Consider the following 288,358-nt stretch of genomic DNA (forward strand, 5'->3'; position numbering starts at 1 on the left):
CCTAAAAAGTAAGCTGGTGTAGCCATTTTTATCTTACAGAATAGATTTCAAGCTAAAACTAATTAGAAGAGGTGAGGAAGGACACTATATCATCACCAAAGGAAAAATCACCTAAAAAGAAATAGAAATTCTCACCATCTCTGTATCAAATACAATATCACCAAAGTTCTAAAAAGAAATACACAGCTTAAATCACATATTGACCTTCACACACTGATACTGGGAAATGTTAATATCCCATTCTTAACAATAGACTTGTCATCTATACAAAAACCATATAAACCAGATGAGCCTAACAGTTATTTACAGATCATTTGACACAAATACAAAAGCAGACATCTTCTTCTTAGTGTCTCATGAAACCTTCTTCAAAACTGACCACATACTCAGAAACAAAACAAGTCTCAACAAGTAACAAGAAAAGTAAAATAAGCCCCCTGTTTCCTATAGACAACCATGGATCAAAACTGTACTTCAACAACAGAAACAACATAAAGCCTACAAACTCATGGAACTTAATGACTCTCTACCAAATGACTATATGAAAGAAATAGAAAAAAATTAATGACTTCCTGGAATTCATTGAAAATGAAGGCACAATAAACCCAAACTTATGAAGTCACTGGTCACAATGAAGGCTGTTCTAAGAGAAAAGTTCACAGTGTTAATTGACTACATTAAAAAAATTTGGAGTGATGTCATACTAGTAACTTAATAGTGTACTGAGAGACCAAAATGAAGAAGTTATACCCAAAAGGACTAGATGACAAGAAATAATCAAACTCAGTGCTAGAATCAGCAAAATAAAAACAATAAATCAATGCAAAGAATAAATGAAACAAAGAGCTTGCTCTTTTTGAGAAAATCAGTAAGATTGACAACTCTTTTTTTATTATTATTATTTTATTCTTTTTTAATTAATATTTCCACATGCTCCCCGTTTCCCATTTCCCTCCCCTCCTCCCAAATATAGCCCCCTCCCCTTACTCCCCTCCCCCTATCCCCACTCCTCTTCTCCACCCCCCACACCATTCCCCCTCCCTCTCGATACTGAAGAGCAGTCCAAATTCTCTGCTTTGTGAGAAGACGAAGGTCTTCTATCTACGTCCAGGAAGTTGAGCGTCTAAACAGGCTAAGCTCCCACAAAGCCAGTTCATGTATTAGGATCGAAACCTAGTGCCATTGTCCTTGGCTTCTCATCAGCCTTCATTGTCCGCCATGTACAGAGAGTCCAGTTTCAACCCATGCTTATTCAGTCCCAGACGAGCTTGCCTTGGTGGGCTCCCAATAAATCAGTTCCACTGTCACAGTGGGTGGGTGCATCCCTCGTGGTCCTGATTTCCTTGCTCATGTTCTCCCTCCTTCTGCTCCTCATTTGGACCTTAAGAGCTCAGACCGTTGCTCCAAATTGAGTCTCTGTCTCTACCTCGATCCATCGCCAGATGAAGGTTCTAAGGTGATATGTAAGATATTCATCAGTATAGGATAGGGTCATTTCAGGTTCCCTCTCCTCAGTTGCCCAAGGTACCAGCTGGGGACATCTCCCTGGACACCTGCGAACCCCTCTAGAGTCAAGTCTCTTGCCAACCCTAAGATGGCTCCCTTAGTTAGGATATATACTTCGCTGCTCCCGTATCCACCCTTCCTATATCCCAACCATCCCAATCCAACGAGCTCCTCCCATCCTCCCCTTCTCATGTTTCTCATCCCATTTCCCCTTTGCCCCATGCCACCTCACCCGCAAGTTCCCAGTTTTTGCCCTGCAATCTTGTCTACTTCCACTCTCCAGGCGGATGACTATACGATTTTCTCTGGGTTCACTTTCTTATTTAGCTTCTCTAGGATCACAAATTATATGCTCAATGTCCTTTATTTATGGCTAGAAACCGATTATAAGTGAGTACATCCCATGTTCCCCTTTTTGGGTCTGGGATACCTCACTCAGGATAGTGTTTTCTATTTCCATCCATTTGCACGCAAAATTCGAGAAGTCATTGCTTTTTACCGCTGAGTAGTACTCTAATATGTATATATTCCACACTTTCTTCATCCATTCCTCCATTGAAGGGCATCTAGGTTGTTTCCAGGTTTTGGCTATTACAAATAATGCTGCTATGAACATAGTTGAACAGATACTTTTGTCATTTGATGGGGCATCTCTTGGGTATATTCCCAATAGTGGTATTACTGGATCTTGGGGTAGGCTGATCCCAAATTTCCTGAGAAATCGCCACACTGATTTCCAAAGTGGTTGCACAAGTTTGCATTCCCACCAGCAATGAATGAGTGTGCCCCTTTCTCCACAACCTCTCCAGCAAAGGCTATCATTGGTGTTTTTGATTTTAGCCATTCTGACAGGTGTAAGATGGTATCTCAAAGTTGTTTTAATTTGCATTTCCCTTATCGCTAAGGAGGTTGAGCATGACCTTAAGTGTCTTTTGGCCATTTGAATTTCTTCTGTTGAGAATTCTCTGTTCAGTTCAGTGCCCCATTTTTTATTGGGTTAATTAGCATTTTAAAGTCTAGTTTCTTGAGTTCTTTATATATTTTGGAGATCAGACCTTTGTCTGTTGCAGGGTTGGTGAAGATCTTCTCCCAGTCAGTGGGTTGCCTTTTTGTCTTAGTGACAGTGTCCTTTGCTTTACAGAAGCTTCTCAGTTTCAGGAGGTCCCATTTATTCAATGTTGTCCTTAATGTCTGTGCTGCTGGGGATAAACGTAGGAAGTGATCTCCTGTACCCATATGTTGTAGAGTACTTCCCACTTTTTCTTCTATCAGGTTCAGTGTGTTCAGACTAATATTGAGGTCTTTAATCCATTTGGACTTGAGTTTTGTGCATGGTGATAGATATGGATCTATTTTCATTCTTCTACAGGTTGACAACCAGTTCTGCCAGCACCATTTGTTGAAGATGCTCTCTTTTTTCCATTGAATACTTTTAGCTCCTTTATCAAAAATTAGGTGTTCATATGTTTGTGGGTTAAAATCAGGGTCTTCTACTCGGTTCCATTGATCGACTTCTCTGTTTTTATGCCAATACCAAGCTGTTTTCAATACTGAGGCTCTGTAATAGAGTTTGAGGTCAGGGATGTTAATGCCTCCAGACAATCCTTTATTATATAAGATTGTTTTGGCTATCCTGGGTTTTTTGTTTCTCCATATAAAGTTGATTATTGTCCTCTCAAGATCTGTGAAGAATTTTGATGGGATTTTAATGGGGATTGCATTGAATCTATAAATTGCCCTTGGTAGAATTGCCATTTTTACTATGTTGATTCTCCCAATCCAAGAGCAAGGGAGATCCTTCCATTTTCTGGTATCCTCCTCAATTTCTTTCTTCATAGACTTAAAGTTCTTGTCAAATAGATCCTTCACTTCCTTGGTTAGAGTTACCCCAAGATATTTTATGCTATTTGTGGCTATCATGAAGGGTGATGCTTCTCTGATTTCCATCTCTGCTTCCTTATCCTCTGTGTATAGGAGGGCAACTGATTTTTTGGAATTGATCTTGTATCCTGCAACACTACTAAAGGTGTTTATCAGCTGAAGGAGTTCTTTGCTGGAGTTTTTGGGGTCACTTATGACACTATCATATCATCTGCAAATAATGAAAGTTTAACTTCTTCCTTTCCAATTTGAATCCCTTTGATCCCTTTATGTTGTCTTATTGCTATTGCTAGAATTTCAAGCACTATATTAAAGAGGTATGGAGAGAGTGGACAACCTTGTCGTGTTCCTGATTTTAGTGGAATAGCTTTGAGTTTCTCTCCATTTAATTTGATGTTAGCTGACGGCTTGCTATAAATAGCTTTTATTATACTTAGGTACGACCCTTGTATTCCTAATCTCTCTAAGACCTTTATCATAAAGGGATGTTGAATTTTGTCGAATGCTTTTTCAGCATCTAATGAAATGATCATATGGTTTTTTTCTTTCAGTTTATTTATATGATGGATTACATTGATAGATTTGCATATGTTGAACCAGCCCTGCATCTCTGGGATGAAGCCTACTTGATCATAATAGATAATTTTTCTAATGTGTTCTTGGATACAGTTTGCAGTATTTTATTGAGTATTTTTGCGTCGATATTCATGAGTGAAATTGGCCTGTAGTTCTCTTTCTTGGTTGTGTCTTTGTGTGGTTTTGGTATCAGAGTAACTGCAGCTTCATAAAAGGAATTTGGCAATGACTTCTCTGTTTCTATATTGTGAAATACAATAAGGAGTATAGGTATTAGGTCTTCTTGGAAGTTCTGGTAGAATTCTGCATTGAAGCCGTCTGGACCTGGGCTTCTTTTGGTGGGGAGGCTTTTTATAACAACTTCTAATTCTTCGCAACTAACAGGTCTATTTAGATTGTTCACCTGGTCCTGGTTTAACTTTGGTATACGGTACTTATCTAAAAAAGTGTCCATTTCTTTTACATTTTCCAATTTTGTGGCATACAGTTTTTTTGTAGTAAGATCTAATGATTCTCTGAATTTTCTCTGTCTGTGGTTATGTCTCCCTTTTCGTTTCTGATTTTGTTAATTTGCGTATTCTCTCTCCGCCGTTTGATTAGTTTGGATAGGGGTTTATCAATCTTATTGATTTTTGTTTGTAATCTCTAATTGATTATGGCAGTTTTTCACCTTCTGTTTAAGGTCCTCTATTATTTTCATATAATTCGCTTTTGAGTCGAATTCTTCTAATTCTTCTGGATTAGGGTGTACACTTCTTATTTAGGGATTCCTGGATTCTGGTGATGTCACGTTGCCTTTCAAGTTGTTGGGGGAATTCTTGCATTGGCGCCTGCCCATCCTTTCCTTCAAATGGAGCCAGGAGAGGCCTGGTGTCTTGGACCAGTCTTTGCTGTGACTAACTCTCTGGGTGTATCTCCTCAGTGTAGGTGCAGGAACCGTTCCCTACCAGATGAACTCCTCAACACCAAAACAGGGATGCCTAGTATTCCAATGACCCGCGGAAAGAAGGGCAAATGCAGGGGGTAGGGCGGGGTCGAGTAGAACACAGGCGACACTGCAGTACAAGCTGGAGGTGTCTGCGCTCCCTTTCGGGGGGGGGGGGGTTGCTGAGGCCTGCCCACTAGGCAGGCACTCACTGCTCTGGTTGGGTAGCCTTAGTGTAGGGGGGTTTGTGCTCTCTACCTGGACAGTCCGCCCCAGGATAGCACACACTCACCCGTCCAGATGGAACTTCTCAGCACCTACACAAGGACTCCTGGTAGCCCCAATGAGCCAGGGACCAAGGGAAGTAGGGGGCAGGCAGAGCGGGTCCAGGAGAGCGCAGCAGACACTGCAGCCCCAGCAGCGGCTGGGACCTTGAGGCCTGCCCTCTAGTCAGGCACTCACTGCTCTGGGTTGGTAGCCTTAGTGAAAGGGCAGGAAGCTGTTCCACAGCTAAGGACCTTGCAGACAAGGCAGGCTTGGGGGTGGGGGTCGGGGCGCGTGTGTAGGTAAGAAAGCCCTGCAGCAGGAGCTGGGGGAGGGGCGTTTGTGCTCTCTACCGGGACAGTCCACCCCAGGAGAGCACACACTCACCCGTCCAGATGGAACTTCTCAGCACCTACACAGGGACTCCTGGTAGCCCCAATGAGCCAGGGACCAAGGGAAGTAGGGCGCAGGCAGAGCTGCAGCAGGAGCTGGGGGAGGGGCGTTTGTGCTCTCTACTGGGACAGTCCGCCCCAGGAGAGCACACACTCACCCGTCCAGATGGAACTTCTCAGCACCTACACAGGGACTCCTGGTCAAGATTGACAACTCTTATCCAAATTAACTAAAAAGCAGAGAAAGCTCCAAATTAACAAAATTAGCAATGAAAGGGGGATATAACAACAGACACCAAGAAAATTCAGAGAATCATAGGAACATACTTTAAAAACTTATACTTTAACAAATTGAAAAATCTAAAAGGGATGGATAATTTTCTCAACACATATCACTTACCAAAGTTAAATAAAGATCAGATAAATAATTTAAACAGACCTATAGCCCCTAATGGAATAGAAGTAGTTACTGAAAGTCTCCCATCCAAAAAAAAGCACAATGGCATATGGTGTTAGTGCAGAATTCTACCAGACTTTCAAAGAAATTTAATGCCAATACTCCTCAAAATTTCAAAAAATAAAAACTGTAATAATGCTACTCAATTCCTTTTAAAAGACCACAGTTACTCTGACATCCAACTATATAAAGACACAACAAAAAAAGAAAATTACAGACAAACATCTCTCATGAATTTAAATGAAAAAAATCTCAAGAAAATAATTGCAAGCTGAATCCAAGAGTACACTGAAAATATCATCCACCACGATCAAGTAGGCTTCATCTCAGAGATGTGGAGGTGGTTCAACATATGTAAATCAATAAATGTAATCTACCAAATAAACAAACTGAAAGACAAAAACCACATGATCATCTCATTGGATTCAGAAAAGGCCTTTGACAAAATCCAATACCTCATCATGATAAAAGTTCTAAAGAGATTATGGATACAAGGGGCATATCTCAACATAACAAGGACAGTTTATAGCAACCCCATAGCCAGCATCAACTTAAAGGGAGAAAAAGTCAAATTAATTTCACTAAAATCAGAAACAAGTCAAAGCTGTCCACTCTCTTCATATCTATTCAATATAGCACTTGAAGTCTTAGCTAAAGCAATAAGGCAACTGAAGAAGATCAAAGAGATACAAACAAGAAAGGAAAGGGTTAGTATCTTCATTTGCAGATGATATGATAATATACATAAGTGAACCTAAAAATTCCACTGGGGAACTCCTATGTTGTTAAACACTTTCAGCAAACTTTACAAATGGACTGAGAAAGATATTAGGGAAACACTACCTTTCACAATATTCTCAAATAATGTGAAATAGCTTTAGGTAGTTCTAACCAATCAAGTACAAGATTTGTATGACAAAAGCCTTTGAGACCTTAAAGTTGGCCAAGTTGGTCCATGTAAATCCCCAAACAACCTAGGCTGATGCTAAAACAAAGGGTTTCTCTCCACAAACAGATATCAGGACCCCATTGTGAACAAAAGCCACACAACTTATTGAACATGGAGAATTAAAGTTGGTGCCTAATGGATCCTTCACCACTATGTTCTAGTCTCTTTGATGTAGAAAATTACTCTTTAGGCTACCAAAAGAGAAATGTAGACACCAATCCAGCCACAAAATACTTGATTATAATCTGCCCTGCCTGCAAAATATGTTAGGGCAATGGAGGCATATAATTGTGGAAGTAGCCAACCAATGTCTGATATAACTTAAGGTCTACTCTATGAGAAGGAACACATAACCTACACTGTGTGGGTAACCAAGAAAGAGATATCCCAGAAACCTGTAGTTGTTGGGTTCCAGGCTCATGTGAAATAATGGGGAACAGACAAGTGAAGTCTAGGAACAAGAAGCAAACATTATTCCAATCATCATGCAGCACAAAATGCTTACCGTGCACTGGGGTCTCAGGTCAGAGTTCAAGCTTCTGACACTGAGACAATGAAAGCTGGTTTTGAGCCTCTTCTTATAGTAAATTCACTCATTATGTGTAGGTCAAAGAGCTTTTGCAACGATGAGGTCAGACTTAAAGTCATGTTACATTTTAAGTTTTACAACTTTTGATTATATGATGCTAATTTAGGATATTTGTGAAAATCTGTGGCTGGCACAAGTGCTTTTTACTCTCCCTGAAAGAATGCAAGGCTGGAATATAGTCACATAAAAAAAAAACAGCTAAAAATTAAGATAATACAAAGCAGGGAGCCCACAGAGGCAATAGTTAGAAGCGAACTTATGTTCAATGTAATTGCATAGCTAGACACTGCCTAGTTGGGATGTGAGAGGCAATTGTTAAAAGTTTATATCTTTCCGGACAATGGTGGCACGCATTTAATCCCCGCACTTGGGAGGTAGAGGCAGGCAGATCTCTGTGAGTTCGAGTCCAGCAAGAGCTAGTTCCAGGACAGGCACCAAAAGCTACAAAGAAACCCTGTCTCGAAAATCCAGAGAAAAAAAGTTTATAGCTTTACATAATAGATGCCAGGATGTCTGCTCTTAAGGCAGAAAATAGTTGTTAAAGGTTAATGGTAGCTGTGAGCTTTATTTTTCCCCAAGATATGTATGGGTTTAAATTTTATATTCTGGACTCTTCAAGGTTAAACTGGTCTAAGACAACAAAAATAAATAAAATGATTCCTAATGATATTCCACTGTGTTCATATGTCATGCCATAATCAGTTATCACCAGAAAATATTCCTCCAGCAGAAGATGGGAACAGATACAGAGACCCACACCCAAACATTATATGGATAGAAAGTCTAACTACATATCCATCAAATCCCTGCTTTCAGAGCTCAGGAAATTCCATAGAAAAGTAAGCACAAAGAAATATTGTAAGAACCAGAGGGGATGGAGGACACCAGAAGATCACTGCTCACTGAATCAACTAAGCAAAGTACACATGACATGAGATCACAAAGAATGAAACAGCAAGCACAGGATTTTCATGGGTCTACACCAGATCTATACAAATATATATATATATATGCTTATTATATATATTATATAATATATATATATGCTTATTATTTTTATGGGACTCCTGGGTGTGTGAATTAGGGGGGTTTCTCATTCTTATGCCTGCTTTTAGGACTCTTTTTCTCCTATTGGATTGCTGTGTCCAACATATGAAGTTTTTGTTTCACCTTATTATTTTATTTTTATTTTGTCATTTTTTGCAGTTATCTCTTAATAGTCTGCATTTTTTTTCTGAAAAACAGAAATGGAGAGGATCCATAAGGGGTGAGGAGGTAGAAAGAACTGAGAGGAGTAGAGGGAAGGTAAACTATAATCAGGATACATTGTATGGGAAAAGAACCTATTTTCAATGAAAAAAAAGGAATTGAAGAAAGAAATTGAAAAAGAAATCAGATTTCCCTCCCCCCTAGGCAAGGGTGGGTAGGATTAACAAAGTGAAAATGAACATCCTCCCAAAAGCAATCTACAGACTCAATGCAATCCCATCTAAATTTCAACACAATTTTTCACAGATTTTGTAAGGACAATTCTCAGCATCATATGAAAACATAAAAAAAACAGGATGCCTAGAACAATCCTGAATATAACAGAACTCTGGGAGGTATCACTATCACCAATTTCAAGTTACACTACAAACTACAGTAACAAAAACAGTGTAGTATTGACACAAGAACAGACACGTTGATCAATGGAATAGAACTGAAGCTTCAGCCGTAAATTCACATATCTATGGACTCCTGGTTTTTGATAAGGAAGCCAGAAACACCCTGGAAAAAAAGAGAGCATCTTCAACAAATGGAGGTTTCATGTAGAAAACTCCAAACAGATTCATACTTGTTGCCCTGCACAAAACTACACTCATAATGAATCAAAGACCTCAACATAAAACCACCTGCATGGGAAGACAACCTCCAAGCACCTACCCCAAGGCCAGGATAGCAGATGCCACTGCAACGAACAATACATAATGGAGATATGGGGAAGAGAGAGTACATGTTGGAGTGATGGGAGAGAAAGACAAACGGAGCACTGTGGAGAGAGGTGGAGCCAGAGATGTGATGGCTGTGAGGAACAGACTGATAGGAGGAACCTGAGCCATCACCTGAAAGCCTGTTGATGACCAGGAGTCTTACTGCTGGAGTAGAGAGGGAGGGAGAGGTGGGACATGCTGATCTGAGAGGCCTGTACTGATGCCTGAGGACATTGTGACATCCAAGTCTGTGCTCCCACTGAGAACCATATCTAGGTCTTTGTTCCTACTGCAGCTGGGGTCTGTGTTGATGACCATAGCCCAGGTTGCCACCAAGGGCTATGTCTGGGTCCATTGTCCTATTGAAGCAGGGTCTATGCTGATGTCCATGACCTGTGTTACTGCCAAAGGCCAAGTGGATATCTGTGATATGGGCTGCTGCCTAAGCCATGTTGATGTGCGAGCACCATGTTTAGCTGGCCCCACCTCCTCACTAGCTTCAGGAGAACTAGTCCTGTCCCTCACCTAAGCAGCTGTGAGAACCCACAGATGTAAGCCTGTTCTACCTTGACTGGAGGTCAGAGATTTTGAGCTTATTTTTCCTCTTTCAAAGTTGTTGATAACAGATGTGGCTACAATCAAGAGATTCTGACCTAGAGTGTGGTTAATTAGTATTTTGGGTATAGCAATGGATCCACTTCACCTGGACCCAACGTCAGAGAATATCATGCTATGTTATGACATCATGACATATGTTAATGAAGTCTGTTTCCTCCTCCCTCCCCTTTTGGAGTGAAGTATATAAGCATGTGGCGAATGAACAAGAATGGATTCAGGATTCAGGATTTGCTGAATTTCCCTCCTGATGTTGTTCTCTGTTTCTGTCTCTTATATCACTCATATATCTGTTGCTTTTGCTTAATAATTCTAATCCTTACATTCCTACCCTGGAACGTATGAGCTTCATCAAGGCCGGTCTTCGATAAGCAGCATGAGAGAAATGGCACTGACTGTGTGAGCTCAGGAGAGCTGATCCTGCCCCTCATCAGTCATTCAGTGACTTGGTCACCAGAGAAATGCCACCCCTGGCCCTCACCATCTACAGCAGGTAGGAGAACTGGTCCTGACTCCAAATAAAAAAATATGCCAGGGCAGTGGTGGCACAGAACTTGTGGGAGTAACCAACAATTATCTGATTTGTTTAAAGGCCCACTCCACAAGATGAAACCCATACCTGACACTGTTTGGGTGACAAGGAACTTGAAACTAGATAGCCCAACAACCTAGGATAAAACCAAATACTATCAACATTGCTGGAGTTTAAATCACACATCAAACTCCCACACATTAATAGTAGGAAACTTCAACACTCCACTCTCACCAAAGGACAGGTCAACCAGACAGAAACTTCACAGAGAAATAAGAGAACTAACATTGTGATGACTCAAATGAACTTAACATACATCTTCAGAACATTCCACCCAAACACAAAAGAATATACATTCTTCAAAGCACCTCATGGAATGTTTTCTAAAATTGACCACATACTCAGTAACAAATGAAACCTCAATAGATACAAAAAAATGGAATAATTTCCTGTATGTTACAGGGTCACCATGGTTTAAAGTTAGAATTTAACAACAACACTACTCACAGAAAGCCTACAAACTCATGGATATTGAAAAGTGAACTATTGAACCACTTCTGGGTCAAGGAATACATACATACATACATACATACATACATACATACATACATACTTCCTAGAATTCCATGAAAATGAAGGCACAATGTACCTAAACCTATAGGATGCTATGAAAGCAGTGCTAAGAGGAAAGTTCATATCACTAAATGCCTATATATAAAAAGTAGAGAAAGCTCACATTAGTGACTTAACACCACATGTGAAAGCTCTAGAACAAAAAGAAGCAGATTCATCTAGGAGGAATAGAGGACAGGAAATAATCAAATTGAGGGCTGAAATCAATAAAAGAGAAACAAGGAAAATAACATAAAGAATCAATAAAACATAGAGCTGGTTCTTTGAGAAGTCAAGATAGGCAACCCCTTATCCAAATATATCAAAAGGCAGAGAGAGAGAGAGAGAGAGAGAGAGAGAGAGAGAATCCAAATTAACAAAATCAGAAAAGAAAAGGGAGGCATAACAACAGACACTGTGAAATCCAGAGAATCATTAGGTCATACTACAAAAACCTGTACTCCACAAAACTTGAAAATGTAAAAGAAATGGACAACTTTCTAGATAGATATCAAATGCCAAAATTAAATTAAGACCAGGTTAACAATTTAAATAGACCTGTAAACAGCAAGGAAATAGAAACTGTCACCAAAAGCTTCCCCCCCCAAAAAAAAAAAACCCAGGATCACATTGTTTTAGCGCAGAATTCTACCAGAACTTCCAGGAGCTAATACCTATACTCATCAAAGAGTTACACATATAGAAATAGAAAGAACATTGCCAAACTCTTTTTATGAGGCTACAGTTACACTGACAGTGAAAGCACATAAAGACTCAACCAAGAAGGAGAATTACAGACCAATCTCACTCGTGAACATTGATGTAAAAATACTCAATAAAATACTGGCAAACCAAATCCAAGGATACATGGAAAACATAATCCAATGTGATCAAGTTGGCTTCATCCCAGAGATGCAGGGATGGTTTAACATATGGAAATCTATCAATGTAATCCATCATATAAATAAACTGAAAGAAAAACTCCATGTGATCATCTAATTAGATGCTGAAAAAGCATTAAACAAAATCCAACTCCCCTTTATCATAAAGATCTTGGACAGATCAGGGATACAAGAAACATATCTAAACATAATAAAAGCAATATATAGCAAGCCTACGGTCAACATCAAATTAAATGGAAAGAAACTCAAAGCGATTCCACTAAATTTAGGAATGAGACAAGGCTGTCCACTCTCTGCATATCTATTTAACATAATTCTTGAAGTTTTAGCTAGAGCAATAAAACAACAAAAGAAGATCCAGGCGATACAAATTGGAGGAAGAAGTCAAAATTTCTCTATTTGTGAATGATATGATAGTATACATATGTGTCCTCAAGAATTCTACCAGAGAACTCATACAGCTGATAAACACCTTCAGTAATGTGGCAGGATACAAGATCAAATCAAAAAATCAGTAGCCTCCTATATACAAATGATAAAGAAGCTGAAAAAGAAATCAGAGAAACGTCACCATTTACAATAGCCACAAATAACATAAAATATCTTACCATAACACTAACCAAAGTAAGGAAAGACCTATTCAACAAGAACTTTAAGACTTTGATGAAAGAAACTGAAGAAGATACCAGAATATGGAAAGATCTCCCCATATTCTTGGATAGGTAGGATCAACATAATAAAAATGGTAATCCTATCAAAATCAATATATAGATTCAATACAACCCCCATCAAAATCCCAACACAATTCTTCACAGACCTTGAAAGAACAATAATCAACTTCATATGGAAAAATTAAAAAACAGGATAGCCATAACAATCTTGTACAATAAAGAAACTTCTGAAAACATCACCATCCCTAACATCAAGCATTATTATAGAGCTACAGTAATGAAAACAGCTTGGTATTTGCATAAAAACAGACACATTGACCAATGAAATTGAATCAAAAACACAGGTATTAATCCACACATCTATGAATACCTGATTTTTGACAAACTAAAATTATACAATGGAAAAATGCAAGCATTTTCAAAAATGGTGCCGCTATAACTGGATGTCAACATGTAGGAAAAATATAGGTCCATACCTATTCCCGTGCATAAAACTCAAGCCCAAATGTATTAAACACCTCAGTATAAATCCAACCATACTGAACCTGAAAGAAGAGAAAATGGGAAGCAGCCTTCAATGAATGGGCATAGAAGACCTCTTCCTAATTATAACCCCAGTAGCACAGACCCTGAGAGCAACAATAAATAAATGGGACCACCTGAAACTGAGAAACTTCTGTAAAGCAAAGGACACAGGCAATAAGACAAAAAACTGCCTACTGAATGGGAAAAGATCTTCACTAACCCCACATCAGACAAAGGACTGATCTAAAAAATATATAAAGAATTCAAGAAACTAGACATCAAAATGTCAAATGATCCAATTCAAAAATGGGGTACAGAACAAGACAGGAAATTCTCAACAGAAGAATCTCACATGGCCAAAAGACACTTAAGGAAATGTTCAACATCCTTAGCCATCAGGGAAATGCAAATCAAAACAACTCTGAGACACCTGTCAGAATGTCTAAGATCAAAAATACCAATAATAGCTTATGCTGGAGAGGATGGGGAGTAAGGAGAACACTCCTCCATTGCTGGTGGGAATACAAGTTTGTACAACCACTCTGATAATCAGTATGGCGGTTTCTCAGAAAATTGAGAATCAACCTACATAAAGACCCAGAAATACCACTCTTGGGCCTAAAGGATACTCAACCATACTACATGGACATTTGTTCATCCATGTCTATAGCAGCATTATTTGTAATAGCCAGAACCTGGAAACAACCTAGATGTCTCTCAACCAAAGAGTAGATAAAGAAAATGTGGTACATTTACACAATGGAGTATTATTCAACTGTAAAAAAAAAAAAATGGCATCTTGAAATTTGCATACAAATGGATGGAACTTGGAAAAAACATCCTAAGTGAGGAAACCAAGACTCAGAAAAATGGGCATACTGTGTATCCACTCATAGGTGAATACTAACTGTAAGACAAAGAATAAGGAGCTGTTGAAGGAGCTGCGGGCTGCGTTCCTGCCCCCCTTCCCGGCTCACAGCCACCTGGCTAGCTTATGCCCCAAAATAACGACACACAAACTGTATTCATATAAACACTGCTTGGCCCATTTCTATTAATGTGTGTAGCACCAAAAGGTGGTGACTTATCTTGCCTAACCCATATTTAGTAATCTGTGTAGCACCAGTCTTACTGGGAAAGATTCAGCATGTCTGACCTGGTGGCTTGCAAAGGACACTGTCATTAAGACAAAAAGGCAGCCTACTGACTGGGAGAAGATCTTCACCAACCCCGCAACAGACAAAGGTCTGATCTCCAAAATATATAAAGAACTCAAGAAACTAGACTTTAAAAGGATAATTAACCCAATTAAAAAATGGGGCACTGAACTGAACAGAGAATTCTCATCAGAAGAAGTTAAAATGGCCAAAAGATACTTAATGTCATGCTCAACCTCCTTAGCGATCAGAGAAATGCAAATCAAAACAACTTTGAGATATCATCTTACACCTGTCAGAATGGCTAAAATCAAAAACACCAAGGATAGCCTTTGCTGGAGAGGTTGTGGAGAAAGGGGTACCCTCATCCATTGCTGGTGGGACTGCAAACTTGTGCAACCACTTTGGAAATCAGTGTGGTGGTTTCTCAGAAAAATTGGGATCAACCTACCCCTGGACCCAGCAATACCACTCTTGGGAATATACCCAAGAGATGCCCTATCATATGACAAAAGCATTTGTCCAACTATGTTCATAGCAGCATTATTTGTAATAGCCAGAACCTGGCTAGATGCCCTTCAATGGAAGAATGGATGAAGAAAGTGGAATATATTCACATTAGAGTACTACTCTGCGGTAAAAAACAATGACTTCTCGAATTTTGCATGCAAATGGATGGAAATAGAAAATACGATCCTGAGTGAGGTAACCCAGACCCAAAAAGAAGAACATGGGATGTACTCACTCATAATTGGTTTCTAGCCATGGATAGGGGACACTGAATCTATAATTTGTGATCCTAAAGAAGCTAAACAAGAGGGTAAACCGAAGGGAAAACATATAGATATCCTCCCAGCTTTGGGAAATAGACATGATTGATGGGCAAAAAATTGGAATCTTGGGGGTGGGGTGGGATGGGGATGAGCGGTGATGGGAAGAGAAAAGTGTGAAGGAGAAGATGAGGGGAACTGGGGGAATCGGGGTGATTGGGGATAAAGGAAGGTTGGATAGGGGAGCAGGGAAACTCATACCTTAGGTAAGGGAGCCACCTAAGGGTTGGCAAGAGATTTGAACTTGGAATGGCTACCAGATGCCCAGGGCAATGTCCCCAGTTAGTTCATTGGGGCACCTGAGGATAGGGAACCTGAAATGAATCTATCCTATAATCATACTGATGAATATCTTGCATATCGCCATAGAACCTTCATCTAGCGATGGATGGAGATAGAGACAGAGACCCACACTGGAGCACTGGACTGAGCTTCCAATGTTATAATGAGGAGCAGAAGGAGAGGGAACATGAACAAGGAAGTCAGGACCATGAGGGGTGCACCCAACCACTGAGACAGTGGGGCCGATCTATTGGGAGTTCATCAAGGCCAGCTGGACTGCTCCTGAAAAAACATGGGATAAAACCGGACTCTCTGAATGTGGCGGACAATGAGAGCTGACGAGAGGCCAAGGAGAATGGCACAGGAACTTTCATCTGGCGATAGATCGAGAGAGAGACAGAGACCCAATTTGGAGCAACGGTCTGAGCTCTTAAGGTCCAAATGAGGAGCAGAAGGAGGGAGAACATGAGCAAGGAAATCAGGACCACGAGGTGTGCACCCACCCACTGTGACAGTGGAACTGATCTATTGGGAGCTCTCCAAGGCCAGCTGGACTGGGACTGAATAAGCATGGGTTGAAACTGGACTCTCTGAACATGGCGGACAATGAAGGCTGATGAGAAGCCAAGGACAATGGCACTAGGTTTCGATCCTAATACATGAACTGGCTTTGTGGGAGCTTAGCCTGTTTGAATGCTCACCTTCCTGGGCCTGGATGGAAGTGGGAGGACCTTGGTCTTCCTGTAGGGCAGGGAATTTGGACTGCTCTTCAGTATCGAGAGGGAGGGGGAATGGACTGGGTGGAGGAGAAGAGGAGTGGGGATGGGGGAGGGGAGTGGGGGGAGGGGGCAATATGTGGGAGGAGTGGGAGGGAAATGGGAAACGGGGAGCAGTTGGAAATTTTAATTAAAAAAGAAAAAAAAAGATTATTTATGCAGAATATAATCTCTATGTATCTAAAGAACCTGATTAGTCTAACTATAAATATGACAAACATAGATGGCTATTGATCTACAATTCTTAACACCTATCTAACTTAGACTAAGAGACTAAAAAAACTGTGCAATACATGAGGACAACGACCTCCAAATGTAAACAATGTAGAAGTATACATTGCAATATGGTAAAAAATTATATATATATATATATATATATATATATATAACAATATATAAGTATTCTAACCAGAGGTAGAAATTTACATTGCAATATGATATATATATCAATACATAAAAATGTTTTAAACAGAGGTAGAAGCATGCATGCATACAATATTTAATATAATTTAATTTTGTATCCATATACAAAATTTATGCCAATGTAATTATCTATAAACAACTCGCAAATACCATTCTATTATCCCATCATCCAATTTTCCTCTTTCTCCCCCCCAAAAAAGATCCCTGAGCTTATAAAATTCCTCTCCCGACCCTCAACCATATACTAATTATAATCAACCCCTAAATTATGTCCTTAAACCCGAGGGCAAATTTTACTGGGAGAGGGGACGTCATTCTCTAGAATTACTTCCAGCTGTAATGGTGGTGATATTCTTTCTGGGGGATCTTGTGTAAGTAAAATGATGGTTAAATTTCAAGAATAACATCTGGTAAGATTGCAAATAGTCTCTGAGTATATTGTGGAGGTCTGGCCAGAATGTTGTAAAAGATGTGCACCATTTCAGCTAACCAAGTTGGAACGGTCTTGTGCAGTTAGCACCCCAAACAGTCCTTGTAGTAGCCCTATCAGTATCATGATATCATATCAGCCAGGTGGAGCTGTTGTTATAGGGGCCCCATCTTCTTCCGGAAACTTCAAAGATTACTTCAGGAAAATTCGTTGTTCATTGTGTAAAAGTTAAACATTAATTATATAAACATATATAGACATACATATATTCAATGAAAGGTATGATAGATATATTCAATGAAAAGTATGATAGATATGAAAAAAGCAAAGATATTTTCTAAATTCCTTTTTTCCTTCTGACAGAAACTCTGGGTTTTTCTCTTAACAACAGGCTTGGAATTAGAGAGGAACTGAACTCTCTTTGAAATTTCTTGCTTCATGGAAATGTCTGCTGGATACTTTGGGCCTGAAGGCCAAAGATGGATGCCCCAATGGTACAAAAAAAATCTTTGGGTGACTGTACAGGCAGAGAGATGTCTCTGTCATTTCTAGAGTTTGGAAGTTGCTTATTTCTTGTTTAATTGGGTAATATTTTATCCTTCTGGAGTCTTTGATGGAATTTAAGAATGGATAGTCATAGTTATAGTTTTTCTTTGTTATAATAAAAGATAAAATAGATATAAATATTGTAACTGTAATTCTTGCTTGATAACTGCTTTGTTATATGTAATTTTACTATGTTAAAATTAAAGCCTTTCTTTTTTGTTTAAACAGAAAAAAAAATTATACTTGTATGAACCCAACAACTTTAGATTATGCTTAGAATTTTGTGAAGTTATTTAAAAAATACAGAACAAAGCTGGGCGGTGGTGGCACACGCCTTTAATCCCAGCACTCGGGAGGCAGAGGCAGGCAGATCTCTGTGAGTTCAAAGCCAACCTGGTCTACAAGAGCTAGTTCCAGGACAGGAACCAAAAAGCTATGGAGAAATCCGTCTTGAAAAATCAAAAAAAAAAAGATAAAGAACATTAAAAGATTTGTGAAGAATGTTATTTACCCATCTTTGCTTTATCGTGGCTTTAAACCAAAATGGTATAGTTTTTAGTTGTTTTTGTTTGTTTTTCAAAGGGACAATGGAGGTGGCAGTTCTCTATGTGCCTTCAAAGTGTAGTCATCATGTTGACTCTGTAACCTGTAATGACATAAATGAATGCAGACAGATTATAAAAATATGTACAGCTTTAATGGGGAAATAGACTTACAGGACCACAGGTTCCCACGGAGAACAGGAAAGCAGAAAAAAGGGGCTGCTGGGATCACGCCCGCCAGATTTATCAGTAAATATTAACCCGAGGTGAACAAACCCCCTAATGGGTGGGCCTTATCCCTACATCTCCCCATTTTGTCTAAATAAGACAGAACTAAACCAAATACAACTATATACAATAGTAACAAATAATAAATATAACAAACAATATTGAGAACAAAAGTTTTGCTAAACATTCTATCTCAAGGAGTCTAAATAACATAGAGAGTAACTACAATTATATAATCTTCAACTCCGTCAAAGATCTGAGAAGGGAATAAATATTACTTAACAAATGAGAGATATCCAAAATGTGCAACAATTGACAGAGACAACTGACTATCTGGCCAATCACCCAAAGTCTCGTTTGCAAAGTTGAGTCAACCAACTTTGGCTAAGGCTTAACATAACTGACATACCATTCTTAGAACTATCCTACCCTGTCTTGGCAGGATAAGACAATCCTGTTTCATCCACTTAGGGATATTCTGTATCTTTGTCAGAAGTTGAGGTATGGGCTTTTCTTAACCCAAAGGCCAGTTCTGCCAAGAAGACAAGCTCCCAGTGGAGTGTCTTTGGTGCTCAACGTTCTCTCAGGAGTAGAGTGGCATTGCCAGGAGTAATTGCGTATCATTGGCACAGAATTTTATGTTAGATTAAAGGCAATTTTCTACAGCTCTTCGAAGAGGCTGAAGATCATACTATCTATACTAAATATAATCTCTATGTATCTAAAAGACCTGATTAACCTAAAAATAAATATGACAAACATATAATTCTCAATACCTATCTAACTTGAAGACTTAAAGAATAAACAACTGTGCAATATATGAAGACAATGATCTTCAACTGTAAACAATGTAATTACATATCAAATGTAAATAATGTTATTATATAAATAGTATCAGAGGTAGAAATGTACATTGTAATATGGTAGATGTATCAATACAATATAGACAAAGTTATAAGCATACTCATACAAAAATAGAGGTAGGAACACTCACATTCAATATTTAATATATCAATATACAAGAAACAGTACCAATACAATTTTCTATAAACAGTAATTCACAAATACCAATCATCCCATAAAACCAGTTAATCCCCCTTCTTTTTTTGTGAAAATACCCATAATTCCATAAAAATATAACCCCATCCCCTCAACCCTAAACCAACCACTAAAGGATGTCCCTAACCCTGAGGGCAAACTCCATTGGGAGAGGGGATGTCATCCTCTAAGATTGCTTCTAGCTGACATGGGGGCAACGTTCTTCTTAAGGGGTCCTGTGAAAGCAAATGATAGTAAAATTCCCAATTTAACCTTTGACCTAAGAAAATTGTAACTAGTCCCTGAGCGTTTTGAGAAGGTCCGGCCAGAGTGTTGTCAAAAATGTGTATCATTCGAAATTGTCTCGTGTAGTTGGTACCAAAAACCAGATCTAATATTAGCACTGTAAAAAAATAAATTCATGACTTCATAAAAACCAGATTGAGTTGATGTTGTGCGGCCCCATCTTCATTCTGGAAACTTCAAAGATTACTGTAGGAAAATTTGTTGCTTGTTATAGGAAATTTAAACATTAACAACAAGGACATATACTGACATATAAAGAAAGACACAGATATGAGGAAAGGCAAAGAAAGTTTAAGACAAATATATATATAATTAATACTTACAGAACATGTCCCTCCATCAGTAATTAAATATTCAGGGTCCCTTAAATTCTTTGAAGATGGGTATTTTCCTGTGGAGATAAGAAGAGAGCCCTGCCCCAAACCTATCTGTATTACTTACCATCAGTATGATTGCCATCCATGTGATTGAATTGTTATTCATCTTTTCCAAGTGGCTTCTCTTCATCAAAACAAACCTTTATTAATTTTGATGGTCTCCACAATTTTTCCTCACCCATGGAGACAAGAGCAAATCCCCTTCCCCAACGCAGCACATCTCCTGGCTTCCATTGTGAGGTCAGCACATCCTTGAAATAAACTGGTTGATTTAGTTCAGTAGACTTTTCCATTATCCAATATCTTTCTGCAGCCAATGTTCCCTTCTCATTAGCACTGAGAAAATTCAAGGTTAACAAAGCATTATGTAACCTATTTTGGGGGGTGTTTTCCACCTCTTTCTGTTTGTTCAACATATCCTTTATAGTTCAATTTGATCTTTCTATGACTGCCTGACCTGTAGGATTGTATGGTATACCTGTAACATGCTTGATATTGTAATAATCAAAAAACCGTTTCATTTTCCTAGAAACATAAGCAGCACCATTATCTGTCTTTATTTGTGTAGGTATACCCATGATATCCATGACTTCTAATAAATGAGTGATTACTGAATCAGCTTTTTCTGAACTTAAAGCCGTTGCCCACTGAAAGCCTGAATACATGTCAATGGTGTGATGAACATATTTTAATTTGCCAAATTCTGCAAAGTGGAACACATCCATCTTCCAGATTTCATTCCTTCGGGTGCCCTTTGGATTAGCCCCTGCAGGCAGTGGCATCTGGTTATAGAAAGAGCAAGTAGAGCATTTCTTTACAATCTCCTTAGCTTGTTGCCATGTAATAGAAAACTCTTTCTTCAAACCTTTGCTATTAACATGTTTTTTATGAAATTCAGAGGCTTGTAGCACACTACCAATCAGTAATTGATCAATTTCTGCATTACCTTGTGCTAGAGGACCTGGCAGACCCGTATGGGATCGGATGTGTGTTATGTACGTAGGGCAAAGCCTGTTCCTAATCAAATCTTGTACCTGGATAAACAATGAGGTTAGTTCTGTATCATCAGGTACAAATTCAGCAGTTTCAATATGTAAAATAACTCTTTCTGTGTATTGTGAATCAGTAACTATATTAATAGGTTCTTTAAAATCCCTTAGTACCATAAGGATGGCGTATAATTCTGCCTTCTGGACAGAATCATAAGGACTTTGTTGCACCTTACCCAAGTCTTCTGATTTGTAACCTGCCTTCCCTGATTTATTGGCAGCAGTATAGAATGTATGGGCTCCAGTTATTGGAGTATCACTGATGATTCGAGGAAGGATCCAAGAAGTTCTCTTTATGAAGTTAAGCCTCTTACTTCTTCGATAGTTGTTATTAATGTCTCCCAAAAAGTTAGCACAAGCTCTTTGCCATGGTTCATTATCTTCCCATAATTTCTTTAGTTCATCAACAGTGAAAGGCACTATAATTTCTGCTGGGTTTATGCCTGCTAGTTGACGAAGTCTCAACTTGCCTTTTATAATTAACTCAGAGACTTTTTCCACATAAGTTTTCAGTTTCTTACTTGGTTTATGTGGTAAAAAGATCCATTCCAAGATAATATCATCTCTCTGCATTAAAATTCCTGTAGGGGAAATTTTTGATGGTAGTATGACGAGAATACATTCGAGCTCTGGATTTACCCTGTCCACATGTGCCTGTTGTAATTTTTCCTCAATCATTGTCAGTTTCTTTTCTGCTTCAGCTGTTAATTCTCTGGGACTGTTTAAATCTTTGTCACCATCCAAGGTTTTGTTCAAATGAATTATTAGATCAGGGGTTATTCCAATAGCTGGTCGTAGACTGGAAATGTCTCCTAACAGTCTTTGAAAGTCATTAAGAGTCCGTAGGCGATCTCTCCTAATTTGTGCCTTTTGTGTCTTAATTTTTTGCAAACTTATTTTATAACCTAAATAATTAACAGAATCTCCCTTCTGAATCTTTTCAGGAGCAATTTGCAATCCCCATTTTGGTAAAAGTATCTTTATTTCTTCAAACAGTCTGTTCAAGATATCCATGTTTGAATCGGATAACAAAATGTCGTCCATGTAATGATATACTATCGATTTGGGAAATTTCTTGCGTATTATTTGCAATGGTTGATTCACAAATTATTGGCACAGGGAGGGGCTATTTAACATACCCTGGGGGAGGACAGCCCAGTGGTACCTCCTCGAAGGTTGAGAATTATTATAAGTAGGCACTGTGAAGGCAAATTTTTCTCTATCTTCTTTTTGTAAAGTTATAGTGAAAAAACAATCCTTTAAATCAATAACTATGAAAGGCCATCCTTTTGGCAATAAAGAAGGCAAATCAATTCCAGATTGCAGAGGGCCCATAGGTTGAATAACCTTGTTGATAGCCCTGAGATCTGTCACCATTCTCCATTTACCCGATTTTTTCTTAACCACAAATACAGGAGAATTCCAAGGGCTGGTAGATTCTTCTATATGTCCAGCATCTAATTACTCTTGTACCAGCTGTTCTAAAGCCTGTAACTTTTCCTCAGTAAAGGCCATTGATTTGTCCATATTGGTTTCTCAGTCAACCATTTTAGAGGCAAGGCTGTTGGTATCTCTGAAGGGACATCAATTGCTTGTTCTTGTACAGCCTGAATGGCCGGTTTTCTCCATTTGTAATATCTTTTAATATTATTCTCAGAAATGTAGGCTCTAGAAGTAGCAGGAATGTTAATTTGGGTGTTCCATTGTTGTAATAGTTCACGACCCCATAAATTCATTGCAATATTGGCTACATATGGCCTTAATTTTCCTATTTGTCCTTATGGCCCTATACATTCAACCCATCTTGTGCTCTGCCTTACTCGAGATAGGGTTCCAATTCCCAGGAGCTGAACATTTACATTCTGAAGAGGCAAATATGGATGCCAAGATTCTGGGGTAATGATACTTACATCCGCACCTGTGTCCAGCAGACCAAAAATAAAAATGCCATTTACACACACTCTTAGCTTTGGTCTTTGATCATTTATAGAAGTTTGCCAAAACACACGGAATTCATCTTTCTGATCATTATTACTTGTAACAGTAGGCATGGGGCTTCCTAATTGTCCTGACGAGGCACGGTCTCTGCAGTAACTGAAAATGACTAAACCATGTTTGCCATGGGGGCCTGTGAGGCCCCCCTCTCACGTTTCCTGTCTATATCAGGTTGCCTTGTCTATCTCTTGTAGACCTGCACTCATTCGTCCAATGTCTGCCTTTTCCACATCTTCTACATAAACCTGAAGGCTGAGTCCTCCTATTTCTTTTATTTCTAGAAGATGCATTATTATTATTTCTCAAAATCCATTGTCTACAATTCCTTTTCATATGACCCATTTTGCCACAATTAAAACATTTGGTATTCTGATGTCTCCTTTTACCACTGGAAATTGCTTCTTCTATCCATGCTTCAGTGCCATAGTCAAATGTATCAACATTCAGTGTATGCAAGACCCATTCTTCCAATGGCGCTGATCTGAGCTTTAAAGGTCCCCAAATCATTTTGCATTCCACATTTGCATTTTCATAAGCCAAAGACTCGATCATTATATGTCTTGCTTCTGGGTCAGATATCCCTATTTGTACAGCTTTAGTTAGTCTTTTAAAAAAGTCACTAAAGGGTTCTCTCTGACCCTGTTTAACTCTGACAAATGATTCCATTCTCTGTCCTGGGTCTTGCACCCTGTCCCAAGCCCTTAAGGCTGCTGTAGTACCCATGGAGAGTGTGTTTTCATCCAAATTAGCTTGTTCCTGAGGGTCAGAAAAGAGCCCCTCTCCTAGAATTTGACCTAGGGAAATCTCAATTCCCTTTGCTCTTTCCTGCTGTTCTAAAAGTCTAGCCTCTTGCCTGAATAAGCATTTCCATTTCAATTGCTGTCTACTCTCAAGTACAGCAGAGCTCAGCTGTAACCAGTCAGAGGGAGTTGCTTTGCTTGTCATCGCCCAAGATTTTAGCATCTTTTTAACAAAAGAGGCATGCATCCCAAAAGTAATTACAGCCTGTTTAATTTATTTGAAATCAATCATACGGACAGGTTCCCATGTATCTTCCTTTATGACCCTAGGGTTTCTGGAACCAACCACTTTCTCTGTTGTTACTACTGGAAAGGCAGGTAGAACTGTAGGTAGAGCTTTGTGGGAATTGTCCCGGAGAGATTTACCCACAGATGTAGTTAAAATTTGCCTTTCTACCCCTTGCTCTTCTTCATCAGAATTTAGAAATTCCTCAATCTTTTCAATTCTATTTACCATTGCCTTCTGCAATGTCTGAATCTCCTGTCCAGAATTATGTTCCAAAGCCTTCATTGAGGATTCTAAAGTATGAAGTTTGTCCATTAGAGATAACATCTCATCTTTGGACATAATTTTTTTTAGAAGTGTACAGAATTAAATTTATTGTGTATCAGTGGAAAAAGATAGTCATTACAAGTTAAGTCATATGAAATCAATTGTTACTGCGTTTAGTCAACCACAAATGTAGAAAGGACAATTAGCCGAATACTGAGCATCTATCATTTAAATATTCCTTGTAATTGGGCAGAAGTGAAAAGTATATTAATTTTAATCATTCGTTTTCTATTGATTCACAAAACATTAATAATCTCTTCTAGTTGATAAGTGTTTATTTTGAAACATTGAGATTTTCACCTTTAATTATAGATGGTATGTGCAAGTAATTAGATTTCACAAAAAGTTGATATTTTACTTTTTTATTTTATAATTTTTCTATTTAGTTTGCAAAACAACTATTATTAACATTATAATATATCTCGAATATTGGAATAAAAAGGGGTATGAAAACTTAAATAAGAAAATATACTGTATTCATATTTCAAAAAAAATAATAAATATTGATACGTAAGAAAGCCATATTCTAAATATATGAAGAATGGATATTAATTACTAAAAAGAATGTGTATATAACCAAAATTATGACTAAATAAGACCCAGATGAATGTTCTTTATAAATAATAAAGATTATTTAGTGGTATTTTTTTCTCCTTAAATTACCTACCAGCTTTAATTTTATTTTATTGAAAAAAAAATTTTCCCCTTCCACCCTGCCTCCCATTTCCCTCCCCCTCCTCCCGCCCCTCTCCTCCTCCCCCCACTCCTCTTCTCGTCCTTCTCCAGTCCCAAGAGCAGTCAGGGTTCCCTGCCCTGTGGAAAGTCCAAGGTCCTCCCCGCTCCATCCAGGTCTAGGAAGGTGAACATCCAAACTGTCTAGGCTCCCACAAAGCCAGGACATGAAGTAGGATCAAAACCCTGTGCCATTGTCCTTGGCCTCTCGTCAGCTCTCATTGTCTTCCATCTTCAGAGAGTCCGGTTTTATCCCATGCTTTTTCAGTCACAGTCCAGCTGGCCTTGGTGAGCTCCCAATAGATCGGCCCCACTGTCTCAGTCGGTGGGTGCACCCCTCGTGGTCCTGACTTCCTTGTTCACGTTTTCCCTCCTTCTGCTCCTCATTAGGACCTTGGGAGCTCAGTCCGGTGCTCCAGTGTGGGTCTCTGTCTCTATCTCCATCCATCGCTAGATGAAGGTTCTATGGTGATATGCAAGATATTCATCAGTATGGCTTTAGGATAGGTTCATTTCAGGTTCCCTATCCTCAGCTGCCGAAGGAACTAACTAGGGACATTGCCCTGGGCACCTGGTAGCCACTCCAAGTTCAAGTCTCTTGCCAACCCTTAGGTGGCTCCCTTAACTAAGATATGAGTTTCCCTGCTCCCTATCCAACCTTCCTTTATCCTCAGTAATCCCGTTTCCACAAGTTCCCCTCATCCTCTCCTTCACACTTTTCTCTCCCCATCTCCCCTCACCCCCATCCCACCCCACCCCCAAGATTCCAATTTTTTACCCGGCAATCTTGTCTATTTCCCATAGCCAGGAGGATAACGATATGTTTTTCCTTGGGTTTACCCTCTTGTTTAGCTTCTTTAGGATCACAAATTATAGACTCAGTGTCCCCTATCCATGGCTAGAAACCAATTATGAGTGAGTACATCCCATGATCTTCTTTTTGGGTCTGGGTTACCTCACTCAGGATAGTATTTTCTATTTCCATCCATTTGCATGCAAAATTCGAGAAGTCATTGTTTTTTACTGCAGAGTAGTACTCTAATGTGTATATATTCCACACTTTCTTCATCCATTCCTCCACTGAAGGACATCTAGGTTGATTCCAGGTTCTGGCTATTACAAATAATGCTGCTATGAACATAGTTGACCAAATGCTTTTGTCATATGATAGGACATCTCTTGAGTATATTCCCAAGAGTGGTATTGCTGGGTCCAGGGGTAGGTTGATCCCAATTTTTCTGAGAAACCGCCACACTGATTTCCAAAGTGGTTGCACAAGTTTGCAGTCCCACCAGCAATGGATGAGGGTACCCCTTTCTCCACAACCTCTCCAGCAAAGGCTATCCTTGGTGTTTTTGATTTTAGCCATTCTGACAGGTGGAAGGTGATATCTAAGTTGTTTTGATTTGCATTTCTCTGATCGCTAAGGAGGTTGAGCATGACCTTAAGTATCTTTTGGCCATTTTAACTTCTGTTGAGAATTCTCTGTTCAGTTCAGTGTCCCATTTTTTAATTGGGTTAATTATCATTTTAACGTCTAGTTTCTTGAGTTCTTTATATATTTTGGAGATCAGACCTTTGTCTGTTGCAGGGTTGGTGAAGATCTTCTCCCAGTCAGTAGGCTGCCTTTTTGCTTTACAGAAGCTTCTCAGTTTCAGGAGGTCCCATTTATTCAATGTCGCCCTTAATGTCTGTGCTGCTGGGGTTATACATAGGAAGCGATCTCCTGTGCCCATAACTTCTAGGGTACTTCCCATTTTCTCTTATATCAGGTTCAGTGTGTTCAGAATGATATTGAGGTCTTTGATCCATTTGGACTTGAGTTTTGTGCATGGTGATAGATATGGGTCTATTTTCATTCTTCTACAGGTTGACATCCAGTTCTGCCAGCACCAATTGTTGAAGATGCTTTCTTTCTTCCATTGTATACTTTAGCTCCTTTATCAAAAATGAGGTGTTCATAGGTTTGTGGGTTAAAATCCGGGTCTTCTATGCGATTCTATTGGTCGACTTCTCTGTTTTTATGCCAGTACCATGCTGTTTTCATTACTGTAGCTCTGTAATAGAGTTTGAAGTCAGGGATGGTAATGCCTCCAGAAATTCCTTTATTGTATAAGATTGTTTTGGCTATCCTGGGTTTTTTGTTTTTCCACATAGAGTTGATTATTGTCTTCTCAATATCTGTGAAGAATTTTGATGGGACCTATATGGGAATTGCATTGAATCTATAAATTGACTTTGGTAGAATTGCCATTTTTACTATGTTGATCCTTCCAATCCAAGAGCAAGGGAGATTCTTCCATTTTCTGGTATCCTCTTCAATTTCTTTCTTCAATGCCTTAAAGTTCTTGTCAAATAGATCTTTCACTTCCTTGGTTAGAGTTACCCCAAGATATTTTATGCTGTTTGTGGCTATCGTGAAAGGTGATGATTCTCTTATTTCCCTCTCTGCTTCCATATCTTTTGTGTATAAGAGGGCGACTGATTTTTTTGAGTTGATCTTGTATCCTGCTATGCTACTAAAGGTGTTTATCAGCTGTAGGAGTTCTTTGGTGGCGGTTTTGGGGTTGCTTAAATACACTATCATATCATCTACAAATAATGCAAGTTTAACTCCTTCCTTTATAATTCGAATCCCCTTTATCCACTTATGTTGTCTTATTGCTATTGCTAAAACTTCAAGAACTATATTGAAGAGGTATGGAGAGAGTAGACAGCCTCATCGTGTTCCTGATTTTAGTGGGATGCCTTTAAGTTTCTCTCCATTTAATTTGATGTTATCTGTCGGCTTGCTGTAAATAGCTTTAATTATATTTTGGTATGACCCTTGTATCCCTAATGTCTCCAAGACTTTTATCACAAAGGGATGTTGAATTTTGTCAAATACTTTTTCAGCATCTAATGAAATGATCATATGGTTTTTTTCTTTCAGTTTATTTATATGATGGCTTACATTGATAGATTTGCGTATGTTAAACCAGCCCTGCATCTCTGGGATGAAGCCTACTTGATCATAATGGATAATTTTTCTAATGTGTTCTTGGATTCGGTTTGCCAGTATTTTGTTGAGGATTTTTGCGTCGATGTTCATGAGTGAGATTGGCCTGTAATTCTCTTTCTTGGTTGAGTCTTTGTGTGGTTTTGGTATCAGAGTAACTGCAGCTTCATAAAAGGAATTTGGCAATGACACTTCTGTTTCTATTTTGTGAAATACATTAACTAGTATAGGTATTAGTTCTTCTTGGATATTCTGGTAGAATTCTGCATTGAAACCATCTGGTCCTGGACCTTTTCTGAAAGGGAGGTTTTTTATAACAGCTTCTAATTCTTCACGACTAACAGGTCTATTTAGGTTGTTCACCTGGTACTGGTTTAACTTTGGTATATGGTATTTATCTAAAAAAGTGTACATTTCTCTTACATTTTCCAATTTTGTGGCATACAGGCTTTTGTAGTAAGATCTAATGATTCTCTGAATTCCCTCTGTGTCTGTGGTTATGTCCCCCTTTTCATTTCTGATCTTATTAATTTGCAAATTCTCTCTCTGCCGTTTGATTAGTTTGGATAGGGGTTTATCAATCTTGTTGATTTTCTCCAGGAACCAGCTTTTTGTTTCACTGATTCTTTGGATTGTTTTCTGTGTTTCTATTTTGTTGATTTCAGCCCTCAGTTTGATTATTTCCAGTCTTCTACTCCTCCTAGGTGAGTCTGTTTCTTTTTTTTTCTAGAGCTTTCAGGTGGGCTGTTAAGTCTCCAATGTGTGCTTTCTCTGTTTTCTTTAAGTGGGCACTTAGTCTATGAACTTTTTTCTCAGGACTGCTTTCATAGTTACCCATAGGTTTGAGTATGTTGTTTCTTTATTTACATTGAATTCATGGAAGACTGTAATTTCTTTCTTTATTTCTTCCTTAATCCAGGTGTGGTTCAGTAGTTGACTGTTCAGTTTCCATGAGTTTGTAGGCCTTCTGGGGGTAGCGTTGTTGCTGAATTCTAACTTTAATCCATGGTGATCTGATAAAATACAGGTGGTTACTAATATTTTTTTGTAACTGTGGAAGTTTGCTTTCTTACCAAGTATGTGGTCAATTTTCGAGAAGGTTCCATGAGCTGCAGAGAAGAAGGTATATTCTTTCCTATTTAGGTGGAATATTCTATAGATGTCTGTTAAGTCCATTTGATTCATTACCTCCATTAATTCTCTTATTTCTCTGTTAGGTTTCTGTCTAATTGACCTGTCCATTGGTGAGAGAGGAGTGTTAAAGTCTCCTACTATTAATGTGTGTGGTTTGATTGCTGCCTTGAGTTTTAGCAATGTTTCTTTTACATACATGGGTGCTTTTATATTAGGGGCATAGATATTCAGGATTGAGACTTTGTCCTGATGAATTGTTCCTGTTATGAGTAGAAAATGTCCCTGTCCATCTCTTCTGATTGATTTAAGTTTGAAGTCAACTTTGTTAGAAATTAGTATGGCCACACCTGCTTGTTTCTTAGGTCCATTTACTTGATAAGCCTTATCCCAACCCTTTACTCTGAGTAGGTGCCTGTCTTTGTGGTTGAGGTGTGTTTCTTGTAAACAGCAGAATGTTGGATCCTGTTTTCGTATCCAATCTCTTAGTCTGTGCCTTTTTATAGGTGAGTTGAGTCCATTGACATTAAGTGATATTAATGACCAGTGGTTGTTAACTCTGGTCACTTTTTTAGTAGTAGATTTTGTGTGTTTCCCTTCTTTGAGTTGTGCTGGTGAAGTGTCACTAGATATCTGAGTTATTGTGGTCATTGTTGGACTCCTTGGTTAGTGATTTTCCTTCTATTACTTTCTGTAAGGCTGGAATTGTGGCTACGTATTGGTTAAATTTGTTTTCATCCTGGAAAATTTTGTTTTCTCCATATATAGTGAACGAAAGCTTGGCTGGGTATAGTAGTCTGGGCTTGCATCCATGGTCTCTTAGTTTCTGTAGTACATCTATCCAGGACCTTCTGGCTTTCATGGTTTACATAGAGAAATCAGGTGTAAGTCTGATAGGTTTACCTTTATAAGTAACATGGCCTTTTTCTTTACAGCTCTTAATATTCTTTCTTTATTCTGTATGCTTTGTGTTTTGATTATTATATGGCGAGGGTAATTTTTTTTTGATTTAGTCTATTCAGTGTTCTGTATGCTTCTTGAACCTTCATAGGTATATCTTTCTTTAGGTTGGGAAAATTTTCTTCTATAATTTTATTAAATATATTTTCTGGACCGTTGAGCTGAGCTTCTTCTCCTTCGTCTACTGCTATTATTCTTAGGTTTGGTCTTTTTATTGTGTTCCATATTTCCTGAATGTTTTGTGATGAGAGTTTGTTGGCCTTGCTGTTTTCTTTGATCAGCGTGTTTATTTTCTCTATGGTATCTTCAGAATCTGAGATTCTTTCTTCTATCTCTTGTATTCTGTTGGTTATGCTTGCTTCTGTAGTCTCTATTCGTTTATCTAGATTTTCCATATCCAGCCGGCCTTCTGTTTGTGTTTTCTTCTTTGCCCTCATTTCAGTTTTCAAGTCTTCTACTGTTTCCATTATCTGTTTGATTGTTTTTCCTTCGTTTCCTAGGGTATCATTCACTGATTTACTCAATTCTTCAAACTTTCTGTTATACATTCATCCATTTCTATAAGGACATTTTTATATGCTATTTAAGGACATCAATCACTTTCATGAAGTCAATTTTTTCTACTTCTTCATGATTAAAGTGTTCATGTCCTCCTGTTGTGAGGTCACTAGGTTCTGGTGGTTTCATATAGTTTTTCAGATTGTTGGGTGAATTCTTGCATTGGCACCTGCCCATCTCTTCCTCTGAATATTCTCCTATGGATCTTCTTTTACAGGATCAGGTCTCCTTGCCTACTGATGTACCTTCCCAGTGATGGCACTCCCCAGTGTTGGCTCTCCTGGTGCTCCAGTGATGTCTCTCCTGGTGCCAATATCAGATCTCCGTATCCAATGATGGCTCTCCTGGTGACAAGATTAGCTCTCCGTGTTGGTTGGGTAGTTCATAAACAAAGTGTCTACCTTGCTTGGTGCAGGCAGGCCAGAGTAACAAAGGGACTCCTGCCCACCTGCTTGTCCTGAGGATTCGCCCCCAGAGCCCAGAAAGGCTGAGCAGGGTGGTGTTATGTGCCCAAAGAGGGAAGGGGGCAGAAGGAAGAAGGGTTCTGGATGCAAGCTGGGTGGGATAGGAAGAGAGAGGCAGTATGCAGGGAGTAGAGTCCCTGCAGGGAGCCCAGGAAGTATGGGGGGGGATGAGGAACTTCTGAGTTCCCTGTCCCGGGCTGCTGCTGCGGGTCACAAACTCACCCCAATGATGGCTCTCCTGGTGCCGAGATCAGATCTCCATGCTGGTTGGGTAGTTTATAAACAAAGCGCCTACTTGCTTGGTGCAGGCAGGCCAGTGAAACAAAGGAACTCCTGGACATAATTTTTATAGCATAAACCGTGCCTTCTTGTATTGACAATCTTTCCACCAATCTGTCATAGCCTTAGACAAAATCTGATTGTCACATTCAGCAGTTTTGATTCTCTCAGTTAATGTTTCAGTTCTTACTGAAAGGGACTGAAGCTTACGATTCAAATCAGCTGTTCCCTCTTCCATAGTAATGAATTTCTCCTTAATATCAGCCATTAATGTTTCAGGTCTCACAGAAAGGGACTGAAGCTTACGATCCAAATCAGTTGTTCCCTCTTCCATAGTAATGAATTTCTCCTTAACATCAGCCTGTACCTCTTCTAAATTTTGTTCAGTTTGTCAAGTTGTGTTAAACAAAGATCTGTTCTCTGCTTGGAGAACTTCAAAGTGATTCTTGAGAAGATTGTTGTCATTCTCAATTGTTTTTAAGCATTCAACCTCGTCTCATAAAGACTTTATCATATTTCTATTATCAAACCATATAGTACCAAGGAAAACTGTGAATCCCAGAAAGATCCATATCTGTGGGCTGACAAACACTTCTTGTAAAATCTCCTATATGGTACAATCGAAAAAGCTGTTAAAGTCTTGAATGGTAATGTTTTCAGACATTTTTCTTATTTATAAAAGAAAATTATTTACCTGTAATGACGTTTTCCTGCTAGTGGTGGCAAAAGAAATGCACCTGAGTCCACGTGGCCTAAGCCAGAGCCAGTCTGAAACAATTAACTCAAAACAAAAATTATTGTACTGCCTGAGAAGTTAGATTGGTCGCGGGAGGGGTCACTTTGTCTGCTGCTGTGGCGGCTTTTGCTTCAAAACCGCAGGTGCTTCCGTTAATTCAGGTAGTGGGGCTTAGCCAAGACAGGCAGAGAGCTGTTAACGTGCTCTGGCCCGAGTAAGTCTGAAAGAAGGAGCAGGCCCACTGGCTAGGCGTAAGGGGCCAAGAAGGTGTCGCTGCTCTGCGACTGTATCGTGGCCTGGAATGGGTGAAGGGAAAGCGAGCCGGGAGCACGCTGTGAAAGCTAGCAGTCTATGCTCACCCAATTGTACTTCCTGAGCTCTGGTAGCTAACTTGCTCGCAAAGGCTGGGAAAGATCGAGCTTGGGAAAGATCGAGCTTGCGCCCCCTGCCCCGGCAAAATAGCCCGACGTTGGATGCCAAATGTAACGACGTAAATGAATGCAGACAGATTATAAAAATATATACAAACTTTAATGGGGAAATAGACTTACAAGACCACAGGTTCCCGTGGAGAACAGGAAAGCAGAAAAAAGGGGCTGCTGGGATCACGCCCAGCAGATTTATCAGTAAACATTAGTCCGAAGTGAACATGCCCCTAATGGGTGGGGCTTATCCCTACAGTAACCATTCTGGTATTTAATGGAGACACTTCCAGTCTAAGACCTGGTGGAAAGTGAGTTTGAAAAGAAGACTTTGGGTCGTAGATCAAGGGAAAAGTGAGAAATAGGTCTGGCACTTTATATAAGGGACAGTCATTTGTATTGAGGAAGCACAATATAGGACCAAACTGAGCTGCTTTCTCAAATCCACCTGCCTAGTGATGGAGTCTTGAGTTGTTACTCACAAGGGAACCATGTTCTTCTTGTGTGATATCATTTCTTACCCATTGCATGGCATGGCACTTTTGTTGTCTGTAATTTCTTTTGCTCTTTTTCCTTCCAGTATTTTTTCTCTCTTCTAGTCTAATATTTTCCTTCATTTTCATATTTTGACTACTTTTGATCTTAGTTCTCAATTTATTTTCACTGTATGTCTCAGTGGAGTAAATTCAATTGTACTTTTTATCTGAGTCTCTAGATTCCTATATCCTAGCTTGTGACTTTGCAGGGTATTTTGAAATATGAATTTTTCTTTGTGGTTTTAACACAGAGTTTCAGCAAGAGATCAATAGGAAGGATGGAGATAAAGAGAATTAACCCAATGTAGGCATCTGCTGGATGAGATGGAGGGCAACTGATAATGTGAGTGTAGGGATTCACAATATCTGACTGATAATGACTCTGATAAATAGTCTTCTGATTATATTATTTGGCTCAACACACTTGTCAACATTGCCCACCCAAGTCTGGAAGCTGGCTTTTGTTGATAACTTACCAGTTAAAGAACTACAAAGGAAAAACAACAACAACAACAACAACAACAAAACAACTAAGAATCCTTATGTACATATCTGATATAAAAACAAACAAGACAAACTCTAGAGTATAAGTAGGAGATCTATTGCTCTTACTGTAATATTTAAGAAGACAGAAGAAGAAAAGACTCTTCCTTTCATGTCTTCTAAGCAGGGACTGTCTGTGGGTCTCTATTTGGGAAGAAGTGGAAGAGATGGAAGCAGATTTGGGGGTTCCTTTATTAACTGTTGATGTGCTTTCAAACAAAAGATCTCCGTTCAAATGGAGATGACACTGGGGTCAAGTTGAACATGAGGAGAATATGCTCTTTTGATTAGCCCGATGGGGTAGTGCTGTCTGGGGCAACTGTTGCACTCTAAAGTCACTTGTTTATATTCTCACACACTCTGACATCTGTTGGCAGTTGAATAATCCATGCTAGTCTCTGAGTTTTATTTCTAAAGATGCAATCTTAGCTGAAGTTCAGGAAATAAGTACATAGGAGGCAGATTTCTACTACCTTGTTAGAATTCATTGATCCTCCCTAACAAGGCTTCCCAACTCTTTAACAGTAACACTGTTCCTTGACTTGACAACGTCTTATTTGTTTTCATTCTTATATTCGCTCTGTAACTGTTTTAAGCACTTGCTGTTAGCAAACACTCTTCCATTTGTACAAAAGGAGGACATTTGACAAAAGGGCCTGCTTTCATTGAGTGTATGTTGTGGTGGAGTGTGCTACTTAGTTTTTTTATTATTATAAAAAAATGCACAATAAAATCAAGTTGGAGAATGAAATGAATTATTTTGGTTTATGATTTGAGAGGTTTCTATTTGTGGTAGCTTGGTTCCATGATTTTAAATCTGTGCTAAAGCAGACCATTGTGTGTATCGGGGGGTTCATGGTGAATCAGAGCAGTTACTTTTCTAACCACTGGGAACCAGAGAAGGGTGATGTATAGAATCCTATTATATCCTTTAATGTGTGCTCAAAAGTTCTAAAGTTCTCCTAACCTCCCAGTAACACCACCAGCTTAAAGTCAAAGCCTTGAAGACATAGTATTCAGGGAACCTTTTTAACTCCAAAGATAACACAGAGTAATAGATAAGGTCAAAGAGATGAGCTATGGAATGTAGGGTGTGATGAACAAGTAAGGGCTTGGAATCAAGGAGTCTTAGGGAGGTATGAAGATGCAGTTTTAATAGAGTACACAGAGGTGCAAGATGAAAGAGAGGTGATGTCATGTGGTAGAATGTCAGTGCAGAGAAATGTAAAAGCTAGTTAGTAATAAACTTAAGCTATTGGTCAAGCATTTATAATTAACATTAAGTCTCCATGTCAGTTCTTTGAAAACTGGTGGGCAGGAAAGAAAACTCCACCTACAGGCCCAAGCAAAATTCTCAGAAGTAAACATGGAAACAAGAGTGTATGGGAAGGGTGTGTGTTTCATGTTTGAAGACAGCCATGGGAGTAAGAGCATAGTGAGTAGTTGGGAAGGTGGGATGGCTACAGAGATTAGGGAGTGTAGGCAGATAATATAAGGCCAGCAAGGCTGTGTTGAGGCTATAATGTTCATCTGAGTACAAGGAAAGCTTTCACTGCAACTTCACGGTACATCATATTTTTTAAACACTAACTACACAAGATATTTCGGTAGCACTGTTGTGTACATCCTTTATGACAGTATGGATGGTGACTACTCAACTGTATTTGCAGTGTCTTGTATATAACCCTGCCCCTAATACACAAAAGACTTAGACTCCAAGAGCTAGTTCCAGAACAAGAACCAAAAGCTACAGAGAAACCCTGTCTCAAAAAATCAAAAAAAAAAAAAAAAACTTAGATTAGACTCCTGCATTCATCTTGCCAATGAGTGGGCTTCTCATTTCTAAAATGCAGAAGATGGATGAGATTTTTTTATATATATATATACTTACATTTTCACATAGAAAATACTCTATAACTTCAACAACAACAAAAATCTCTAATGTGCTTCCAGTATGATGAATTTGTCATCTCGCAGAATCTCAAATGACGAGAACGGCTGAAGGTAGAAAATCCCTTCTTACTCGTGCCTCCAGGTGGCAGTATTTATCATACATCACAGAAAGCAGATCACAGAAAGCAGATCATGGAAAGCAGAACCAAATTTGTCAGGATTTCAAAGAGTCTTAAAAATCCCCTGCTTCAAGACTGAGGTGGTCTCATCATGTATGAACTTTCACTAAGTGAATAACACAGTTAACATTATTAAGTAAGGACTTCTGGTGAAAACAAAAAATCAATTAGGAAAAATAATTAAGGCTGGTCTGCTGAGCAGAGCATGGGGCGCCTCCTGTTTGTGAAATATCTAATGACACAGTATGTGTCATCGTGTGTTTATTATACTGAAAAGCAGTCATATTCACATGCTGCGCTAATGGTTAGGAAAAAAAGACTGGATATTTTTGGTACTTACTGTAAATAATACATATCTAGTGGAAGTTTTTGCTTTAACTAAGGGAATGGAAAATTTTATTCTTTAAGGTATTGACTGTCTGCTTCCTTTCCAATCCAGAACCTCAATCCTCTATTTTGGAAAGCCTGAAAAAATGTCGAAATGGTGTCCAGCAGGTAAGAAAGCCTCATTAGGATGGTAAATCCCCAATTCCATTATCCGCCTTCACACAGTGATAGATCTGTGATTGGCATTTCCTCTCTGTACCAGAGGCTGGGCTTCCCAAACATTAGCTTGCAGGGGGATCCAGCCAGGAAAAAGGAAATGTTCCTCTTAATTTATACTTTGCAAGCCTCTTCATCCTTCAAGTAGAACCATGCACAAGCTTTACAGATCTGTATGATTCTATATCCAACCAGAGGGCTGGATCCATCGTTTGCTGTCTCCAGCAGAAATTTCAGGCCACATCCGAAAATTCTGTGCTGTGACATGTCTAAACACAGTCCAGGGGTACTCCTTAAAACAATTTTGGCATGACCTTCCTGATAGCTAATAAGACACCCTTCACCATGGATAGGAACAAGGCCTTTGTGTATGGTTGGAAATGGCTGTGTTACTGAGTCCTGAAGACTTTTAAATGGCTTTAAAGAATAAGACATTTGATGACATCTTTTTAGACACTTTTATCTTTTATTTCCCATGTCTGTAAGCCCCATTTTGGAGAGACAGAGATAGGAGAAACCTAGAATCTCACTGGCATAGTCAAATAGCTTCATCGAGAGACCTTGCAAAGGAGGAGAATGATTAAGGAAGATGTTGGATATTGACTTATGGCCTCCACATGCCTGCACAAACATGCTCTGACACAAATGCAACCATGCATACTAATACAGAAATAAATAACTTAGAACATCCAGAAAGGAAACATTTCATAGAACAATGGCTGTGGTTAGCAGTTACTCTTCTGGATGATCAAGCAACTGTGGAGCTTATCTATAGGTATTCCCAACTATGCTTTTGACAATGGTTTCATTCTACATTAGAAAATAAGCTAGTCTACACTGTAAGCCAGACAGGAAAAAGACTGGTTCTGGTCTATTGATTCTGGTCTATGGAAGATGAGAGGGCTCTCACTTGAACTGCAGATCCACGCTGGTTTCTGGTTAATGGACAGTGGTATATGTAGATGTAGGACATGGTGCTCTCCCTTTGAACTGGATAACTCCTGGCATTTGAGAACTCCTCAAAGTGAAGAATGAGCTCTATTTTAAAGAATAAGTTTATTGTTACATTAAAGTGCTCCTCTCAGAAGTGAGATAAGGCTATGAGGTTTCCTTAGAACTGGACAGTCTCAGGGTTCTCTACCACATACTATCTAGATGAGCCTTTACTGTTAAGAATACAGCTGCTGTTAGGGACTGGGTCATAGCAATGTTCCCAGATTTCGGGTTGTCCTTGTTGTTTGTGTCAGAGGAGAGAGAGACCTGTACTGACTAAGTACACTAGCCATGCCTGGTGGCATCATCCTGTGGTTATTTAATTAGCTGCAATTGTGAAAATGGAATAGTAAGACCAGCAATGGTAAACAAACAAACAACCAAAAATTATTGTGTTGGAGCTAGATAGATGGTTCGGTGGTTAAGAGCATTTGCGGCTCTCTGCAGAGGACTGGGTTCAGTTCTTAGGTACTTATTCTTTGGCCTACATAACCCTTACAGTAACCCTCTAAAATAACTACTGTGTTTGCCCTTTTACTAATAAAATGATATTTGGAGGAGCTAAAAGCAACTCTACTAAAACTATAAAAGCCATAACAGTAAGCTAATATTTGAGCATAGGCATTTATTTCTTACGGATCCTATGATGCTAAATTTTCCTTTTATGTAGACAATATCCAGGTGACTGTTTGGTACCATCTTATTGTGAAACCCTGGATGAATGAAATGTGATGCTCATTTCAAGAGTTAGATTCTATTATTTTTGAATTATATCTTTTGTAAGAGTCAGCTCTCCAGATATATAATAGTGATGTATAAGCCTATTACTTCACTTTTGTCTCTTTCTTTTGAAGTTTTACTGTAACTTCTATGTGTTAAATCGTATTAAATTTTGTGTTTAATTGCTTGGGTGGGAGGACTTAACGGTTTCTGCCAATGAAGCCCTTTGCAGTTTGCATCTTGGTCACTAGAGGGCAGCTCTGCACTTTTGTTAATTATCGCTACTGCTGGGAAAGGAATCCTCCAGGCCAGTTTGTTGTGTGTGGATAGTGATCAGCAGTGGTTTGCTGACCCCTGGGGCGCTGCCTGTATATATTCTGTGGTGAGGATAGGAGATGTTCAGGACTGCTTAGCCAGACCTCCAATGTCTTTCTCACATGTATGTTCAGACACCTGTTCTTTGGAATTTGTTGAATGAATTTTGAACGTTACTCTGGCCTATAATTAATAATTCTAAGCGTCCAACATCCCTGGAAAAAGCACGTGATCACGTGATCGCTGTCTTCTGTCCTTTTAGATGGTCGGGTGCTTAAAGAAAACGCAATGGATTCTCACGAGCAAAGAGATGAACAGAGCTACGTTCTCAGTGTTTCTGTTGAGAAGCTTACAGAATCCAGGGGATCTTTTTAAGGATAAAATTACATTCTTCAGCTCCCAGTGACTTTTCAAAAGCATTTCTTCATCCTGTTTAGCTTTAAACCTCGATGCTCGAGCCGTTTTTCCTGCCTCAGCCTTCTAGATGTGCTGCTTTACCTGGTACTTGCTGGTTATTTTAAGTTTGTAATATGCTCGGAAGACTGTATTGTCTAAAGAATTGTTCCATAGGATTAAAATGAAACATTTTCACCTTTAACAACACCCTGTGGTATTGAAGCTACAGTGTACATGGAAAATCCTTTAGGCCTGACTTGGTTTATGACGATCTTAGCTGTCCATTCAACACTTCCCCAGGGTTTAGACAGTGGGTCTCAGGAGGTCCAAGGTAGTCAGGATGGGGGAGAAGCACGGATATTCAGTGGTGGAGGTGTAGGCACAACCCTGGTAACAGTTGAAGACAGTGTTTACCATGCTGTGCACCAGGGAAGACAGAACTTTCCTGGAAAGAACATTTTTGTTTTCTGGAAACTTGAAGGAGATCAGAGAATAGTGTAGGTATTTTAACATCCAAAAAAGGAGGAGAGACTCTTTGTTCAGGTCTTTGTTGTTGCTTTGAGGCAAGGTCTCACTGCGTTCCTCTGTCTAGCCTAGAACTTACTCTGTGAATCAGGCTGGCCTCAAACCATAGAGATCCACTTGCCACTGCCCACCCCCTCCCCAGCCAAGTGCTGGGATTAAAGGTGTATGCCATCAGGCCAAGATCTTGTATTGGCCTTAAAAATGAAAAGCAGTCAACTTTGGGAAGCAGGAAGGCTGTGTGTTTAGCAGGGTGGGAAAGAAGTGGATGCCACATGGTATTTTTGTTTTACTACAGAGTGGCGGGGACATAGAAATGCCATGAAACTAACAGTTTGCTCTATCGAGTTTTAGATGATATAAAATCAGTTCATGCCACAGCAATGCTGTCAAGGGGAGAAAGGCCCCGCCACTCAGGAGGTGAATCTGGTGGAATATTAATGGAGGAGACCCATTGTTCATTAAAGAATACTTGCCCATGATCAAGCATTTTCTGGTCTGCTGTGTATAGGAGATAGGGAAAAACGGGAAGACTTGAGACAGCAGGGCCCTTTCATGGTAGCATGTCTGTTGTGTCTGTCATCCTTGTTCAGGTCTTGTTTAGGCATCCATGTTGGGGAGACGGTGTGGCTGTATTTTCTCTGATATTTTTAGGAGATGAATTGTGACCTAAATATCCTGATCCCCTGGCTCTTATAATCTTTCTCTCCCCTCTTCTGCTATGACCCTTGAGCCTCAGCTGCAGAAGTTGTGCTATAGACGTATCAGTTGTTGCTGGGCTCCACCGAGTCACTTGTTCTTTGCATTTGATTTGTTGTGGTTTTCTGTAATGATTTCCATCTGTTGTGAGGGGATGTTTCTTGAATGAAGGGTAAGACCTATACTTATCTGTGGGTATATAAGGACAAATATTTAGAATGTAGTTAGAAATTATGTTGGCTTAATAAAGTGGTGGTTACATTTAAATTTCAAAAACTAAAAGTAATAGGTATTTTAAAAACAAAAAAACAAAAATAAAGAAACAATCACTTTAGTTATAGGGCTGTATTTTTTCCATATATCTATAAACCAACTTACAAGATACAGTGTGACTGCCAAAATACTTAATGTATGTTATAGAATATTGGAGTAATTAAAGAAATTTAAAAAATAGTTGCCGAGAGACTGTAACAAAGAATAGTTTCTTGGGAAGGTGATTCCTCCATCAGCTTAACTTGTACAAGGGTGGAAGGAAAAGCCTTCCACAAGTGTGGAAAGAAGAGCCTCACGTGGGAGAAGAAAGTGGAGAACAGGAGAGGGAGTGGACTTGGCATCCAGGGGAGCTATGTTCGGTTGACTTGATGGACAGCTTAGCACTCTCCTGTGGAAACTTGACCTTTGCTTTTGGCCTCTGGTGTCACTGCATGAGATTGCGCCCAGAGCCCATTGTTATCTGGGTTTCAGCCATAGTCTCCTCATGGATCTCCTTACTTCCAGTCTTGATCCCTTCTAATCTCTTCCTGCATGTCACCCCAAAGTTATCTTTCTGAAAACACAAATTTGTTTTTCTCTGATATCTGCTTTGACTTGTTCAAGGACTGCTCATTGTGTCTGTAAAAAGTTTCAGGCCCATGAGTTTGATGTGCAGGGCCTCCCTCCTGCCATTGCTGTCTTGGCCTTATCTCTTGCTGTCTTTTCTACAGATTCAGCATGGTCTAGCAAAAACACATCTCTTGAAGATTCCATTATCCTTCATATCTGCCCTCGCACAACCCTTCTATGCCCTCATTTATAAAATGCACTTCCATCTTAGCTTACACTTAGATACTTGGTGTGAAAAGCCTCATTCTCCAGGGCCCATTTGGAGTCTTTACCCTGTAACTACTATTTAGAATCACTGACTTTATGCACAGGGTTTGTGAGTCTTTAGGATAATAGTATTGGTACTTTCCTTTTGTTCTTCTGGTATCTAATCCAGAGCCTGGCAGATAGGGAGAAGATAGAGAAATGTTTGCTGAATGAACCAACATACAATGACCACACCAATGAGACAGAATGGGGCAGGTCTCAGAAATACTCGCTGACTGGAGAACACTCACTCACCGAGGACATGGGCTGTGGAGCAGTTTTCCTGAGCACAAATCCCAGCCTCCTAGTATTAGGTGGATACGAGTCAGAGCAAAACAAAGGCAGTCACTGACTACAATGCTGGGGACAGACTTCCATCAGTAGTGGCTACTGCAGTAGGGAGACTCTTTACAGCAGCTAAGGTCAGTTGTGTCTGCTAAGCTGGCAAGGACAGGAGCAGCTGGGATTCTGTCCCATCTCAGAGTTCCAGAGACAGAGGCCTCATCTTTAGCTGCTGCTTAAACAGATAAAAGATGTTGGCAATCTTGCATTTTCTCACATAGTCGCATTAAGGGAGAGTGTACAGCCATTCGAAGGATGCGGCCTTGAGACATATTAGTGTTTGTTCAAGTTTTTTTAAAGCAAGATTGAAGCCACAGAGGAAGCTGGTTACGGTTTGGTCAAGAGAGGATCTCGGTTAGACCTTGTTTAGTTTGTTTTCTCTTGTTTCAGAAAACTGAAGGTCAGGGGTTGTGTAATGTGTAAAAGTTGGAGGTTTAGTTAGTTCCCAGGGATGGAGGCTAGAATGTCCAAGAGGGTAGCACTGGCTTGTCTCAAGGGACTTCTCCTTCTATGACAGCAGGGGCTATAGTACATGATGAGCAACCCAAAGTCCTAGCCTAGATTTTTCTTCTTTTCATAAAGTTACTAATTCACTGTACCCGAGTGATATCAAAAAGTCCTATCTACCCCCCAAAGACCCACCTTCAAAGGCCATTTCTCAAGGTATTTTGTTTTAACTACTTTAGGGGTAACATTTCCTGCTCGTGACTTGTGTGGGTACAAATTGTAACTATCACCAACCTTAAGTCGAACTTGGCATGCACTGATAATGAAAGGCTGAAGTGAATATAGCATTAATTACTCTTCTCAGAGAAAAGTATTTTATTCTGTGCCTTAGTTTCCTCACCTGTAAAATGGGTTTGTGGTCTTTCCTACCTGAGGGGCTTAGAGGTTTTTTTTAATTATTATTTTAAAGCATATTAGTTTGTGAAAAATGATTTGTGAAGCTTAGGGCACCTAGTCGACCCTCAGATTGCTAGTTGTTATCACATCAGAATGGTCCTCTCTATTGTGTTTTGATCTTCAGTCGATATTGAGGATCCACCTTGGGATCTTTTGTACATACTAAGAGCAAATGCTGTCTCACTGAGATCCACCACTCCTCGGTCTTCACGGGTTGCATATTTGCAAAGTACTGGTGAAGACTGATGGTGGTGCTCACTTCCTGTGCTGCATCTGTGGTCACCTGCAACCTTGCACAGTGTGGCTAAGAATCCCACCCTCTGAAGTGTGTGTTTTCCCTGGTAAGTCTGCACAGAGGGAGGCCTATGAACAAGCGTGCTTTGTATGGTCTGTTTAGTAACCTACCTTTCACATATTTGTGTTATTTCCTTGGTGGTTTCACCATAGGAAATGACTTGACACTTAGTGTTAAAACACTGTTGGTGTTCCCAAGTGTCAGAAGACCTTGGTGGACCCATTGGAAAACCTTCACCGTGGGCTTTCTTTCAGCATGGGCTAGAGTGTCAGGGGCCATCAGTTCAGTGTTAGTGAATCAATAATAGGTCTTAAATATGACAGCTTTCAACAAGGATACATGTTAAAAAAAATTGCACATGGATCAAGTGACAAAATGTGACCCGAGGCTTGCTGGAGTCCAACCCTGTGTTTTCCTGGAGAGCAGTGGCTTAGCATTGATTAATTGAGGGTTTTTGGAGGCTTTGCTTCTGACAAGTTTGAAGAACACAGGTTGAGTGTGTCCTATTTAATCCTCACAGTACCCCCTGCCATTGGAAGATGGGTAGTGGAGTGTTTGTCACAGAGTAACAGTGTGCAGTGGAGCCAAGTGGCTCATCTTATGATGGACAGGAGAAAAAAAGCTACAAATCAGCTAGGCAGGATGTGAGATTGCCTTCAGAAACACACAGCCAGCATGTCCTCCACCCAGATTCAGCTTCCTGCACTTAGGGGGTTGTTAATCAATTAACCCTTTGAACTTGGTACCCGCATAATAATTCAATCACTCTTCAGTAGCCCTATGAATTAGAGACCACACATTCTACATAAGATCCTTTTAGGATCAACTATGACATGGGCTATCTTCATCATAAAGATCATTAAAGACCATATGAGCCTGTGAGAAGTTAACATGTTCTCAGCAAGCAGAGGCCAAACATTACCAACAAGGAAATAAACTACCTGGCAAAGGAACCTAGGATTGATCTGAAGAGGAACAGGAGAACCCATCAAGAGTGAAGTTTTGAATTGCTGAGTATCTCAGCTAAGGTGTTATGTGATGCAGTAGGAACCATAGCCAATGACCAGGGTGTTGGGGGCTATAACTGTGCTGGGTGCAAATTAATCTGAGTAACCTTGGAATCAACTGGGAACTGATTAGAAATGCGATTGAATTGCTAACCGTAGGGGTGGGAACAGCAGGCTATGGCTTAACAGGTCCCTGGTGATTCTTGGGAACATTCCTTGTAAGAGACAGTGGCTCAGCCATTAGCAGGTTCAATGCTCTTAGGTCATGCTGTTTTGTTGGAGAATAAGATACAGTTTAGATTTAAGGCCAAAGTTTAGGCCATCAAATAGCAAGAGCTAAGCTGTCAAAAGATGAAAGTGAAGCAGCAATGAGAAGGAAAATAAGCACAATTAATAAAAACTCAGGGTCAGAAATTGGGGTTCAACCTGAAGATACAAAAACAAAACAGACAGCCACTGGCTCTTATCTCGATCTCAGTCTGAAATGGCAATCCTGCCTCCTAGTTACTCAGAATGAGACTGTGTGTCTGAGAGTTATCTCCCCTGCTCCCTGTCTTATATTCCTCTCTAGAGCTGGGATTAAAGGTGTGCACCCCTGGGATTAAAGGTGCCTGTCATTGTGGCTAGTCTTTTTAGCTACTGGGATTGAAGGTGTATGTTACCATAATCTAGTCTGTAATCTAGTGGGACTGTTTTACCCTCAGATCTTCAGGCAGTCTTTATTTATTAAAATATATTTGAAATGCCACTACAGGAAAAACTAGAAGTAATTACTGGAGAGGAGAGAGACAGGGGGTTTGGGAAACGATTTCTTTGAGTATATATAGCCAACTAAATTGCCCAAGGGTGAAGTCTCTACCCTAGCCCATACCAAAGGGAAAGCAAATAAACAAAAGCAAACAAATAAAAAACAAAAACAAAACCAGAGAAGGAACTAGAGAGAAATGAGAAGGTGGAATTTGAAGTTGTATTTGAAGTTGCTGAGAAAGAAGAGGATTTTATGAAGAAAGTCTTGAGTACTTGGAACAGGCAGGTTTAAGGTCACAGTGTTTACAGTAAGGACAAGAGCAGTACCGGGAGAGTAGTTCCATTAGCATGGCAGGGTCTGAGAAACACTGCACCACGAATGAGTGATCTGAATCTTTTGAAGGAGGCCATTTGTTGGTTCCGGCAATTTGATAGCTCATACCTGAAATAGTTACAAAAAACCATATTATTTAAATCACTGCGTGGCCCATTAGCTCTAGCTTCTTATTGGCTAACTCTTTTTTTTTTGCCATAAAACATTTATTGAGGGAGAGAGGGAGAGAGAGAGAGAGAGAGAGAGAGAGAGAGAAGAAGGAGGAGGAGGAGGAGGAGGAGGAGGAGGAGGAGGTGGAGGAGAGAGGCAAAGCCCCATGTGTACACCGGGAGAGAACAAAAGGAGAGAGTTGGCTAACTCTTATATCTCAATTTAACCCATCTCTACTAATCTGTGCATCACCACGAGGTCGTGGCCTACCAGCAAAGTTTCAGCATGTCTGTCTCTGGTAGTGGATCCATAGCTTCTCCCTGACCCCACTTTCTTTCTCCCAGAATTCATTTTAGTTTTCCTTACCTAGCTCTGTTCCCCTATAGCTCTGTTATAGGCCCAAAGCAGTTCCTTTATTAACCAATGGTATTCACAAATTACAGAGGGGAATCCCACATCATGAATCCATTGTATTTGATTTCCCCTAAGCTTTATTTTTATGGTATTGGATAGTATCTGGGTGTTAGTGCAAGGGAAGCAAGTCCTTAGGAGATGGTACTTTCATCCAAAGATAATGAAAAGAAAAGCACACTATCTACAGTGCATTTTTACCTGGTACTGACTGGGTAAATGTAGCCACATACTCTCAGAGTATGTTCCAGCAGTCTTCCAGAACATTAATTCAGTAACTGGCTGGAAACGCCAAAGGCGTGAGAACCAAAGCAGCAGATTCCTCTCTTTTGTTGATTTGATTTCTCATTCCTTTGCCTCTTGGCCAATATATTATTGCTTCTACCAGGGTCTCTTATCAATGATTGCTGTAGCCTTTACATCAATCTATTGATCATCTTTTATGTAAGTATGACATGATCAGTTAAGCAGTGATTATTTCTAACTCATCTCCCTCTCATGCATGCCACATGTCTCATTTGTATATCAGAGAATTTACAGATTCATTTTGGGTCAAGCACAATCTAATTTTTAACAGTACATTATCCATTTTATTATAAAGGGTGATGGGGCCAAGGAGATGCCACAATGGAGGAGCACAGATTGAGGACTCAAGTTTTGACACCCAGCACCTAGAGGAAAAAGTGTGTGTATCTGGCTGTATGTACCCATAACTCAGTAATACATGGGGTGCAGAGAGAGGTTGATTGCTGGAGCATGAAGGCTACCAGTCTCCTAAAGTTTGAAATTATTTGTGTTTTACTTTTATAAGTAATTACACTTGTTTAAAGTCTGGATTTATTTTCTATAGGATTTGGTTATTATAGATCTGGAATGCCATTGGCTTATTCCAAAACCTTAGGGTGTTTTAGAATTCAAAACATGAGAAATAGAATTTATATTATCACTGGATAGGAGGCTACCCCTTGTGTAGATGTGTGTAGTATCCTCATTTGTCAGTCATGGGGCTTAAAATCAACAGAACTTGCAAATCTGAGGGAGGTGGACAGTGAATTACATGTCTCATCGTTTCTCATCATGAATTACATGTCAACATTTACAAACTCAATTTAGTAGTAACTTACCAGTGAGCAGTTTTTATATTCTAGACTCCGAAAGCATCTTGCTTTCATTACATAATAAAGTTTTAAAGTTGAGTCCATTAACTTTTCAGCAAGAGCTTGCTCGAATGTATCTTGGCTTCCCTTTTGACCGTTGTAACCTTAATGTTACTGTAATGGGTTCTTTTCTGGGAATCAGATAATCTTAAACTTGGGAACATTTTTTGATGAACATTTTATTCTTTCAATGACACTTTGTATTTTGTGATATTCAAGTGTTCAAACAGTTTACAAGCAGTAACCATCACCACCCACGTATAAGGAATAGAAAAATGTTGGCAATGTGATGGCATAGAATTATCCAGCCAAACAGTAGGGCCTCTTCCACTGCTCTTGATGATTTGGGGACTTGAAACAATATTTTTAAGTAGAGACAATCTCAAAATTGGTAATATATAAATGTATTGCTTTTTACATGGTCTCAATCAGGTTTATCTTAATCTGTCTATAAGGATATAGTTATTATATAGATTCTTTATAAAACTGCCACCACTATACTTTGCCCTTCTTTTTAAAGTGTGATGTAATTTCTTTTATAGCTATTGCCAGGAGTATTGGATAAACTATTGCACAATTCTGGAAATGTTGAAAGCATTTTTGTAAAGAAGTCTAAGATAATGAAATGCATCTCTCCAATGTCAAATCCCTTGAGAATCAGATGCATCCTCTAGTTGTACCCTGAGAGAAGGAAGATTAAGTTCCAGGCACTGGACACAGGGGAACAGAGTCCTAATTTGAGGGCTTTTCATGAACCACAGAGTGCCTGGCAGTCTCTTAGAGATTAATTGTGGCTTTGTCAGTGGGTGGGCCCTGCAGATGGCCACTTCATGTAGGTCCTGAGCATAGAATGTTTGCTTACATGGCCAGAAGATAGCCAGTCCCCTTTGTTGATAATGACCTATATTTATCATGCAAATTCCTTTAAAAAAGATAACCCAATAGAGAAATCAACTGTTACTGTTGACAAGCAGTGCGGCCTTGTCTAAGAACATAACAGGAACTGTTGTCATGGATGCTGCAAATACTGAGAAAGCCAGCCAGCCCTTGACTGATAGTCCTGGATAAGGAATGCCAGATAAGATTCTTTGATGACTCTTAGCTAAATTGAGGTCTGAAAATCTTATATACATTTGGCTACTCTATAACAGTGCCTGGGTGGCTGGTCTTTCTTAAGTAGTCAGTTAAGGTTTGAGAGACAATTACTCTGCTTCCTAGATGGAAAGTGGAGGTTGTAACTCCCAATATTTCATGGAGCAAGTCAAAGATCATCAAAAAGGGAATGTAAATTCTGCATAATAATTGGGGTTACCCAATTTTTTTTATTTCTTTTTTTTAAACTTTATTTTATTTATTTAAATTTTTTTTATTTATTTTATTCTTTTTAAATTAAAATTTCCTCCTCCTCCCCGTTTCCCATTTCCCTCCCCCTCTTCCCACACATCGCCCCCTCCCCACATTCCCCTCCCCCTCTCTCCACTTCTCTCCCCCTCCCCCCACTCCATTCCCCCTCCCTCTAGGTACTGAAGAGCAGTCCAAATTACCTGCCCTGCAGGAAGTCCAAGGTCCTCCCACTTCTATCTAGATCCAGGAAGGTGAGCATCCAAACAGACTAGGCTCCCACAAAGCCAGTTCATGTATTAGGATTGAAAACTAGTGCCATTGTCCTTGGCTTCTCATAAGCCTTCATTGTCCGCCATGTTCAGAGAGTCCAGTTTCATCCCATGCTTATTCAGTCCCAGTCCATCTGGCCTTGGTGAGCTCCCAATAGATCAGTTCCACTGTCACAGTGGGTGGGTGCACCCCTCGTGGTCCTGACTTCCTTGCTCATGTACTCCCTCCTTCTGCTCCTCTTTTGGACCTTAAGAGCTCTGTCCATTGCTCCAAATTGGGTCTCTATCTCTATCTCGATCCATCACCAGATGAAGGTTCTAAGGTGATATGTAAGATATTCATCAGTATGGCTATAGGATAGGGTCATTTCAGGTTCCCTTTCCTCAGTTGCCCAAGGTACTAGCTTGATGGAGGAGTTAATTTCATTGGTTAAATAAAGAAACTGCCTTAGCCCTTTAATAGGACAGAAAATTAGGTAGGCGGAGTAGACAGAACAGAATGCTGGGAGAAAGAAGCCGAGTCAGGGCAGTTGCCATGATTTTCCCACTCCAGACAGACACAGGTTAAGATCTTTCCTGGTAAGCCAGCTCGTGGTGCTACACAGAATATTAGAAATGGGTAGATCAATATGTAAGAGCTAGCCAATAAGAGGCTAGAACTAATGGGCCAAGCAGTGTTTAAAATAATACAGTTTCCGTCTAATTATTTCGGGTATAAAGCTAGTCATGCGGGTGGCTGGGTGCCAGGAACATAGTCCTGATGCTCATATTACAACACTAGCTGGGGACATCTCCCTGAAGACCTGCGAGCCCCTCTAGAGTCAAGTCTCTTGCCAACCCTAAGATGGCTCCCTTAATTAGGATATATATTTCTCTGCTCCCATATCTACCCTTCCTATATCCCAACCATCCTATTCCCCCAAACTCCCCCCATCCTCCCCTTCTCACGTTTCTCACCCCATTTCCCCTTAGCCCCATGCCACATCACCCTCAAGTTCCCAGCTTTTTCGGACAATCTTGTCTACTTCCCCTATCAAGGCAGATGACTACACGTTTTTCTTTGGGTTCACCTTCTTATTTAGCTTCTCTAGGACCACAAATTATATGCTCAATGTCCTTTATTTATGGCTAGAAGCCAATTATGAGTGAGTACATCCCATGTTCCTCTTTTTGAGTCTGGCTTACCTCACTCAGGATAGTGTTTTCTATTTCCATCCATTTGCATGCAAAATTCACGATGTCATTGTTTTTTACCGCTGAGTAGTACTCTAATATGTATATATTCCACAATTTCTTCATCCGTTCTTCCATTGAAGGGCATCTAGGTTGTTTCCAGGTTCTGGCTATTACAAACAATGCTGCTATGAACATAGTTGAACAAATGCTTTTGTCATATGATAGGGCATCTCTTCGGTATATTCCCAAGAGTGGTATTACTGGATCTTGGGGTAAGTTGATCCCAAATTTCCTGAGAAATCGCCACACTGATTTCCAAAGTGGTTGCACAAGTTTGCATTCCCACCAGCAATGGATGAGTGTGCCCCTTCCTCCACAACCTCTCCAACAAAGGCTATCATTGGTGTTTTTGATTTTAGCCATTCTAACAGGTGTAAGATGGTATCTCAAAGTTGTTTTAATTTGCATTTCCCTTATTGCTAAGGAGGTTGAGCATGATCTTAAGTGTCTTTTGGCCATTTGAATTTCTTCTGTTGAAAATTCTCTGTTCAGTTCAGTGCCCCATTTTTTAATTGAGTTAATTAGCATTTTAAAGTCTAGTTTCTTGAGTTCTTTATATATTTTGGAGATCGGACCTTTGTCTGTTGCAGGGTTGGTGAAGATCTTCTCCCAGTCAGTGGGTTGTCCTTTTGTCTTAGTGCCACTGTCCTTTGCTTTAAAGAAACTTCTCAGTTTCAGGAGTTCCAATTTATTCAATGTTGTCCTTAATGTCTGTGCTGCTGGGGATATACGTTGGAAGTGATCTCCTGTGCCCATATGTTGTAGAGTACTTCCCACTATTTATTCTATCAGATTCAGTGTGTTCAGACTGATATTGAGGTCTTTAATCCATTTGGACTTGAGTTTTGTGCATGGTGATAGATATGGATCTATTTTTATTCTTCTACAGGTTGACAACTAGTTCTGCCACCACCATTTGTTGAAGATGCTTTCTTTCTTCCATTGAATACTTTTAGCTCCTTTATCAAAGATCAGGTGTTCATAGGTTTGTGGGTTAAAATCGGGATCTTCTACTCGATTCCATTGATCGACTTCTCTGTTTTTATGCCAATACCAAGCTGTTTTCAATACTGTAGCTCTGTAATAGAGTTTGAAGTCAGCGATGGTAATGCCTCCAGAAGTTCCTTTATTGTATAAGATTGTTTTGGCAATCCTGGGCTTTTTGTTTTCCCATATAAAGTTGATTAATGTCCTCTCAATATCTGTGAAGAATTTTGATGGGATTTTAATGGGGAATCTATAAATTGCCCTTGGTAGAATTGCCAATTTTACTATGTTGATCCTACCAATCCAAGAGCAAGGGAGATTCTTCCATTTTCTGGTATCTTCCTCAATTTCTTTCTTCAAAGACTTCAAGTTCTTGTCAAATAGATCCTTCATTTCCTTGGTTAGAGTTACCCCAAGATACTTTATGCTATTTGTGGCTATCCTGAAGGGTGATGCTTCTCTGATTTCCCTCTCTGCTTCCTTATCCTTTGTGTATAGGAGAGCAACTGATTTTTTGGATTTGATCTTGTATTTTGCTATGCTACTAAAGGTGTTTATCAGCTGTAGGAGTTCTTTGTTGGAGTTTTTGGGGTTGCTTATGTACACTATGATATCATCTGCAAATAATGAAAGTTTAACTTCTTCCTTTCCAATATGAATCCCTTTGATCCCCTTATTTTGTCTTATTGTTATTGCTAGAACTTCAAGCACTATATTGAAGAGGTATGGAGAGAGTGGACAGCCTCGTCGTGTTCCTGATTTTAGTGGTATGGCTTTGAGTTTCTCTCCATTAATTTGATGTTAGTTGTCGGCTTGCTATAAATAGCTTTTATTATAGTTAGGTATGACCCTTGTATCCCTAATCTCTCTAAGACCTTTATCATAAAGGGATGTTGAATTTTGTCAAATGCTTTTTCAGCATCTAATGAAATGATCATATGTTGTTTTTTCTTTCAGTTTATTTATAGGATGGATTACATTGGTAGATTTTCGTATGTTGAACTAGCCCTGCATCCCTGGGATGAAGCCTACTTGATCATAATGGATAATTTTTCTAATGTGTTCTTGGATTCGGTTTGCCAGTATTTTATTGAGGATTTTTGCATCGATGTTCATGAGTGAGATTGGCCTGTAGTTCTTTTTCTTGGTTGAGTCTTTGTGTGGTTTTGGTATCAGAGTAACTGTAGCTTCATAAAAGGAATTTGGCAATGACTTCTCTGTTTCTATATTGTGAAATACCTTAAGGAGTATAGGTATTAGGTCTTCTTGGAAGTTCTGGTAGAATTCTGCATTGAAACCATCTGGTCCTGGACTTTTTTTGGTAGAGAGGTTTTTGATAACAGCTTCTAATTCTTCGCGACTAACAGGTCTATTTAGATTGTTCACCTGGTCCTGGTTTAACTTTGGTATATGATACTTATCTAAAAAAGTGTCCATTTCTTTTACATTTTCCAATTTTGTGGCATATAGGCTTTTGTAGTAAGATCTAATGATTCTATGAATTTCCTCTGTGTCTGTGGTTATGACTCCCTTTTCGTTTCTGATCTTGTTAATTTGCATATTCTCTCTCCACCATTTGATTAGTTTGGATAGGGGTTTATCAATCTTGTTGGTTTTCTCCAAGAACCAGCTTTTTGTTTCATTGATTCTTTGGATTGTTTTCTGTGTTTCTATTTTGTTGATTTCGGCCCTCAGTTTGCTTATTTCCAGTCTTCTACTCCTCCTTGGTGAGTCTGCTTCTTTTATTTCTAGAGCTTTCAGGTGGGCTGTTAAGTCTCCAATGTGTCCTTTCTCTGTTTTCTTTAAGTGGGCACTTAGTGCTGTGATATTTCCTCTTAGCACTGCTTTCATAGTGTCCCATAGGTTTGAGTGTGTTGAGTCTTTGTTTTCATTGAATTCTGGAAAGACTTTAATTTCTTTCTTTATTTCTTCTTTGATCCAGGTGTGGTTCAGTAGTTGACTGTCCAGTTTCCATGAGTTCGTAGGCTATCTGGGGGTAGCATTGTTGTTGAATTCTAACTTTAATCCATGGTGATCTGATAAGACACAGGTAGTTAGTAATATTTTTTTGTAACTGTGTAATTTTGCTTTGTTACCGAGTATGTGGTCAATTTTCGAGAAGGTTCCATGAGCTGCAGAGAAGAAGGTATATTCTTTCCTAAGTGGGTGGAATGTTTTATAGATGTCTGTTAAGTCCATTTGAGTCATTACCCCCCTTAATCCTTTTATTTCTCTGTTAGGTTTCTGTCTGATTGACCTGTCCATTGGTGAGAAAGGAGTGTTGAAATCTCCTGCTATTAGTATGTGTGGTTTGATGACTGCCTTGAGTTTTAGTAATGTTTCTTTAACTTAAGTGGGTGCTTTTATATTAGGGGCATAGATATTCAGGACTGAGACTTTGTCCTGATGAATTGTTCCTGTTATGAGTAAAAAATGTCCCTCTCCATCTCTTCTGATTGATTTTAGTTTGAAGTCAAGTTTGTTAGAAATTAGTATGGCCACACTTGCTTGTTTCTTAGGTCCATTTGCTTGATAAACCTATTCCCAGCCCTTTACTCTGAGTAGATGTGTGTCTTTGTGGTTGAGGTGTGTTTCTTGTAAACAGCAGAATGTTGGATCCTGTTTTCGTATCCAATATCTTAGCCTGTGTCTCTTTATAGATGAGTTGAGTCCATTGATATTAAGTGATATTAATGACCAGTGGTTGTTAACTCCGGTCATTTTTTTCTTTCTCTCTTTCTCTCTTTCTTTCTCTCTTTCTTTCTCTCTCTCTTTCTCTCTCTCTTTCTTTCTTTCTTTCTTTCTTTCTTTCTTTCTTTCTTCTTTCTTTCTTTCTTTCTTTCTTTCTTTCTTTCTTTCTTTCTTTCTTTCGGTAGTAGAGTTTGTGTATATCCCTTCTTCACAGTGTACTGGTGAAGGGTCATTATATGTCTGAGTTATTGTGGGCATTGTTGGACTCCTTGGGTTGTGATTTTCCTTCAATTACTTTCTGTAAGGCTGGATTGTTTCAATTTGTTTTTATACTGGAAAATTTTGTTTTCTCCATTTACAGTGAATGAAAGCTTAGCTGGGTATAGTAGTCTGGGCTTGCATCCATGGTCTCTTAGTTTCTGCAGTACATCTATCCAGGACCTTCTGGCTTTCATGGTTTCCATAGAGAAGTCAGGTATAAATCTGATAGCTTTACCTTTATAAGTAACTTGACCTTTTTCCTTTGCAGCTCTTAATATTCATTCTTTATTCTGTATGTTTTGTGTTTTGATTATTATATGGCGAGGAGATTTTATTTTATTTTTTTTGATCCAGTCTATTCGGTGTTCTGAATGCTTCTTGGACCTTCAAAGGAATATCTTTCTTAAGGTTGGGAAAGTTTTCTTATATAATTTTATTAAATATATTTTCTGGACCATTGAGCTGTACTTCTCTCTCTTCTATCCCTATTATTCTTAGGTTTGGTCTTTTTATTGTGTCCCATATTTCCTGAATGTTTTGTGTTAGAATTTGTTGGTTTTGCTGTTTTCTTTGATCAGTGTGTTTATTTTCTCTATGATATCTTCAGTGTCTGAGATTCTTTCTTCTATCTCTTGTAGTCTGTTGGTAGTACTTGTCTCTGTAGTTCCTGTTCATTTACCCAGATTTTCCATCTTCATCCTTCCCTTGGTTTGTGTTTTCTTCATTACTTCCATTTCATTCTTCACATCTTCCACCGTTTCCCTTACCTGTTTGATTGCTTTTTCTTGTTTCTCTTGGTTTTCTTGGGTATCTTTGAGAGATTTATTCATTTCCTCTACCTTTTTGTTTGTAATCTGTAATTGTTTATGGAGTTTTCACCTCCTGTTTAAGGTCCTCTATTATTTTCATATAATTCACTTTTGAGTCAAATTCTTCTAATTCTTCTGGAGTAGAGTGTACAATTCTTCTTATTTCGGGATTCCTGGATTCTGGTGATGTCACGTTGCCTTTCAGGTTGTTGCAGGAATTCTTGCATTGGCCCCTGCCCATCTCTTCTTTCTAATGGAGCCAGGAGAGGCCTGGTGTCTTGGTCCAGTGTTTGCTGTGACTGACTCCCTGGGTGTATCTCCTCAGTGTAGGAGCAGGAACCATTCCCTTCCAGATGGACTCCTCAGCACCCATCCAGATGGAACTCCTCAGCACATAAACAGGGACGCCTGGTAGCCCAATGAGCTGGGGATAAAAGGAAGAACGTGGCAGGCAGGCTGGGGTCCAGTAGAGCACAGGAGACCCTGCAACCCCAAGCTGAAGGTGCCCTTGCTCCCCTGCGGGGGACCTTGAAGCCTGTCTGGTAGGCAGACACCCACCCCTCTGGGTGGGTAGCCTTAGTGTAGGAGAGGGAAAATTGTTCTTGAGCAGAGGACCTAGCAGAAAACAGGGCAGGATTGGGGGTCAGCGGGGGGGAGGGGCTGGTTGTGTGTAAGAAAAGGCGCCCTGCAACAGGAACTGGGGGGGGGGTTGTGCTCTCTTCCGGGACAGTCTGCCCCTGGATAGCACACACTCACCCGTCCAGATGGAACTCCTCAGCACCTAAACAGGGATGCCTGGTAACCCAATGAGCCGGGGACAAAAGGAAGAATGTGGCAGGCAGGGCGGGGTCCAGTAGAGAACAGGAGATCCTGCAGCCCCAAGCTGAAGGTGCCTGTGCTCCCTTGTGGGGGACCTTGAGGCCTGCCAGGTAGGCAGGCACTCACCGCTCTGGGTGGGTAGCCTTAGTGTAGGAGCAGGAAAATTGTTCTTGAGCAGAGGACCTAGCAGACAGCAGGGCAGGCTTGGGGGGGGGGTAGCTCCAATTTTTTTTTATTTCTATGAAGCAGAAATAGTGTAAAAAGTAGGCAATTCTCTCATCTCAACTTTTCTTCCTTTGTCTTTGTCTATAAACTTATATGTATGAGAAAAAGTTCTCTGTAGAAACATTCCATCTCTTGTCTCTTAAGACCTTCAAGAATTCCTTAACCCTGTATCTGCTGGCACCATACAGCTTACTACCATGTTTGTTATAGATTTAGTTTGGGGATTTTATTCTCCTATCACTTTTCTCTGCCATATCTTAGTTCTACTTCTTTGTTATACACTTGAAAATCTTCGAAGCTTAGAGAATGTGTAAGCGTCTTAGTTATCTTTTAAAAGTGAATGAAAGACAAAAAAATATACTACATATTATTAAATAAAAATATGGATAGGTGGGCCCAGTATTACAAACCTATAATCCCAGCTGTAATTTAGCTCAAAGGTTGAAGCAGGAGGATTACTAATTCAGAGACTGTCTGGATTGCAGAGGAAATTCGAAGTCTGTCTCAGAAGCATAGTGAGACTCTGCCTCAACATGGAAGACAAATCACCTAAAAAAGGCTACTTGTATAACTCAGTGGTTTAACATGTGTGAGGCCTTGGTTCAGTGCTTAGAATTACCAAATAAATTAAATAGATGAGTAAATTCAATAAAATATTTGGCTCAGCCTCAAACCTCACCCTTTCTCATAAAGCACTGCTCACTATCCTCTGTGCTCTAAACAGTAATTATAACTAGAATCTGACCTCCGCCAAAGTTAGTTTAACAATGATCTCATAATGTTTTAAGCCACACTATACAAATGCTCCGTGCGGGGAAATTACCCATCTTTCAGAAGCTGTAGTGTATCTTAACATCAGGGAAGGTGAAGATAGAACATTTGAATCATGTCTCAGAGGATAATTTATTTACTCGAAAGTTTTAACTAAAACATAATTTTAAATATAAAATTTATATAGCTCCCATTATGATAAAACATTTTTATCTTCTTTCCTTCTCTTTATTACTTGATTCACAACTAAGGATTTATGCACACTTGGCAAGTAGTCTACTGCTGAGCTCCAGCCTTGAACAAGTAAATGATGAGGTCCCTTTGCTTTTAAATATTGTTCTTTTGGACACACACACAATTAAATCTGAAATAGTGGTATTTTTTCTACCAGTTAGGCTTTGTTGTTGAATGAGATGAACACAAGAGATATCACTGCTTAATAAAAAGATGATTTAATGGAGCAATGGGAATAGGAAAGTTCGAAGAATGTTCATGTAAGATGAAAATTTCAGCTTTTAATTCTGTTTTTTGCTTGTTTCTTTGTTTTTATTTATTTATTTAATTTTAGTTTTTTTTGAGACATGGTTTCTCTCTGTGTAACTTTGACAGACCTGAAGCTCACTCTGTAGACCAGGTTGGCACTAACTCACAGAGATCCACCTGCCTCTGCCTCACAAGTGCTGGTATTAAAGGTGTGCGCCACCATGCCTGGCTTCAGCTTTTGATTCTTTTGTTGTTGTTGCTGTTTTTCCTTATTTTATTTTATTATTTTTTTTATTTATTAATTTATTAAAGATTTCTGCCTCCTCCCCGCCATCGCCTCCCATTTCCCTCCCCCTCCCCCGATCAAGTCCCCCTCCCTCATCAGCCCAACGAACAATCAGGGTTCCCTACCCTGTGGGAAGTCCAAGGACCACCCACCTCCATCCAGGTCTAGTAAGGTGAGCATCCAAACTGCATAGGCTCCCACAAAGCCAGTGCGTGCAGTAGGATAAAAAACCCATTGCCATTGTTCTTGAGTTCTCAGTAGTCCTCATTGTCTGCTATGTTCAGCGAGTCCAGTTTTATCCCATGCTTTTTCATACCTGGGCCAGCTGGCCTTGTTGAGTTCCCAATAGAACATCCCCATTGTCTCAGTGTGTGGGAGCAGCCCTCGTGGTCCTGAGTTCCTTGATCATGCTCTCTCTCCTTCTGCTCCTGATTTGGACCTTGAGATTTCAGTCCGGTGCTCCAATGTGGGTCTCTGTCTCGTTTCATTGCCTGATGAAGGTTAGTATTCAGGAGGATGCTTATATGTTTTTCTTTGGGTTCACCTTCTTATTTAGCTTCTCTAGAATCATGAATTATAGGCTCAATGTCCTTTATTTATGGCTAGAAACCAAATATGAGTGAGTACATCCCATGTTCCTCTTTTTGAGTCTGGCTTACCTCACTCAGGATAGTGTTTTCTATTTCTGTCCATTTGTATGCAAAATTCAAGATGTCATTGTTTTTTACTGCTGAGTAGTACTCTAATATGTATATATTCCACACTTTCTTCATCCATTCTTCCATTGAAGGGTATCTAGGTTGTTTTCAGGTTCTGGCTATTACAAACAATGCTGCTATGAACATAGTTGAGCATATACTTTTGTTGTATGATAGGGCATCTCTTGGGTATATTCCCCAAAGTGGTATTGCTGGGTCCAGGGGTAGGTTGATCCCGAATTTCCTGAGAAACTGCCATACTGCTTTCCAAAGTGGTTGCACCAGTTTGCATTCCCACCAGCAATGGATGAGTGTACCCCTTTCTCCACAACCTCTCCAGCAAAGGCTATCATTGGTGTTTTTTGTTTTAGCCATTCTGACAGGTGTAAGATGATATCTTAAACTTGTCTTGATTTGCATTTCCCTGATCGCTAAGGAAGGTGAGCATGATCTTAAGTGTCTTTTGGCCATTTGAACTTCTTCTGTTGAGAATTCTCTGTTCAGCTCAGTGCCCCATTTTATAATTGGGTTGATTAGCCTTTTACAGTCTAGTTTCTTGAGTTCTTTACATATTTTGGAGATCAGACCTTTGTCTGTTGCGGGGTTGGTGAAGATCTTCTCCCAGTCAGTGGGTTGCCTTTTTGTCTTAGTGACAGTGTCCTTTGCTTTACAGAAGCTTCTCAGTCTCAGGAGGTCCCATTTATTCAATGATGCCCTTAGTGTCTGTGCTGCTGGGTTATACACAGGAAGTGGTCTCCTGTGCCCATGTGTTGTAGAGTACTTCCCACTTTCTCTTCTATCAGGTTCAGTGTGTTTGGACTGATATTGAGGTCTTTAATCCATTTGGACTTGAGTTATGTGCATGGTGATAGATATGGATCTATTTTCATTCTTCTACAGATAGACATCCAGTTTTGCCAGCACAATTTGTTGAAAATGCTCTCTTTTTTCCATTTTATGCTTTTAGCTCCATTATCGAAAATCAGGTGTTCATAGGTTTGTGGGTTAAAGTCAGGGTCTTCTATTCAATTCCATTGGTCAACTTCTCTATTTTTATGCCAGTACCAAGCTGTTTTCAATACTGTAGCTCTGTAATAGAATTTGAAGTCAGGGATGGTAATGCCTCCAGAAGTTCCTTTATTGTATAAGATTGTTTTGGCTATCCTGGGCTTTTTGTTTTTCCATATAAAGTTGATTATTAGCTTCTCCAGATCTGTGAAGAATTTTGATTGGATTTTGATGGGGATTGCATTGAATCTACAGATTGCTTTTGGTAGAATTGCCATTTTTACTATGTTGATCCTCCCAATCCAAGAGCAAGGGAGATCCTTCCACTTTCTGGTATCCTCTTCAATTTCTATCTTCAAAGACTTAAAGGTCTTGTCAAATAGATTTTTCCCTTCCTTGGTCAGAGTTACCCAAGAAATTTTATGCTATTTGTGGCTATCGTGAAGGGTGATGCTTCTCTGATTTCCCTTTCTGCTTCCTTACCTTAGTGTATAGGAAGGCAACTGATTTTTTTGAGTTGGTCTTGTATCCTGCCACATTACCAAAGGTGTTTATCAGCTGTAGGAGTTCTTTGGTAGAGATTTTGGGGTCACTTATGTATACTATCATATCATCTGCAAATAACGAAAGCTGAACTTTTTTCTTTCCAATACGAATCCCCTTGATCCCCTTATGTTGTCTTATTGCTATTGCTAGAACTTCAAGCACTGTACTGAAGAGGTATGGAGAGAGTGGACAGCCTTGTTGTTTTCCTGATTTTATTGGGATGGCTTCGAGTTTTTCTCCGTTTAATTTAATGTTAGCTCTTGGCTTGCTGTAAATAGCTTTTATTATACTTAGGTATGACCCTTGTATCCCTAATCTCTCCAAGACCTTTATGATAAAGGAATGTTGAATTTTGTTGAATGCTTTTTCAGCATCTAATAAAATGATCGTATGGTTTTTTTCTTTCAGTTTATTTATATGATGGATTACATTAATAGATTTGCGTATGTCCAACCAGCCCTGCATCTCTGGGATGAAGCTTACTTGATCATAATGGATAATTTTTCTAATGTGTTCTTGGATTCGGTTAGCCAATATTTTATTGAGGATTTTTGCATCTATGTTCATGAGTGAGATTGACCTGTAGTTCTCTTTCTTGGTTGAGTCTTTGTGTGCTTTTGGTATCAGGGTAACTGTAGCTTCATAAAAGGAATTTGACAATGACTTTCTATATTGTGAAATACATTAAGGATTATAGGTATTAGGTCTTCTTGGAAATTCTGGTAGAATTCTGCATTGAAACCATCTGGTCCTTTGCTTTTTTTGGAAGAGAGATTTTTGATAACAGTTTCTATTTCTTTGCGACTAATAGGTTTATTTAGATCGTTCACCTGGTCTTGGTTTAGGTTTGGTATATGGTACTTATCTAAAAAAATGTCCATTTCTTTTGCCTTTTCTCGTTTTGTGGCATACAGGCTTTTGTAGTAGGATCTAATGATTCTCTGAATTTCCTCTGTGTCTGTGGTTATATCCCCCTTTTCATTTCTGATCTTATTTATTTGCGTGTTCTCTCTCTGTCGTTTAATTAGTTTGGATAGGGGTTTGTCGATCTTGTTGATTTTCTCCAAGAACCAACTTTTTGTTTCATTGATTCTTTGGACTGTTTTCTGTGTTTCTATTTTGTTGATTTCGGCTCTCTGTTTGATTATTTCCAGCGTTCTACTCCTCCTGGGCGCGTCTGCTTCTTTTTTTTTTTTTTTTTTTTTTTTTTTGTAGAGCTCTCCGGTGTGCTGTTAAGTCCCCAATGTATGCTTTCTCCGTTTTCTTTAAGTGGTCACTTAGTGCTATGAACTTTCCTCTTAGCGCTGCTTTCATAGTGTCCCATAGGTTTGAGTTTGTTGTCTCTTTATTTTCATTAAATTCAAGGAAGACATTTTTTTTCTTAATTTCTTCCTTGACCCAGGTGTGGTTCAGTAGTTGACTGTCCAGTTTCCATGAGTTTGTTGCCTTTGGGGTAGCATTGTTCTTGCCTTCTAACTTTAATCCATGGTGATCTGATAAGACACATGTGGACACTGATATTTTTTTGTATCTGTGGAGGTTTCCTTTGTTTCTGAGTATGTGGTCAATTTTCGAGAAGGTTCCATGAGCTGCAGAGAAGAAGGTATATTCTTTCCTATTTGGGTGGAGTGTTCTATAGATGTCTGTTAAGGTCATTTGCTTCATTACCTCCAACAATTCTCTTAATTCTCTATTAGGGTTCTTTCTGATTGACCTGTCCATTGATGAGAGAGGAATGTTGAAGTCTCTTACTACTAGTGTGTGTGGTTTGTTGTTTGCCTTGAGTTTTGTAATATTTCTTTTACATAAGTGAGTGCTTTTATATTAGAGGCGTAGATATTCAGGATTGAGACTTCATCCTGATGAATTGTTCCTGTTATTAGTATAAAGTGTCCCTCTCGATCTCTTCTGATTGATTTTAGTTTGAAGTCAGTTTTGTTAGAAATTAGTATTGCCACACCTGATTTTTTCTTAGGACCATTTGCTTGAAAAACCTTTTCCCAACCCTTTACTCTGAGTAGATGCCTGTCTTTGTGGTTGAGATGTGTTTCTTGCAAACAGCAGAATGTTGGATCCTTTTTTCGTATCTAATCTCTTAGCCTGTGCCTTTTTATAGGTGAATTGAGATAATTACTATTAAGTGATATTAATGACCAGTGGTTGTTTACTCCGGTTATTCTTATTGTTTTTGGTAGTAGAGTTTGTATGTCTCCCTTCTTTGAGTTGTGCTGGTGAAGGGTCGCCAGATGCCTGAGTTATTGTAGGCAGTGTTGGCAATGTTGGATTCCTTGGGTTGTGATTTTCCTTCTCTTACTTTCTGTAGGGCTGGATTTGTGGCTACGTATTGTTTAAATTTGTTCTTATCCTGGAATGTCTTGTTTTCTCCATTGATAGTGAACGATAGCTTGGCTGGGTATAGTAGTTTGTGTTTGCATCCATGGTATCTTAGTTTCTGTAGTACCTCTATCCAGGACCTTCTGGCTTTCATGGTTTTCATAGAGAAGTCAGGTATAAGTATGATCGGTTTTCCTTTATAAGTTACTTGGCCCTTTTCCTTTGCAGCTCTTAATATTCTTTCTTTAATCTGTATATTCTGTGTTTTGATTATTATATGGCGAGGGGATTTTTTTTATACAGTCCATTTGGTGTTCTGTATGCTTCTTGAATATTCAAAAGAATATCTTTCTTCATGTTGGGAAAGTTTTCTTCTATAATTTTGTTAAAAATATTTTCTGGGCTTTTGAACTGTGACTCTTCTCCTTCTTCTATCCCTATTATTCTTAGGTTTGGTCTTTTTATTGTGTCCCATATTTCCTGAATGTTTTGTGATGAGAATTTGTTGGCTTTGCTGTTTTCTTTGATCAGGGCATTTATTTTCTCTATGGTGTCTTCAGAATCTGAGAGTCTTTCTTCTATCTCTTGTATTCTATTGATTATGCTTGTTTCTGTAGTCTCTGCTCATTGACCTAGATTTTCCATATCCAGCTGGTCCTCAGTTTGTGTTTTCTTCCTTGCTTCCATTTCAGTTTTCAATTCTTGAACTGTTTCCATTACCTGTTTGATCGTTTTTTTCTTGATTTCCCAGGGTATCATTTATGTATTTACTCATTTCTTCAAGCTTTTTGTTATACTTCTCATCCATTACTATAAGGGCGTTTTTTTACATGTTGTTTAAGGAACTCTATTGCTTTCATAAAGTCAATTTTTTCTTCTTCTTCTGTGTTAGGTTGTTCAAAACCTTCTGTTGTAAGATCATTGGGTTCTGGTGTTTTCATGTTGTTTTTCAGATTGTTGGGTGAATTCTTGCCATGGCGTCTGCCCATCTCCTCCTATTGGTGCTATCTAATGAGTCTTTTAAAACAGGATCAGGTTTCCCTGCTGGCCAGGGGCCCCGCTTACAAAATACCCTCGATCCGTTTCCTGGCTCCCGTCGTGGGCCAAGATCCCTCTCACCACTCAGAAGGGTCTTCAGGACCAGGACCTGGCTCCCTGTTCACTAGGGACCTTGCCAACAAAAGGCCTACCACTCTGTAGGCCAGTCACCAAAACAGAGAAACTCCTGCTGCCCTCTGCCCCGAGCTCCCACCCAGCACCCAAACAGGCTAAACTGGGTAATCCCATTGCCCCACGGAAGGGAGGGGGAGTGACGGAGGCCCCTGGGCACAAGCTGGGATGGGTCTGGGAGAGAGAGGTCACAGAAGGGGAGGAGCAGCTCCAACAGAGGGTACCAGCACTCGCAGACTAACTGGGGGGTCAAGGGGGTCGGGGAATACCCCCGCTCTGTTTCCTGTGTCCCGCTGTGGGCCAAGAATACACTCCCCACTCAGGAGGGTCTTCAGGGACAGGACCGGGCTCCCCGTTCGCCCGTGGACCTCATCAATAAAAGGTCTACCACTCTGCAGGCTAGGCCCCCCAAAACCTACTTGATTTAATTGTAGTGGGGCCATCTGCCCTCAGTGTGGGCTTCACTGTTTCATGCTTGGACTATCCCGCATCCACCACATCTGTGCACCGGTGGTCTCCGCTGCATCTGCGCGCCGGTGGTCTCCTCAAACGATAACTTCTATAGAAAACAATTGCAGTTTGGTATGTCTAGCTTTTGATTCTTAATTGACCTGGAAATCTGAACCCCTTGGAGTGATAGTCACAAATTAGAGTACAAATTGTAATTGTGTTCCACAGAAGCTTCAAGTTTTTGAATCCTTACTGTTATACTCAGTGTGGCTCTCAGCATTTTTGACTTCCTAGCCTCTCTGTGCCTTCAGCTTCTAGGTTCTGAAAATGTCATATTCTTCCCATTTCTATAAACAGAAGAAGGAAGTTTTTGGTTGGGTGAGCCAGTAGTTAAAACTTTGTGTAGAGTGTGTTTCACTCAAGAGATTGTTCTGAGCAGTCCAGTCCCAGTATGAGAACTGGCCCCAGGATGCTGTGGCACTGAAGGAGGGAGACAGCTTGAGGATCACAATTTATTAGATACTTACTCAGAAGTGTGGGCCTGGGCAGCAGAGAGAGCAACAAATCCCCCCGATTACAGTCACAAGTAAAGTTGTATATGTTGGTGAAGTCAAAAGGGGCTTCATCCAAGTCCGAGTACACCTGGATTATTTCACACTAATATCAATGTCAGGGACATTTCTGAAACTAGAGCCCAGCCATAAAGCTCCCCATACCACTCCAGTGTTCCTGTCTGTTTAGAGTGTGCTGGGAAACTATTGAGGGAAGGCTGATGGGGGTGATTTAGGAGTAATCATGGTGTCAGGACACAAGATGGCTGCAGTAAGATCAAGGGGAGCCCTTACAACAGTCTGGTACCAGTTATCATGTGTAATATGTTTGTTCTTGTTTGTTTGTTTATATTTTGCTGACTGATGTTGTAATTGAGGATTTTAAAATCACCAAATATTCCTTGAGGCTGCTACTGTAATTCCTGCTGTCAGTAGCTTTTGTTGAGTGTTTTGAGTAGATGGTCTGTGAATGTGAGAATGTGAATCTTTGTTAGAAGGACTGTATTAGCTGCCCCAGAGTGAGGTCATTATAACACAATCATTTTCCTTTTTACACTTTATTTTTCTAGATGTCTATGATTTTATAATAGTTTATTATATTTAAATTGGTGATGAATTAGCTTAGTTCATATAATTTAAGAATTGGGTTTGGAAAATTTCTCTTATAATTTATTTTCTGCATTTCATTCATCAATGAACTTAGACTTTCAGTTTCTCGTTTCTTTGTTTATTTTATGTGTGTGGGCACATGCAAGTCCAGGCATGCTTGTGGAGGGCAGAGAGTAACTGTCTGGAGTAGCTTCCCGCCTTCTAGCATGTGGGTTCTGGAGATCAAACTCTGCTTGTTAAATAAGGGCTTTTCCTTGCTGAGCCATCTTTAAGGGACCTGTTTTGTAGTCACAGACAGAAAAAATAAGAACTCTAGTTATATACCAAGATAACATGAGAAATACTCTTCATTATTTCAAAGTCACTTGTGCCAGTTTTCCAGGAAAATGAGGATAATCTACACATTTAAGCAGTCCAGTGACACAAGAAAAGGCTGCATGATAAAGTCTTGTTAAGATGAGTTTGCATGGGAGAATTTTGTGTTTTGGTTAATTGTGTTTATTAGCATCATAATTATAGTATGGGAGTTGGTGTATTGATCAAATGGGAAACAAAAGTGTATATAATAGAGATTTCTTTTTACCATGGGCTGTTTAAAAAACATATGACACCATTTTCATATATTAATACTTTGGTCTCTTGTGGGAATGTTGTTGAAAACTGATGATGTGAGTGTTTTTGTGTGTACCTAAGTTTACATAAAACGTGTGCAGCCCATTTAAAGGGTCCACCTTCATAGCTTCTGGAGGGGCATCAGTGGAAACTTACTGAAATGCTTTAAGTAAAATATTAAATTGTACTGAACGTGATATCAGGATTATGACATACTTTACAGTGTATATATCCATGATTTTATTTTCTCAGTAGTTCTTCCCTTATTTTTCTTGGAGACTTTGACCACACTGAAAAGTTAGTGATTGCCTTTAAAATTCAGAATTACTGCAGAGTCTCTAGAAAACATCCCAATAGTATCAACTCATAGTGAGGGAGGTAAAAATATGTCTTGTAGAATGTCCTTCCCTGTTCTAGTTTTATTTCTGTCATAGTGATAAAACACCCTGACCAAAAAGCAAGTCATCAGAAGAAAAGATACATGTGTCTTCTAATTCTGGGTTGCAGTCCATTACTGAGGGGAAGTCAAGGCAGTAACTCAAAGCAACTAGTCAGGGCATATCCCCAGTGAAGAGATAACTGAATGGAGGCATGCCTGCTGCCTGCTTTCTTCTGCTCAGCTAGCTTTCTTCACTTATCTAAAGTTCAGAGCCCAGTCAGGGTGGGTATTTGCATCCCACCCTCAATGAAGGTAATCAAGACAGCCCCTCACCCCACGCCCCATGATCACAGACAGACTTGATATATAGACACTTTCTCTGTAACAGTCTCTTCCCAGGTGATTCTAGCTTTTGACAAGCTGACATTGAAAGCTAAGTGCCACAGTTGCCCATCCTCAATGATGCTGTAAGAAGATGAGACATACAAGGATCCTAGGATCCCGTTGGAGGATGCAGGAGCCACCTTTAAAATTGGGGGGTGGAAAAGAGGAGAGGCAGTCCCAGTGTGACTGTTGAATTGCCCATTCTTCTCTAGATGTTTGGATTTTTTCACTCTCTTACTAACAACAATGCCTGTCCTTGTCTCTCAGGAACTTTACGATGTGAAGTCTGAAGGACAGGCAATTGTAATTCAACAAATGGAACAAACCATCAAGGATCTGTGGACAAAAATAACAGAGCTAGACAAACAGTGTCCAGCCTTGGACTTTGAGGGCCCCAGAGACCTTCTAGGACTGGAGAATGGATTCCTAGCCTCTGCAGAAGTTGGTCTGGATGTTCTCAGATTGCATGGGAAGGTGGCACAGCATCCAAGAACTCTTCAGGCCAAATCAATACAAACTTTCCCTACAGAAGGGGGTGGGATCCTGACTCTGGCACCTTTAAAGTCATGGCCGGAAGGTCCACCATGCCCACCTGCAACTGAAATTGGAGAATCAGCTGTTCTGCCCTCACCCTCTGGACCTCAGACAAAGTTCTGTTCTGAGATTTCCTTGATTGTATCTCCAAGGAGAATATCAGGACAGCTTGAGGCCCAGTCAGTCATGCAGAATACATCACAATTCCATCCTCTTCCTCCCTCTCTCTCTGGGTTTGATGGTCAAGGACTGCCCCTCCACCCTTCTCTGCATACTGCATTAGAAACCAGCCATGAACATTCTGTTTTGTCCTCCTTGGGAAACAGCTGTAATATCACCCCCCCACTTCCCATACCACCTCTGACTTGTACAGAGTCCTCGAGCTTCATGCCTGGCCTGGGCATGGCGATTCCCCCACCAACTTGTCTCTCTGACATAACAGTGCCTGCTCTGCCCAGTACAACAGTACCACAATCTACCAGTCTACAGGGAACAGAAATGCTGCCAGCCCCTCCCCCACCTCCTCCACTCCCAGGACTTGGAATACTCACTCTCCCTCCTCTCCCTGGTGTGGAATAACCCCTCCCGCTCCTCTCCCTTCTGAGGTAATAACCACTCCACTCCTCTGCCTGGAATGGGAATACCTCCCCTAACTCTTCTCCCAGGAATGGGAATACCCCCTCTTCCTCCTCTTCCTAAAGTGGGAATAACCCCTCCCCCTAATCCGCACCCTGGAGTGGAGATACCTCCTCTGCCTCCTGTTCCTGGAATGGGAATACGCCCTTCCCCTCCTCTACCTAAAATGGAAATACCTCCCCCTCCTCTTCTCTCTGGAGTGGAGATACCTCCTCTCCCTCCTATTCCTGGAATGCTTGTCTTTAAAAAAAACACATGTGCATTTCTTAATAAAGCTATCGTTAAATTAATAACTTTCAAAAGAATGTGATTATCGTTCAAAGTAAAGCATCTAGGGAGAAAAGGAACACTGATCTCAGTACAAACTATGCTTTGACACATACCGAAAAACTGCTTGTCTTTACAAAGAAACACATGTGCATTACTTATTAAGCTTTCGTTAAATTAATAAACTTTCAAAAGAACGTGATTATCTTTCAAAGTAAAGCTTATACTGAGAAAAGAAACACTGATCTCAGTACAAACAATGCTTTGACACGTAGCAAACAACTACTTGTCTTTAGAAAGAAACACATGTGGGTTTCTTACTAAACCATTCCTTGAAATTAATAAACTTTCAAGAGAAAGTGATTATCCTTTAAAGTAAAGCTTGTACAGAGAAAAGGCACAATGTTCTCAGTTTTAACAGTGCTTTGATACGAAGCAAACAACTGCTTGTGTTTACAAAGAAACACGTGCATTTCTTACTAAAGCTTTCATTAAATTAATAAACTTTCAAAAGAACATGATTATCTATCAAAGTAAAGCCTGTACTGAAAAACGGAAAATTGATCTCAGTACAAACAATGCTTTGACACGTAGCAAACACCTGCTTGTTTTAAAGAGAAACACATGTGTGTTTCTTACTAAAGCATTCATGAAATTAATAAACTTTAAAAAGAACCTGATTATCTTTCAAAGTAAAGCTTGTACTGAGAAAAGGAACACTGATCTCAGTTCTAACAATGCTTTGACACTTAGCAAACAACTGCTTGTCTTTTCAAAGAAACACATGTGCGTTTCTTACTAAAGCTTTCGTGAAATTAATAAACTTTCAAAAGAACGTGATTATCTTTCAAAGTAAAGCTTGTACAAAGAAAAGGAACACTGATGTCAGTTCTAACAATGCTTTCACACGTAGCAAACAACTGCATGTCTTTACAAAGAAACACATGTGCGTTTCTTACTAAAGCTTTCTGGAAATAAATAAACTTTCAAAACAACGTGATTATCTTTCAAAGTAAAGATTGTACTGAGAAAAAGAACACTGATCTCAATTCTAACAATGCATTCACACGTAGCCAACAACTGCTTGTCTTTACAAAGATACACATGTGCGTTTCTTACTAAAGCTTTCGAGAAATTAATAAACTTTCAAAAGAACGTGATTTTCTTTCAAAGTAAAACTTGTACTGAGAAAAGGAATGCTGATCTCAGTTCTAACAATGCTTTGACACGTAGCAAACAACTGCTTGTCTTTACAAAGAAACACCTGTGCGTTTCTTACTAAAGCATTCGTGATATTAATAAACTTTCAAAAGAACATGATTATCTTTAAAAGTAAAGCTTGTACAAAGAAAAGGAACACTGATGTCAGTTCTAACAGTGCTTTCACACGTAGTAAACAACTGCTTGTCTATACAAAGAAACACAAGTGCGTTTCTTACTAAAGCTTTCATGAAATTAATAAACATTCAAAAGAACATGATTAGCTTGCAAAGTAACGCTTGTACTGAGAAAAGTAACACTAATCTCAGTAGAAACAATGCTTTGACACGTAGCAAACAACTGCTCGTCTTTACAAAGAAACAGATGTGCGTTTCTTAGTAACGTTTCCAGAAATTAATAATCTTTCAATAGAACGTGATTATCTCTCAAAGTAAAGCTTGTATTGAGAATAGGAATACTGACCTCAGTTCTAACAATGCTTTATCATCTAGCAAACAACTTCTTGTCTTTACAAAGAAACACATGTGCGTTTCTTACTAAAGCTTTCGTGAAATTACCAAACTTATAAAGAAGGTGATTATGTTTCAAAGTAAAGCTTGTACTGAGAAAAGAAACACTGCTCTCAGTGTAATCAATGCTTTGACACGTAACAATCAAATGCTTGTCTTTACAAAGAAACACATGGGCATTTCTTAGTAATGTTTGCAGAAATTATTAAACTTTCAATAGAACGTAATTATCTTTGAAAGTAAAGCTTGTACTGAGAAAAGGAACTCTGATCTCAGTACGAACAACGATTTCACACGTAGCAAACAATTGCTTGTCTTTATAAAGAAACACATGTGTGTTTCTTACTATAGCTTTCGACTAAATAATAAACTTGCAAAAGATAGTGATTATCTTTCAAAGTAAAGCCCGTACTGAGAAAAGAAACAATGATCTCAGTTCTAACAATGCTTTCACAAGTAGCAAACAACTGCTTGTCTTTACAAAGAAACACATGTGTGTTTCTTACTAAAGCTTTTGTGAAATTAATAAACTTGCCATAAAACGTGATTATCTTTCAAAGTAAAGCTGGTACTGAGAAAAGGAACACTAATATCAGGTCTAACAATAATTTCACATGTAGCAAACAAATGCTTGTCTTTACAAGAAACACGCGCATTTCTTACTAAAGTTTTCGTGAAATTAATAAACTTGCAAAGAACAGGATTATCTTTCAAAGTAAAGCTTGTACTGAGAAAAGGAACACTGATCTCAGTTCTAACAATGCTTTAACACATAGCAAACAACTGCTTGTCTTTACAAAGAAACACATGTGTGTTTCTTACTAAAGCTTTCATAAAATTAATAAACTTTCAAAACAACATGATTATCTTTCAAATAAAGCTTGTACTGAGAAAAGGAACACTAATCTCAGTTCTAACAAGGCTTTAACACATAGCAAACTACTGCTTGTCTTTACAAAGAAACACAAGTGCGTTTCTTACAAAAGCTTTCGTGAAATTAATAAGTTTCAAAAGAACGTGATTATCTCTCAAAGTAAAGCTTGTACTGAGAATAGGAATACTGACCTCAGTTCTAACAATGCTTTATCATCTAGCAAACAACTTCTTGTCTTTACAAAGAAACACATGTGCGTTTCTTACTAAAGCTTTCGTGAAATTACCAAACTTACAAAGAAGGTGATTATCTTTCAAAGTAAAGCTTGTACTGAGAAAAGAAACACTGCTCTCTGTGTAAACAATGCTTTGACACGTAACAATCAAATGCTTGTCTTTACAAAGAAACACATGGGCGATTCTTACTAATGTTTGCAGAAATTATTAAACTTTCAATAGAACGTAATTATCTTTGAAAGTAAAGCTTGTACTGAGAAAATGAACTCTGATCTCAGTACGAACAACGATTTCACACGTAGCAAACAACTGCTTGTCTTTATAAAGAAACACATGTGTGTTTCTTACTATAGCTTTCGACAAAATAATAAACTTGCAAAAGATAGTGATTATCTTTCAAAGTAAAGCCCGTACTGAGAAAAGAAACAATGATCTCACTTCTAACAATGCTTTCACAAGTAGCAAACAACTGCTTGTCTTTACAAAGAAACACATGTGTGTTTCTTACTAAAGCTTTTGTGAAATTAATAAACTTGCCATAAAACGTGATTATCTTTCAAAGTAAAGCTGGTACTGAGAAAAGGAACACTGATATCAGGTCTAACAATAATTTCACATGTAGCAAACAAATGCTTGTCTTTACAAGAAACACGTGCATTTCTTACTAAAGTTTTCGTGAAATTAATAAACTTGCAAAGAACAGGATTATCTTTCAAAGTAAAGCTTGTACTGAGAAAAGGAACACTGATCTCAGTTCTTACAGTGCTTTAACACCTAACAAACAACTGCTTGTCTTTACAAAGAAACACATGTGCGTTTCTTACTAAAGCTTTCGTGAAATTACCAAACTTACAAAAGAACGTGATTATCTTTCAAAGTAAAGCTTGTATTGAGAAAAGGAACTCTGATCTCAGTACAAACAATGCTTTCACACGTAGCAAACAACTGCTTGTCTTTACAAAGAAACACATGTGCGTTCCTTACTAACGTTTCCAGAAGTTATTAAACTTTCAAAAGAACGTGATTATCTTTCAAGGAAAAGGTTGCACTAGAAAAGGATCTCTGATCTCAATACAAACAATGCTTTCACATGGAGCAAACAACTGCTTGTCTTTACAAAGAAACACATGTGCGTTTCTTACTAAAGCTTTCGTGAAATTACCAAACTTACAAAAGAACGTGATTATCTTTCAAAGTAAAGCTTGTATTGAGAAAAGGAACTCTGATCTCAGTACAAACAATGCTTTCACACGTAGCAAACAACTGCTTGTCTTTACAAAGAAACACATGTGCGTTCCTTACTAACGTTTCCAGAAGTTATTAAACTTTCAAAAGAACGTGATTATCTTTCAAGGAAAAGGTTGCACTAGAAAAGGATCTCTGATCTCAATACAAACAATGCTTTCACATGGAGCAAACTACTGCTTGTCTTTACAAAGAAACACATGTGCGTTTCTTACTAAAGCTTTCGTGAAATTACCAAACTTTCTAAAGAATGTGATTATCTTTCAAAGTAAAGCTTGTATTGAGAAAAGTAACACTGGTCTCAGTCTAATAATGCTTTCACACGTAGCAAACAACTGCTTGTCTTTACAAAGAAACACATGTGCGTTTCTTCCTAACGTTTGCCGAAATTATTAAACTTCCAATAGAACATGATTATCTTTCAAAGTAAAGCTTGTACTGAGAAAAGGAACTCTGATCTCAGTTCTAACAATGCTTTCACACATAGCAAACAACTGCTTATCTTTACAAATATACACATGTGCATTTCTTACTAAAGCTTTCGTGAAATTAATAAACTTGAAATATAACGTGACTATCGTTCAAAGTAAAGCTTGTACTGAGAAAGGAACAGTGATCTCAGTTCTATCAATGATTTCACAAATAGCAAACAACTGCTTGTCTTTACAAAGAAATACATGTGCGTTTCTCACTAAAGCTTTCGTTAAATTACCAAACTTTCAAAAGGATGTGATTATCTTTCAAAGTAAAGGTTGTATTGAGAAAAGCAACACTGATCTCAGTCTAACAATGCTTTCACACGTAGCAAACAACTGCTTGTCTTTACAAAGAAACACATGTGCGTTTCTTCCTAACGTTTGCCGAAATTATTAAACTTCCAATAGAACATGATTATCTTTCAAAGTAAAGCTTGTACTGAGAAAAGGAACTCTGATCTCAGTTCTAACAATGCTTTCACACATAGCAAACAACTGCTTATCTTTACAAATATACACATGTGCATTTCTTACTAAAGCTTTCGTGAAATTAATAAACTTTCAAAAGAACTTGATTATCTTTCAAAGTTAAGCTTGTACTGAGAAAAGGAACTCTGATCTCAGTACAAACAATGCTTTCACAAGTAGAAAACAACTGCTTGTCTTTACATAGAAACACATGTGCGCTTCTTACTAAAGCTTTCGAATAATTAATAAACTTGCAAAAGATAGTGATTATCTTTCAAAGTAAAGCCCGTACTGAGAAAAGAAACAATGATCTCAGTTCTAACAATGCTTTCACAAGTAGCAAACAACTGCTTGTCTTTACAAAGAAACACATGTACGTTTCTTACTAAAGCTTTCGTGAAATTAGTAAACTTGCAAAAGAACGTGAGTGTGTTTCAAAGTAAAGCTTGTAGTGAGAAAAGGAACTCTGATTTCAGTACCAAAATGCTTTGACATGTACCAAACAACTGCTTGTCTTTACAAAGAAATGCATGTGCTTTTTTTACTTAAGCATTTGTGAAATTAATAAACTATCAAAAGAACATGATTATCTTTCAAAGTAAAGCTCGTACTGAGAAAAGGACAACTGATCTCAGTTCTAACAATGTTTGACACATAGGAAACAACTGCTTGTGTTTACACAGAAACACATGTGCCTTTCTCACTAAAGCTTTCGTGAAATTAATAAACTTTCAAAAGAACGTGATTATCTCTCAAAGTAAAGCTGGTACTGAGAAAAGGAACACTGATTTCAGTTCTAACATTGCTTTCACACATAGCAAACCACTGATTGTCTTTACAAAGATACACATGTGCATTTCTTATTAAAGCTTTTGTGAAATTAATAAACTTTCAAAAGAACGTGATTATCTTTCAAAGTAAAGCTTGTAGTGAGAAAAAGAACACTGATCTCAGTTCTTACAGTGCTTTAACACCTAACAAACTACTGCTTGGCTTTACAAAGAATAACATGTGCGTTTCTTACTAAAGCTTTCGTGAAATTACCAAACTTTCAAAGGATTTGATTATCTTTTAAAGTAAAGCTTGTATTGGGAAAAGCAACACTGATCTCAGTTCTAACAATGCTTTCACACATAGCAAACAACTGCTTATTTTTACAAAGATACACATGTGCATTTCTTACTAAAGCTTTCATGAAATTAATAAACTTTCAAAAGAACGTGATTATCTTTCAAAGTAAAGCTTGAACTGAGAAAAAGAACACTGATGTCAGTTCTAACAATGCTTTAACAACTAGCAAACAACTGCTTGTATTTACAAAGAATCACATGTGTGTTTCTTACTAAAGCTTTCGTGAAATTACCAAACTTTCAAAAGAATTTGATTATCTTTCAAAGTAAAGCTTGCACTGAGAAAAAGAACACTGATGTCAGTTCTAACAATGCTTTAACAACTAGCAAACAACTGCTTGTCTATACAAAGAAACACAAGTGCGTTTCTTACTAAAGCTTTCATGAAATTAATAAACATTCAAAAGAACATGATTAGCTTTCAAAGTAAAGCTTGTACTGAGAAAAGTAACATTAATCTCAGTAGAAACAATGCTTTGACATGTAGCAAACAACTGCTCGTCTTTACAAAGAAACAGATGTGCGTTTCTTAGTAACGTTTCCAGAAATTAATAATCTTTCAATAGAACGTGATTATCTTTCAAAGTAAAGCTTGTACTGAGAAAAGGAAGACTGATCTTCGTTCTAAAAATGCTTTCACACGTAGCAAACAACTGCTTGTCAATACAGAGAAACACACGTGCGTTTCTTACTAAAGCTTTCGTGAAATTAATAAACTTGCTGAAGAACTTGATTATCTTTCAAAGTAAAGCTTCGTACACAGAAAGGGAACACTGTTCTAAGTACAAACAGTGCTTTGACACGTAGCAAACAACTGCTTGTCTTTACAAAGAAACACATGTGCGTTTCTTTCTAAAGCATTCGTGAAGTTAATAAACTTTCAAAAGAACTTGATTATCTTTCAAATAAAGCTTGTATTGAGAAAACGAACACTAATCTCAGTTCTAACAAGGCTTTAACACATTGCAAACTACTGCTTGTCTTTACAAAGAAACACAAGGGCGTTTCTTACAAAAGCTTTCGTGAAATTAATAAGTTTCAAAAGAACGTGATTATCGCTCAAAGTAAAGCTTGTACTGAGAATAGGAATACTGACCTCAGTTCTAACAATGCTTTATCATCTAGCAAACAACTGCTTGTCTTTACAAAGAAACACATGTGCGTTTCTTACTAAAGCTTTCGTGAAATTACCAAACTTTCAAAGGATTTGATTATCTTTTAAAGTAAAGGTTGTATTGAGAAAAGCAACACTGATCTCAGTTCTAACAATGCTTTCACACATAGCAAACAACTGCTTATTTGTACAAAGATACACATGTGCATTTCTTACTAAAGCTTTCATGAAATTAATAAACTTTCAAAAGAACGTGATTATCTTTCAAAGTAAAGCTTGAACTGAGAAAAAGAACACTGATGTCAGTTCTAACAGTGCTTTAACAACAAGCAAACAACTGCTTGTCTTTACAAAGAATCACATGTGCGTTTCTTACTAAAGCTTTCGTGAAATTACCAAACTTTCAAAAGAATGTGATTATCTTTCAAAGTAAAGCTTGTATTGAGAAAAGCAACACTATCTCAGTCTAATAATGCTTTCAAACATAGCAAACAACTGCTTGTCAATACAGAGAAACACATGTGCGTTTCTTACTAAAGGTTTCGTGAAATTAATAAACTTGGAGAAGAACGTGATTATCTTTCAAAGTAAAACTGGGACACAGAAAAGGACACTGATCTCAGTTTAAAGAGTGCTTTGACACGTAGCAAACAACTGCTTGTCTTTACAAAGAAACACATGTGCGTTTCTTACTAAAGCTTTCGTGAAATTACAAAACTTACAAAGAAGGTGATTATCTTTCAAAGTAAAGCTTGTACTGAGCAAAGAAACACTGCTTTCAGTATAAACAATGCTTTGACACGTAACAATCAAATGCTTGTCTTTACAAAGAAACACATGGGCGTTTCTTACTAACGTTTGCAGAAATTATTAAACTTTCAATAGAACGTGATTATCTTTCAAATTAAAGCTTGTACTGAGATAAGGAATTCTGATCTCAGTACAAACAATGATTTCACACGTAGCAAACAACTGCTTGTCTTTACAAAGAAACACATGTTTGTTTCTTTCTAAAGCTTTCGACTAAATAATAAACTTGCAAAAGATAGTGATTATCTTTCAAAGTAAAGCCCGTAGTGAGAAAAGAAACAATGATCTCAGTTCTAACAATGCTTTCACAAGTAGCAAACAACTGCTTGTCTTTACAAAGAAACACATGTACGTTTCTTACTAAAGCTTTCGTGAAATTAGTAAACTTGCAAAAGAACGTGAGTGTGTTTCAAAGTAAAGCTTGTAGTGAGAAAAGGAACTCTGATTTCAGTACGAACAATGCTTTGACATGTACCAAACAACTGCTTGTCTTTACAAAGAAATGCATGTGCTTAAGCATTTGTGAAATTAATAAACTATCAAAAGAACATGATTATCTTTCAAAGTAAAGCTCGTACTGAGAAAAGGACAACTGATCTCAGTTCTAACAATGTTTGACACATAGGAAACAACTGCTTGTGTTTGCACAGAAACACATGTGCCTTTCTCACTAAAGCTTTCGTGAAATTCATAAACTTCCAAAAGAACGTGATTATCTCTCAAAGTAAAGCTGGTACTGAGAAAAGGAACACTGATCTCAGTTCTAACAATGCTTTCACACATAGCAAACCACTGATTGTCTTTAGAAAGATACACATGTGCATTTCTTACTAAAGCTTTCATGAAATTAATAAATTTTCAAAAGAACGTGATTATCTTTCAAAGTAAAGCTTGTAGTGAGAAAAAGAACACTGATCTCAGTTCTGACAGTGCTTTAACACCTAACAAACAACTGCTTGGCTTTACAAAGAATAACATGTGCGTTTCTTACTAAAGCTTTCGTGAAATTACCAAACTTTCAAAAGAATGTGATTATCTTTTAAAGTAAAGCTTGTATTGAGAAAAGCAACACTGATCTCAGTCTAACAATGCTTTCACACGTAGCAAACAATTGCTTGTCTTTACAAAGAAACACATGTGTGTTTCTTACTAAAGCTTTTGTGAAATTAATAAACTTGCAATAAAACGTGATTATCTTTCAAAGTAAAGCTGGTAATGAGAAAAGGAACACTGATATCATGTCTAACAATAAATTCACATGTAGCAAACAACTGCTTGTCTTTACAAGTAACAAATGTGCGTTTCTTACTAAAGTTTTCGTTAAATTAATAAACTTGCAAAGAACAGGATTATCTTTCAAAGTAAAGCTTGTACTGAGAAAAGGAACACTGATCTCAGTTCTAACAATGCTTTAACACATAGCAAACAACTGCTTGTCTTTACAAAGAAACACATGTGCGTTTCTTACTAAAGCTTTCGTGAAATTACCAAAATTTCAAAAGAATGTGATTATCTTTCAAAGTAAAGCTTGTATTGAGAAAAGGAACACTGTTCTCAGTCTAATAATGCTTTCACACGTAGGAAATAACTACTTGACTTTACAAAGAAACACATGTGCGTTTCTTACTAAAGCTTTTGTGAAATTAATAAACTTGAAATAGAACGTGACTATCTTTCAAAGTAAAGCTTGTACTGAGAAAAGGAACAGTGATCTCAGTTCTAACAATTCTTTCACAAATAGCAAACAACTGCTTGTCTTTACAAAGAAACACAAGTGCGTTTCTCACTAAAGCTTTCGTTAAATTACCAAACTTTCAAAAGGATGTGATTATCTTTCAAAGTAAAGGTTGTATTGAGAAAAGCAACACTGATCTCAGTCTAACAATGCTTTCACACGTAGCAAACCACTGCTTGTCTTTACAAAGAAACACATGTGCGTTTCTTCCCAACGTTTGCCGAAATTATTAAACTTTCAATAGAACATGATTATCTTTCCAAGTAAAGCTTGTACTGAGAAAAGGAACTCTGATCTCAGTTCTAACAATGCTTTCACACATAGCAAACAACTGCTTATCTTTACAAATATACACATGTGCATTACTTACTAAAGCTTTCGTGAAATTAATAAACTTTCAAAAGAACTTGATTATCTTTCAAAGTAAAGCTTGTACTGAGAAAAGGAACTCTGATCTCAGTACAAACAATGCTTTCACAAGTAGAAAACAACTGCTTGTCTTTACATAGAAACACATGTGCGCTTCTTACTAAAGCTTTCGAATAATTAATAAACTTGCAAAAGATAGTGATTATCTTTCAAAGTAAAGCCCGTACTGAGAAAAGAAACAATGATCTCAGTTCTAACAATGCTTTCACAAGTAGCAAACTACTGCTTGTCTTTACAAAGAAACACATGTACGTTTCTTACTAAAGCTTTCGTGAAATTAGTAAACTTGCAAAAGAACGTGAGTGTGTTTCAAAGTAAAGCTTATAGTGAGAAAAGGAACTCTGATTTCAGTACGAACAATGCTTTGACATGTACCAAACAACTGCTTGTCTTTACAAAGAAATGCATGTGCTTTTCTTACTTAAGCATTTGTGAAATTAATAAACTATCAAAAGAACATGATTATCTTTCAAAGTAAAGCTCGTACTGAGAAAAGGACAACTGATCTCAGTTTTAACAATGTTTGACACATAGGAAACAACTGCTTGTGTTTACACAGAAACACATGTGCCTTTCTCACTAAAGCTTTCCTGAAATTAATAAACTTTCAAAAGAACGTGATTACCTCTCAAAGTAAAGCTGGTACTGAGAAAAGGAACACTGATCTCAGTTCTAACAATGCTTTCACACATAGCAAACCACTGATTGTCTTTACAAAGATACACATGTGCATTTCTTACTAAAGCTTTCGTGAAATTAATAAACTTTCAAAAGAACGTGATTATCTTTCAAAGTAAAGCTTGTACTGAGAAAAGCAACACTGATCTCAGTTCTAACAGTGCTTTCACACGTAGCAAACAACTGCTTGTGTTGACAAAGAAACGCAAGTGCGTTTCTTACTAAAGCTATCGTGAAATTAATAAACTCTCGAAAGAACGCGATTATCTTTCAAAGTAAAGCTTGTACTGAGAAAAGAAACAATGATCTCTGTTCTAACAGTGCTTTCACACGTAGCAAACAACTTCTTGTCTTTACAAAGAAACGCATGTGCGTTTCTCACTAAAGCTTTCGTGAAATTAATAAACTTTCGAAAGTACGCGATTATCTTTCAAAGAAAAGCTTGTACTGAGAAAAGGAACACTGATCTCAGTTCTAACAGTGCTTTCACACGTAGCAAACCACTGCTTGTCTTTACAAAGAAATCCAAGTTCGTTTCTTACTAAAGCTTTCGTGAAATTAATAAAATTTCAAAAGAACGCGATTATCTTTCAAAGTAAAGCTTGTACTGAAAAAAGCAACACTGATCTCAGTTCAAACAGTGCTTTCCGACGTAGCAAACCACTCCTTGTCTTTCCAAAAAAAACGATGTGCGTTTCTTACTAAAGCTTTCGTGAAATTAATAAACTTTTGAAAGAACGTGATTATCTTTCAAAGTAAAGCTTGTACTGAGAAAAGGAACACTGATCTCACTTCTAACCATGCTTTCACACGTAGCAAACAACTGCTTGTCTTTACAAAAAACGCATGTGCGTATCTTACTAAAGCTTTCGTGAAATTAATAAACTTTCGAAGGACCGCGATTATCTTTCAAAGTAAAGCTTGTAAGGAGAAAAGGAACACTGATCTCCCTTCTAACCATGCATTCACATGTAGCAAACAACTGCTTGTCTTTACAAAGAAACGCATGTGCGTTTCTTACTAAAGCTTTTGTGAAATTAATAAACTTTCGAAAGAACTCGATTATCTTTCAAAGTAAAGCTTGTACTGAGAAAAGGAACACTGATCTCAGTTCAAACAGTGCTATCACACGTAGCAAACCACAGCTTGTCTTTACAAAGAAACGCATGTGCGTTTCTTACTAAAGCTTTCGTGAAATTAATAAACTTTCGAAAGAACGCAATTATCTTAAAAAGTAAAGCTTGTACTGAGAAAAGGAACACTGATCTCAGTTCTAACAGTGCTTTCACACGTAGCAAACCACTGCTTGTCTTTACAAAGAAATCCATGTTCGTTTCTTACTAAAGCTTTCGTGAAATTAATAAACTTTCGAAAGAACGGGATTATCTTTCAAAGTAAAGCTTGTACTGAGAAAAGCAACACTGATCTCAGTTCTAACAGTGCTTTCACACGTAGCAAACCACTCCTTGTCTTTCCAAAAAAAATGATGTGCGTTTCTTACTAAAGCTTTCGTGAAATTAATAAACTTTCGAAAGAACGTGATTATCTTTCAAAGTAAAGCTTGTACTGAGAAAAGGAACACTGATCTCACTTCTAACCATGCTTTCACAAGTAGCAAACAACTGCTTGTCTTTACAAAAAACGCATGTGCGTTTCTTACTAAAGCTTTCGTGAAATTAATAAACTTTCGAAAGAACGCGATTATCTTTCAAAGTAAAGCTTGTAAGGAGAAAAGGAACACTGATCTCCCTTCTAACCATGCATTCACACGTAGCAAACAACTGCTTGTCTTTACAAAGGAACGCATGTGCGTTTCTTACTAAAGCTTTCGTGAAATTAATAAACATCCGAAAGAACTCGATTATCTTTCAAAGTAAAGCTTGTACTGAGAAAAGGAACACTGATCTCAGTTCAAACAGTGCTATCACACGTAGCAAACCACAGCTTGTCTTACAAAGAAACGCATGTGCGTTTCTTACTAAAGCTTTCGTGAAATTAATAAACTTTCGAAAGAACGCGATTATCTTTCAAAGTAAAGCTTGTACTGAGAAAAGGAACACTGATCTCAGTTCTACCAGTGCGTTCACACGTAGAAAACAACTTCTTGTCTCTACAAAGAAACGCATGTGCGTTGCTTACTAAAGTTTTCGTGAAATTAATAAACTTTCGAAAGAACGTGATTATCTTTCAAAGTAAAGCTTGTAGTGAGAAAGAGAACAGTGTTCTCAGTTGTAACATTGATTTAACACCTAACAAACAACTGCTTGTCTTTACAAAGAAACGCATGTGCGTTTCTTACTTAAGCTTTTGTGAAATTAATAATCTTTCGAAAGTACGCAATTATCTTTAAGTAAAGCTTGTACTGAGAAAAGGAACACTGATCTCAGTTCAAACAGTGCTTTCACACGTAGCAAACGACTGCTTGTCATTACAAAGAAACGCATGTGCGTTTCTTACTAAAGCTTTCGTGAAATTAATACACTTTCGAAAGAACGCGATTATCTTTCAAAGTAAAGCTTGTACTGAGAAAAGGAACACTGATTTCAGTTCTAACAGTGCTTTCACACATAGCAAACAAATGCTTGTCTTTACAAAGAAACGCATGTGCGTTTCTTATTAAGCTTTCGTGAAATTAATAAACTTTCGAAAGAACGCGATTATCTTTCAAAGTAAAGCTTGTACTGAGAAAAGGAACACTGATCTCACTTCTAACCATGCTTTCACACGTAGCAAACAACTGCTTGTCTTTACAAAAAACGCATGTGCGTATCTTACTAAAGCTTTCGTGAAATTAATAAACTTTCGAAGGACCGCGATTATCTTTCAAAGTAAAGCTTGTAAGGAGAAAAGGAACACTGATCTCCCTTCTAACCATGCATTCACATGTAGCAAACAACTGCTTGTCTTTACAAAGAAACGCATGTGCGTTTCTTACTAAAGCTTTTGTGAAATTAAGAAACTTTCGAAAGAACTCGATTATCTTTCAAAGTAAAGCTTGTACTGAGAAAAGGAACACTGATCTCAGTTCAAACAGTGCTATCACACGTAGCAAACCACAGCTTGTCTTTACAAAGAAACGCATGTGCGTTTCTTACTAAAGCTTTCGTGAAATTAATAAACTTTCGAAAGAACGCAATTATCTTAAAAAGTAAAGCTTGTACTGAGAAAAGGAACACTGATCTCAGTTCTAACAGTGCTTTCACACGTAGCAAACCACTGCTTGTCTTTACAAAGAAATCCATGTTCGTTTCTTACTAAAGCTTTCGTGAAATTAATAAACTTTCGAAAGAACGGGATTATCTTTCAAAGTAAAGCTTGTACTGAGAAAAGCAACACTGATCTCAGTTCTAACAGTGCTTTCACACGTAGCAAACCACTCCTTGTCTTTCCAAAAAAAATGATGTGCGTTTCTTACTAAAGCTTTCGTGAAATTAATAAACTTTCGAAAGAACGTGATTATCTTTCAAAGTAAAGCTTGTACTGAGAAAAGGAACACTGATCTCACTTCTAACCATGCTTTCACAAGTAGCAAACAACTGCTTGTCTTTACAAAAAACGCATGTGCGTTTCTTACTAAAGCTTTCGTGAAATTAATAAACTTTCGAAAGAACGCGATTATCTTTCAAAGTAAAGCTTGTAAGGAGAAAAGGAACACTGATCTCCCTTCTAACCATGCATTCACACGTAGCAAACAACTGCTTGTCTTTACAAAGGAACGCATGTGCGTTTCTTACTAAAGCTTTCGTGAAATTAATAAACATTCGAAAGAACTCGATTATCTTTCAAAGTAAAGCTTGTACTGAGAAAAGGAACACTGATCTCAGTTCAAACAGTGCTATCACACGTAGCAAACCACAGCTTGTCTTACAAAGAAACGCATGTGCGTTTCTTACTAAAGCTTTCGTGAAATTAATAAACTTTCGAAAGAACGCGATTATCTTTCAAAGTAAAGCTTGTACTGAGAAAAGGAACACTGATCTCAGTTCTACCAGTGCGTTCACACGTAGAAAACAACTTCTTGTCTCTACAAAGAAACGCATGTGCGTTGCTTACTAAAGTTTTCGTGAAATTAATAAACTTTCGAAAGAACGTGATTATCTTTCAAAGTAAAGCTTGTAGTGAGAAAGAGAACAGTGTTCTCAGTTGTAACATTGATTTAACACCTAACAAACAACTGCTTGTCTTTACAAAGAAACGCATGTGCGTTTCTTACTTAAGCTTTTGTGAAATTAATAATCTTTCGAAAGTACGCAATTATCTTTAAGTAAAGCTTGTACTGAGAAAAGGAACACTGATCTCAGTTCAAACAGTGCTTTCACACGTAGCAAACGACTGCTTGTCATTACAAAGAAACGCATGTGCGTTTCTTACTAAAGCTTTCGTGAAATTAATACACTTTCGAAAGAACGCGATTATCTTTCAAAGTAAAGCTTGTACTGAGAAAAGGAACACTGATATCAGTTCTAACAGTGCTTTCACACATAGCAAACAAATGCTTGTCTTTACAAAGAAACGCATGTGCGTTTCTTATTAAGCTTTCGTGAAATTAATAAACTTTCGAAAGAACGCGATTATCTTTCAAAGTAAAGCTTGTACTGAGAAAAGGAACACTGATCTCAGTTCCACCAGTGCTTTCACACGTAGAAAACAACTTCTTGTCTTTAAAAAGAAACACATGTACGTTTCTTACTAAAGCTTTCGTGAAATTAATAAACTTTCGAAAGAACGAGATTATCTTTCAAAGTAAAACTTGTACTGAGAAAAGAAACACTGATCTCAGTTCAAACAGTGCTTTTACATGTAGCAAACCACTGCTTGTCTTTACAAAGAAACGCATGTGCGTTTCTTACTAAAGCTTTCGTGAAATTAATACACTTGCGAAAGAACGCAATTATCTTTCAAAGTAAAGCTTGTACTGAGAAAGGGAACACTGATCTCAGTTCAAACAGTCCTTTCACACGTAGAAAACCACTGCTTGTCTTTACAAAGAAACGCATGTGCTTTTCTTACTAAAGCTTTCATGAAATTTATAAACTTTCGAAAGAACGCGATTATCTTTCAAAGTAAAGCTTGTACTGAGAAAAGGAACACTGATCTCAGTTCTAACAGTGCTTTCACACCTAGAATACCACTTCTTGTCTTTACAAAGAAATGCATGTGCATTACTTACTAAAGCTTTCGTGAATTTAATAAACTTTCGAAAGAACGCGATTATCTTTCAAAGTAAAGCTTGTACTGAGAAAAGGAACACCTATCTCACTTCTAACCGTGCTTTCACAAGAAGCAGAAAACTGCTTGTTTTTACAAAGAAACGCATGTGCGTTTCTTACTAAAGATTTCGTGAATTTAATAAACTTTCGAAAGAACGAGATTATCTTTAAAAACAAAGCTTGTACTGAGAAAAGAAACACTGATCTCAGTTCATACAGAGCTTTCACACGTAGAAAACCACTGCTTGTCTTTACAAAAAAACGCATGTGCATTTCTTACTAAAGTATTCTTGAAATTAATAAACTTTCGAAAGATAGCGATTATCTTTCAAAGTAAAGCTTGTACTGAGAAAAGGAACACTGATCTCAGATCTAACAGTGCTTTCACACGTAGCAAACAACTGCTTGTCTTTCCAAAGAAACTCATGTGCGTTTCTTACTAAAGCTTTCGTGAATTTAATAAACTTTCAAAAGAAAGCGATTATCTTTCAAAGTAAAGCTTGTACTGAGAAAAGGAACACCTATCTCACCTCTAACCGTGCTTTCACAAGAAGCAAAAAAGTGCTTGTCTTTACAAAGAAACGCATGTGCGTTTCTTACTGAAGCTTTCGTGAAATTAATAAACTTTCGAAAGAACGCGATTATCTTTCAAAATTAAGGTTGTACTGAGAAAAGAAACCCTGATCTCAGTTCATACAGAGCTTTCACACGTAGAAAACCACTGCTTGTCTTTACAAAGAAACGCATGTGCGTTTCTTACTAAAGCTTTCATGAAATTAATAAACTTTCGAAAGAATGCGATTATCTTTCAAAGTAAAGCTTGTACTGAGGAAAGGAACATTGATCTCAGTTCTAATAGTGCTTTCACACGTAGCAAACAACTGCTTGTCTTTCCAAAGAAACGCATGTGCGTTTCTTACTAAAGCTTTCGTGAAATTTATAAACTTTCGAAAAAACACGATTATCTTTCAAAGTAAAGCTTGTACTGAAAAAAGGAACACTGATCTCCCTTCTAACCATGCATTCACACGTAGCAAACAACTGCTTGTCTTTACAAAGAAATGCATGTGCGTTTCTTACTAAAGCTTTCGTGAAATTAATAAACTTTCGAAAGAACGCGATTATCTTTCAAAGTAAAGCTTGTACTGAGAAAAGGAACACTGATCTCAGTTCTAACAGTGCCTTCACATGTAGAAAACCACTGCTTGTCTTTACAAAGAAACGCATGTGCGTTTCTTACTAAAGCTTTCGTGAAATTAATAAACTTTCGAAAGAACGCGATTACCTTTCAAAGGAAAGCTTGTACTGAGAAAAGGAACACTGATCTCAGTTCTAACAGTGCTTTCACACGTAGCAAACAACTGATTGTCTTTACAAAGAAACGCATGTGCGTTTCTTACTAAAGCTTTCTTGAAATTAATAAACTTTCGAAAGAACGCGATTATCTTTCAAAATAAAGCTTGTACTGAGAAAAGGAACACTGATCTCACTTCTAACCATGCTTTCACACGTAGCAAACAACTGCTTGCCTTTACAAAGAAACGCATGTGCGTTTCTTACTAAAGCTTTCGTGAAATTAATACACTTTCGAAAGAACGCAATTATCTTTCAAAGTAAAGCTTGTACTGAGAAAAGGAACACTGATCTCAGTTCATACAGTCCTTTCACACGTAGAAAACCACTGCTTGTCTTTACAAAGAAACGCATGTGCGTTTCTTACTAAAGCTTTCGTGAAATTAATAAACTTTCAAAAGAACGCGATTATCTTTCAAAGTAAAGCTTGTATTGAGAAAAGGAACACTGATCTCACTTCTAACCATGCTTTGATTATCTTTCAAAGTAAAGCTTGTTGTAGTGGGAGCTGCGGACCTCTTCCCACAGCCTGGCTCCCGCATGGTTAGCTTTATACCCAAAATAACAACACACGCATTGTATTCTTTTTAACACTGCCTGGCCTATTTCTATTCATGTATGTAGCACCCCAAGGTGTGCTTACCAGGAAGATTCTAGCCTACGTCCATCCTGGGTCGGAGCTTTATCGCGTCTGCCGGGGAGAGGGGATCATGGCGTCTGCTCCAGAGAGCAGAGCTGTCGAGTCTGAGCTCACTTCCTCTTCCTCCCAGCATTCTATTCTGTTTACTCCACCTATCTAAATTCTGCCCTATCAGATGTGCCAAGGCAGTTTCTTTATTAGCCAATGACCTTCCTCCATCATTTCCCCTTTTTCTGTTTAAACATAAAGAAAGGAAGGCTTTATCTTTAACATAGCAAAATTACATATAACAAAACAGTTGTCAAGCAAGAATTACAGTTACAATATTTATATCTATTTTATCTTTCATCATAACAATGGAATACTATAACTATCTATCTATTCTTCAACTCCATCAAAGACTCCAGAAGAAAACAATATTACCTAAGCAAACAAAAAGTAAGCAACTTCGAAACTGTAGAAATGACTGAGACATCTCGCTGCCTGGACAGTCAACCAAAGTTCCTCTGTACCGTTGGGGCATCAATCTTCAGCCTTCAGGCCCATAGTATCCAGCAGACTTTTCCACGAAGCAGGAAATTTCAAAGCCAGTTCAGTCACTATCTGCTGTGTCCTACAAAATGTCTCGCAGACTCTTTCATAAATCAGGAACCCCAAAAGATCATCTCACCTTTAGGCAAGTTCAGCAGTCCTCTCTCTGCGGGTTCTTTGTGTCCAGTTTATGCAATAGTCCAGGCAAGAGCAGTTTCTTGCCCAAATGGCTATCAAACTCCATAAGGTGCCTCTTCGATGCCCATCTTCTTCTTGAAGTAGATTGGTGCTGCCAGGAGCAGAGTGTCTCATTGTCATGAAAAACCCTAAGTTATTAAAACACTTAAAATGCCCTATTTTATAATCTTTGAAAGATATGAAGAATGCCTATCTAAAATATATCTATGTACATCTAGAAAATCTAACATGATTACAAGCTTGACTACTATTGATAATTATCCATTAACAACCTATATACATTACATTTTTAAGCGAACTACACAATCACAATACCTTAATCAATATCAGAAATACATACACATATAATAAAATTGACCTTAATATCAGTAAACCAAGATTCATATCAATGCAAATTATTCACATCTATATCATCTCCCCCTTTAAATGTAAAAGAACATTTATAAACAATATTTGGGAATATGGACACAGTTATTTCTCTCCAAACTGCTTCCTGCTGAATGGGGGCGCTGTTATTCAGGTCTTTTATGGGATAACCTGTCTGCTAGGTTCATCTCAGTAGGCAGTTGAGCAAAGTAATTTTCGAAGGTGTTCACAGCAACTTTTCAGGAGGGCGTGGTCTATCATACCATATTGAAATAGAAGAAATACACAGGGTCTCATCCGCTGTGAAAACAAAAGAAGAAACTCTTTTCCAAAGTATCATATCCTTAGATCCAAATTCTGAAGTCAAGGTATTTTGAAAATATCTATCTTGGATTAGTTCAGCAGCATTTATAAACAAATATCTTTTAGCATCTGTTGCTCCTTCCTCAGCATTCAAACAATTCAAAGAGAGCATAATAGCATACAGTATCAAGATTCTCTGTGTATTTTCCATCTTTGTGCAGCTTTATTTTAACTCTATTTTGTTTACTTTTACTTTTATTTTATATTTTCTGTATATCTTCGTCCTGGAATAACTCTTTAGACCAGGCTGTCCTTGAACTCACAGAGATCTGTCTGTCTCTGCCTCCCAGGCAGTGGGATTAAAGGCGTGTGCTACCACACCTTGAAGTCTCAGAGGTCAATCTCCCTCTGCCTCCCAAGTGTTGGGATTAAAGGTGTGTACTACCACACCCAACTACTCTCTTTCTTCCTTATTTTACTTTTAAGAACTTTAATTTTCAGCCTGTATATATTTTTAAACACACTGTAAATCATTTAAAGTTTTCTTTGTCTTTGAATCTCTCTTTACTGTATCTCTCTCTTTTTCTGACCACACAAACCTTTAAATTACTGAGCAGTAGGACGAAAGCCGTGGCTTTGATGGCTGGATCCAGCCATTCCTTAGCTTTCCAGCCTCATGGCTGAGGTACCGGCTGTAGTCATGTTTATTACCACAACTCTGTGGCTTTTCAAGGTCTTTGCCAACAAGCAAACTGCAGCATTACGTCCACAGACAACAATCAAGTCCTCTCTCTGTAGTCGGCCCTCCTGCCTCAAACAGTCAGAGTTTGCCCTGGCAGGATGGACCAGAATGCCAGCATTTTAAAACAGCACAACTTTTTTTTTTCTTGCTACAGCCGAAAACAAACAAGCATTCAGTCAGCTTTTATCAATACCATTTAAGTGTTTCGTGGCAGGACCTCTTAATGAGCTGCAGGGTTTTGCAGCTGAAGCTGAGTCAGAAAGCCTCTCTTAGATGAGAGCGCTTGCTTGCCTCTAGCAGGCAGAGCAGACCCAAGAAATAGTTGCTACCAAGAAAACATGCTTTACTCTATTCTTTCCCAAGCTTTCTCAGGCTTTCTGTAGATTCAGTGCCCCATGTCTGGGCGCCATCTGTAGTGGGAGCTGCGGACCTCTTCCCACAGCCCGGCTCCCGCATGGTTAGCTTTATACGCAAAATAACAACACACGCATTGTATTCTTTTAAACACTGCCTGGCCCATTTCTATTCATGTATGTAGCACCCCAAGGTGTGCTTACCAGGAAGATTCTAGCCTACGTCCATCCTGGGTCGGAGCTTTATCGCGTCTGCCAGGGAGAGGGGATCATGGCGTCTGATCCAGAGAGCAGAGCTGTCGAGTCTGAGCTCACTTCCTCTTCCTCCCAGCATTCAATTCTGTTTACTCCACCTATCTAAATTCTGCCCTATCAGATGTGCCAAGGCAGTTTTTTATTAGCCAATGACCTTCCTCCATCAGCTTGTACTGAGAAAAGGAACACTGATCTCAGTTCTAACAGTGCTTTCACACGTAGCAAACAACTGCTTGTCTTTACAAAGAAACGCATATGCGTTTCTTACTAAAGCTTTCGTGAAATTTATAAACTTTCAAAAGAACGCGATTAACTTTCAAAGTAAAGCTTGTACTGAGAAAAGCAACACTCATCTCAGTTCTAACAGTGCTTTCACACGTAGCAAACAACTGCTTGTCTTTACAAAGAAACGCATGTGCGTTTCTTACTAAAGCTTTCGTGAAATTAATAAACTTTCAAAAGAACGCGATTATCTTTCAAAGTAAAGCTTGTACTGAGAAAGCAACACTCATCTCAGTTCTAACAGTGCTTTCACACGTAGCAAACAACTGCTTGTCTTTACAAAGAAACGCATGTGCGTTTCTTATAAAGCTTTCATGAAATTAATAAACTTTCAAAAGAACGCGATTATCTTTCAAAGTAAAGCTTGTTCTGAGGAAAGCAACATTGATCTCAGTTCTAACAGTGCTTTCACACGTAGCAAACAACTGCTTGTCTTTACAAAGAAACGCACGTGCGTTTCTCACTAAAGCTTTCGTGAAATTAATAAACTTTCAAAAGAACGCTATTATCTTTCAAACTAAAGCTTGTACTGAGAGAAGCAACACTGATCTCAGTATTAACAGTGCTTTCACACGTAGCAAACAACTGCTTGTCTTTACAAAGAAACGCATGTGCGTTTCTTACTAAAGCTTTCGTGAAATTAATAAACTTTCGAAAGAACGCGATTATCGTTCAAAGTAAAGCTTGTACTAAGAAAAGAAAAACTGATCTCAGTTCAAACAGTGCTTTCACACATAGCAAACCACTGCTTGTCCTTACATAGAAACGCATGTGTGTTTCTTACTAAAGCTTTAGTGAAATTAATAAACTTTCGAAAGAATGCGATTATCTTTCAAAGTAAAGTTGCACTGAGAAAAGCAACACTGATATCAGTTCTAACAGTGCTTTCACACGTAGCAAACAAGTGCTTGTCTTTACAAAGAAATGAAACTTCGTTTCTCGCTAAAGCTTTCGTGAAATTAATAAACATTCGAAAGTACGCGATTATGTTTTAAAGTAAAGCTTGTACTGAGAAAAGCAACACTGATCTCAGTTCTAACAGTGCTTTCACACGTAGCAAACATGTGCTTGTCTTTACAAAAAACGCATGTGCGTTTCTTTACTAAAGCTTTCGTGAAATTAATAAACTTCATAAAGAACGCGATTATCATTCAAAGTAAAGCTTGTACTGAAAAAAGCAACACTAATCCCAATTCTAACAGTGCTTTCACCCGTAGCAAACAACTGCTTGTCTTGAAAAAGAAACGCATGTGCGTTTCTCACTAAAGCTTTCGTGAAATTAATAAACTTTCGAAAGAACGCGATTACCTTTCAAACTAAAGCTTGTACTGAGAAAAGCAACACTGATCTCAGTTCTAACAGTGCTTTCACACATAGCAAACAACTGCTTGTCTTGACAAAGAAACGCATGTGCGTTTCTTACTAAAGCTATCGTGAAATTAATAAACTCTCGAAAGAACGCGATTATCTTTCAAAGTAAAGCTTGTACTGAGAAAAGAAACAATGATCTCTGTTCTAACAGTGCTTTCACACGTAGCAAACAACTACTTGTCTTTACAAAGAAACGCATGTGCGTTTCTCACTAAAGCTTTCGTGAAATTAATAAACTTTCGAAAGTACGCGATTATCTTTCAAAGTAAAGCTTGTACTGAGAAAAGCAACACTGATCTCAGTTCTAACAGTGCTTTCACACGTAGCAAACAACTGATTGTCTTGACAAAGAAACGCATGTGCGTTTCTTACTAAAGCTTTCGTGAAATTAATAAACTTCCGAAGAATGCGATTATCTTTCAAAGGAAAGCTTGTACTGAGAAAAGCAACACTGATCTCAGTTTTAACTGTGCTTTCACACGTAGCAAACAAGTGCTTTTCTTTACAAAAAACGCATGTGCGTTTCTTACTAAAGCTTTCGTGAAATTAATAAACTTCAGTAAGAACGCGATTATCATTCAAAGTAAAGCTTTACTGAAAAAAGCAACACTAATCCCAATTCTAACAGTGCTTTCACCCGTAGCAAACAACTGCTTGTCTTTACAAAGAAACGCATGTGCGTTTCTTACTAAAGCTTTCGTGAAATTAATAAACTTTCGAAAGAACGCGATTATCGTTCAAAGTAAAGCTTGTACTAAGAAAAGAAAAACTGATCTCAGTTCAAACAGTGCTTTCACACATAGCAAACCACTGCTTGTCCTTACATAGAAACGCATGTGTGTTTCTTACTAAAGCTTTAGTGAAATTAATAAACTTTCGAAAGAATGCGATTATCTTTCAAAGTAAAGTTGCACTGAGAAAAGCAACACTCATCTCAGTTCTAACAGTGCTTTCACACGTAGCAAACAACTGCTTGTCTTTACAAAGAAACGCCTGTGCGTTTCTTCCTAAAGCTTTCGTGAAATTAATAAACTTTCGAAAGAATGCGATTATCTTTCAAAGTAAAGCTAGTACTGAGAAAAGCAACACTGATATCAGTTCTAACAGTGCTTTCACACGTAGCAAACAAGTGCTTGTCTTTACAAAGAAATGAAACTTCGTTTCTCGCTAAAGCTTTCTTGAAATTAATAAACATTCGAAAGTACGCGATTATGTTTTAAAGTAAAGCTTGTACTGAGAAAAGCAACACTGATCTCAGTTCTAACAGTGCTTTCACACGTACCAAACATGTGCTTGTCTTTACAAAAAACGCATGTGCGTTTCTTTACTAAAGCTTTCGTGAAATTAATAAACTTCATAAAGAACGCGATTATCATTCAAAGTAAAGCTTGTACTGAAAAAAGCAACACTAATCCCAATTCTAACAGTGCTTTCACCCGTAGCAAACAACTGCTTGTCTTGAAAAAGAAACGCATGTGCGTTTCTCACTAAAGCTTTCGTGAAATTAATAAACTTTCGAAAGAACGCGATTATCTTTCAAAGTAAAGCTTGTACTGAGAAAAGCAACACTGATCTCAGTTCTAACAGTGCTTTCACACATAGCAAACAACTGCTTGTTTTGACAAAGAAACGCATGTGCGTTTCTTACTAAAGCTATCGTGAAATTAATAAACTCTCGAAAGAACGCGATTATCTTTCAAAGTAAAGCTTGTACTGAGAAAAGAAACAATGATCTCTGTTCTAACAGTGCTTTCACACGTAGCAAACAACTGCTTGTCTTTACAAAGAAACGCATGTGCGTTTCTCACTAAAGCTTTCGTGAAATTAATAAACTTTCGAAAGTACGCGATTATCTTTCAAAGTAAAGCTTGTACTGAGAAAAGCAACACTGATCTCAGTTCTAACAGTGCTTTCACACGTAGCAAACAACTGCTTGTCTTGACAAAGAAACGCATGTGCGTTTCTTACTAAAGCTTTCGTGAAATTAATAAACTTCTGAGAGAACGCGATTATCTTTCAAAGTAAAGCTTGTACTGAGAAAAGCAACACTGATCTCAGTTCTAACAGTGCTTTCACACGTAGCAAACAACTGCTTGTCTTGACAAAGAAACGCATGTGCGTTTCTTACTAAAGCTTTCGTGAAATTAATAAACTTCTGAGAGAACGCGATTATCTTTCAAAGTAAAGCTTGTACTGAGAAAAGCAACACTCATCTCAGTTCTAACAGTGCTTTCACACGTAACAAACAACTGCTTGTCTTGACAAAGAAACGCATGTGCGTTTCTTACTAAAGCTTTTGTGAAATTAATAAACTTCAGAAAGAACGCGTTTATCTTTCAAAGTAAAGCTTGTACTGAAAAAAGCAACACTGATCTCAGTCTAACAGTGCTTTCACACGTAGCAAACAACTGCTTGTCTTTACATAGAAACGCATGTGCGTTTCTTACTAAAGCTTTCCTGAAATTAATAAAGTTCCAAAAGAACACGATTATCTTTCAAAGTAAAGCTTGTACTGAGAAAAGCAACACTGTTCTCTGTTCTAACAGTGCTTTCACACGTGGCAAACAACTGCTTGTCTTCACAAAGAAACGCATGTGCGTTTCTTACTAAAGCTTTCGTGAAATTAATAAACTTTCGAAAGAACGCGATTATCTTTCAAAGTAAAGCTTGTACTATGAAAAGGAACACTGATCTCAGTTCTAACAGTACTTTCACACGTAGGAAACAACTGCTTGTCTTTACAAAGAAACGCATGTCCGTTTCTTAACAAAGCATTCGTGAAATTAATAAACTTTCGAAAGAATGCGATTATCTTTCAAAGTAAAGCTTGTTCTGAGAAAAGGAACACTGATCTCAGTTCTAACAGTGCTTTCACACGTAGGAAAAAACTGCTTGTCTTTACAAAGAAACGCATGTGCGTTTCTTACTAAAGCTTTCGTGAAATTAATGTACTTTCGAAAGAAGGCGATTATCTTTCAAAGTAAAGCTTGTACTGAGAAAAGCAACACTGATCTCAGTTCTAACAGTGCGTTCACACGCAGCAAACCACTGCTTGTCTTGACAAAGAAACGCATGTGCGTTTCTTACTAAAGCTTTCGTGAAATTCATAAATCTTCGAGAGAACGCGATTATCTTTCAAAGTAAAGCTTGTACTGAGAAAAGCAACACTGATCTCAGTTCTAACAGTGCGTTCACACGCAGCACACAACTTCTTGTCTTTACAAAGAAACGCATGTGCGTTTCTCACTAAAGCTTTCGTGAAATTAATAAACTTTCGAAAGTACGCGATTATCTTTCAAAGTAAAGCTTGTACTGAGAAAAGCAACACTGATCTCAGTTCTAACAGTGCTTTCACACGTAGCAAACAACTGATTGTCTTGACAAAGAAACGCATGTGCGTTTCTTACTAAAGCTTTCGTGAAATTAATAAACTTCCGAAGAATGCGATTATCTTTCAAAGGAAATCTTGTACTGAGAAAAGCTACACTGATCTCAGTTTTAACAGTGCTTTCACACGTAGCAAACAAGTGCTTTTCTTTACAAAAAACGCATGTGCGTTTCTTACTAAAGCTTTCGTGAAATTAATAAACTTCAGTAAGAACGCGATTATCATTCAAAGTAAAGCTTTACTGAAAAAAGCAACACTAATCCCAATTCTAACAGTGCTTTCACCCGTAGCAAACAACTGCTTGTCTTTACAAAGAAACGCATGTGCTTTTCTTACTAAAGCTTTCGTGAAATTAATAAACTTTCGAAAGAACGCGATTATCATTCAAAGTAAAGCTTGTACTGAGAAAAGCAACACTGATCTCATTTCTAACAGTGCTTTCACATGTAGCAAACAACTGCTTGTCTTTACAAAGAAACGCATGTGCGTTTCTTAATAAAGCTTTCGTGAAATTAATAAACTTTCGAAAGAACGCGATTATCTTTCAAAGTAAAGCCTGTCCTGAGAAAAGCAACACTGATCTCAGTTCTAACAGTGCTTTCACACGTAGCAAACAACTGCTTGTCTTGAGAAAGAAACGCAAGTGCCTTTCTTACTAAAGCTTTCTTGAAATTAAAAAACTTTCAAAACAACGTGATTATCTTTCAAAGTAAAGCTTGTACTGAGAAAAGCAAAACTGATCTCAATTCTAACAGTGCTTTCACACGTAGCAAAAAACTGCTTGTCTTTACAAAGAAACGCATGTGCGTTTCTTACTAAAGCTTTCGTGAAATTAATAAACTTTCGAAAGAACGCGATTATCTTTCAAAGTAAAGCTTGTACTGAGAATAGGAACACTGATCTCAGTTTTAACAGTGCTTTCACACCTAGAATACCACTTCTTGTCTTTACAAAGATACGCATGTGCGTTTCTTACTAAAGCTTCCGTGAATTTAATAAACTTTCAAAAGAACGCGATTATCTTTCAAAGTAAAGCTTGTACTGAGAAAAGAAACACTGATCTCAGTTCAAACAGTGCTTTTACACGTAGCAAACCACTGCTTGTCTTTACAAAGAAACACATGTGCGTTTCTTACTAAAGCTTTCGTGAAATTAATACACTTGCGAAAGAACGCAATTATCTTTCAAAGTAAAGCTTGTACTGAGAAAGGGAACACTGATCTCAGTTCAAACAGTCCTTTCACACGTAGAAAACCACTGCTTGTCTTTACAAAGAAACGCATGTGCTTTTCTTACTAAAGCTTTCATGAAATTTATAATCTTTTGAAAGAACGCGATTATCTTTCAAAGTAAAGCTTGTACTGAGAAAAGGAACACTGATCTCAGTTCTAACAGTGCTTTCATACCTAGAATACCACTTCTTGTCTTTACAAAGAAATGCATGTGCGTTACTTACTAAAGCTTTCGTGAATTTAATAAACTTTCGAAAGAACGCGATTATCTTTCAAAGTAAAGCTTGTACTGAGAAAAGGAACACCTATCTCACTTCTAACCGTGCTTTCAGAAGAAGCAGAAAACTGCTTGTTTTTACAAAGAAACGCATGTGCGTTTCTTACTAAAGCTTTCGTGAATTTAATAAACTTTTGAAAGAACGAGATTATCTTTAAAAATAAAGCTTGTACTGAGAAAAGAAACACTGATCTCAGTTCATACAGAGCTTTCACACGTAGAAAACCACTGCTTGTCTTTACAAAAAAACGCATGTGCATTTCTTACTAAAGTATTCTTGAAATTAATAAACTTTCGAAAGATAGCGATTATCTTTCAAAGTAAAGCTTGTACTGAGAAAAGGAACACTGATCTCAGTTCAAACCGAGCTTTCACACGTAGCAAACCACTGCTTGTCTTTCCAAAGAAACGCATGTGCGTTTCTTACTAAAGCTTTCGTGAAATTGATAAACTTTTGAAAGACAGCAATTAGCTTTCAAAGTAAAGCTTGTACTGAGAAAAGGAACACTGATCTTAGCTCTAACAGTGCTTTCACACGTAGCAAACAACTGCTTGCCTTTACAAAGAAACGCATGTGCGTTTCTTACTAAAGCTTTCGTGAAATTAATAAACTTTCGAAAGAACGCGATTATCATTCAAAGTAAAGCTTGTACTGAGAAAAGGAACACTGATCTCAGTTTTAACAGTGCTTTCACACCTAGAATACCACTTCTTGTCTTTACAAAGATACGCATGTGCGTTACTTACTAAAGCTTCCGTGAATTTAATAAACTTTCAAAAGAACGCGATTATCTTTCAAAGTAAAGCTTGTACTGAGAAAAGAAACACTGATCTCAGGTCAAACAGTGCTTTTACACGTAGCAAACCACTGCTTGTCTTTACAAAGAAACACATGTGCGTTTCTTACTAAAGCTTTCGTGAAATTAATACACTTGCGAAAGAACGCAATTATCTTTCAAAGTAAAGCTTGTACTGAGAAAGGGAACACTGATCTCAGTTCAAACAGTCCTTTCACACGTAGAAAACCACTGCTTGTCTTTACAAAGAAACGCATGTGCTTTTCTTACTAAAGCTTTCATGAAATTTATAAACTTTCGAAAGAACGCGATTATCTTTCAAAGTAAAGCTTGTACTGAGAAAAGGAACACTGATCTCAGTTCTAACAGTGCTTTCATACCTAGAATACCACTTCTTGTCTTTACAAAGAAATGCATGTGCGTTACTTACTAAAGCTTTTGTGAATTTAATAAACTTTCGAAAGAACGCGATTATCTTTCAAAGTAAAGCTTGTACTTTGAAAAGGAACACCTATCTCACTTCTAACCGTGCTTTCAGAAGAAGCAGAAAACTGCTTGTTTTTACAAAGAAACGCATGTGCGTTTCTTACTAAAGCTTTCGTGAATTTAATAAACTTTCGAAAGAACGAGATTATCTTTAAAAATAAAGCTTGTACTGAGAAAAGAAACACTGATCTCAGTTCATACAGAGCTTTCACACGTAGAAAACCACTGCTTATCTTTACAAAAAAACGCATGTGCATTTCTTACTAAAGTATTCTTGAAATTAATAAACTTTCGAAAGATAGCGATTATCTTTCAAAGTAAAGCTTGTACTGAGAAAAGGAACACTGATCTCAGTTCTAACAGTGCTTTCACACGTAGCAAACAACTGCTTGTCTTTCCAAAGAAACTCATGTGCGTTTCTTACTAAAGCTTTCGTTAATTTAATAAACTTTCAAAAGAACGCGATTATCTTTCAAAGTAAAGCTTGTACTGAGAAAAGGAACACCTATCTCACTTCTAACCGTGCTTTCACAAGAAGTAAAAAAGTGCTTGTCTTTACAAAGAAACGCATGTGCGTTTCTTACTAAAGCTTTCGTGAAATTAATAAACTTTCGAAAGAACGCGATTATCTTTCAAAGTAAAGCTTGTACTGAGAAAAGGAACACTGATCTCAGTTCTAACAGTGCCTTCACATGTAGAAAACCACTGCTTGTCTTTACAAAGAAACGCATGTGCGTTTCTTACTAAAGCTTTCGTGAAATTAATAAACTTTCGAAAGAACGCGATTACCTTTCAAAGGAAAGCTTGTACTGAGAAAAGGAACACTGATCTCAGTTCTAACAGTGCTTTCACACGTAGCAAACAACTGATTGTCTTTACAAAGAAACGCATGTGCGTTTCTTACTAAAGCTTTCATGAAATTTATAAACTTTCGAAAGAACGCGATTATCTTTCAAAGTAAAGCTTGTACTGAGAAAAGGAACACTGATCTCAGTTCTAACAGTGCTTTCATACCTAGAATACCACTTCTTGTCTTTACAAAGAAATGCATGTGCGTTACTTACTAAAGCTTTTGTGAATTTAATAAACTTTCGAAAGAACGCGATTATCTTTCAAAGTAAAGCTTGTACTTTGAAAAGGAACACCTATCTCACTTCTAACCGTGCTTTCAGAAGAAGCAGAAAACTGCTTGTTTTTACAAAGAAACGCATGTGCGTTTCTTACTAAAGCTTTCGTGAATTTAATAAACTTTCGAAAGAACGAGATTATCTTTAAAAATAAAGCTTGTACTGAGAAAAGAAACACTGATCTCAGTTCATACAGAGCTTTCACACGTAGAAAACCACTGCTTATCTTTACAAAAAAACGCATGTGCATTTCTTACTAAAGTATTCTTGAAATTAATAAACTTTCGAAAGATAGCGATTATCTTTCAAAGTAAAGCTTGTACTGAGAAAAGGAACACTGATCTCAGTTCTAACAGTGCTTTCACACGTAGCAAACAACTGCTTGTCTTTCCAAAGAATCTCATGTGCGTTTCTTACTAAAGCTTTCGTTAATTTAATAAACTTTCAAAAGAACGCGATTATCTTTCAAAGTAAAGCTTGTACTGAGAAAAGGAACACCTATCTCACTTCTAACCGTGCTTTCACAAGAAGTAAAAAAGTGCTTGTCTTTACAAAGAAACGCATGTGCGTTTCTTACTAAAGCTTTCGTGAAATTAATAAACTTTCGAAAGAACGCGATTATCTTTCAAAGTAAAGCTTGTACTGAGAAAAGGAACACTGATCTCAGTTCTAACAGTGCATTCACATGTAGAAAACCACTGCTTGTCTTTACAAAGAAACGCATGTGCGTTTCTTACTAAAGCTTTCGTGAAATTAATAAACTTTCGAAAGAACGCGATTACCTTTCAAAGGAAAGCTTGTACTGAGAAAAGGAACACTGATCTCAGTTCTAACAGTGCTTTCACACGTAGCAAACAACTGATTGTCTTTACAAAGAAACGCATGTGCGTTTCTTACTAAAGCTTTCTTGAAATTAATAAACTTTCGAAAGAACGCGATTATCTTTCAAAATAAAGCTTGTACTGAGAAAAGGAACACTGATCTCACTTCTAACCATGCTTTCACACGTAGCAAACAACTGCTTGCCTTTACAAAGAAACGCATGTGCGTTTCTTACTAAAGCTTTCGTGAAATTAATACACTTTCGAAAGAATGCAATTATCTTTCAAAGTAAAGCTTGTACTGAGAAAAGGAACACTGATCTCAGTTCATACAGTCCTTTCACACGTAGAAAACCACTGCTTGTCTTTACAAAGAAACGCATGTGCGTTTCTTACTAAAGCTTTCGTGAAATTAATAAACTTTCAAAAGAACGCGATTATCTTTCAAAGTAAAGCTTGTATTGAGAAAAGGAACACTGATCTCACTTCTAACCATGCTTTGATTATCTTTCAAAGTAAAGCTTGTTGTAGTGGGAGCTGCGGACCTCTTCCCACAGCCTGGCTCCCGCATGGTTAGCTTTATACCCAAAATAACAACACACGCATTGTATTCTTTTTAACACTGCCTGGCCTATTTCTATTCATGTATGTAGCACCCCAAGGTGTGCTTACCAGGAAGATTCTAGCCTACGTCCATCCTGGGTCGGAGCTTTATCGCGTCTGCCGGGGAGAGGGGATCATGGCGTCTGCTCCAGAGAGCAGAGCTGTCGAGTCTGAGCTCACTTCCTCTTCCTCCCAGCATTCTATTCTGTTTACTCCACCTATCTAAATTCTGCCCTATCAGATGTGCCAAGGCAGTTTCTTTATTAGCCAATGACCTTCCTCCATCATTTCCCCTTTTTCTGTTTAAACATAAAGAAAGGAAGGCTTTATCTTTAACATAGCAAAATTACATATAACAAAACAGTTGTCAAGCAAGAATTACAGTTACAATATTTATATCTATTTTATCTTTCATCATAACATTGGAATACTGTAACTATCTATCTATTCTTCGACTCCATCAAAGACTCCAGAAGAAAACAATATTACCTAAGCAAACAAAAAGTAAGCAACTTCGAAACTGTAGAAATGACTGAGACATCTCGCTGCCTGGACAGTCAACCAAAGTTCCTCTGTACCGTTGGGGCATCAATCTTCAGCCTTCAGGCCCATAGTATCCAGCAGACTTTTCCACGAAGCAGGAAATTTCAAAGCCAGTTCAGTCACTATCTGCTGTGTCCTACAAAATGTCTCGCAGACTCTTTCATAAATCAGGAACCCCAAAAGATCATCTCACCTTTAGGCAAGTTCAGCAGTCCTCTCTCTGCGGGTTCTTTGTGTCCAGTTTATGCAATAGTCCAGGCAAGAGCAGTTTCTTGCCCAAATGGCTATCAAACTCCATAAGGTGCCTCTTCGATGCCCATCTTCTTCTTGAAGTAGATTGGTGCTGCCAGGAGCAGAGTGTCTCATTGTCATGAAAAACCCTAAGTTATTAAAACACTTAAAATGCCCTATTTTATAATCTTTGAAAGATATGAAGAATGCCTATCTAAAATATATCTATGTACATCTAGAAAATCTAACATGATTACAAGCTTGACTACTATTGATAATTATCCATTAACAACCTATATACATTACATTTTTAAGCGAACTACACAATCACAATACCTTAATCAATATCAGAAATACATACACATATAATAAAATTGACCTTAATATCAGTAAACCAAGATTCACATCAATGCAAATTATTCACATCTATATCATCTCCCCCTTTAAATGTAAAAGAACATTTATAAACAATATTTGGGAATATGGACACAGTTATTTCTCTCCAAACTGCTTCCTGCTGAATGGGGGCGCTGTTATTCAGGTCTTTTATGGGATAACCTGTCTGCTAGGTTCATCTCAGTAGGCAGTTGAGCAAAGTAATTTTCGAAGGTGTTCACAGCAACCTTTCAGGAGGGCGTGGTCTATCATACCATATTGAAATAGAAGAAATACACAGGGTCTCATCCGCTGTGAAAACAAAAGAAGAAACTCTTTTCCAAAGTATCATATCCTTAGATCCAAATTCTGAAGTCAAGGTATTTTGAAAATATCTATCTTGGATTAGTTCAGCAGCATTTATAAACAAATATCTTTTAGCATCTGTTGCTCCTTCCTCAGCATTCAAACAATTCAAAGAGAGCATAATAGCATACAGTATCAAGATTCTCTGTGTATTTTCCATCTTTGTGCAGCTTTATTTTAACTCTATTTTGTTTACTTTTACTTTTATTTTATATTTTCTGTATATCTTCGTCCTGGAATAACTCTTTAGACCAGGCTGTCCTTGAACTCACAGAGATCTGTCTGTCTCTGCCTCCCAGGCAGTGGGATTAAAGGCGTGTGCTACCACACCTTGAAGTCTCAGAGGTCAATCTCCCTCTGCCTCCCAAGTGTTGGGATTAAAGGTGTGTACTACCACACCCAACTACTCTCTTTCTTCCTTATTTTACTTTTAAGAACTTTAATTTTCAGCCTGTATATATTTTTAAACACACTGTAAATCATTTAAAGTTTTCTTTGTCTTTGAATCTCTCTTTACTGTATCTCTCTCTTTTTCTGACCACACGAGCCTTTAAATTACTGAGCAGTAGGACGAAAGCCGTGGCTTTGATGGCTGGATCCAGCCATTCCTTAGCTTTCCAGCCTCATGGCTGAGGTACCGGCTGTAGTCATGTTTATCACCACAACTCTGTGGCTTTTCAAGGTCTTTGCCAACAAGCAAACTGCAGCATTACGTCCACAGACAACAATCAAGTCCTCTCTCTGTAGTCGGCCCTCCTGCCTCAAACAGTCAGAGTTTGCCCTGGCAGGATGGACCAGAATGCCAGCATTTTAAAACAGCACAACTTTTTTTTTCTTGCTACAGCCGAAAACAAACAAGCATTCAGTCAGCTTTTATCAATACCATTTAAGTGTTTCGTGGCAGGACCTCTTAATGAGCTGCAGGGTTTTGCAGCTGAAGCTGAGTCAGAAAGCCTCTCTTAGATGAGAGCGCTTGCTTGCCTCTAGCAGGCAGAGCAGACCCAAGAAATAGTTGCTACCAAGAAAACATGCTTTACTCTATTCTTTCCCAAGCTTTCTCAGGCTTTCTGTAGATTCAGTGCCCCATGTCTGGGCGCCATCTGTAGTGGGAGCTGCGGACCTCTTCCCACAGCCCGGCTCCCGCATGGTTAGCTTTATACGCAAAATAACAACACACGCATTGTATTCTTTTAAACACTGCCTGGCCCATTTCTATTCATGTATGTAGCACCCCAAGGTGTGCTTACCAGGAAGATTCTAGCCTACGTCCATCCTGGGTCGGAGCTTTATCGCGTCTGCCAGGGAGAGGGGATCATGGCGTCTGATCCAGAGAGCAGAGCTGTCGAGTCTGAGCTCACTTCCTCTTCCTCCCAGCATTCTATTCTGTTTACTCCACCTATCTAAATTCTGCCCTATCAGATGTGCCAAGGCAGTTTTTTATTAGCCAATGACCTTCCTCCATCAGCTTCTACTGAGAAAAGGAACACTGATCTCAGTTCTAACAGTGCTTTCACACGTAGCAAACAACTGCCTGTCTTTACAAAGAAACGCATATGCGTTTCTTACTAAAGCTTTCGTGAAATTTATAAACTTTCAAAAGAACGTGATTATCTTTCAAAGTAAAGCTTGTACTGAGAAAAGAAACACTGATCTCAGTTAATACAGTGCTTTCACACGTAGCAAACAACTGCTTGTCTTTACAAAGAAACGCATGTGCGTTTCTTACTAAAGCTTTCGTGAAATTAATAAACTTTCGAAAGAACGCAATTATCTTTCAAAGTAAAGCTTGTACTGAGAAAAGGAACACTGATCTCAGTTCTAACAGTGCTTTCACACGTAGCAAACCACTGCTTGTCTTTACAAAGAAATCCAAGTTCGTTTCTTACTAAAGCTTTCGTGAAATTAATAAAATTTCAAAAGAACGCGATTATCTTTCAAAGTAAAGCTTGTACTGAAAAAAGCAACACTGATCTCAGTTCAAACAGTGCTTTCCGACGTAGCAAACCACTCCTTGTCTTTCCAAAAAAAATGATGTGCGTTTCTTACTAAAGCTTTCGTGAAATTAATAAACTTTTGAAAGAACGTGATTATCTTTCAAAGTAAAGCTTGTACTGAGAAAAGGAACACTGATCTCACTTCTAACCATGCTTTCACACGTAGCAAACAACTGCTTGTCTTTACAAAAAACGCATGTGCGTATCTTACTAAAGCTTTCGTGAAATTAATAAACTTTCGAAGGACCGCGATTATCCTTCAAAGTAAAGCTTGTAAGGAGAAAAGGAACACTGATCTCCCTTCTAACCATGCATTCACACGTAGCAAACAACTGCTTGTCTTTACAAAGAAACGCATGTGCGTTTCTTACTAAAGCTTTCGAGAAATTAATAAACTTTCGAAAGAACTCGATTATCTTTCAAAGTAAAGCTTGTACTGAGAAAAGGAACAATGATCTCAGTTCAAACAGTGCTATCACACGTAGCAAACCACAGCTTGTCTTTACAAAGAAACGCATGTGCGTTTCTTACTAAAGCTTTCGTGAAATTAATAAACTTTCGAAAGAACGCAATTATCTTAAAAAGTAAAGCTTGTACTGAGAAAAGGAACACTGATCTCAGTTCTAACAGTGCTTTCACACGTAGCAAACCACTGCTTGTCTTTACAAAGAAATCCATGTTCGTTTCTTACTAAAGCTTTCGTGAAATTAATAAACTTTCGAAAGAACTGGATTATCTTTCAAAGTAAAGCTTGTACTGAGAAAAGCAACACTGATCTCAGTTCTAACAGTGCTTTCACACGTAGCAAACCACTCCTTGTCTTTCCAAAAAAAATGATGTGCGTTTCTTACTAAAGCTTTCGTGAAATTAATAAACTTTCGAAAGAACGTGATTATCTTTCAAAGTAAAGCTTGTACTGAGAAAAGGAACACTGATCTCACTTCTAACCATGCTTTCACAAGTAGCAAACAACTGCTTGTCTTTACAAAAAACGCATGTGCGTTTCTTACTAAAGCTTTCGTGAAATTAATAAACTTTCGAAAGAACGCGATTATCTTTCAAAGTAAAGCTTGTAAGGAGAAAAGGAACACTGATCTCCCTTCTAACCATGCATTCACACGTAGCAAATAACTGCTTGTCTTTACAAAGGAACGCATGTGCGTTTCTTACTAAAGCTTTCGTGAAATTAATAAACATTCGAAAGAACTCGATTATCTTTCAAAGTAAAGCTTGTACTGAGAAAAGGAACACTGATCTCAGTTCAAACAGTGCTATCACACGTAGCAAACCACAGCTTGTCTTACAAAGAAACGCATGTGCGTTTCTTACTAAAGCTTTCGTGAAATTAATACACTTTCGAAAGAACGCGATTATCTTTCAAAGTAAAGCTTGTACTGAGAAAAGGAACACTGATCTCAGTTCTACCAGTGCGTTCACACGTAGAAAAGAACTTCTTGTCTCTACAAAGAAACGCATGTGCGTTGCTTACTAAAGTTTTCGTGAAATTAATAAACTTTCGAAAGAACGTGATTATCTTTCAAAGTAAAGCTTGTAGTGAGAAAGAGAACACTGATCTCAGTTGTAACATTGCTTTAACACCTAACAAACAACTGCTTGTCTTTACAAAGAAACGCATGTGCGTTTCTTACTAAAGCTTTCGTGAAATTAATAAACTTTCGAAAGAACGCAATTATCTTAAAAAGTAAAGCTTGTACTGAGAAAAGGAACACTGATCTCAGTTCTAAGAGTGCTTTCACACGTAGCAAACCACTGCTTGTCTTCACAAAGAAATCCATGTTCGTTTCTTACTAAAGCTTTCGTGAAATTATTAAACTTTCGAAAGAACGCGATTATCTTTCAAAGTAAAGCTTGTACTGAGAAAAGCAACACTGATCTCAGTTCTAACAGTGCTTTCACACGTAGCAAACCACCCCTTGACTTTCCAAAAAAAACGATGTGCGTTTCTTACTAAAGCTTTCGTGAAATTAATAAACTTTCGAAAGAACGTGATTATCTTTCAAAGTAAAGCTTGTACTGAAAAGGAACACTGATCTCACTTCTAACCATGCTTTCACACGTAGCAAACAACTGCTTGTCTTTACAAAAAACGCATGTGCGTTTCTTACTAAAGCTTTCGTGAAATTAATAAACTTTCGAAAGAACGCGATTATCTTTCAAAGTAAAGATTGTAAGGAGAAAAGGAACACTGATCTCCCTTCTAACCATGCATTCACACGTAGCAAATAACTGCTTGTCTTTACAAAGAAACGCAAGTGCGTTTCTTAGTAAAGCTTTCTTGAAATTAAATAACTTTCAAAGTAAAGCTTGTACTGAGAAAAGAAACACTGATCTCAGATCAAACAGTGCTTTCACACGTAGCAAATTAATGCTTGTCGTTAGAAAGAAATCCATGTGCGTTTCTTCCTAAGCTTTCGTGAAATTAATAAACTTTCGAAAGAACGCGATTATCTTTCAAAGTAAAGCTTGTACTGAGAAAAGCAACACTGATCTCAGTTCAAACAGTGCTTTCACACGTAGTAAACCACTGCTTGTCTTTACAAAGAAACGCGTGTGCATTTCTTACTAAAGCTTTCGTGAAATTAATAAACTTTCGAAAGAATGCGATTATCATTCAAAGTAAAGCTTGTACTGAGAAAAGCAACACTGATCTCATTTCTAACAGTGCTTTCACATGTAGCAAACAACTGCTTGTCTTTACAAAGAAACGCATGTGCGTTTCTTAATAAAGCTTTCGTGAAATTAATAAACTTTCGAAAGAACGCGATTTTCTTTCAAAGTAAAGCTTGTACTGAGAAAAGCAACACTGATCTCAGTTCAAACAGTGCTTTCACACGTAGCAAACAACTGCTTGTCTTTACAAAGAAACGCATGTGCGTTTCTTACTAAAGCTTTCGTGAAATTAATAAACTTTCAAAAGAACGCGATTAACTTTCAAAGTAAAGCTTGTACTGAGAAAAGCAACACTCATCTCAGTTCTAACAGTGCTTTCACACGTAGCAAACAACTGCTTGTCTTTACAAAGAAACGCATGTGCGTTTCTTACTAAAGCTTTCGTGAAATTAATAAACTTTCAAAAGAACGCGATTATCTTTCAAAGTAAAGCTTGTACTGAGAAAAGCAACACTGATCTCAGTTATAACAGTGCTTTCACACGTAGCAAACAACTGCTTGTCTTTACAAAGAAACGCATGTGCGTTTCTTATAAAGCTTTCATGAAATTAATAAACTTTCAAAAGAACGCGATTATCTTTCAAAGTAAAGCTTGTTCTGAGGAAAGCAACACTCATCTCAGTTCTAACAGTGCTTTCACACGTAGCAAACAACTGCTTGTCTTTACAAAGAAACGCATGTGCGTTTCTCACTAAAGCTTTCGTGAAATTAATAAACTTTCAAAAGAACGCGATTATCTTTCAAACTAAAGCTTGTACTGAGAGAAGCAACACTGATCTCAGTATTAACAGTGCTTTCACACGTAGCAAACAACTGCTTGTCTTTACAAAGAAACGCATGTGCGTTTCTTACTAACGCTTTCGTGAAATTAATAAACTTTCAAAAGAACGCGATTATCTTTCAAAGTAAAGCTTGTACTAAGAAAAGCAACACTCATCTCTGTTCTAACAGTGCTTTCACACAAAGCAAACAACTGCTTGTCTTTACAAAGAAACGCATGTGCGTTTCTTACTAAAGCTTTCGTGAATTTAATAAACTTTCGAAAGAACGCGATTATCGTTCAAAGTAAAGCTTGTACTAAGAAAAGAAAAACTGATCTCAGTTCAAACAGTGCTTTCACACATAGCAAACCACTGCTTGTCCTTACATAGAAACGCATGTGTGTTTCTTACTAAAGCTTTAGTGAAATTAATAAACTTTCGAAAGAACGCGATTGTCTTTCAAAGTAAAGTTGTACTGAGAAAAGCAACACTCATCTCAGTTCTAACAGTGCTTTCACACGTAGCAAACAACTGCTTGTCTTTACAAAGAAACGCCTGTGCGTTTCTTCCTAAAGCTTTCGTGATATTAATAAACTTTCGAATGAATGCGATTATCTTTCAAAGTAAAGCTAGTACTGAGAAAAGCAACAATGATATCAGTTCTAACAGTGCTTTCACACGTAGGAAACAACTGCTTGTCTTTACAAAGAAATGAAACTTCGTTTCTCGCTAAAGCTTTCGTGAAATTAATAAACTTCGAAAGTACGCGATTATGTTTCAAAGTAAAGCTTGTACTGAGAAAAGCAACACTGATCTCAGTTCTAACAGTGCTTTCACACGTAGCAAACAACTGATTGTCTTGAAAAAGAAACGCATGTGTGTTTCTTACTAAAGCTTTCGTGAAATTAATAAACTTCCGAAGAACGCGATTATCTTTCAAAGGAAAGCTTGTACTGAGAAAAGCTACACTGATCTCTGTTCTAGCAGTGCTTTCACACGTAGCAAACATATGCTTGTCTTTACAAAAAACGCATGTGTGTTTCTTTACTAAAGCTTTCGTGAAATTAATGAACTTCATAAAGAACGCGATTATCATTCAAAGTAAAGCTTGTACTGAAAAAAGCAACACTAATCCCAATTCTAACAGTGCTTTCACCCATAGCAAACAACTGCTTGTCTTGAAAAAGAAACGCATGTGCGTTTCTCACTAAAGCTTTCGTGAAATTAATAAACTTTCGAAAGAACGCGATTATCTTTCAAAGTAAAGCTTGTACTGAGAAAAGCAACACTGATCTCAGTTCTAACAGTGCTTTCACACGTAGCAAACAACTGCTTGTCTTGACAAAGAAACGGATGTGCGTTTCTTACTAAAGCTTTCGTGAAATTAATAAACATTCGAAAGAACGCGATTATCTTTCAAAGTAAAGCTTGTACTGAGAAAAGCAACACTGATCTCAGTTCTAACAGTGCTTTCACACGTAGCAAACAACTGCTTGTCTTGACAAAGAAACGCATGTGCGTTTCTGACTAAAGCTATCGTGAAATTAATAAACTCTCGAAGAACGCGATTTTCTTTCAAAGTAAAACTTGTACTGAGAAAAGAAACAATGATCTCTGTTCTAACAGTGCTTTCACACGTAGCAAACAACTGCTTGTCTTTACAAAGAAACGCATGTGCGTTTCTCACTAAAGCTTTCGTGAAATTAATAAACTTTCGAAAGTACACGATTATCTTTCAAAGTAAAGCTTGTACTGAGAAAAGCAACACTGATCTCAGTTCTAACAGTGCTTTCACCCGTAGCAAACAACTGATTGTCTTGACAAAGGAACGAATGTGTGTTTCTTACTAAAGCTTTCGTGAAATTAATAAACTTCCGAAGAATGCGATTATCTTTCAAAGGAAAGCTTGTACTGAGAAAAGCTACACTGATCTCAGTTTTAACTGCTTTCACACGTAGCAAACAAGTGCCTGTCTTTACAAAAAACGCATGTGCGTTTCTTTACTAAAGCTTTCGTGAAATTAATAAACTTCAGTAAGAACGCGATTATCATTCAAAGTAAAGCTTGTACTGAAAAAAGCAACACTAATCCCAATTCTAACAGTGCTTTCACCCGTAGCAAACAACTGCTTGTCTTGAGAAAGAAACGCATGTGCGTTTCTTACTAAAGCTTTCGTGAAATTAATAAACTTCTGAGAGAACGCGATTATTTTTCAAAGTAAAGCTTGTACTGGAAAAGCAACAATGATCTCAGTTCTAACAGTGCTTTCACACGTAGCAAACAACTGCTTGTCTTTACAAAGAAACGCATGTGCGTTTCTTACTAAAGCTTTCGTGAAATTAATAAACTTCTGAGAGAACGCGATTATCTTTCAAAGTAAAGCTTGTACTGAGAAAAGCAACACTGATCTCAGTTCTAACAGTGCTTTCACACGTAGCAAACAACTGCTTGTCTTGACAAAGAAACGCATGTGCGTTTCTTACTAAAGCTTTCGTGAAATTAATAAACTTCAGAAAGAACGCGTTTATCTTTCAAAGTAAAGCTTGTACTGAGAAAAGCAACACTGATCTCAGTCTAACAGTGCTTTCACACGTAGCAAACAACTGCTTGTCTTTACATAGAAACGCATGTGCGTTTCTTCCTAAAGCTTTCCTGAAATTAATAAAGTTCCAAAAGAACGCGATTATCTTTCAAAGTAAAGCTTGTACTGAGAAAAGCAACACTGATCTCTGTTCTAACAGTGCTTTCACACGTAGCAAACAACTGCTTGTCTTCTCAAAGAAACGCATTAGCGTTTCTTACTAAAGCTTTCGTGAAATTAATAAACTTTCGAAAGAACGCGATTATCTTTCAAAGTAAAGCTTGTACTATGAAAAGGAACACTGATCTCAGTTCTAACAGTACTTTCACACGTAGGAAACAACTGCTTGTCTTTACAAAGAAACGCATGTCCGTTTCTTAACAAAGCATTCGTGAAATTAATAAACTTTCAAAAGAATGCGATTATCTTTCAAAGTAAATCTTGTTCTGAGAAAAGGAACACTGATCTCAGTTCTAACAGTGCTTTCACACGTAGCAAACAACTGCTTGTCTTCACAAAGAAACGCATGTGCGTTTCGTCCTAAAGCTTTCGTGAAATTAATAAACTTTCGAAAGAACGCGATTATCTTTCAAAGTAAAGCTTGTACTGAGAAAAGCAACACTGATCTCAGTTCTAACAGTGCGTTCACACGCAGCAAACCACTGCTTGTCTTGACAAAGAAACGCATGTGCGTTTCTTACTAAAGCTTTCGTGAAATTAATAAACTTTCGAAGAACACGATTATCTTTCAAAGGAAAGCTTGTACTGAGAAAAGGTACACTGATCTCAGTTCTAACAATGCTTTCACAAGTAGCAAACAAGTGCTTGTCTTTACAAAAAACGCATGTGCGTTTCTTTACTAAAGCTTTCCTGATATTAATAAACTTCAGAAAGAACGCGATTATCATTCAAAGTAAAGCTTATACTGAAAAAAGCAACACTGATCTCAATTCTAGCAGTGCTTTCACCCGTAGCAAACAACTGCTTGTCTTGACAAAAAAACGCATGTGCGTTTCTTACTAAAGCTTTTGTGAAATTAATAAACTTTCGAAAGAACGCGATTATCTTTCAAAGTAAAGCTTGTACTGAAAAAAGCAACACTGATCTCAGTTCTAACAGTGCTTTCACACGTAGCAAACAATTGCTTGTCTTGACAAAGAAACGCATGTGCGTTTCTTACTAAAGCTTTCGTGAAATTAATAAACTTCTGAAAGAACGCGATTATCTTTCAAAGTAAAGCTTGTACTGCGAAAAGCAACACTGATCTCATTTCTAACAGTGCTTTCAAACGTAGCAAACAACTGCTTGTCTTCACAAAGAAACGCATGTGCGTTTCTTACTAAAGCTTTCGTGAAATTAATAAACTTTCAAAAGAACGCGATTATCTTTCAAAGTAGAGCTTGTACTGTGAACAGGAACACCTATCTCACTTCTAACCGTGCACTCACAAGAAGCAAAATCTGCTTGTCTTTACAATGAAACACATGTGCGTTACTTACTAAAGCTTTCGTGAAATTAATACACTTTTGAAAGAACGCGATTATCTTTCAAAGTAAAGCTTGTACTGAGAAAAGGAACACTGATCTCAGTTCTAACAGTGCTCTCACACGAAGTAAACAACAGCTTGTCTTTACAAAGTAACGCATGTGCGTTTCTTCCTAAAGCTTTTATGGAATTAATAAACTTTCGATAGAACGCGATTATCTTTCAATGTAAACCTTGTACTGAGAAAAGGAACACTGATCTCAGTTCTAACAGTACTTTCACACGTAGGAAACAACTGCTTGTCTTTACAAAGAAAGGCATGTCCGTTTCTTAACAAAGCATTCGTGAAATTAATAAACTTTCGAAAGAATGTGATTATCTTTCAAAGTAAAGCTTGTTCTGAGAAAAGGAACACTGATCTCAGTTCTAACAGTGCGTTCACACGCAGCAAACCACTGCTTGTCTTGACAAAGAAACGCATGTGCGTTTCTTACTAAAGCTTTCGTGAAATTAATAAACTTTCGAAGAACACGATTATCTTTCAAAGGAAAGCTTGTACTGAGAAAAGGTACACTGATCTCAGTTCTAACAATGCTTTCACAAGTAGCAAACAAGTGCTTGTCTTTACAAAAAACGCATGTGCGTTTCTTTACTAAAGCTTTCCTGATATTAATAAACTTCAGAAAGAACGCGATTATCATTCAAAGTAAAGCTTATACTGAAAAAAGCAACACTGATCTCAATTCTAGCAGTGCTTTCACCCGTAGCAAACAACTGCTTGTCCTGACAAAAAAACGCATGTGCGTTTCTTACTAAAGCTTTTGTGAAATTAATAAACTTTCGAAAGAACGCGATTATCTTTCAAAGTAAAGCTTGTACTGAAAAAAGCAACACTGATCTCAGTTCTAACAGTGCTTTCACACGTAGCAAACAATTGCTTGTCTTGACAAAGAAACGCATGTGCGTTTCTTACTAAAGCTTTCGTGAAATTAATAAACTTCTGAAAGAACGCGATTATCTTTCAAAGTAAAGCTTGTACTGCGAAAAGCAACACTGATCTCATTTCTAACAGTGCTTTCAAACGTAGCAAACAACTGCTTGTCTTCACAAAGAAACGCATGTGCGTTTCTTACTAAAGCTTTCGTGAAATTAATAAACTTTCAAAAGAACGCGATTATCTTTCAAAGTAGAGCTTGTACTGGGAACAGGAACACCTATCTCACTTCTAACCGTGCACTCACAAGAAGCAAAATATGCTTGTCTTTACAATGAAACACATGTGCGTTACTTACTAAAGCTTTCGTGAAATTAATACACTTTTGAAAGAACGCGATTATCTTTCAAAGTAAAGCTTGTACTGAGAAAAGGAACACTGATCTCAGTTCTAACAGTGCTCTCACACGAAGTAAACAACAGCTTGTCTTTACAAAGTAACGCATGTGCGTTTCTTCCTAAAGCTTTTATGGAATTAATAAACTTTCGATAGAACGCGATTATCTTTCAATGTAAACCTTGTACTGAGAAAAGGAACACTGATCTCAGTTCTAACAGTACTTTCACACGTAGGAAACAACTGCTTGTCTTTACAAAGAAAGGCATGTCCGTTTCTTAACAAAGCATTCGTGAAATTAATAAACTTTCGAAAGAATGTGATTATCTTTCAAAGTAAAGCTTGTTCTGAGAAAAGGAACACTGATCTCAGTTCTAACAGTGCTTTCACACGTAGCAAACCACTGCTTGTCTTTACAAAGAAACGAATGTGCGTTTCTTACTAAAGCTTTCGTGAAATTAATGAACTTTCGAAAGAACGCGATTATCTTTCAAAGTAAAGCTTGTACTGAGAAAAGCAACACTGATCTCAGTTCTAACAGTGCGTTCACACGCAGCAAACCACTGCTTGTCTTGACAAAGAAACGCATGTGCGTTTCTTACTAAAGCTTTCGTGAAATTCATAAACTTCTGAGAGAACGCGATTATCTTTCAAAGTAAAGCTTGTACTGAGAAAAGCAACACTGACCTCAGTTCTTACAGTGCTTTCACACGTAGCAAAAAACTGCTTGTCTTCACAAAGAAACGCATGTGCGTTTCTTCCTAAAGCTTTCGTGAAATTAATAAACTTTCGAAAAAATGCGATTATCTTTCAAAGTAAAGCTAGTACTGAGAAAAGCAACACTGATATCAGTTCTAACAGTTCTTTCACACGTAGCAAACAAGTGCTTGTCTTTACAAAGAAATGCATGTGCGTTTCTCACTAAAGCTTTCGTGAAATAAATACTTTCAAAAGTACGCTATTATCTTTCAAAATAAAGCTTGTACTGAGAAAAGCAACACTGATCTCAGTTCTAACAATGCTTTCACCCGTAGCAAACAACTGCTTGTCTTGAAAAAGAAACGCATGTGCGTTTCTTACTAAAGCTTTCGTGAAATTAATAAACTTTCGAAAGAACGTGATTATCTTTCAAAGGAAAGCTTGTACTGAAAAAAGCAACACTGATCTCAGTTCTAACAGTGCTTTCACACGTAGCAAACAACTGCTTGTCTTGACAAAGAAACGCATGTGCGTTTCTTACTAAAGCTTTCGTGAAATTAATAAACTTCTGAAAGAACGCGATTATCTTTCAAAGTAAAGCTTGTATTGAGAAAAGCAACACTGATCTCAGTTTCTAACAGTGCTTTCACACGTAGCAAACAACTGCTTGTCTTGACAAAGAAACGCATGTGCGTTTCTTATTAAAGCTTTCGTGAAATTAATAAACTTTCGAAAGAACGTGATTATCTTTCAAAGTAAAGCTTGTACTGAGAAAAGCAACACTGATCTCAGTTCTAACAGTGCTTTCACACATAGCAAACAACTACTTGTCTTGACAAAGAAACGCATGTCCGTTTCTTACTAAAGCTTTCGTGAAATTAATAAACTTTCGAAAGAACGCAATTATCTTTCAAAGTAAAGCTTGTACTGAGAAAAGAAACACTGATCTCAGTTCTAACAGTGCTTTCAAACGTAGCAAACTACTGCTTGTCTTCACAAAGAAACGCATGTGCCTTTCTTACTAAAGCTTTCCTGAAATTAGTAAACTTTCGAAAGAACATGATTATCTTTCAAAGTAAAGCTAGTACTGAGAAAAGCAACACTGATCTCAGTTCTAACAGAGCTTTCACAGGTAGCAAACAAGTGCTTTTCTTGACAAAGAAACGCATATTTGTTTCTTACTAAAGCTTTCATGAAATTAAAAAACTTTCGAAAGAACGCTATTATCTTTCAAAGTAAAGCTACTACTGAGAAAAGCAACACTGATCTCAGTTCTAACAGTGCTTTCACACGTAGCAAACACCTGCTTGTCTTTACAAAGAAACGCATGTGCCTTTCTTACTAAAGCTTTCGTGAAATTAGTAAACTTCCGTAAGAACGCGATTATCTTTCAAAGCAAAGCTTGTACTGAGAAAAGCAACACTGATCTGAGTTCTAACAGTGCTTTCACACGTAGCAAACAACTGCTTGTCTTCACAAAGATACGCATGTGCGTTTCTTACTAAAGCTTTCGTGAAATTAATAAACTTTCGAAAGAACGCGATTATCTTTCAAAGTAAAGCTACTACTGAGAAAAGCACACTGATCTCAGTTCTAACAGTGCTTTCACACGTAGTAAACAACTGCTTGTCTTGACAAAGAAACGCATGTGCGTTTCTTACGAAAGCTTTCGAGAAATTAATAAACTTTCGAAAGAACGCGATTATCTTTCAAAGTAAAGCTTGTACTGAGAAAAGCAACACTGATCTCAGTTCTAACAGTGCTTTCACACGTCGCACACAACTGCTTGTCTTCACAAAGAAACGCATGTGCGTTTCTTACTAAAGCTTTCGTGAAATTAATAAACTTCCGAAAGAACGCGATTATATTTCAAAGTAAAGCTTGTACTGAGAAAGCAACACTGATCTCAGTTCTAACAGTACTTTCACACGTAGCAAACAACTGCTTGTCTTGACAAAGAAACGCATGTGCGTTTCTTACTAAAGCTTTCGTGAAATTAATAAACTTCCGAAAGAACGCGATTATCTTTCAAAGTAAAGCTTGTACTGAGAAAGCAACACTGATCTCAGTTCTAACAGTGCTTTCACATGTAGCAAACAACTGCTTGTCTTTACAAAGAAACGCATGTGCGTTTCTTACGAAAGCTTTCGTGAAATTAATAAACTTCCGAAAGAACGCGATTATCTTTCAAAGTAAAGCTTGTACTGAGAAAAGCAACACTGATCAGTTCTAACAGTGCTTTCACACGTAGCAAACAAGTGCTTGTCTTTTCAAAGAAACGCATGTGCCTTTCTTACTAAAGCTTTCGTGAAATTAATAAACTTTCGAAAGAACGTGATTATCTTTCAATGTATAGCTTATACTGAGAAAAGCAACACTGATCTCAGTTCTAACAGTGCTTTAACACGTAGCAAGCAACTGCTTTTCTTGACAAAGAAACGTATGTGCGTTTCTTACTAAGGCTATCGTCAAATTAATAAACTTCCGAAAGAACGCGATTATCTTTCAAAGTAAAGCTTGTACTGAGAAAAGCAACACTGATCTCAGTTCTAACAGTGCTTTCACACGTAGCAAACAACTGCTTGTCTTTACAAAGAAACGCATGTGCCTTTCTTAACAAAGCTTTTGTGAAATTAATAAACTTTCAAAAGAATTCGATTATCTTTCAAAGTAAAGCTTGTACTGAGAAAAGCAACACTGATCTCAGTTCTAACAGTGCTTTCACACGTTGCAAACAACTGCTTGTCTTCACAAAGAAACGCGTGTGCGTTTCTTACCAAAGCTTTCGAGAAATTAATAAACTTCCGTAAGAATGCGATTATCTTTCAAAGTAAAGCTTGTACTGAGAAAAGCAACACTGATCTCAGTTCTAACAGTGCTTTCACACGTAGCAAACAACTGCTTGTCTTCACAAAAATACGCTTGTGGGTTTCTTAATAAAGCTTTCGTGAAATTAATAAACTTTCGAAAGAACGCGATTATCATTCAAACCTAAGCTTGTACTGAGAAAAGCAACACTGATCTCAGTTCTAACAGTGCTTTCACACGTAGCAAACAACTGCTTGACTTTACAAAGAAACGCATGTGCCTTTGTTACTTAAGCATTCGTGAAATTAATAAACTTTCGAAAGAACGCGATTATCTTTCAAAGTATAGCTTGTACTGATAAAAGCAACACTGATCTCAGTTCTAACAGTGCTTTAACACGTAGCAAGCAACTGCTTTTCTTGACAAAGAAACGCATGTGCGTTTCTTACTAAAGCTTTCGTCAAATTAATAAACTTCCGCAAGAACGCGATTATCTTTCAAAGTAAAGCTTGTACTGAGAAAAGGAACACTGATCTCAGTTCTAACAGTGCTTTCACAGGTAGCAAACAAGTGCTTGTCTTTACAAAGAAACCCATATGCGTTTCTTACTAAAGCTCTCATGAAATTAATAAACTTTCGAAAGAACGCTATTATCTTTCAAAGTAAAGCTATTACTGAGAAAAGCAACACTGATCTAAGTTCTAAGAGTGCTTTCACACGTAGCAAAGAACTGCTTGTCTTGACAAAGAAACGCATGTGCGTTTCTTTCTAAAGCTTTCGTGAAATTAATAAACTTCCGAAAGAACGCGATTATCTTTCAAACCTAAGCTTGTACTGAGAAAAGCAACACTGATCTCAGTTCTAACAGTGCTTTCACATGTAGCAAACAACTGCTTGTCTTTATAAAGAAACGCATGTGCCTTTCTTACTAAAGCTTTCGTGAAATTAATAAACTTTCGAAAGAACGCGATTATCTTTCAAAGTAAAGCTTGTACTGAGAAAAGCAACACTGATCTCAGTTCTAACAGTGCTTTCACACGTAGCAAACACCTGCTTGTCTTCACAAAGAAACGCATGTGCGTTTCTTACCAAAGCTTTCGAGAAATTAATAAACTTCCGTAAGAACGCTATTATCTTTCAAAGTAAAGCTTGTATTGAGAAAAGAAACACTGATCTCAGTTCTAACAGTGCTTTCATACGTAGCAAACAACTGCTTGTCTTCACAAAGATACGCATGTGCGTTTCTTACCAAAGCTTTCGTGAAATTAATAAACTTTCGAAAGAACGCGATTATCTTTCAAAGTAAAGATTGTAGTGAGAAAAGCAACACTGATCTCAGTTCTAACAGTACTTTCACACGTAGCAAACAACTGCTTGTCTTGACAAAGAAACGCATGTGCGTTTCTTACTAAAGCTTTCGTGAAGTTAGTAAACTTTCGAAGAAAGCGATTATCTTTCAAAGTAAAGCTAGTACTGAGAAAATCAACACTGATCTCAGTTCTAACAGTGCTTTCACACGTAGCAAACAAGTGCTTGTCTTTACAAAGAAACGCATATGCGTTTCTTACTAGAGCTTTCATGAAATTAATAAACTTTCGAAAGAATGCTATTATCTTTCAAAGTAATGCTACTACTGAGAAAAGCAACACTGATCTCAGTTCTAACAGCGCTCTCACATGTAGCAAACACCTGCTTGTCTTCACAAAGAAACGCATGTGCGTTTCTTACCAAAGCTTTCGAGAAATTAATAAACTTCCATAAGAACGCGATTATCTTTCAAAGTAAAGCTTGTAGTGAGAAATGCAACACTGATCTCAGTTCTAACAGTGCTTTCACACGTAGCAAACCACTGCTTGTCTTTACAAAGAAACGCATGTGCGTTTCTTACTAAAGCTTTTGTGAAATTAATAAACTTTCGAAAGAACGCGATTATCTTTCAAAGGAAAGCTTGTACTGAGAAAAGCAACACTGATCTCAGTTCTAACAGTGCTTTCACACGTAGGAAACAACTGCTTGTCTTGACAAAGAAACGCATGTGCGTTTCTTACTAAAGCTTTCGTGAAATTAATAAACTTTCGAAAGAACGCGATTATCTTTCCAAGTAAAGCTTGTACTGAGAAAAGCAACACTGATCTCAGTTCTTACAGTGCTTTCACACGTAGCAAACAACTGCTTGTCTTTACAAAGAAACGCATGTGTGTTTCTTACTAAAGCATTCGTGAAATTAATAAACTGCCGAAAGAACGCGATTATCTTTCAAAGTAAAGCTTGTACTGAGAAAACAACACTGATCTCAGTTCTAACAGTGCTTTCACACGTAGCAAACAACTGCTTGTCTTGACAAAGAAACGCATGTGCGTTTCTTACTAAAGCTTTCGTGAAATTAGTAAACTTTCGAAAGAACGCGATTATCTTTCAACGTAAAGCTAGTACTGAGAAAAGCAACACTGATCTAAGTTCTAAGAGTGCTTTCACACGTAGCAAAGAACTGCTTGTCCTGACAAACAAACGCATGTGCGTTTCTTACCAAGGCTTTCGTGAAATTAATAAACTTCCGAAAGAACGTGATTATCTTTCAAAGTAAAGCTTGTACTGAGAAAAGCAACACTGACCTCAGTTCTAACAGTGCTTTCACACGTAGCAAACAACTGCTTGTCTTGACAAAGAAACGCATGTGCGTTTCCTACTACAGCTTTCGTGAAACTAATAAACTCTCAAAAGAACGAGAGTATCTTTTAAAGTAAAGCTTGTACTGAGAAAAGCAACACTGATCTCAGTTCTAACAGTGCTTTCACACGTAGTAGGAACTGCTTTTCTTGAGAAAGAAACGCATGTGCGTTTCTTTCTAAAGCTTTCGTGAAATTAATAAACTTCCGAAAGAACGCGATTATCTTTCAAACCTAAGCTTGTACTGAGAAAAGCAACACTGATCTCAGTTCTAACAGTGCTTTCACATGTAGCAAACAGCTGCTTGTCTTTATAAAGAAACGCATGTGCCTTTCTTACTAAAGCTTTCGTGAAATTAATAAACTTTCGAAAGAACGCGATTATCTTTCAAAGTAAAGCTTGTACTGAGAAAAGCAACACTGATCTCAGTTCTAACAGTGCTTTCACACGTAGCAAACACCTGCTTGTCTTCACAAAGAAACGCATGTGCGTTTCTTACCAAAGCTTTCGAGAAATTAATAAACTTCCGTAAGAACGCTATTATCTTTCAAAGTAAAGCTTGTATTGAGAAAAGAAACACTGATCTCAGTTCTAACAGTGCTTTCATACGTAGCAAACAACTGCTTGTCTTCACAAAGATACGGATGTGCGTTTCTTACCAAAGCTTTCGTGAAATTAATAAACTTTCGAAAGAACGCGATTATCTTTCAAAGTAAAGATTGTAGTGAGAAAAGCAACACTGATCTCAGTTCTAACAGTACTTTCACACGTAGCAAACAACTGCTTGTCTTGACAAAGAAACGCATGTGCGTTTCTTACTAAAGCTTTCGTGAAGTTAGTAAACTTTCGAAGAAAGCGATTATCTTTCAAAGTAAAGCTAGTACTGAGAAAATCAACACTGATCTCAGTTCTAACAGTGCTTTCACACGTAGCAAACAAGTGCTTGTCTTTACAAAGAAACGCATATGCGTTTCTTACTAGAGCTTTCATGAAATTAATAAACTTTCGAAAGAATGCTATTATCTTTCAAAGTAATGCTACTACTGAGAAAAGCAACACTGATCTCAGTTCTAACAGTGCTCTCACATGTAGCAAACACCTGCTTGTCTTCACAAAGAAACGCATGTGCGTTTCTTACCAAAGCTTTCGAGAAATTAATAAACTTCCATAAGAACGCGATTATCTTTCAAAGTAAAGCTTGTAGTGAGAAATGCAACACTGATCTCAGTTCTAACAGTGCTTTCACACGTAGCAAACCACTGCTTGTCTTTACAAAGAAACGCATGTGCGTTTCTTACTAAAGCTTTTGTGAAATTAATAAACTTTCGAAAGAACGCGATTATCTTTCAAAGGAAAGCTTGTACTGAGAAAAGCAACACTGATCTCAGTTCTAACAGTGCTTTCACACGTAGGAAACAACTGCTTGTCTTGACAAAGAAACGCATGTGCGTTTCTTACTAAAGCTTTCGTGAAATTAATAAACTTTCGAAAGAACGCGATTATCTTTCCAAGTAAAGCTTGTACTGAGAAAAGCAACACTGATCTCAGTTCTTACAGTGCTTTCACACGTAGCAAACAACTGCTTGTCTTTACAAAGAAACGCATGTGTGTTTCTTACTAAAGCATTCGTGAAATTAATAAACTTCCGAAAGAACGCGATTATCTTTCAAAGTAAAGCTTGTACTGAGAAAACAACACTGATCTCAGTTCTAACAGTGCTTTCACACGTAGCAAACAACTGCTTGTCTTGACAAAGAAACGCATGTGCGTTTCTTACTAAAGCTTTCGTGAAATTAGTAAACTTTCGAAAGAACGCGATTATCTTTCAACGTAAAGCTAGTACTGAGAAAAGCAACACTGATCTAAGTTCTAAGAGTGCTTTCACACGTAGCAAAGAACTGCTTGTCCTGACAAACAAACGCATGTGCGTTTCTTACCAAGGCTTTCGTGAAATTAATAAACTTCCGAAAGAACGTGATTATCTTTCAAAGTAAAGCTTGTACTGAGAAAAGCAACACTGACCTCAGTTCTAACAGTGCTTTCACACGTAGCAAACAACTGCTTGTCTTGACAAAGAAACGCATGTGCGTTTCCTACTACAGCTTTCGTGAAACTAATAAACTCTCAAAAGAACGAGAGTATCTTTTAAAGTAAAGCTTGTACTGAGAAAAGCAACACTGATCTCAGTTCTAACAGTGCTTTCACACGTAGTAGGAACTGCTTTTCTTGAGAAAGAAACGCATGTGCGTTTCTTACGAAAGCTTTCGTCAAATTAATACACTTTCGAAAGAACGCGATTATCTTTCAAAGTAAAGCTTGTACTGAGAAAAGCAACACTGATCTCAGTTCTAACAGTGCTTTCACACGTGACAAACAACTGCTTGTCTTTAGAAAGGAACGCATGTGCCTTTCTTACTAAAGCTTTCGTGAAATTAATAAACTTCTGAAAGAACGCGATTATCTTTCAAAGTAAAGCTTGTACTGAGAAAAGCAACACTGATCTCAGTTCTAACAGTGCTTTCACACGTAGAAAACAAATGCTTGTCTTGACAAAGAAACGCATGTGCGTTTGTTACTAAAGCTTTCGTGAAATTAATAAACTTTCGAAAGAACGCGATTATCTTTCAAACCTAAGCTTGTACTGAGAAAAGCAACACTGATCTCAGTTCTAACAGTGCTTTCATACGTAGCAAACAACTGCTTGTCTTCACAAAGATACGCATGTGCGTTTCTTACCAAAGCTTTCGTGAAATTAATAAACTTTCGAAAGAACGCGATTATCTTTCAAAGTAAAGATTGTAGTGAGAAAAGCAACACTGATCTCAGTTCTAACAGTACTTTCACACGTAGCAAACAACTGCTTGTCTTGACAAAGAAACGCATGTGCGTTTCTTACTAAAGCTTTCGTGAAGTTAGTAAACTTTCGAAGAAAGCGATTATCTTTCAAAGTAAAGCTAGTACTGAGAAAATCAACACTGATCTCAGTTCTAACAGTGCTTTCACACGTAGCAAACAAGTGCTTGTCTTTACAAAGAAACGCATATGCGTTTCTTACTAGAGCTTTCATGAAATTAATAAACTTTCGAAAGAATGCTATTATCTTTCAAAGTAATGCTACTACTGAGAAAAGCAACACTGATCTCAGTTCTAACAGTGCTCTCACATGTAGCAAACACCTGCTTGTCTTCACAAAGAAACGCATGTGCGTTTCTTACCAAAGCTTTCGAGAAATTAATAAACTTCCATAAGAACGCGATTATCTTTCAAAGTAAAGCTTGTAGTGAGAAATGCAACACTGATCTCAGTTCTAACAGTGCTTTCACACGTAGCAAACCACTGCTTGTCTTTACAAAGAAACGCATGTGCGTTTCTTACTAAAGCTTTTGTGAAATTAATAAACTTTCGAAAGAACGCGATTATCTTTCAAAGGAAAGCTTGTACTGAGAAAAGCAACACTGATCTCAGTTCTAACAGTGCTTTCACACGTAGGAAACAACTGCTTGTCTTGACAAAGAAACGCATGTGCGTTTCTTACTAAAGCTTTCGTGAAATTAATAAACTTTCGAAAGAACGCGATTATCTTTCCAAGTAAAGCTTGTACTGAGAAAAGCAACACTGATCTCAGTTCTTACAGTGCTTTCACACGTAGCAAACAACTGCTTGTCTTTACAAAGAAACGCATGTGTGTTTCTTACTAAAGCATTCGTGAAATTAATAAACTTCCGAAAGAACGCGATTATCTTTCAAAGTAAAGCTTGTACTGAGAAAGCAACACTGATCTCAGTTCTAACAGTGCTTTCACACGTAGCAAACAACTGCTTGTCTTGACAAAGAATCGCATGTGCGTTTCTTACTAAAGCTTTCGTGAAATTAGTAAACTTTCGAAAGAACGCGATTATCTTTCAACGTAAAGCTAGTACTGAGAAAAGCAACACTGATCTAAGTTCTAAGAGTGCTTTCACACGTAGCAAAGAACTGCTTGTCCTGACAAACAAACGCATGTGCGTTTCTTACCAAGGCTTTCGTGAAATTAATAAACTTCCGAAAGAACGTGATTATCTTTCAAAGTAAAGCTTGTACTGAGAAAAGCAACACTGACCTCAGTTCTAACAGTGCTTTCACACGTAGCAAACAACTGCTTGTCTTGACAAAGAAACGCATGTGCGTTTCCTACTAAAGCTTTCGTGAAACTAATAAACTCTCAAAAGAACGAGAGTATCTTTTAATTAAAGCTTGTACTGAGAAAAGCAACACTGATCTCAGTTCTAACAGTGCTTTCACACGTAGTAGGAACTGCTTTTCTTGAGAAAGAAACGCATGTGCGTTTCTTACGAAAGCTTTCGTCAAATTAATACACTTTCGAAAGAACGCGATTATCTTTCAAAGTAAAGCTTGTACTGAGAAAAGCAACACTGATCTCAGTTCTAACAGTGCTTTCACACGTGACAAACAACTGCTTGTCTTTAGAAAGAAACGCATGTGCCTTTCTTACTAAAGCTTTCGTGAAATTAATAAACTTCTGAAAGAACGCGATTATCTTTCAAAGTAAAGCTTGTACTGAGAAAAGCAACACTGATCTCAGTTCTAACAGTGCTTTCACACGTAGAAAACAAATGCTTGTCTTGACAAAGAAACGCATGTGCGTTTCTTACTAAAGCTTTCGTGAAATTAATAAACTTTCGAAAGAACGCGATTATCTTTCAAACCTAAGCTTGTACTGAGAAAAGCAACACTGATCTCAGTTCTAACAGTGCTTTCACACGTAGCAAACAACTGCTTGTCTTCACAAATATACGCATGTGCGTTTCTTACTAAAGCTTTCGTGAAATTAATAAACTTTCGAAAGAACGCGATTATCTTTCAATGTATAGCTTATACTGAGAAAAGCAACACTGATCTCAGTTCTAACAGTGCTTTAACACGTAGCAAGCAACTGCTTTTCTTGACAAAGAAACGTATGTGCGTTTCTTACTAAAGCTTTCGTCAAATTAATAAACTTCCGAAAGAACGCGATTATCTTTCAAAGTAAAGCTTGTACTGAGAAAAGCAACACTGATCTCAGTTCTAACAGTGCTTTCACATGTAACAAACAACTGCTTGTCTTTACAAAGAAACGCATGTGCCTTTCTTACCAAAGCTTTCGTGAAATTAATAAACATTCGAAAGAACGCGATTATCTTTCAAAGTAAAACTTGTACTGAGAAAAGCAACACTGATTTCAGTTCTAACAGTGCTTTCACTCGTAGAAAACAAATGCTTGTCTTGACAAAGAAACGCATGTGCGTATCTTGCTAAAGCTTTCGTGAAATTAATAAACTTTCGAAAGAACGTGATTATCTTTCAAAGTAAAGCTTGTACTGAGAAAAGCAACACTGATCTCAGTTCTAACAGTACTTTCACACGTAGCAAACAACTGCTTGTCTTGACAAAGAAACGCATGTGTGTTTCTTACTAAAGCTTTCGTGAAATTAGTAAACTTTCGAAAGAAAGCGATTATCTTTCAAAGTAAAGCTAGTACTGATAAAAGCAACACTGATGTCATTTCTAACAGTGCTTTCACACGTAGCAAACAAGTGCTTGTCTTTACAAAGAAACGCATATGCGTTTCTTACTAAAGCTTTCATGAAATTAATAAACTTTTCAAAGAACGCTATTATCTTTCAAAGTAAAGCTACTACTGAGAAAACCAACACTGATCTCAGTTCTAACAGTGCTTTTACACGTAGCAAACAACTGCTTGTCTTTACAAAGAAACGCATTTGCCTTTCTTACTAAAGCTTTTGTGAAATTAATAAACTTTCGAAAGAACGCGATTATCTTTCAAAGTATAGCTTGTACTGAGAAAAGCAACACTGATCTCAGTTCTAACAGTGCTTTAACACGTAGCAAGCAACTGCTTTTTTTGACAGAGAAACGCATGTGCGTTTCTTACTAAAGCTTTCGTCAAATTAATAAACTTCCGAAAGAACGCGATTATCTTTCAAAGTAAAGCTTGTACTGAGAAAAGCAACACTGATCTCAGTTCTAACAGTGCTTTCACACGTAGCAAACAACTGCTTGTCTTCACAAAGAAACGCATGTGCGTTTCTTAGCAAAGCTTTCGAGAAATTAATAAACTTCCATAAGAATGCGATTATCTTTCAAAGTAAAGCTTGTAGTGAGAAAAGCAACACTGATCTCAATTCTAACAGTGCTTTCACACGTAGCAAACAACTGCTTGTCTTGACAAAGAAACGCTTGTGCGTTTCCTACTAAAGCTTTCGTAAAATTAATAAACTTTCGAAAGAACGAGAGTATCTTTCAAAGTAAAGCTTGTACTGAGAAAAGCAACACTGATCTCAGTTCTAACAGTGCTTTAACACGTAGCAAGCAACTGCTTTTTTTGACAAAGAAATGCAAGTGCGTTTCTTACGAAAGCTTTCGTCAAATTAATAAACTTCCGAAAGAACGCGATTATCTTTCAAAGTGAAGCTTGTACTGTGAAAAGCAACACTGATCTCAGTTCTAACAGTGCTTTCACACGGAACAAACAACTGCTTGTCTTTACAAAGAAACGCATGTGCCTTTCTTACCAAGGCTTTCGTGAAATTAATAAACTTCCGAAAGAACACGATTATCTTTCAAAGTAAAGCTTGTACTGAGAAAAGCAACACTGACCTCAGTTCTAACAGTGCTTTCACACGTAGAAAACAAATGCTTGTCTGGGCCAAGAATCGCATGTCCGTTTCTTACTAAAGCTTTCGTGAAATTAATAAACTTTCGAAAGAACGCGATTATCTTTCAAAGTAAAGCTTGTACTGAGAAAAGCATCACTGATCTCAGTTCTAACAGTGCTTTCACACGTAGCAAATAACTGCTTGTCTTCACAAAGATACGCATGTGCGTTTCTTACTAAACCTTTCGTGAAATTAATAAACTTTTGAAAGAACGTGATTATCTTTCAAAGGAAAGCTTGTACTGAGAAAAGCAACACGGATCTCACTTCTAGCAGTGCTTTCACACGTAGGAAAAAACTGCTTGTCTTGACAAAGAAACGCATGTCCGTTTCTTACTAAAGCTTTCGTGAAATTAATAAACTTTCGAAAGATTGCAATTATCTTTCAAAGTAAAGCTTGTAGTGAGAAAAGCAACACTGATCTCAGTTCTAACAGTGCTTTCACACGTAGCACACAACTGCTTGTCTTTACAAAGAAACGCATGTGCGTTTCTTACTAAAGCTTTCGTGAAATTAATAAACTTCCGAAAGAACGCGATTATCTTTCAAAGTAAAGCTTGTACTGAGAAAGCAACGCTGATCTCAGTTCTAACAGTGCTTTCACACGTAGCAAACAACTGCTTGTCTTGACAAAGAAACACATGTGCGTTTATTACTAAAGCTTTCGTGAAATTAATAAACTTTCGAAGGAACGCGATTATCTTTCAAACCTAAGCTTGTACTGAGAAAAGCAACACTGATCTCAGTTCTAACAGTGCTTTCAAACGTAGCAAACAACTGCTTGTCTTGACAAAGAAACGCATGTGCGTTTCTTACTAAAGCTTTCGTGAAATTAATAAACTTTCGAAAGAACGAGAGTATCTTTCAAAGTAAAGCTTGTACTGAGAAAAGCAACACTGATCTCAGTTCTAACAGTGCTTTCACACGTAGCAAACAACTGCTTGTCTTTACAAAGAAACGCATGTGCGTTTCTTACGAAAGCTTTCGTGAAATTAATAAACTTCCGAAAGAATGCGATTATCTTTCAAAGTAAAGCTTGTACTGAGAAAAGCAACACTGATCTCAGTTCTAACAGTGCTTTCACAGGTAGCAAACAAGTGCTTGTCTTTTCAAAGAAACGCATGTGCCTTTCTTACTAAAGCTTTCGTGAAATTAATAAACTTTCGAAAGAACGCGATTATCTTTCAATGTATAGCTTATACTGAGAAAAGAAACAATGATCTCAGTTCTAACAGTGCTTTAACACGAAGCAAGCAACTGCTTTTCTTGACAAAGAAACGCATGTGCGTTTCTTACTAAAGCTTTCGTCAAATTAATAAACTTCCGAAAGAACGCGATTATCTTTCAAAGTAAAGCTTGTACTGAGAAAAGCAACACTGATCTCAGTTCTAAGAGTGCTTTCACACGTAGCAAACAACTGCTTGTCTTTACAAAAACGCATGTGCCTTTCTTACCAAAGCTTTCGTGAAATTAATAAACTTTCGAAAGAACGCGATTATCCTTCAAAGTAAAGCTTGTACTGAGAAAAGCAACACTGATCTCAGTTCTAGCAGTGCTTTCACACATAGCAAACAACTGCTTGTCTTCACAAAGAAACGCATGTGCGTTTCTTACCAAAGCTTTCGAGAAATTAATAAACTTCCGTAAGAACTCGATTATCTTTCAAAGTAAAGCTTGTAGTGAGAAAAGCATCACTGATCTCAGTTCTAACAGTGCTTTCACACGTAGCAAACAACTGCTTGTCTTGACAAAGAAACGCATGTCCGTTTCTTACTAAAGCTTTCGTGAAATTAATAAACTTTCGAAAGAACGCAATTAGCTTTCAAAGTAAAGCTTGTAGTGAGAAAAGCAACACTGATCTCAGTTCTAACAGTGCTTTCACACGTAGCACACAACTGCTTGTCTTTACAAATAAACGCATATGCGTTTCTTACTAAAGCTTTCGTGAAATTAATAAACTTCCGAAAGAACGCGATTATCTTTCAAAGTAAAGCTTGTACTGAGAAAGCAACACTGATCTCATTTCTAACAGTGCTTTCACACGTAGCAAACAACTGCTTGTCTTGACAAAGAAACGCATGTGCGTTTATTACTAAAGCTTTCGTGAAATTAATAAACTTTCGAAGGAACGCGATTATCTTTCAAACCTAAGCTTGTACTCAGAAAAGCAACATTGATCTCAGTTCTAACAGTGCTTTCAAACGTAGCAAACAACTGCTTGTCTTGACAAAGAAACGCATGTGCGTTTCTTACTAAAGCTTTCGTGAAATTAATAAACTTTCGAAAGAACGAGAGTATCTTTCAAATTAAAGCTTGTACTGTGAAAAGCAACACTGATCTCAGTTCTAACAGTGCTTTCACACGTAGCAAACAACTGCTTGTCTTTACAAAGAAACGCATGTGCGTTTCTTACTAAAGCTTTCGTGAAATTAATAAACATTTGAAAGAACGCGATTATCTTTCAAAGTAAAGCTTGTACTGAGAAAAGCATCACTGATCTCAGTTCTAACAGTGCTTTCACACGTAGCAAACAACTGCTTGTCTTTACAAAGAAACGCATGTGCGTTTCTTACGAAAGCTTTCGTGGAATTAATAAACTTCCGAATGAACGCGATTATCTTTCAAAGTAAAGCTTGTACTGAGAAAAGCAACACTGATCTCAGTTCTAACAGTGCTTTCACAGGTAGCAAACAAGTGCTTGTCTTTTCAAAGAAACGCATGTGCCTTTCTTAATAAAGCTTTCGTGAAATTAATAAACTTTCGAAAGAACGCGATTATCTTTCAATGTATAGCTTATACTGAGAAAAGCAACACTGATCTCAGTTCTAACAGTGCTTTAACACGTAGCAAGCAACTGCTTTTCTTGACAAATAAACGTATGTGCGTTTCTTACTAAAGCTTTCGTGAAATTAATAAACTTTCGAAAGAACGTGATTATCTTTCAAAGGAAAGCTTGTACTGAGAAAAGCAACACTGATCTCACTTCTAGCAGTGCTTTCACACGTAGGAAACAACTGCTTGTCTTGACAAAGAAACGCATGTCCGTTTCTTACTAAAGCTTTCGTGAAATTAATAAACTTTCGAAAGAACGCAATTATCTTTCAAAGTAAAGCTTGTAGTGAGAAAAGCAACACTGATCTCAGTTCTAACAGTGCTTTCACACGTAGCACACAACTGCTTGTCTTTACAAAGAAACGCATATGCGTTTCTTACTAAAGCTTTCGTGAAATTAATAAACTTCCGAAAGAACGCGATTATCTTTCAAAGTAAAGCTTGTACTGAGAAAGCAACACTGATCTCAGTTCTAACAGTGCTTTCACACGTAGCAAACAACTGCTTGTCTTGACAAAGAAACAGATGTGCGTTTATTACTAAAGCTTTCGTGAAATTAATAAACTTTCGAAGGAACGCGATTATCTTTCAAACCTAAGCTTGTACTGAGAAAAGCAACACTGATCTCAGTTCTAACAGTGCTTTCAAACGTAGCAAACAACTGCTTGTCTTGACAAAGAAACGCATGTGCGTTTCTTACTAAAGCTTTCGTGAAATTAATAAACTTTCGAAAGAACGAGAGTATCTTTCAAAGTAAAGCTTGTACTGAGAAAAGCAACACTGATCTCAGTTCTAACAGTGCTTTCACACGTAGCAAACAACTGCTTGTCTTTACAAAGAAACGCATGTGCGTTTCTTACTAAAGCTTTCGTGAAATTAATAAACTTTTGAAAGAACGCGATTATCTTTCAAAGTAAAGCTTGTACTGAGAAAAGCATCACTGATCTCAGTTCTAACAGTGCTTTCACACGTAGCAAACAACTGCTTGTCTTTACAAAGAAACGCATGTGCGTTTCTTACGAAAGCTTTCGTGGAATTAATAAACTTCCGAAAGAACGCGATTATCTTTCAAAGTAAAGCTTGTACTGAGAAAAGCAACACTGATCTCAGTTCTAACAGTGCTTTCACACGTAACAAACAACTGCTTGTCTTTACAAAGAAATGCATGTGCCTTTCTTACCAAAGCTTTCGTGAAAATAATAAACTTTCGAAAGAACGCGATTATCTTTCAAAGTAAAGCTTGTACTGAGAAAAGCAACACTGATCTCAGTTCTAACAGTGCTTTCACACATAGCAAACAACTGCTTGTCTTCACAAAGAAACGCATGTGCGTTTCTTACTAAAGCTTTCGTGAAATTAATAAACTTTCGAAAGAACGCGATTATCTTTCAAAGTAAAGTTTGTACTGAGAAAAGCAACACTGATCTCAGTTCTAACAGTGCTTTCACACGTAGCACACAAGTGCTTGTCTTTACAAAGAAACGCATGTGCGTTTCTTACTAAAGCTTTCGTGAAATTAATAAACTTCCGAAAGAACGCGATTATCTTTCAAAGTAAAGCTTGTACTGAGAAAGCAACACTGATCTCAGTTCTAACAGTGCTTTAACACGTAGCAAACAACTGCTTGTCTTGACAAAGAAACGCATGTGCGTTTCTTACTAAAGCTGTCGTGAAATTAGTAAACTTTCGCAAGAACGCGATTATCTTTAAAAGTAAAGCTAGTACTGAGAAAAGCAACACTGATCTCAGTTCTAACAGTGCTTTCACACGTAGCACACAAGTGCTTGTCTTTACAAAGAAACGCATGTACCTTTCTTACCAAAGCTTTCGTGAAATTAATAAACTTCCGAAAGAACGCGATTATCTTTCAAAGTAAAGCTTGTACTGAGAAAAGCAACACTGATCTCAGTTCTAAGAGTGCTTTCACACGTAGCAAACAACTGCTTGTCTTTACAAAGAAACGCATGTGCCTTTCTTACCAAAGCTTTCGTGAAATTAATAAACTTTCGAAAGAACGCGATTATCTTTCAAAGTAAAGCTTGTACTGAGAAAAGCAACACTGATCTCAGTTCTAGCAGTGCTTTCACACATAGCAAACAACTGCTTGTCTTCACAAAGAAACGCATGTGCGTTTCTTACCAAGGCTTTCGAGAAATTAATAAACTTCCGTAAGAACGCGATTATCTTTCAAAGTAAAGCTTGTAGTGAGAAAAGCATCACTGATCTCAGTTCTAACAGTGCTTTCACACGTAGCAAATAACTGCATGTCTTCACAAAGATACGCATGTGCTTTTTTACTAAAACTTTCGTGAAATTAATAAACTTTCGAAAGAACGTGATTATCTTTCAAAGTAAAGCTTGTACTGAGAAAAGCAACACTGATCTCTCTTCTAGCAGTGCTTTCACACATAGGAAACAACTGCTTGTCTTGACAAAGAAATGCATGTCCGTTTCTTACTAAAGCTTTCGTGAAATTAATAAACTTTCGAAAGAATGCAATTATCTTTCAAAGTAAAGCTTGTAGTGAGAAAAGCAACACTGATCTCAGTTCTAACAGTGCTTTCACACGTAGCACACAACTGCTAGACTTTACAAAGAAATGCATGTGCGTTTCTTACTAAAGCTTTCGTGAAATTAATAAACTTCCGAAAGAACGCGATTATCTTTCAAATAAAGCTTGTACTGAGAAAGCAACGCTGATCTCAGTTCTAACAGTGCTTTCACACGTAGCAAACAACTGCTTGTCTTGACAAAGAAACGCATGTGCGTTTATTACTAAAGCTTTCGTAAAATTAATAAACTTTCGAAGGAACGCGATTATCTTTCAAACCTAAGCTTGTACTGAGAAAAGCAACACTGATCTCAGTTCTAACAGTGCTTTCAAACGCAGCAAACAACTGCTTGTCTTGACAAAGAAACGCATGTGCGTTTCTTACTAAAGCTTTCGTGAAATTAATAAACTTTCGAAAGAACGAGAGTATCTTTCAAAGTAAAGCTTGTACTGAGAAAAGCAACACTGATCTCAGTTCTAACAGTGCTTTCACACGTAGCAAACAACTGCTTGTCTTTACAAAGAAACGCATGTGCGTTTCTTACTAAAGCTTTCGTGAAATTAATAAACTTTTGAAAGAACGCGATTATCTTTCAAAGTAAAGCTTGTACTGAGAAAAGCATCACTGATCTCAGTTCTAACAGTGCTTTCACACGTAGCAAACAACTGCTTGTCTTGACAAAGAAACGCATGTGCGTTTCTTACGAAAGCTTTCGTGAAATTAATAAACTTCCGAAAGAACGCGATTATCTTTCAAAGTAAAGCTTGTACTGAGAAAAGCAACACTGATCTCAGTTCTAACAGTGCTTTCACAGGTAGCAAACAAGTGCTTGTCTTTTCAAAGAAACGCATGTGCCTTTCTTACTAAAGCTTTCGTGAAATTCATAAACTTTCAAAAGAACGCGATTATCTTTCAATGTATAGCTTATACTGAGAAAAGCAACACTGATCTCAGTTCTAACAGTGCTTTAACACGAAGCAAGCAACTGCTTTTCTTGACAAAGAAACGTATGTGCGTTTCTTACTAAAGCTTTCGTCAAATTAATAAACTTCCGAAAGAACGCGATTATCTTTCAAAGTAAAGCTTGTACTGAGAAAAGCAACACTGATCTCAGTTCTAAGAGTGCTTTCACACGTAGCAAACAACTGCTTGTCTTTACAAAAACGCATGTGCCTTTCTTACCAAAGCTTTCGTGAAATTAATAAACTTTCGAAAGAACGCGATTATCTTTCAAAGTAAAGCTTGTACTGAGAAAAGCAAAACTGATCTCAGTTCTAGCAGTGCTTTCACACATAGCAAACAACTGCTTGTCTTCACAAAGAAACGCATGTGCGTTTCTTACCAAAGCTTTCGAGAAATTAATAAACGTCCGTAAGAACTCGATTATCTTTCAAAGTAAAGCTTGTAGTGAGAAAAGCATCACTGATCTCAGTTCTAACAGTGCTTTCACACGTAGCAAATAACTGCTTGTCTTCACAAAGATACGCATGTGCGTTTCTTACTAAAGCTTTCGTGAAATTAATAAACTTTCGAAAGAACGTGATTATCTTTCAAAGGAAAGCTTGTACTGAGAAAAGCAACACTGATCTCACTTCTAGCAGTGCTTTAACACGTAGGAAACAACTGCTTGTCTTGACAAAGAAACGCATGTCCGTTTCTTACTAAAGCTTTCGTGAAATTAATAAACTTTCGAAAGAACGCAATTATCTTTCAAAGTAAAGCTTGTAGTGAGAAAAGCAACACTGATCTCAGTTCTAACAGTGCTTTCACACGTAGCAAACAACTGCTTGTCTTGACAAAGAAACGCATGTGCGTTTATTACTAAAGCTTTCTTGAAATTAATAAACTTTCGAAGGAACGCGATTATCTTTCAAACCTAAGCTTGTACTGAGAAAAGCAACACTGATCTCAGTTCTAACAGTGCTTTCAAACGTAGCAAACAACTGCTTGTCTTGACAAAGAAACGCATGTGCGTTTCTTACTAAAGCTTTCGTGAAATTAATAAACTTTCGAAAGAACGAGGGTATCTTTCAAAGTAAAGCTTGTACTGAGAAAAGCAACACTGATCTCAGTTCTAACAGTGCTTTCACACGTAGCAAACAACTGCTTGTCTTTACAAAGAAACGCATGTGCGTTTCTTACTAAAGTTTTCGTGAAATTAATAAACTTTTGAAAGAACGCGATTATCTTTCAAAGTAAAGCTTGTACTGAGAAAAGCATCACTGATCTCAGTTCTAACAGTGCTTTCACACGTAGCAAACAACTGCTTGTCTTTACAAAGAAACGCATGTGCGTTTCTTACGAAAGCTTTCGTGAAATTAATAAAATTCCGAAAGAACGCGATTATCTTTCAAAGTAAAGCTTGTACTGAGAAAAGCAACACTGATCTCAGTTCTAACAGTGCTTTCACAGGTAGCAAACAAGTGCTTGTCTTTTCAAAGAAACGCATATGCCTTTCTTACTAAAGCTTTCGTGAAATTAATAAACTTTCGAAAGAACGCGATTATCTTTCAATGTATAGCTTATACTGAGAAAAGCAACACTGATCTCAGTTCTAACAGTGCGTTAACACGTAGCAAGCAACTGCTTTTCTTGACAAAGAAACGTATGTGCGTTTCTTACTAAAGCTTTCGTCAAATTAATAAACTTCCGAAAGAACGCGATTATTTTTCAAAGTAAAGCTTGTACTGAGAAAAGCAACACTGATCTCAGTTCTAACAGTGCTTTCACACGTAACAAACAACTGCTTGTCTTTACAAAGAAACGCATGTGCCTTTCTTACCAAAGCTTTCGTGAAATTAATAAACTTTCGAAAGAACGAGATTATCTTTCAAAGTAAAGCTTGTACTGAGAAAGCAACACTGATCTCAGTTCTAACAGTGCTTTCACACATAGCAAACAACTGCTTGTCTTCACAAAGAAACGCATGTGCGTTTCTTACTAAAGCTTTCGTGAAATTAATAAACTTTCGAAAGAACGCGATTATCTTTCAAAGTAAAGTTTGTACTGAGAAAAGCAACACTGATCTCAGTTCTAACAGTGCTTTCACACGTATCAAACAACTGCTTGTCTTTACAAAGAAACGCATGTGCGTTTCTTACTAAAGCTTTCGTGAAATTAATAAACTTCCGAAAGAACGCGATTATCTTTCAAAGTAAAGCTTGTACTGAGAAAGCAACACTGATCCTAGTTCTAACAGTGCTTTAACACGTAGCAAACAACTGCTTGTCTTGACAAAGAAACGCATGTGCGTTTCTTACTAAAGCTGTCGTGAAATTAGTAAACTTTCGAAAGAACGCGATTATCTTTCAAAGTAAAGCTAGTACTGAGAAAAGCAACACTGATCTCAGTTCTAACAGTGCTTTCACACGTAGCACACAAGTGCTTGTCTTTACAAAGAAACGCATGTACCTTTCTTACCAAAGCTTTCGTGAAATTAATAAACTTCCGAAAGAACGCGATTATCTTTCAAAGTAAAGCTTGTACTGAGAAAAGCAACACTGATCTCAGTTCGAACAGTGCTTTCACACGTAGCAAACAAGTGCTTGTCTTTACAAAGAAACGCATGTGCCTTTCTTACTAAAGCTTACGTGAAATTAATAAACTTTTGAAAGAACGCGATTATCTTTCAATGTATAGCTTATACTGAGAAAAGCAACACTGATCTCAGTTCTAACAGTGCTTTAACACGTAGCAAGCAACTGCTTTTCTTGACAAAGAAACGCATGTGCGTTTCTTACTAAAGCTTTCGTGAAATTAATAAACTTTCGAAAGAACGTGATTATCTTTCAAAGGAAAGCTTGTACTGAGAAAAGCAACACTGATCTCAGTTCTAGCAGTGCTTTCACACATAGCAAACAACAGCTTGTCTTCACAGAGAAACACATGTGCGTTTCTTACCAAAGCTTTCGAGAAATTAATAAACTTCCGTAAGAACGCGATTATCTTTCAAAGTAAAGCTTGAAGTGAGAAAAGCGTCACTGATCTCAGTTCTAACAGTGCTTTCACAAGTAGCAAATAACTGCTTGTCTTCACAAAGATACGCATGTGCGTTTCTTACTAAAGCTTTCGTGAAATTAAAAAACTTTCGAAAGAACGTGATTATATTTCAAAGTAAAGATTGTACTGAGAAAAGCAACACTGATCTCAGTTCTAACAGTGCTTTCACAGGTAGTAAACAAGTGCTTGTCTTTTCAAAGAAACGCATGTGCCCTTCTTACCAAAGCTTTCGTGAAATTAATAAACTTTCGAAAGAACGCGATTATCTTTCAAAGTAAAGCTTGTACTGAGAAAAGCAACACTGATCTCAGTTCTAACAGTGCTTTCACACATAGCAAACAACTGCTTGTCTTCACAAAGAAACGCATGTGCGTTTCTTACTAAAGCTTTCGTGAAATTAATAAACTTTCGAAAGAACGCGATTATCTTTCAAAGTAAAGTTTGTACTGAGAAAAGCAACACTGATCTCAGTTCTAACAGTGCTTTCACACGTAGCACACAACTGCTTGTCTTTACAAAGAAACGCATGTGCGTTTCTTACTAAAGCTTTCGTGAAATTAATAAACTTCCGAAAGAACGCGATTATCTTTCAAAGTAAAGCTTGTACTGAGAAAGCAACACTGATCTCAGTTCTAACAGTGCTTTAACACGTAGCAAACAACTGCTTGTCTTGACAAAGAAACGCATGTGCGTTTCTTACTAAAGCTTTCGTGAAATTAATAAACATTTGAAAGAACGCGATTATCTTTCAATGTAAAGCTTGTACTGAGAAAAGCATCACTGATCTCAGTTCTAACAGTGCTTTCTCACGTAGCAAACAACTGCTTGTCTTTACAAAGAAAGGCATGTGCGTTTCTTACGAAAACTTTCGTGAAATTAATAAACGTCCGAAAGAACGCGATTATCTTTCAAAGTAAAGCTTGTACTGAGAAAAGCAACACTGATCTCAGTTCTAACAGTTCTTTCACAGGAACAAACAAGTGCTTGTCTTTTCAAAGAAACGCATGTGCCTTTCTTACTAAAGATTTCGTGAAATTAATAAACTTTCGAAAGAACGCGATTATCTTTCAATGTATAGCTTATACTGAGAAAAGCAACACTGATCTCAGTTCTAACAGTGCTTTAACACGTAGCAAGCAACTGCTTTTCTTGACAAAGAAACGTATGTGAGTTTCTTACTAAAGCTTTCTTCAAATTAATAAACTTCCGAAAGAACGCGATTATCTTTCAAAGTAAAACTTGTAGTGAGAAAAGCAACACTGATCTCAGTTCTAACAGTGCTTTCACACATAGCAAACAACTGCTTGTCTTCACAAAGAAACGCATGTGCGTTTCTTACTAAAGCTTTCGTGAAATTAATAAACTTCCGAAAGAACGCGATTATCTTTCAAAGTAAAGCTTGTACTGAGAAAGCAACGCTGATCTCAGTTCTAACAGTGCTTTCACACGTAGCAAACAACTGCTTGTCTTGAGAAAGAAACGCATGTGCGTTTATTACTAAAGCTTTCCTGAAATTAATAAACTTTCGGAGGAACGCGATTATCTTTCAAACCTAAGCTTGTACTGAGAAAAGCAACATTGACCTCAGTTCTAACAGTGCTTTCAAACGTAGCAAACAACTGCTTGTCTTGACAAAGAAACGCATGTGCGTTTCTTACTAAAGCGTTCGTGAAATTAATAAACTTTCGAAAGAACGAGAGTATCTTTCAAAGTAAAGTTTGTACTGAGAAAAGCAACACTGATCTCAGTTCTAACAGTGCTTTCACACGTAGCAAACAACTGCTTGTCTTTACAAAGAAACGCATGTGCGTTTCTTACTAAAGCTTTCGTGAAATTAATAAACTTTTGAAAGAACGCGATTATCTTTCAAAGTAAAGCTTGTACTGAGAAAAGTATCACTGATCTCAGTTCTAACAGTGCTTTCACACGTAGGAAACAAATGCTTGTCTTTACAAAGAAACGCATGTGCGTTTCTTACGAAAGCTTTCGTGAAATTAATAAACTTCCGAAAGAACGCGATTATCTTTCAAAGTAAAGCTTGTACTGAGAAAAGCAACACTGATCTCAGTTCTAACAGTGCTTTCACAGGTAGCAAACAAGTGCTTGTCTTTTCAAAGAAACGCATGTGCCTTTCTTACTAAAGCTTTCGTGAAATTAATAAACTTTCGAAAGAACGCGATTATCTTTCAATGTATAGCTTATACTGAGAAAAGCAACACTGATCTCAGTTCTAACAGTGCTTTAACACGTAGCAAGCAACTGCTTTTCTTGACAAAGAAACGTATGTGCGTTTCTTACTAAAGCTTTCGTCAAATTAATAAACTTCCGAAAGAACGCGATTATCTTTCAAAGTAAAGCTTGTACTGAGAAAAGCAACACTGATCTCAGTTCTAATAGTGCTTTCACACGTAACAAACAACTGCTTGTCTTTACAAAGAAACGCATGTGCCTTTCTTACCAAAGCTTTCGTGAAAATAATAAACTTTCGAAAGAACGCGATTATCTTTCAAAGTAAAGCTTGTACTGAGAAAAGCAACACTGATCTCAGTCCTAACAGTGCTTTCACACGTAACAAACAACTGCTTGTCTTCACAAAGAAACGCATGTGCGTTTCTTACTAAAGCTTTCGTGAAATTAATAAACTTTCGAACGAACACGATTATCTTTCAAAGTAAAGTTTGTACTGAGAAAAGCAACACTGATCTCAGTTCTAACAGTGCTTTCACACGTAGCACACAACTGCTTGTCTTTACAAAGAAACGCATGTGCGTTTCTTACTAAAGCTTTCGTGAAATTAATAAACTTCCGAAAGAACGCGATTATCTTTCAAAGTAAAGCTTGTACTGAGAAAGCAACACTGATCTCAGTTCTAACAGTGCTTTAACACGTAGAAAACATCTGCTTGTCTTGACAAAGAAACGCATGTGCCTTTCTTACTAAAGCTGTCGTGAAATTAGTAAACTTTCGAAAGAACGTGATTATCTTTCAAAGTAAAGCTAGTACTGAGAAAAGCAACACTGATCTCAGTTCTAACAGTGCTTTAACACGTAGCACACAAGTGCTTGTCTTTACAAAGAAACGCATGTACCTTTCTTACCAAAACTTTCGTGAAATTAATAAACTTCCGAAAGAACGCGATTATCTTTCAAATTAAAGCTTGTACTGAGAAAAGCAACACTGATCTCAGTTCGAACAGTGCTTTCACAGGTAGCAAACAAGTGCTTGTCTTTTCAAAGAAACGCATGTGCCTTTCTTACTAAAGCTTTCGTGAAATTAATAAACTTTCTAAAGAACGCGATTATCTTTCAATGTATAGCTTATACTGAGAAAAGCAACACTGATCTCAGTTCTAACAGTGCTTTAACACGTAGCAAGCAACTGCTTTTCTTGACAAAGAAACGCATGTGCGTTTCTTACTAAAGCTTTCGTCAAATTAATAAACTTCCGAAAGAACGCGATTATCTTTCAAAGTAAAGCTTGTACTGAGAAAAGCAACACTGATCTCAGTTCTAAGAGTGCTTTCACACGTAGGAAACAACAGCTTGTCTTGACAAAGAAACGCATGTCCGTTTCTTACTAAAGCTTTCGTGAAATTAATAAACTTTCGAAAGAACGCGATTATCTTTCAAAGTAAAGCTTGTACTGAGAAAAGCAACACTGATCTCAGTTCTAACAGTGCTTTCACACGTAGCACACAACTGCTTGTCTTTGCAAAGAAACGCATGTGCGTTTCTTACTAAAGCTTTCGTGAAATTAATAAATTTCCGAAAGAACGCGATTATCTTTCAAAGTAAAGCTTGTACTGAGAAAGCAACGCTGATCTCAGTTCTAACAGTGCTTTCACACGTATCAAACAACTGCTTGTCTTGACAAAGAAACGCATGTGCGTTTATTACTAAAGCTTTCGTGAAATTAATAAACTTTCGAAGGAACGCGATTACCTTTCAAACCTAAGCTTGTACTGAGAAAAGCAACACTGATCTCAGTTCTAACAGTGCTTTCAAACGTAGCAAACAACTGCTTGTCTTGACAAAGAAACGCATGTGCGTTTCTTACTAAAGCTTTCGTGAAATTAATAAACTTTCGAAAGAACGAGAGTATCTTTCAAAGTAAAGCTTGTACTGAGAAAAGCAACACTGATCTCAGTTCTAACAGTGCTTTCACACGTAGCAAACAACTGCTTACTTTACAAAGAAACGCATGTGCGTTTCTTACTAAAGCTTTCGTGAAATTAATAAACTTTTGAAAGAACGCGATTATCTTTCAAAGTAAAGCTTGTACTGAGAAAAGCATCACTGATCTCAGTTCTAACAGTGCTTTCACACGTAGCAAACAACTGCTTGTCTTTACAAAGAAACGCATGTGCGTTTCTTACGAAAGCTTTCGTGAAATTAATAAACTTCCAAAAGAACGCGATAATCTTTCAAAGTAAAGCTTGTACTGAGAAAAGCAACACTGATCTCAGTTCTAACAGTGCTTTCACAGTTAGCAAACAAGTGCTTGTCTTTTCAAAGAAACGCATGTGCCTTTCTTACTAAAGCTTTCGTGAAATTAATAAACTTTCGAAAGAACGCGATTATCTTTCAATGTATAGCTTATACTGAGAAAAGCAACACTGACTCAGTTCTAACAGTGCTTTAACACGTAGCAAGCAACTGCTTTTCTTGACAAAGAAACGTATGTGCGTTTCTTACTAAAGCTTTCGTCAAATTAATAAACTTCCGAAAGAACGCGATTATCTTTCAATGTATAGCTTATACTGAGAAAAGCAACACTGATCTCACTTCTAGCAGTGCTTTCACACGTAGCAAACAACTGCTTGTCTTGACAAAGAAACGCATGTGCGTTTCTTACTAAAGCTTTCGTGAAATTAATAAACTTTCGAAAGAACGCGATTATCTTTCAAAGTAAAGTTTGTACTGAGAAAAGCAACACTGATCTCAGTTCTAACAGTGCTTTCACACATAGCACACAACTGCTTGTCTTTACAAAGAAACGCATGTGCATTTCTTACTAAAGCTTTCGTGAAATTAATAAACTTCCGAAAGAACGCGATTATCTTTCAAAGTAAAGCTTGTACTGAGAAAGCAACACTGATCTCAATTCTAACAGTGCTTTCACACGTAGCAAACAACTGCTTGTCTTGACAAAGAAACGCATGTGCGTTTCTTACTAAAGCTGTCGTGAAATTAGTAAACTTTCGAAAGAACGCGATTATCTTTCAAAGTAAAGCTAGTACTGAGAAAAGCAACACTGATCTCAGTTCTAACAGTGCTTTCACACGTAGCACACAAGTGCTTGTCTTTACAAAGAAACGCATATGCGTTTCTTACTAAAGCTTTCATGAAATTAATAAACTTTCGAAAGAACGCTATTATCTTTCAAAGTAAAGCTACTACTGAGAAAAGCAACACTGATCTCAGTTCTAACAGTGCTTTCACACGTAGCAAACACCTGCTTGTCTTCACAAAGAAATGCATGTGCGTTTCTTACCAAAGCTTTCGAGAAATTAATTAACTTCCGTAAGAACGCGATTATCTTTCAAAGTAAAGCTTGTAGTTAGAAAAGCAACACTGATCTCAGTTCTAACAGTGCTTTCACACGTAGCAAACAACAGCTTGTCTTCACAAAGATACGCATGTGCGTTCTTACTAAAGATTTCATGAAATTAATAAACTTTTGAAAGATCGCGATTATCTTACCAAAAAAAGCTTGTACTGAGAAAAGCAACACTGATCTCAGTTCCAACAGTGCTTTCACACATAGGAAACAACTGCTTGTCTTGACAAAGAAACGCATGTGCCTTTCTTACCAAAGCTATCGAGAAATTAATAAACTTCTGTAAGAACGCGATTATCTTTCAAAGTAAAGCTTGTATTGAGAAAAGCAACACTAATCTCAGTTCTAACAGTGCTTTCACACGTAGCAAACAACTCCTTGTCTTCACAAAGATACGCATGTGCGTTTCTTACTAAAGCTTTCGTGAAATTAATAAACTTTCGAAAGAACGCGATTATCTTTCAAAGGAAAGCTAGTACTGAGAAAAGCAACACTGATCTCAGTTCCAACAGTGCTTTCACACTTAGGAAACAACTGCTTGTTTTGACCAAGAAACGCATGTGCTTTTCTTGCTAAAGCTTTCGTGAAATTAGTAAACTTTCGAAAGAACGCGATTATCTTTCAAAGTAAAGCTAGTACTGAGAAAAGCAACACTGATCTCAGTTCTAACAGTGCTTTCACACGTAGCCAACAAGTGCTTGTATTTACAAAGAAACGCATATGCGTTTCTTACTAAAGCTTTCATGAAATTAATAAACTTTCGAAAGAACGCGATTATCTTTCAAAGTAAAGCTAGTACTGAGAAAAGCAACACTGATCTCAGTTCTAACAGTGCTTTCACACGTAACAAACAACTGCCTGTCTTGACAAAGAAACGCATGTGCGTTTCTTACTAAAGCTTTCGTGAAATTAATAAACTTTCGAAAGACCGAGAGTATCTTTCAAAGTAAAGCTTGTACTGAGAAAAGCAACACTGATCTCAGTTCTAACAGTGCTTTCACACGTAGCAAACACCTGCTTGTCTTCACAAAGAAACGCATGTGCGTTTCTTACCAAAGCTTTCGAGAAATTAATAAACTTCCGTAAGAACGCGATTATCTTTCAAAGTAAAGCTTGTAGTGTGAAAAGCAACACTGATCTCAGTTATAACAGTGCTTTCACACGTAGCAAGCAACTGCTTTTCTTGACAAAGAAACGTATGTGCGTTCTTACTAAAGCTTTCGTCAAATTAATAAACTTCCGACAGAACGCGATTATCTTTCAAAGTAAAGCTTGTACTGAGAAAAGCAACACTGATCTCAGTTCTAAAAGTGCTTTCACACGTAACAAACAACTGCTTGTCTTTACAAAGAAACGCATGTGCCTTTCTTACCAAAGCTTTCGTGAAATTAATAAACTTTCGAAAGAACGCGATTATCTTTCAAAGTAAAGCTTGTACTGAGAAAAGCAACACTGATCTCAGTTCTAACAGTGCTTTCACACGTAGTAAACAACTGCTTGTCTTCACAAAGAAACGCATGTGCGTTTCTTACCAAAGCTTTCGAGAAATTAATAAACTTCCGTAAGAACGCGATTATCTTTCAAAGTAAAATTGTAGTGAGAAAAGCAACACTGATCTCAGTTCTAACAGTGCTGTTACATGTAACAAACAACTGCTTGTCTTTACAAAGAAATGCATATGCCTTTCTTACCAAAGCTTTCGTGAAATTAATAAACTTTCGAAAGAACGCGATTATCTTTCAATGTATAGCTTATACTGAGAAAAGCAACACTGATCTCAGTTCTAACAGTGCTTTAACACGTAGCAAGCAACTGCTTTTCTTGACAAAGAAACGTATGTGCGTTTCTTACTAAAGCTTTCGTCAAATTAATAAACTTCCGAAAGAACGCGATTATCTTTCAAAGTAAAGATTGTACTGAGAAAAGCAACACTGATCTCAGTTCTAACAGTGCTTTCACACGTAACAAACAACTGCTTGTCTTTACAAAGAAATGCATGTGCCTTTCTTACCAAAGCTTTCGTGAAATTAATAAACTTTCGAAAGAACGCGATTATCTTTCAAAGTAAAGCTTGTACTGAGAAAAGCAACACTGATCTCAGTTCTAACAGTGCTTTCACACATAGCAAACAACTGCTTGTCTTCACAAAGAAACGCATGTGCGTTTCTTACTAAAGCTTTCGTGAAATTAATAAACTTTCGAAAGAACGTGATTATCTTTCAAAGGAAAGCTTGTCATGAGAAAAGCAACACTGATCTCACTTCTAGCAGTGCTTTCACACGTAGCAAACAACTGCTTGTCTTGACAAAGAAACGCATGTGCGTTTCTTACTAAAGCTTTCGTGAAATTAATAAACTTTCGAAAGAACGCGATTATCTTTCAAAGTAAAGTTTGTACTGAGAAAAGCAACACTGATCTCAGTTCTAACAGTGCTTTCACACATAGCACACAACTGCTTGTCTTTACAAAGAAACGCATGTGCATTTCTTACTAAAGCTTTCGTGAAATTAATAAACTTCCGAAAGAACGCGATTATCTTTCAAAGTAAAGCTTGTACTGAGAAAAGCATCAATGATCTGAGTTCTAACAGTGCTTTCACACGTAGCACAGAAGTGCTTGTCTTTACAAAGAAACGCATATGCGTTTATTACTAAAGCTTTCATGAAATTAATAAACTTTCGAAAGAACGCTATTATCTTTCAAAGTAAAGCTACTACTGAGAAAAGCAACACTGATCTCAGTTCTAACAGTGCTTTCACACGTAGCAAACAACTGCTTACTTTACAAAGAAACGCATGTGAGTTTCTTACTAAAGCTTTCGTGAAATTAATAAACTTTTGAAAGAACGCGATTATCTTTCAAAGTAAAGCTTGTACTGAGAAAAGCATCACTGATCTCAGTTCTAACAGTGCTTTCACACGTAGCAAACAACTGCTTGTCTTTACAAAGAAACGCATGTGCGTTTCTTACGAAAGCTTTCGTGAAATTAATAAACTTCCAAAAGAACGCGATAATCTTTCAAAGTAAAGCTTGTACTGAGAAAAGCAACACTGATCTCAGTTCTAACAGTGCTTTCACAGTTAGCAAACAAGTGCTTGTCTTTTCAAAGAAACGCATGTGCCTTTCTTACTAAAGCTTTCGTGAAATTAATAAACTTTCGAAAGAACGCGATTATCTTTCAATGTATAGCTTATACTGAGAAAAGCAACACTGACTCAGTTCTAACAGTGCTTTAACACGTAGCAAGCAACTGCTTTTCTTGACAAAGAAACGTATGTGCGTTTCTTACTAAAGCTTTCGTCAAATTAATAAACTTCCGAAAGAACGCGATTATCTTTCAATGTATAGCTTATACTGAGAAAAGCAACACTGATCTCACTTCTAGCAGTGCTTTCACACGTAGCAAACAACTGCTTGTCTTGACAAAGAAACGCATGTGCGTTTCTTACTAAAGCTTTCGTGAAATTAATAAACTTTCGAAAGAACGCGATTATCTTTCAAAGTAAAGTTTGTACTGAGAAAAGCAACACTGATCTCAGTTCTAACAGTGCTTTCACACATAGCACACAACTGCTTGTCTTTACAAAGAAACGCATGTGCATTTCTTACTAAAGCTTTCGTGAAATTAATAAACTTCCGAAAGAACGCGATTATCTTTCAAAGTAAAGCTTGTACTGAGAAAGCAACACTGATCTCAATTCTAACAGTGCTTTCACACGTAGCAAACAACTGCTTGTCTTGACAAAGAAACGCATGTGCGTTTCTTACTAAAGCTGTCGTGAAATTAGTAAACTTTCGAAAGAACGCGATTATCTTTCAAAGTAAAGCTAGTACTGAGAAAAGCAACACTGATCTCAGTTCTAACAGTGCTTTCACACGTAGCACACAAGTGCTTGTCTTTACAAAGAAACGCATATGCGTTTCTTACTAAAGCTTTCATGAAATTAATAAACTTTCGAAAGAACGCTATTATCTTTCAAAGTAAAGCTACTACTGAGAAAAGCAACACTGATCTCAGTTCTAACAGTGCTTTCACACGTAGCAAACACCTGCTTGTCTTCACAAAGAAATGCATGTGCGTTTCTTACCAAAGCTTTCGAGAAATTAATTAACTTCCGTAAGAACGCGATTATCTTTCAAAGTAAAGCTTGTAGTTAGAAAAGCAACACTGATCTCAGTTCTAACAGTGCTTTCACACGTAGCAAACAACAGCTTGTCTTCACAAAGATACGCATGTGCGTTCTTACTAAAGATTTCATGAAATTAATAAACTTTTGAAAGATCGCGATTATCTTACCAAAAAAAGCTTGTACTGAGAAAAGCAACACTGATCTCAGTTCCAACAGTGCTTTCACACATAGGAAACAACTGCTTGTCTTGACAAAGAAACGCATGTGCCTTTCTTACCAAAGCTATCGAGAAATTAATAAACTTCTGTAAGAACGCGATTATCTTTCAAAGTAAAGCTTGTATTGAGAAAAGCAACACTAATCTCAGTTCTAACAGTGCTTTCACACGTAGCAAACAACTCCTTGTCTTCACAAAGATACGCATGTGCGTTTCTTACTAAAGCTTTCGTGAAATTAATAAACTTTCGAAAGAACGCGATTATCTTTCAAAGGAAAGCTAGTACTGAGAAAAGCAACACTGATCTCAGTTCCAACAGTGCTTTCACACTTAGGAAACAACTGCTTGTTTTGACCAAGAAACGCATGTGCTTTTCTTGCTAAAGCTTTCGTGAAATTAGTAAACTTTCGAAAGAACGCGATTATCTTTCAAAGTAAAGCTAGTACTGAGAAAAGCAACACTGATCTCAGTTCTAACAGTGCTTTCACACGTAGCCAACAAGTGCTTGTATTTACAAAGAAACGCATATGCGTTTCTTACTAAAGCTTTCATGAAATTAATAAACTTTCGAAAGAACGCGATTATCTTTCAAAGTAAAGCTAGTACTGAGAAAAGCAACACTGATCTCAGTTCTAACAGTGCTTTCACACGTAACAAACAACTGCTTGTCTTGACAAAGAAACGCATGTGCGTTTCTTACTAAAGCTTTCGTGAAATTAATAAACTTTCGAAAGACCGAGAGTATCTTTCAAAGTAAAGCTTGTACTGAGAAAAGCAACACTGATCTCAGTTCTAACAGTGCTTTCACACGTAGCAAACACCTGCTTGTCTTCACAAAGAAACGCATGTGCGTTTCTTACCAAAGCTTTCGAGAAATTAATAAACTTCCGTAAGAACGCGATTATCTTTCAAAGTAAAGCTTGTAGTGTGAAAAGCAACACTGATCTCAGTTATAACAGTGCTTTCACACGTAGCAAGCAACTGCTTTTCTTGACAAAGAAACGTATGTGCGTTCTTACTAAAGCTTTCGTCAAATTAATAAACTTCCGACAGAACGCGATTATCTTTCAAAGTAAAGCTTGTACTGAGAAAAGCAACACTGATCTCAGTTCTAAAAGTGCTTTCACACGTAACAAACAACTGCTTGTCTTTACAAAGAAACGCATGTGCCTTTCTTACCAAAGCTTTCGTGAAATTAATAAACTTTCGAAAGAACGCGATTATCTTTCAAAGTAAAGCTTGTACTGAGAAAAGCAACACTGATCTCAGTTCTAACAGTGCTTTCACACGTAGTAAACAACTGCTTGTCTTCACAAAGAAACGCATGTGCGTTTCTTACCAAAGCTTTCGAGAAATTAATAAACTTCCGTAAGAACGCGATTATCTTTCAAAGTAAAATTGTAGTGAGAAAAGCAACACTGATCTCAGTTCTAACAGTGCTGTTACATGTAACAAACAACTGCTTGTCTTTACAAAGAAATGCATATGCCTTTCTTACCAAAGCTTTCGTGAAATTAATAAACTTTCGAAAGAACGCGATTATCTTTCAATGTATAGCTTATACTGAGAAAAGCAACACTGATCTCAGTTCTAACAGTGCTTTAACACGTAGCAAGCAACTGCTTTTCTTGACAAAGAAACGTATGTGCGTTTCTTACTAAAGCTTTCGTCAAATTAATAAACTTCCGAAAGAACGCGATTATCTTTCAAAGTAAAGATTGTACTGAGAAAAGCAACACTGATCTCAGTTCTAACAGTGCTTTCACACGTAACAAACAACTGCTTGTCTTTACAAAGAAATGCATGTGCCTTTCTTACCAAAGCTTTCGTGAAATTAATAAACTTTCGAAAGAACGCGATTATCTTTCAAAGTAAAGCTTGTACTGAGAAAAGCAACACTGATCTCAGTTCTAACAGTGCTTTCACACATAGCAAACAACTGCTTGTCTTCACAAAGAAACGCATGTGCGTTTCTTACTAAAGCTTTCGTGAAATTAATAAACTTTCGAAAGAACGTGATTATCTTTCAAAGGAAAGCTTGTCATGAGAAAAGCAACACTGATCTCACTTCTAGCAGTGCTTTCACACGTAGCAAACAACTGCTTGTCTTGACAAAGAAACGCATGTGCGTTTCTTACTAAAGCTTTCGTGAAATTAATAAACTTTCGAAAGAACGCGATTATCTTTCAAAGTAAAGTTTGTACTGAGAAAAGCAACACTGATCTCAGTTCTAACAGTGCTTTCACACATAGCACACAACTGCTTGTCTTTACAAAGAAACGCATGTGCATTTCTTACTAAAGCTTTCGTGAAATTAATAAACTTCCGAAAGAACGCGATTATCTTTCAAAGTAAAGCTTGTACTGAGAAAAGCATCAATGATCTGAGTTCTAACAGTGCTTTCACACGTAGCACAGAAGTGCTTGTCTTTACAAAGAAACGCATATGCGTTTATTACTAAAGCTTTCATGAAATTAATAAACTTTCGAAAGAACGCTATTATCTTTCAAAGTAAAGCTACTACTGAGAAAAGCAACACTGATCTCAGTTCTAACAGTGCTTTCACACGTAGCAAACAACTGCTTACTTTACAAAGAAACGCATGTGAGTTTCTTACTAAAGCTTTCGTGAAATTAATAAACTTTTGAAAGAACGCGATTATCTTTCAAAGTAAAGCTTGTACTGAGAAAAGCATCACTGATCTCAGTTCTAACAGTGCTTTCACACGTAGCAAACAACTGCTTGTCTTTACAAAGAAACGCATGTGCGTTTCTTACGAAAGCTTTCGTGAAATTAATAAACTTCCAAAAGAACGCGATAATCTTTCAAAGTAAAGCTTGTACTGAGAAAAGCAACACTGATCTCAGTTCTAACAGTGCTTTCACAGTTAGCAAACAAGTGCTTGTCTTTTCAAAGAAACGCATGTGCCTTTCTTACTAAAGCTTTCGTGAAATTAATAAACTTTCGAAAGAACGCGATTATCTTTCAATGTATAGCTTATACTGAGAAAAGCAACACTGACTCAGTTCTAACAGTGCTTTAACACGTAGCAAGCAACTGCTTTTCTTGACAAAGAAACGTATGTGCGTTTCTTACTAAAGCTTTCGTCAAATTAATAAACTTCCGAAAGAACGCGATTATCTTTCAATGTATAGCTTATACTGAGAAAAGCAACACTGATCTCACTTCTAGCAGTGCTTTCACACGTAGCAAACAACTGCTTGTCTTGACAAAGAAACGCATGTGCGTTTCTTACTAAAGCTTTCGTGAAATTAATAAACTTTCGAAAGAACGCGATTATCTTTCAAAGTAAAGTTTGTACTGAGAAAAGCAACACTGATCTCAGTTCTAACAGTGCTTTCACACATAGCACACAACTGCTTGTCTTTACAAAGAAACGCATGTGCATTTCTTACTAAAGCTTTCGTGAAATTAATAAACTTCCGAAAGAACGCGATTATCTTTCAAAGTAAAGCTTGTACTGAGAAAGCAACACTGATCTCAATTCTAACAGTGCTTTCACACGTAGCAAACAACTGCTTGTCTTGACAAAGAAACGCATGTGCGTTTCTTACTAAAGCTGTCGTGAAATTAGTAAACTTTCGAAAGAACGCGATTATCTTTCAAAGTAAAGCTAGTACTGAGAAAAGCAACACTGATCTCAGTTCTAACAGTGCTTTCACACGTAGCACACAAGTGCTTGTCTTTACAAAGAAACGCATATGCGTTTCTTACTAAAGCTTTCATGAAATTAATAAACTTTCGAAAGAACGCTATTATCTTTCAAAGTAAAGCTACTACTGAGAAAAGCAACACTGATCTCAGTTCTAACAGTGCTTTCACACGTAGCAAACACCTGCTTGTCTTCACAAAGAAATGCATGTGCGTTTCTTACCAAAGCTTTCGAGAAATTAATTAACTTCCGTAAGAACGCGATTATCTTTCAAAGTAAAGCTTGTAGTTAGAAAAGCAACACTGATCTCAGTTCTAACAGTGCTTTCACACGTAGCAAACAACAGCTTGTCTTCACAAAGATACGCATGTGCGTTCTTACTAAAGATTTCATGAAATTAATAAACTTTTGAAAGATCGCGATTATCTTACCAAAAAAAGCTTGTACTGAGAAAAGCAACACTGATCTCAGTTCCAACAGTGCTTTCACACATAGGAAACAACTGCTTGTCTTGACAAAGAAACGCATGTGCCTTTCTTACCAAAGCTATCGAGAAATTAATAAACTTCTGTAAGAACGCGATTATCTTTCAAAGTAAAGCTTGTATTGAGAAAAGCAACACTAATCTCAGTTCTAACAGTGCTTTCACACGTAGCAAACAACTCCTTGTCTTCACAAAGATACGCATGTGCGTTTCTTACTAAAGCTTTCGTGAAATTAATAAACTTTCGAAAGAACGCGATTATCTTTCAAAGGAAAGCTAGTACTGAGAAAAGCAACACTGATCTCAGTTCCAACAGTGCTTTCACACTTAGGAAACAACTGCTTGTTTTGACCAAGAAACGCATGTGCTTTTCTTGCTAAAGCTTTCGTGAAATTAGTAAACTTTCGAAAGAACGCGATTATCTTTCAAAGTAAAGCTAGTACTGAGAAAAGCAACACTGATCTCAGTTCTAACAGTGCTTTCACACGTAGCCAACAAGTGCTTGTATTTACAAAGAAACGCATATGCGTTTCTTACTAAAGCTTTCATGAAATTAATAAACTTTCGAAAGAACGCGATTATCTTTCAAAGTAAAGCTAGTACTGAGAAAAGCAACACTGATCTCAGTTCTAACAGTGCTTTCACACGTAACAAACAACTGCTTGTCTTGACAAAGAAACGCATGTGCGTTTCTTACTAAAGCTTTCGTGAAATTAATAAACTTTCGAAAGACCGAGAGTATCTTTCAAAGTAAAGCTTGTACTGAGAAAAGCAACACTGATCTCAGTTCTAACAGTGCTTTCACACGTAGCAAACACCTGCTTGTCTTCACAAAGAAACGCATGTGCGTTTCTTACCAAAGCTTTCGAGAAATTAATAAACTTCCGTAAGAACGCGATTATCTTTCAAAGTAAAGCTTGTAGTGTGAAAAGCAACACTGATCTCAGTTATAACAGTGCTTTCACACGTAGCAAGCAACTGCTTTTCTTGACAAAGAAACGTATGTGCGTTCTTACTAAAGCTTTCGTCAAATTAATAAACTTCCGACAGAACGCGATTATCTTTCAAAGTAAAGCTTGTACTGAGAAAAGCAACACTGATCTCAGTTCTAAAAGTGCTTTCACACGTAACAAACAACTGCTTGTCTTTACAAAGAAACGCATGTGCCTTTCTTACCAAAGCTTTCGTGAAATTAATAAACTTTCGAAAGAACGCGATTATCTTTCAAAGTAAAGCTTGTACTGAGAAAAGCAACACTGATCTCAGTTCTAACAGTGCTTTCACACGTAGTAAACAACTGCTTGTCTTCACAAAGAAACGCATGTGCGTTTCTTACCAAAGCTTTCGAGAAATTAATAAACTTCCGTAAGAACGCGATTATCTTTCAAAGTAAAATTGTAGTGAGAAAAGCAACACTGATCTCAGTTCTAACAGTGCTGTTACATGTAACAAACAACTGCTTGTCTTTACAAAGAAATGCATATGCCTTTCTTACCAAAGCTTTCGTGAAATTAATAAACTTTCGAAAGAACGCGATTATCTTTCAATGTATAGCTTATACTGAGAAAAGCAACACTGATCTCAGTTCTAACAGTGCTTTAACACGTAGCAAGCAACTGCTTTTCTTGACAAAGAAACGTATGTGCGTTTCTTACTAAAGCTTTCGTCAAATTAATAAACTTCCGAAAGAACGCGATTATCTTTCAAAGTAAAGATTGTACTGAGAAAAGCAACACTGATCTCAGTTCTAACAGTGCTTTCACACGTAACAAACAACTGCTTGTCTTTACAAAGAAATGCATGTGCCTTTCTTACCAAAGCTTTCGTGAAATTAATAAACTTTCGAAAGAACGCGATTATCTTTCAAAGTAAAGCTTGTACTGAGAAAAGCAACACTGATCTCAGTTCTAACAGTGCTTTCACACATAGCAAACAACTGCTTGTCTTCACAAAGAAACGCATGTGCGTTTCTTACTAAAGCTTTCGTGAAATTAATAAACTTTCGAAAGAACGTGATTATCTTTCAAAGGAAAGCTTGTCATGAGAAAAGCAACACTGATCTCACTTCTAGCAGTGCTTTCACACGTAGCAAACAACTGCTTGTCTTGACAAAGAAACGCATGTGCGTTTCTTACTAAAGCTTTCGTGAAATTAATAAACTTTCGAAAGAACGCGATTATCTTTCAAAGTAAAGTTTGTACTGAGAAAAGCAACACTGATCTCAGTTCTAACAGTGCTTTCACACATAGCACACAACTGCTTGTCTTTACAAAGAAACGCATGTGCATTTCTTACTAAAGCTTTCGTGAAATTAATAAACTTCCGAAAGAACGCGATTATCTTTCAAAGTAAAGCTTGTACTGAGAAAAGCATCAATGATCTGAGTTCTAACAGTGCTTTCACACGTAGCACAGAAGTGCTTGTCTTTACAAAGAAACGCATATGCGTTTATTACTAAAGCTTTCATGAAATTAATAAACTTTCGAAAGAACGCTATTATCTTTCAAAGTAAAGCTACTACTGAGAAAAGCAACACTGATCTCAGTTCTAACAGTGCTTTCACACGTAGCAAACAACTCCTTGTCTTCACAAAGATACGCATGTGCGTTTCTTACTAAAGCTTTCGTGAAATTAATAAACTTTCGAAAGAACGCGATTATCTTTCAAAGGAAAGCTTGTACTGAGAAAAGCAACACTGATCTCAGTTCCAACAGTGCTTTCACACTTAGGAAACAACTGCTTGTTTTGACCAAGAAACGCATGTGCTTTTCTTGCTAAAGCTTTCGTGAAATTAGTAAACTTTCGAAAGAACGCGATTATCTTTCAAAGTAAAGCTAGTACTGAGAAAAGCAACACTGATCTCAGTTCTAACAGTGCTTTCACACGTAGCCAACAAGTGCCTGTATTTACAAAGAAACGCATATGCGTTTCTTACTAAAGCTTTCATGAAATTAATAAACTTTCGAAAGAACGCGATTATCTTTCAAAGTAAAGCTAGTACTGAGAAAAGCAACACTGATCTCAGTTCTAACAGTGCTTTCACACATAACAAACAACTGCTTGTCTTGACAAAGAAACGCATGTGCGTTTCTTACTAAAGCTTTCGTGAAATTAATAAACTTTCGAAAGACCGAGAGTATCTTTCTAAGTAAAGCTTGTACTGAGAAAAGCAATACTGATCTCAGTTCTAACAGTGCTTTCACACGTAGCAAACACCTGCTTGTCTTCACAAAGAAACGCATGTGCGTTTCTTACCAAAGCTTTCGAGAAATTAATAAACTTCCGTAAGAATGCGATTATCTTTCAAAGTAAAGCTTGTAGTGTGAAAAGCAACACTGATCTCAGTTATAACAGTGCTTTCACACGTAGCAAGCAACTGCTTTTCTTGACAAAGAAACGTATGTGCGTTCTTACTAAAGCTTTCGTCAAATTAATAAACTTCCGACAGAACGCGATTATCTTTCAAAGTAAAGCTTGTACTGAGAAAAGCAACACTGATCTCAGTTCTAAAAGTGCTTTCACACGTAACAAACAACTGCTTGTCTTTACAAAGAAACGCATGTGCCTTTCTTACCAAAGCTTTCGTGAAATTAATAAACTTTCGAAAGAACGCGATTATCTTTCAAATTAAAGCTTGTACTGAGAAAAGCAACACTGATCTCAGTTCTAACAGTGCTTTCACACGTAGTAAACAACTGCTTGTCTTCACAAAGAAACGCATGTGCGTTTCTTACCAAAGCTTTCGAGAAATTAATAAACTTCCGAAAGAACGCGATTATCTTTCAAAGTAAAATTGTAGTGAGAAAAGCAACACTGATCTCAGTTCTAACAGTGGTGTTACATGTAACAAACAACTGCTTGTCTTTACAAAGAAATGCATATGCCTTTCTTACCAAAGCTTTCGTGAAATTAATAAACTTTTGAAAGAACGTGATTATCTTTCAAAGTAAAGCTTGTACTGAGAAAAGCAACACTGATCTCAGTTCTAACAGTGCTTGCACACGTAGCAAACAACTGCTTGTCTTCACAAAGAAATGCATGTGCGTTTCTTAACAAAGCTTTCGAGAAATTAATAAACTTCCGTAAGAACGCGATTATCTTTCAAAGTAAAGCTTGTAGTGAGAAAAGCAACACTGATCTCAGTTCTAACAGTGCTTTCAGAGGTAGCAAACAAGTGTTTGTCTTTTCAAAGAAACGCATGTGCCTTTCTTACTAAAGCTTTCGTGAAATTAATAAACTTTCGAAAGAACGCGATTATCTTTCAATGTATAGCTTATACTGAGAAAAGCAACACTGATCTCAGTTCTAACAGTGCTTTAACACGTAGCAAGCAACTGCTTTTCTTGACAAAGAAACGTATGTGCGTTTCTTACTAAAGCTTTCGTCAAATTAATAAACTTCCGAAAGAACGCGATTATCTTTCAAAGTAAAGATTGTACTGAGAAAAGCAACACTGATCTCAGTTCTAACAGTGCTTTCACACGTAACAAACAACTGCTTGTCTTTACAAAGAAACGCATGTGCCTTTCTTACCAAAGCTTTCGTGAAATTAATAAACTTTCGAAAGAACGCGATTATCTTTCAAAGTAAAGCTTGTACTGAGAAAAGCAACACTGATCTCAGTTCTAACAGTGCTTTCACACATAGCAAACAACTGCTTGTCTTCACAAAGAAACGCATGTGCGTTTCTTACTAAAGCTTTCGTGAAATTAATAAACTTTCGAAAGAACGTGATTGTCTTTCAAAGGAAAGCTTGTCCTGAGAAAAGCAACACTGATCTCACTTCTAGCAGTGCTTTCACACGTAGCAAACAACTGCTTGTCTTGACAAAGAAACGCATGTGCGTTTCTTACTAAAGCTTTCGTGAAATTAATAAACTTTCGAAAGAACGCGATTATCTTTCAAAGTAAAGTTTGTACTGAGAAAAGCAACACTGATCTCAGTTCTAACAGTGCTTTCACACATAGCACACAACTGCTTGTCTTTACAAAGAAACGCATGTGCATTTCTTACTAAAGCTTTCGTGAAATTAATAAACTTCCGAAAGAACGCGATTATCTTTCAAAGTAAAGCTTGTACTGAGAAAAGCATCACTGATCTCAGTTCTAACAGTGCTTTCACACGTAGCACAGAAGTGCTTGTCTTTACAAAGAAACGCATATGCGTTTATTACTAAAGCTTTCATGAAATTAATAAACTTTCGAAAGAACGCTATTATCTTTCAAAGTAAAGCTACTACTGAGAAAAGCAACACTGATCTCAGTTCTAACAGTGCTTTCACACGTAGCAAACACCTGCTTGTCTTCACAAAGAAACGCATGTGCATTTCTTACCAAAGCTTTCGTGAAATTAATAAACTTTCGAAAGAACGCGATTATCTTTCAAAGTAAAGCTTGTAGTGAGAAAAGCGACACTAATCTCAGTTCTAACAGTGCTTTCACACGTAGCAAACAACTCCTTGTCTTCACAAAGATACGCATGTGCGTTTCTTACTAAAGCTTTCGTGAAATTAATAAACTTTCGAAAGAACGCGATTATCTTTCAAAGGAAAGCTTGTACTGAGAAAAGCAACACTGATCTCAGTTCCAACAGTGCTTTCACACTTAGGAAACAACTGCTTGTTTTGACCAAGAAACGCATGTGCTTTTCTTGCTAAAGCTTTCGTGAAATTAGTAAACTTTCGAAAGAACGCGATTATCTTTCAAAGTAAAGCTAGTACTGAGAAAAGCAACACTGATCTCAGTTCTAACAGTGCTTTCACACGTAGCCAACAAGTGCTTGTATTTACAAAGAAACGCATATGCGTTTCTTACTAAAGCTTTCATGAAATTAATAAACTTTCGAAAGAACGCGATTATCTTTCAAAGTAAAGCTAGTACTGAGAAAAGCAACACTGATCTCAGTTCTAACAGTGCTTTCACACGTAACAAACAACTGATTGTCTTGACAAAGAAACGCATGTGCGTTTCTTACTAAAGCTTTCGTGAAATTAATAAACTTTCGAAAGACAGAGAGTATCTTTCAAAGTAAAGCTTGTACTGAGAAAAGCAACACTGATCTCAGTTCTAACAGTGCTTTCACACGTAGCAAACACCTGCTTGTCTTCACAAAGAAACGCATGTGCGTTTCTTACCAAAGCTTTCGAGAAATTAATAAACTTCCGTAAGAACGCGATTATCTTTCAAAGTAAAGCTTGTAGTGTGAAAAGCAACACTGATCTCAGTTATAACAGTGCTTTCACACGTAGCAAGCAACTGCTTTTCTTGACAAAGAAACGTATGTGCGTTCTTACTAAAGCTTTCGTCAAATTAATAAACTTCCGACAGAACGCGATTATCTTTCAAAGTAAAGCTTGTACTGAGAAAAGCAACACTGATCTCAGTTCTAAAAGTGCTTTCACACGTAACAAACAACTGCTTGTCTTCACAAAGAAACGCATGTGCCTTTCTTACCAAAGCTTTCGTGAAATTAATAAACTTTTGAAAGAACGCGATTATCTTTCAAAGTAAAGCTTGTACTGAGAAAAGCAACACTGATCTCAGTTCTAACAGTGCTTTCACACGTAGTAAACAACTGCTTGTCTTCACAAAGAAACGCATGTGCGTTTCTTACCAAAGCTTTCAAGAAATTAATAAACTTCCGTAAGAACGCGATTATCTTTCAAAGTAAAATTGTAGTGAGAAAAGCAACACTGATCTCAGTTCTAACAGTGCTGTTACATGTAACAAACAACTGCTTGTCTTTACAAAGAAATGCATATGCCTTTCTTACCAAAGCTTTCGTGAAATTAATAAACTTTCGAAAGAACGTGATTATCTTTCAAAGTAAAGCTTGTACTGAGAAAAGCAACACTGATCTCAGTTCTAACAGTGCTTTCACACGTAGCAAACAACTGCTTGTCTTCACAAAGAAATGCATGTGCATTTCTTAACAAAGCTTTCGAGAAATTAATAAACTTCCGTAAGAACGCGTTTATCTTTCAAAGTAAAGCTTGTAGTGAGAAAAGCAACACTGATCTCAGTTCTAACAGTGCTTTCAGAGGTAGCAAACGAGTGCTTGTCTTTTCAAAGAAACGCATGTGCCTTTCTTACTAAAGCTTTCGTGAAATTAATAAACTTTCGAAAGAACGCGATTATCTTTCAAAGTAAAGCTACTACTGAGAAAAGCAACACTGATCTCAGTTCTAACAGTGCTTTAACACGTAGCAAGCAACTGCTTGTCTTCACAAAGAAACGCATGTGCGTTTCTTACTAAAGCTTTCGTGAAATTAATAAACTTTCGAAAGAACGTGATTATCTTTCAAAGGAAAGCTTGTCCTGAGAAAAGCAACACTGATCTCACTTCTAGCAGTGCTTTCACACGTAGCAAACAACTGCTTGTCTTTACAAAGAAACGCATGTGCGTTTCTTACTAAAGCTTTCGTGAAATTAATAAACTTTCGAAAGAACGCGATTATCTTTCAAAGTAAAGTTTGTACTGAGAAAAGCAACACTGATCTCAGTTCTAACAGTGCTTTCACACATAGCACACAACTGCTTGTCTTTACAAAGAAACGCATGTGCATTTCTTACTAAAGCTTTCGTGAAATTAATAAACTTCCGAAAGAACGCGATTATCTTTCAAAGTAAAGCTTGTACTGAGAAAAGCATCACTGATCTCAGTTCTAACAGTGCTTTCACACGTAGCACAGAAGTGCTTGTCTTTACAAAGAAACGCATATGCGTTTATTACTAAAGCTTTCATGAAATTAATAAACTTTCGAAAGAATGCTATTATCTTTCAAAGTAAAGCTACTACTGAGAAAAGCAAAACTGATCTCAGTTCTAACAGTGCTTTCACACGTAGCAAACACCTGCTTGTCTTCACAAAGAAACGCATGTGCGTTTTACCAAAGCTTTCGAGAAATTAATAAACTTCTGTAAGAACGCGATTATCTTTCAAAGTAAAGCTTGTAGTGAGAAAAGCAACACTAATCTCAGTTCTAACAATGCTTTCACACGTAGCAAACAACTCCTTGTCTTCACAAAGATACGCATGTGCGTTTCTTACTAAAGCTTTCGTGAAATTAGTAAACTTTCGAAAGAACGCGATTATCTTTCAAAGTAAAGCTAGTACTGAGAAAAGCAACACTGATCTCAGTTCTAACAGTGCTTTCACACGTAGCCAACAAGTGCTTGTATTTACAAAGAAACGCATATGCGTTTCTTACTAAAGCTTTCATGAAATTAATAAACTTTCGAAAGAACGCGATTATCTTTCAAAGTAAAGCTAGTACTGAGAAAGGCAACACTGATCTCAGTTCTAACAGTGCTTTCACACGTAACAAACAACTGCTTGTCTTGACAAAGAAACGCATGTGCGTTTCTTACTAAAGCTTTCGTGAAATTAATAAACTTTCGAAAGACCGAGAGTATCTTTCAAAGTAAAGCTACTACTGAGAAAAGAAACACTGATCTCAGTTCTAACAGTGCTTTCACACGTAGCAAACACCTGCTTGTCTTCACAAAGAAACGCATGTGCGTTTCTTACCAAAGCTTTCGAGAAATTAATAAACTTCCGTAAGAACGCGATTAACTTTCAAAGTAAAGCTTGTAGTGTGAAAAGCAACACTGATCTCAGTTATAACAGTGCTTTCACACGTAGCAAGCAACTGCTTTTCTTGACAAAGAAACGTATGTGCGTTCTTACTAAAGCTTTCGTCAAATTAATAAACTTCCGACAGAACGCGATTATCTTTCAAAGTAAAGCTTGTACTGAGAAAAGCAACACTGATCTCAGTTCTAAAAGTGCTTTCACACGTAACAAACAACTGCTTGTCTTTACAAAGAAACGCATGTGCCTTTCTTACCAAAGCTTTCGTGAAATTAATAAACTTTCGAAAGAACGCGATTATCTTTCAAAGTAAAGCTTGTACTGAGAAAAGCAACACTCATCTCAGTTCTAACAGTGCCTTCACACGTAGTAAACAACTGCTTGTCTTCACAAAGAAACGCATGTGCGTTTCTTACCAAAGCTTTCGAGAAATTAATAAACTTCCGTAAGAACGCGATTATCTTTCAAAGTAAAATTGTAGTGAGAAAAGCAACACTGATATCAGTTCTAACGGTGCTGTTACATGTAACAAACAACTGCTTGTCTTTACAAAGAAATGCATATGCCTTTCTTACCAAAGCTTTCGTGAAATTAATAAACTTTCGAAAGAACGTGATTATCTTTCAAAGTAAAGCTTGTACTGAGAAAAGCAACACTGATCTCAGTTCTAAAAGTGCTTTCACACGTAGCAAACAACTGCTTGTCTTCACAAAGAAATGCATGTGCGTTTCTTAACAAAGCTTTCGAGAAATTAATAAACTTCCGTAAGAACGCGATTATCTTTCAAAGTAAAGCTTGTAGTGAGAAAAGCAACACTGATCTCAGTTCTAACATTGCTTTCACAGGTAGCAAACAAGTGCTTTTCTTTTCAAAGAAACGCATGTGCCTTTCTTACTAAAGCTTTCGTGAAATTAATAAACTTTCGAAAGAACGCGATTATCTTTCAATGTATAGCTTATACTGAGAAAAGCAACACTGATCTCAGTTCTAACAGTGCTTTAACACGTAGCAAGCAACTGCTTTTCTTGACAAAGAAACGTATGTGCGTTTCTTACTAAAGCTTTCGTCAAATTAATAAACTTCCGAAAGAACGTGATTATCTTTCAAAGTAAAGATTGTACTGAAAAAAGCAACACTGATCTCAGTTCTAACAGTGCTTTCACACGTAACAAACAACTGCTTGTCTTTACAAAGAAACGCATGTGCCTTTCTTACCAAAGCTTTCGTGAAATTAATAAACTTTCGAAAGAACGCGATTATCTTTCAAGTAAAGCTTGTACTGAGAAAAGCAACACAGATCTCAGTTCTAACAGTGCTTTCACACATAGCAAACAACTGCTTGTCTTCACAAAGAAACGCATGTGCGTTTCTTACTAAAGCTTTCGTGAAATTAATAAACTTTCGAAAGAACGTGATTATCTTCAAAGGAAAGCTTGTACTGAGAAAAGCAACACTGATCTCACTTCTAGCAGTGCTTTCACACGTAGCAAACAACTGCTTGTCTTGACAAAGAAACGCATGTGCGTTTCTTACTAAAGCTTTCGTGAAATTAATAAACTTTCGAAAGAACGCGATTATCTTTCAAAGTAAAGTTTGTACTGAGAAAAGCAACACTGATCTCAGTTCTAACAGTGCTTTCACACATAGCACACAACTGCTTGTCTTTACAAAGAAACGCATGTGCATTTCTTACTAAAGCTTTCGTGAAATTAATAAACTTCCGAAAGAACGCGATTATCTTTCAAAGTAAATCTTGTACTGAGAAAGCAACACTGATCTCAATTCTAACAGTGCTTTCACACGTAGCAAACAACTGCTTGTCTTGACAAAGAAACGCATGTGCGTTTCTTACTAAAGCTGTCGTGAAATTAGTAAACTTTCGAAAGAACGCGATTATCTTTCAAAGTAAAGCTAGTACTGAGAAAAGCAACACTGATCTCAGTTCTAACAGTGCTTTCACACGTAGCACACAAGTGCTTGTCTTTACAAAGAAATGCATATGCGTTTCTTACTAAAGCTTTCATGAAATTAATAAACTTTCGAAAGAACGCTATTATCTTTCAAAGTAAAGCTACTACTGAGAAAAGCAACACTGATCTCAGTTCTAACAGTGCTTTGACACGTAGCAAACACCTGCTTGTCTTCACAAAGAAACGCATGTGCGTTTCTTACCAAAGCTTTCGAGAAATTAATTAACTTCCGTAAGAACGCGATTATCTTTCAAAGTAAAGCTTGTAGTGAGAAAAGCAACACTGATCTCAGTTCTAACAGTGCTTTCACACGTAGCAAACAACAGCTTGTCTTCACAAAGATACGCATGTGCGTTCTTACTAAAGATTTCATGAAATTAATAAACTTTTGAAAGATCGCGATTATCTTACAAAGGAAATCTTGTACTGAGAAAAGCAACACTGATCTCAGTTCCAACAGTGCTTTCACACATAGGAAACAACTGCTTGTCTTGACAAAGAAACGCATGTGCGTTTCTTACTAAAGCTTTCGTGAAATTAATAAACTTTCGAAAGAACGCGATTATCTTTCAAAGTAAAGCTTGTACTGAGAAAAGCAACACTGATCTCAGTTCTAACAGTGCTTTCACACTAGCACACAACTGCTTGTCTTTACAAAGAAACGCATGTGCGTTTCTTACTAAAGCTTTCGTGAAATTAATAAACTTTTTAAAGAACGCGATTATCTTTCAAAGTAAAGCTTGTAGTGAGAAAAGCAACACTAATCTCAGTTCTAACAGTGCTTTCACACGTAGCAAACAACTCCTTGTCTTCACAAAGATACGCATGTGCGTTTCTTACTAAAGCTTTCGTGAAATTAATAAACTTTCGAAAGAACGCGATTATCTTTCAAAGGAAAGCTTGTACTGAGAAAAGCAACACTGATCTCAGTTCCAACAGTGCTTTCACACTTAGGAAACAACTGCTTGTTTTGACAAAGAAACGCATGTGCTTTTCTTACTAAAGCTTTCGTGAAATTAATAAACTTCCGAAAGAACGCGATTATCTTTCAAAGTAAAGCTTGTACTGAGAAAAGCATCACTGATCTCAGTTCTAACAGTGCTTTCACACGTAGCACAGAAGTGCTTGTCTTTACAAAGAAACGCATATGCGTTTATTACTAAAGCTTTCATGAAATTAATAAACTTTCGAAAGAATGCTATTATCTTTCAAAGTAAAGCTACTACTGAGAAAAGCAAAACTGATCTCAGTTCTAACAGTGCTTTCACACGTAGCAAACACCTGCTTGTCTTCACAAAGAAACGCATGTGCGTTTTACCAAAGCTTTCGAGAAATTAATAAACTTCTGTAAGAACGCGATTATCTTTCAAAGTAAAGCTTGTAGTGAGAAAAGCAACACTAATCTCAGTTCTAACAATGCTTTCACACGTAGCAAACAACTCCTTGTCTTCACAAAGATACGCATGTGCGTTTCTTACTAAAGCTTTCGTGAAATTAGTAAACTTTCGAAAGAACGCGATTATCTTTCAAAGTAAAGCTAGTACTGAGAAAAGCAACACTGATCTCAGTTCTAACAGTGCTTTCACACGTAGCCAACAAGTGCTTGTATTTACAAAGAAACGCATATGCGTTTCTTACTAAAGCTTTCATGAAATTAATAAACTTTCGAAAGAACGCGATTATCTTTCAAAGTAAAGCTAGTACTGAGAAAGGCAACACTGATCTCAGTTCTAACAGTGCTTTCACACGTAACAAACAACTGCTTGTCTTGACAAAGAAACGCATGTGCGTTTCTTACTAAAGCTTTCGTGAAATTAATAAACTTTCGAAAGACCGAGAGTATCTTTCAAAGTAAAGCTACTACTGAGAAAAGAAACACTGATCTCAGTTCTAACAGTGCTTTCACACGTAGCAAACACCTGCTTGTCTTCACAAAGAAACGCATGTGCGTTTCTTACCAAAGCTTTCGAGAAATTAATAAACTTCCGTAAGAACGCGATTAACTTTCAAAGTAAAGCTTGTAGTGTGAAAAGCAACACTGATCTCAGTTATAACAGTGCTTTCACACGTAGCAAGCAACTGCTTTTCTTGACAAAGAAACGTATGTGCGTTCTTACTAAAGCTTTCGTCAAATTAATAAACTTCCGACAGAACGCGATTATCTTTCAAAGTAAAGCTTGTACTGAGAAAAGCAACACTGATCTCAGTTCTAAAAGTGCTTTCACACGTAACAAACAACTGCTTGTCTTTACAAAGAAACGCATGTGCCTTTCTTACCAAAGCTTTCGTGAAATTAATAAACTTTCGAAAGAACGCGATTATCTTTCAAAGTAAAGCTTGTACTGAGAAAAGCAACACTCATCTCAGTTCTAACAGTGCCTTCACACGTAGTAAACAACTGCTTGTCTTCACAAAGAAACGCATGTGCGTTTCTTACCAAAGCTTTCGAGAAATTAATAAACTTCCGTAAGAACGCGATTATCTTTCAAAGTAAAATTGTAGTGAGAAAAGCAACACTGATATCAGTTCTAACGGTGCTGTTACATGTAACAAACAACTGCTTGTCTTTACAAAGAAATGCATATGCCTTTCTTACCAAAGCTTTCGTGAAATTAATAAACTTTCGAAAGAACGTGATTATCTTTCAAAGTAAAGCTTGTACTGAGAAAAGCAACACTGATCTCAGTTCTAAAAGTGCTTTCACACGTAGCAAACAACTGCTTGTCTTCACAAAGAAATGCATGTGCGTTTCTTAACAAAGCTTTCGAGAAATTAATAAACTTCCGTAAGAACGCGATTATCTTTCAAAGTAAAGCTTGTAGTGAGAAAAGCAACACTGATCTCAGTTCTAACATTGCTTTCACAGGTAGCAAACAAGTGCTTTTCTTTTCAAAGAAACGCATGTGCCTTTCTTACTAAAGCTTTCGTGAAATTAATAAACTTTCGAAAGAACGCGATTATCTTTCAATGTATAGCTTATACTGAGAAAAGCAACACTGATCTCAGTTCTAACAGTGCTTTAACACGTAGCAAGCAACTGCTTTTCTTGACAAAGAAACGTATGTGCGTTTCTTACTAAAGCTTTCGTCAAATTAATAAACTTCCGAAAGAACGTGATTATCTTTCAAAGTAAAGATTGTACTGAAAAAAGCAACACTGATCTCAGTTCTAACAGTGCTTTCACACGTAACAAACAACTGCTTGTCTTTACAAAGAAACGCATGTGCCTTTCTTACCAAAGCTTTCGTGAAATTAATAAACTTTCGAAAGAACGCGATTATCTTTCAAGTAAAGCTTGTACTGAGAAAAGCAACACAGATCTCAGTTCTAACAGTGCTTTCACACATAGCAAACAACTGCTTGTCTTCACAAAGAAACGCATGTGCGTTTCTTACTAAAGCTTTCGTGAAATTAATAAACTTTCGAAAGAACGTGATTATCTTCAAAGGAAAGCTTGTACTGAGAAAAGCAACACTGATCTCACTTCTAGCAGTGCTTTCACACGTAGCAAACAACTGCTTGTCTTGACAAAGAAACGCATGTGCGTTTCTTACTAAAGCTTTCGTGAAATTAATAAACTTTCGAAAGAACGCGATTATCTTTCAAAGTAAAGTTTGTACTGAGAAAAGCAACACTGATCTCAGTTCTAACAGTGCTTTCACACATAGCACACAACTGCTTGTCTTTACAAAGAAACGCATGTGCATTTCTTACTAAAGCTTTCGTGAAATTAATAAACTTCCGAAAGAACGCGATTATCTTTCAAAGTAAATCTTGTACTGAGAAAGCAACACTGATCTCAATTCTAACAGTGCTTTCACACGTAGCAAACAACTGCTTGTCTTGACAAAGAAACGCATGTGCGTTTCTTACTAAAGCTGTCGTGAAATTAGTAAACTTTCGAAAGAACGCGATTATCTTTCAAAGTAAAGCTAGTACTGAGAAAAGCAACACTGATCTCAGTTCTAACAGTGCTTTCACACGTAGCACACAAGTGCTTGTCTTTACAAAGAAATGCATATGCGTTTCTTACTAAAGCTTTCATGAAATTAATAAACTTTCGAAAGAACGCTATTATCTTTCAAAGTAAAGCTACTACTGAGAAAAGCAACACTGATCTCAGTTCTAACAGTGCTTTGACACGTAGCAAACACCTGCTTGTCTTCACAAAGAAACGCATGTGCGTTTCTTACCAAAGCTTTCGAGAAATTAATTAACTTCCGTAAGAACGCGATTATCTTTCAAAGTAAAGCTTGTAGTGAGAAAAGCAACACTGATCTCAGTTCTAACAGTGCTTTCACACGTAGCAAACAACAGCTTGTCTTCACAAAGATACGCATGTGCGTTCTTACTAAAGATTTCATGAAATTAATAAACTTTTGAAAGATCGCGATTATCTTACAAAGGAAATCTTGTACTGAGAAAAGCAACACTGATCTCAGTTCCAACAGTGCTTTCACACATAGGAAACAACTGCTTGTCTTGACAAAGAAACGCATGTGCGTTTCTTACTAAAGCTTTCGTGAAATTAATAAACTTTCGAAAGAACGCGATTATCTTTCAAAGTAAAGCTTGTACTGAGAAAAGCAACACTGATCTCAGTTCTAACAGTGCTTTCACACTAGCACACAACTGCTTGTCTTTACAAAGAAACGCATGTGCGTTTCTTACTAAAGCTTTCGTGAAATTAATAAACTTTTTAAAGAACGCGATTATCTTTCAAAGTAAAGCTTGTAGTGAGAAAAGCAACACTAATCTCAGTTCTAACAGTGCTTTCACACGTAGCAAACAACTCCTTGTCTTCACAAAGATACGCATGTGCGTTTCTTACTAAAGCTTTCGTGAAATTAATAAACTTTCGAAAGAACGCGATTATCTTTCAAAGGAAAGCTTGTACTGAGAAAAGCAACACTGATCTCAGTTCCAACAGTGCTTTCACACTTAGGAAACAACTGCTTGTTTTGACAAAGAAACGCATGTGCTTTTCTTGCTAAAGCTTTCGTGAAATTAGTAAACTTTCGAAAGAACGCGATTATCTTTCAAAGTAAAGCTAGTACTGAGAAAAGCAACACTGATCTCAGTTCTAACAGTGCTTTCACAGGTAGCCAACAAGTGCTTGTATTTACAAAGAAACGCATATGCGTTTCTTACTAAAGCTTTCATGAAATTAATAAACTTTCGAAAGAACGCGATTATCTTTCAAAGTAAAGCTAGTATGAGAAAAGCAACACTGATCTCAGTTCTAACAGTGCTTTCACACGTAACAAACAACTGCTTGTCTTGACAAAGAAACGCATGTGCGTTTCTTACTAAAGCTTTCGTGAAATTAATAAACTTTCGAAAGACCGAGAGTATCTTTCAAAGTAAAGCTACTACTGAGAAAAGAAACACTGATCTCAGTTCTAACAGTGCTTTCACATGTAGCAAACACCTGCTTGTCTTCACAAAGAAACGCATGTGCGTTTCTTACCAAAGCTTTCGAGAAATTAATAAACTTCCGTAAGAACGCGATTATCTTTCAAAGTAAAGCTTGTAGTGTGAAAAGCAACACTGATCTCAGTTATAACAGTGCTTTCACACGTAGCAAGCAACTGCTTTTCTTGACAAAGAAACGTATGTGCGTTCTTACTAAAGCTTTCGTCAAATTAATAAACTTCCAACAGAACGCGATTATCTTTCAAAGAAAGCTTGTACTGAGAAAAGCAACACTGATCTCAGTTCTAAAAGTGCTTTCACACGTAATAAACAACTGCATGTCTTTACAAAGAAACGCATGTGCCTTTCTTACCAAAGCTTTCGTGAAATTAATAAACTTTCGAAAGAACGCGATTATCTTTCAAAGTAAAGCTTGTACTGAGAAAAGCAACACTGATCTCAGTTCTAACAGTGCTTTCACACGTAGTAAACAACTGCTTGTCTTCACAAAGAAACGCATGTGCGTTTCTTACCAAAGCTTTCGAGAAATTAATAAACTTCCGTAAGAACGCGATTATCTTTCAAAGTAAAATTGTAGTGAGAAAAGCAACACTGATCTCAGTTCTAACAGTGCTGTTACATGTAACAAACAACTGCTTGTCTTTACAAAGAAATGCATATGCCTTTCTTACCAAAGCTTTCGTGAAATTAATAAACTTTCGAAAGAACGTGATTATCTTTCAAAGTAAAGCTTGTACTGAGAAAAGCAACACTGATCTCAGTTCCAACAGTGCTTTCACACGTAGCAAACAACTGCTTGTCTTCACAAAGAAATGCATGTGCGTTTCTTAACAAAGCTTTCGAGAAATTAATAAACTTCCTTAAGAACGCGATTATCTTTCAAAGTAAAGCTTGTAGTGAGAAAAGCAACACTGATCTCAGTTCTAACAGTGCTTTCACAGGTAGCAAACAAGTGCTTTTCTTTTCAAAGAAACGCATGTGCCTTTCTTACTAAAGCTTTCGTGAAATTAATAAACTTTCGAAAGAACGCGATTATCTTTCAATGTATAGCTTATACTGAGAAAAGCAACACTGATCTCAGTTCTAACAGTGCTTTAACACGTAGCAAGCAACTGCTTTTCTTGACAAAGAAACGTATGTGCGTTTCTTACTAAAGCTTTCGTCAAATTAATAAACTTCCGAAAGAACGCGATTATCTTTCAAAGTAAAGATTGTACTGAGAAAAGCAACACTGATCTCAGTTCTAACAGTGCTTTCACACGTAACAAACAACTGCTTGTCTTTAAAAGAAACGCATGTGCCTTTCTTACCAAAGCTTTCGTGAAATTAATAAACTTTCGAAAGAACGCGATTATCTTTCAAAGTAAAGCTTGTACTGAGAAAAGCAACACTGATCTCAATTCTAACAGTGCTTTCACACGTGGCAAACAACTGCTTGTCTTCACAAAGAAACGCATGTGCGTTTCTTACTAAAGCTTTCGTGAAATTAATAAACCTTCGAAAGAACGTGATTATCTTTCAAAGGAAAGCTTGTACTGAGAAAAGCAACACTGATCTCAGTTCTAACAGTGCTTTCACACGTAGCAAACAACAGCTTGTCTTCACAAAGATACGCATGTGCGTTCTTACTAAAGATTTCATGAAATTAATAAACTTTTGAAAGATCGCGATTATCTTACAAAGGAAATCTTGTACTGAGAAAAGCAACACTGATCTCAGTTCCAACAGTGCTTTCACACATAGGAAACAACTGCTTGTCTTGACAAAGAAACGCATGTGCGTTTCTTACTAAAGCTTTCGTGAAATTAATAAACTTTCGAAAGAACGCGATTATCTTTCAAAGTAAAGCTTGTACTGAGAAAAGCAACACTGATCTCAGTTCTAACAGTGCTTTCACACTAGCACACAACTGCTTGTCTTTACAAAGAAACGCATGTGCGTTTATTACTAAAGCTTTCGTGAAATTAATAAACTTTTTAAAGAACGCGATTATCTTTCAAAGTAAAGCTTGTACTGAGAAAAGCATCACTGATCTCAGTTCTAACAGTGCTTTCACACGTAGCAAACAACTGCTTGTCTTGAAAAAGAAACGCATGAGCGTTTCTTACTAAAGCTTTCGTGAAATTAGTAAACTTTCGAAAGAACGCGATTATCTTTCAAAGTAAAGCTAGTACTGAGAAAAGCAACACTGATCTCAGTTCTAACAGTGCTTTCACACGTAGCACACAAGTGCTTGTCTTTACAAAGAAACGCATATGCGTTTCTTACTAAAGCTTTCATGAAATTAATAAACTTTCGAAAGAACGCGATTATATTTCAAAGTAAAGCTACTACTGAGAAAAGCAACACTGTTCTCAGTTCTAACAGTGCTTTCACACGTAGCAAACAACTGTTTGTCTTCACAAAGAAACACATGTGCGTTTCTTACCAAAGCTTTCGAGAAATTAATAAACTTCTGTAAGAACGCGATTATCTTTCAAAGTAAAGCTTGTAGTGAGGAAAGCAACACTAATCTCAGTTCTAACAGTGCTTTCACACGTAGAAAACAACTCCTTGTCTTCACAAAGATACGCAGGTGCGTTTCTTACTAAAGCTTTCGTGAAATTAATAAACTTTCGAAAGAACGCGATTATCTTTCAAAGGAAAGCTTGTACTGAGAAAAGCAACACTGATCTCAGTTCCAACAGTGCTCTCACACTTAGGAAACAACTGCTTGTTTTGACAAAGAAACGCATGTGCTTTTCTTGCTAAACCTTTCGTGAAATTAGTAAGCTTTCGAAAGAACGCGATTATCTTTCAAAGTAAAGCTAGTACTGAGAAAAGCAACACTGATCTCAGTTCTAACAGTGCTTTCACACGTAACAAACAACTGCTTGTCTTTACAAAGAAATGCATATGCCTTTCTTACCAAAGCTTTCGTGAAATTAATAAACTTTCGAAAGAACGCGATTATCTTTCAAAGTAAAGCTAGTACTGAGAAAAGCAACACTCATCTCAGTTCTAACAGTGCTTTCACACGTAACAAACAACTGCTTGTCTTGACAAAGAAACGCATGTGCGTTTCTTACTAAAGCTTTCGTGAAATTAATAAACTTTCGAAAGACCGAGAGTATCTTTCAAAGTAAAGCTACTACTGAGAAAAGAAACACAGATCTCAGTTCTAACAGTGCTTTCACACGTAGCAAACACCTGCTTGTCTTCACAAAGAAACGCATGTGCGTTTCTTACCAAAGCTTTCGAGAAATTAATAAACTTCCGTAAGAACGCGATTATCTTTCAAAGTAAAGCTTGTAGTGTGAAAAGCAACACTGATCTCAGTTATAACAGTGCTTTCACACGTAGCAAGCAACTGCTTTTCTTGACAAAGAAACGTATGTGCGTTCTTACTAAAGCTTTCGTCAAATTAATAAACTTCCGACAGAACGCGATTATCTTTCAAAGTAAAGCTTGTACTGAGAAAAGCAACACTGATCTCAGTTCTAAAAGTGCTTTCACACGTAACAAACAACTGCTTGTCTTTACAAAGAAACGCATGTGCCTTTCTTACCAAAGCTTTCGTGAAATTAATAAACTTTCGAAAGAACGCGATTATCTTTAAAAGTAAAGCTTGTACTGAGAAAAGCAACACTGATCTCAGTTCTAACAGTGCTTTCACACGTAGTAAACAACTGCTTGTCTTCACAAAGAAACGCATGTGCGTTTCTTACCAAAGCTTTCGAGAAATTAATAAACTTCCGTAAGAACGCGATTATCTTTCAAAGTAAAATTGTAGTGAGAAAAGCAACACTGATCTCAGTTCTAACAGTGCTGTTACATGTAACAAACAACTGCTTGTCTTTACAAAGAAATGCATATGCCTTTCTTACCAAAGCTTTCGTGAAATTAATAAACTTTCGAAAGAACGTGATTATCTTTCAAAGTAAAGCTTGTACTGAGAAAAGCAACACTGATCTCAGTTCCAACAGTGCTTTCACACGTAGCAAACAACTGCTTGTCTTCACAAAGAAATGCATGTGCGTTTCTTAACAAAGCTTTCGAGAAATTAATAAACTTCCTTAAGAACGCGATTATCTTTCAAAGTAAAGCTTGTAGTGAGAAAAGCAACACTGATCTCAGTTCTAACAGTGCTTTCACAGGTAGCAAACAAGTGCTTTTCTTTTCAAAGAAACGCATGTGCCTTTCTTACTAAAGCTTTCGTGAAATTAATAAACTTTCGAAAGAACGCGATTATCTTTCAATGTATAGCTTATACTGAGAAAAGCAACACTGATCTCAGTTCTAACAGTGCTTTCACACATAGCAAACAACTGCTTGTCTTCACAAAGAAACGCATGTGCCTTTCTTACCAAAGCTTTCGTGAAATTAATAAACTTTCGAAAGAACGCGATTATCTTTCAAAGTAAAGCTTGTACTGAGAAAAGCAACACTGATCTCAGTTCTAACAGTGCTTTCACACGTAGTAAACAACTGCTTGTCTTCACAAAGAAACGCATGTGCGTTTCTTACCAAAGCTTTCGAGAAATTAATAAACTTCCGTAAGAACGCGATTATCTTTCAAAGTAAAATTGTAGTGAGAAAAGCAACACTGATCTCAGTTCTAACAGTGCTGTTACATGTAACAAACAACTGCTTGTCTTTACAAAGAAATGCATATGCCTTTCTTACCAAAGCTTTCGTGAAATTATAAACTTTCGAAAGAACGTGATTATCTTTCAAAGTAAAGCTTGTACTGAGAAAAGCAACACTGATCCCAGTTCTAACAGTGCTTTCACACGTAAAAAACAAATGCTTGTCTTGATAAAGAAACGCATGTGCTCTTCTTACTAAAGCTTTCCTGAAATTAATAAACTTTCGAAAGAATGCGATTATCTTTCAAACCTAAGCTTGTACTGAGAAAAGCAACACTGATCTCAGTTCTAACAGTGCTTTCAAACGTAGCAAACAACTGCTTGTCTTGACAAAGAAACACATGTGCGTTTCTTACTAAAGCTTTCGTGAAATTAATAAACTTTCAAAAGAACGCGATTATCTTTCAAGGTAAAGTTGTACTGAGAAAAGCAACACTGAACTCAGTTCTAACAGTGCTTTCACAAGTAGCAAACAACTGCTTGTCTTCACAAAGAAACGCATGTGCGTTTCTTACGAAAGCTTTCGAGAAATTAATAAACTTCCGTAAGAACGCGATTATCTTTCAAAGTAAAGCTTGTAGTGAGAAAAGCAACACTGATCTCAGTTCTAACAGTGCTTTCACACGTAACAGACAACTGCTTGTTTTTACAAAGAAATGCATGTGCCTTTCTTACCAAAGCTTTCGTGAAATTAATAAACTTTCGAAAGAACGTGATTATCTTTCAAAGTAAAGCTTTTACTGAGAAAAGCAACACTGATCTCAGTTCTAACAGTGCTTTCACACGTAGCAAAAAACTGCTTGTCTTCACAAAGAAACGCATGTGCGTTTCTTAACAAAGCTTTCGAGAAATTAATAAACTTCCGTAAGAACGTGATTATCTTTCAAAGTAAAGCTTGTATTGAGAAAAGCAACACTGATCTCAGTTCCAACAGTGCTCTCACACTTAGGAAACAACTGCTTGTTTTGACAAAGAAACGCATGTGCTTTTCTTGCTAAACCTTTCGTGAAATTAGTAAGCTTTCGAAAGAACGCGATTATCTTTCAAAGTAAAGCTAGTACTGAGAAAAGCAACACTGATCTCAGTTCTAACAGTGCTTTCACACGTAACAAACAACTGCTTGTCTTTACAAAGAAATGCATATGCCTTTCTTACCAAAGCTTTCGTGAAATTAATAAACTTTCGAAAGAACGCGATTATCTTTCAAAGTAAAGCTAGTACTGAGAAAAGCAACACTCATCTCAGTTCTAACAGTGCTTTCACACGTAACAAACAACTGCTTGTCTTGACAAAGAAACGCATGTGCGTTTCTTACTAAAGCTTTCGTGAAATTAATAAACTTTCGAAAGACCGAGAGTATCTTTCAAAGTAAAGCTACTACTGAGAAAAGAAACACAGATCTCAGTTCTAACAGTGCTTTCACACGTAGCAAACACCTGCTTGTCTTCACAAAGAAACGCATGTGCGTTTCTTACCAAAGCTTTCGAGAAATTAATAAACTTCCGTAAGAACGCGATTATCTTTCAAAGTAAAGCTTGTAGTGTGAAAAGCAACACTGATCTCAGTTATAACAGTGCTTTCACACGTAGCAAGCAACTGCTTTTCTTGACAAAGAAACGTATGTGCGTTCTTACTAAAGCTTTCGTCAAATTAATAAACTTCCGACAGAACGCGATTATCTTTCAAAGTAAAGCTTGTACTGAGAAAAGCAACACTGATCTCAGTTCTAAAAGTGCTTTCACACGTAACAAACAACTGCTTGTCTTTACAAAGAAACGCATGTGCCTTTCTTACCAAAGCTTTCGTGAAATTAATAAACTTTCGAAAGAACGCGATTATCTTTAAAAGTAAAGCTTGTACTGAGAAAAGCAACACTGATCTCAGTTCTAACAGTGCTTTCACACGTAGTAAACAACTGCTTGTCTTCACAAAGAAACGCATGTGCGTTTCTTACCAAAGCTTTCGAGAAATTAATAAACTTCCGTAAGAACGCGATTATCTTTCAAAGTAAAATTGTAGTGAGAAAAGCAACACTGATCTCAGTTCTAACAGTGCTGTTACATGTAACAAACAACTGCTTGTCTTTACAAAGAAATGCATATGCCTTTCTTACCAAAGCTTTCGTGAAATTAATAAACTTTCGAAAGAACGTGATTATCTTTCAAAGTAAAGCTTGTACTGAGAAAAGCAACACTGATCTCAGTTCCAACAGTGCTTTCACACGTAGCAAACAACTGCTTGTCTTCACAAAGAAATGCATGTGCGTTTCTTAACAAAGCTTTCGAGAAATTAATAAACTTCCTTAAGAACGCGATTATCTTTCAAAGTAAAGCTTGTAGTGAGAAAAGCAACACTGATCTCAGTTCTAACAGTGCTTTCACAGGTAGCAAACAAGTGCTTTTCTTTTCAAAGAAACGCATGTGCCTTTCTTACTAAAGCTTTCGTGAAATTAATAAACTTTCGAAAGAACGCGATTATCTTTCAATGTATAGCTTATACTGAGAAAAGCAACACTGATCTCAGTTCTAACAGTGCTTTCACACATAGCAAACAACTGCTTGTCTTCACAAAGAAACGCATGTGCCTTTCTTACCAAAGCTTTCGTGAAATTAATAAACTTTCGAAAGAACGCGATTATCTTTCAAAGTAAAGCTTGTACTGAGAAAAGCAACACTGATCTCAGTTCTAACAGTGCTTTCACACGTAGTAAACAACTGCTTGTCTTCACAAAGAAACGCATGTGCGTTTCTTACCAAAGCTTTCGAGAAATTAATAAACTTCCGTAAGAACGCGATTATCTTTCAAAGTAAAATTGTAGTGAGAAAAGCAACACTGATCTCAGTTCTAACAGTGCTGTTACATGTAACAAACAACTGCTTGTCTTTACAAAGAAATGCATATGCCTTTCTTACCAAAGCTTTCGTGAAATTATAAACTTTCGAAAGAACGTGATTATCTTTCAAAGTAAAGCTTGTACTGAGAAAAGCAACACTGATCCCAGTTCTAACAGTGCTTTCACACGTAAAAAACAAATGCTTGTCTTGATAAAGAAACGCATGTGCTCTTCTTACTAAAGCTTTCCTGAAATTAATAAACTTTCGAAAGAATGCGATTATCTTTCAAACCTAAGCTTGTACTGAGAAAAGCAACACTGATCTCAGTTCTAACAGTGCTTTCAAACGTAGCAAACAACTGCTTGTCTTGACAAAGAAACACATGTGCGTTTCTTACTAAAGCTTTCGTGAAATTAATAAACTTTCAAAAGAACGCGATTATCTTTCAAGGTAAAGTTGTACTGAGAAAAGCAACACTGAACTCAGTTCTAACAGTGCTTTCACAAGTAGCAAACAACTGCTTGTCTTCACAAAGAAACGCATGTGCGTTTCTTACGAAAGCTTTCGAGAAATTAATAAACTTCCGTAAGAACGCGATTATCTTTCAAAGTAAAGCTTGTAGTGAGAAAAGCAACACTGATCTCAGTTCTAACAGTGCTTTCACACGTAACAGACAACTGCTTGTTTTTACAAAGAAATGCATGTGCCTTTCTTACCAAAGCTTTCGTGAAATTAATAAACTTTCGAAAGAACGTGATTATCTTTCAAAGTAAAGCTTTTACTGAGAAAAGCAACACTGATCTCAGTTCTAACAGTGCTTTCACACGTAGCAAAAAACTGCTTGTCTTCACAAAGAAACGCATGTGCGTTTCTTACCAAAGCTTTCGAGAAATTAATAAACTTCCGTAAGAACGCGATTATCTTTCAAAGTAAAGCTTGTAGTGTGAAAAGCAACACTGATCTCAGTTATAACAGTGCTTTCACACGTAGCAAGCAACTGCTTTTCTTGACAAAGAAACGTATGTGCGTTCTTACTAAAGCTTTCGTCAAATTAATAAACTTCCGACAGAACGCGATTATCTTTCAAAGTAAAGCTTGTACTGAGAAAAGCAACACTGATCTCAGTTCTAAAAGTGCTTTCACACGTAACAAACAACTGCTTGTCTTTACAAAGAAACGCATGTGCCTTTCTTACCAAAGCTTTCGTGAAATTAATAAACTTTCGAAAGAACGCGATTATCTTTAAAAGTAAAGCTTGTACTGAGAAAAGCAACACTGATCTCAGTTCTAACAGTGCTTTCACACGTAGTAAACAACTGCTTGTCTTCACAAAGAAACGCATGTGCGTTTCTTACCAAAGCTTTCGAGAAATTAATAAACTTCCGTAAGAACGCGATTATCTTTCAAAGTAAAATTGTAGTGAGAAAAGCAACACTGATCTCAGTTCTAACAGTGCTGTTACATGTAACAAACAACTGCTTGTCTTTACAAAGAAATGCATATGCCTTTCTTACCAAAGCTTTCGTGAAATTAATAAACTTTCGAAAGAACGTGATTATCTTTCAAAGTAAAGCTTGTACTGAGAAAAGCAACACTGATCTCAGTTCCAACAGTGCTTTCACACGTAGCAAACAACTGCTTGTCTTCACAAAGAAATGCATGTGCGTTTCTTAACAAAGCTTTCGAGAAATTAATAAACTTCCTTAAGAACGCGATTATCTTTCAAAGTAAAGCTTGTAGTGAGAAAAGCAACACTGATCTCAGTTCTAACAGTGCTTTCACAGGTAGCAAACAAGTGCTTTTCTTTTCAAAGAAACGCATGTGCCTTTCTTACTAAAGCTTTCGTGAAATTAATAAACTTTCGAAAGAACGCGATTATCTTTCAATGTATAGCTTATACTGAGAAAAGCAACACTGATCTCAGTTCTAACAGTGCTTTCACACATAGCAAACAACTGCTTGTCTTCACAAAGAAACGCATGTGCCTTTCTTACCAAAGCTTTCGTGAAATTAATAAACTTTCGAAAGAACGCGATTATCTTTCAAAGTAAAGCTTGTACTGAGAAAAGCAACACTGATCTCAGTTCTAACAGTGCTTTCACACGTAGTAAACAACTGCTTGTCTTCACAAAGAAACGCATGTGCGTTTCTTACCAAAGCTTTCGAGAAATTAATAAACTTCCGTAAGAACGCGATTATCTTTCAAAGTAAAATTGTAGTGAGAAAAGCAACACTGATCTCAGTTCTAACAGTGCTGTTACATGTAACAAACAACTGCTTGTCTTTACAAAGAAATGCATATGCCTTTCTTACCAAAGCTTTCGTGAAATTATAAACTTTCGAAAGAACGTGATTATCTTTCAAAGTAAAGCTTGTACTGAGAAAAGCAACACTGATCCCAGTTCTAACAGTGCTTTCACACGTAAAAAACAAATGCTTGTCTTGATAAAGAAACGCATGTGCTCTTCTTACTAAAGCTTTCCTGAAATTAATAAACTTTCGAAAGAATGCGATTATCTTTCAAACCTAAGCTTGTACTGAGAAAAGCAACACTGATCTCAGTTCTAACAGTGCTTTCAAACGTAGCAAACAACTGCTTGTCTTGACAAAGAAACACATGTGCGTTTCTTACTAAAGCTTTCGTGAAATTAATAAACTTTCAAAAGAACGCGATTATCTTTCAAGGTAAAGTTGTACTGAGAAAAGCAACACTGAACTCAGTTCTAACAGTGCTTTCACAAGTAGCAAACAACTGCTTGTCTTCACAAAGAAACGCATGTGCGTTTCTTACGAAAGCTTTCGAGAAATTAATAAACTTCCGTAAGAACGCGATTATCTTTCAAAGTAAAGCTTGTAGTGAGAAAAGCAACACTGATCTCAGTTCTAACAGTGCTTTCACACGTAACAGACAACTGCTTGTTTTTACAAAGAAATGCATGTGCCTTTCTTACCAAAGCTTTCGTGAAATTAATAAACTTTCGAAAGAACGTGATTATCTTTCAAAGTAAAGCTTTTACTGAGAAAAGCAACACTGATCTCAGTTCTAACAGTGCTTTCACACGTAGCAAAAAACTGCTTGTCTTCACAAAGAAACGCATGTGCGTTTCTTAACAAAGCTTTCGAGAAATTAATAAACTTCCGTAAGAACGTGATTATCTTTCAAAGTAAAGCTTGTATTGAGAAAAGCAACACTGATCTCAGTTCCAACAGTGCTCTCACACTTAGGAAACAACTGCTTGTTTTGACAAAGAAACGCATGTGCTTTTCTTGCTAAACCTTTCGTGAAATTAGTAAGCTTTCGAAAGAACGCGATTATCTTTCAAAGTAAAGCTAGTACTGAGAAAAGCAACACTGATCTCAGTTCTAACAGTGCTTTCACACGTAACAAACAACTGCTTGTCTTTACAAAGAAATGCATATGCCTTTCTTACCAAAGCTTTCGTGAAATTAATAAACTTTCGAAAGAACGCGATTATCTTTCAAAGTAAAGCTAGTACTGAGAAAAGCAACACTCATCTCAGTTCTAACAGTGCTTTCACACGTAACAAACAACTGCTTGTCTTGACAAAGAAACGCATGTGCGTTTCTTACTAAAGCTTTCGTGAAATTAATAAACTTTCGAAAGACCGAGAGTATCTTTCAAAGTAAAGCTACTACTGAGAAAAGAAACACAGATCTCAGTTCTAACAGTGCTTTCACACGTAGCAAACACCTGCTTGTCTTCACAAAGAAACGCATGTGCGTTTCTTACCAAAGCTTTCGAGAAATTAATAAACTTCCGTAAGAACGCGATTATCTTTCAAAGTAAAGCTTGTAGTGTGAAAAGCAACACTGATCTCAGTTATAACAGTGCTTTCACACGTAGCAAGCAACTGCTTTTCTTGACAAAGAAACGTATGTGCGTTCTTACTAAAGCTTTCGTCAAATTAATAAACTTCCGACAGAACGCGATTATCTTTCAAAGTAAAGCTTGTACTGAGAAAAGCAACACTGATCTCAGTTCTAAAAGTGCTTTCACACGTAACAAACAACTGCTTGTCTTTACAAAGAAACGCATGTGCCTTTCTTACCAAAGCTTTCGTGAAATTAATAAACTTTCGAAAGAACGCGATTATCTTTAAAAGTAAAGCTTGTACTGAGAAAAGCAACACTGATCTCAGTTCTAACAGTGCTTTCACACGTAGTAAACAACTGCTTGTCTTCACAAAGAAACGCATGTGCGTTTCTTACCAAAGCTTTCGAGAAATTAATAAACTTCCGTAAGAACGCGATTATCTTTCAAAGTAAAATTGTAGTGAGAAAAGCAACACTGATCTCAGTTCTAACAGTGCTGTTACATGTAACAAACAACTGCTTGTCTTTACAAAGAAATGCATATGCCTTTCTTACCAAAGCTTTCGTGAAATTAATAAACTTTCGAAAGAACGTGATTATCTTTCAAAGTAAAGCTTGTACTGAGAAAAGCAACACTGATCTCAGTTCCAACAGTGCTTTCACACGTAGCAAACAACTGCTTGTCTTCACAAAGAAATGCATGTGCGTTTCTTAACAAAGCTTTCGAGAAATTAATAAACTTCCTTAAGAACGCGATTATCTTTCAAAGTAAAGCTTGTAGTGAGAAAAGCAACACTGATCTCAGTTCTAACAGTGCTTTCACAGGTAGCAAACAAGTGCTTTTCTTTTCAAAGAAACGCATGTGCCTTTCTTACTAAAGCTTTCGTGAAATTAATAAACTTTCGAAAGAACGCGATTATCTTTCAATGTATAGCTTATACTGAGAAAAGCAACACTGATCTCAGTTCTAACAGTGCTTTCACACATAGCAAACAACTGCTTGTCTTCACAAAGAAACGCATGTGCCTTTCTTACCAAAGCTTTCGTGAAATTAATAAACTTTCGAAAGAACGCGATTATCTTTCAAAGTAAAGCTTGTACTGAGAAAAGCAACACTGATCTCAGTTCTAACAGTGCTTTCACACGTAGTAAACAACTGCTTGTCTTCACAAAGAAACGCATGTGCGTTTCTTACCAAAGCTTTCGAGAAATTAATAAACTTCCGTAAGAACGCGATTATCTTTCAAAGTAAAATTGTAGTGAGAAAAGCAACACTGATCTCAGTTCTAACAGTGCTGTTACATGTAACAAACAACTGCTTGTCTTTACAAAGAAATGCATATGCCTTTCTTACCAAAGCTTTCGTGAAATTATAAACTTTCGAAAGAACGTGATTATCTTTCAAAGTAAAGCTTGTACTGAGAAAAGCAACACTGATCCCAGTTCTAACAGTGCTTTCACACGTAAAAAACAAATGCTTGTCTTGATAAAGAAACGCATGTGCTCTTCTTACTAAAGCTTTCCTGAAATTAATAAACTTTCGAAAGAATGCGATTATCTTTCAAACCTAAGCTTGTACTGAGAAAAGCAACACTGATCTCAGTTCTAACAGTGCTTTCAAACGTAGCAAACAACTGCTTGTCTTGACAAAGAAACACATGTGCGTTTCTTACTAAAGCTTTCGTGAAATTAATAAACTTTCAAAAGAACGCGATTATCTTTCAAGGTAAAGTTGTACTGAGAAAAGCAACACTGAACTCAGTTCTAACAGTGCTTTCACAAGTAGCAAACAACTGCTTGTCTTCACAAAGAAACGCATGTGCGTTTCTTACGAAAGCTTTCGAGAAATTAATAAACTTCCGTAAGAACGCGATTATCTTTCAAAGTAAAGCTTGTAGTGAGAAAAGCAACACTGATCTCAGTTCTAACAGTGCTTTCACACGTAACAGACAACTGCTTGTTTTTACAAAGAAATGCATGTGCCTTTCTTACCAAAGCTTTCGTGAAATTAATAAACTTTCGAAAGAACGTGATTATCTTTCAAAGTAAAGCTTTTACTGAGAAAAGCAACACTGATCTCAGTTCTAACAGTGCTTTCACACGTAGCAAAAAACTGCTTGTCTTCACAAAGAAACGCATGTGCGTTTCTTAACAAAGCTTTCGAGAAATTAATAAACTTCCGTAAGAACGTGATTATCTTTCAAAGTAAAGCTTGTATTGAGAAAAGCAACACTGATCTCAGTTCTAACAGTGCTTTCACACGTAGCAGACAACTGCTTGTCTTCACAAAGATACGCATGTGCGTTTTTTACTAAAGCTTTCGTGAAATTAATAAACTTTCGAAAGAACGTGATTATCTTTCAAAGGAAAGCTTGTACTGAGAAAGCAACACTGATCTCAGTTCTAACAGTGCTTTCACACGTAGCAAACAAGTGCTTTTCTTTTCAAAGAAACGCATGTGCCTTTCTTACTAAAGCTTTCATGAAATTAATAAACTTTCGAAAGAACGCGATTACCTTTCAAAGTAAAGCTTGTAGTAAGAAAAGCAACACTGATCTCAGTTCTAACAGTGCTTTCACACGTAGCAAACAACTGCTTGTCTTCACAAAGAAACGCATGTGCGTTTCTTACTAAAGCTTTCGTGAAATTAATAAACTTCCGAAAGAACGCGATTATCTTTCACAGTAAAGGTTGTACTGAGAAAACAACACTGATCTCAGTTCTAACAGTGCTTTCACACGTAGCAAAAAACTGCTTGTCTTCACAAAGAAACGCATGTGCGTTTCTTAACAAAGCTTTCGAGAAATTAATAAACTTCCGTAAGAACGTGATTATCTTTCAAAGTAAAGCTAGTACTGAGAAAAGCAACACTGATCTCAGTTCTAACAGTGCTTTCATACGTAGCACACAAGTGCTTGTCTTTACAAAGAAACGCATATGCGTTTCTTACTAAAGCTTTCATGAAATTAATAAACTTTCGAAAGAACGCGATTACCTTTCAAAGTAAAGCTTGTAGTAAGAAAAGCAACACTGATCTCAGTTCTAACAGTGCTTTCACACGTAGCAAACAACTGCTTGTCTTCACAAAGAAACGCATGTGCGTTTCTTACTAAAGCTTTCGTGAAATTAATAAACTTCCGAAAGAACGCGATTATCTTTCACAGTAAAGGTTGTACTGAGAAAACAACACTGATCTCAGTTCTAACAGTGCTTTCACACGTAGCCAACAATGATTGTATTTACAGAGAAACGCATATGTGTTTCTTACTAAAGCTTTCATGAAATTAATAAACTTTCGAAAGAACGCGATTATCTTTCAAAGTAAAGCTAGTACTGAGAAAAGCAACACTGATCTCAGTTCTAACAGTGCTTTCACACGTAACAAAGAACTGCTTGTCTTGACAAAGAAACGCATGTGCGTTTCTTACTAAAGCTTTCGTGAAATTAATAAACTTTCGAAAGACCGAGAGTATCTTTTAAAGTAAAGCTACTACTGAGAAAAGAAACACTGATCTCAGTTCTAACAGTGCTTTCACACGTAGCAAACACCTGCTTGTCTTCACAAAGAAACGCATGTGCGTTTCTTACCAAAGCTTTCGAGAAATTAATAAACTTCCGTAAGAACGCGATTATCTTTCAAAGTAAAGCTTGTAGTGTGAAAAGCAACACTGATCTCAGTTATAACAGTGCTTTCACACGTAGCAAGCAACTGCTTTTCTTGACAAAGAAACGTATGTGCGTTCTTACTAAAGCTTTCGTCAAATTAATAAACTTCCGACAGAACGCGATTATCTTTCAAAGTAAAGCTTGTACTGAGAAAAGCAACACTGATCTCAGTTCTAAAAGTGCTTTCACACATAACGAAAAACTGCTTGTCTTTACAAAGAAACGCATGTGCCTTTCTTACCAAAGCTTTCGTGAAATTAATAAACTTTCGAAAGAACGCGATTATCTTTCAAAGTAAAGCTTGTACTGAGAAAAGCAACACTGATCTCAGTTCTAACAGTGCTTTCACACGTAGTAAACAACTGCTTGTCTTCACAAAGAAACGCATGTGCGTTTCTTACCAAATCTTTCGAGAAATTAATAAACTTCCGTAAGTACGCGATTATCTTTCAAAGTAAAATTTTAGTGAGAAAAGCAACACTGATCTCAGTTCTAACAGTGCTTTCACATGTAGCAAACAACTGCTTGTCTTTACAAAGAAATGCATATGCCTTTCTTACCAAAGCTTTCGTGAAATTAATAAACTTTCGAAAGAACGTGATTATCTTTCAAAGTAAAGCTTGTACTGAGAAAAGCAACACTGATCTCAGTTCTAACAGTGCTTTCACACGTAGCAAACAACTGCTTGTCTTCACAAAGAAATGCATGTGCGTTTCTTAACAAAGCTTTCGAGAAATTAATAAACTTCCGTAAGAACGCGATTATCTTTCAAAGTAAAGCTTGTAGTGAGAATAGCAACACTGATCTCAGTTCTAAGAGTGCTTTAACACGTAGCAAGCAACTGCTTTTCTTGAAAAAGAAACGCATGTGCGTTTCTTACGAAAGCTTTCGTCAAATTAATAAACTTCGGAAAGAACGCGATTATCTTTCAAAGTAAAGCTTGTACTGAGAAAAGCAACACTGATCTCAGTTCTAACAGTGCTTTCACACGTAACAAACAACTGCTTGTCTTTACAAGCAACGCATGTACCTTTCTTAACAAAGCTTTCGTGAAATTAATAAACTTTAGAAAGAACGCGATTATCTTTCAAAGTAAAGCTTGTACTGAGAAAAGCAACACTGATCTCAGTTCTAACAGTGCTTTCACACGTAGAAAACAAATGCTTGTCTTGATAAAGAAACGCATGTGCTCTTCTTACTAAAGCTTTCCTGAAATTAATAAACTTTCGAAAGAACGCGATTATCTTTCAAACCTAAGCTTGTACTGAGAAAAGCAACACTGATCTCAGTTCTAACAGTGCTTTCAAACGTAGCAAACAACTGCTTGTCTTGACAAAGAAACGCATGTGCGTTTCTTACTAAAGCTTTCGTGAAATTAATAAAATTTCAAAAGAACGCGATTATCTTTCAAGGTAAAGTTTTACTGAGAAAAGCAACACTGGACTCAGTACTAACAGTGCTTTCACAAGTAGCAAACAACTGCTTGTCTTCACAAAGAAACGCATGTGCGTTTCTTACCAAAGCTTTCGAGAAATTAATAAACTTCCGTAAGAACGCGATTATCTTTCAAAGTAAAGCTTGTAGTGAGAAAACAACACTGATCTCAGTTCTAACAGTGCTTTCACACGTAACAGACAACTGCTTGTTTTTACAAAGAAATGCATGTGCCTTTCTTACCAAAGCTTTCGTGAAATTAATAAACTTTCGAAAGAACGCGATTATCTTTCAAAGTAAAGCTTGTACTGAGAAAAGCAACACTGATCTCAGTTCTAATAGTGCTTTCACACGTAGCAAACAACTGCTTGTCTTCACAAAGAAACGCATGTGCGTTTCTTAACAAAGCTTTGAGAAATTAATAAACTTCCGTAAGAACATGATTATCTTTCAAAGTAAAGCTTGTATTGAGAAAAGCAACACTGATCTCAGTTCTAACAGTGCTTTCACACGTAGCAAACAACTGCTTGTCTTCACAAAGATACGCATGTGCGTTTTTTACTAAAGCTTTCGTGAAATTAATAAACTTTCGAAAGAACGTGATTATCTTTCAAAGGAAAGCTTGTACTGAGAAAGCAACACTGATCTCAGTTCTAACAGTGCTTTCACACGTAGCAAACAACTGCTTGTCTTGACAAAGAAACGCATATGCGTTTTTTAGTGAAGCTTTCCTGAAATTAGTAAACTTTCGAAAGAACGCGATTATCTTTCAAAGTAAAGCTAGTACTGAGAAAAGCAACACTGATCTCAGTTCTAACAGTGCTTTCATACATAGCACACAAGTGCTTGTCTTTACAAAGAAACGCATATGCGTTTCTTACTAAAGCTTTCATGAAATTAATAAACTTTCAAAAGAACGCTATTATCTTTCAAAGTAAAGCAACTACTGAGAAAAGCAACACTGATCTCAGTTCTAACAGTGCTTTCACACGTAGCAAACACCTGCTTGTCTTCACAAAGAAACGCATGTGCGTTTCTTACTAAAGCTTTCGTGAAATTAATAAACTTCAAAAGAACGCGATTATCTTTCAAAGTAAAGCTTGTACTGAGAAAGCAACACTGATCTCAGTTCTAACAGTGCTTTCACACGTAACAAAGAACTGCTTGTCTTGACAAAGAAACGCATGTGCGTTTCTTACTAAAGCTTTCGTGAAATTAATAAACTTTCGAAAGACCGAGAGTATCTTTCAAAGTAAAGCTACTACTGAGAAAAGAAACACTGATCTCAGTTCTAACAGTGCTTTCACACGTAGCAAACACCTGCTTGTCTTCACAAAGAAACGCATGTGCGTTTCTTACCAAAGCTTTCGAGAAATTAATAAACTTCCGTAAGAACGCGATTATCTTTCAAAGTAAAGCTTGTAGTGTGAAAAGCAACACTGATCTCAGTTAGAACAGTGCTTTCACACGTAGCAAGCTACTGCTTTTCTTGACAAAGAAACGTATGTGCGTTCTTACTAAAGCTTTCGTCAAATTAATAAACTTTCGAATGAACGCGATTATCTTTCAAAGTAAAGCTTGTACTGAGAAAAGCAACACTGATCTCAGTTCTAAAAGTGCTTTCACACATAACAAAAACTGCTTGTCTTTACAAAGAAACGCATGTGCCTTTCTTACCAAAGCTTTCGTGAAATTAATAAACTTTCGAATGAACGCGATTATCTTTCAAAGTAAAGCTTGTACTGAGAAAAGCAACACTGATCTCAGTTCTAACAGTGCTTTCACACGTAGTAAACAACTGCTTGTCTTTACAAAGAAACGCATATGCGTTTCTTACTAAAGCTTTCATGAAATTAATAAACTTTCGAAAGAACGCTATTATCTTTCAAAGTAAAGCAACTACTGAGAAAAGCAACACTGATCTCAGTTCTAACAGTGCTTTCACACGTAGCAAACACCTGCTTGTCTTCACAAAGAAACGCATGTGCGTTTCTTACTAAAGCTTTCGTGAAATTAATAAACTTCCAAAGAACGCGATTATCTTTCAAAGTAAAGCTTGTACTGAGAAAGCAACACTGATCTCAGTTCTAACAGTGCTTTCACATTTAGCAAACAACTGCTTGTCTTGAGAAAGAAACGCATGTGCGTTTCATACTAAAGCATTCGTGAAATTAGTAAACTTTTGAAAGAACACGATTATCTTTCAAAGTAAAGCTACTACTGAAAAAAGCAACACTGATCTCAGTTCTAACAGTGCTTTCACCCGTAGCAAACAACTGCTTGTCTTTTCAAAGAAACGCATGTGCGTTTCTTACGAAAGCTTTCGTGAAATTAATAAACTTCCGAAAGAACGCGATTATCTTTCAAAGTAAAGCTTGTAGTGAGAAAAGCAACATTGATCTCACTTCTAACAGTGCTTTCACAAATAGAAAACAACTGCTTTTCTTGACAAAGAAACGCATGTGCGTTTCTTACTAACGCTTTCGGGAAATTAATAAACTTTCGAAAAAACGCGAATATCTTTAAAGGTAAAGCTTGTACTGAGAAAAGGAACACTGATCTCAGTTCTAACAGTGCTTTCACACGTAGCAAACAACTGCTTGTCTTCACAAAGAAATGCATGTGCGTTTCTTAACAAAGCTTTCGAGAAATTAATAAACTTCCGTAAGAACGCGATTATCTTTCAAAGTAAAGCTTGTAGTGAGAAAAGCAACACTGATCTCAGTTCTAAGAGTGCTTTAACACGTAGCAAGCAACTGCTTTTCTTGAAAAAGAAACGCATGTGCGTTTCTTACGAAAGCTTTCGTCAAATTAATAAACTTCGGACAGAACGCGATTATCTTTCAAAGTAAAGCTTGTACTGAGAAAAGCAACACTGATCTCAGTTCTAACAGTGCTTTCACACGTAACAAACAACTGCTTGTCTTTACAAGCAACGCATGTACCTTTCTTAACAAAGCTTTCGTGAAATTAATAAACTTTAGAAAGAACGCGATTATCTTTCAAAGTAAAGCTTGTACTGAGAAAAGCAACACTGATCTCAGTTCTAACAGTGCTTTCACACGTAGAAAACAAATGCTTGTCTTGATAAAGAAACGCATGTGCTCTTCTTACTAAAGCTTTCCTGAAATTAATAAACTTTCGAAAGAACGCGATTATCTTTCAAACCTAAGCTTGTACTGATAAAAGCAACACTGATCTCAGTTCTAACAGTGCTTTCAAACGTAGCAAACAACTGCTTGTCTTGACAAAGAAACGCATGTGCGTTTCTTACTAAAGCTTTCGTGAAATTAATAAACTTTCAAAAGAACGCGATTATCTTTCAAGGTAAAGTTGTACTGAGAAAAGCAACACTGGACTCAGTACTAACAGTGCTTTCACAAGTAGCAAACAACTGCTTGTCTTCACAAAGAAACGCTTGTGCGTTTCTTACCAAAGCTTTCGAGAAATTAATAAACTTCCGTAAGAACGCGATTTTCTTTCAAAGTAAAGCTTGTAGTGAGAAAAGCAACACTGATCTCAGTTCTAACAGTGCTTTCACACGTAACAGACAACTGCTTGTTTTTACAAAGAAATGCATGTGCCTTTCTTACCAAAGCTTTCGTGAAATTAATAAACTTTCGAAAGAACGTGATTATCTTTCAAAGTAAAGCTTGTACTGAGAAAAGCAACACTGATCTCAGTTCTAACAGTGCTTTCACACGTAGCAAACAACTGCTTGTCTTCACAAAGAAACGCATGTGCGTTTCTTAACAAAGCTTTGAGAAATTAATAAACTTCCGTAAGAACGTGATTATCTTTCAAAGTAAAGCTTGTATTGAGAAAAGCAACACTGATCTCAGTTCTAACAGTGCTTTCACACGTAGCAAACAACTGCTTGTCTTCACAAAGATACGCATGTGCGTTTTTTACTAAAGCTTTCGTGAAATTAATAAACTTTCGAAAGAACGTGATTATCTTTCAAAGGAAAGCTTGTACTGAGAAAGCAACACTGATCTCAGTTCTAACAGTGCTTTCACACGTAGCAAACAACTGCTTGTCTTGACAAAGAAACGCATATGCGTTTCTTAGTGAAGCTTTCCTGAAATTAGTAAACTTTCGAAAGAACGCGATTATCTTTCAAAGTAAAGCTAGTACTGAGAAAAGCAACACTGATCTCAGTTCTAACAGTGCTTTCATACGTAGCACACAAGTGCTTGTCTTTACAAAGAAACGCATATGCGTTTCTTACTAAAGCTTTCATGAAATTAATAAACTTTCGAAAGAACGCTATTACCTTTCAAAGTAAAGCAACTACTGAGAAAAGCAACACTGATCTCAGTTCTAACAGTGCTTTCACACGTAGCAAACACCTGCTTGTCTTCACAAAGAAACGCATGTGCGTTTCTTACTAAAGCTTTCGTGAAATTAATAAACTTCCAAAGAACGCGATTATCTTTCAAAGTAAAGCTTGTACTGAGAAAGCAACACTGATCTCAGTTCTAACAGTGCTTTCACATTTAGCAAACAACTGCTTGTCTTGAGAAAGAAACGCATGTGCGTTTCATACTAAAGCATTCGTGAAATTAGTAAACTTTTGAAAGAACACGATTATCTTTCAAAGTAAAGCTACTACTGAAAAAAGCAACACTGATCTCAGTTCTAACAGTGCTTTCACCCGTAGCAAACAACTGCTTGTCTTTTCAAAGAAACGCATGTGCGTTTCTTACGAAAGCTTTCGTGAAATTAATAAACTTCCGAAAGAACGCGATTATCTTTCAAAGTAAAGCTTGTAGTGAGAAAAGCAACATTGATCTCACTTCTAACAGTGCTTTCAAAATTGAAAACAACTGCTTTTCTTGACAAAGAAACGCATGTGCGTTTCTTACTAACGCTTTCGGGAAATTAATAAACTTTCGAAAAAACGCGAATATCTTTCAAGGTAAAGCTTGTACTGAGAAAAGGAACACTGATCTCAGTTCTAACAGTGCTTTCACACGTAGCAAACAACTGCTTGTCTTCACAAAGAAATGCATGTGCGTTTCTTAACAAAGCTTTCGAGAAATTAATAAACTTCCGTAAGAACGCGATTATCTTTCAAAGTAAAGCTTGTAGTGAGAAAAGCAACACTGATCTCAGTTCTAAGAGTGCTTTAACACGTAGCAAGCAACTGCTTTTCTTGAAAAAGAAACGCATGTGCGTTTCTTACGAAAGCTTTCGTCAAATTAATAAACTTCGGACAGAACGCGATTATCTTTCAAAGTAAAGCTTGTACTGAGAAAAGCAACACTGATCTCAGTTCTAACAGTGCTTTCACACGTAACAAACAACTGCTTGTCTTTACAAGCAACGCATGTACCTTTCTTAACAAAGCTTTCGTGAAATTAATAAACTTTAGAAAGAACGCGATTATCTTTCAAAGTAAAGCTTGTACTGAGAAAAGCAACACTGATCTCAGTTCTAACAGTGCTTTCACACGTAGAAAACAAATGCTTGTCTTGATAAAGAAACGCATGTGCTCTTCTTCCTAAAGCTTTCCTGAAATTAATAAACTTTCGAAAGAACGCGATTATCTTTCAAACCTAAGCTTGTACTGAGAAAAGCAACACTGATCTCAGTTCTAACAGTGCTTTCAAACGTAGCAAACAACTGCTTGTCTTGACAAAGAAACGCATGTGCGTTTCTTACTAAAGCTTTCGTGAAATTAATAAACTTTCAAAAGAACGCGATTATCTTTCAAGGTAAAGTTGTACTGAGAAAAGCAACACTGGACTCAGTACTAACAGTGCTTTCACAAGTAGCAAACAACTGCTTGTCTTCACAAAGAAACGCATGTGCGTTTCTTACCAAAGCTTTCGAGAAATTAATAAACTTCCGTAAGAACGCGATTTTCTTTCAAAGTAAAGCTTGTAGTGAGAAAAGCAACACTGATCTCAGTTCTAACAGTGCTTTCACACGTAACAGACAACTGCTTGTTTTTACAAAGAAATGCATGTGCCTTTCTTACCAAAGCTTTCGTGAAATTAATAAACTTTCGAAAGAACGTGATTATCTTTCAAAGTAAAGCTTGTACTGAGAAAAGCAACACTGATCTCAGTTCTAACAGTGCTTTCACACGTAGCAAACAACTGCTTGTCTTCACAAAGAAACGCATGTGCGTTTCTTAACAAAGCTTTGAGAAATTAATAAACTTCCGTAAGAACGTGATTATCTTTCAAAGTAAAGCTTGTATTGAGAAAAGCAACACTGATCTCAGTTCTAACAGTGCTTTCACACGTAGCAAACAACTGCTTGTCTTCACAAAGATACGCATGTGCGTTTTTTACTAAAGCTTTCGTGAAATTAATAAACTTTCGAAAGAACGTGATTATCTTTCAAAGGAAAGCTTGTACTGAGAAAGCAACACTGATCTCAGTTCTAACAGTGCTTTCACACGTAGCAAACAACTGCTTGTCTTGACAAAGAAACGCATATGCGTTTCTTAGTGAAGCTTTCCTGAAATTAGTAAACTTTCGAAAGAACGCGATTATCTTTCAAAGTAAAGCTAGTACTGAGAAAAGCAACACTGATCTCAGTTCTAACAGTGCTTTCATACGTAGCACACAAGTGCTTGTCTTTACAAAGAAACGCATATGCGTTTCTTACTAAAGCTTTCATGAAATTAATAAACTTTCGAAAGAACGCTATTATCTTTCAAAGTAAAGCAACTACTGAGAAAAGCAACACTGATCTCAGTTCTAACAGTGCTTTCACACGTAGCAAACACCTGCTTGTCTTCACAAAGAAACGCATGTGCGTTTCTTACTAAAGCTTTCGTGAAATTAATAAACTTCCGAAAGAACGCGATTATCTTTCAAAGTAAAGCTTGTACTGAGAAAGCAACACTGATCTCAGTTCTAACAGTGCTTTCACATTTAGCAAACAACTGCTTGTCTTGAGAAAGAAACGCATGTGCGTTTCATACTAAAGCATTCGTGAAATTAGTAAACTTTTGAAAGAACACGATTATCTTTCAAAGTAAAGCTACTACTGAAAAAAGCAACACTGATCTCAGTTCTAACAGTGCTTTCACCCGTAGCAAACAACTGCTTGTCTTTTCAAAGAAACGCATGTGCGTTTCTTACGAAAGCTTTCGTGAAATTAATAAACTTCCGAAAGAACGCGATTATCTTTCAAAGTAAAGCTTGTAGTGAGAAAAGCAACATTGATCTCACTTCTAACAGTGCTTTCACAAATAGAAAACAACTGCTTTTCTTGACAAAGAAACGCATGTGCGTTTCTTACTAACGCTTTCGGGAAATTAATAAACTTTCGAAAAAACGCGAATATCTTTCAAGGTAAAGCTTGTACTGAGAAAAGGAACACTGATCTCAGTTCTAACAGTGCTTTCACACGTAACAAACAACTGCTTGTCTTGACAAAGAAACGCATGTGCGTTTCTTACTAAAGCTTTCGTGAAATTAATAAACTTTCGAAAGAACGAGAATATCTTTCAAAGTAAAGCTACTACTGAGAAAACAACACTGATCTCAGTTCTAACAGTGCTTTCACACGTAGCAAACAACTGCTTGTCCTTACAAAGAAACGCATGTGCGTTTCTTACTAAAGCTTTCGTGAAATTAATGAACTTTCGAAAGAACGCGATTATCTTTCAAAGGAAAGCTTGTACTGAGAAAAGCAACACTGATCTCAGTTCTAACAGTGCTTTCACACGTAGGAACAACTGCTTGTCTTGACAAAGAAACGCATGTGCGTTTCTTACTAAAGCTTTCGTGAAATTAATAAACTTTCGAAAGAACGTGATTATCTTTCAAAGTAGAGCTTATACTGAGAAAAGCAACACTGATCTCAGTTCTAACAGTGCTTTAACACGTAGGAAGCAACTGCTTTTCTTGAAAAAGAAACGTATGTGCGTTCTTACTAAAGCTTTCGTCAAATTAATAAACTTCCGAAAGAACGCGATTATCTTTCAAAGTAAAGCTTGTACTGAGAAAAGCAACACTGATCTCAGTTCTAACAGTGCTTTCACACGTAACAAACAACGGCTTGTCTTTACAAAGAAACGCATGTGCCTTTCTTACCAAAGCTTTCGTGAAATTAATAAACTTTCGAAAGAACGCGATTATCTTTCAAAGTAAAGCTTGTACTGAGAAAAGCAACACTGATATCAGTTCTAACAGTGCTTTCACACGTAGTAAACAACTGCTTGTCTTCACAAAGAAACGCATGTGCGTTTCTTACCAAAGCTTTCGAGAAATTAATAATCTTCCGTAAGAACGCGATTATCATTCAAAGTAAAATTGTAATGAGAAAAGCAACACTGATCTCAGTTCTAACAGTGCTGTTACATGTAACAAAAAACTGCTTGTCTTTACAAAGAAATGCATATGCCTTTCTTACCAAAGTTTTCGTGAAATTAATAAACGTTCAAAAGAACTTGATTATCTTTCAAAGTAAAGCTTGTAGTGAGAAAAGCAACATGATCTCAGTTCTAACAGTGCTTTCCCACGTAGCAAACAACTGCTTGTCTTCACAAACGCATGTGCCTTTCTTACTAAAGCTTTGGTGAAATTAATAAACTTTCGAAAGAAAGCCATTATCTTTCAAAGTAAAGCTTGTACTGAGAAAAGCAACACTGATCTCAGTTCTAACAGTGCTTTCACACTTAGCAAACAACTGCTTGTCTTTACAAAGAAACGCATGTGCGTTTCTTACTAAAGCTTTCCTGAAATTAATAGACTTCCGAAAGAAAGCAATTATCTTTCAAAGTAAAGCTTGTACTGAGAAAAGTAACACTGATCTCAGTTCTAACTGGGCTTTCACACGTAGAAAACAACTGCTTGTCTTTACAAAGAAACACATGTGCGTTTCTTACTAAAGCTTTCGTGAAATTAATAAACTTTGGAAAGAATGAGAATATCTTTCAAAGTAAAGCTTGTACTGAGAAAAGCAACACTGATCTCAGTTCAAACAGTGCGTTCACACGAAGCAAACAACTGCTTGTCTTCAAAAAGAAACGCATGTGCGTTTCTTACCAAAGCTTTCGAGAAATTAATACACATCCGTAAGAACTCGATTATCTTTCAAAGTAAAGCTTGTAGTGAGAAAAGCAACATGATCTCAGTTCTAACAGTGCTTTCACACGTAGCAAACAACTGCTTGTCTTGACAAAGAAACACATGTGCGTTTCTTACTAAAGCTTTCGTGAAATTAGTAAACTTTCGAAAGAACGCGATTATCTTTCAAAGTAAAGCTTGTACTGAGAAAAGCAACACTGATCTCAGTTCTAAGAGTGCTTTCACACGTAGCAAACAACTGCTTGTCCTGACAAAGAAACGCACGTGCGTTTCTTACTAAAGCTTTCGTGAAATTATTAAACTTTCGAAAGAACGAGAGTATCTTTCAAAGTAAAGCTCCTACTGAGAAAAGCAACACTGATCTCAGTTCTAACAGTGCTTTCACACGTAGCAAACAACTGCTTGTCCTTACAAAGAAACGCATGTGCGTTTCTTACTAAAGCTTTCGTGAAATTAATAAACTTCCGAAAGAACGCGAGTATCATTCAAAGTAAAGCTTGTACTGAGAAAGCAACACTGATCTCAGTTCTAACAGTGCTTTCACACGTACCAAACAACTGCTTGACTTGTCAAATAAACGCATGTGCGTATCATACCAAAACTTTCGAGAAATTAATAAACTTCGGAAAGAACGTGATTATCTTTCCAAGTAAAGCTAGTACTGAGAAAAGCAACACTGATCTCAGTTCTAACAGTGCTTTCACACGTAGCCAACAAGTGATTGTATTTACAGAGAAACGCATATGTGTTTCTTACTAAAGCTTTCATGAAATTAATAAACTTTCGAAAGAAAGCGATTATCTTTCAAAGTAAAGCTAGTACTGAGAAAAGCAACACTGATCTCAGTTCTAACAGTGCTTTCACACGTAACAAACAACTGATTGTCTTGACAAAGAAACGCATGTGCGTTTCTTACTAAAGCTTTCGTGAAATTAATAAACTTTCGAAAGACCGAGAGTATCTTTCAAAGTAAAGCTACTACTGAGAAAAGAAACACTGATCTCAGTTCTAACAGTGCTTTCACACGTAGCAAACACCTGCTTGTCTTCACAAAGAAACGCATGTGCGTTTCTTACCAAAGCTTTCGAGAAATTAATAAACTTCCGTAAGAACGCGATTATCTTTCAAAGTAAAGCTTGTAGTGTGAAAAGCAACACTGATCTCAGTTATAACAGTGTTTTCACACGTAGCAAGCAACTGATTTTCTTGACAAAGAAACGTATGTGCGTTCTTACTAAAGCTTTCGTCAAATTAATAAACTTCCGACAGAACGCGATTATCTTTCAAAGTAAAGCTTGTACTGAGAAAAGCAACACTGATCTCAGTTCTAAAAGTGCTTTCACACATAACAAAAACTGCTTGTCTTTACAAAGAAACGCATGTGCCTTTCTTACCAAAGCTTTCGTGAAATTAATAAACTTTCGAAAGAACGCGATTATCTTTCAAAGTAAAGCTTGTACTGAGAAAAGCAACACTGATCTCAGTTCTAACAGTGCTTTCACACTTAGCAAACAACTGCTTGTCTTTACAAAGAAACGCATGTGCGTTTCTTACTAAAGCTTTCCTGAAATTAATAGACTTCCGAAAGAAAGCAATTATCTTTCAAAGTAAAGCTTGTACTGAGAAAAGTAACACTGATCTCAGTTCTAACTGGGCTTTCACACGTAGAAAACAACTGCTTGTCTTTACAAAGAAACGCATGTGCGTTTCTTACTAAAGCTTTCGTGAAATTAATAAACTTTGGAAAGAATGAGAATATCTTTCAAAGTAAAGCTTGTACTGAGAAAAGCAACACTGATCTCAGTTCAAACAGTGCGTTCACACGAAGCAAACAACTGCTTGTCTTCAAAAAGAAACGCATGTGCGTTTCTTACCAAAGCTTTCGAGAAATTAATACACATCCGTAAGAACTCGATTATCTTTCAAAGTAAAGCTTGTAGTGAGAAAAGCAACATGATCTCAGTTCTAACAGTGCTTTCACACGTAGCAAACAACTGCTTGTCTTGACAAAGAAACACATGTGCGTTTCTTACTAAAGCTTTCGTGAAATTAGTAAACTTTCGAAAGAACGCGATTATCTTTCAAAGTAAAGCTTGTACTGAGAAAAGCAACACTGATCTCAGTTCTAAGAGTGCTTTCACACGTAGCAAACAACTGCTTGTCCTGACAAAGAAACGCACGTGCGTTTCTTACTAAAGCTTTCGTGAAATTATTAAACTTTCGAAAGAACGAGAGTATCTTTCAAAGTAAAGCTCCTACTGAGAAAAGCAACACTGATCTCAGTTCTAACAGTGCTTTCACACGTAGCAAACAACTGCTTGTCCTTACAAAGAAACGCATGTGCGTTTCTTACTAAAGCTTTCGTGAAATTAATAAACTTCCGAAAGAACGCGAGTATCATTCAAAGTAAAGCTTGTACTGAGAAAGCAACACTGATCTCAGTTCTAACAGTGCTTTCACACGTACCAAACAACTGCTTGACTTGTCAAATAAACGCATGTGCGTATCATACCAAAACTTTCGAGAAATTAATAAACTTCGGAAAGAACGTGATTATCTTTCCAAGTAAAGCTAGTACTGAGAAAAGCAACACTGATCTCAGTTCTAACAGTGCTTTCACACGTAGCCAACAAGTGATTGTATTTACAGAGAAACGCATATGTGTTTCTTACTAAAGCTTTCATGAAATTAATAAACTTTCGAAAGAAAGCGATTATCTTTCAAAGTAAAGCTAGTACTGAGAAAAGCAACACTGATCTCAGTTCTAACAGTGCTTTCACACGTAACAAACAACTGATTGTCTTGACAAAGAAACGCATGTGCGTTTCTTACTAAAGCTTTCGTGAAATTAATAAACTTTCGAAAGACCGAGAGTATCTTTCAAAGTAAAGCTACTACTGAGAAAAGAAACACTGATCTCAGTTCTAACAGTGCTTTCACACGTAGCAAACACCTGCTTGTCTTCACAAAGAAACGCATGTGCGTTTCTTACCAAAGCTTTCGAGAAATTAATAAACTTCCGTAAGAACGCGATTATCTTTCAAAGTAAAGCTTGTAGTGTGAAAAGCAACACTGATCTCAGTTATAACAGTGTTTTCACACGTAGCAAGCAACTGATTTTCTTGACAAAGAAACGTATGTGCGTTCTTACTAAAGCTTTCGTCAAATTAATAAACTTCCGACAGAACGCGATTATCTTTCAAAGTAAAGCTTGTACTGAGAAAAGCAACACTGATCTCAGTTCTAAAAGTGCTTTCACACATAACAAAAAACTGCTTGTCTTTACAAAGAAACGCATGTGCCTTTCTTACCAAAGCTTTCGTGAAATTAATAAACTTTCGAAAGAACGCGATTATCTTTCAAAGTAAAGCTTGTACTGAGAAAAGCAACACTGATCTCAGTTCTAACAGTGCTTTCACACGTAGTAAACAACTGCTTGTCTTCACAAAGAAACGCATGTGCGTTTCTTACCAAATCTTTCGAGAAATTAATAAACTTCCATAAGTACGCGATTATCTTTCAAAGTAAAATTTTAGTGAGAAAAGCAACACTGATCTCAGTTCTAACAGTGCTTTCACATGTAGCAAACAACTGCTTGTCTTTACAAAGAAATGCATATGCCTTTCTTACCAAAGCTTTCGTGAAATTAATAAACTTTCGAAAGAACGCGATTATCTTTCAAAGTAAAGCTTGTACTGAGAAAAGCAACACTGATCTCAGTTCTAACAGTGCTTTCACACTTAGCAAACAACTGCTTGTCTTTACAAAGAAACGCATGTGCGTTTCTTACTAAAGCTTTCCTGAAATTAATAGACTTCCGAAAGAAAGCAATTATCTTTCAAAGTAAAGCTTGTACTGAGAAAAGTAACACTGATCTCAGTTCTAACTGGGCTTTCACACGTAGAAAACAACTGCTTGTCTTTACAAAGAAACGCATGTGCGTTTCTTACTAAAGCTTTCGTGAAATTAATAAACTTTGGAAAGAATGAGAATATCTTTCAAAGTAAAGCTTGTACTGAGAAAAGCAACACTGATCTCAGTTCAAACAGTGCGTTCACACGAAGCAAACAACTGCTTGTCTTCAAAAAGAAACGCATGTGCGTTTCTTACCAAAGCTTTCGAGAAATTAATACACATCCGTAAGAACTCGATTATCTTTCAAAGTAAAGCTTGTAGTGAGAAAAGCAACATGATCTCAGTTCTAACAGTGCTTTCACACGTAGCAAACAACTGCTTGTCTTGACAAAGAAACACATGTGCGTTTCTTACTAAAGCTTTCGTGAAATTAGTAAACTTTCGAAAGAACGCGATTATCTTTCAAAGTAAAGCTTGTACTGAGAAAAGCAACACTGATCTCAGTTCTAAGAGTGCTTTCACACGTAGCAAACAACTGCTTGTCCTGACAAAGAAACGCACGTGCGTTTCTTACTAAAGCTTTCGTGAAATTATTAAACTTTCGAAAGAACGAGAGTATCTTTCAAAGTAAAGCTCCTACTGAGAAAAGCAACACTGATCTCAGTTCTAAGAGTGCTTTCACACGTAGCAAACAACTGCTTGTCCTTACAAAGAAACGCATGTGCGTTTCTTACTAAAGCTTTCGTGAAATTAATAAACTTCCGAAAGAACGCGAGTATCATTCAAAGTAAAGCTTGTACTGAGAAAGCAACACTGATCTCAGTTCTAACAGTGCTTTCACACGTACCAAACAACTGCTTGACTTGTCAAATAAACGCATGTGCGTATCATACCAAAACTTTCGAGAAATTAATAAACTTCGGAAAGAACGTGATTATCTTTCCAAGTAAAGCTAGTACTGAGAAAAGCAACACTGATCTCAGTTCTAACAGTGCTTTCACACGTAGCCAACAAGTGATTGTATTTACAGAGAAACGCATATGTGTTTCTTACTAAAGCTTTCATGAAATTAATAAACTTTCGAAAGAAAGCGATTATCTTTCAAAGTAAAGCTAGTACTGAGAAAAGCAACACTGATCTCAGTTCTAACAGTGCTTTCACACGTAACAAACAACTGATTGTCTTGACAAAGAAACGCATGTGCGTTTCTTACTAAAGCTTTCGTGAAATTAATAAACTTTCGAAAGACCGAGAGTATCTTTCAAAGTAAAGCTACTACTGAGAAAAGAAACACTGATCTCAGTTCTAACAGTGCTTTCACACGTAGCAAACACCTGCTTGTCTTCACAAAGAAACGCATGTGCGTTTCTTACCAAAGCTTTCGAGAAATTAATAAACTTCCGTAAGAACGCGATTATCTTTCAAAGTAAAGCTTGTAGTGTGAAAAGCAACACTGATCTCAGTTATAACAGTGTTTTCACACGTAGCAAGCAACTGATTTTCTTGACAAAGAAACGTATGTGCGTTCTTACTAAAGCTTTCGTCAAATTAATAAACTTCCGACAGAACGCGATTATCTTTCAAAGTAAAGCTTGTACTGAGAAAAGCAACACTGATCTCAGTTCTAAAAGTGCTTTCACACATAACAAAAAACTGCTTGTCTTTACAAAGAAACGCATGTGCCTTTCTTACCAAAGCTTTCGTGAAATTAATAAACTTTCGAAAGAACGCGATTATCTTTCAAAGTAAAGCTTGTACTGAGAAAAGCAACACTGATCTCAGTTCTAACAGTGCTTTCACACGTAGTAAACAACTGCTTGTCTTCACAAAGAAACGCATGTGCGTTTCTTACCAAATCTTTCGAGAAATTAATAAACTTCCATAAGTACGCGATTATCTTTCAAAGTAAAATTTTAGTGAGAAAAGCAACACTGATCTCAGTTCTAACAGTGCTTTCACATGTAGCAAACAACTGCTTGTCTTTACAAAGAAATGCATATGCCTTTCTTACCAAAGCTTTCGTGAAATTAATAAACTTTCGAAAGAACGTGATTATCTTTCAAAGTAAAGCTTGTACTGAGAAAAGCAACACTGATCTCAGTTCTAACAGTGCTTTCACACGTAGCAAACAACTGCTTGTCTTCACAAAGAAATGCATGTGCGTTTCTTAACAAAGCTTTCGAGAAATTAATAAACTTCCGTAAGAACGCGATTATCTTTCAAAGTAAAGCTTGTAGTGAGAAAAGCAACACTGATCTCAGTTCTAAGAGTGCTTTAACACGTAGCAAGCAACTGCTTTTCTTGAAAAAGAAACGCATGTGCGTTTCTTACGAAAGCTTTCGTCAAATTAATAAACTTCGGAAAGAACGCGATTATCTTTCAAAGTAAAGCTTGTACTGAGAAAAGCAACACTGATCTCAGTTCTAACAGTGCTTTCACACGTAACAAACAACTGCTTGTCTTTACAAGCAACGCATGTACCTTTCTTAACAAAGCTTTCGTGAAATTAATAAACTTTCGAAAGAACGCGATTATCTTTCAAAGTAAAGCTTGTACTGAGAAAAGCAACACTGATCTCAGTTCTAACAGTGCTTTCACACGTAGAAAACAAATGCTTGTCTTGATAAAGAAACGCATGTGCTCTTCTTACTAAAGCTTTCCTGAAATTAATAAACTTTCGAAAGAACGCGATTATCTTTCAAACCTAAGCTTGTACTGAGAAAAGCAACACTGATCTCAGTTCTAACAGTGCTTTCAAACGTAGCAAACAACTGCTTGTCTTGACAAAGAAACGCATGTGCGTTTCTTACTAAAGCTTTCGTGAAATTAATAAACTTTCAAAAGAACGCGATTATCTTTCAAGGTACAGTTGTATTGAGAAAAGCAACACTGAACTCAGTACTAACAGTGCTTTCACAAGTAGCAAACAACTGCTTGTCTTCACAAAGAAACGCATGTGCGTTTCTTACCAAAGCTTTCGAGAAATTAATAAACTTCCGTAAGAACGCGATTATCTTTCAAAGTAAAGCTTGTAGTGAGAAAAGCAACACTGATCTCAGTTCTAACAGTGCTTTCACACGTAACAGACAACTGCTTGTTTTTACAAAGAAATGCATGTGCCTTTCTTACCAAAGCTTTCGTGAAATTAATAAACTTTCGAAAGAACGTGATTATCTTTCAAAGTAAAGATTTACTGAGAAAAGCAACACTGATCTCAGTTCTAACAGTGCTTTCACACGTAGCAAACAACTGCTTGTCTTCACAAAGAAACGCATGTGCGTTTCTTAACAAAGCTTTGAGAAATTAATAAACTTCCGTAAGAACGTGATTATCTTTCAAAGTAAAGCTTGTATTGAGAAAAGCAACACTGATCTCAGTTCTAACAGTGCTTTCACACGTAGCAAACAACTGCTTGTCTTCACAAAGATACGCATGTGCGTTTTTTACTAAAGCTTTCGTGAAATTAATAAACTTTCGAAAGAACGTGATTATCTTTCAAAGGAAAGCTTGTACTGAGAAAGCAACACTGATCTCAGTTCTAACAGTGCTTTCTCACGTAGCAAACAACTGCTTGTCTTGACAAAGAAACGCATATGCGTTTCTGAGTGAAGCTTTCCTGAAATTAGTAAACTTTCGAAAGAACGCGATTATCTTTCAAAGTAAAGCTAGTACTGAGAAAAGCAACACTGATCTCAGTTCTAACAGTGCTTTCATACGTAGCACACAAGTGCTTGTCTTTACAAAGAAACGCATATGCGTTTCTTACTAAAGCTTTCATGAAATTAATAAACTTTCGAAAGAACGCTATTATCTTTCAAAGTAAAGCAACTACTGAGAAAAGCAACACTGATCTCAGTTCTAACAGTGCTTTCACACGTAGCAAACACCTGCTTGTCTTCACAAAGAAACGCATGTGCGTTTCTTACTAAAGCTTTCGTGAAATTAATAAACTTCCGAAAGAACGCGATTATCTTTCAAAGTAAAGCTTGTACTGAGAAAGCAACACTGATCTCAGTTCTAACAGTGCTTTCACATTTAGCAAACAACTGCTTGTCTTGAGAAAGAAACGCATGTGCGTTTCATAGTAAAGCATTCGTGAAATTAGTAAACTTTTGAAAGAACACGATTATCTTTCAAAGTAAAGCTACTACTGAAAAAAGCAACACTGATCTCAGTTCTAACAGTGCTTTCACCCGTAGCAAACAACTGCTTGTCTTTTCAAAGAAACGCATGTGCGTTTCTTACGAAAGCTTTCGTGAAATTAATAAACTTCCGAAAGAACGCGATTATCTTTCAAAGTAAAGCTTGTAGTGAGAAAAGCAACATTGATCTCACTTCTAACAGTGCTTTCACAAATAGAAAACAACTGCTTTTCTTGACAAAGAAACGCATGTGCGTTTCTTACTAACGCTTTCGGGAAATTAATAAACTTTCGAAAAAACGCGAATATCTTTCAAGGTAAAGCTTGTACTGAGAAAAGGAACACTGATCTCAGTTCTAACAGTGCTTTCACACGTAACAAACAACTGCTTGTCTTGACAAAGAAACGCATGTGCGTTTCTTACTAAAGCTTTCGTGAAATTAATAAACTTTCGAAAGAACGAGAATATCTTTCAAAGTAAAGCTACTACTGAGAAAACAACACTGATCTCAGTTCTAACAGTGCTTTCACACGTAGCAAACAACTGCTTGTCCTTACAAAGAAACGCATGTGCGTTTCTTACTAAAGCTTTCGTGAAATTAATGAACTTTCGAAAGAACGCGATTATCTTTCAAAGGAAAGCTTGTACTGAGAAAAGCAACACTGATCTCAGTTCTAACAGTGCTTTCACACGTAGGAACAACTGCTTGTCTTGACAAAGAAACGCATGTGCGTTTCTTACTAAAGCTTTCGTGAAATTAATAAACTTTCGAAAGAACGTGATTATCTTTCAAAGTAGAGCTTATACTGAGAAAAGCAACACTGATCTCAGTTCTAACAGTGCTTTAACACGTAGGAAGCAACTGCTTTTCTTGAAAAAGAAACGTATGTGCGTTCTTACTAAAGCTTTCGTCAAATTAATAAACTTCCGAAAGAACGCGATTATCTTTCAAAGTAAAGCTTGTACTGAGAAAAGCAACACTGATCTCAGTTCTAACAGTGCTTTCACACGTAACAAACAACGGCTTGTCTTTACAAAGAAACGCATGTGCCTTTCTTACCAAAGCTTTCGTGAAATTAATAAACTTTCGAAAGAACGCGATTATCTTTCAAAGTAAAGCTTGTACTGAGAAAAGCAACACTGATATCAGTTCTAACAGTGCTTTCACACGTAGTAAACAACTGCTTGTCTTCACAAAGAAACGCATGTGCGTTTCTTACCAAAGCTTTCGAGAAATTAATAATCTTCCGTAAGAACGCGATTATCATTCAAAGTAAAATTGTAATGAGAAAAGCAACACTGATCTCAGTTCTAACAGTGCTGTTACATGTAACAAACAACTGCTTGTCTTTACAAAGAAATGCATATGCCTTTCTTACCAAAGTTTTCGTGAAATTAATAAACGTTCAAAAGAACTTGATTATCTTTCAAAGTAAAGCTTGTAGTGAGAAAAGCAACATGATCTCAGTTCTAACAGTGCTTTCCCACGTAGCAAACAACTGCTTGTCTTCACAAACGCATGTGCCTTTCTTACTAAAGCTTTGGTGAAATTAATAAACTTTCGAAAGAAAGCCATTATCTTTCAAAGTAAAGCTTGTACTGAGAAAAGCAACACTGATCTCAGTTCTAACAGTGCTTTCACACTTAGCAAACAACTGCTTGTCTTTACAAAGAAACGCATGTGCGTTTCTTACTAAAGCTTTCCTGAAATTAATAGACTTCCGAAAGAAAGCAATTATATTTCAAAGTAAAGCTTGTACTGAGAAAAGTAACACTGATCTCAGTTCTAACTGGGCTTTCACACGTAGAAAACAACTGCTTGTCTTTACAAAGAAACGCATGTGCGTTTCTTACTAAAGCTTTCGTGAAATTAATAAACTTTGGAAAGAATGAGAATATCTTTCAAAGTAAAGCTTGTACTGAGAAAAGCAACACTGATCTCAGTTCAAACAGTGCGTTCACACGAAGCAAACAACTGCTTGTCTTCAAAAAGAAACGCATGTGCGTTTCTTACCAAAGCTTTCGAGAAATTAATACACATCCGTAAGAACTCGATTATCTTTCAAAGTAAAGCTTGTAGTGAGAAAAGCAACATGATCTCAGTTCTAACAGTGCTTTCACACGTAGCAAACAACTGCTTGTCTTGACAAAGAAACACATGTGCGTTTCTTACTAAAGCTTTCGTGAAATTAGTAAACTTTCGAAAGAACGCGATTATCTTTCAAAGTAAAGCTAGTACTGAGAAAAGCAACACTGATCTCAGTTCTAACAGTGCTTTCATACGTAGCAAACAACTGCTAGTCTTCAAAAAGAAACGCATGTGCGTTTCTTACCAAAGCTATCGAGAAATTAATAAACTTCCGTAAGAACGCGATTATCTTTCAAAGTAAAGCTTGTACTGAGAAAAGCAACACTGATCTCAGTTCTAAGAGTGCTTTCACACGTAGCAAACAACTGCTTGTCCTGACAAAGAAACGCACGTGCGTTTCTTACTAAAGCTTTCGTGAAATTATTAAACTTTCGAAAGAACGAGAGTATCTTTCAAAGTAAAGCTCCTACTGAGAAAAGCAACACTGATCTCAGTTCTAACAGTGCTTTCACACGTAGCAAACAACTGCTTGTCCTTACAAAGAAACGCATGTGCGTTTCTTACTAAAGCTTTCGTGAAATTAATAAACTTCCGAAAGAACGCGAGTATCATTCAAAGTAAAGCTTGTACTGAGAAAGCAACACTGATCTCAGTTCTAACAGTGCTTTCACACGTACCAAACAACTGCTTGTCTTGTCAAATAAACGCATGTGCGTATCATACCAAAACTTTCGAGAAATTAATAAACTTCGGAAAGAACGTGATTATCTTTCCAAGTAAAGCTAGTACTGAGAAAAGCAACACTGATCTCAGTTCTAACAGTGCTTTCACACGTAGCCAACAAGTGATTGTATTTACAGAGAAACGCATATGTGTTTCTTACTAAAGCTTTCATGAAATTAATAAACTTTCGAAAGAAAGCGATTATCTTTCAAAGTAAAGCTAGTACTGAGAAAAGCAACACTGATCTCAGTTCTAACAGTGCTTTCACACGTAGGAACAACTGCTTGTCTTGACAAAGAAACGCATGTGCGTTTCTTACTAAAGCTTTCGTGAAATTAATAAACTTTCGAAAGACCGAGAGTATCTTTCAAAGTAAAGCTACTACTGAGAAAAGAAACACTGATCTCAGTTCTAACAGTGCTTTCACACGTAGCAAACACCTGCTTGTCTTCACAAAGAAACGCATGTGCGTTTCTTACCAAAGCTTTCGAGAAATTAATAAACTTCCGTAAGAACGCGATTATCTTTCAAAGTAAAGCTTGTAGTGTGAAAAGCAACACTGATCTCAGTTATAACAGTGCTTTCACACGTAGCAAGCAACTGATTTTCTTGACAAAGAAACGTATGTGCGTTCTTACTAAAGCTTTCGTCAAATTAATAAACTTCCGACAGAACGCGATTATCTTTCAAAGTAAAGCTTGTACTGAGAAAAGCAACACTGATCTCAGTTCTAAAAGTGCTTTCACACATAACAAAAAACTGCTTGTCTTTACAAAGAAACGCATGTGCCTTTCTTACCAAAGCTTTCGTGAAATTAATAAACTTTCGAAAGAACGCGATTATCTTTCAAAGTAAAGCTTGTACTGAGAAAAGCAACACTGATCTCAGTTCTAACAGTGCTTTCACACGTAGTAAACAACTGCTTGTCTTCACAAAGAAACGCATGTGCGTTTCTTACCAAATCTTTCGAGAAATTAATAAACTTCCGTAAGTACGCGATTATCTTTCAAAGTAAAATTTTAGTGAGAAAAGCAACACTGATCTCAGTTCTAACAGTGCTTTCACATGTAGCAAACAACTGCTTGTCTTTACAAAGAAATGCATATGCCTTTCTTACCAAAGCTTTCGTGAAATTAATAAACTTTCGAAAGAACGTGATTATCTTTCAAAGTAAAGCTTGTACTGAGAAAAGCAACACTGATCTCAGTTCTAACAGTGCTTTCACACGTAGCAAACAACTGCTTGTCTTCACAAAGAAATGCATGTGCGTTTCTTAACAAAGCTTCGAGAAATTAATAAACTTCCGTAAGAACGCGATTATCTTTCAAAGTAAAGCTTGTAGTGAGAAAAGCAACACTGATCTCAGTTCTAAGAGTGCTTTAACACGTAGCAAGCAACTGCTTTTCTTGAAAAAGAAACGCATGTGCGTTTCTTACGAAAGCTTTCGTCAAATTAATAAACTTCGGAAAGAACGCGATTATCTTTCAAAGTAAAGCTTGTACTGAGAAAAGCAACACTGATCTCAGTTCTAACAGTGCTTTCACACGTAACAAACAACTGCTTGTCTTTACAAGCAACGCATGTACCTTTCTTAACAAAGCTTTCGTGAAATTAATAAACTTTAGAAAGAACGCGATTATCTTTCAAAGTAAAGCTTGTACTGAGAAAAGCAACACTGATCTCAGTTCTAACAGTGCTTTCACACGTAGAAAACAAATGCTTGTCTTGATAAAGAAACGCATGTGCTCTTCTTACTAAAGCTTTCCTGAAATTAATAAACTTTCGAAAGAACGCGATTATCTTTCAAACCTAAGCTTGTACTGAGAAAAGCAACACTGATCTCAGTTCTAACAGTGCTTTCAAACGTAGCAAACAACTGCTTGTCTTGACAAAGAAACGCATGTGCGTTTCTTACTAAAGCTTTCGTGAAATTAATAAACTTTCAAAAGAACGCGATTATCTTTCAAGGTAAAGTTGTACTGAGAAAAGCAACACTGAACTCAGTACTAACAGTGCTTTCACAAGTAGCAAACAACTGCTTGTCTTCACAAAGAAACGCATGTGCGTTTCTTACCAAAGCTTTCGAGAAATTAATAAACTTCCGTAAGAACGCGATTATCTTTCAAAGTAAAGCTTGTAGTGAGAAAAGCAACACTGATCTCAGTTCTAACAGTGCTTTCACACGTAACAGACAACTGCTTGTTTTTACAAAGAAATGCATGTGCCTTTCTTACCAAAGCTTTCGTGAAATTAATAAACTTTCGAAAGAACGTGATTATCTTTCAAAGTAAAGCTTTTACTGAGAAAAGCAACACTGATCTCAGTTCTAACAGTGCTTTCACACGTAGCAAACAACTGCTTGTCTTCACAAAGAAACGCATGTGCGTTTCTTAACAAAGCTTTGAGAAATTAATAAACTTCCGTAAGAACGTGATTATCTTTCAAAGTAAAGCTTGTATTGAGAAAAGCAACACTGATCTCAGTTCTAACAGTGCTTTCACACGTAGCAAACAACTGCTTGTCTTCACAAAGATACGCATGTGCGTTTTTTACTAAAGCTTTCGTGAAATTAATAAACTTTCGAAAGAACGTGATTATCTTTCAAAGGAAAGCTTGTACTGAGAAAACAACACTGATCTCAGTTCTAACAGTGCTTTCACACGTAGCAAACAACTGCTTGTCTTGACAAAGAAACGCATATGTGTTTCTTAGTGAAGCTTTCCTGAAATTAGTAAACTTTCGAAAGAACGCGATTATCTTTCAAAGTAAAGCTAGTACTGAGAAAAGCAACACTGATCTCAGTTCTAACAGTGCTTTCATACGTAGCACACAAGTGCTTGTCTTTACAAAGAAACGCATATGCGTTTCTTACTAAAGCTTTCATGAAATTAATAAACTTTCGAAAGAACGCTATTATCTTTCAAAGTAAAGCAACTACTGAGAAAAGCAACACTGATCTCAGTTCTAACAGTGCTTTCACACGTAGCAAACACCTGCTTGTCTTCACAAAGAAACGCATGTGCGTTTCTTACTAAAGCTTTCGTGAAATTAATAAACTTCCGAAAGAACGCGATTATCTTTCAAAGTAAAGCTTGTACTGAGAAAGCAACACTGATCTCAGTTCTAACAGTGCTTTCACATGTAGCAAACAACTGCTTGTCTTGAGAAAGAAACGCATGTGCGTTTCTTACTAAAGCTTTCGTGAAATTAGTAAACTTTTGAAAGAACACGATTATCTTTCAAAGTAAAGCTACTACTGAAAAAAGCAACACTGATCTCAGTTCTAACAGTGCTTTCACCCGTAGCAAACAACTGCTTGTCTTTTCAAAGAAACGCATGTGCGTTTCTTACGAAAGCTTTCGTGAAATTAATAAACTTCCGAAAGAACGCGATTATCTTTCAAAGTAAAGCTTGTAGTGAGAAAAGCAACACTGATCTCACTTCTAACAGTGCTTTCACAAATAGAAAACAACTGCTTTTCTTGACAAAGAAACGCATGTGCGTTTCTTACTAACGCTTTCGGGAAATTAATAAACTTTCGAAAAAACGCGAATATCTTTCAAGGTAAAGCTTGTACTGAGAAAAGGAACACTGATCTCAGTTCTAACAGTGCTTTCACACGTAACAAACAACTGCTTGTCTTGACAAAGAAACGCATGTGCGTTTCTTACTAAAGCTTTCGTGAAATTAATAAACTTTCGAAAGAACGAGAATATCTTTCAAAGTAAAGCTACTACTGAGAAAAGCAACACTGATCTCAGTTCTAACAGTGCTTTCACACGTAGCAAACAACTGCTTGTCCTTACAAAGAAACGCATGTGCGTTTCTTACTAAAGCTTTCGTGAAATTAATGAACTTTCGAAAGAACGCGATTATCTTTCAAACCTAAGCTACTACTGAGAAAAGCAACACTGATCTCAGTTCTAACAGTGTTTCACACGTAGCAAATACCTGCTTGTCTTCACTTAGAAACGCATGTGCGTTTCGTACCAAAGCTTTCGAGAAATTAATAAACTTCCGAAAGAACGCGATTATCTTACAAAGTAAAGCTTTTACTGAGAAAGCAACACTGATCTCAGTTCTAACAGTGCTTTCAAACGTAGCAAACAACTGCTTGTCTTCACAAAGAAACGCATGTGCGTTTCTTAACAAAGCTTTCGAGAAATTAATAAACTTCCGTAAGAACGCGATTATCTTTCAAAGTAAAGCTTGTAGTGAGAAAAGCAACACTGATCTCAGTTGTAACAGTGCTTTCACACGTAGCAAACAACTGCTTGTCTTCACATAGATACGCATGTGCGTTTCTTACTAAAGCTTTCGTGAAATTAATAAACTTTCGAAAGAACGAGTGTATCTTTCAAAGTAAAGCTACTACTGAGAAAAGCAACACTGATCTCAGTTCTAACAGTGCTTTCACACGTAGCAAATACCTGCTTCTCTTCACTTAGAAACGCATGTGCGTTTCGTACCAAAGCTTTCGAGAAATTAATAAACTTCCGTAAGAACGCGATTATCTTTCAAAGTAAAGCTTGTAGTGTGAAAAGCAACACTGATCTCAGTTCTAACAGTGCTTTCACACGTAACAAACAACTGCTTGTCTTTAAAAAGAAACGCATGTGCCTTTCTTACCAAAGCTTTCGTGAAATTAATAAACTTTCGAAAGAACGCGATTATCTTTCAAAGTAAAGCTTGTACTGAGAAAAGCAACACTGATCTCAGTTCTAACAGTGCTTTCACACGTAGCAAACAACAGCTTGTCTTCACAAAGGTATGCATGTGTGTTTCTTACTAAAGCTTTCGTGAAATTAATAAACTTTCGAAAGAACGCGATTATCTTTCAAAGGAAAGCTTGTACTGAGAAAAGCAACACTGATCTCAGTTCTAACAGTGCTTTCACACGTAGGAACAACTGCTTGTCTTGACAAAGAAACGCATGTGCGTTTCTTAATAAAGCTTTCGTGAAATTAATAAACTTTCGAAAGAACGTGATTATCTTTCAAAGTAGAGCTTATACTGAGAAAAGCAACATTGATCTCAGTTCTAACAGTGCTTTAACACGTAGGAAGCAACTGCTTTTCTTGACAAAGAAACGTATGTGCGTTCTTACTAAAGCTTTCGTCAAATTAATAAACTTCCGAAAGAACGCGATTATCTTTCAAAGTAAAGCTTGTACTGAGAAAAGCAACACTGATCTCAGTTCTAACAGTGCTTTCACACATAACAAAAAACTGCTTGTCTTTACAAAGAAACGCATGTGCCTTTCTTACCAAAGCTTTCGTGAAATTAATAAACTTTCGAAAGAACGCGATTATCTTTCAAAGTAAAGCTTGTACTGAGAAAAGCAACACTGATCTCAGTTCTAACAGTGCTTTCACACGTAGTAAACAACTGCTTGTCTTCACAAAGAAACGCATGTGCGTTTCTTACCAAATCTTTCGAGAAATTAATAAACTTCCATAAGTACGCGATTATCTTTCAAAGTAAAATTTTAGTGAGAAAAGCAACACTGATCTCAGTTCTAACAGTGCTTTCACATGTAGCAAACAACTGCTTGTCTTTACAAAGAAATGCATATGCCTTTCTTACCAAAGCTTTCGTGAAAGTAATAAACTTTCGAAAGAACGTGATTATCTTTCAAAGTAAAGCTTGTACTGAGAAAAGCAACACTGATCTCAGTTCTAACAGTGCTTTCACACGTAGCAAACAACTGCTTGTCTTCACAAAGAAATGCATGTGCGTTTCTTAACAAAGCTTTCGAGAAATTAATAAACTTCCGTAAGAACGCGATTATCTTTCAAAGTAAAGCTTGTAGTGAGAAAAGCAACACTGATCTCAGTTCTAAGAGTGCTTTAACACGTAGCAAGCAACTGCTTTTCTTGAAAAAGAAACGCATGTGCGTTTCTTACGAAAGCTTTCGTCAAATTAATAAACTTCGGAAAGAACGCGATTATCTTTCAAAGTAAAGCTTGTACTGAGAAAAGCAACACTGATCTCAGTTCTAACAGTGCTTTCACACGTAACAAACAACTGCTTGTCTTTACAAGCAACGCATGTACCTTTCTTAACAAAGCTTTCGTGAAATTAATAAACTTTCGAAAGAACGCGATTATCTTTCAAAGTAAAGCTTGTACTGAGAAAAGCAACACTGATCTCAGTTCTAACAGTGCTTTCACACGTAGAAAACAAATGCTTGTCTTGATAAAGAAACGCATGTGCTCTTCTTACTAAAGCTTTCCTGAAATTAATAAACTTTCGAAAGAACGCGATTATCTTTCAAACCTAAGCTTGTACTGAGAAAAGCAACACTGATCTCAGTTCTAACAGTGCTTTCAAACGTAGCAAACAACTGCTTGTCTTGACAAAGAAACGCATGTGCGTTTCTTACTAAAGCTTTCGTGAAATTAATAAACTTTCAAAAGAACGCGATTATCTTTCAAGGTACAGTTGTATTGAGAAAAGCAACACTGAACTCAGTACTAACAGTGCTTTCACAAGTAGCAAACAACTGCTTGTCTTCACAAAGAAACGCATGTGCGTTTCTTACCAAAGCTTTCGAGAAATTAATAAACTTCCGTAAGAACGCGATTATCTTTCAAAGTAAAGCTTGTAGTGAGAAAAGCAACACTGATCTCAGTTCTAACAGTGCTTTCACACGTAACAGACAACTGCTTGTTTTTACAAAGAAATGCATGTGCCTTTCTTACCAAAGCTTTCGTGAAATTAATAAACTTTCGAAAGAACGTGATTATCTTTCAAAGTAAAGCTTTTACTGAGAAAAGCAACACTGATCTCAGTTCTAACAGTGCTTTCACACGTAGCAAACAACTGCTTGTCTTCACAAAGAAACGCATGTGCGTTTCTTAACAAAGCTTTGAGAAATTAATAAACTTCCGTAAGAACGTGATTATCTTTCAAAGTAAAGCTTGTATTGAGAAAAGCAACACTGATCTCAGTTCTAACAGTGCTTTCACACGTAGCAAACAACTGCTTGTCTTCACAAAGATACGCATGTGCGTTTTTTACTAAAGCTTTCGTGAAATTAATAAACTTTCGAAAGAACGTGATTATCTTTCAAAGGAAAGCTTGTACTGAGAAAGCAACACTGATCTCAGTTCTAACAGTGCTTTCTCACGTAGCAAACAACTGCTTGTCTTGACAAAGAAACGCATATGCGTTTCTCAGTGAAGCTTTCCTGAAATTAGTAAACTTTCGAAAGAACGCGATTATCTTTCAAAGTAAAGCTAGTACTGAGAAAAGCAACACTGATCTCAGTTCTAACAGTGCTTTCATACGTAGCACACAAGTGCTTGTCTTTACAAAGAAACGCATATGCGTTTCTTACTAAAGCTTTCATGAAATTAATAAACTTTCGAAAGAACGCTATTATCTTTCAAAGTAAAGCAACTACTGAGAAAAGCAACACTGATCTCAGTTCTAACAGTGCTTTCACACGTAGCAAACACCTGCTTGTCTTCACAAAGAAACGCATGTGCGTTTCTTACTAAAGCTTTCGTGAAATTAATAAACTTTCGAAAGAACGCGATTATCTTTCAAAGGAAAGCTTGTACTGAGAAAAGCAACACTGATCTCAGTTCTAACAGTGCTTTCACACGTAGGAACATCTGCTTGTCTTGACAAAGAAACGCATGTGCGTTTCTTACTAAAGCTTTCGTGAAATTAATAAACTTTCGAAAGAACGTGATTATCTTTCAAAGTAGAGCTTATACTGAGAAAAGCAACACTGATCTCAGTTCTAACAGTGCTTTAACACGTAGGAAGCAACTGCTTTTCTTGAAAAAGAAACGTATGTGCGTTCTTACTAAAGCTTTCGTCAAATTAATAAACTTCCGAAAGAACGCGATTATCTTTCAAAGTAAAGCTTGTACTGAGAAAAGCAACACTGATCTCAGTTCTAACAGTGCTTTCACACGTAACAAACAACGGCTTGTCTTTACAAAGAAACGCATGTGCCTTTCTTACCAAAGCTTTCGTGAAATTAATAAACTTTCGAAAGAACGCGATTATCTTTCAAAGTAAAGCTTGTACTGAGAAAAGCAACACTGATATCAGTTCTAACAGTGCTTTCAAACGTAGTAAACAACTGCTTGTCTTCACAAAGAAACGCATGTGCGTTTCTTACCAAAGCTTTCGAGAAATTAATAATCTTCCGTAAGAACGCGATTATCATTCAAAGTAAAATTGTAATGAGAAAAGCAACACTGATCTCAGTTCTAACAGTGCTGTTACATGTAACAAACAACTGCTTGTCTTTACAAAGAAATGCATATGCCTTTCTTACCAAAGTTTTCGTGAAATTAATAAACGTTCAAAAGAACTTGATTATCTTTCAAAGTAAAGCTTGTAGTGAGAAAAGCAACATGATCTCAGTTCTAACAGTGCTTTCCCACGTAGCAAACAACTGCTTGTCTTCACAAACGCATGTGCCTTTCTTACTAAAGCTTTGGTGAAATTAATAAACTTTCGAAAGAAAGCCATTATCTTTCAAAGTAAAGCTTGTACTGAGAAAAGCAACACTGATCTCAGTTCTAACAGTGCTTTCACACTTAGCAAACAACTGCTTGTCTTTACAAAGAAACGCATGTGCGTTTCTTACTAAAGCTTTCCTGAAATTAATAGACTTCCGAAAGAAAGCAGTTATCTTTCAAAGTAAAGCTTGTACTGAGAAAAGTAACACTGATCTCAGTTCTAACTGGGCTTTCACACGTAGAAAACAACTGCTTGTCTTTACAAAGAAACGCATGTGCGTTTCTTACTAAAGCTTTCGTGAAATTAATAAACTTTGGAAAGAATGAGAATATCTTTCAAAGTAAAGCTTGTACTGAGAAAAGCAACACTGATCTCAGTTTAAACAGTGCGTTCACACGAAGCAAACAACTGCTTGTCTTCAAAAAGAAACGCATGTGCGTTTCTTACCAAAGCTTTCGAGAAATTAATACACATCCGTAAGAACTCGATTATCTTTCAAAGTAAAGCTTGTAGTGAGAAAAGCAACATGATCTCAGTTCTAACAGTGCTTTCACACGTAGCAAACAACTGCTTGTCTTGACAAAGAAACACATGTGCGTTTCTTACTAAAGCTTTCGTGAAATTAGTAAACTTTCGAAAGAACGCGATTATCTTTCAAAGTAAAGCTAGTACTGAGAAAAGCAACACTGATCTCAGTTCTAACAGTGCTTTCATACGTAGCAAACAACTGCTAGTCTTCAAAAAGAAACGCATGTGCGTTTCTTACCAAAGCTATCGAGAAATTAATAAACTTCCGTAAGAACGCGATTATCTTTCAAAGTAAAGCTTGTACTGAGAAAAGCAACACTGATCTCAGTTCTAAGAGTGCTTTCACACGTAGCAAACAACTGCTTGTCCTGACAAAGAAACGCACGTGCGTTTCTTACTAAAGCTTTCGTGAAATTATTAAACTTTCGAAAGAACGAGAGTATCTTTCAAAGTAAAGCTCCTACTGAGAAAAGCAACACTGATCTCAGTTCTAACAGTGCTTTCACACGTAGCAAACAACTGCTTGTCCTTACAAAGAAACGCATGTGCGTTTCTTACTAAAGCTTTCGTGAAATTAATAAACTTCCGAAAGAACGCGAGTATCATTCAAAGTAAAGCTTGTACTGAGAAAGCAACACTGATCTCAGTTCTAACAGTGCTTTCACACGTACCAAACAACTGCTTGTCTTGTCAAATAAACGCATGTGCGTATCATACCAAAACTTTTGAGAAATTAATAAACTTCGGAAAGAACGTGATTATCTTTCCAAGTAAAGCTAGTACTGAGAAAAGCAACACTGATCTCAGTTCTAACAGTGCTTTCACACGTAGCCAACAAGTGATTGTATTTACAGAGAAACGCATATGTGTTTCTTACTAAAGCTTTCATGAAATTAATAAACTTTCGAAAGAAAGCGATTATCTTTCAAAGTAAAGCTAGTACTGAGAAAAGCAACACTGATCTCAGTTCTAACAGTGCTTTCACACGTAGGAACAACTGCTTGTCTTGACAAAGAAACGCATGTGCGTTTCTTACTAAAGCTTTCGTGAAATTAATAAACTTTCGAAAGACCGAGAGTATCTTTCAAAGTAAAGCTACTACTGAGAAAAGAAACACTGATCTCAGTTCTAACAGTGCTTTCACACGTAGCAAACACCTGCTTGTCTTCACAAAGAAACGCATGTGCGTTTCTTACCAAAGCTTTCGAGAAATTAATAAACTTCCGTAAGAACGCGATTATCTTTCAAAGTAAAGCTTGTAGTGTGAAAAGCAACACTGATCTCAGTTATAACAGTGCTTTCACACGTAGCAAGCAACTGATTTTCTTGACAAAGAAACGTATGTGCGTTCTTACTAAAGCTTTCGTCAAATTAATAAACTTCCGACAGAACGCGATTATCTTTCAAAGTAAAGCTTGTACTGAGAAAAGCAACACTGATCTCAGTTCTAAAAGTGCTTTCACACATAACAAAAAACTGCTTGTCTTTACAAAGAAACGCATGTGCCTTTCTTACCAAAGCTTTCGTGAAATTAATAAACTTTCGAAAGAACGCGATTATCTTTCAAAGTAAAGCTTGTACTGAGAAAAGCAACACTGATCTCAGTTCTAACAGTGCTTTCACACGTAGTAAACAACTGCTTGTCTTCACAAAGAAACGCATGTGCGTTTCTTACCAAATCTTTCGAGAAATTAATAAACTTCCGTAAGTACGCGATTATCTTTCAAAGTAAAATTTTAGTGAGAAAAGCAACACTGATCTCAGTTCTAACAGTGCTTTCACATGTAGCAAACAACTGCTTGTCTTTACAAAGAAATGCATATGCCTTTCTTACCAAAGCTTTCGTGAAATTAATAAACTTTCGAAAGAACGTGATTATCTTTCAAAGTAAAGCTTGTACTGAGAAAAGCAACACTGATCTCAGTTCTAACAGTGCTTTCACACGTAGCAAACAACTGCTTGTCTTCACAAAGAAATGCATGTGCGTTTCTTAACAAAGCTTCGAGAAATTAATAAACTTCCGTAAGAACGCGATTATCTTTCAAAGTAAAGCTTGTAGTGAGGAAAGCAACACTGATCTCAGTTCTAAGAGTGCTTTAACACGTAGCAAGCAACTGCTTTTCTTGAAAAAGAAACGCATGTGCGTTTCTTACGAAAGCTTTCGTCAAATTAATAAACTTCGGAAAGAACGCGATTATCTTTCAAAGTAAAGCTTGTACTGAGAAAAGCAACACTGATCTCAGTTCTAACAGTGCTTTCACACGTAACAAACAACTGCTTGTCTTTACAAGCAACGCATGTACCTTTCTTAACAAAGCTTTCGTGAAATTAATAAACTTTAGAAAGAACGCGATTATCTTTCAAAGTAAAGCTTGTACTGAGAAAAGCAACACTGATCTCAGTTCTAACAGTGCTTTCACACGTAGAAAACAAATGCTTGTCTTGATAAAGAAACGCATGTGCTCTTCTTACTAAAGCTTTCCTGAAATTAATAAACTTTCGAAAGAACGCGATTATCTTTCAAACCTAAGCTTGTACTGAGAAAAGCAACACTGATCTCAGTTCTAACAGTGCTTTCAAACGTAGCAAACAACTGCTTGTCTTGACAAAGAAACGCATGTGCGTTTCTTACTAAAGCTTTCGTGAAATTAATAAACTTTCAAAAGAACGCGATTATCTTTCAAGGTAAAGTTGTACTGAGAAAAGCAACACTGAACTCAGTACTAACAGTGCTTTCACAAGTAGCAAACAACTGCTTGTCTTCACAAAGAAACGCATGTGCGTTTCTTACCAAAGCTTTCGAGAAATTAATAAACTTCCGTAAGAACGCGATTATCTTTCAAAGTAAAATTTTAGTGAGAAAAGCAACACTGATCTCAGTTCTAACAGTGCTTTCACATGTAGCAAACAACTGCTTGTCTTTACAAAGAAATGCATATGCCTTTCTTACCAAAGCTTTCGTGAAATTAATAAACTTTCGAAAGAACGTGATTATCTTTCAAAGTAAAGCTTGTACTGAGAAAAGCAACACTGATCTCAGTTCTAACAGTGCTTTCACACGTAGCAAACAACTGCTTGTCTTCACAAAGAAATGCATGTGCGTTTCTTAACAAAGCTTCGAGAAATTAATAAACTTCCGTAAGAACGCGATTATCTTTCAAAGTAAAGCTTGTAGTGAGGAAAGCAACACTGATCTCAGTTCTAAGAGTGCTTTAACACGTAGCAAGCAACTGCTTTTCTTGAAAAAGAAACGCATGTGCGTTTCTTACGAAAGCTTTCGTCAAATTAATAAACTTCGGAAAGAACGCGATTATCTTTCAAAGTAAAGCTTGTACTGAGAAAAGCAACACTGATCTCAGTTCTAACAGTGCTTTCACACGTAACAAACAACTGCTTGTCTTTACAAGCAACGCATGTACCTTTCTTAACAAAGCTTTCGTGAAATTAATAAACTTTAGAAAGAACGCGATTATCTTTCAAAGTAAAGCTTGTACTGAGAAAAGCAACACTGATCTCAGTTCTAACAGTGCTTTCACACGTAGAAAACAAATGCTTGTCTTGATAAAGAAACGCATGTGCTCTTCTTACTAAAGCTTTCCTGAAATTAATAAACTTTCGAAAGAACGCGATTATCTTTCAAACCTAAGCTTGTACTGAGAAAAGCAACACTGATCTCAGTTCTAACAGTGCTTTCAAACGTAGCAAACAACTGCTTGTCTTGACAAAGAAACGCATGTGCGTTTCTTACTAAAGCTTTCGTGAAATTAATAAACTTTCAAAAGAACGCGATTATCTTTCAAGGTAAAGTTGTACTGAGAAAAGCAACACTGAACTCAGTACTAACAGTGCTTTCACAAGTAGCAAACAACTGCTTGTCTTCACAAAGAAACGCATGTGCGTTTCTTACCAAAGCTTTCGAGAAATTAATAAACTTCCGTAAGAACGCGATTATCTTTCAAAGTAAAGCTTGTAGTGAGAAAAGCAACACTGATCTCAGTTCTAACAGTGCTTTCACACGTAACAGACAACTGCTTGTTTTTACAAAGAAATGCATGTGCCTTTCTTACCAAAGCTTTCGTGAAATTAATAAACTTTCGAAAGAACGTGATTATCTTTCAAAGTAAAGCTTTTACTGAGAAAAGCAACACTGATCTCAGTTCTAACAGTGCTTTCACACGTAGCAAACAACTGCTTGTCTTCACAAAGAAACGCATGTGCGTTTCTTAACAAAGCTTTGAGAAATTAATAAACTTCCGTAAGAACGTGATTATCTTTCAAAGTAAAGCTACTACTGAGAAAAGCAACACTGATCTCAGTTCTAACAGTGCTTTCACACGTAGCAAACAACTGCTTGTCCTTACAAAGAAACGCATGTGCGTTTCTTACTAAAGCTTTCGTGAAATTAATGAACTTTCGAAAGAACGCGATTATCTTTCAAACCTAAGCTACTACTGAGAAAAGCAACACTGATCTCAGTTCTAACAGTGTTTCACACGTAGCAAATACCTGCTTGTCTTCACTTAGAAACGCATGTGCGTTTCGTACCAAAGCTTTCGAGAAATTAATAAACTTCCGAAAGAACGCGATTATCTTACAAAGTAAAGCTTTTACTGAGAAAGCAACACTGATCTCAGTTCTAACAGTGCTTTCAAACGTAGCAAACAACTGCTTGTCTTCACAAAGAAACGCATGTGCGTTTCTTAACAAAGCTTTCTAGAAATTAATAAACTTCCGTAAGAACGCGATTATCTTTCAAAGTAAAGCTTGTAGTGAGAAAAGCAACACTGATCTCAGTTGTAACAGTGCTTTCACACGTAGCAAACAACTGCTTGTCTTCACATAGATACGCATGTGCGTTTCTTACTAAAGCTTTCGTGAAATTAATAAACTTTCGAAAGAACGAGTGTATCTTTCAAAGTAAAGCTACTACTGAGAAAAGCAACACTGATCTCAGTTCTAACAGTGCTTTCACACGTAGCAAATACCTGCTTCTCTTCACTTAGAAACGCATGTGCGTTTCGTACCAAAGCTTTCGAGAAATTAATAAACTTCCGTAAGAACGCGATTATCTTTCAAAGTAAAGCTTGTAGTGTGAAAAGCAACACTGATCTCAGTTCTAACAGTGCTTTCACACGTAACAAACAACTGCTTGTCTTTAAAAAGAAACGCATGTGCCTTTCTTACCAAAGCTTTCGTGAAATTAATAAACTTTCGAAAGAACGCGATTATCTTTCAAAGTAAAGCTTGTACTGAGAAAAGCAACACTGATCTCAGTTCTAACAGTGCTTTCACACGTAGCAAACAACAGCTTGTCTTCACAAAGGTATGCATGTGTGTTTCTTACTAAAGCTTTCGTGAAATTAATAAACTTTCGAAAGAACGCGATTATCTTTCAAAGGAAAGCTTGTACTGAGAAAAGCAACACTGATCTCAGTTCTAACAGTGCTTTCACACGTAGGAACAACTGCTTGTCTTGACAAAGAAACGCATGTGCGTTTCTTAATAAAGCTTTCGTGAAATTAATAAACTTTCGAAAGAACGTGATTATCTTTCAAAGTAGAGCTTATACTGAGAAAAGCAACATTGATCTCAGTTCTAACAGTGCTTTAACACGTAGGAAGCAACTGCTTTTCTTGACAAAGAAACGTATGTGCGTTCTTACTAAAGCTTTCGTCAAATTAATAAACTTCCGAAAGAACGCGATTATCTTTCAAAGTAAAGCTTGTACTGAGAAAAGCAACACTGATCTCAGTTCTAACAGTGCTTTCACACGTAACAAACAACGGCTTGTCTTTACAAAGAAACGCATGTGCCTTTCTTACCAAAGCTTTCGTGAAATTAATAAACTTTCGAAAGAACGCGATTATCTTTCAAAGTAAAGCTTGTACTGAGAAAAGCAACACTGATCTCAGTTCTAACCGTGCTTTCACACGTAGTAAACAACTGCTTGTCTTCACAAAGAAACGCATGTGCGTTTCTTACCAAAGCTTTCGAGAAATTAATAATCTTCCGTAAGAACGCGATTATCATTCAAAGTAAAATTGTAGTGAGAAAAGCAACACTGATCTCAGTTCTAACAGTGCTGTTACATGTAACAAACAACTGCTTGTCTTTACAAAGAAATGCATATGCCTTTCTTACCAAAGCTTTCGTGAAATTAATAAACGTTCAAAAGAACGTGATTATCTTTCAAAGTAAAGCTTGTAGTGAGAAAAGCAACATGATCTCAGTTCTAACAGTGCTTTCCCACGTAGCAAACAACTGCTTGTCTTCACAAACGCATGTGCCTTTCTTACTAAAGCTTTGGTGAAATTAATAAACTTTCGAAAGAAAGCCATTATCTTTCAAAGTAAAGCTTGTACTGAGAAAAGCAACACTGATCTCAGTTCTAACAGTGCTGTTACATGTAACAAACAACTGCTTGTCTTTACAAAGAAACGCATGTGCGTTTCTTACTAAAGCTTTCCTGAAATTAATAGACTTCCGAAAGAAAGCAATTATCTTTCAAAGTAAAGCTTGTACTGAGAAAAGTAACACTGATCTCAGTTCTAACTGGGCTTTCACACGTAGAAAACAACTGCTTGTCTTTACAAAGAAACGCATGTGCGTTTCTTACTAAAGCTTTCGTGAAATTAATAAACTTTGGAAAGAATAAGAATATCTTTCAAAGTAAAGCTTGTACTGAGAAAAGCAACACTGATCTCAGTTCAAACAGTGCGTTCACCCGAAGCAAACAACTGCTTGTCTTCAAAAAGAAACGCATGTGCGTTTCTTACCAAAGCTTTCGAGAAATTAATACACATCCGTAAGAACTCGATTATCTTTCAAAGTAAAGCTTGTAGTGAGAAAAGCAACATGATCTCAGTTCTAACAGTGCTTTCACACGTAGCAAACAACTGCTTGTCTTGACAAAGAAACACATGTGCGTTTCTTACTAAAGCTTTCGTGAAATTAGTAAACTTTCAAAAGAACGCGATTATCTTTCAAAGTAAAGCTAGTACTGAGAAAAGCAACACTGATCTCAGTTCTAACAGTGCTTTCATACGTAGCAAACAACTGCTTGTCTTCACAAAGAAACGCATGTGCGTTTCTTACCAAAGCTATCGAGAAATTAATAAACTTCCGTAAGAACGCGATTATCTTTCAAAGTAAAGCTTGTACTGAGAAAAGCAACACTAATCTCAGTTCTAAGAGTGCTTTCACACGTAGCAAACAACTGCTTGTCCTGACAAAGAAACGCACGTGCGTTTCTTACTAAAGCATTCGTGAAATTATTAAACTTTCGAAAGAACGAGAGTATCTTTCAAAGTAAAGCTCCTACTGAGAAAAGCAACACTGATCTCAGTTCTAACAGTGCTTTCACACGCAGCAAACAACTGCTTGTCCTTACAAAGAAACGCAAGTGCGTTTCTTACTAAAGCTTTCGTGAAATTAATAAACTTCCGAAAGAACGCGAGTATCATTCAAAGTAAAGCTTGTACTGAGAAAGCAACACTGATCTCAGTTCTAACAGTGCTTTCACACGTACCAAACAACTGCTTGTCTTGTCAAATAAACGCATGTGCGTATCATACCAAAGCTTTCGTGAAATTAGTAAACTTTCGAAAGAACGCGATTATCTTTCAAAGTAAAGCTTGTACTGAGAAAAGCAACACTGATCTCAGTTCTAACAGTGCTTTCACACGTAGTAAACAACTGCTTGTCTTCACAAAGAAACGCATGTGCGTTTCTTACCAAATCTTTCGAGAATTTAATAAACTTCCGTAAGTACGCGATTATCTTTCAAAGTAAAGCTTGTACTGAGAAAAGCAACACTGATCTCAGTTCTAACAGTGCTTTCACATGTAGCAAACAACTGCTTGTCTTTACAAAGAAATGCATATGCCTTTCTTACCAAAGCTTTCGTGAAATTAATAAACTTTCGAAAGAACGTGATTATCTTTCAAAGTAAAGCTTGTACTGAGAAAAGCAACACTGATCTCAGTTCTAACAGTGCTTTCACACGTAGCAAACAACTGCTTGTCTTCACAAAGAAACGCATGTGCGTTTCTTAACAAAGCTTTCCTGAAATTAATAGACTTCCGAAAGAAAGCAATTATCTTTCAAAGTAAAGCTTGTACTGAGAAAAGTAACACTGATCTCAGTTCTAACTGGGCTTTCACACGTAGAAAACAACTGCTTGTCTTTACAAAGAAACGCATGTGCGTTTCTTACTAAAGCTTTCGTGAAATTAATAAACTTTGGAAAGAATAAGAATATCTTTCAAAGTAAAGCTTGTACTGAGAAAAGCAACACTGATCTCAGTTCAAACAGTGCGTTCACACGAAGCAAACAACTGCTTGTCTTCAAAAAGAAACGCATGTGCGTTTCTTACCAAAGCTTTCGAGAAATTAATACACATCCGTAAGAACTCGATTATCTTTCAAAGTAAAGCTTGTAGTGAGAAAAGCAACATGATCTCAGTTCTAACAGTGCTTTCACACGTAGCAAACAACTGCTTGTCTTGACAAAGAAACACATGTGCGTTTCTTACTAAAGCTTTCGTGAAATTAGTAAACTTTCAAAAGAACGCGATTATCTTTCAAAGTAAAGCTAGTACTGAGAAAAGCAACACTGATCTCAGTTCTAACAGTGCTTTCATACGTAGCAAACAACTGCTTGTCTTCACAAAGAAACGCATGTGCGTTTCTTACCAAAGCTATCGAGAAATTAATAAACTTCCGTAAGAACGCGATTATCTTTCAAAGTAAAGCTTGTACTGAGAAAAGCAACACTGATCTCAGTTCTAAGAGTGCTTTCACACGTAGCAAACAACTGCTTGTCCTGACAAAGAAACGCACGTGCGTTTCTTACTAAAGCTTTCGTGAAATTATTAAACTTTCGAAAGAACGAGAGTATCTTTCAAAGTAAAGCTCCTACTGAGAAAAGCAACACTGATCTCAGTTCTAACAGTGCTTTCACACGCAGCAAACAACTGCTTGTCCTTACAAAGAAACGCAAGTGCGTTTCTTACTAAAGCTTTCGTGAAATTAATAAACTTCCGAAAGAACGCGAGTATCATTCAAAGTAAAGCTTGTACTGAGAAAGCAACACTGATCTCAGTTCTAACAGTGCTTTCACACGTACCAAACAACTGCTTGTCTTGTCAAATAAACGCATGTGCGTATCATACCAAAGCTTTTGTGAAATTAGTAAACTTTCGAAAGAACGCGATTATCTTTCAAAGTAAAGCTTGTACTGAGAAAAGCAACACTGATCTCAGTTCTAACAGTGCTTTCACACGTAGTAAACAACTGCTTGTCTTCACAAAGAAACGCATGTGCGTTTTTTACCAAATCTTTCGAGAATTTAATAAACTTCCGTAAGTACGCGATTATCTTTCAAAGTAAAGCTTGTACTGAGAAAAGCAACACTGATCTCAGTTCTAACAGTGCTTTCACATGTAGCAAACAACTGCTTGTCTTTACAAAGAAATGCATATGCCTTTCTTACCAAAGCTTTCGTGAAATTAATAAACTTTCGAAAGAACGTGATTATCTTTCAAAGTAAAGCTTGTACTGAGAAAAGCAACACTGATCTCAGTTCTAACAGTGCTTTCACACGTAGCAAACAACTGCTTGTCTTCACAAAGAAATGCATGTGCGTTTCTTAACAAAGCTTTCGAGAAATTAATAAACTTCCGTAAGAACGCGATTATCTTTCAAAGTAAAGCTTGTAGTGAGAAAAGCAACACTGATCTCAGTTCTAAGAGTGCTTTAACACGTAGCAAGCAACTGCTTTTCTTGAAAAAGAAACGCATGTGCGTTTCTTTCGAAAGCTTTCGTCAAATTAATAAACTTCGGAAAGAACGCGATTATCTTTCAAAGTAAAGCTTGTACTGAGAAAAGCAACACTGATCTCAGTTCTAACAGTGCTTTCACACGTAACAAACAACTGCTTGTCTTTACAAGCAACGCATGTACCTTTCTTAACAAAGCTTTCGTGAAATTAATAAACTTTAGAAAGAACGCGATTATCTTTCAAAGTAAAGCTTGTACTGAGAAAAGCAACACTGATCTCAGTTCTAACAGTGCTTTCACACGTAGAAAACAAATGCTTGTCTTGATAAGGAAACGCATGTGCTCTTCTTACTAAAGCTTTCCTGAAATTAATAAACTTTCGAAAGAACGCGATTATCTTTCAAACCTAAGCTTGTACTGAGAAAAGCAACACTGATCTCAGTTCTAACAGTGCTTTCAAACGTAGCAAACAACTGCTTGTCTTGACAAAGAAACGCATGTGCGTTTCTTACTAAAGCTTTCGTGAAATTAATAAACTTTCAAAAGAACGCGATTATCTTTCAAGGTAAAGTTGTACTGAGAAAAGCAACACTGAACTCAGTACTAACAGTGCTTTCACAAGTAGCAAACAACTGCTTGTCTTCACAAAGAAACGCATGTGCGTTTCTTAACAAAGCTTTGAGAAATTAATAAACTTCCGTAAGAACGTGATTATCTTTCAAAGTAAAGCTTGTATTGAGAAAAGCAACACTGATCTCAGTTCTAAGAGTGCTTTCACACGTAGCAAACAACTGCTTGTCTTCACAAAGATACGCATGTGCGTTTTTTACTAAAGCTTTCGTGAAATTAATAAACTTTCGAAAGAACGTGATTATCTTTCAAAGGAAAGCTTGTACTGAGAAAGCAACACTGATCTCAGTTCTAACAGTGCTTTCACACGTAGCAAACAACTGCTTGTCTTGACAAAGAAACGCATATGCGTTTCTTAGTGAAGCTTTCCTGAAATTAGTAAACTTTCGAAAGAACGCGATTATCTTTCAAAGTAAAGCTAGTATTGAGAAAAGCAACACTGATCTCAGTTCTAACAGTGCTTTCATACGTAGCACACAAGTGCTTGTCTTTACAAAGAAACGCATATGCGTTTCTTACTAAAGCTTTCATGAAATTAATAAACTTTCGAAAGAACGCTATTATCTTTCAAAGTAAAGCAACTACTGAGAAAAGCAACACTGATCTCAGTTCTAACAGTGCTTTCACACGTAGCAAACACCTGCTTGTCTTCACAAAGAAACGCATGTGCGTTTCTTACTAAAGCTTTCGTGAAATTAATAAACTTCCGAAAGAACGCGATTATCTTTCAAAGTAAAGCTTGTACTGAGAAAAGCAACACTGATCTCAGTTCTAACAGTGCTTTCACACGTAGCAAACAACTGCTTGTCTTTACAAAGAAACGCATGTGCGTTTCTTACTAAAGCTTTCCTGAAATTAATAGACTTCCGAAAGAAAGCAATTATCTTTCAAAGTAAAGCTTGTACTGAGAAAAGTAACACTGATCTCAGTTCTAACTGGGCTTTCACACGTAGAAAACAACTGCTTGTCTTTACAAAGAAACGCATGTGCGTTTCTTACTAAAGCTTTCGTGAAATTAATAAACTTTGGAAAGAATAAGAATATCTTTCAAAGTAAAGCTTGTACTGAGAAAAGCAACACTGATCTCAGTTCAAACAGTGCGTTCACACGAAGCAAACAACTGCTTGTCTTCAAAAAGAAACGCATGTGCCTTTCTTACCAAAGCTTTCGAGAAATTAATACACATCCGTAAGAACTCGATTATCTTTCAAAGTAAAGCTTGTAGTGAGAAAAGCAACATGATCTCAGTTCTAACAGTGCTTTCACACGTAGCAAACAACTGCTTGTCTTGACAAAGAAACACATGTGCGTTTCTTACTAAAGCTTTCGTGAAATTAGTAAACTTTCAAAAGAACGCGATTATCTTTCAAAGTAAAGCTAGTACTGAGAAAAGCAACACTGATCTCAGTTCTAACAGTGCTTTCATACGTAGCAAACAACTGCTTGTCTTCACAAAGAAACGCATGTGCGTTTCTTACCAAAGCTATCGAGAAATTAATAAACTTCCGTAAGAACGCGATTATCTTTCAAAGTAAAGCTTGTACTGAGAAAAGCAACACTGATATCAGTTCTAAGAGTGCTTTCACACGTAGCAAACAACTGCTTGTCCTGACAAAGAAACGCACGTGCGTTTCTTACTAAAGCTTTCGTGAAATTATTAAACTTTCGAAAGAACGAGAGTATCTTTCAAAGTAAAGCTCCTACTGTGAAAAGCAACACTGATCTCAGTTCTAACAGTGCTTTCACACGCAGCAAACAACTGCTTGTCCTTACAAAGAAACGCAAGTGCGTTTCTTACTAAAGCTTTCGTGAAATTAATAAACTTCCGAAAGAACGCGAGTATCATTCAAAGTAAAGCTTGTACTGAGAAAGCAACACTGATCTCAGTTCTAACAGTGCTTTCACACGTACCAAACAACTGCTTGTCTTGTCAAATAAACGCATGTGCGTATCATACCAAAGCTTTCGTGAAATTAGTAAACTTTCGAAAGAACGCGATTATCTTTCAAAGTAAAGCTTGTACTGAGAAAAGCAACACTGATCTCAGTTCTAACAGTGCTTTCACACGTAGTAAACAACTGCTTGTCTTCACAAAGAAACGCATGTGCGTTTCTTACCAAATCTTTCGAGAATTTAATAAACTTCCGTAAGTACGCGATTATCTTTCAAAGTAAAGCTTGTACTGAGAAAAGCAACACTGATCTCAGTTCTAACAGTGCTTTCACATGTAGCAAACAACTGCTTGTCTTTACAAAGAAATGCATATGCCTTTCTTACCAAAGCTTTCGTGAAATTAATAAACTTTCGAAAGAACGTGATTATCTTTCAAAGTAAAGCTTGTACTGAGAAAAGCAACACTGATCTCAGTTCTAACAGTGCTTTCACACGTAGCAAACAACTGCTTGTCTTCACAAAGAAATGCATGTGCGTTTCTTAACAAAGCTTTCGAGAAATTAATAAACTTCCTTAAGAACGCGATTATCTTTCAAAGTAAAGCTTGTAGTGAGAAAAGCAACACTGATCTCAGTTCTAAGAGTGCTTTAACACGTAGCAAGCAACTGCTTTTCTTGAAAAAGAAACGCATGTGCGTTTCTTTCGAAAGCTTTCGTCAAATTAATAAACTTCGGAAAGAACGCGATTATCTTTCAAAGTAAAGCTTGTACTGAGAAAAGCAACACTGATCTCAGTTCTAACAGTGCTTTCACACGTAACAAACAACTGCTTGTCTTTACAAGCAACGCATGTACCTTTCTTAACAAAGCTTTCGTGAAATTAATAAACTTTAGAAAGAACGCGATTATCTTTCAAAGTAAAGCTTGTACTGAGAAAAGCAACACTGATCTCAGTTCTAACAGTGCTTTCACACGTAGAAAACAAATGCTTGTCTTGATAAGGAAACGCATGTGCTCTTCTTACTAAAGCTTTCCTGAAATTAATAAACTTTCGAAAGAACGCGATTATCTTTCAAACCTAAGCTTGTACTGAGAAAAGCAACACTGATCTCAGTTCTAACAGTGCTTTCAAACGTAGCAAACAACTGCTTGTCTTGACAAAGAAACGCATGTGCGTTTCTTACTAAAGCTTTCGTGAAATTAATAAACTTTCAAAAGAACGCGATTATCTTTCAAGGTAAAGTTGTACTGAGAAAAGCAACACTGAACTCAGTACTAACAGTGCTTTCACAAGTAGCAAACAACTGCTTGTCTTCACAAAGAAACGCATGTGCGTTTCTTAACAAAGCTTTGAGAAATTAATAAACTTCCGTAAGAACGTGATTATCTTTCAAAGTAAAGCTTGTATTGAGAAAAGCAACACTGATCTCAGTTCTAAGAGTGCTTTCACACGTAGCAAACAACTGCTTGTCTTCACAAAGATACGCATGTGCGTTTTTTACTAAAGCTTTCGTGAAATTAATAAACTTTCGAAAGAACGTGATTATCTTTCAAAGGAAAGCTTGTACTGAGAAAGCAACACTGATCTCAGTTCTAACAGTGCTTTCACACGTAGCAAACAACTGCTTGTCTTGACAAAGAAACGCATATGCGTTTCTTAGTGAAGCTTTCCTGAAATTAGTAAACTTTCGAAAGAACGCGATTATCTTTCAAAGTAAAGCTAGTATTGAGAAAAGCAACACTGATCTCAGTTCTAACAGTGCTTTCATACGTAGCACACAAGTGCTTGTCTTTACAAAGAAACGCATATGCGTTTCTTACTAAAGCTTTCATGAAATTAATAAACTTTCGAAAGAACGCTATTATCTTTCAAAGTAAAGCAACTACTGAGAAAAGCAACACTGATCTCAGTTCTAACAGTGCTTTCACACGTAGCAAACACCTGCTTGTCTTCACAAAGAAACGCATGTGCGTTTCTTACTAAAGCTTTCGTGAAATTAATAAACTTCCGAAAGAACGCGATTATCTTTCAAAGTAAAGCTTGTACTGAGAAAAGCAACACTGATCTCAGTTCTAACAGTGCTTTCACACGTAGCAAACAACTGCTTGTCTTTACAAAGAAACGCATGTGCGTTTCTTACTAAAGCTTTCCTGAAATTAATAGACTTCCGAAAGAAAGCAATTATCTTTCAAAGTAAAGCTTGTACTGAGAAAAGTAACAGTGATCTCAGTTCTAACTGGGCTTTCACACGTAGAAAACAACTGCTTGTCTTTACAAAGAAACGCATGTGCGTTTCTTACTAAAGCTTTCGTGAAATTAATAAACTTTGGAAAGAATAAGAATATCTTTCAAAGTAAAGCTTGTACTGAGAAAAGCAACACTGATCTCAGTTCAAACAGTGCGTTCACACGAAGCAAACAACTGCTTGTCTTCAAAAAGAAACGCATGTGCGTTTCTTACCAAAGCTATCGAGAAATTAATAAACTTCCGTAAGAACGCGATTATCTTTCAAAGTAAAGCTTGTACTGAGAAAAGCAACACTGATATCAGTTCTAAGAGTGCTTTCACACGTAGCAAACAACTGCTTGTCCTGACAAAGAAACGCACGTGCGTTTCTTACTAAAGCTTTCGTGAAATTATTAAACTTTCGAAAGAACGAGAGTATCTTTCAAAGTAAAGCTCCTACTGAGAAAAGCAACACTGATCTCAGTTCTAACAGTGCTTTCACACGCAGCAAACAACTGCTTGTCCTTACAAAGAAACGCAAGTGCGTTTCTTACTAAAGCTTTCGTGAAATTAATAAACTTCCGAAAGAACGCGAGTATCATTCAAAGTAAAGCTTGTACTGAGAAAGCAACACTGATCTCAGTTCTAACAGTGCTTTCACACGTACCAAACAACTGCTTGTCTTGTCAAATAAACGCATGTGCGTATCATACCAAAGCTTTCGTGAAATTAGTAAACTTTCGAAAGAACGCGATTATCTTTCAAAGTAAAGCTTGTACTGAGAAAAGCAACACTGATCTCAGTTCTAACAGTGCTTTCACACGTAGTAAACAACTGCTTGTCTTCACAAAGAAACGCATGTGCGTTTCTTACCAAATCTTTCGAGAAATTAATAAACTTCCGTAAGTACGCGATTATCTTTCAAAGTAAAATTTTAGTGAGAAATGCAATACTGATCTCAGTTCTAACAGTGCTTTCACATGTAGCAAACAACTGCTTGTCTTTACAAAGAAATGCATATGCCTTTCTTACCAAAGCTTTCGTGAAATTAATAAACTTTCGAAAGAACGTGATTATCTTTCAAAGTAAAGCTTGTACTGAGAAAAGCAACACTGATCTCAGTTCTAACAGTGCTTTCACACGTAGCAAACAACTGCTTGTCTTCACAAAGAAATGCATGTGCGTTTCTTAACAAAGCTTTCGAGAAATTAATAAACTTCCGTAAGAACGCGATTATCTTTCAAAGTAAAGCTTGTAGTGAGAAAAGCAACACTGATCTCAGTTCTAAGAGTGCTTTAACACGTAGCAAGCAACTGCTTTTCTTGAAAAAGAAACGCATGTGCGTTTCTTACGAAAGCTTTCGTCAAATTAATAAACTTCGGAAAGAACGCGATTATCTTTCAAAGTAAAGCTTGTACTGAGAAAAGCAACACTGATCTCAGTTCTAACAGTGCTTTCGCACGTAACAAACAACTGCTTGTCTTTACAAGCAACGCATGTACCTTTCTTAACAAAGCTTTCGTGAAATTAATAAACTTTAGAAAGAACGCGATTATCTTTCAAAGTAAAGCTTGTACTGAGAAAAGCAACACTGATCTCAGTTCTAACAGTGCTTTCACACGTAGAAAACAAATGCTTGTCTTGATAAGGAAACGCATGTGCTCTTCTTACTAAAGCTTTCCTGAAATTAATAAACTTTCGAAAGAACGCGATTATCTTTCAAACCTAAGCTTGTACTGAGAAAAGCAACACTGATCTCAGTTCTAACAGTGCTTTCAAACGTAGCAAACAACTGCTTGTCTTGACAAAGAAACGCATGTGCGTTTCTTACTAAAGCTTTCGTGAAATTAATAAACTTTCAAAAGAACGCGATTATCTTTCAAGGTAAAGTTGTACTGAGAAAAGCAACACTGAACTCAGTACTAACAGTGCTTTCACAAGTAGCAAACAACTGCTTGTCTTCACAAAGAAACGCATGTGCGTTTCTTAAGAAAGCTTTGAGAAATTAATAAACTTCCGTAGGAACGTGATTATCTTTCAAAGTAAAGCTTGTATTGAGAAAAGCAACACTGATCTCAGTTCTAACAGTGCTTTCACACGTAGCAAACAACTGCTTGTCTTCACAAAGATACGCATGTGCGTTTTTTACTAAAGCTTTCGTGAAATTAATAAACTTTCGAAAGAACGTGATTATCTTTCAAAGGAAAGCTTGTACTGAGAAAGCAACACTGATCTCAGTTCTAACAGTGCTTTCACACGTAGCAAACAACTGCTTGTCTTGACAATGAAACGCATATGCGTTTCTTAGTGAAGCTTTCCTGAAATTAGTAAACTTTCGAAAGAACGCGATTATCTTTCAAAGTAAAGCTAGTACTGAGAAAAGCAACACTGATCTCAGTTCTAACAGTGCTTTCATACGTAGCACACAAGTGCTTGTCTTTACAAAGAAACGCATATGCGTTTCTTACTAAAGCTTTCATGAAATTAATAAACTTTCGAAAGAACGCTATTATCTTTCAAAGTAAAGCAACTACTGAGAAAAGCAACACTGATCTCAGTTCTAACAGTGCTTTCACACGTAGCAAACACCTGCTTGTCTTCACAAAGAAACGCATGTGCGTTTCTTACTAAAGCTTTCGTGAAATTAATAAACTTCCGAAAGAACGCGATTATCTTTCAAAGTAAAGCTTGTACTGAGAAAAGCAACACTGATCTCAGTTCTAACAGTGCTTTCACATGTAGCAAACAACTGCTTGTCTTGAGAAAGAAACGCATGTGCGTTTCTTACTAAAGCTTTCGTGAAATTAGTAAACTTTTGAAAGAACCCGATTATCTTTCAAAGTAAAGCTACTACTGAAAAAAGCAACACTGATCTCAGTTCTAACAGTGCTTTCACCCGTAGCAAACAACTGCTTGTCTTTTCAAAGAAACGCATGTGCGTTTCTTACGAAAGCTTTCGTGAAATTAATAAACTTCCGAAAGAACGCGATTATCTTTCAAAGTAAAGCTTGTAGTGAGAAAAGCAACACTGATCTCACTTCTAACAGTGCTTTCACAAATAGAAAACAACTGCTTTTCTTGACAAAGAAACGCATGTGCGTTTCTTACTAACGCTTTCGGGAAATTAATAAACTTTCGAAAAAACGCGAATATCTTTCAAGGTAAAGCTTGTACTGAGAAAAGGAACACTGATCTCAGTTCTAACAGTGCTTTCACACGTAACAAACAACTGCTTGTCTTGACAAAGAAACGCATGTGCGTTTCTTACTAAAGCTTTCGTGAAATTAATAAACTTTCGAAAGAACGAGAATATCTTTCAAAGTAAAGCTACTACTGAGAAAAGCAACACTGATCTCAGTTCTAACAGTGCTTTCACACGTAGCAAACAACTGCTTGTCCTTACAAAGAAACGCATGTGCGTTTCTTACTAAAGCTTTCGTGAAATTAATGAACTTTCGAAAGAACGCGATTATCTTTCAAACCTAAGCTTGTACTGAGAAAAGCAACACTGATCTCAGTTCTAACAGTGCTTTCACACGTAGCAAACAACTGCTTGTCCTTACAAAGAAACGCATGTGCGTTTTGACTAAAGCTTTCGTGAAATTAATAAACTTCCGAAAGAACGCGATTATCTTACAAAGTAAAGCTTTTACTGAGAAAGCAACACTGATCTCAGTTCTAACAGTGCTTTCAAACGTAGCAAACAACTGCTTGTCTTCACAAAGAAACGCATGTGCGTTTCTTAACAAAGCTTTCGAGAAATTAATAAACTTTCGAAAGAACGAGTGTATCTTTCAAAGTAAAGCTACTACTGAGAAAAGCAACACTGATCTCAGTTCTAACAGTGCTTTCACACGTAGCAAATACCTGCTTGTCTTCACTTAGAAACGCATGTGCGTTTCGTACCAAAGCTTTCGAGAAATTAATAAACTTCCGTAAGAACGCGATTATCTTTCAAAGTAAAGCTTGTAGTGTGAAAAGCAACACTGATCTCAGTTCTAACAGTGCTTTCACACGTAACAAACAACTGCTTGTCTTTAAAAAGAAACGCATGTGCCTTTCTTACCAAAGCTTTCGTGAAATTAATAAACTTTCGAAAGAACGCTATTATCTTTCAAAGTAAATCTTGTACTGAGAAAAGCAACACTGATCTCAGTTCTAACAGTGCTTTCACACGTAGCAAACAACAGCTTGTCTTCACAAAGGTATGCATGTGTGTTTCTTACTAAAGCTTTCGTGAAATTAATAAACTTTCGAAAGAACGCGATTATCTTTCAAAGTAAAGCTAGTACTGAGAAAAGCAACACTGATCTCAGTTCTAACAGTGCTTTCACACGTAACAAAGAACTGCTTGTCTTGACAAAGAAACGCATGTGCGTTTCTTACTAAAGCTTTCGTGAAATTAATAAACTTTCGAAAGACCGAGAGTATCTTTCAAAGTAAAGCTACTACAAAGAAAAGCAACACTGATCTCAGTTCTAACAGTGCTTTCACACGTAGCAAACACCTGCTTGTCTTCACAAAGAAACGCATGTGTGTTTCTTACCAAAGCTTTCGAGAAATTAATAAACTTCCGTAAGAACGCGATTATCTTTCAAAGTAAAGCTTGTAGTGTGAAAAGCAACACTGATCTCAGTTATAACAGTGCTTTCACACGTAGCAAGCAACTGCTTTTCTTGACAAAAAACGTATGTGCGTTCTTACTAAAGCTTTCGTCAAATTAATAAACTTCCGACAGAACGCGATTATCTTTCAAAGTAAAGCTAATACTGAGAAAAGCAACACTGATCTCAGTTCTAAAAGTGCTTTCACACATAACAAAAAACTGCTTGTCTTTACAAAGAAACGCATGTGCCTTTCTTACCAAAGCTTTCGTGAAATTAATAAACTTTCGAAAGAACGCGATTATCTTTCAAAGTAAAGCTTGTACTGAGAAAAGCAACACTGATCTCAGTTCTAACAGTGCTTTCACACGTAGTAAACAACTGCTTGTCTTCACAAAGAAACGCATGTGCGTTTCTTACCAAATCTTTCGAGAAATTAATAAACTTCCGTAAGTACACAATTATCTTTCAAAGTAAAATTTTAGTGAGAAAAGCAACACTGATCTCAGTTCTAACAGTGCTTTCACATGTAGCAAACAACTGCTTGTCTTTACAAAGAAATGCATATGCCTTTCTTACCAAAGCTTTCGTGAAATTAATAAACTTTCGAAAGAACGTGATTATCTTTCAAAGTAAAGCTTGTACTGAGAAAAGCAACACTGATCTCAGTTCTAACAGTGCTTTCACACATAGCAAACAACTGCTTGTCTTCACAAAGAAATGCATGTGCGTTTCTTAACAAAGCTTTCGAGAAATTAATAAACTTCCATAAGAACGCGATTATCTTTCAAAGTAAAGCTTGTAGTGAGAAAAGCAACACTGATCTCAGTTCTAAGAGTGCTTTAACACGTAGCAAGCAACTGCTTTTCTTGAAAAAGAAACGCATGTGCGTTTCTTACGAAAGCTTTCGTCAAATTAATAAACTTCGGAAAGAACGCGATTATCTTTCAAAGTAAAGCTTGTACTGAGAAAAGCAACACTGATCTCAGTTCTAACATTGCTTTCACACGTAACAAACAACTGCTTGTCTTTACAAGCAACGCATGTACCTTTCTTAACAAAGCTTTCGTGAAATTAATAAACTTTAGAAAGAACGCGATTATCTTTCAAAGTAAAGCTTGTACTGAGAAAAGCAACACTGATCTCAGTTCTAACAGTGCTTTCACACGTAGAAAACAAATGCTTGTCTTGAAAAAGAAACGCATGTGCTCTTCTTACTAAAGCTTTCCTGAAATTAATAAACTTTCGAAAGAACGCGATTATCTTTCAAACCTAAGCTTGTACTGAGAAAAGCAACACTGATCTCAGTTCTAACAGTGCTTTCAAACGTAGCAAACAACTGCTTGTCTTGACAAAGAAACGCATGTGCGTTTCTTACTAAAGCTTTCGTGAAATTAATAAACTTTCAAAAGAACGCGATTATCTTTCAAGGTACAGTTGTATTGAGAAAAGCAACACTGAACTCAGTACTAACAGTGCTTTCACAAGTAGCAAACAACTGCTTGTCTTCACAAAGAAACGCATGTGCGTTTCTTACCAAAGCTTTCGAGAAATTAATAAACTTCCGTAAGAACGCGATTATCTTTCAAAGTAAAGCTTGTAGTGAGAAAAGCAACACTGATCTCAGTTCTAACAGTGCTTTCACACGTAACAGACAACTGCTTGTTTTTACAAAGAAATGCATGTGCCTTTCTTACCAAAGCTTTCGTGAAATTAATAAACTTTCGAAAGAAGGTGATTATATTTCAAAGTAAAGCTTTTACTGAGAAAAGCAACACTGATCTCAGTTCTAACAGTGCTTTCACACGTAGCAAACAACTGCTTGTCTTCACAAAGAAACGCATGTGCGTTTCTTAACAAAGCTTTGAGAAATTAATAAACTTCCGTAAGAACGTGATTATCTTTCAAAGTAAAGCTTGTATTGAGAAAAGCAACACTGATCTCAGTTCTAACAGTGCTTTCACACGTAGCAAACAACTGCTTGTCTTCACAAAGATACGCATGTGCGTTTTTTACTAAAGCTTTCGTGAAATTAATAAACTTTCGAAAGAACGTGATTATCTTTCAAAGGAAAGCTTGTACTGAGAAAGCAACACTGATCTCACTTCTAACAGTGCTTTCTCATGTAGCAAACAACTGCTTGTCTTGACAAAGAAACGCATATGCGTTTCTTAGTGAAGCTTTCCTGAAATTAGTAAACTTTCGAAAGAACGCGATTATCTTTCAAAGTAAAGCAAGTACTGAGAAAAGCAACACTGATCTCAGTTCTAACAGTGCTTTCATACGTAGCACACAAGTGCTTGTCTTTACAAAGAAACGCATATGCGTTTCTTACTAAAGCTTTCATGAAATTAATAAACTTTCGAAAGAACGCTATTATCTTTCAAAGTAAAGCAACTACTGAGAAAAGCAACACTGATCTCAGTTCTAACAGTGCTTTCACACGTAGCAAACACCTGCTTGTCTTCACAAAGAAACGCATGTGCGTTTCTTACTAAAGCTTTCGTGAAATTAATAAACTTCCGAAAGAACGCGATTATCTTTCAAAGTAAAGCTTGTACTGAGAAAGCAACACTGATCTCAGTTCTAACAGTGCTTTCACATGTAGCAAACAACTGCTTGTCTTGAGAAAGAAACGCATGTGCGTTTCTTACTAAAGCTTTCGTGAAATTAGTAAACTTTTGAAAGAACCCGATTATCTTTCAAAGTAAAGCTACTACTGAAAAAAGCAACACTGATCTCAGTTCTAACAGTGCTTTCACCCGTAGCAAACAACTGCTTGTCTTTTCAAAGAAACGCATGTGCGTTTCTAACGAAAGCTTTCGTGAAATTAATAAACTTCCGAAAGAACGCGATTATCTTTCAAAGTAAAGCTTGTAGTGAGAAAAGCAACACTGATCTCACTTCTAACAGTGCTTTCACAAATAGAAAACAACTGCTTTTCTTGACAAAGAAACGCATGTGCGTTTCTTACTAACGCTTTCGGGAAATTAATAAACTTTCGAAAAAACGCGAATATCTTTCAAGGTAAAGCTTGTACTGAGAAAAGGAACACTGATCTCAGTTCTAACAGTGCTTTCACACGTAACAAACAACTGCTTGTCTTGACAAAGAAACGCATGTGCGTTTCTTACTAAAGCTTTCGTGAAATTAATAAACTTTCGAAAGAACGAGAATATCTTTCAAAGTAAAGCTACTACTGAGAAAAGCAACACTGATCTCAGTTCTAACAGTGCTTTCACACGTAGCAAACAACTGCTTGTCCTTACAAAGAAACGCATGTGCGTTTCTTACTAAAGCTTTCGTGAAATTAATGAACTTTCGAAAGAACGCGATTATCTTTCAAAGTAAAGCTTGTAGTGTGAAAAGCAACACTGATCTCAGTTCTAACAGTGCTTTCACACGTAACAAACAACTGCTTGTCTTTAAAAAGAAACGCATGTGCCTTTCTTACCAAAGCTTTCGTGAAATTAATAAACTTTCGAAAGAACGCTATTATCTTTCAAAGTAAAGCTTGTACTGAGAAAAGCAACACTGATCTCAGTTCTAACAGTGCTTTCACATGTAGCAAACAACAGCTTGTCTTCACAAAGGTATGCATGTGTGTTTCTTACTAAAGCTTTCGTGAAATTAATAAACTTTCGAAAGAACGCGATTATCTTTCAAAGGAAAGCTTGTACTGAGAAAAGCAACACTGATCTCAGTTCTAACAGTGCTTTCACATGTAGGAACAACTGCTTGTCTTGACAAAGAAACGCATGTGCGTTTCTTACTAAAGCTTTCGTGAAATTAATAAACTTTCGAAAGAACGTGATTATCTTTCAAAGTAGAGCTTATACTGAGAAAAGCAACACTGATCTCAGTTCTAACAGTGCTTTAACACGTAGGAAGCAACTGCTTTTCTTGACAAAGAAACGTATGTGCGTTCTTACTAAAGCTTTCGTCAAATTAATAAACTTCCGAAAGAACGCGATTATCTTTCAAAGTAAAGCTTGTACTGAGAAAAGCAACACTGATCTCAGTTCTAACAGTGCTTTCACACGTAACAAACAACGGCTTGTCTTCACAAAGATACGCATGTGCGTTTCTTACTAAAGCTTTCGTGAAATTAATAAACTTTCGAAAGAACGCGATTATCATTCAAAGGAAAGCTTGTACTGAGAAAAGCAACACTGATCTCAGTTCTAACAGTGCTTTCACATGTAGGAAACAACTGCTTGTCTTGACAAAGAAACGCATATGTGCGTTTCTTACTAAAGCTTTCGTGAAATTAATAAACTTTCGAAAGAACACGATTATCTTTCAATGTATAGCTTATACTGAGAAAGCAACACTGATCTCATTTCTAACAATGCTTTCACACGTAGCAAACAACTGCTGGTCTTGACAAAGAAACGCATGTGCGTTTCTTACTAAAGCTTTCGTGAAATTAATAAACTTCTGAAAGAACGCGATTATCTTTCAAAGTAAAGCTTGTAGTGAGAAAAGCAACACTGATCTCAGTTCTAACAGTGCTTTAACACGTAGCAAGCAACTGCTTTTCTTGACAAAGAAACGTATGTGCGTTCTTACTAAAGCTTTCGTCAAATTAATAAACTTCCGAAAGAACGCGATTATCTTTCAAAGTAAAGCTTGTACTGAGAAAAGCAACACTGATCTCAGTTCTAACAGTGCTTTCACACGTAACAAACAACGGCTTGTCTTTACAAAGAAACGCATGTGCCTTTCTTACCAAAGCTTTCGTGAAATTAATAAACTTTCGAAAGAACGCGATTATCTTTCAAAGTAAAGCTTGTACTGAGAAAAGCAACACTGATCTCAGTTCTAACAGTGCTTTCACACGTAGTAAACAACTGCGTGTCTTCACAAAGAAATGCATGTGCGTTTCTTACCAAAGCTTTCGAGAAATTAATAATCTTCCGTAAGAACGCGATTATCATTCAAAGTAAAATTGTAGTGAGAAAAGCAACACTGATCTCAGTTCTAACAGTGCTGTTACTGGTAACAAACAACTGCTTGTCTTTACAAAGAAATGCATATGCCTTTCTTACCAAAGCTTTCGTGAAATTAATAAACGTTCAAAACAACGTGATTATCTTTCAAAGTAAAGCTTGTACTGAGAAAAGCAACACTGATCTCATTTCTAACAGTGCTTTCACACGTAGCAAACAACAGCTTGTCTTCCCAAAGATACGCATGTGCGTTTCTTACTAAAGCTTTCATTAAATTAATAACCTTTCGAAAGAACACGATTATCTTTCAATGTATAGCTTATACTGAGAAAGCAACACTGATCTCAGTTCTAACAATGCTTTCACACGTAGCAAACAACTGCTTGTCTTGACAAAGAAACGCATGTGTGTTTCTTACTAAAGCTTTCGTGAAATTTGAAAACTTTCGAAAGAATGCGATTATCTTTCAAAGTAAAGCTAGTACTGAGAAAAGCAACACTGATCTCAGTTCTAACAGTGCTTTCATACGTAGCCAACAAGTGCTTGTATTTACAAAGAAACACATATGCGTTTCTTACTAAAGCTTTCATGAAATTAATAAACTTTCGAAAGAACGCTATTATCTTTCAAAGTAAAGCTACTACCGAGAAAAGCAACACTGATCTCAGTTCTAACAGTGCTTTCACACGTAGCAAACAACTGCTTGTCTTGACAAAGAAACGCATGTGCGTTTCTTACTAAAGCTTTTGTGAAATTAATAAACTTCCGAAAAAACGCGATTATCTTTCAAAGTAAAGCTTGTAGTGAGAAAAGCAACACTGATCTCAGTTCTAACAGTGATTTCACACGTAGCCAACAAGTGCTTGTTTTACAAAGAAACGCATATGCGTTTCTTACTAAAGCTTTCATGCAATTAATAAACTTTCGAAAGAACGCTATTATCTTTCAAAGTAAAGCTACTACTGAGAAAAGCAACACTGATATCAGTTCTAACAGTGCTTTAACACATAGGAAACAACTGCTTGTCTTTACAAAGAAACGCATGTGCGTTTCTTACTAAAGCTTTCCTGAAATTAACAGACTTCCGAAAGAACGCGATTATCTTTAAAGTAAACCTTGTACTGAGAAAAGCAACACTGATCTCAGTTCTAACAGTGCTTTCAAACATAGCAAACAACTGCTTTCCTGACAGAGAAACGCACGTCCGTTTCTTACTAAAGCTTTCGTGAAATTATTAAACTTTCGAAAGAAAGAGAGTATCTTTCAAAGTAAAGCTCCTACTGAGAAAAGCAACACTGATCTCAGTTCTAACAGTGCTTTCACACGTAGCAAACAACTGCTTGTCCTTACAAAGAAACGCATGTGCGTTTCTTCCTAAAGCTTTCGTGAAATTAATGAACTTCCGAAAGAACGCGATTATCTTTCAAACCTAAGCTTGTACTGAGAAAAGCAACACTTATCTCAGTTCTACAGTGCTTTCACACTAGCACACAACTGCTTGTCTTTACAAAGAAACGCATGTGCGTTTCTTACTAAAGCTCTCGTGAAATTAATAAACTTTCGAAAGAACGCGATTATCTTTCAAAGTAAAACTTGTACTGAGAAAGCAACACTGATCTCAGTTCTAACAGTGCTTTCACACGTACCAAACAACTGCTTGTCTTCACAAAGAAACGCATTTGTGTTTCTTATCAAAGCTTTCGAGAAATTAATAAACTTCCGTAAGAACTCGATTATCTTTCAAAGTAAAGCTTGTAGTGAGAAAAGCAACACTGATCTCAGTTCTATCAGTGCTTTCACACGTAGCAAACAACTGCTTGTCTTCACAAAGATACGCATGTGCGTTTCTTACTAAAGCTTTCGTGAAATTAATAAACTTTCGAAAGAACGCGATTATCTTTCAAAGGAAAGCTTGTACTGAGAAAAGCAACACTGATCTCAGTTCTAACAGTGCTTTCACACGTAGGAAACAACTGCTTGTCTTGACAAAGAAACGCATATGTGCGTTTCTTACTAAAGCTTTCGTGAAATTAATAAACTTTGAAAGAACACGATTATCTTTCAATGTATAGCTTATACTGAGAAAGCAACACTGATCTCAGTTCTAACAATGCTTTCACACGTAGCAAACAACTGCTTGTCTTCACAAAGAAACGCATGTGCGTTTCTTACCAAAGCTTTCGTGAAATTAATAAACTTCCGAAAGAACGCGATTATCTTTCAAAGTAAAGCTTGTCCTGAGAAAAGCAACACTGATCTAAGTTCTAAGAGTGCTCTCATACATAGCAAAGAACTGCCTGTCTTTACAAAGAAACGCATGTGCGTTTCTTACACAGCTTTCGTGAAATTAATAAACTTTCGAAAGAACGCGATTATCTTTCAAAGGAAAGCTTGTACTGAGAAAAGCAACACTGATCTCAGTTCTAACAGTGCTTTCACACGAAGGAAACAACTGCTTGTCTTGACAAAGAAACGCAAGTGCGTTTCTTACTAAAGCTTTAGTGAAATTAATAAACTTTCGAAAGAACGCAATTATCTTTCAAAGGAAAGCTTGTACTGAAAAAAGCAACACTGATCTCAGTTCTAACAGTGCTTTCACACGTAGCAAACAACTGCTTGTCTTGACAAAGAAACGCATGTGCGTTTCTTACTAAAGCTTTCGTGAAATTAGTAAACTTTCGAAAGAACGCGATTATCTTTCAAAGTAAAGCTAGTACTGAGAAAAGCAACACTGATCTCAGTTCTAACAGCGCTTTCACACGTAGCAAACAAGTGCTTGTCTTTATAAAGAAACGCATATGCTTTTCTTACTAAAGCTTTCATGAAATTAATAAACTTTCGAAAGAACGCTATTTACTTGCAAAGTAAAGGTACTACTGAGAAAAGCAACACTGATCTCAGTTCTAACAGTGCTTTCACACGTAGCAAACAACTGCTTGTCTTGACAAAGAAACGCATGTAAGTTTCTTACTAAAGCTTTCGTGAAATTAGTAAACTTTGGAAAGAACGCGATTATCTTTCAAAGTAAAGCTAGTACTTAGAAAAGCAACACAGATCTCAGTTCTAACAGTGCTTTCACACGTAGCAAACAAGTGCTTGTCTTTACAAAGAAACGCATATGCGTTTCTTACTAAAGCTTTCATTAAATTAATAAACTTTCGAAAGAACGCTATTATCTTTCAAAGTAAAGCTAGTACTGAGAAAAGCAACACTGATCTCAGTTCAAACAGTGCTTTCACACGTAGCAAACAACTGCTTGTCTTTACAAAGAAATGCATGTGCGTTTCTTACGAAAGCTTTCGTGAAATTAGAAACTTCCGAAAGAACGCGATTATCTTTCAAAGTAAAGCTTGTAGTGAGAAAAGCAACACTGATCTCAGTTCTAACAGTGCGTTCACACATAGAAAACAACTGCTTATCTTGACAATGAAATGCATGTGCGTTACTTACTAAAGCTTTCGTGAAATTAATAAACTTTCGAAAGAACGCGATTATCTTTCAAAGGAAAGCTTGTACTGAGAAAAGCAACACTGATCTCAGTTCTAACAGTGCTTTCACACGTAGCAAACAACTGCTTGTCTTGACAAAGAAACGCATGTGCGTTTCTTGCTAAAGCTTTCGTGAAATTAATAAACTTCCGAAAGAACGCGATTATCTTTCAAAGTAAAGCTTGTAGTGAGAAAAGCAACACTGATCTCAGTTCTAACAGTGCTTTCACACGTAGCAAACAACTGCTTGTCTTCACAAAGAAACGCATGTGCTTTTCTTACCAAACCTTTCGAGAAATTAGTAAACTTCCGAAAGAACGCGATTATCTTTCAAAGTAAAGCTTGTACTGAGAAAAGCAACACTGATCTAAGTTCTAAGAGTCCTTTCACACGTAGCAAAGAACTGCTTGTCTTTACAAAGAAACGCATGTGCGTTTCTTACTAAAGCTTTCCTGAAATTAATAAACTTCCGAAAGAACGCGATTATCTTTCAAAGTAAAGCTTGTAGTGAGAAAAGCAACACTGATCTCAGTTCTAACAGTGCGTTCACACATAGAAAACAACTGCTTATCTTGACAATGAAACGCATGTGCGTTACTTACTAAAGCTTTCGTGAAATTAATAAAGTTTCGAAAGAACGCGATTATCTTTCAAAGTAAAGCTTGTAGTGAGATAAGCTACGCTGATCTTAGTTCTAACAGTGCTTTCACACGTAGAAAACCACTGCTTGTCTTGACTAAGAAACGCATGTGCGTTTCCTACTAAAGCTTTCGTGAAATTAATAAACTTTCGAAAGAACGCGATTATCTTTCAAAGGAAAGCTTGTACTGAGAAAAGCAACACTGACCTCAGTTCTAACAGTGCTTTCACACGTAGCAAAAAACTGCTTGTCTTGACAAGGAAACGCATGTGCGTTTCTTACTAAAGCTTTCGTGAAATTAGTAAACTTCCGAAAGAACGCGATTATCTTTCAAAGTAAAGCTAGTACTGGGAAAAGCAACACTGATCTAAGTTCTAATAGTGCTTTCACACGTAGCAAAGAACTGCTTGTCTTGACAAAGAAACGCATGTCCGTTTCTTACTAAAGCTTTCCTGAAATTAATAAACTTCCGAAAGAACGCGATTATCTTTCAAAGTAAAGCTTGTAGTGAGAAAAGCAACACTGATCTCAGTTCTAACAGTGCGTTCACACATAGAAAACAACTGCTTATCTTGACAAAGAAACGCATGTGCGTTTCTTACTAAAGCTTTCGTGAAATTAATAAACTTTCAAAAGAACACGATTATCTTTCAAAGGAAAGCTTCTACTGAGAAAAGCAACACTGATCTCAGTTCTAACAGTGCTTTCACACGTAGCAAAAAACTGCTTGTCTCGACAAAGAAACGCATGTGCGTTTCTTACTAAAGCTTTCGTGAAATTAGTAAACTTCCAAAAGAACGCGATTATCTTTCAAAGTAAAGCTAGTACTGAGAAAAGCAACACTGATCTAAGTTCTAAGAGTGCTTTCACACGTAGCAAAGAACTGCTTGTCTTTACAAAGAAACGCAGGTGCGTTTCTTACTAAAGCTTTCCTGAAATTAATAAACTTCCGAAAGAACGCGATTATCTTTCAAAGTAAAGCTTGTAGTGAGAAAAGCAACACTGATCTCAGTTCTAACAGTGCGTTCACACATAGAAAACAACTGCTTCTCTTGACAAAGAAACGCCTGTGCTTTTCTTACTAAAGCTTTCGTGAAATTAATAAACTTTCAAAAGAACACGATTATCTTTCAAAGGAAAGCTTGTACTGAGAAAAGCAACACTGATCTCAGTTCTATCAGTGCTTTCACACGTAGCAAACAACTGCTTGTCTTGACAAAGAAACGCATGTGCGTTTCTTACTAAAGCTTTCGTGAAATTAATAAACTTTCAAAAGAACGCGATTATCTTTCAAGGTAAAGTTGTACTGAGAAAAGGAACACTGATCTCAGTTCTAACAGTGCTTTCACACGTAGCAAACAACTGCTTGTCTTGACAAAGAAACGCATGTGCGTTTCTTACTAAAGGTTTCGTGAAATTAATAAACTTCTGAAAGAACGCGATTATCTTTCAAAGTAAAGCTTGTAGTGAGAAAAGCAACACTGATCTCAGTTCTAACAGTGCTTTCACACGTAGCAAACAAGTGCTTGTCTTTACAAAGAAACGCATGTGCCTTTCTTACTAAAGCTTTCGTGAAATTAATAAACTTTCGAAAGAACGCGATTATCTTTCAATGTATAGCTTATACTGAGAAAAGCAACACTGATCTCAGTTCTAAAAGTGCTTTCACACGTAGCAAACAACTGCTTGTCTTTACAAAGAAACGCATGTGCGTTTCTTACGAAAGCTTTCGTGAAATTAGAAACTTCCGAAAGAACGCGATTATCTTTCAAAGTAAAGCTTGTAGTGAGAAAAGCAACACTGATCTCAGTTCTAACAGTGCGTTCACACATAGAAAACAACTGCTTATCTTGACAATGAAACGCATGTGCGTTACATATTAAAGCTTTCGTGAAATTAATAAACTTTCGAAAGAACGCGATTATCTTTCAAAGGAAAGCTTGTACTGAGAAAAGTAACGCTGATCTCAGTTCTAACAGTGCTTTCACACGTAGCAAACAACTGCTTGTCTTGACAAAGAAACGCATGTGCGTTTCTTACTAAAGCTTTCGTGAAATTAATAAACTTCTGAAAGAACGCGATTATCTTTCAAAGTAAAGCTTGTAGTGAGAAAAGCAACGCTGATCTCAGTTCTAACAGTGCTTTCACACGTAGCAAACAACTGCTTATCTTCACAAAGAAACGCATGTGCGTTTCTTACCAAACCTTTCGAGAAATTAGTAAACTTTCGAAAGAACGCGATTATCTTTCAAAGTAAAGCTTGTACTGAGAAAAGCAACACTGATCTAAGTTCTAAGAGTCCTTTCACACGTAGCAAAGAACTGCTTGTCTTTACAAAGAAACGCATGTGCGTTTCTTACTAAAGCTTTCCTGAAATTAATAAACTTCCGAAAGAACGCGATTATCTTTCAAAGTAAAGCTTGTAGTGAGAAAAGCAACACTGATCTCAGTTCTAACAGTGCGTTCACACATAGAAAAAACTGCTTATCTTGACAATGAAACGCATGTGCGTTACTTACTAAAGCTTTCGTGAAATTAATAAATTTTCGACCGAACGCGATTATCTTTCAAAGGAAAGCTTGTACTGAGAAAAGCAACACTGATCTCAGTTCTAACAGTGCTTTCACACGTAGCAAACAACTGCTTGTCTTGACAAAGAAACGCATGTGCGTTTCTTACTAAAGCTTTCGTGAAATTAGTAAACTTTCGAAGGAACGCGATTATCTTTCAAAGTAAAGCTGGTACTGAGAAAAGCAACACTGATCTCAGTTCTAACAGCGCGTTCACACGTAGCAAACAAGTGCTTGTCTTTATAAAGAAACACATATGCGTTTCTTACTAAAGCTTTCATGAAATTAATAAACTTTCGAAAGAACGCTATTATCTTTCAAAGTAAAGCTACTACTGAGAAAAGCAACACTGATCTCAGTTCTAACAGTGCTTTCACACGTAGCAAACAACTGCTTGTCTTTACAAAGAAACGCATGTGCGTTTCTTATGAAAGCTTTCGTGAAATTAGAAACTTCCGAAAGAACGTGATTATCTTTCAAAGTAAAGCTTGTAGTGAGAAAAGCAACACTGATCTCAGTTCTAACACTGCGTTCACACATAGAAAACAACTGCTTATCTTGACAATGAAACACATGTGCGTTACTTACTAAAGCTTTCGTGAAATTAATAAACTTTCGAAAGAACACGATTATCATTCAAAGTAAAGCTTGTACTGAGAAAAGCAACACTGATCTCAGTTCTAACAGTGCTTTCACACGTAGCAAAAAGCTGCTTGTCTTTACAAAGAAACGCATGTGCGTTTCTTACTAAAGCTTTCGTGAAATTAGTAAACTTTCGAAAGAATGCGATTGTCTTTCAAATTAAAGCTAGTACTGAGAAAAGCAACACTGATCTCAGTTCTAACAGTGCTTTCACACGTAGCAAACAAGTGCTTGTCTTTACAAAGAAACGCATATGCGTTTCTTAATAAAGCTTTCATGAAATTAATAAACTTTCGAAAGAACGCTATTATCTTTCAAAGTAAAGCTACTACTGAGAAAAGCAACACTGATCTCAGTCTAACAGTGCTTTCACACGTAGCAAACAACTGCTTGTCTTTACAAAGAAACGCATGTCCGTTTTTTACGAAAGCTTTTGTGAAATTAGAAACTTTCGAAAGAACGCGATTATCTTTCAAAGTAAAGCTTGTAGTGAAAAAAACCAACACTGATCTCAGTTCTAACAGTGCGTTCACACATAGAAAACAACTGCTTATCTTGACAATGAAACACATGTACGTTACTTACTAAAGCTTTCGTGAAATTAATAAACTTTCGAAAGAACGCCATTATCTTTCAAAGTAAAACTCGTACTGAGAAAAGCAACACTGATCTAAGTTCTAAGAGTGCTTTCATACATAGCAAAGAACTGCCTGTCTTTACAAAGAAACGCACGTGCGTTTCTTACACAGCTTTCGTGAAATTAATAAACTTTCGAAAGAACGCGATTATCTTTCAAAGGAAAGCTTGTACTGAGAAAAGCAACACTGATCTCAGTTCTAACAGTGCTTTCACACATAGCAAAGAACTGCTTGTCTTGACAAAGAAACGCATGTGCGTTTCTTACTAAAGCTTTCGTGAAATTAATAAACTTTCGAAAGAACGCAATTATCTTTCAAAGGAAAGCTTGTACTGAGAAAAGCAACACTGATCTCAGTTCTAACAGTGCTTTCACACGTAGCTAACAACTGCTTGTCTTTACAAAGAAACGCATGTGCGTTTCTTGCTAAAGCTTTCGTGAAATTAATAAACTTCCGAAAGAACGCGATTATCTTTCAAAGTAAAGCTTGTAGTGAGAAAAGCAACGCTGATCTCAGTTCTAACAGTGCTTTCACACGTAGCAAACAACTGCTTGTCTTCACAAAGAAACGCATGTGCTTTTCTTACCAAACCTTTCGAGAAATTAGTAAACTTCCGAAAGAACGCGATTATCTTTCAAAGTAAAGCTTGTACTGAGAAAAGCAACACTGATCTAAGTTCTAAGAGTCCTTTCACACGTAGCAAAGAACTGCTTGTCTTTACAAAGAAACGCATGTGCGTTTCTTACTAAAGCTTTCCTGAAATTAATAAACTTCCGAAAGAACGCGATTATCTTTCAAAGTAAAGCTTGTAGTGAGAAAAGCAACACTGATCTCAGTTCTAACAGTGCGTTCACACATAGAAAACAACTGCTTATCTTGACAATGAAACGCATGTGCGTTACTTACTAAAGCTTTCGTGAAATTAATAAAGTTTCGAAAGAACGCGATTATCTTTCAAAGTAAAGCTTGTAGTGAGATAAGCTACGCTGATCTTAGTTCTAACAGTGCTTTCACACGTAGCAAACAACTGCTTGTCTTGACTAAGAAACGCATGTGCGTTTCCTACTAAAGCTTTCGTGAAATTAATAAACTTTCGAAAGAACGCGATTATCTTTCAAAGGAAAGCTTGTACTGAGAAAAGCAACACTGACCTCAGTTCTAACAGTGCTTTCACACGTAGCAAAAAACTGCTTGTCTTGACAAAGAAACGCATGTGCGTTTCTTACTAAAGCTTTCGTGAAATTAGTAAACTTCCGAAAGAACGCGATTATCTTTCAAAGTAAAGCTAGTACTGAGAAAAGCAACACTGATCTAAGTTCTAAGAGTGCTTTCACACGTAGCAAAGAACTGCTTGTCTTGACAAAGAAACGCATGAGCGTTTCTTACTAAAGCTTTCGTGAAATTAATAAACTTTCAAAAGAATGCGATTATCTTTCAAGGTAAAGTTGTACTGAGAAAAGGAACACTGATCTCAGTTCTAACAGTGCTTTCACACGTAGCAAACAACGCCTTGTCTTGACAAAGAAACGCATGTGCGTTTCTTACTAAAGGTTTCGTGAAATTAATAAACTTCTGAAAGAACGCGATTATCTTTCAAAGTAAAGCTTGTAGTGAGAAAAGAAACACTGATCTCAGTTCTAACAGTGCTTTCACACGTAGCAAACAAGTGCTTGTCTTTACAAAGAAACGCATGTGCCTTTCTTACTAAAGGTATCGTGAAATTAATAAACTTTCGAAAGAACGCGATTATCTTTCAATGTATAGCTTATACTGAGAAAAGCAACACTGATCTCAGTTCTAACAGTGCTTTCACACGTAGCAAACAACTGCTTATCTTGACAATGAAACGCATGTGCGTTACTTACTAAAGCTTTCGTGAAATTAATAAACTTCCGAAAGAACGCGATTATCTTTCAAAGTAAAGCTTGTAGTGAGAAAAGCAACGCTGATCTCAGTTCTAACAGTGCTTTCACACGTAGCAAACAACTGCTTGTCTTCACAAAGAAACGCATGTGCGTTTCTTACCAAACTTTTCGAGAAATTAGTAAACTTCCGAAAGAACGCGATTATCTTTCAAAGTAAAGCTTGTAGTGAGAAAAGCAACACTGATCTAAGTTCTAAGTGTCCTTTCACACGTAGCAAAGAACTGCTTGTCTTTACAAAGAAACGCATGTGCGTTTCTTACTAAAGCTTTCCTGAAATTAATAAACTTCAGAAAGAACGCGATTATCTTTCAATGTAAAGCTTGTAGTGAGAAAAGCAACACTGATCTCAGTTCTAACAGTGCGTTCACACATAGAAAACAACTGCTTATCTTGACAATGAAATGCATGTGCGTTACTTACTAAAGCTTTCGTGAAATTAATAAAGTTTCGAAAGAACGCGATTATCTTTCAAAGTAAAGCTTGTAGTGAGATAAGCAACGCTGATCTTAGTTCTAACAGTGCTTTCACACGTAGCAAACAACTGCTTGTCTTGACTAAGAAACGCATGTGCGTTTCCTACTAAAGCTTTCGTGAAATTAATAAACTTTCGAAAGAACGCGATTATCTTTCAAAGGAAAGCTTCTACTGAGAAGAGCAACACTGATCTCAGTTCTAACAGTGCTTTCACACGTAGCAAAAAACTGCTTGTCTCGACAAAGAAACGCATGTGCGTTTCTTACTAAAGCTTTCGTGAAATTAGTAAACTTCCGAAAGAACGCGATTATCTTTCAAAGTAAAGCTAGTACTGAGAAAAGCAACACTGATCTAAGTTCTAAGAGTGCTTTCACACGTAGCAAAGAACTGCTTGTCTTTACAAAGAAACGCAGGTGCGTTTCTTACTAAAGCTTTCCTGAAATTAATAAACTTCCGAAAGAACGCGATTATCTTTCAAAGTAAAGCTTGTAGTGAGAAAAGCAACACTGATCTCAGTTCTAACAGTGCGTTCACACATAGAAAACAACTGCTTCTCTTGACAAAGAAACGCATGTGCTTTTCTTACTAAAGCTTTCGTGAAATTAATAAACTTTCAAAAGAACACGATTATCTTTCAAAGGAAAGCTTGTACTGAGAAAAGCAACACTGATCTCAGTTCTATCAGTGCTTTCACACGTAGCAAACAACTGCTTGTCTTGACAAAGAAACGCATGTGCGTTTCTTACTAAAGCTTTCGTGAAATTAATAAACTTTCAAAAGAACGCGATTATCTTTCAAGGTAAAGTTGTACTGAGAAAAGGAACACTGATCTCAGTTCTAACAGTGCTTTCACACGTAGCAAACAACTGCTTGTCTTGACAAAGAAACGCATGTGCGTTTCTTACTAAAGGTTTCGTGAAATTAATAAACTTCTGAAAGAACGCGATTATCTTTCAAAGTAAAGCTTGTAGTGAGAAAAGCAACACTGATCTCAGTTCTAACAGTGCTTTCACACGTAGCAAACAAGTGCTTGTCTTTACAAAGAAACGCATGTGCCTTTCTTACTAAAGCTTTCGTGAAATTAATAAACTTTCGAAAGAACGCGATTATCTTTCAATGTATAGCTTATACTGAGAAAAGCAACACTGATCTCAGTTCAAACAGTGCTTTTACACGTATCAAACAACTGCTAGTCTTTACAAAGAAACGCATGTGCGTTTCTTACGAAAGCTTTGGTGAAATTAGAAACTTCCGAAAGAACGCGATTATCTTTCAAAGTAAAGCTTGTAGTGAGAAAAGCAATACTGATCTCAGTTCTAACAGTGCGTTCACACATAGAAAACAACTGCTTATCTTGACAATGAAACGCATGTGCGTTACTTACTAAAGCTTTCGTGAAATTAATAAACTTTCGAAAGAACGTGATTATCTTTCAAAGGAAAGCTTGTACTGAGAAAAGCAACACTGATCTCAGTTCTAACAGTGCTTTCACACGTAGCAAACAACTGCTTGTCTTGACAAAGAAACGCATGTGCGTTTCTTGCTAAAGCTTTCGTGAAATTAATAAACTTCCGAAAGAACGCGATTATCTTTCAAAGTAAAGCTTGTAGTGAGAAAAGCAACGCTGATCTCAGTTCTAACAGTGCTTTCACACGTAGCAAACAACTGCTTGTCTTCACAAAGAAACGCATGTGCGTTTCTTACCAAACCTTTCGAGAAATTAGTAAACTTCCGAAAGAACGCGATTATCTTTCAAAGTAAAGCTTGTACTGAGAAAAGCAACACTGATCTCAGTTCTAACACTGCGTTCACACATAGAAAACAACTGCTTATCTTGACAATGAAACACATGTGCGTTACTTACTAAAGCTTTCGTGAAATTAATAAACTTTCGAAAGAACACGATTATCATTCAAAGTAAAGCTTGTACTGAGAAAAGCAACACTGATCTCAGTTCTAACAGTGCTTTCACACGTAGCAAAAAGCTGCTTGTCTTTACAAGGAAACGCATGTGCGTTTCTTACTAAAGCTTTCGTGAAATTAGTAAACTTTCGAAAGAATGCGATTGTCTTTCAAAGTAAAGCTAGTACTGAGAAAAGCAACACTGATCTCAGTTCTAACAGTGCTTTCACACGTAGCAAACAAGTGCTTGTCTTTACAAAGAAACGCATATGCGTTTCTTAATAAAGCTTTCATGAAATTAATAAACTTTCGAAAGAACGCTATTATCTTTCAAAGTAAAGCTACTACTGAGAAAAGCAACACTGATCTCAGTCTAACAGTGCTTTCACACGTAGCAAACAACTGCTTGTCTTTACAAAGAAACGCATGTGCGTTTTTTACGAAAGCTTTTGTGAAATTAGAAACTTTCGAAGGAACGCGATTATCTTTCAAAGTAAAGCTTGTAGTGAAAAAAACCAACACTGATCTCGGTTCTAACAGTGCGTTCACACATAGAAAACAACTGCTTATCTTGACAATGAAACGCATGTACGTTACTTACTAAAGCTTTCGTGAAATTAATAAACTTTCGAAAGAACGCGATTATCTTTCAAAGTAAAACTCGTACTGAGAAAAGCAACACTGATCTAAGTTCTAAGAGTGCTTTCATACATAGCAAAGAACAGCCTGTCTTTACAAAGAAACGCACGTGCGTTTCTTACACAGCTTTCGTGAAATTAATAAACTTTCGAAAGAACGCGATTATCTTTCAAAGGAAAGCTTGTACTGAGAAAAGCAACACTGATCTCAGTTCTAAAGGTCCTTTCACACGTAGCAAACAACTGCCTGTCTTGACAAAGAAACGCATGTAAGTTTCTTACTAAAGCTTTCGTGAAATTAGTAAACTTTGGAAAGAACGCGATTATCTTTCAAAGTAAAGCTAGTACTGAGAAAAGCACCACTGATCTCAGTTCTAACAGTGCTTTCACACGTAGCAAACAAGTGCTTGTCTTTACAAAGAAACGCATATGCGTTTCTTACTAAAGCTTTCATGAAATTAATGAACTTTCGAAAGAACGCTATTATCTTTCAAAGTAAAGCTACTACTGCGAAAAGCAACACTGATCTCAGTTCAAACAGTGCTTTTACACGTATCAAACAACTGCTAGTCTTTACAAAGAAACGCATGTGCGTTTCTTACGAAAGCTTTCGTGAAATTAGAAACTTCCGAAAGAACGCGATTATCTTTCAAAGTAAAGCTTGTAGTGAGAAAAGCAATACTGATCTCAGTTCTAACAGTGCGTTCACACATAGAAAACAACTGCTTATCTTGACAATGAAACGCATGTGCGTTACTTACTAAAGCTTTCGTGAAATTAATAAACTTTCGAAAGAACGCGATTATCTTTCAAAGGAAAGCTTGTACTGAGAAAAGCAACACTGACCTCAGTTCTAACAGTGCTTTCACACGTAGCAAACAACTGCTTGTCTTGACAAAGAAACGCATGTGCGTTTCTTGCTAAAGCTTTCGTGAAATTAATAAACTTCCGAAAGAACGCGATTATCTTTCAAAGTAAAGCTTGTAGTGAGAAAAGCAACGCTGATCTCAGTTCTAACAGTGCTTTCACACGTAGCAAACAACTGCTTGTCTTCACAAAGAAACGCATGTGCGTTTCTTACCAAACCTTTCGAGAAATTAGTAAACTTCCGAAAGAACGCGATTATCTTTCAAAGTAAAGCTTGTACTGAGAAAAGCAACACTGATCTAAGTTCTAAGAGTCCTTTCACACGTAGCAAAGAACTGCTTGTCTTTACAAAGAAACGCATGTGCGTTTCTTACTAAAGCTTTCCTGAAATTAATAAACTTCAGAAAGAACACGATTATCTTTCAAAGTAAAGCTTGTACTGAGAAAAGCAACACTGATCTCAGTTCTAACAGTGCTTTCAAACGGAGCAAACAACTGCTTGTCCTGACAAAGAAACGCATGTGCGTTTCTTACTAAAGCTTTCGTGAAATTAATAAACTTTCGAAAGAACGAGAGTATCTTTCAAAGTAAAGCTCCTACTGAGAAAAGCAACACTGATCTCAGTTCTAACAGTGCTTTCATACGTAGCAAACAACTGCTTGTCTTTACAAAGAAACGCATGTGCGTTTCTTACTAAAGCTTTCCTGAAATTAATAAACTTCCGAAAGAATGCGATTATCTTTCAAAGTAAAGCTTGTAGTGAGAAAAGCAACACTGATCTCAGTTCTAACAGGGCGTTCACACATAGAAAACAACTGCTTATCTTGACAAAGAAACGCATGTGCGTTTCTTACTAAAGCTTTCGTGAAATTAATAAACTTTTGAAAGAACACGATTATCTTTCAAAGGAAAGCTTGTACTGAGAAAAGCAACACTGATCTCAGTTCTAACAGTGCTTTCACACGTAGCAAACAACTGCTTGTCTTGACAAAGAAACGCACGTGCGTTTCTTACTAAAGCTTTCGTGAAATTAATAAACTATCAAAAGAACGCGATTATCTTTCAAGGTAAAGTTGTACTGAGAAAAGGAACACTGATCTCAGTTCTAACAGTGCTTTCACACATAGCAAACAACTGCTTGTCTTGACAAAGAAACGCATGTGCGTTTCTTACTAAAGCTTTCGTGAAATTAATAAACTTTCGAAAGAACGCGATTATCTTTCAATGTATAGCTTATACTGAGAAAAGCAACACTGATCTCAGTTCTAACAGTGCTTTCACACGTAGCAAACAACTGCTTGTCTTTACAAAGAAACGCATGTGCGTTTCTTACTAAAGGTTTCGTGAAATTAATAAACTTCTGAAAGAACGCGATTATCTTTCAAAGTAAAGCTTGTAGTGAGAAAAGCAACACTGATCTCAGTTCTAACAGTGCTTTCACACGTAGCAAACAAGTGCTTGTCTTTACAAAGAAACGCATGTGCCTTTCTTACTAAAGCTTTCGTGAAATTAATAAACTTTCGAAAGAACGCGATTATCTTTCAAAGTAAAGCTTGTAGTGAGAAAAGCAACGCTGATCTCAGTTCTAACAGTGCTTTCACACGTAGCAAACAACTGCTTATCTTCACAAAGAAACGCATGTGCGTTTCTTACCAAACCTTTCGAGAAATTAGTAAACTTTCAAAAGAACGCGATTATCTTTCAAAGTAAAGCTTGTACTGAGAAAAGCAACACTGATCTAAGTTCTAAGAGTCCTTTCACACGTAGCAAAGTACTGCTTGTCTTTACAAAGAAACGCATGTGCGTTTCTTACTAAAGCTTTCCTGAAATTAATAAACTTCCGAAAGAACGCGATTATCTTTCAAAGTAAAGCTTGTAGTGAGAAAAGCAACACTGATCACAGTTCTAACAGTGCGTTCACACATAGAAAACAACTGCTTATCTTGACAAAGAAACGCATGTGCGTTTCTTACTAAAGCTTTCGTGAAATTAGTAAACTTTCGAAGGAACGCGATTATCTTTCAAAGTAAAGCTGGTACTGAGAAAAGCAACACTGATCTCAGTTCTAACAGCGCGTTCACACGTAGCAAACAAGTGCTTGTCTTTATAAAGAAACGCATATGCGTTTCTTACTAAAGCTTTCATGAAATTAATAAACTTTCGAAAGAACGCTATTATCATTCAAAGTAAAGCTACTACTGAGAAAAGCAACACTGATCTCAGTTCTAACAGTGCTTTCACACGTAGCAAACAACTGCTTGTCTTTACAAAGAAACGCATGTGCGTTTCTTACTAAAGCTTTCGTGAAATTAGAAACTTCCGAAAGAACGCGATTATCTTTCAAAGTAAAGCTTGGAGTGAGAAAAGCAACACTGATCTCAGTTCTAACAGTGCGTTCACACATAGAAAACAACTGCTTATCTTGACAATGAAACGCATGTGCGTTACTTACTAAAGCTTTCGTGAAAATAATAAACTTTCGAAAGAACGCGATTATCTTTCAAAGGAAAGCTTGTTCTGAGAAAAGCAACGCTGATCTCAGTTCTAACAGTGCTTTCACACGTATCAAACAACTGCTTGTCTTGACAAAGAAACGCATGTGCGTTTCTTACTAAAGCTTTCGTGAAATTAATAAACTTTCGAAAGAACGCTATTATCTTTCAAAGTAAAGCTACTACTGAGAAAAGCAACACTGATCTCAGTTCTAACAGTCCTTTCACACGTAGCAAACAACTGCTTGTCTTGACAAAGAAACGCATGTAAGTTTCTTACTAAAGCTTTCGTGAAATTAGTAAACTTTGGAAAGAACGCGATTATCTTTCAAAGTAAAGCTAGTACTGAGAAAAGCAACACTGATCTCAGTTCTAACAGTGCTTTCACACGTAGCAAACAAGTGCTTGTCTTTACAAAGAAACGCATATGCGTTTCTTACTAAAGCTTTCATGAAATTAATGAACTTTCGAAAGAACGCTATTATCTTTCAAAGTAAAGCTACTACTGAGAAAAGCAACACTGATCTCAGTTCAAACAGTGCTTTCACACGTAGCAAACAAGTGCTTGTCTTTACAAAGAAACGCATGTGCGTTTCTTACGAAAGCTTTCGTGAAATTAGAAACTTCCGAAAGAACGCGATTATCTTTCAAAGTAAAGCTTGTAGTGAGAAAAGCAATACTGATCTCAGTTCTAACAGTGTGTTCACACATAGAAAACAACTGATTATCTTGACAATGAAACGCATGTGCGTTACTTACTAAAGCTTTCATGAAATTAATAAACTTTCGAAAGAACGCGATTATCTTTCAAAGGAAAGCTTGTACTGAGAAAAGCAACACTGATCTCAGTTCTAACAGTGCTTTCACACGTAGCAAACAACTGCTTGTCTTGACAAAGAAACGCATGTGCGTTTCTTGCTAAAGCTTTCGTGAAATTAATAAACTTCCGAAAGAACGCGATTATCTTTCAAAGTAAAGCTTGTAGTGAGAAAAGCAACGCTGATCTCAGTTTTAACAGTGCTTTCACACGTAGCAAACAACTGCTTGTCTTCACAAAGAAACGCATGTGCGTTTCTTACTAAAGCTTTCCTGAAATTAATAAACTTCAGAAAGAACGCGATTATCTTTCAAATTAAAGCTTGTAGTGAGAAAAGCAACACTGATCTCAGTTCTAACAGTGCGTTCACACATAGAAAACAACTGCCTATCTTGACAATGAAACGCATGTGCGTTACTTACTAAAGCTTTCGTGAAATTAATAAAGTTTCGAAAGAACGCGATTATCTTTCAAAGTAAAGCTTGTACTGAGAAAAGCAACACTGATCTAAGTTCTAAGAGTCCTTTCACACGTAGCAAAGAACTGCTTGTCTTTACAAAGAAACGCATGTGCGTTTCTTACTAAAGCTTTCCTGAAATTAATAAACTTCAGAAAGAACGCGATTATCTTTCAAATTAAAGCTTGTAGTGAGAAAAGCAACACTGATCTCAGTTCTAACAGTGCGTTCACACATAGAAAACAACTGCCTATCTTGACAATGAAACGCATGTGCGTTACTTACTAAAGCTTTCGTGAAATTAATAAAGTTTCGAAAGAACGCGATTATCTTTCAAAGTAAAGCTTGTAGTGAGATAAGCAACACTGATCTTAGTTCTAACAGTGCTTTCACACGTAGCAAACAACTGCTTGTCTTGACTAAGAAACGCATGTGCGTTTCCTACTAAAGCTTTGGTGAAATTAATAAACTTTCGAAAGAACGCGATTATCTTTCAAAGGAAAGCTTGTACTGAGAAAAGCAACGCTGATCTCAGTTCTAACAGTGCTTTCACACGTAGCAAACAACTGCTTGTCTTCACAAAGAAACGCATGTGCGTTTCTTACTAAAGCTTTCATGAAATTAAAAAACTTCCGAAAGAACGCGATTATCTTTCAAAGTAAAGCTGGTACTGAGAAAATCAACACTGATCTAAGTTCTAAGAGTGGTTTCACACATAGCAAAGAACTGCTTGTCTTTACAAAGAAACGCATGCGCGTTTCTTATTAAAGCTTTCGTGAAATTAATAAACTTTTGAAAGAACGCTATTATCTTTCAAAGTAAAGCTACTACTGAGAAAAGCAACACTGATCTCAGTTCTAACAGTGCTTTCACACGTAGCAAACAACTGCTTGTCTTTACAAAGAAACGCATGTGCGTTTCTTATGAAAGCTTTCGTGAAATTAGAAACTTCCGAAAGAACGTGATTATCTTTCAAAGTAAAGCTTGTAGTGAGAAAAGCAACACTGATCTCAGTTCTAACACTGCGTTCACACGTAGAAAACAACTGCTTATCTTGACAATGAAACACATGTGCGTTACTTACTAAAGCTTTCGTGAAATTAATAAACTTTCGAAAGAACACGATTATCATTCAAAGTAAAGCTTGTACTGAGAAAAGCAACACTGATCTCAGTTCTAACAGTGCTTTCACACGTAGCAAAAAGCTGCTTGTCTTTACAAAGAAACGCATGTGCGTTTCTTACTAAAGCTTTCGTGAAATTAGTAAACTTTCGAAAGAATGCGATTGTCTTTCAAAGTAAAGCTAGTACTGAGAAAAGCAACACTGATCTCAGTTCTAACAGTGCTTTCACACGTAGCAAACAAGTGCTTGTCTTTACAAAGAAACGCATATGCGTTTCTTAATAAAGCTTTCATGAAATTAATAAACTTTCGAAAGAACGCTATTATCTTTCAAAGTAAAGCTACTACTGAGAAAAGCAACACTGATCTCAGTCTAACAGTGCTTTCACACGTAGCAAACAACTGCTTGTCTTTACAAAGAAACGCATGTGCGTTTTTTACGAAAGCTTTTGTGAAATTAGAAACTTTCGAAAGAACGCGATTATCTTTCAAAGTAAAGCTTGTAGTGAAAAAAACCAACACTGATCTCAGTTCTAACAGTGCGTTCACACATAGAAAACAACTGCTTATCTTGACAATGAAACGCATGTACGTTACTTACTAAAGCTTTCGTGAAATTAATAAACTTTCGAAAGAACGCGATTATCTTTCAAAGTAAAACTCGTACTGAGAAAAGCAACACTGATCTAAGTTCTAAGAGTGCTTTCATACATAGCAAAGAACTGCCTGTCTTTACAAAGAAACGCACGTGCGTTTCCTACACAGCTTTCGTGAAATTAATAAACTTTCGAAAGAACGCGATTATCTTTCAAAAGAAAGCTTGTACTGAGAAAAGCAACACTGATCTCAGTTCTAACAGTGCTTTCAGACATAGCAAAGAACTGCTTGTCTTGACAAAGAAACGCATGTGCGTTTCTTACTAAAGCTTTCGTGAAATTAATAAACTTTCGAAAGAACGCAATTATCTTTCAAAGGAAAGCTTGTACTGAGAAAAGCAACACTGATCTCAGTTCTAACAGTGCTTTCACACGTAGCAAACAACTGCTTGTCTTGACAAAGAAACGCATGTGCGTTTCTTACTAAAGCTTTCGTGAAATTAGTAAACTTTCGAAAGAACGGGATTATCTTTCAATGAAAAGCTAGTACTGAGAAAAGCAACACAGATCTCAGTTCTAACAGTGCTTTCACACGTAGCAAACAAGTGCTTGTCTTTATAAAGAAACACATATGCGTTTCTTACTAAAGCTTTCATGAAATTAATAAACTTTCAAAAGAACGCTATTATCTTTCAAAGTAAAGCTACTACTGAGAAAAGCAACACTGATCTCAGTTCTAAAGGTCCTTTCACACGTAGCAAACAACTGCCTGTCTTGACAAAGAAACGCATGTAAGTTTCTTACTAAAGCTTTCGTGAAATTAGTAAACTTTGGAAAGAACGCGATTATCTTTCAAAGTAAAGCTAGTACTGAGAAAAGCACCACTGATCTCAGTTCTAACAGTGCTTTCACACGTAGCAAACAAGTGCTTGTCTTTACAAAGAAACGCATATGCGTTTCTTACTAAAGCTTTCATGAAATTAATGAACTTTCGAAAGAACGCTATTATCTTTCAAAGTAAAGCTACTACTGCGAAAAGCAACACTGATCTCAGTTCAAACAGTGCTTTTACACGTATCAAACAACTGCTAGTCTTTACAAAGAAACGCATGTGCGTTTCTTACGAAAGCTTTCGTGAAATTAGAAACTTCCGAAAGAACGCGATTATCTTTCAAAGTAAAGCTTGTAGTGAGAAAAGCAATACTGATCTCAGTTCTAACAGTGCGTTCACACATAGAAAACAACTGCTTATCTTGACAATGAAACGCATGTGCGTTACTTACTAAAGCTTTCGTGAAATTAATAAACTTTCGAAAGAACGCGATTATCTTTCAAAGGAAAGCTTGTACTGAGAAAAGCAACGCTGATCTCAGTTCTAACAGTGCTTTCACACGTAGCAAACAACTGCTTGTCTTGACAAAGAAACGCATGTGCGTTTCTTGCTAAAGCTTTCGTGAAATTAATAAACTTCCGAAAGAACGCGATTATCTTTCAAAGTAAAGCTTGTAGTGAGAAAAGCAACGCTGATCTCAGTTCTAACAGTGCTTTCACACGTAGCAAACAACTGCTTGTCTTCACAAAGAAACGCATGTGCGTTTCTTACGAAACCTTTCGAGAAATTAGTAAACTTCCGAAAGAACGCGATTATCTTTCAAAGTAAAGCTTATACTGAGAAAAGCAACACTGATCTCAGTTCTAACAGTGCTTTAACACGTAGCAAGCAACTGCTTTTCTTGACAAAGAAACGTATGTGCGTTTCTTACGAAACCTTTCGAGAAATTAGTAAACTTCCGAAAGAACGCGATTATCTTTCAATGTATAGCTTATACTGAGAAAAGCAACACTGATCTCAGTTCTAACAGTGCTTTAACACGTAGCAAGCAACTGCTTTTCTTGACAAAGAAACGTATGTGCGTTTCTTACTAAATCTTTCGTGAAATTAATAAACTTTCGAAAGAACGCGATTATCTTTCAAAGTAAAGCTTGTACTGAGAAAAGCAACACTGATCTCAGTTCTAACAGTGCTTTCACACGTAGCAAACAACTGCTTGTCTTGACAAAGAAACGCATGTGCGTTTCTTACTAAAGCTTTAGTGAAATTAAAAAACTTCCGAAAGAACGCGATTATCTTTCAAAGTAAAGCTTGTAGTGAGAAAAGCAACGCTGATCTCAGTTCTAACAGTGCTTTCACACGTAGCAAACAACTGCTTGTCTTCACAAAGAAACGCATGTGCATTTCTTACCAAACCTTTCGAGAAATTAATAAACTTCCGAAAGAACGCGATTATCTTTCAAAGTAAAGCTTGTACTGAGAAAAGCAACACTGATCTAAGTTCTAAGAGTGCTTTCACACGTAGCAAAGAACTGCTTGTCTTTACAAAGAAACGCATGCGCGTTTCTTACTAAAGCTTTCGTGAAATTAATAAACTATTGAAAGAACTCGATTATCTTTCAAAGGAAAGCTTGTACTGAGAAAAGCAACACTGATCTCAGTTCTAACAGTGCTTTCACACGTAGCAAACAACTGCTTGTCTTTACAAAGAAACGCATGTGCGTTTTTTACTAAAGCTTTCGTGAAATTAATGAACTTTCGAATGAATGCGATTATCTTTCAAACGTAAGCTTGTACTGAGAAAAGCAACACTGATCTCAGTTCTAACAGTGCTTTCACACGTAGCAAACAACTGCTTGTCTTGACAAAGAAACGCATGTGCGTTTCTTACTAAAGCTTTCGTGAAATTAATAAACTTTCAAAAGAACGCGATTATCTTCCAAGGTAAAGTTGTACTGAGAAAATGAACACTGATCTCAGTTCTAACAGTGCTTTCACACGTAGCAAACAACTGCTTGTATTGACAAAGAAACGCATGTGCGTTTCTTACTAAAGCTTTCGTGAAATTAACAAACTTCCGAAAGAACGCGATTATCTTTCAAACTAAAGCTTGTAGTGAGAAAAGCAACACTGATCTCAGTTCTAACAGTGCTTTCACACGTAGCAAACAGGTGCTTGTCTTTACAAAGAAACGCATGTGCCTTTCTTACTTAAGCTTTCGTGAAATTAATAATCTTTCGAAAGAACGCGATTATCTTTCAATGGATAGCTTATACTGAGAAAAGCAACACTGATCTCAGTTCTAACAGTGCTTTAACACGTAGCAAGCAACTGCTTTTCTTGACAAAGAAACGCATGTGCGTTTCTTACTAAGTCTTTCGTGAAATTAATAAACTTTCGAAAGAACGCAATTATCTTTCAAAGTAAAGCTTGTACTGAGAAAAGCAACACTGATCTCAGTTCTAACAGTGCTTTCACACGTAGCAAACAACTGCTTGTCTTCACAAAGAAACGCATGTGCATTTCTTACCAAAGCTTTCGTGAAATTAATAAACTTTCGAAAGAACGCGATTATCTTTCAAAGAAAGCTTGTACTGAGAAAAGCAACACTGATCTCAGTTCTAACAGTGCTTTCACATGTAGGAAAAAACTGCTTGTCTTGACAAAGAAACGCATGTGCGTTTCTTACTGAAGCTTTCGTGAAATTAATAAACTTTCGAAAGAACGCGATTATCTTTCAAAATAAAGCTTGTACTGATAAAAGCAACACTGATCTCAGTTCTAACAGTGCTTTCACACGTAGCAAACAACTGCTTGTCTTGACAAAGAAACGCATGTGCGTTTCTTACTAAAGCTTTAGTGAAATTAAAAAACTTCCGAAAGAACACGATTATCTTTCAAAGTAAAGCTTGTAGTGAGAAAAGCAACGCTGATCTCAGTTCTAACAGTGCGTTCACACGTAGCAAACAACTGCTTGTCTTCACAAAGAAACGCATGTGCGTTTCTTACCAAACCTTTCGAGAAATTAATAAACTTCCGAAAGAATGCGATTATCTTTCAAAGTAAAGCTTGTACTGAGAAAAGCAACACTGATCAAAGTTCTAAGAGTCCTTTCACACGTAGCAAAGAACTGCTTGTCTTTACAAAGAAACGCATGTTCGTTTCTTACTAAAGCTTTCGGGAAATTAATAAAGTTTCGAAAGAACGCGATTATCTTTCAAAGTAAAGCTTGTAGTGAGAAAAGCAACACTGATCTCAGTTCTAACAGTGCGTTCACACATAGAAAACAACTGCTTATCTTGACAAAGAAACGCATGTGCGTTTCTTACTAAAGCTTTCGTGAAATTAATAAACTTTCGAAAGAACACGATTATCTTTCAAAGGAAAGCTTGTACTGAGAAAAGCAACTCTGATCTCAGTTCTAACAGTGCTTTCACACGTAGCAAACAACTGCTTGTCTTCACAAAGAAACGCATGTGCGTTTCTTACTAAAGCTTTCATGAAATTAATAAACTTTCAAAAGAACGCGATTATCTTTCAAGGTAAAGTTGTACTGAGAAAAGGAACACTGATCTCAGTTCTAACAGTGCTTTCACACGTAGCAAAAAACTGCTTGTCTTGACAAAGAAACGCATGTGCGTTTCTTACTAAAGCTTTCGTGAAATTAATAAACTTCTGAAAGATCACGATTATCTTTCAAAGTAAAGCTTGTAGTGAGAAAAGCAACACTGATCTCAGTTCTAACAGTGCTTTCACACGTAGCAAACAAGTGCTTGTCTTTACAAAGAAACGCATGTGCCTTTCTTACTAAAGCTTTCGTGAAATTAATAAACTTTCGAAAGAACGCGATTATCTTTCAATGTATAGCTTATACTGAGAAAAGCAACACTGATCTCAGTTCTAACAGTGCTTTAACACGTAGCAAGCAACTGCTTTTCTTGACAAAGAAACGTATGTGCGTTTCTTACTAAATCTTTCGTGAAATTAATAAACTTTCGAAAAAACGCGATTATCTTTCAAAGTAAAGCTTGTACTGAGAAAAGCAACACTGATCTCAGTTCTAACAGTGCTTTCACACGTAGCAAACAACTGCTTGTCTTGACAAAGAAACGCATGTGCGTTTCTTACTAAAGCTTTAGTGAAATTAAAAAACTTCCGAAAGAACGCGATTATCTTTCAAAGTAAAGCTTGTAGTGAGAAAAGCAACGCTGATCTCAGTTCTAACAGTGCTTTCACACGTAGCAAACAACTGCTTGTCTTCACAAAGAAACGCATGTGCATTTCTTACCAAACATTTCGAGAAATTAATAAACTTCCGAAAGAACGCGATTATCTTTCAAAGTAAAGCTTGTACTGAGAAAAGCAACACTGATCTAAGTTCTAAGAGTGCTTTCACACGTAGCAAAGAACTGCTTTTCTTTACAAAGAAACGCATGTGCGTTTCTTACTAAAGCTTTCGTGAAATTAATAAACTTTTGAAAGAACGCGATTATCTTTCAAAGTAAAGCTTGTAGTGAGAAAAGCAACACTGATCTCAGTTCTAACAGTGCGTTCACACATAGAAAACAACTGCTTATCTTGACAGTGAAACGCATGTGCGTTACTTATAAAGCTTTCGTGAAATTAATAAACTTTCGAAAGAACGCGATTATCTTTCAAAGGAAAGCTTGTACTGAGAAAAGCAACGCTGATCTCAGTTCTAACAGTGCTTTCACACGTAGCAAACAACTGCTTGTCTTGACAAAGAAACGCATGTGTGTTTCTTACTAAAGCTTTCATGAAATTAAAAAACTTCCGAAAGAACGCGATTATCTTTCAAAGTAAAGCTGGTACTGAGAAAATCAACACTGATCTAAGTTCTAAGAGTGCTTTCACACATAGCAAAGAACTGCTTGTCTTTACAAAGAAACGCATGCGCGTTTCTTACTAAAGCTTTCGTGAAATTAATAAACTTTTGAAAGAACTCGATTATCTTTCAAAGGAAAGCTTGTACTGAGAAAAGCAACACTGATCTCAGTTCTAACAGTGCTTTCACACGTAGCAAACAACTGCTTGTCTTTACAAAGAAACGCATGTGCGTTTTTTACTAAAGCTTTCGTGAAATTAATGAACTTTCGAATGAATGCGATTATCTTTCAAACGTAAGCTTGTACTGAGAAAAGCAACACTGATCTCAGTTCTAACAGTGCTTTCACACGTAGCAAACAACTGCTTGTCTTGACAAAGAAACGCATGTGCGTTTCTTACTAAAGCTTTCGTGAAATTAATAAACTTTCAAAAGAACGCGATTATCTTCCAAGGTAAAGTTGTACTGAGAAAATGAACACTGATCTCAGTTCTAACAGTGCTTTCACACGTAGCAAACAACTGCTTGTATTGACAAAGAAACGCATGTGCGTTTCTTACTAAAGCTTTCGTGAAATTAACAAACTTCCGAAAGAACGCGATTATCTTTCAAACTAAAGCTTGTAGTGAGAAAAGCAACACTGATCTCAGTTCTAACAGTGCTTTCACACGTAGCAAACAGGTGCTTGTCTTTACAAAGAAACGCATGTGCCTTTCTTACTTAAGCTTTCGTGAAATTAATAATCTTTCGAAAGAACGCGATTATCTTTCAATGGATAGCTTATACTGAGAAAAGCAACACTGATCTCAGTTCTAACAGTGCTTTAACACGTAGCAAGCAACTGCTTTTCTTGACAAAGAAACGCATGTGCGTTTCTTACTAAGTCTTTCGTGAAATTAATAAACTTTCGAAAGAACGCAATTATCTTTCAAAGTAAAGCTTGTACTGAGAAAAGCAACACTGATCTCAGTTCTAACAGTGCTTTCACACGTAGCAAACAACTGCTTGTCTTCACAAAGAAACGCATGTGCATTTCTTACCAAAGCTTTCGTGAAATTAATAAACTTTCGAAAGAACGCGATTATCTTTCAAAGAAAGCTTGTACTGAGAAAAGCAACACTAATCTCAGTTCTAACAGTGCTTTCACATGTAGGAAAAAACTGCTTGTCTTGACAAAGAAACGCATGTGCGTTTCTTACTGAAGCTTTCGTGAAATTAATAAACTTTCGAAAGAACGCGATTATCTTTCAAAATAAAGCTTGTACTGATAAAAGCAACACTGATCTCAGTTCTAACAGTGCTTTCACACGTAGCAAACAACTGCTTGTCTTGACAAAGAAACGCATGTGCGTTTCTTACTAAAGCTTTAGTGAAATTAAAAAACTTCCGAAAGAACACGATTATCTTTCAAAGTAAAGCTTGTAGTGAGAAAAGCAACGCTGATCTCAGTTCTAACAGTGCGTTCACACGTAGCAAACAACTGCTTGTCTTCACAAAGAAACGCATGTGCGTTTCTTACCAAACCTTTCGAGAAATTAATAAACTTCCGAAAGAATGCGATTATCTTTCAAAGTAAAGCTTGTACTGAGAAAAGCAACACTGATCAAAGTTCTAAGAGTCCTTTCACACGTAGCAAAGAACTGCTTGTCTTTACAAAGAAACGCATGTTCGTTTCTTACTAAAGCTTTCGGGAAATTAATAAAGTTTCGAAAGAACGTGATTATCTTTCAAAGTAAAGCTTGTAGTGAGAAAAGCAACACTGATCTCAGTTCTAACAGTGCGTTCACACATAGAAAACTACTGCTTATCTTGACAGTGAAACGCATGTGCGTAACTTACTAAAGCTTTCGTGAAATTAATAAACTTTCGAAAGAACGCGATTATCTTTCAAAGGAAAGCTTGTACTGAGAAAAGGAACACTGATCTCAGTTCTCACAGTGCTTTCACACGTAGCAAACAACTGCTTGTCTTGACAAAGAAACGCATGTGCGTTTCTTACTAAAGCTTTCATGAAATTAATAAACTTCCTAAAGAACGCGATTATGTTTCAAAGTAAAGCTTGTAGTGAGAAAAGCAACGCTGATCTCAGTTCTAACAGTGCTTTCACACGTAGCAAACAACTGCTTGTCTTCACAAAGAAACGCATGTGCGTTTCTTACTAATCCTTTCGAGAAATTAGTAAACTTCCGAAAGAACGCGATTATCTTTCAAAGTAAAGCTTGTACTGAGAAAAGCAACACTGATCTAAGTTCTAAGAGTGCTTTCACACATAGCAAATAACTGCTTGTCTTTACAAAGAAACGCATGTGCTTTTCTTACTAAAGCTTTCGTGAAATTAATAAACTTTTGAAAGAACTCGATTATCTTTCAAAGGAAAGCTTGTACTGAGAAAAGCAACACTGATCTCAGTTCAAACTGTGCTTTCACACGTAGCAAACAAGTGCTTGTCTTTACAAAGAAACGCATGTGCCTTTCTTACTTAAGCTTTCGTGAAATTAATAATCTTTCGAAAGAACGCGATTATCTTTCAAAGAAAGCTTGTACTGCGAAAAGGAACACTGATCTCAGTTCTCACAGTGCTTTCACACGTAGCAAACAACTGCTTGTCTTGACAAAGAAACGCATGTGCGTTTCTTACTAAAGCTTTCATGAAATTAATAAACTTCCTAAAGAACGCGATTATCTTTCAAAGTAAAGCTTGTAGTGAGGAAAGCAACGCTGATCTCAGTTCTAACAGTGCTTTCACACGTAGCAAACAACTGCTTATCTTCACAAAGAAACGCATGTGCGTTTCTTACTAATCCTTTCGAGAAATTAGTAAACTTCCGAAAGAACGCGATTATCATTCAAAGTAAAGCTTGTACTGAGAAAAGAAACACTGATCTAAGTTCTAAGAGTGCTTTCACACATAGCAAAGAACTGCTTGTCTTTACAAAGAAACGCATGTTCGTTTGTTACTAAAGCTTTCGTGAAATTAATAAACTTTTGAAAGAACACGATTATCTTTCAAAGGAAAGCTTGTACTGAGAAAAGCAACACTGATCTCAGTTCTAACAGTGCTTTCACACGTAGCAAACAACTGCTTGTCTTTACAAAGAAACGCATGTGCGTTTTTTACTAAAGCTTTCGTGAAATTAATGAACTTTCGAATGAACGCGATTATCTTTCAAACGTAAGCTTGTACTGAGAAAAGCAACACTGATCTCAGTTCTAACAGTGCTTTCACACGTAGCAAACAACTGCTTGTCTTGACAAAGAAACGCATGTGCGTTTCTTAATAAACTTTCGTGAAATTAATAAACTTTCAAAAGAACGCGATTATCTTTCAAGGTAAAGTTGTACTGAGAAAAGGAACACTGATCTCAGTTCTAACAGTGCTTTCACACGTAGCAAACAACTGCTTGTCTTCACAAAGTAACGCATGTGCGTTTCTTACTAATCCTTTCGAAAAATTAGTAAACTTCCGAAAGAACGCGATTATCTTTCAAAGTAAAGCTTGTACTGAGAAAAGCAACACTGATCTCAGTTCTAAAAGTGCTTTCACACGTAGCAAACAACTGCTTGTCTTCAGAAAGAAATGCTTGTGCGTTTCTTACCAAAGCTTTCGTGAAATTAATAAACTTTCGAAAGAACACGATTATCTTTCAAAGAAAGCTTGTACTGCGAAAAGGAACACTGATCTCAGTTCTAACAGTGCTTTCACACGTAGGAAACAACTGCTTGTCTTGACAAAGAAACGCATGTGCGTTTCTTACTAAAGCTTTCGTGAAATTAATAAACTTTCAAAAGAACGCGATTATCTTTCAAGGTAAAGTTGTACTGAGAAAAGGAACACTGATCTCAGTTCTAACAGTGCTTTCACACGTAGGAAACAACTGCTTGTCTTGACAAAGAAACGCATGTGCGTTTCTTACTAAAGCTTTCGTGAAATAAACTTCCGAAAGAACACGATTATCTTTCAAAGTAAAGCTTGTAGTGAGAAAAGCAACACTGATCTCAGTTCTAACAGTGATTTCACACGTAGCAAACAAGTGCTTGTCTTTACAAAGAAACGCATGTGCCTCTCTTACTAAAGCTTTCGTGAAATTAATAAACTTTCGAAAGAACGCGATTATCTTTCAAAGGAAAGCTTTTACTGAGAAAAGCAACACTGATCTCAGTTCTAACAAATCTATAACACGTAGCAAGCAACTGCTTTTCTTGACAAAGAAACGCATGCGCGTTTCTTACTAAATCTTTCGTGAAATTAATAAACTTTCGAAAGAACGCAATTATCTTTCAAAGTAAAGCTTGTACTGAGAAAAGCAACACTGATCTTAGTTCTAACAGTGCATTCACTAGTAGCAAACAACTGCTTGTCTTCACAAAGAAACGCATGAGCGTTTCTTACGAAAGCTTTCGTGAAATTAGAAACTTCCGAAAGAACGCGATTAACTTTCAAAGTAAAGCTTGTAGTGAGAAAAGCAACACTGATCTCAGTTCTAAGATTGCGTTCATACATAGAAAACAACTGCTTATCTTGACAATGAAACGCATGTGCGTTACTTACTAAAGCTTTCGTGAAATTAATAAACTTTCGAAAGAACGCGATTATCTTTCAAAGGAAAGGTTGTACTGAGAAAAGCAACACTGATCTCAGTTCTAACAGTGCTTTCACACGTAGCAAACAACTGCTTGTCTTTACAAAGAAATGCATGTGCCTTTCTTACTAAAGCTTTCGTGAAATTAATAAACTTTCGAAAGAACGCGATTATCTTTCAATGTATAGCTTATACTGAGAAAAGCAACACTGATCTCAGTTCTAACAGTGCTTTAACACGTAGCAAGCAACTGCTTTTCTTGACAAAAAAACGCATGTGCGTTTCTTACTAAATCTTTCTTGAAATTAATAAACTTTCGAAAGAACGCGATTATCTTTCAAATTAAAGCTTGTACTGAGAAAAGCAACACTTATCTCAGTTCTAACAGTGCTTTTACACGTAGCAAACAACAGCTTGTCTTGACAAAGAAACGCATGTGCGTTTCTTACTAAAGCTTTAGTGAAATTAAAAAACTTCCGAAAAAACGCGATTATCTTTCAAAGTAAAGCTTGTAGTGAGAAAAGCAACGCTGATCTCAGTTCTAACAGTGCTTTCACACGTAGCAAACAACTGCATGTCTTCACAAAGAAACGCATGTGCGTTTCTTACCAAACCTTTCAGGAAATTAATAAACTTCCGAAAGAACGCGATTATCTTTCAAAGTAAAGCTTGTACTGAGAAAAGCAACACTGATCTAAGTTCTAAGAGTGCTTTCACACGTAGCAAAGAACTGCTTGTCTTTACAAAGAAAGGCATGTGCGTTTCTTACTAAAGCTTTCGTGAAATTAATAAACTTTCGAAAGAACGCGATTATCTTTCAAAGTAAAGCTTGTACTGAGAAAAGCAACACTGATCTCAGGTCTAACAATGCGTTCACACATAGAAAACAACTGCTTATCTTGACAGTGAAACGCATGTGCGTTACTTATAAAGCTTTCGTGAAATTAATAAACTTTCGAAAGAACGCGATTATCTTTCAAAGGAAAGCTTGTACTGAGAAAAGCAATGCTGATCTCAGTTCTAACAGTGCTTTCACACGTAGCAAACAACTGCTTGTCTTGACAAAGAAACGCATGTGCGTTTCTTACTAAACCTTTCGTCAAATTGATAAACTTCTGAAAGAACGCGATTATCTTTCAAAGTAAAGCTTGTAGTGAGTAAAGCAACACTGATCTCAGTTCTAACAGTGCTTTCACACGTAGCAAACAAGTGCTTGTCTTTACAAAGAAACGCATGTTCCTTTCTTACTAAAGCTTTCGTGAAATTAATAAACTTTCGAAAGAACGCGATTATCTTTCAATGTATAGCTTATACTGAGAAAAGCAACACTGATCTCAGTTCTAACAGTGCTTTAACACGTAGCAAGCAACTGCTTTTCTTGACAAAGAAACGCATGTGCGTTTCTTACTAAATCTTTCGTGAAATTAATAAACTTTCGAAAGAACGCGATTATCTTTCAAAGTAAAGCTTGTACTGAGAAAAGCAACACTGATCTCAGTTCTAACAGTGCTTTCACACGTAGCAAACAACTGCTTGTCTTGACAAAGAAACGCATGTGCGTTTCTTACTAAAGCTTTAGTGAAATTAAAAAACTTCCGAAAAAACGCGATTATCTTTCAAAGTAAAGCTTGTAGTGAGAAAAGCAACGCTGATCTCAGTTCTAACAGTGCTTTCACACGTAGCAAACAACTGCTTGTCTTCACAAAGAAACGCATGTGCGTTTCTTACCAAACCTTTCGAGAAATTAATAAACTTCCGAAAGAACGCGATTATCTTTCAAAGTAAAGCTTGTACTGAGAAAAGCAACACTGATCTAAGTTCTAAGAGTGCTTTCACACGTAGCAAAGAACTGCTTGTCTTTACAAAAAACACATGTGCGTTTCTTACTAAAGCTTTCGTGAAATTAATAAACTTTCGAAAGAACGCGATTATCTTTCAAAGTAAAGCTTGTAGTGAGAAAAGCAACACTGATCTCAGTTCTAACAGTGAGTTCACACATAGAAAACAACTGATTATTTTGACAGTGAAACGCATGTGTGTTACTTATAAAGCTTTCGTGAAATTAATAAACTTTCGAAAGAACGCGATTATCTTTCAAAGGAAAGCTTGTACTGAGAAAAGCAATGCTGATCTCAGTTCTAACAGTGCTTTCACACGTAGCAAATAACTGCTTGTCTTGACAAAGAAACGCATGTGCGTTTCTTACTAAAACTTTCGTGAAATTAATAAACTTTCAAAAGAACACGATTATCTTTCAAGGTAAAGTTGTACTGAGAAAAGGAACACTGATCTCAGTTCTAACATGCTTTCACACGTAGCAAACAACTGCTTGTCTTCACAAAGAAACGCATGTGCGTTTCTTACCAAACATTTCGAGAAATTAATAAACTTCCGAAAGAACGCGATTATCTTTCAAAGGAAAGCTTGTACTGAGAAAAGCAACACTGATCTAAGTTCTAAGAGTGCTTTCACACGTAGCAAAGAACTGCTTGTCTTTACAAAGAAACGCATGTGCGTTTCTTACTAAAGCTTTCGTGAAATTAATAAACTTCCGAAAGAACGCGATTATCTTTCAAAGTAAAGCTTGTAGTGAGAAAAGCAACACTGATCTCAGTTCTAACAGTGCTTTCACACGTAGCAAACAACTGCTTGTCTTTACAAAGAAACGCATGTGCGTTTCTTACTAAAGCTTTCGTGAAATTAATAAACTTTCAAAAGAACGCGATTATCTTTCAAGGTAAAGTTGTACTGAGAAGAGGAACACTGATCTCAGTTCTAACAGTGCTTTCACACGTAGGAAACAACTGCTTGTCTTGACAAAGAAACGCATGTGCGTTTTTTACTAAAGCTTTCGTGAAATTAATGAACTTTCGAATGAATGCGATTATCTTTCAAACGTAAGCTTGTACTGAGAAAAGCAACACTGATCTCAGATCTAACAGTTCTTTCACACGTAGCAAACAAGTGCTTGTCTTTACAAAGAAACGCATGTGCCTTTCTTACTTAAGCTTTCGTGAAATTAATAATCTTTCGAAAGAACGCGATTATCTTTCAATGGATAGCTTATACTGAGAAAAGCAACACTGATCTCAGTTCTAACAGTGCTTTAACACGTAGCAAGCAACTGCTTTTCTTGACAAAGAAACGCATGTGTGTTTCTTACTAATCCTTTCGAAAAATTAGTAAACTTCCGAAAGAACGCGATTATCTTTCAAAGTAAAGCTTGTACTGAGAAAAGCAACACTGATCTAAGTTCTAAGAGTGCTTTCACACATAGCAAAGAACTGCTTGTCTTTCCAAAGAAACGCATGTGCGTTTGTTACTAAAGCTTTCGTGAAATTAATAAACTTTTGAAAGAACACGATTATCTTTCAAAGGAAAGCTTGTACTGAGAAAAGCAACACTGATCTCAGTTCTAACAGTGCTTTCACACGTAGCAAACAACTGCTTGTCTTTACAAAGAAACGCATGTGGGTTTTTTCTAAAGCTTTCGTGAAATTAATGAACTTTCGAATGAACGCGATTATCTTTGAAACGTAAGCTTGTACTGAGAAAAGCAACACTGATCTCAGTTCTAACAGTGCTTTCACACGTAGCAAACAACTGCTTGTCTTGACAAAGAAACGCATGTGCGTTTCTTACTAAAACTTTCGTGAAATTAATAAACTTTCAAAAGAACGCGATTATCTTTCAAGGTAAAGTTGTACTGAGAAAAGGAACACTGATCTCAGTTCTAACATGCTTTCACACGTAGCAAACAACTGCTTGTCTTCACAAAGAAACGCATGTGCGTTTCTTACCAAACATTTCGAGAAATTAATAAACTTCCGAAAGAACGCGATTATCTTTCAAAGGAAAGCTTGTACTGAGAAAAGCAACACTGATCTAAGTTCTAAGAGTGCTTTCACACGTAGCAAAAAACTGCTTGTCTTTACAAAGAAACGCATGTGCGTTTCTTACTAAAGCTTTCGTGAAATTAATAAACTTCCGAAAGAACGCGATTATCTTTCAAAGTAAAGCTTGTAGTGAGAAAAGCAACACTGATCTCAGTTCTAACAGTGCGTTCACACATAGAAAACAACTGATTATCTTGACAATGAAACGCATGTGCGTTACTTACTAAAGCTTTCGTGAAATTAATAAACTTTCGAAAGAACGCGATTATCTTTCAAAGTAAAGCTTGTAGTGAGAAAAGCAACACTGATCTCAGGTCTAACAGTGCGTTCACACATAGAAAACAACTGCTTATCTTGACAGTGAAACGCATGTGCGTTACTTATAAAGCTTTCGTGAAATTAATAAACTTTCGAAAGAACGCGATTATCTTTCAAAGGAAAGCTTGTACTGAGAAAAGCAACGCTGATCTCAGTTCTAACAGTGCTTTCACACGTAGCAAACAACTGCTTGTCTTGACAAAGAAACGCATGTGCGTTTCTTACGAAACCTTTCGTCAAATTAATAAACTTCTGAAAGAACGCGATTATCTTTCAAAGTAAAGCTTGTAGTGAGTAAAGCAACACTGATCTCAGTTCTAACAGTGCTTTCACACGTAGCAAACAAGTGCTTGTCTTTACAAAGAAACGCATGTTCCTTTCTTACTAAAGCTTTCGTGAAATTAATAAACTTTCGAAAGAACGCGATTATCTTTCAATGTATAGCTTATACTGAGAAAAGCAACACTGATCTCAGTTCTAACAGTGCCTTAACACGTAGCAAGCAACTGCTTTTCTTGACAAAGAAACGCATGTGCGTTTCTTACTAAATCTTTCGTGAAAATAATAAACTTTCAAAAGAACGCGATTATCTTTCAAAGTAAAGCTTGTACTGAGAAAAGCAACACTGATCTCAGTTCTAACAGTGCTTTAACACGTAGCAAACAACTGCTTGTCTTGACAAAGAAACGCATGTGCGTTTCTTACTAAAGCTTTAGTGAAATTAAAAAACTTCCGAAAAAATGCGATTATCTTTCAAAGTAAAGCTTGTAGTGAGAAAAGCAACGCTGATCTCAGTTCTAACAGTGCTTTCACATGTAGCAAACAACTGCTTGTCTTCACAAAGAAACGCATGTGCGTTTCTTACCAAACCTTTCGAGAAATTAATAAACTTCCGAAAGAACGCGATTATCTTTCAAAGTAAAGCTTGTACTGAGAAAAGCAACACTGATCTAAGTTCTAAGAGTGCTTTCACACGTAGCAAAGAACTGCTTGTCTTTACAAAAAACACATGTGCGTTTCTTACTAAAGCTTTCGTGAAATTAATAAACTTTCGAAAGAACGCGATTATCTTTCAAAGTAAAGTTTGTACTGAGAAAAGCAACACTGATCTCAGTTCTAACACTGCTTTCACACGTAGCATACACCTGCTTGTCTTCACAAAGAAACGCATGTGCGTTTCTTACTAAAGCTTTCGTGAAATTAATAAACTTTCAAAAGAACGTGATTATCTTTCAAAGTAAAGCTTGTACTGAGGAAATTAAACCTCATCTCAGTTCTAACAGTGCTTTCACACGTAGCAAACAACTGCTTGTCTTGACAAAGAAACGCATGTGCGTTTCTTACTAAAGCTTTCGTGAAATTAATAAACTTTCAAAAGAACGCGATTATCTTTCAAAGTAAAGCTTGTACTGAGAAAATTAAACCTGATCTCAGTTCTAACAGTGCTTTCACACGTAGCAAACAACTGCTTGTCTTTACAAAGAAACGCATGAGCGTTTCTTACTAAAGCTTTCGTGAAATTAATAAAGTTTCAAAAGAACGCGATTATCTTTCAAAGTAAAGCTTGTACTGAGAAAAGCAACACTGATCTCAGTTCTAACAGTGCTTTCACACATAGCAAACAACAGCTTGTCTTGACAAAGAAACGCATGTGCGTTTCTTTCTAAAGCTTTCGTGAAATTAATATACTTTCAGAAGAACACGATTATCTTTCAAAGTAAAGCTTGTACTGAGGAAATTAAATCTGATCTCAGTTCTAACAGTGCTTTCACACGTAGCAAACAACTGCTTGTCTTGACAAAGAAAAGCATGTGCGTTTCTTACTAAAGCTTTCGTGAAATTAATAAAGTTTCAAAAGAACGCGATTATCTTTCAAAGTAAAGTTTGTACTGAGAAAAGCAACACTGATCTCAGTTCTAACACTGCTTTCACACGTAGCATACACCTGCTTGTCTTCACAAAGAAACGCATGTGCGTTTCTTTCTAAAGCTTTCGTGAAATTAATAAACTTTCAAAAGAACGTGATTATCTTACAAAGTAAAGCTTGTACTGAGGAAATTAAACCTGATCTCAGTTCTAACAGTGCTTTCACACGTAGCAAACAACTGCTTGTCTTGACAAAGAAACGCATGTGCGTTTCTTACTAAAGCTTTCGTGAAATTAATAAACTTTCAAAAGAACGCGATTATCTTTCAAAGTAAAGCTTGTACTGAGAAAATTAAACCTGACCTCAGTTCTAACAGTGCTTTCACACGTAGCAAACAACTGCTTGTCTTGACAAAGAAACGCATGATCGTTTCTTACTAAAGCTTTCGTAAAATTAATAAACTTTCAAAAGAACTCGATTATCTTTCAAAGTAAAGCTTGTACTGAGAAAAGCAACACTGATCTCAGTTCTAACAGTGCTTTCACACGTAGCAAACAACTGCTTGTCTTTACAAAGAAACGCATGAGCGTTTCTTACTAAAGCTTTCGTGAAATTAATACACTTTCAAAAGAACGCGATTATCTTTCAAAGTAAAGATTGTACTAAGAAAATTGAACCTGATCTCAGTTCTAACAGTGCTTTCACACGTAGCAAACAACTGCTTGTCTTTAGAAAGAAACGCATGAAGTTTCTTACTAAACCTTTCGTGAAATTAATAAACTTTCAAAAGAATGCGATTATCTTTCAAAGTAAAGCTTGTACTGAGAAAAGCAACACTGATCTCAGTTCTAACAGTGCTTTCACACGTAGCAAACAACTGCTTGTCTTTACAAAGAAACGCATGTGCGTTTCTCACGAAAGCTTTCGTGAAATTAATAAACTTTCAAAAGAACGCGATTATCTTTCAAAGTAAAGCTTGTACTGAGAAAAGCAACACTGATCTCAGTTCTAGCAGTGCTTTCACACGTAGCAAACAACTGCGTGTCTTGAAAAAGAAACGCCTGGGCGTTTCTTTCTGAAGCTTTCGTGAAATTAATATACTTTCACAAGAACGCGATTATCTTTCAAAGTAAAGCTTGTACTGAGGAAATTAAATCTGATCTCAGTTCTAACAGTGGTTTCACACGTAGCAAACAACTGCTTGTCTTGACAAAGAAACGCAAGTGCGTTTCTCACTAAAGCTTTCGTGAAATTAATAAAGTTTCAAAAGAACGCGATTATCTTTCAAAGTAAAGCTTGTACTGAGAAAAGCAACACTGATCTCAGTTCTAACAGTGCTTTCACACGTAGCATACAACTGCTTGTCTTTACAAAGAAACGCATGTGCGTTTCTTACTAAAGCTTTCGTGAAATTAATAAACTTTCAAAAGAACGCGATTATCTTTCAAAGTAAAGCTTGTACTGAGAAAAGCAGCACAGATCTCAGTTCTAACAGTGCTTTCACACGTAGCAAACAACTGCTTGTCTTGACAAAGAAACGCATGTGCGTTTCTTTCTAAAGCTTTCGTGAAATTAATAAACTTTCAAAAGAACGTGATTATCTTTCAAAGTAAAGCTTGTACTGAGAAAAGCAACACTGATCTCAGTTCTAACACTGCTTTCACACGTAGCATACAACTGCTTGTCTTTACAAAGAAACGTATGAGCGTTTCTTACTAGAGCTTTCGTAAAATTAATAAACTTTCAAAAGAACTCGATTATCTTTCAAAGTAAAGCTTGTACTGAGAAAAGCAACACTGATCTCAGTTATAACAGTGCTTTCACACGTAGCAAACAACTGCTTGTCTTTACAAAGAAACGCATGAGCGTTTCTTACTAAAGCTTTCGTGAAATTAATAAAGTTTCAAAAGAACGCGATTATCTTTCAAAGTAAAGCTTGTACTGAGAAAAGCAACACTGATCTCAGTTCTAACAGTGCTTTCACACATAGCAAACAACAGCTTGTCTTGACAAAGAAACGCATGTGCGTTTCTTTCTAAAGCTTTCGTGAAATTAATATACTTTCAGAAGAACACGATTATCTTTCAAAGTAAAGCTTGTACTGAGGAAATTAAATCTGATCTCAGTTCTAACAGTGCTTTCACACGTAGCAAACAACTGCTTGTCTTGACAAAGAAACGCATGTGCGTTTCTTACTAAAGCTTTCGTGAAATTAATAAAGTTTCAAAAGAACGCGATTATCTTTCAAAGTAAAGTTTGTACTGAGAAACGCAACACTGATCTCAGTTCTAACACTGCTTTCACACGTAGCATACACCTGCTTGTCTTCACAAAGAAACGCATGTGCGTTTCTTACTAAAGCTTTCGTGAAATTAATATACTTTCACAAGAACGCGATTATCTTTCAAAGTAAAGCTTGTACTGAGGAAATTAAATCTGATCTCAGTTCTAACAGTGGTTTCACACGTAGCAAACAACTGCTTGTCTTGACAAAGAAACGCAAGTGCGTTTCTCACTAAAGCTTTCGTGAAATTAATAAAGTTTCAAAAGAACGCGATTATCTTTCAAAGTAAAGCTTGTACTGAGAAAAGCAACACTGATCTCAGTTCTAACAGTGCTTTCACACGTAGCAAACAACTGCTTGTCTTGACAAAGAAACGCATGTGCGTTTCTTACTAAAAGCTTTCGTGAAATTAATAAACTTTCAAAAGAACGCGATTATCTTTCAAAGTAAAGCTTGTACTGAGAAAATTAAACCTGATCTCAGTTCTAACAGTGCTTTCACACGTGTCAAACAACTGCTTGTCTTTACAAAGAAACGCATGAGCGTTTCTTACTAAAGCTTTCGTAAAATTAATAAACTTTCAAAAGAACGCGATTATCTTTCAAAGTAAGGCTTGTACTGAGAAAAGCAGCACAGATCTCAGTTCTAACAGTGCTTTCACACGTAGCAAACAACTGCTTGTCTTTACAAAGAAACGCATGAACGTTTCTTACTAAAGCTTTCGTGAAATTAATAAAGTTTCAAAAGAACGCGATTATCTTTCAAAGTAAAGCTTGTACTGAGAAAAGCAACACTGATCTCAGTTCTAACAGTGCTTTCACACGTAGCAAACAACTGCTTGTCTTGACAAAGAAACGCATGTGCGTTTCTTTCTAAAGCTTTCGTGAAATTAATAAACTTTCAAAAGAACGCGATTATCTTTCAAAGTAAAGCTTGTACTGAGAAAATTAAATCTGATCTCAGTTCTAACAGTGCTTTCACATGTAGCAAACAATTGCTTGTCTTTACAAAGAAACGCATGACCGTTTCTTACTAAAGCTTTCGTAAAATTAATAAACTTTCAAAAGATCTCGATTATCTTTCAAAGTAAAGCTTGTACTGAGAAAAGCAACACTGATCTCAGTTGTAACAGTGCTTTCACAGGTAGCAAACAACTGCTTGTCTTTACAAAGAAACGCATGAGCGTTTCTTACTAAAGCTTTCGTGAAATTAATAAAGTTTCAAAAGAACGCGATTATCTTTCAAAGTAAAGCTTGTACTGAGAAAAGCAACACTGATCTCAGTTCTAACAGTGCTTTCACACATAGCAAACAACTGCTTGTCTTGACAAAGAAACGCATGTGCGTTTCTTACTAAAGCTTTCGTGAAATTAATAAACTTTCAAAAGAACGCGATTATCTTTCAAAGTAAAGCTTGTACTGAAAAAAGCAACACTGATATCAGTTCTAACAGTGCTTTCACATGTAGCAAACAACTGCTTGTCTTGACAAAGAAACGCATGTTCGTTTCTTCCTAAAGCTTTCGTGAAATTAACAAAGTTTCAAAAGAACGCGATTATCTTTCAAAGTAAAGCTTGTACTGAGAAAAGCAACACTGATCTCAGTTCTAACAGTGCTTTCACACGTAGCAAACAACTGCTTGTCTTGACAAAGAAACGCATGTGCGTTTCTTACTAAAAGCTTTCGTGAAATTAATAAACTTTCAAAAGAACGCGATTATCTTTCAAAGTAAAGCTTGTACTGAGAAAATTAAACCTGATCTCAGTTCTAACAGTGCTTTCACACGTGTCAAACAACTGCTTGTCTTTACAAAGAAACGCATGAGCGTTTCTTACTAAAGCTTTCGTAAAATTAATAAACTTTCAAAAGAACGCGATTATCTTTCAAAGTAAAGCTTGTACTGAGAAAAGCAGCACAGATCTCAGTTCTAACAGTGCTTTCACACGTAGCAAACAACTGCTTGTCTTGACAAAGAAACGCATGTGCGTTTCTTTCTAAAGCTTTCGTGAAATTAATAAACTTTCAAAAGAACGTGATTATCTTTCAAAGTAAAGCTTGTACTGAGAAAAGCAACACTGATCTCAGTTCTAACACTGCTTTCACACGTAGCATACAACTGCTTGTCTTTACAAAGAAACGTATGAGCGTTTCTTACTAAAGCTTTCGTAAAATTAATAAACTTTCAAAAGAACTCGATTATCTTTCAAAGTAAAGCTTGTACTGAGAAAAGCAACACTGATCTCAGTTATAACAGTGCTTTCACACGTAGCAAACAACTGCTTGTCTTTACAAAGAAACGCATGAGCGTTTCTTACTAAAGCTTTCGTGAAATTAATAAAGTTTCAAAAGAACGCGATTATCTTTCAAAGTAAAGCTTGTACTGAGAAAAGCAACACTGATCTCAGTTCTAACAGTGCTTTCACACATAGCAAACAACAGCTTGTCTTGACAAAGAAACGCATGTGCGTTTCTTTCTAAAGCTTTCGTGAAATTAATATACTTTCAGAAGAACACGATTATCTTTCAAAGTAAAGCTTGTACTGAGGAAATTAAATCTGATCTCAGTTCTAACAGTGCTTTCACACGTAGCAAACAACTGCTTGTCTTGACAAAGAAACGCATGTGCGTTTCTTACTAAAGCTTTCGTGAAATTAATAAACTTTCAAAAGAACGCGATTATCTTTCAAAGTAAAGCTTGTACTGAGAAAATTAAACCTGATCTCAGTTCTAACAGTGCTTTCACACGTAGCAAACAACTGCTTGTCTTGACAAAGAAACGCATGATCGTTTCTTACTAAAGCTTTCGTAAAATTAATAAACTTTCAAAAGAACTCGATTATCTTTCAAAGTAAAGCTTGTACTGAGAAAAGCAACACTGATCTCAGTTCTAACAGTGCTTTCACACGTAGCAAACAACTGCTTGTCTTTACAAAGAAACGCATGAGCGTTTCTTACTAAAGCTTTCGTGAAATTAATACACTTTCAAAAGAACGCGATTATCTTTCAAAGTAAAGATTGTACTGAGGAAATTAAATCTGATCTCAGTTCTAACAGTGCTTTCACACCTAGCAAAAAACTGCTTGTCTTTACAAAGAAACGCATGAGCGTTTCTTACTAAAGCTTTCATGAAATTAATAAACTTTCAAAAGAACGCGATTATCTTTCAAAGTAAAGCTTGTACTGAGAAAAGCAACACTGATCTCCGTTCTAACAGTGCTTTCACACGTAGCAAACAACTGCTTGTCTTGACAAAGAAACGCATGTTCGTTTCTTACTAAATCTTTCATAAAATTAATAAACTTTCAAAAGAACGTGATTATCTTTCAAAGTAAAGCTTGTACTGAGAAAAGCAACACTGATCTCAGTTCTAACACTGCTTTCACACGTAGCATACACCTGCTTGTCTTGACAAAGAAACGCATTTGCGTTTCTTACTAAAGCTTTTGTGAAATTAATAAACTTTCAAAAGAACGCAATTATCTTTCAAAGTAAAGCTTGTACTGAGAAAATTGAACCTGATCTCAGTTCTAACAGTGCTTTCACACGTAGCAAACAACTGCTTGTCTTTACAAAGAAACGCATGAGCGTTTCTTACTAAAGCTTTCGTGAAATTAATACACTTTCAAAAGAACGCGATTATCTTTCAAAGTAAAGATTGTACTGAGGAAATTAAATCTGATCTCAGTTCTAACAGTGCTTTCACACGTAGCAAAAAACTGCTTGTCTTTACAAAGAAACGCATGAGCGTTTCTTACTAAAGCTTTCATGAAATTAATAAACTTTCAAAAGAACGCGATTATCTTTCAAAGTAAAGCTTGTACTGAGAAAAGCAACACTGATCTCAGTTCTAACAGTGCTTTCACACGTAGCAAACAACTGCTTGTCTTGACAAAGAAACGCATGTGCGTTTCTTTCTAAAGCTTTCTTGAAATTAATAAACTTTCAAAAGAACGCGATTATCTTTCAAAGTAAAGCTTGTACTGAGAAAAGCAACACTGATCTCAGTTCTAACAGTGCTTTCACACGTAGCAAACAACTGCTTGTCTTGACAAGGAAACGCATGAGCGTTTCTTACTAAAGCTTTCGTAAAATTAATAAACTTTCAAAAGAACGCGATTATCTTTCAAAGTAAAGCTTGTACTGAGAAAAGCAGCACTGATCTCAGTTCTAACAGTGCTATCACACGTAGCAAACAACTGCTTGTCTTTACAAAGAAACGCATGAGCGTTTCTTACTAAAGCTTTCGTGAAATTAATACACTTTCAAAAGAACTCGATTATCTTTCAAAGTAAAGCTTGTACTGAGAAAAGCAACACTGATCTCAGTTCTAACAGTGCTTTCACACGTAGCAAACAACTGCTTGTCTTTACAAAGAAACGCATGTGCGTTTCTCACGAAAGCTTTCGTGAAATTAATAAAGTTTCAAAAGAACGCGATTATCTTTCAAAGTAAAGCTTGTACTGAGAATAGCAACACTGATCTCAGTTCTAACAGTGCTTTCACACGTAGCAAACAACTGCTTGTCTTGACAAAGAAACGCATGTGCGTTTCTTACTAAAAGCTTTCGTGAAATTAATAAACTTTCAAAAGAACGCGATTATCTTTCAAAGAAAAGCTTGTACTGAGAAAATTAAACCTGATCTCAGTTCTAACAGTGCTTTCACACGTGTCAAACAACTGCTTGTCTTTACAAAGAAACGCATGAGCGTTTCTTACTAAAGCTTTCGTAAAATTAATAAACTTTCAAAAGAACGCGATTATCTTTCAAAGTAAAGCTTGTACTGAGAAAAGCAGCACTGATCTCAGTTCTAACAGTGCTTTCACACGTAGCAAACAACTGCTTGTCTTTACAAAGAAACGCATGAGCGTTTCTTACTAAAGCTTTCGTGAATTTAATAAAGTTTCAAAAGAACGCGATTATCTTTCAAAGTAAAGCTTGTACTGAGAAAAGCAACACTGATCTCAGTTCAAACAGTGCTTTCACACGTAGCAAACAACTGCTTGTCTTTACAAAGAAACGCATGAACGTTTCTTACTAAAGCTTTCGTGAAATTAATAAAGTTTCAAAAGAACGCGATTATCTTTCAAAGTAAAGCTTGTACTGAGAAAAGCAACACTGATCTCAGTTCTAACAGTGCTTTCACACGTAGCAAACAACTGCTTGTCTTGACAAAGAAACGCATGTGCGTTTCTTTCTAAAGCTTTCGTGAAATTAATAAACTTTCAAAAGAACGCGATTATCTTTCAAAGTAAAGCTTGTACTGAGAAAATTAAATCTGATCTCAGTTCTAACAGTGCTTTCACATGTAGCAAACAATTGCTTGTCTTTACAAAGAAACGCATGAGCGTTTCTTACTAAAGCTTTCGTAAAATTAATAAACTTTCAAAAGAACTCGATTATCTTTCAAAGTAAAGCTTGTACTGAGAAAAGTAACACTGATCTCAGTTGTAACAGTGCTTTCACAGGTAGCAAACAACTGCTTGTCTTTACAAAGAAACGCATGAGCGTTTCTTACTAAAGCTTTCGTGAAATTAATAAACTTTCAAAAGAACGCGATTATCTTTCAAAGTAAAGCTTGTACTGAGAAAAGCAACACTGATCTCAGTTCTAACAGTGCTTTCACACATAGCAAACAACTGCTTGTCTTGACAAAGAAACGCATGTGCGTTTCTTACTAAAGCTTTCGTGAAATTAATAAACTTTCAAAAGAACGTGATTATCTTTCAAAGTAAAGCTTGTACTGAGAAAATTAAACCTGATCTCAGTTCTAACAGTGCTTTCACACGTAGCAAACAACTGCTTGTCTTTAGAAAGAAACGCATGAAGTTTCTTACTAAAGCTTTCGTGAAATTAATAAACTTTCAAAAGAACGCGATTATCTTTCAAAGTAAAGCTTGTACTTAGAAAAGCAACACTGATCTCAGTTCTAACAGTGCTTTCACACGTAGCAAACAACTGCTTGTCTTTACAAAGAAACGCATGTGCGTTTCTCACGAAAGCTTTCGTGAAATTAATAAAGTTTCAAAAGAACGCGATTATCTTTCAAAGTAAAGCTTGTACTGAGAATAGCAACACTGATCTCAGTTCTAACAGTGCTTTCACACGTAGCAAACAACTGCTTGTCTTGACAAAGAAACGCATGTGCGTTTCTTACTAAAAGCTTTCGTGAAATTAATAAACTTTCAAAAGAACGCGATTATCTTTCAAAGAAAAGCTTGTACTGAGAAAATTAAACCTGATCTCAGTTCTAACAGTGCTTTCACACGTGTCAAACAACTGCTTGTCTTTACAAAGAAACGCATGAGCGTTTCTTACTAAAGCTTTTGTAAAATTAATAAACTTTCAAAAGAACGCGATTATCTTTCAAAGTAAAGCTTGTACTGAGAAAAGCAGCACTGATCTCAGTTCTAACAGTGCTTTCACACGTAGCAAACAACTGCTTGTCTTTACAAAGAAACGCATGAGCGTTTCTTACTAAAGCTTTCGTGAATTTAATAAAGTTTCAAAAGAACGCGATTATCTTTCAAAGTAAAGCTTGTACTGAGAAAAGCAACACTGATCTCAGTTCAAACAATGCTTTCACACGTAGCAAACAACTGCTTGTCTTTACAAAGAAACGCATGAACGTTTCTTACTAAAGCTTTCGTGAAATTAATAAAGTTTCAAAAGAACGCGATTATCTTTCAAAGTAAAGCTTGTACTGAGAAAAGCAACACTGATCTCAGTTCTAACAGTGCTTTCACACGTAGCAAACAACTGCTTGTCTTGACAAAGAAACGCATGTGCGTTTCTTTCTAAAGCTTTCGTGAAATTAATAAACTTTCAAAAGAACGCGATTATCTTTCAAAGTAAAGCTTGTACTGAGAAAATTAAATCTGATCTCAGTTCTAACAGTGCTTTCACATGTAGCAAACAATTGCTTGTCTTTACAAAGAAACGCATGAGCGTTTCTTACTAAAGCTTTCGTAAAATTAATAAACTTTCAAAAGACCTCGATTATCTTTCAAAGTAAAGCTTGTACTGAGAAAAGCAACACTGATCTCAGTTGTAACAGTGCTTTCACAGGTAGCAAACAACTGCTTGTCTTTACAAAGAAACGCATGAGCGTTTCTTACTAAAGCTTTCGTGAAATTAATAAACTTTCAAAAGAACGCGATTATCTTTCAAAGTAAAGCTTGTACTGAGAAAAGCAACACTGATCTCAGTTCTAACAGTGCTTTCACACATAGCAAACAACTGCTTGTCTTGACAAAGAAACGCATGTGCGTTTCTTACTAAAGCTTTCGTGAAATTAATAAACTTTCAAAAGAACGCGATTATCTTTCAAAGTAAAGCTTGTACTGAGAAAATTAAACCTGATCTCAGTTCTAACAGTGCTTTCACACGTAGCAAACAACTGCTTGTCTTGACAAAGAAACGCATGAGCGTTTCTTACTAAAGCTTTCGTAAAATTAATAAACTTTCAAAAGAACTCGATTATCTTTCAAAGTAAAGCTTGTACTGAGAAAAGCAACACTGATCTCAGTTCTAACAGTGCTTTCACACGTAGCAAACAACTGCTTGTCTTTACAAAGAAACGCATGAGCGTTTCTTACTAAAGCTTTCGTGAAATTAATACACTTTCAAAAGAACGCGATTATCTTTCAAAGTAAAGATTGTACTGAGGAAATTAAATCTGATCTCAGTTCTAACAGTGCTTTCACACCTAGCAAAAAACTGCTTGTCTTTACAAAGAAACGCATGAGCGTTTCTTACTAAAGCTTTCATGAAATTAATAAACTTTCAAAAGAACGCGATTATCTTTCAAAGTAAGCTTGTACTGAGAAAATTAAACCTGATCTCAGTTCTAACACTGCTTTCACACGTAGCAAACAACTGCTTGTCTTTAGAAAGAAACGCATGAAGTTCCTTACTAAAGCTTTCGTGAAATTAATAAACTTTCAAAAGAACGCTATTATCTTTCAAAGTAAAGCTTGTACTGAGAAAAGCAACACTGATCTCAGTTCTAACAGTGCTTTCACACGTAGGAAACAACTGCTTGTCTTTACAAAGAAACGCATGTGCGTTTCTCACGAAAGCTTTCGTGAAATTAATAAACTTTCAAAAGAACGCGATTATCTTTCAAAGTAAAGCTTGTACTGAGAAAAGCAACACTGATCTCAGTTCTAACAGTGCTTTCACACGTAGCAAACAACTGCTTGTCTTGAAAAAGAAACGCATGGGCGTTTCTTTCTGAAGCTTTCGTGAAATTAATATACTTTCAAAAGAACGCGATTATCTTTCAAAGTAAAGCTTGTCCTGAGGAAATTAAATCTGATCTCAGTTCTAACAGTGGTTTCACACGTAGCAAACAACTGCTTGTCTTTACAAAGAAACGCATGAGCGTTTCTTACTAAAGCTTTCGTAAAATTAATAATTTTCAAAAGAACGCGATTATCTTTCAAAGTAAAGCTTGTACTGAGAAAAGCAGCACTGATCTCAGTTCTAACAGTGCTTTCACACGTAGCAAACAACTGCTTGTCTTTACAAAGAAACGCATGAACGTTTCTTACTAAACCTTTCGTGAAATTAATAAACTTTCAAAAGAATGCGATTATCTTTCAAAGTAAAGCTTGTACTGAGAAAAGCAACACTGATCTCAGTTCTAACAGTGCTTTCACACGTAGCAAACAACTGCTTGTCTTTACAAGGAAACGCATGTGCGTTTCTCACGAAAGCTTTCGTGAAATTAATAAACTTTCAAAAGAACGCGATTATCTTTCAAAGTAAAGCTTGTACTGAGAAAAGCAACACTGATCTCAGTTCTAACAGTGCTTTCACACGTAGCAAACAACTGCGTGTCTTGAAAAAGAAACGCATGGGCGTTTCTTTCTGAAGCTTTTGTGAAATTAATATACTTTCACAAGAACGCGATTATCTTTCAAAGTAAAGCTTGTACTGAGGAAATTAAATCTGATCTCAGTTCTAACAGTGGTTTCACACGTAGCAAACAACTGCTTGTCTTGACAAAGAAACGCATGTGCGTTTCTCACTAAAGCTTTCGTGAAATTAATAAAGTTTCAAAAGAACGCGATTATCTTTCAAAGTAAAGCTTGTACTGAGAAAAGCAACACTGATCTCAGTTCTAACAGTGCTTTCACACGTAGCATACAACTGCTTGTCTTTACAAAGAAACGCATGTGCGTTTCTTACTAAAGCTTTCGTGAAATTAATAAACTTTCAAAAGAACGCGATTATCTTTCAAAGTAAAGCTTGTACTGAAAAAAGCAACACTGATATCAGTTCTAACAGGGCTTTCACACGTAGCAAACAACTGCTTGTCTTGACAAAGAAACGCATGTTCGTTTCTTACTAAAGCTTTCGTGAAATTAATAAAGTTTCAAAAGAACGCGATTATCTTTCAAAGTAAAGCTTGTACTGAGAAAAGCAACACTGATCTCAGTTCTAACAGTGCTTTCACACGTAGCATACAACTGCTTGTCTTTACAAAGAAACGCATGTGCGTTTCTTACTAAAGCTTTCGTGAAATTAATAAACTTTCAAAAGAACGCGATTATCTTTCAAAGTAAAGCTTGTACTGAAAAAAGCAACACTGATATCAGTTCTAACAGGGCTTTCACACGTAGCAAACAACTGCTTGTCTTGACAAAGAAACGCATGTTCGTTTCTTACTAAAGCTTTCGTGAAATTAATAAAGTTTCAAAAGAACGCGATTATCTTTCAAAGTAAAGCTTGTACTGAGAAAAGCAACACTGATCTCAGTTCTAACAGTGCTTTCACACGTAGCAAACAACTGCTTGTCTTGACAAAGAAACGCATGTGCGTTTCTTACTAAAAGCTTTCGTGAAATTAATAAACTTTCAAAAGAACGCGATTATCTTTCAAAGTAAAGCTTGTACTGAGAAAATTAAACCTGATCTCAGTTCTAACAGTGCTTTCACACGTGTCAAACAACTGCTTGTCTTTACAAAGAAACGCATGAGCGTTTCTTACTAAAGCTTTCGTAAAATTAATAAACTTTCAAAAGAACGCGATTATCTTTCAAAGTAAAGCTTGTACTGAGAAAAGCAGCACAGATCTCAGTTCTAACAGTGCTTTCACACGTAGCAAACAACTGCTTGTCTTTACAAAGAAACGCATGAACGTTTCTTACTAAAGATTTCGTGAAATTAATAAAGTTTCAAAAGAACGCGATTATCTTTCAAAGTAAAGCTTGTACTGAGAAAAGCAACACTGATCTCAGTTCTAACAGTGCTTTCACACGTAGCAAACAACTGCTTGTCTTGACAAAGAAACGCATGTGCGTTTCTTTCTAAAGCTTTCTTGAAATTAATAAACTTTCAAAAGAACACGATTATCTTTCAAAGTAAAGCTTGTACTGAGAAAAGCAACACTGATCTCAGTTCTAACAGTGCTTTCACACGTAGCAAACAACTGCTTGTCTTGACAAAGAAACGCATGTGCGTTTCTTACTAAAAGCTTTCGTGAAATTAATAAACTTTCAAAAGAACGCGATTATCTTTCAAAGTAAAGCTTGTACTGAGAAAATTAAACCTGATCTCAGTTCTAACAGTGCTTTCACACGTGTCAAACAACTGCTTGTCTTTACAAAGAAACGCATGAGCGTTTCTTACTAAAGCTTTCGTAAAATTAATAAACTTTCAAAAGAACGCGATTATCTTTCAAAGTAAAGCTTGTACTGAGAAAAGCAGCACTGATCTCAGTTCTAACAGTGCTATCACACGTAGCAAACAACTGCTTGTCTTTACAAAGAAACGCATGAGCGTTTCTTACTAAAGCTTTCGTGAAATTAATACACTTTCAAAAGAACGCGATTATCTTTCAAAGTAAAGATTGTACTGAGGAAATTAAATCTGATCTCAGTTCTAACAGTGCTTTCACACCTAGCAAAAAACTGCTTGTCTTTACAAAGAAACGCATGAGCGTTTCTTACTAAAGCATTCATGAAATTAATAAACTTTCAAAAGAACGCGATTATCTTTCAAAGTAAAGCTTGTACTGAGAAAATTAAACCTGATCTCAGTTCTAACAGTGCTTTCACACGTAGTAAACAACTGCTTGTCTTTAGAAAGAAACGCATGAAGTTTCTTACTAAAGCTTTCGTGAAATTAATAAACTTTCAAAAGAACGCGATTATCTTTCAAAGTAAAGCTTGTACTGAGAAAAGCAACACTGATCTCAGTTCTAACAGTGCTTTCACACGTAGCAAACAACTGCTTGTCTTTACAAAGAAACGCATGTGCGTTTCTCACGAAAGCTTTCGTGAAATTAATAAAGTTTCAAAAGAACGCGATTATCTTTCAAAATAAAGCTTGTACTGAGAATAGCAACACTGATCTCAGTTCTAACAGTGCTTTCACACGTAGCAAACAACTGCTTGTCTTGACAAAGAAACGCATGTGCGTTTCTTACTAAAAGCTTTCGTGAAATTAATAAACTTTCAAAAGAACGCGATTATCTTTCAAAGAAAATCTTGTACTGAGAAAATTAAACCTGATCTCAGTTCTAACAGTGCTTTCACACGTGTCAACAACTGCTTGTCTTTACAAAGAAACGCATGAGCGTTTCTTACTAAAGCTTTCGTAAAATTAATAAACTTTCAAAAGAACGCGATTATCTTTCAAAGTAAAGCTTGTACTGAGAAAAGCAGCACTGATCTCAGTTCTAACAGTGCTTTCACACGTAGCAAACAACTGCTTGTCTTTGCAAAGAAACGCATGAGCGTTTCTTACTAAAGCTTTCGTGAAATTAATAAACTTTCAAAAGAACGCGATTATCTTTCAAATTAAAGCTTGTACTGAGAAAAGCAACACTGATCTCAGTTCTAACAGTGCTTTCACACATAGCAAACAACTGCTTGTCTTGACAAAGAAACGCATGTGCGTTTCTTACTAAAGCTTTCGTGAAATTAATAAACTTTCAAAAGAACGCGATTATCTTTCAAAGTAAAGCTTGTACTGAGAAAATTAAACCTGATCTCAGTTCTAACAGTGCTTTCACACGTAGCAAACAACTGCTTGTCTTGACAAAGAAACGCATGAGCGTTTCTTACTAAAGCTTTCGTAAAATTAATAAACTTTCAAAAGAACTCGATTATCTTTCAAAGTAAAGCTTGTACTGAGAAAAGCAACACTGATCTCAGTTCTAACAGTGCTTTCACACGTAGCAAACAACTGCTTGTCTTTACAAAGAAACGCATGAGCGTTTCTTATTAAAGCTTTCGTGAAATTAATACACTTTCAAAAGAACGCGATTATATTTCAAAGTAAAGATTGTACTGAGGAAATTAAATCTGATCTCAGTTCTAACAGTGCTTTCACACCTAGCAAAAAACTGCTTGTCTTTACAAAGAAACGCATGAGCGTTTCTTACTAAAGCTTTCATGAAATTAATAAACTTTCAAAAGAACGCGATTATCTTTCAAAGTAAGCTTGTACTGAGAAAATTAAACCTGATCTCAGTTCTAACAGTGCTTTCACACCTAGCAAACAACTGCTTGTCTTGACAAAGAAACGCATGTGCGTTTCTTACTAAAGCTTTCATGAAATTAATTAACTTTCAAAAGAACGCGATTATCTTTCAAAGTAAAGCTTGTACTGAGAAAATTAAACCTGATCTCAGTTCTAACACTGCTTTCACACGTAGCAAACAACTGCTTGTCTTTAGAAAGAAACGCATGAAGTTTCTTACTAAAGCTTTCGTGAAATTAATAAACTTTCAAAAGAACGCGATTATCTTTCAAAGTAAAGCTTGTACTGAGAAAAGCAACACTGATCTCAGTTCTAACAGTGCTTTCACACGTAGCAAACAACTGCTTGTCTTTACAAAGAAACGCATGTGCGTTTCTCACGAAAGCTTTCGTGAAATTAATAAACTTTCAAAAGAACGCGATTATCTTTCAAAGTAAAGCTTGTACTGAGAAAAGCAACACTGATCTCAGTTCTAACAGTGCTTTCACACGTAGCAAACAACTGCTTGTCTTGAAAATGAAACGCATGGGCGTTTCTTTCTGAAGCTTTCGTGAAATTAATATACTTTCAAAAGAACGCGATTATCTTTCAAAGTAAAGGTTGTCCTGAGGAAATTAAATCTGATCTCAGTTCTAACAGTGGTTTCACACGTAGCAAACAAATGCTTGTCTTGACAAAGAAACGCATGTGCGTTTCTCACTAAAGCTTTCGTGAAATTAATAAAGTTTCAAAAGAACGCGATTATCTTTCAAAGTAAAGCTTGTACTGAGAAAAGCAACACTGATCTCAGTTCTAACAGTGCTTTCACACGTAGCATACAACTGCTTGTCTTTACAAAGAAACGCATGTGCGTTTCTTACTAAAGCTTTCGTGAAATTAATAAACTTTCAAAAGAACGCGATTATCTTTCAAAGTAAAGCTTGTACTGAAAAAAGCAACACTGATATCAGTTCTAACAGGGCTTTCACACGTAGCAAACAACTGCTTGTCTTGACAAAGAAACGCATGTTCGTTTCTTACTAAAAGCTTTCGTGAAATTAATAAAGTTTCAAAAGAACGCGATTATCTTTCAAAGTAAAGCTTGTACTGAGGAAATTAAACCTGATCTCAGTTCTAACAATGCTTTCACACGTAGCAAACAACTGCTTGTCTTGACAAAGAAAGGCATGTGCGTTTCTTAGTAAAGCTTTCGTTAAATTAATTAACTTTCAAAAGAACGCGATTATCTTTCAAAGTAAAGCTTGTACTGAGAAAATTAAACCTCATCTCAGTTCTAACAGTGCTTTCACACGTAGCAAACAACTGCTTGTCTTTACAAAGAAACGCATGAGCGTTTCTTACTAAAGCTTTCGTGAAATTAATAAACTTTCAAACGAACGCGATTATCTTTCAAAGTAAAGCTTGTACTGAGGAAATTAAACCTGATCTCAGTTCTAACAGTGCTTTCACACGTAGCAAACAACTGCTTGTCTAAACAAAGAAACGCATGTGCGTTTCTTACTAAAGCTTTCGTGAAATTAATAAACTTTCAAAAGAACGCGATTATCTTTCAAAGTAAAGCTTGTACTGAGAAAATTAAACCTGATCTCAGTTCTAACAGTGCTTTCACACGTAGCAAACAACTGCTTGTCTTTACAAAGAAACGCATGAGCGTTTCTTACTAAAGCTTTCGTGAAATTAATAAACTTTCAAAAGAACGCAATTATCTTTCAAAGTAAAGCTTGTACTGAGAAAAGCAACACTGATCTCAGTTCTAACAGTGCTTTCACACATAGCAAACATCTTCTTGTCTTTACAAAGAAACGCATGTGCGTTTCTCACGAAAGCTTTCGTGAAATTAATAAACTTTCAAAAGAACGCGATTATCTTTCAAAGTAAAGCTTGTACTGAAAAAAGCAACACTGATCTCAGTTCTAACAGTGCTTTCACACGTAGCAAACAACTGCTTGTCTTTACAAAGAAACGCATGAGCGTTTCTTACTAAAGCTTTCGTGAAATTAATACACTTTCAAAAGAACGCGATTATCTTTCAAAGTAAAGATTGTACTGAGGAAATTAAATCTGATCTCAGTTCTAAAGTGCTTTCACACGTACCAAACAACTGCTTGTCTTTACAAAGAAACGCATGAGCGTTTCTTACTAAAGCATTCGTAAAATTAATACACTTGCAAAAGAACACGATTATCTTTCAAAGTAAAGCTTGTACTGAGGAAATTAAACCTGATCTCAGTTCTAACAGCGCTTTCACACGTAGCAAACAACTGCTTGTCTTGGCAAAGAAACGCATGTGCGTTTCTTACTAAAGCTTTCGTGAAATTAATAAACTTTCAAAAGAACGCGATTATCTTTCAAAGTAAAGCTTGTACTGAGAAAAGCAACACTGATCTCAGTTCTAACAGTGCTTTCGCACGTAGCAAACAACTGCTGCTTGTCTTTACAAAGAAAAGCATGAGCGTTTCTTACTAAAACTTTCGTGAAATTAATAAAGTTTCAAAAGAACGCGATTATCTTTCAAAGTAAAGCTTGTACTGAGGAAATTAAACCTGATCTCAGTTCTAACAATGCTTTCACACGTAGCAAACAAGTGCTTGTCTTTACAAAGAAACGCATGAGCGTTTCTTACTAAAGCTTTCGTGAAATTAATACACTTTCAAAAGAACGCGATTATGTTTCAAATAAAGCTTGTACTGAGGAATATAAATCTGATCTCAGTTCTAACAGTGCTTTCACACGTAGCAAACAACTGCTTGTCTTGACAAAGAAACGCATGTGCGTTTCTTACTAAACCTTTCGTGAAATTAATAAACTTTCAAAAGAACGCGATTATCTTTCAAAGTAAAGCTTGTACTGAGAAAATTAAACCTGATCTCAGTTCTAACGGTGCTTTCACACGTATCAAACAATTGCTTGTCTTTACAAAGAAACGCATGAGCGTTTCTTACTAAAGCTTTCGTGAAATTAATAAACTTTCAAAAGAACTCGATTATCTTTCAAAGTAAAGCTTGTACTGAGAAAAGCAACACTGATCTCAGTTCTAACAGTGTTTTCACACGTAGCAAAAAACTGCTTGTCTTTACAAAGAAACGCATGAGCGTTTCTTACTAAAGCTTTCGTGAAATTAATATTCTTTCAAAAGAACGCGATTATCTTTCAAAGTAAAGCTTGTACTGAGGAAGTTAAATCTGATCTCAGTTCTAACAGCGTTTTCACACGTAGCAAACAACTGCTTGTCTTGACAAAGAAACGCATGTGGGTTTCTTACTAAAGCTTTCGTGAAATTAATAAACTTTCAAAAGAACGCGATTATCTTTCAAAGTAAAGCTTGTACTGAGAAAATTAAACCTGATCTCAGTTCTAACAGTGCTTTCACACGTAGCAAACAACTGCTTGTCTTTACAAAGTAACGCATGAGCGTTTCTTACTAAAGCTTTCGTGAAATTAATAAACTTTCAAAAGAACGCGATTATCTTTCAAAGTAAAGCTTGTACTGAGAAAAGCAACACTGATCTCAGTTCTAACAGTGCTTTCACACCTAGCAAACAACTGCTTGTCTTGACAAAGAAACGCATGTGCGTTTCTTACTAAAGCTTTCGTGACATTAGTAAACTTTCAAAGAACGCGATTATCTTTCAAAGTAAAGCTTGTACTGAGAAAAGCAACACTGATCTCAGTTCTAACAGTTCGTTCACACGTAGCAAACAACTGCTTGTCTTTACAAAGAAATGCCTGAGCGTTTCTTACTAAAGCTTTCGTGAAATTAATAAACTTTCAAAAGAACGCGATTATCTTTCAAAGTAAAGCTTGTACTGAGAAAAGCAACACTGATCTCAGTTCTAACAGTGCTTTCACACGTAGCAAAAAACTGCTTGTCTTGACAAAGTAACGCATGTGCATTTCTTACTAAAGCTTTCGTGAAATTAATAAACTTTCAAAAGAACGCGATTATCTTTCAAAGTAAAGCTTGTACTGAGAAAAGCAACACTGATATCAGTTCTAACTGTGCTTTCACACGTAGCAAACAACTGCTGCTTGTCTTTACAAAGAAATGCATGAGCGTTTCTTACTAAAGCTTTCGTGAAATTAATAAAGTTTCAAAAGAACGCGATTATCTTTCAAAGTAAAGCTTGTACTGAGGAAATTAAACCTGATCTCAGTTCTAACAATGCTTTCACACGTAGCAAACAACTGCTTGTCTTGACAAAGAAAGGCATGTGCGTTTCTTAGTAAAGCTTTCGTTAAATTAATTAACTTTCAAAAGAACGCGATTATCTTTCAAAGTAAAGCTTGTACTGAGAAAATTAAACCTCATCTCAGTTCTAACAGTGCTTTCACACGTAGCAAACAACTGCTTGTCTTTACAAAGAAACGCATGAGTGTTTCTTACTAAAGCTTTCGTGAAATTAATAAACTTTCAAACGAACGCGATTATCTTTCAAAGTAAAGCTTGTACTGAGGAAATTAAACCTGATCTCAGTTCTAACAGTGCTTTCACACGTAGCAAACAACTGCTTGTCTAAACAAAGAAACGCATGTGCGTTTCTTACTAAAGCTTTCGTGAAATTAATAAACTTTCAAAAGAACGCGATTATCTTTCAAAGTAAAGCTTGTACTGAGAAAATTAAACCTGATCTCAGTTCTAACAGTGCTTTCACACGTAGCAAACAACTGCTTGTCTTTACAAAGAAACGCATGAGCGTTTCTTACTAAAGCTTTCGTGAAATTAATAAACTTTCAAAAGAACGCAATTATCTTTCAAAGTAAAGCTTGTACTGAGAAAAGCAACACTGATCTCAGTTCTAACAGTGCTTTCACACGTAGCAAACAAGTGCTTGTCTTTACAAAGAAACGCATGAGCGTTTCTTACTAAAGCTTTCGTGAAATTAATACACTTTCAAAAGAACGCGATTATCTTTCAAAGTAAAGATTGTACTGAGGAAATTAAATCTGATCTCAGTTCTAAAGTGCTTTCACACGTACCAAACAACTGCTTGTCTTTACAAAGAAACGCATGAGCGTTTCTTACTAAAGCATTCGTAAAATTAATACACTTGCAAAAGAACACGATTATCTTTCAAAGTAAAGCTTGTACTGAGGAAATTAAACCTGATCTCAGTTCTAACAGCGCTTTCACACGTAGCAAACAACTGCTTGTCTTGGCAAAGAAACGCATGTGCGTTTCTTACTAAAGCTTTCGTGAAATTAATAAACTTTCAAAAGAACGCGATTATCTTTCAAAGTAAAGCTTGTACTGAGAAAAGCAACACTGATCTCAGTTCTAACAGTGCTTTCCCACGTAGCAAACAACTGCTGCTTGTCTTTACAAAGAAAAGCATGAGCGTTTCTTACTAAAGCTTTCGTGAAATTAATAAAGTTTCAAAAGAACGCGATTATCTTTCAAAGTAAAGCTTGTACTGAGGAAATTAAACCTGATCTCAGTTCTAACAATGCTTTCACACGTAGCAAACAACTGCTTGTCTTGACAAAGGAACGCATGTGCGTTTCTTACTAAGGCT

Source organism: Chionomys nivalis, chromosome 22 (assembly GCF_950005125.1).
Source record: "Chionomys nivalis chromosome 22, mChiNiv1.1, whole genome shotgun sequence".
Taxonomy (NCBI): domain Eukaryota; kingdom Metazoa; phylum Chordata; class Mammalia; order Rodentia; family Cricetidae; genus Chionomys; species Chionomys nivalis.